Source organism: Camelus dromedarius, chromosome 7, assembly GCF_036321535.1.
Source record: "Camelus dromedarius isolate mCamDro1 chromosome 7, mCamDro1.pat, whole genome shotgun sequence".
Taxonomy (NCBI): domain Eukaryota; kingdom Metazoa; phylum Chordata; class Mammalia; order Artiodactyla; family Camelidae; genus Camelus; species Camelus dromedarius.
In genome coordinates this window covers 61,749,706-62,038,063 of record NC_087442.1, presented here as the reverse complement: position 1 = coordinate 62,038,063, position 288,358 = coordinate 61,749,706, and the positions used below count along the sequence as shown (strand labels likewise).

The following is a 288,358-nucleotide window of genomic DNA, read 5'->3' as shown; positions in this document are numbered from 1 at the left end:
CTTTGCTGCTTCTGCCCTGTGGAGAGGCGCACAACAGAGGGATGCTGTCTGCACTGAGGAGTGCTGTGCCGGGATGGGGTGGGGCTGGAATCCGAGGGAGAGATGTCAGTAAGGCTCAGGGGAGCCCTCACACCCCACTCTGCCAGGATGCTGGGACTGTACCCGCAGCGTGAAACATGAAAATTAAAAATAAAAGGGAACTGGCACTTAAGGTGTGCAGGGCCAGAGACATGGCACACCTGGGGGCAGCTTAAAGGCCAGGAATAATACCTCTTCAAGTTGGCAATAAAAATGGCCTCCAAGAAAACTGCATTGCCAAACATGGGGAAGAAACAGGATGGAAAGGGGAAAACAGGAGAGGCAGAGCCAGAAGAACTGGCGGTGGAAGAAGCAAAAAACAGACAGGCAGTGAAGAGGAAGGTAGAGTGTTCCCGCAAGTGGAAGGGAGTACAGGTGCTGAGAATATTGAGAACCTGGAGACGTCTTAATTCTCAAACAGCTAGTAAAGAAAAAAGGCAGTACAAAAATAAAATCTTTATCTGGCAATGAATCTGATGAGAGCAAATCAAAGAAGAAGAGATGCTGCTGACAAACCAAGAGGCTTTGCCAGAGGACCCCATCCTGAACAAACACCTGGGGCCATGGACAGCAGGGGAGAACTGGTGTTTCTCATGAAATGGAAAGAGTCACATCAGGCAGGCTTGGTGCTGGCAAAGGAGACAAATATGAAGTGTTCTCAAATTGTATTTGCTTTTTATGAAGAGAGACTAACTTGGCATTCTTGACCAGAAAATGAAGCTCAACAATTGTGTGCATCACCATAGAGTATACACATATATAATCTGATGTCTATAATAAAGTCTGGTCTTGGTGTTTTGGTTTATTAGCGTGAAGAAAGCTCTAGATTCTAATGAAAATCAAGTTTGATATGTTCGTTTTGAAGTAGCAGTACGGGAGCTGGGGTATTTGTTTTTGTTTTTGTTTTGTTTTTGTTTTGAGTCTACAGTACTGGTTATATTGAACAAATAAATAAAGCTTTCTTCATTGCTTCCTTTATCAGAAAAGAACACTTGACACCATGATACATGATTTCCTCTGCATTAGAGAACAGCTTTTCTAAAATGGGGGACATCTCTATAGTCATTAATCAGATTTTGTATTTAACTCATATGTGCCTAAGGATCTTTCTGGTTTTTTGTTTGTGTGTGTGTGTGTGTGTGTGTGTGTGTGTGTGTATACATTAACTACATATGTTTTCTTTTCCTTCTTTGTTTTCTCTTTCTTTTCTTAAAACATTTACTGAGACAAAAATGCCATTTTACAACCATGGATAAGCATGTGTTTCTGGGATGCTATCACTCTGAGAAATTTAGGATATACATCACTTCAAGTTAAATTGAAAATTGTCCTGAAGTCTTAACTTTTAAGTTAAGAAGATGCTTCTGTAATTGGATAATTTAAATATAAACAACTTAAACTGGACAATAAAATCTATATAACTACAGTCATATAAATGTAAGTTTCTTTGCCAAACACCTGCTAGGAAAATGTTATCACTACCAACAACCTCCCCACCCAGATGAGAAAACTAAAAAAATTCTGGTGTGTTTTAATTAGCCACGCAAGACTTAGCTAAGTGGACATTTAAAGGTTCCTTCTAGTGAACCCTTTCTTTACTAGAAGTTGAAATCCCTGTGCTGTGTTAACTAAGAGGTCAATGGGTAAGACTTTGCTCATGGAAATCTAATCAGTTGGTTAGAGATGTTGTCAATTTAGGACCTGCTGGAATAAATGGGTGAACAAACTTTTGAAACCTGAAGTATTGATCTGCATGTTTTTTATTTACCCCAACTCATTCCTTACATGTAGACATAATCTTTTCAGTCTCTGGGTTACCAGTTTAGCGGAAGCCTGGAAAAACAATAACTGCAGTAATCAGAATGCTATCCAACTGTATATTGTTTACTTTATTATAATTACTGGTGAACAATGGCCAATAAATCGTTTTATATTAAGAAAAATAATAAAGTAGGTATGCAGACTTTCACTTTTGCAAATTATCAGCAGTTAAAACATTTTAGCTAATTTCTTCCTGTGTTAATTATTTAAAGAGTTATAAAGCAAGTGTGAAAATGTGTTTCTGCAAATACCTGGGACCTTCATGCTGTCTGAATAATCTCACCTTTTAATTTATCAGTTTGAAAATTTATCTTCAGGTACTTAGCTTAAGTATTCCATCCTCCCCCACCCCAGATTGCCCTAGAATTTTAAGCCGGACCGCTGGTCACTCCATCACAGCTCTTCAGCCTTCTGGAGTTTACCCTCAGCCTCTGCACCTCCTCGCCTGGATCATCAGGCCACAAAGGCTACATCACTGGGTAAAAACTATGGGAATCCAGGCCCTATTGCCAGCTTCAGGTCAGGGTTGGCAAGTGGAACAGGTAGTAAGGAGAGTCCTCTATGTAGGAGCAAAGTTCTAGGTATCACAGGCAAGAATTATACAAGCTTTTTTCCTTAGAAACATTGTCATACATGGGAATTAAGTTCTAGAATGTGATGGCAATGGTGTGTAACCACTTATTTGTGGTTAAATAAGTTTTAGTGGCTCACCTAGGCATAGAAATTCTTTGAAAGTTGATATGCAAGTGTGTGTATATATACGTTACAACCTATGATGTATTTATATATTTCTATATAAAAATTTTAAACCATTTAACTTGAACCTTTGATTAAGCAGAACATGTTCCCCAATTACGCTTGATAATGGGATTTATCACATTTCAACTCGAAAAAATGAAATGATGTAGAAGAGTTATATGGTCACAGATTCCTTTTTTTATTTTATTTTTAAATTTTATTTTTAATTTTTTTTGTGGGATGAGGTAATTAGGTTTATTTATTTTTAATAGAGGTACTGGGGATTGAACCCAGGACCTTGTGCATGCTAAGCACACACTCTACCACTGAGCTCTACCCTCCCCCTCCATTGATTTCTTTTTAATCATGTCACCATTGTATACAATCTGGTCATGGATCTGAACTATCTCATTTTACAAATTGTTCCCTAACACTTAGTTGAACAATAGCTAACTCACAGTTCTCTCTACCACACTATTACAGAATCATTCAATTTTGTATGGGCAATAGTTATTTCATAAATAATTTAAGTCCATTCATTATTTTTAAAAAATGTTTTTGTACCCCAAGTGAATTCTACACATTTCTGAATAATCAGTGAAATTCTGAATGTGGTATTGATTAAAATATTGAGAGAATTTGAAGAATGATCTTGGTATATATCAGCATTCAAAAATGAGATATCCATAATTATTTTGAAGAGAGAATCTTTAAAAAGTCTGCGGTAAAAGCATTTAGGAACTCTGGAATGAAACCTGGCAATTTAGGTCTTGGGAATCAACTTTAGATTACATTTAAAATGCCATTTTCAACATGTAAGCCCCCAGATTTACTCTTCAAACTAAGGTATGCTTGTCAATAGGTCACTGTTCTTTTTAAACATAGTTTTAACTCAGGTGAGAAGTTGATTGTTGCACTAGTTTTTGAGTTCTGAGGATTACAGATATGTGACATTTACACTCTCTTGCACAGAGAAAAAAAGTCATTTTGAAACAGAAAAGTGCTTCATTCCATAAGCATGCCATTAATGCATGATTCAAGATGTCATGGTTTGGATGAGATAATCAAATTCCTTAGATGAATCAACTGAAAGCAGCTGCTTCATTTAGAAATGATTTAGAGATATGTAAATTATAAGACAGTAGATTGAAAAGGAGAGAAAAAGAGATAAGCGTCAACATATTACTAAAAATACGAAATGATTAAAAATTGTCATTATGACTTTTGGGCCAGTTAAAAAAAATTTTATGTTCATTCGTCTTTCAAGGAACTACCTCCAAATGAAAATACAGCTCTAGTGCTACTATTAACTAGTACATATTTGATACTGACAGACATACACACCATCATTTTGAGACTATGATTTGAAACCCTTGAGAATTATCATAGAACAAATGAACAAATATTCTTTGAAAATCCCAATCCAAGCAAGTTTATTCTTGATAATAATAAGAATTCATGTTTATAAGGTGCCTTTCATTCAACTTTTAAGACTCTGTGCATAGATGTGGTTAAATATGCATGGTCATATATCACTGTCTCCATACATCATAACCCAAATGTTTCAATTCCTTGGGCATAAAGTAACTCTTTATTTCATATATGAAAATACAATCTCTACCCTTGCCACACAAATTCTCTACAAATAGCACCTTCTCGTTTATGCTCCCATACTGCTTGTGCTGAAGGATTGTTAATGCAATCTTTTCTTAAAGCAATGTTTTAAAAATTCTTTAAAAACAAAACACCTGTGTTTTCTGGCAGGACAACAATGTATCAGCCAAAATAGCTTTATTTAATGACTGACTGTGGTTAGCTAGCGCCCCATAATTCATTTCATAATTGGAAAAAAATGTAACATTTGCTGACATCATCTGAGTGCTGATCTGGACCCACTGAACAGGGAGTTTTCCAACAAAAACGATTTAACTTTCCACTTCACAATTCAGGAAGAATTTCGAATTAGGGCATTTATGGAGCCTAGAAATGGTTTTCATTTTCAACATTTTAGCTCAAAATTTGGACAGGAAAGAAGACTGGACATAGTTTAATGTCCAAGACAAAATTTCATCTGTAAAATCTCACTTCTTATGCATATTGATACCAGTCCGAGACCAAAAATATTAATCTCTGAAGAGAAAATAGCCTTAGAAAGAAATCTAATGAGTGAAGACAGGTAGAGTTACCATCTGAAAGAGTTTCTTGAACAAATACGTATTCACCCGATTCTTGCCTACCTAGACCTCCAGTCTATTTGAAAGTCTGCAGGGCAAAATACATATGGATTGCATCAATGATTATTTAAAAGTAATGCACTACCAGTTGTAGCAGTATTGTTTGACAATGATACAATAATTGGTTCAAAAATTTATACACTTTACTGCAAAGATGGTTAAAGACTATCTACCCTAATCTTTCTTAAGAAAGCTCATCTTTATATATGATAGGAGACAGAGAAACTTATTTTTAAAGTTGCCATCATCAATATTTTTGCCTTTTCTCTTTTGTGCATACCCTTCATTCTCTATCTACTTCTCTTGGCTAGACTTGCCTCCAAAGTCATAACCTGGGTTAAATCCACCTGTCTGCTCACCTTGTGCCCACATCTGAGCAGCTGAAGGGACTCAGAAACAAAACAAAACAAAACAAAACAAAACAAAACAAAACAAAACAAAACAAAACAAAACAAAACACATGACCCATGTCCTGGTTTCTCTTTAAGTTCCACAGCTACAAATCTCAGGTGGGCACCCAACGTGTCTGGAATCTTACTAAACTATAATATTTTCACCATCCTTCTTACCTATCTTAGTCTGCTCAAGCTGCCATAACAAAATACCATAGACTGGGCGACTTATTAAACAGCAGAAATTTATTCCGCACAGTTTCATAGGTAGGGTAGTCCAAGATCATCAATGCTGTCCAATTCCACTTTCTGGTAAGGACCCTCTTCGTGACTTGCAGATGGCTGTGTTTTCACAATACAGAGGTATTTCTCTCCATCTTCTCCTTCCCCTCGCTCTCTCCCTCACTCCCTCGTTCTCTCCTTCTTCTAAGGCTACAGTCCTATCAGGGTAGGGCCCCACCTTTATGGCTTCATTTAACCCTTATTACCTCCTAAAGACTCTATCTCTAGATATAACACATTGGGAATTAGGGCTTCAACACACACATCTTAGGAAGACCACAGAAGTCCCCAAGTGATCATTTCACTTGCCTTTGAAACTCCTATTACTCAGCTTTTCCCCTACTCTCACTGCTTACTACAAGCAGGTTATTTTATATTTATCAGGAAAGTAGCAGCAATTAGACAAGAACTCCGTCACCTTCCCCCATGAAAACTACCAGCCTATTCACATCACTCCTCCTCCTCTTCAACCTCCTTCTCATTACTACAGATGACGTGGCTTGGCCCAGGTCAGAAGACAATCTGATCAGGGCCTCCACTGTGTTCCCGCTCTTTCCCAGTGACTTGTTTCTATAATTATCCCCAGTCTCTCAGATCCATATGTCCTTTGAATTGTTGTTCCTTTTCTCTGTTCCTCCTCATAAAAACCATCTTCAGAGTTATCTAGAGTTCCTGCCCTTCCTTTTTCAATTCACATTCTCTCCTAACCTACCTCAATCAAACATCGGTCCCTGAAATTCCATTGCCCCTGTTGTTCCTCTCTTGCTTAGCTTCTCAGCAGTATTCAAGAAAGTTGGTCACCTCTTCCTCCTTTTAAAAAATATTTATTAATTTTTTAAACTCTGGTAAGAACACTTAACATGAAATACACTTTTTAAAAAGATTTTCAAGTGTACAATATAGAATTATTATCTGTAGGCACAACGTTGCAGAGCAGATCCCTAGAACTTAACTCATCTTCTGTCTTGAAACAGTTCCTTTTCTTGAAGTCCACTGCACCATACTCTCCTGGTTTCCTTCTATTTCACTGGCTTCTGCTGGTTAGTCTGCCTCATGGGCTTTATCTTCTCCTCTGCCTGAATGAGGCAGGTATGAGACCTCCAGGGCTCTGACGTCTCCTCTGAGCTCCAAACTATATATCCAGGTCCCTATTTGACATCTTCACATTGACTTTAAATAGTATAGGGATCTCTAATTTAATGTGCCCAAAATACAACTTCTGTTTGTCATTCCCAAGTCCAGCCTTTATGGATTTTTCTCTCATCCATCCAGTCGCTTAAGCCAAAAACCTAGCAGTCAACATTAATTCCTCTTCCTTATTCATGCTTACATCTAAACCCTTAGTAAGTCCTGCTGACCTTGCCTCTAAAAGCATTCTGAAAACGTCTACTTTTCTGTTTCCACTACTACCTTTTAGTCTGAGCCACTGGAGATTCTCTTCCATAGTCAGCTAAGGATAGCAGGGTTCCCTCCAGTTCCCCGCCCCCAGTACAAATGGAATCGCAATGGATGGGTATGTGGTACCCAGAGACCTTTTTAAAAATAAAAATCAAATCATGACCCTCTCTTGCTTGAAATTCCTCTCATAACTTTTTGTCAAAATCAGAATAAAATCCAAAGTCTTGACCTAGAAAACTATAGGGCTTGCAGCATTTTCAACGTATTCTGTGAGGAAATTGAGCTCTGCAGAATAATTTCACCACTAAGTATAATGTTCGCTATGGGGTTTTCATAGATGTCCCTTATCAGGTTGGGGAAGTTCCCTTCTATTCTTAGTTTTATCCTGAAAGTGTTGAATTTTGCCAAATACTTTTTCTGCATCATTTGAGATAATCATGTGATTTTGTCCTTTATTCTATTAATTTGGTGTATTATATTGATTTTCATATGTTGAACCAAGCTGACTGTACTGGGATACATTCCAGTTGGTTGTGGTGTATACTCTTTTTTATATGTTGCTGGATTTGGTTTGCTGGTATTTTGTTGAGAAATTTTTTGTTTTCTCATGATGTCTTTGTCTAGTATTGGTAGTAGCATAATATTGACCTCATAGAATGAGTTTGGAAGTGTTTCCTCCTTTTCAATTTTTTTAAGTTTGTGAAAGACTGGTGATAATTCTTCTTAATGTTTGGTAGAACTCACCAGTGAAGCCATCTGGGCATGAGCTTATCTTTGTGAGATGTTTTTATTTATTATTAATTTAATCTCTTCCTTTGTTATAGGCCTAATCAGATTTTCTATTTCTTCTTGAGTCAATTTTGGCAGTTTGTATCCTTCCAGGTATTGGTCCATTTCAACTGGTTTATCTAATTTGTTGATATACACAATACTCCCTTACAATCTTTCTTATTTCTGTTAGATCAGAAGCTTATTACTTATTTTAAAATATTACTTATTTTCATCATTTGAGTCTTCTCTCTCTATTCTTGGTAGTTGAGCTAAAGGTTTGTCAATTTTGGTGATGTTTTCAAAGAACCAACTTTCATTGATTTTGTTTTCCTATTCTCTATTTCATTTATTTTTGACCTAATCATTATGATTTCCCTCTTTCTGCTTTCTTTGCATTTAGTTTTATCTTCTTTTTCTAGTTTCTTAAGGTGGAAAGTTAGATTACTAATCTGAGATTTTTCTTTTTCAATGGGCATTTATTGCTATAAGTTTCTCTCAAAGCACTACTTCAGCTGCATTTCATAAATTTTAGTACATTGTTTTCATTTTCATTCATCTTAAAGTATTTAATTTTGCTTTTCATTTAGTCTTTAACCTATTGATCATATAGGAGTGTGTTGTTCAATTTCCATATATTTGTGAATTTCCCAAATTTCCTTCTATTATGGATTTCTAATTTTAATCCATTGTGGTTAGAGATTATACTTTGTGTTATTTCAATCTTTTTAAATTTATTTAGACTTGTCTTATGGCCTAACGTATGGTCTATTCTAGACAATGTTCCATGGGTCTTGAGAAGAATGTGTATTCTTTTGCTGTATAGAATGTTCTATAGATGTCTATTAGGTTTACTTGGTTTATAGTGTTGAGTTTTCTGTTTCCTTGTTGATCTTCTATCTAGTTGTTTTATCTATTATTTAAAGTAGGGTATTAAATTCTTTAATTATTATTGTCATCTTCAATTCTGTTTTGCTTCATGCATTCAGGGGCTCCATTATTAGGTACATATATATTTTTAACATAGTTAAAAGTTATACCTGAAATGTGCCATTTTAGGTCAAGATAATAAGTCATTTCATATTAAATGCAATTATTTATAAAGTTTGAAAAAACACTATAAAAATTACAATACACCTTATTCTGTATAGCTGATCACCATAGTTTCCTATGGTTCACTTAATAAACTCTCAGAAAACAGTTATTAGTGGGTCATACAGCTTAAGTCTTACATTTCTATCCAAATTTGTAAACTTTGAGTTATTTTTCCATCTTATTTATTTTATTGTTGTCATTATGGGTTGTATTCTTCCTGAAAATAAACAACTAAAAAGTCACCTGGATCTAGGAATCTGAACAGGGTCATTTAGATTCATGCTCTTTCTTTCTCTTCTTTTTCCACTTATTCCATCTCTGTGCTAGCTTCTTTTTCAGGTGGATAGTTTCCTAAACCCAGAAGAGAGAGAGTTCCTCTTTCCAATGGTTTCAACATTCCAGGATTGAGTTTCACACTATCTCTGAACCAGTCAGTGTGAGCAGAAGTATTGAATGTTTGATTACAATGATTGAACAGGCCTGCGACCTACACCCCCTATAATGCTGGTAGTAGAATCAGCCCCAACCACCCACAGGATCTGATAGTTGGGAAAGAGTACTTTCTCAAAAGAAAACCGAGGTGCTCTTATCAGAAGAAGGAAGAAATGTTGGGTAGCAAAAACAAGAGATGACTCATGTTCCTGATGTATCAGATCATAAGAATCACCAGAATGAGTGTTAAAAATAGAGATTCCTGGACCCTTCCCCATTCTTTTTGAATCAGAATCACTTAGAGGAGCTGTCCTAGAATTGGTGTCTTTAACAGAATTAATGACTGCTCCACTTAAGTCACTGATTCTGCTAAAATGTAAAGAAGTACTTGGAATATTCTTTCTCTATCCATCTCAAGATATACTTCCCACTTAAGTTATACATCCAAGCTAAAGAGAAATGAACAATCATTGACTACATTTAAGTTGTATAGATATGTACTTCAAATTGGTATGGGGATGATCTGAAATAGATACTAATATTTCTCTTAATCATCAGGGAATTATTTACCCCTTTGACTTGTGCAGTGTAAAATCAATGACAAGTTTTATTCTAAATTAAAAAAAAAGGAAAAATGAAAACACAAACGTTTCAAATTCAACTTTTTTTCCTCCCAAAAGGCAAAAATAGATAATATGGCTTCACTCTGGATTTGTTAAAAGACCATCTTTTTCATGTCTTGAATTATATTCACACTCCTCATTACTAAATATCCATTTAGGCTTTATTGCTGGAAGAGAAGACATCCTCAGTATATTGAAAAGTGACAGTGAGCACCAACGAGTTACTTGCTGGTTATATGTTAGCTGTGTTGGCTGATTTAAATGTGTGATATGTGAAGTGGCTGTGAGAATGAAGGTTTACTGCCTGTTTGTGCTTTCACAAAGTTGTGTTGGCTTTTTTGGACTCTGTACCTTGTGGATCTGAGTTTTAAAGCCAATATGTACCACTGACAAAGGAATTTAAGCTGTAACCCATACATGTGTACAATTAGCACCATAAAACTCATTGTGCTTTGAAATATTGTTCAATAGCAATAACAATAACAGCAAAAAATGAAATTAAAAATAATCTTTATCTTTCTCACATATTTACTGTTGTATTAAACACATTAGATGAATAATCTCATTAAATCTTTACAGCAATCCTATGAGGTAGTTACTATTATTATCCCTATTTTATGATGAGGAAATGGAAGCACCAAATAATCCCTTTGAGTTCACACAGGCTATGAAATGGCTGAGACAAGTTTTAAATACAGTCTGTCTCCATCCACATCCACCTATCTTTTCCTCTTATTGACTAATGGATTTACAATGCCACTGGGATGTGTGCAGTGGCAATGTGTTCAGTGGACACAAAGGAGGACAAGATTAGCAGGTTCATCTTAGGTATGACTGAATCAATGACCTTGATGTCATTAACTTGGTATTCCACTCAGAAAAATGAACTTATTTAGCACAAACTTGGGTGTTTTGAAATACTTGGAAGTGATTAAAGCCTTGCATCTGGATTGAAGGCTCTTGGGCTGAGAAAGAACAGGCATCAGAAGACCCTGCTGTCTGTTGCTATGGAATAAACAGATTAGATTCACAGAATAAAGACAAATGAACATGAAAGTAGAAACCCACAGCGTCTGAATTCAATGACAGCACGACCTGAACTCATTCATTTATGGCCACCACTAAGAAGTCCTCATTTTTTCAACCCTTGTCTCTAAGGAAAATTTTAATTTTTTTTCATAAAAAATTCATCTATGTATTACTTCTTTAAAAATGAGGTGGACTGTTCAAAAGCTTTTCTTGTTTTTGTTTTTTTTTTTTAAATTATCCTCTTGGAAAGTCAGAAGTCACCATGTGGTCTTCAAAATTGGTTTGAATTAGGTGTGTGATTATGAGTCCATCAGGTGGGAGAAACTCTCCAACAGCACTTTATCATCTTTTCTATAAAACAGTCAATCAATAAAAGAAAAAGGGGATGTCTGCCTCAACAGTCCTATGCAAAGAGCCTCCTTGTTTGTTTTTTCTTTCAATATTGTCAGTCCTTGAGAAATGTACATATCTGTTGCAATAAGCAGGAGTTGTGGCATGCTCTGTGAAGATGGGCCAAACCTCCTGCAGGACTGTGTGAATGGAATTCAGTATACATTGCAGCCTAAAAATATTGTAAGAGCATTCCATTCTTCTCATGTGACTTTTCTTTCTTTCTTGTTCAGCTGTAGTCAGAGCTCTGTGGGGAGCAAGTGAGAGTCTGTGGATTCAATGAAATGTAAAAGCAGTGGAAACTTCCAGAGAGCCTTCTTTCCATCCTTTAAGGCCTTCATTTGTTTACAATGCTTGATAGATCAGTTTAGTCCAGAATTCACTGGTATAGGAGAGATATTGACTTGCCCTATTGTGTAAACATAGAAAGTCCCAAATCAAAACCCCTGCCAGTGACCCCCAAGCCCCAAGCTCTAGGAACTCTGGGATTGAGACAAGAAATTGTGAGAGTCAACAATGGCACTGACAACCATACGTTATTGACTCAGACTGATTGGAAATTAAAGCACCAACCCCAGAGGAAAATCTGCAAAGGAATCAGGGAGTGCTCGGTGCTCTGTATTCTCAACCTCTTATCTTATTCTTTCCTTGACTGGATCATTATTAGCAAAGACAAGTAGAAAAAGTTCAAGATATTTTGTAAGCTCTTTTCCCTTTAAAAAAGTAGTCACTGACTAAGGTCCCATGTTTTCACATGGGATGGGGCTTGTGCAATTTTGTATATTAAATTTTCCCTCTACCTCTGAAGTGATGTCACTTTAAGGAATTCATAAAGTTGGCATAAAGACACTGGATGCCTCTATTTTTAAAACTTACCAAAAAATGAAATAATCATATCTTCTTCCTTCCTAATCCCCCAAGACAGCTATCAATCAGGCTATGGACAATGATATGTTTAATTTGGAGCGAAAAAGGCTCTGATGAAACTCAGGAGAATATTTTTTCCCTTACTGCTGTACTTTCCCTTTGTTAAGAATCAGTGTCGTTCTTTTGCATCCAACAGACAAGAGTCACACAGATATGTCCTGTCTTGTTCTTGTTATCTTCTCTCCAAAACATTATCAAGGATTTCACCAATAGGAAAGCGAAGTATGGGAGACTGGATTTGTCAGTTAACTGGTACTCCCTCTGCTGGTTGGATGGCTGGTATTTCTTTTTCCATAACTCCCAGGCTTTCAGATTAATTACTTAATAATTAACTTATTTATTTATTTTTCAGTAAAGTTGGAAATTATGTCTATTTTTTGGAGAGTGATCAATTTAGAATGAATTTGTGACGTTGTACGTTTTTCAGTATTTGGAAGAGCTGCTACTTTACTTAGCATAAATATAAAGGCCAGGTTACAAAACTAGGTTTTATCAAGGTGGTGTTATCAAGGGTGAGCAAATCTATCCAGCTCCAATTTTTTGATGATACATACAAATAAAGGCATAAGAAATACATACTTATCTGGTATCAGGTATCAACTATTGCCCTTAAAACACTGTAGGGTTAGTTCAGTGCACATGGCTGATAAAAGCAGCCAGAACCACTGAATACGTTTAAATTCATGGGTTCATAATAATATGGAAAAATCCCCAATCAGCCACCTTCAAATGACAATAAAGAATCAATTCAATATTTTGAACACTGGTTAATAAAAGGAAAGAATCAAGCAATTATTCTCTCTTCAGATGAATTATACTACTGAGTAATCTAAAGTAGACAAAAGAAGTCTTTATGTAAGTATTTCAGCTAATGAACGTTAAAGAAATGACAGAATTAGGATATCACCGTTTTGCAATGAATGAATGTATCTAGGCATCATTCATCAAAGGCTACAAATATCACATAAAGAGCTACATCATGTGCCTCCTGGTGAAAGAACACACCACCACTTAGACACTTGCCAAACGTGAGTCTGATCAAGGCTCTGGCTCCAGCTGCCAATTTGCTGGAAATACACAGAACAGAAGAAATGCAAAACTGCATCATGAATGTGCAATCAGCAAAATCCAGACTCTGGGAATCTCTACAGGTCAAACGCCCTAGGTTCTTAAACAGATAAATTGCAAAGTAAAGAAACAGAGAGGAAATCTCTAGAATAAAAATGACTTAAAAGAGATACTAATTTTTTTTTAACGGGGAAGTCTTAACCAGAGTGTCACAGGTGCTCCGTGGGGTGAGAAAACTAAGAAGAAACAGAAGGGATGATTACAATGCTCGTCAGGTTGGTGCTTACTTCTAGGAAGAGGGAAGGTGTTGAATTTGGAACGGTATGGATGGAGGTACTTCAAGGTCATTAGCAAAGTTCCACTTCTTGACTTAGGTGGTGGTTATAGGGTGCTCCCCTTATAATAATTTATTAAAGCTATGAATTTGTGTGTTTTTTGGTTTCTACAGTTTATTTTACCATAACCAGGAGGCTTTTAGCTGCCTTAGTCATCCCCCGACCCCGCCCCAACCCTGTTTCCTACATTTCTCTGCCCCTCTTCCCTGTCTCTCTCCTGCCATCAGAATTACTCTGCCTAGTTACCAGCCCTCAGCCACTCTTTGGACTGTAGCTTTTGGCACCTCCGTCATGTGGCTCTTTCAGATCCAAGTTGAAACTCTTGTCTGCTTGTTGGTTTTGGTGACTGCCTGTGCCTAGTCTCGTGTCCCAGCCAAGTGGGAGAGCTGGGAAGGAAAAAGAGTCCAGAAATCTGCTTTTTTGGTGGTTTCCAAGCTGCTGCTAACCTGAATTTCATCAGAGCTCATGTCGTGTTGTTTCCTACTGTATATTTTTGTACATTTACATGATTTTATATTACTTTTAATCTGATTTATCTTCTCAGTTACTTATACATTTAACAGATTTAAATGGCAGACTTAAAAAGGATGAGTAAATATTTTAGACAAATGTGTTTAAGAAACAACTAATTAACTTTGTTCAGTACCTTCTAGAGGCCATTTGCCAGGTTACTTTGTCTTTACACGATTGGTAAAAATAAATAATAGCTACCATTCATTGAGCATCAACTGTATACTAGGCAGTTTACATATTTTAACCCTAATCCTGCAAAGGGTATATTATCCCTACAAAGCAGATATCATTATCTTTATTTTACAGATTAGGAATGTGAGGTCCTGAAGGGTAAAATGATTTGCTCAAAGTCACACAGATAGTTACTTGTGAAAATGAAACTGAATCTATGTACTTCTGGCTCCAGAGTTTGCTCTTTTCACCATGTATGGTGACTGAATATTGACATACAACATGGAAGTTTTCATTATACAGTTAAAGTGTCATTTTTTTTGAGATTAACCTCATGATGAGGTACATACAGCCTTGGACCTGAGCTTCAGGATGAGCTATAAGATTTACTGTGGATTATGATGCTTTGGGGGTGGGGTCCTTTCTGTCACGAGTGTAAAGCAGAACTGTCATGGCAAATAGACAAAGTCAGATTTGAGTACTACCAATTAAAGCTAATTTTAGAGAAGAGCTCCTGACTGCCCTGCTGACTGCTGTCCTTCCTTTTCTACCTCTGGCATTGCCTCACTTCAGTTTTCCTCATTTCATTCATGATTTGCTTTTCTCTTGGTACAGTGTCATGGAGGCTTGACATGTGGCTAGCACACGGCTGATTTCTTGGTAAATCAATGGAAAATGACTTTTCTTCTGGACTACTAGATATTGATAAAGAACTGGAATCCTTATAAGGAGAACTGACTTCATATCATATTCAGTCTCAGAACTCTTTTACATTTGGACACACAGGAAACAAGATACAAGATCAGACTAAGAGAGAACATATTCATTTTATTGCAAAATCGTTCTTCGTATGACTTAATCCTCACCTTGAAAAAAGCCATTTGATGTTGGGAGTTTTCCTATTTCGAGGATTTGCACACTCCAGTTTATTTACTGCATGGGAATAAATATGCATTGACAAGGGGGTAAGAACTTGAATGGCTTTCTTGATTAGTAGCAATCTTATGAGAAAAAACCTTTCATTTCATTAAGAAATTTTGACTTTAAAATTTCTCAAAATTTTTCAAATGGAATTTGAAATAGATTATAATTTTTTGAGGAGGGAGAGAATTGCTTTCTGGTTTGTTTAAGCATTAATGCAATCCCACTTCTGGGTATATATCCAGAGGGAACTCTAATTCAAAAACATAACATGCACCCCAATGTTCATGGCAGCACTATTTACAGTAGCCAAGACATGGAAGCAACCTAAATATCCATCAACAGATGATTAGATAAAGTTGTGGTATATTCATACAATGGAATACTACTCAATCATAAAAAAGAATAAAATAATGCCATTTGCAGCAACATGGATAGACCTAGAAATTGTCATTCTAAGTGAAATAAGCCAGAAAGTGAAAGAAAAATACCATATGATATTACTTATATATGGAATCTAAAAAAAGGTTGGGGGGGGGAAGGACACTAATGAACTCATCTACAAAACAGAAACAGACTTGCAGACAGTAAATAATTTTACGGTTACCAGGGAAAGGGGTGGGAAGGGATAAATTTGGGAGCTTGAGATTTGCAAATGTTAGCCACTATATATAAAAATAGATTAAAAAAAAAACAAGCTTCTTCTGTATAGCACAGGGAACTATATTCAATATCTTGTAATAACCTTCAATGAAAGGGAATATGAAAACAAATATATGTATATATATGCATGACTGGGACACTGGGCTATACCAGAAATTAACACATTGTAACTGACTGTACTTCAATCAAAAAAAAATTTTTTAAAGAAAGAAAAAACAGCAGAAAAGAAAAAGCATTAATGTATTGGCAGAATTTATTTAACTGATCTGCCACAATGCAGCAGAAGAAGCATTAACACATACTATACTTGTATGATTCTTACATTCATAAGGCTACATATTTTTCATATTTATAAAAGCATGAATATTGCTGATACTGTTTTTTTTAAAGAATCAATCTCTCTCTCTCTCACACACACACACACAAACACACACAAATCAAACTAAAGCCTGGGTTTTTCTTTTTGAGTTTCTTCAAGAGGAAAAAACCCTCTAAAACCTGGGAATGAGGCTTTGGCTATTTTTTGTTTTTCATGCAACTAATGATAAATTTTTAAAGTGCTAAACATGGTCCTGAGAACTATTTGTATGTTAACACCTGGACTTACTGAATATTTTCAGAGCAATCTAGTTAAGTATCTTTCTTTTAAAGAACCTGGCTACCATCAGAGAAACTCAGAACCTTCCACAGACAAAGTAATGATATGTATACCTAAAGATCACTTAAAAAACAAGGAGTCTCAGGTTTCTGACCCTGCCACAAGAAGTCAAAGTTATTTGGCCAAGTAAGATGCTTACATTAGTGGGCTACAATAAAGAAAATCCTAAACAATTTTAGCAAAACTTTCTAAAAATCAGTCATCCCTCAATAGCCAGTGGCTCCTGACCCAGGAGGGAGTGTGTGAATGCTTTCAATAAAGGCTAGGCTTTCGATGTCTAGTCCTTTCCCTGGTCTCTAGGTGTGGATTACAGGCAGTGGTGTTTTTAAAAGCTCCCCAGATAATCTCAGTGTGAAGCCAGTGCTGAGAACCATACTCTACACAATAATTTCCAAGTACAATGCAAATTCTGGGGAAATGTGAAATTATTTAGTCCTTGATCAGGAGTCTGATTTAAACGTGGAAGACAATTAGCAGAATTTGCTCACTGGCAAATCCTTTATTTCATTTAGAAGGCACTGCTGCATGGGGGAATGGTGTGAAGATTCCAAAGCTATTCTGCCAGACATTTGTGGCACCAAAGGGTGTGGGAACTTTCCAAAATGATACATTTCCAGGCTGAAGGTTTATTCACTCAGGACAGTGTGAAACAAGTGCTTTTAGGGGTCTGGGAGAGCTTTTTCCATAAGGGCATTTAAGGAAAGTGGGCCAGAAAAGCTTTCTCTCATCTTCATTTTTATTTTCTCTAATGTGTCAGTGGTCCTGGATTAATCAAGGTGTAATGACAGTCATCTGAATGGCCCAGAGCGATGCTTCCTCTAATGAAGGGCAGTTTGGTAGAAGCCCAAAGATCAAACTGCACTGAAATCCTGATTTTCACGTTCTGCAAAGCTATCCTCATCGATGACAACTTTTAATTTCTTCTATACAGTGGGCCTTTTGCTACATTGGGAGGAATTTTTGTTTGCTCAGTTTATCTGATCTGAAAACAAAGGTGTTGTGGAGATGGATTTGCTTTCTGGACACTGTGGCATTTCAAAAGACCAGCCTGGGTGGCTCATTCTAATTTATCAAAAGCTGCCAGGCTTGGCCTCACTGCAGCTCTAGCAATCTACTTCAATGTAAACATTTTAATTACTATTTCTAACATTTGGCTTTCATTAAAAGTTAGAGAAAAACTTAAAATTTTTTTCATAAAGTAAATACTGGAAAACCCCTTTAAAGAGCCATTCTCTCTCCATCTTATTTTCTCTCTCTTTCTCTCTCTCTCTCTCACACACACACACAGTTTTGATTTAAAAACAAAAAGAAAAAATCTATAAACAAAAGAGGAAAACCAAGAAGAACACGAAGAAGAATAGGAGAGGGAGAGAAGAAGGGAAGAAAGAAGGAGAAAAAGAAGGAAGGATGGATGATAGAAAGAAAAATAAGAAAGAAAAGAATGAACCCCTATCTTACACCACTCACAAAAATTACATATCTGATGAGGGGTTAACATCCAAAATATATAAAGAACTCATACAACTCAATAACAAAAAAACAAACAATGCAATTAAAAAGGGACAGAGGACCTAAACAGACATTTTTTCAAAGGCATCCACGTGGCCAACAGGTACATAAAAAGATGATCAATATCACTAATTATCTAGGAAATGCAAATCAAAACTACAATGAAATATACCTAACATCTGTTAGAATGGCTATCATCAAAAAACAGGAGATAACTAGTGTTAGCTAGGATATGAAGAAAATGGAACCCTTGCGCACTGCTGGTGGAGGTGAAAATTGGTTCAGCCATTATGAAAAACAGTGTGGAGATTCCACAAAAAAATTAAAAATACAACTACCACCTGATCCTGCAATCCCACTTCTGAGTATAGACCCAAAGGAAATGAAGACGGGAAATTGAAAAGAGATCTGCACTTCCATATTCATTGCAGCATTATTCACAATAGCCAAGATATGGAAACAACCTAAATTTCTGAAAGGAATAAACAGGTAAAGAAAATGTTGTATATATACAATGAAATATTATTCAGCCATGAGAAAGAAGGCTGAAAGAAATCCCGCCATTACTGACAATATGGATGGACCTTGAGGATATTATATTTGGTGAGATAAGCCCGTCAGAGAAGGACAAATACTGTATTGTATCACTTACACATGGAATCTAAAAAAGCTGAACGCATAGAAACAGAATAGAATGGTGATTGCCAGGGGTTGAGGGTGAAGGAATTGAGGTGATGTTAAAGGGTACAAATTTGTAAGTAGATGAATAAACTGGGAGCTCTAATGCACAGTAAAAACATTGTACTATATACTTCAAAATCGCTGAGACTAGATCTTAAATGTTCTTACCCCAAATGAAATTATAATTATGTGATGTGATAGAGATGTGAGTTAAAGCTACCATGGTAATCATACTGAAACATATAAGTGCATCAAATCAACAAGTTGTATACTTTAAACTTGCACGCAGTTATATGTAAATTATATCTCAAAAAATGAAAAGTAAAATAAATAGAAAAAAAAAAAACCCCAGCAACTCAATAACCTAAACTTGAAGGCAAAGTTTGGATCCTAAGAACATGAATAGAAAACAAGAAACCCTGAAGTGGTTAGGAAATTCAGAAATATCTTTGGTAAAGGACTTTAAAATATATGATGCATGGTGAAGTTTCAAAATGTTTTGGAGCTGTATCTTCCTGCCCACTTTCACAAAGATTTATGATAGTTTATAAGGTGTACTACGGTGTAAACAGTACAATTAGCATTGAAAACAGTTACGTTTACAGCATCTTGTATCTGATACCTTTGAAGCCACGAGAGTCAGAAGGAAGATGGATCTTGAAGGAAAACAGAAAGAGTGTAACTTCACCACTTGGATTCTGGCTTTCTGTGCACAATTTCACTCAGCAATGGTTTACTAAACACCTACTCTGTGTTGGGAGCTGTGACTTATGAATTGGGTTTTGTTATTGTTTTTATTAAGTACAGTATATGAATTTCTTAAAATTAGAAAATAATTCTTTATTACTGCTACAATCAAGAATTCAAAGCAGCCACCATCAACAACAGAACTTCAGTAGAATTTAACTACAGGCAGATTTTTCACAGTGAAGTAAAATTATTCACTGAAATAGGATGTTAAAAGACAATCAACATGTTTGAAGAAAAGTCTTGCCCCCATATCTGACAAACAAATGGGTCTTCCTTACAGCAAAATACTTCTGCATTACTTCTAAAAAATACTATAAAAATGGAAAAATAGATAAAATTTAAGAATTATTTAAATAAGAAATAAAAGTGGCTGATAAACATGAAAAACCCTGAATGTTATTAGTAATAAAAATTTTTACAATTGTAAATGATGACAAAATATTAATTTTTCCCATTAATTTTTCATAAATTGGGCTTTGAAACTTGCATAAGAGTTTTATCTACCCATCTATGAGATGAGTTGAATGTAAATTAACCAAGTGGACAAGAGGGTAAGTAAGGGCCTAAGAGGCAGGCACTCTGGAGGTCTGAAGCAGTACCCTGTGCTCAGAGACAAGTGAAAAGTTCAGCACTGCTAGAGATTATTATGAAAGAGGGAGAAGAGTACAGCGAGGCAAGGTGAGGAGGAAGGGTTAGGATTATGGAGCACACTGGGTAGGAAATGTTGAAGACCTGGGGCTGTCTTCTGAGGATGATCAGGAGTGAGTGAAGGACTTTCTACGGGGGAAATTCCAATTGAATTTGAGTTTTAATAAAAGTACTTTGACCCTGCAGGGAGAGTAAGGCTGAAGACATGATGACCACCCAAGCACTAAAGCAAGCCCAGAGATGGGAGAGTTTGAACCCAGCCAAGAAAGGCACTGGAGAGGAGAGCAATAGGCAGCTTCTGCGGCACCCCTCCCAGAGTTTATAGGCTTTAACTTCTGATAGACACTGACATCCAAAGGAAAACACCACCAAGGACACATTTAGCTTCTTTTCAATTTTAGCATAGCTTCATCTTCAAAGTTAAGATACCCCTCCTTTTTGTTTCCAGGGGCGTATCTCTGGGGGGCGGGGAGAGGCTGTTAGCCTAGAGCTGGGTGTAGCCTGTGGTCAGTAAATTTGTGGGCTGCTTTCCGCATGTCACTGTGGTTAGCTGGTCCTCACCCTGGCTGGAGGTATGTGATAATGCAAGGATTTGGACCCAAGTTGGAGGTAACTCCTATCTTAAAGCTCCTGCCCAGACCCTTAGGGGAGTTTCCTGGAACCCTGAGATCAATTGCTAATACTCTAACTAGCTCTACTCAAAATGGCAACCAGGGAGAGACTTAGGCTCTGAGGAGAAAAGAACCCTACAAGTTTCAAGAAAGATGCAGAGGGTCTCCAAATTCTCACTTGGAATTGATTTTTTGCCTTTCCAGGAGCATAATACATCTGGTTGTTGCTCTTTTAATTTGTTCTGCAAATAGAGTGAGGGCAACAAACACAGCTTATAGCTAACCCTCCTCCATCAACTCACTTTTTTTTTTAAGAAAAAGAGTAGACAACTTCACAAGTTGACTAAAAAAAGTACAATTTCACATTTAAATTATAAATATACTTTTATGACTTAGGGAAAATTTATATGACTAAAATTTGTAAATTACAGAGAATAGTCAGTGGTTCTAAGTACAGTTAGGTTAGTGGATCTTTGTCAAATGTTCAGAAATGATATGAATATATCGCTGAAGTACTTTCTGTGGGGTTTAAGGTGAGCCTCTTGGAGTTAGTAAATGAGCAGATGAGTAGTCATTTAGCAAAAACTAAGAATCAAATACTGAAATGAAGTAAAAAGCAGTTCTTTGCTGGATGGTCGGGAACAAATGGGAAAACCCAAAGGCGGCAGGGTGGGCACTTCAGAGGCGAAGGTGTACGAAGTACAGACCTGAAGGGCAGGATGTGTTCTCTAGATATTTTACAGATAAAGAATCTGAAACCCAATGCAGTTAACTGCCTTGGCCAAGTCACACAGCTAGTTTGTGCAGAGCCTGGATGAACACTTACCTCTCTGAACTCAAAGTCCATTCTTTTTTCCAGTATCTCATGTTATTCTGTGATGAACTATGGAACTGGAGGTTTCCATGAATAAGGGTCCACTGGAGGACACAAGAATAGGAAGAGTGGGAAAACTACATGAGAAAATAGCAAAAACAGAGCTGCAGAATGACAATACTAAGTCCCATGAATCTTTCCAGGTTGTAAGAAGCAACAGTTGTCTCTCCAAGCATGGAGAAAGGAGGAAGGGGTGTTACTGGCAAAAAGGCACTCTGCGCCCTCATTTGGTGTTTAGCTCAAGACACTATGTAAGAGCCCAACTTTAAGGAAAACCTTCAAGTGCTATTTTTCACACACACACACACACACACACAAATGGCAAAGGATGAAAAGGTCCAATTAAGGAGCTTATTCGATAGAAGACACATTGTTAAATAATTATATTGCCCTTCTAATTGCCAGGGAAGAGGGTGGAGAGCTGTTAGAAGGGCACAATAGACAAGGCACTGCAAGGGGTCCAGATAACAGCCAACAGAACTGGTTATAAAAAGATTAGAAGCACTTGAAGCCGACTAAACAGAAGGAGCAGATAACGCACATCTGCAGGTTCTAAAGGCGTCAGGGAGGGAACCGGTGAACCTTAGAAGTGAAAGGCTGAGTAAGAATCTGACTCACTCAGGTGTCAACCAAGATATTTTGGTAAAACAATTTTCTAAACAAAATTGGTCTGAATGACTGGTCCTCAATTTTGGGCAGTCTTCTGAAACTGAGTCACCAGACTTTTGTGACAGGTATAAAAAAGAACACTCTGGGGTTTTATGATTCATAAAACTTAAGTGTAGTGTTGTAAGTGGAAAATAAAAATGCAGATATTGAGCATCTCCTGTAACCAGGCACTCTGCCAGAGCCTTGATTCTCAGCCCCTACCAGCTTAGGTGACATTATCCCTATTGTATAGACCATGGAAAGGATTGATTAATTTGGAGGCCATTCCACTAATAAATAAATGATGAAGCAGGAATTATTCCTGATTGTGCCTGGTGCCTGCCCATGTCTCATGCCCCACAAAGTAGATCAATGGGAAGAGCTACAACTTCTCATTTTCTTTTCTGTCAAGGTTGGACCTGAGGGAATTGAAGGAGATGCTCAGAGGAGGTAGGCTAGTTCATTCTGTGTTGGTTAATGTGTGCTTGACCCTAAAGGGAAATGATAAGCTACAGAATTTCCCAGGTAGTTTTTAGGGGAACTTAGAAATAGGCTGCCTGACTGTAAGCCCCAAATACTGTGTAGACAGCAATGGTTCTCCTCTAACTACAGGATAAAATTTAGATTTAGCATCCAAACTCTACACTCTGGCATTCAAGACCCTCACTAGGCTACCTCCAATCTAGCAATTTTGCTTAAACAGCTTTTATTGTGAACTATATCAAATACATAGAAAAGCATGTATAAGCATGTATGTACAGTTTAGGAAATAATTGCTAAGAGTAGCTGTTATATTCCAGGCACAGTGATTAGTGCTTTCTTCCTAATTATCATATTTTATCTTCACAAAAAGTTAAGGTGCTCTTAATGTAAGAAAAAAAAAAGGCAGAATTCAAAGCTAGGTGGGCGTGGAGGAGGTTGAGTATTTTACTCAAAGTCATACAGCCACAAGCTAGGGAGAGAGAGAGACTTGAATTTCAGCCCCTCCGACCAGAACTGTGCACTTCCTGTTTGGCAAAACGTGTCCTGCCAAAGCTGTTTAGGCCCACCATCCTCATGAGCCTCAGGCTTGGCCACAGAGGCTGTTCCCAACAGCTGTCCTGATCTCAAGTGAGGAAAAATGTTCATGGGGAAGAAACGGTCTACACAATAGTGATAATGTCACCTATGCTGGTAGGGTCTTAGAATCAAGACCTCACAGGTTATCTTGTCCAATGTTTCAATTTTACAAATAAGAAACCTGGGTCCAAGGAGACTGAGTGTTTTGCTCAAGCTCACACAGGCAGAGTTGAAGTCCAACTTCTAGTTCACGGGGCTCTTTCTCCTAAAGTGCCTGCCCTCAGCTGGGAAGCCCCCAGAGCAGAGCCTGAGGGAGATGTGAGGGGGAGGAGAATTTTACTCTATACATTTAGGGCTCCCCGGACTCTTTGGCTTCTGGCTCTGTATTTGCTTTACCTATTTTCATTTGTTTTTGTACTTCAAGAATGAAAGGCAATGAGAAGCCTTTCTCTTTAGAGACTATGATTGCCAGATCTCACAGATAAAGTAACAGGGCACACATTTAGATTTGAATTTCAGATAAACGTGCAAGTTTTTAGTCCCATGAAAGATATGAAACAGGCTTACACTGGCACCTTATCTGTCAACCCAGTCAGGGCCCAAACAATATGTGGTTCCCAACTACAAAGACTTCTTTTCGCCCTAAACCAAGTAAGCAGTGGCAAGCTGGTCACCATCTCGGCCTAAATCTTGGCTTCCTGACCATTTCTTCCCCATGATCGTTTTTCCTCACCTGAGATCAGGACAGCTGCTGGGAACAGCCTCTGTGGCCAAGCCTGAGGCTCATGAGGATGGTATCACCAAGAGCTATCTTTCAAGCACTGAAATCTGATGGCAGAAAGTTTCTGGCTCACTTTCAAGAGAAGTTCTTTAACTTCCATTGATAAGTAGTTCAGTTAAGGGGAGAAAAAAACTACAAATTTAACCAAATAGGAAATGTACATGAAAATTTTGTATGCAATACGCCTGTGTTGTGCTTCAATCCTACTTGTATTAAAGAGGCTAAATTCGGGCACATGAAATCATATAGTAGCAGGAAGCTGTTTGAACCTGGCTTCTTTCAGCCGTTACAATGCTCTTGAGGTTCACCTACACCTTTGTGTGTATCTGCAGTTTGCTCCTGGTTATTACTGAGTAGTAGTCTACTGCATGTGCCACAACTTGTTTATCCATTCAACAGCTACTGAGGTTGTTTCCAGCTTTTGGTGACGATGAATAAAGCTGTTATAAACATTTGTATTTTTGTATAGAGGTATGTCTCTATTTCCCTTGGGTAAATTCCTAGAAACAGAATTGCTACATTGTTTGGTAAGTTTATGTTTGATGTTTAACTGCTAAACTCTCTTAAATGTGGTTGTGCCATTTTACAATTCCACCAGCAATGTATGAGAGCCTGAAGGTACTCCACCTTCTCATCGATACTTGTTATTTTAAAATTTTAGCCTCTCTAATGAGTGTGTAATTGTATCATATCAGGATTCCAATTTGTATTTCCACAATGACTAGTTAATATTGAGCATCTTTTCTTGTGCTTATTTGCTATCTGTATATCTTCTTTAGTGAATTGTCTATTTAAATCTTTTGCCTATCTTTTTAAAAATTGGGTGGTTTGCTTTCTTACAAGTTTTGAGATTTCTTCTATCTATCTTGGATGTAAAATCTTTATCACATATGTGATTTGCAAGCATTTTCCCCAGTCAATGTCCTCCTCTTTATTTTTATTAACACTGACTTCTAAAGAACAGACATTTTTAATTTAAAGAAGTCCAATTTACCAATTTTTTCTTTCATGGTTTGTGATTTTCTATGTCCTAAGAAATCTTTGCCTAACCCAAGGTAATAAATATTACCTCCTATTCTTTATTTTTCCTAGAAGCTTTATAGTTCTAGCACTTATGTTTTATTCTGTGAGCCATTTTGAGTAAATTTTTGCATATGGTGGGAGAGACCAAGGTTTGTACTTTTTACAGAAGGATATTCATTTTTTCAGTACCATTTATTGAAAAGACTATTTTCCCCCACTGAACAAGCTTGGCATCTCTGTCAAAAATTAATCAGCTAAATATGTGTGAATCTATTTCTGACTCTCTTCCATGTTTATCCTATGCAAATACCACATTGCCTTAATTACTGTAGCTTTATACAAAATCTTGAAATCAGATGGTAGAGGACCTCCAACTTTCACTACATGCTTTATAAAGTGCTCAAATTTGGAAATACGGGGAAGGGATATTTCTTTCTCTCATATAAGCACTCTGACCACTTGTATATATTTTCGAAGCATCCCTTTGCTTCCTGTAATAATTTACATCAGTTGCTACTAAGCCTTAAGTATTCTAAGAGTTCATTATAAATTCTTGTGAATGAACCCCTTGAATGGATCACTTTATGTCCCTGATGTGTGTAATTTGTCATGGAGGTCACTAATATCAGGTCTCCAATACCAAGCACCGTGGGAGGCAAGGAGGGTGCCATTACTGAACAGCTCTACTTTTCAGACTGTCAAGTTATGCTGCTCCCTCCGGGTGTACAGGATGCACTTGAAATGGCAAAGGGCTAGCTTTTAAGTCGGGAATTTCAGGAAAAGTAGAATCTTTCACCAATTCAGTCCATGGAAATGAGGAATCAAAAACATTAGTCATGCAAACTCTTATGTCACAAATCAAGAGGATTTACACTGAAGACCGAGCCCAATCCTTGTCTTCTGAGTGCAGACACCCTCTCCTCTGTCACCAGAGGGAATCTGGGGACAGAAACATTCATTTGCTCTTTTCACAGTGGAAGAAGTGTGTATTATATCTCACTTACCCTTCTATAATTACTTCTCTATCTGTAATTTTCTCTCCCCAAACTAGTGGGGGACAAAACTTAGTAAATATGAGTTTAATGGTGAGAGACAAGTGTCTGCATAATAGTAGCTCATTTTTTTTAGCAATATTATTGAAGAAATGTAACAAAGTATCATCTAAAAAACTAAACCTTTTTTTTCTGAAATGAATTGTATATTTCTTGTCTTTCGTAATGAAATATGCTGAACAAATTTAATCTCACCAGTTAACTCAGGGACTACTCAGGATGTAGTGTTGTTTGCCCTGTACGAAATGGTTCTAAATTATTGCACTTTTTACTTCCTGTGTTCATTTAATAGCTTCCCTCCTCTCCTGTTGGTATGCTTTTTATTTTGCAATGAGATTACTGAACTGCTGTATTAGAAATGATAATTGAGCTTCCTGGAATTGTGAGAAAAGTAAGAGCATATGGGACCCAAGGGCTTCTCCTGGGGTTAAGAGAGAGTGTGTGTGTGTTTGTGTGAGGTGGGGGGTCTGGTGTGGTGTCTGTGTGCTAAATATGTGAGAGGTAACTACATGGATATATATATATAAAATATGTATTTTAAGTTCCAAAAGGGCTTCTCTATACATCTATATCTGCTATAATTAAAGCCCTCAATAACTGTTTGTTGAATGAATGAAAAAAATATAGACTTTGCTGCAATGTGGGAAATGTGTTATGTCCACAGGAATGATGCCCCAATTCCTTTTGGAAGAGATGGTTATTCTGATAGCACTGTTACCACTACTGGCCACACCAGCTTTGGGAACTAAACTTATAGGCAGCCAGCTGTGTGTAGAAGGGTGTTAACTGCTGTGTCCACCCAACTCAAAACCCCTTTCTAGGGATTAAGGACACCTTCAGTCTAATTTTCCTCAAAAAAGAAAGAGCAAATTTGCCACTTTCTAGTTAATAAAATGTTATCTTGAATATTGGTATCACCAAGATATTCATACTGGTTTTGGGTGAAGCGGAGTGAATTCTTTAACTGCTAAAGCTTAAAGAATCAAGTAAATAAAGCAGAATTTAATGATTTAGAAGGATTAACTGTATTTCCCTCTTGGAATCAACCCGTAAAACAGTTGTTCTGAGAGTGCAAAAACAGATATCAGACTCAACATCCCACAAATTTCATCTGATATAAATTAAAAATTTAGGACTAATAAGGGTTGGGCTGTCTCTACCATGAAGTAATGTATTTGATTTGACAGTCTTGCTTTAAAAATTGTGTTATTTTTTAAATGTTTTTAATGACATTTGGGGTTTACATCCAGGAAGGACCAGTTATTTCTAATGGTATCTTAATAATGTTCCTTTTAACGTTTATTAGATTGGTTTTACATTCATATCCTCTTCTAAATAATTCTAATATATCTTGATGCTTAAATGACTAGTTTAGATCTTTAAATTGCTTAAAGTTGACTTTGACTTTGAATCTACTTTACTTTACCCAACGACAGCAAGTCTTATCAGTAGGAAGTGAACATTTAGATCATACTGTAATCCCTAATGTAAAGATTACAGACAAGGAGAATGCAAAAGAATCTAGAATCTGATGAAAGACTCCAATGCAAAACCTCAATCTCTTTGTTCACTCAGGGGATCTGGTCTAGCACTCAAAAGCCCAAATCTGTATGCCCTTCTAATTGAGATAATCCTGAGATTATATCTGCTAGGGCTCAAATTCAAGATTAAGTTATCCACCCTGTCAGCTGGAAAGACATGATGAAGAGCTAACCTTATGATATGGAAATGTAAACATAAAATGAATCTCTGTAAAACTGTAATAGACATTCTCACCGCAGAGACAAAACCCTTCATTGGTTTGGGTATTGCACAACTGACAGAACTATACTCATACAGCCTTTATTTTGTAGGAAAAGGTACTGTTACCAGTGGTGGATGTATTGGGAAGCCAATGAAGCTTAAACTTCACTGCTCTTCACCCAAATGAATGCCTTAATAGATCTTCATATCCATGCACAAGTTTTTATTTGTTATTTTAAAGAAGTTTTCTTAAAGAAGGCCCCCAATAACATGTAAGTATCTGGCCCATAAGACCTGGCTTTGCCCAGTTATTAGGTTTCTACCTGTAGATGATGTGATGGAAAATGCTGATTTGTGAACAATGGTCTTTTCCATGGTGCACACATCTCAACATCATCCTCTTGTTTCTGCTGCTAATCCAGCTTGGTTTTGTTTCTAATTCTACCATGTTGCCTCACAGCTTGCATGAAGAGTCTGTCCAAAGAGCACTTTCCTAAATTTGAATTTCCCTTATTAGGCTGGTCTATCTGCCTCTTGTATTTTAGGGTAAGCCATGAATCCCTGCTGCAATCATGCTGCAGCCAGCAACTACTCAGGCATTCTGCACACATCTGGTCTGGTGCAGATAGGCAATAGTCAGCCTTGCTTGGGGTTTGGTAGGGGGCTGTTAAACGTGGGAGATGCGTGTGTATCTGCAAATCTCAGGTGCTTTTCATCCCTGAAGTTGTGTGTACCTGCTGCATGGGATTTGCAACTATTTTCTCTCCAGTTAACTGTCCCTCCAAATATTATCAAGTACATTGTTGGAAGCATTCTGTGTTTGAGTGTCATAGAATCTCTAGCACTATGGGATTTCTAGGGAAGGCAAAAGCTTGAAAATTCAGGGCACATTGTTTCATGATTACAGAAAGTCAAGATTTTTTTTTTTAAAATGAACATGTTCTTTCCTGGACTTGCCAAACCACCTTTCTTGGATAATTTTAAAAAGCTTGGGAGGTACTGATAGCTGTGCAAATATCTGAAAACTGTATCACCTTGTCTGAATTAAGGGAATTGTAACACGGTCCAGGTTGTATGAGCACTGATAAGATCGTAATTGCAGTGCTGTGATGCTGCCTGTAGCTTACAACTGTATTTTCCTACCTACCTGTTGGCCAGTTTCTGCACGGAGGCAAGGACTCGCTTCCACATCGCTTGGGCTCAGCACTCCCACAGTTGGCTTTTCAGTGTGCAGCTGAACGGAACACACTGTGGGAAAACCACAATCCCATGCTGAATTTCAAAGCCATTAGAAATGGTTGGAGTCCCTCTCCCTGCTTGGGAGGCTGTACAACAACATCCTTCTCACCAAGGCAATCAGTTAAGCCACTGGCTTTGAAATACAGCCCTCTGGTTACAAGCTACAGGAAGTTTCTTGGAAATCCTAAATATGCTTTGTAGTTAGAGGGTCTGATGCTGCTGTCCCTTCTTAGACATAATGTCCCTTGACTTCAGTGGATATCCTGCATGTGGGAGGACTCTGGGATTTGCTCTGAAAGGAGTTTAACGTTTTAAGTTGTTAAGACTGGGGACTATCTATACATTCATTGAAAGGCTTCTTTTCTTTTCAGGCTCCTATGGAAATGTGAACGTCTATTATGGCCTAAGGATGGGGCAGCAAGTAATTATTAAAATAAACAATTTATACAGGGAAGAATGATTATTTTTCCCCTCCATGCTCATGTATAGAGAACTCTTTCTGAGCCTCCATGGAACATCCTAATGCTCTTCTCTAAGAAAGACTAAGAATTTTAAGTTCCTTACCCTTCCCATCTGCTGCTTCTTCTTAAAAATGTTCTCAGGCTCTCTTTTTGTCACTTTTCCTGAGATCATGGCACAGACAAAAACTGACTTCAAAATAAGCATGTCAGTGCAAAGAAGTGAATAAAGAAAAAAGAATGGCGGCCTAAAAGAATGCAGAGGTTTACAGAAATGATGTACCTCCTGTAAAAATCTTAGCTGCTCAGAGAGTCTCGGTTTCATGGAATGCCTCTTTGGAATGATTTTTTTTTTTTTTTCAGTGGCTGCAATACATAAAGGCCACCGAAACTTGCTGTTACCCTCCCCCTGCTTTTTATAACCCCTGAAGTTCGGGTCAGTTTTCATGCATCTAAGCCCGGGTGGCAACTCTGGTTTAAATGCCATTTCATGCCTGATAAAATTTCATTAGGCATTTTAACTTTTAATTTCTTTTATTGACTTATCGGGCAGATGGAGAGAAATGTTTAGAAAGGGAAAAAAAATTTAAACAGGGATTTACTGAAGTCATGTTTCAGTAAGGAAGGAAATACCATCGACTTTATTACAGCTGCCTAATGTTTTCCACAAACTGTAGAAATAATGCGTTGTATCTTGGTGACCTACAATAGCAGCTGACTGCTTGCACATGATGGAAATGCAATTTGGGTTTGCTAAAAATTAACTATTTAATGCCCTGGTGTCCAAGTCTCACTGTTTTCTTGTGTCTGGCTTGTTCTATATGCTCTTTTCAAGTTGTGGACCATCATCTGCTACAGGTCTGAATGCAGGTAGGCAGCTTCCTGAGAAGAAGCTGGGGTCCGACCGGGAGAGGCTACATTACATACCCATGTGCCTGTGTCTGCTGTCGGTACATGTCCTAAAAGTTGATGTGAAGATTTCTTCTGCCTTCTTCCTGTGCCCCCTTAACCTGCCCCACCACCCCCTAATAGCCCAACCCAGCCCAGAACCTACCCCTTCCTCCCTTCGCTGAGCCTTATCTGGTATGTTCAGTGATGCGATAAAACAAAAAGGGAAGTTTTTGATTGCACGAACACACCCTTTGGAGAGATTCCAGCTAGAGAAGAGTCTGTTAAGGAAAGTGAGAGCCGTGGAGGGAGGCCTAGGTGCCAGGAGCGAGGAAAATGCAAACTTAGGAGGAAAAAATAATAACATGCCAGAATGGCGGTGGTGGTTTTGAGAGGTCTGGTGGGTGGAGGGAGTTCAAAAAGGAACTTGCCTAATGAGGCCTGAAGATTTACTGCTGTGGCTGCTGCTGAGAAGAGGATCCGGAGAAAAGATGTTCTGCCTTGACTAGCTTCACAGGAAGTCAGGCAGGGCTTGTCTCCTCTGGCAGGCAGAGGAGAGCGACTGCTCAGCCAGCAGCATCGAGGGCCTGTCAGTTTAACTGTTTTTAAAGAGCCCCCTTCCACACACCATTTGTGACCCTTATACATATAGTTCTCCAGGCAGAAAACCAAATAGAGAAGCCATTCTGGACAAGAGCCATTCCTTAGTTTGTCCTGAGAATGACCACATCAGTTCCCGGGGGTACTATTTCCTTCCCTAACTGTACCTCTCCTGGAGTCCAGGGCTCATCCTGCAGTCATCAGCTTCTTGGCTGAGAAGATGCACCAGACAGACCATCCACGGAGTCTGGAACAATGTGTCTGTCCTTTACCCAGTGGAGTTGGGCCTGGCCTCTCCCCAGTTCCCCCTGCCGGACCTAAAGTCCCTCTTACTTCCAGGGACTGGAAGAGAAACTCTGCAGTGCAAATACCAGCGTGGAGGGTGGCCTGCACTCAAATAGTAATGCTCTCTTTTCTCTGAACGAGTTATGAGGATAAAATCACTGGTGGAAAATACGACCTTTCAGGTGCAAGAACTTCATCTCTCCATGTCTGAGGCAGATACAATCACTGCCATCTGACTTACGGGGAATTGAGGGTTTAGTGAGCAGAAGTGATTTGTCCACGGACACAGAAAGACACGGCCTTAGAACACTATGCCATCTGACCACTGGAGGACACATGCACCCGGCTCCTGCGGACCAGCTGATGTCATTTTGAGAGCTCATTCTGAGTAATAAACCAGAGGCCTTCAAGGGGAAGGAAAAAAATGGGGTTCTGGGTGTTTTCTCACTGAAGATAGGAAAGCAGCCCACCTGGTTCACCATGTAAATCACAGAAAGTGAGGCAGAAGACGGAAAAAGATCCAAAGTTCGGGATTCCGACCCCTTATCCTACAAACAGGCGAACTGGACTTGAATAAAGTGAATTCAACTCACCGGGAAGGCACAGGTAGATCCAAGAAAGGGCTGGGCGTAGCCTTGGCATGGGGAGAAGAGCAAAGGAATTCTGTATGGCGGAGCCTGGTTCTGTGCTCGTTTACCTCAGACTGAGAGAAGAGCAGTGGGAGGAGTTGGGTTCCCCTTGCTCTCTCAGAGGTGTGTGCCGGCAGGTAGAACACCGAGCCAGGGGAAGGCTGCTTGGGACAGCCGCACGGGCATGTCGCCCGGGGACGTCGCGCGGGAGCCTGTCGCCAGCTTTTCAGTCAGCTTCAAGTGCCTTGGCTGCGTATGCGCGTGCGTGCACGTGCGCGTGCCCCTGCGTGCTTGCGTGCGCGCGCGGGCGCGACGGAGCCAGCGAGATTCAAGAACAGGCCGAACAGGGTGTTTCATAGCCATGCTTCTGCGTTCTCAGATGGGTAGGTGTTACAAAGATCTTGTCCCCGAGGAAACTTAAGCAGAAAATAACTTCATTAACATTTGTTTTTATAAAAAGATGCAGAGGACTTCTAGTTGCCTACTGGATATTTCCCCCTTTTCCTTCGTAACAAAACCCTAATTTTGGCGGGTAGGGGTGAGGCAGGTAGGTTGCCTATCTAAAGCTTTTATTTCTTTTCAACCTCCCTTGCTGCTAAGTTCTGGCCAGGAGGATGTAAAATAAATTTATTTGATGGAACATCTAGGAAAGTTCCTTAAAAGAAAAGCAGGGCAGCTCTCTTGTCATAGTAAAGTGCAAAGCTAGGTGCTGAGGATGTCATCAGAGCAGAAAGATTGAAGTAGCCTGTGTGTCTAATGTCGTCTTATTGGCTACATAAAGACCCTGGATTTTCTTTCCCAGATTTCTTTTACAAGAAAGAATAAATCCCTAATTTGTTTAAGCCACTGTGACAGGGTCTGTGTTACTAGCAGGCAAAGCCAGTTCCTAACTGATGCAGAAGGCAAGCTGCTTACTTTTTTTCTCAATACATGGGTAGTCCACATGACACAAAGAAGTGAATGCTCAAACTATAAGTCAGTAAATACAAGGAGTAGATTCTAACCCACCTTCAAATGTCAATGTCATAATCTTTAATGTCACAGACCCTTTTGAGAAACCATAGGAAGCTACAGACAATCTCCTTAGGGAAATGCATATATACATTTACATAGAAAATCCTCACATACCATCCCAAGCATTTTATGGAATCAGTGAAGCCCATCCACAGAACCCTTGTTAAGGATTTGTTTGGTTACAATTACTTCAAAAGTCAGAGAAGAAGGGACTAGATCTGGCTTGGCTAGTGGTCTGTGCACTTAGAGTCTTTTTCTGAGGAAAGCCCAGGACTGGCTTGGGTTACCTGGGTAGTCATATGTCTTTCCAGGAAACTTTTAGGAGAGCAACCTTTCAAGTTGGAGTTGTCTGGTGAGACCATTTAGTGAGGTAGAAATCAGATACCACTCCGAGGCCTGGCAGACCCAGAGACAGGACAGGCCATCACAGGAGCTTCAGGAGGCTTCTGAGGCTAGCTGTAGCCCACAGTGAAAACAAATAAACAAAGAAATCAGACAATTCACTCTGCAACTCTGAGCAAAAGATGCTGGGAAGGGCTTTGTGACTGAATGTAAACCATCTTTGGAGAAGTGTCTATTCTTGTTCATTGGATTTTAGTAGACTTTGAATAGTTTTACAGGACTGTGTATGTTTGTGTGATAACACTGACAAGACATTCTGAAGAGCTGGTTGGTTAATGAAAATGTAACAAGATACTTTACTTATAGAGCAGCTGTTCCAGTGTTTGGGCATTTCATTTCAAGCTATGAGCCGATCTAGTCCAAAGAGGCTTTAATGAAAGTATGTTGTAATAAACAGTGTCCATTGGGTGAATTTGCCTAAATAGTTTTTTGTGCATGATGTCTGTGGGAAAAGACATATGATATTTGGGAAGCTGTTTCGCTTTGACTTCCCAGCAAAGTAATCCTTCTCTCAAAGATTCTAATTGTATGACGCCACAGGACAGGCTTAATCCAGGTTGTAAAAATGTGAAGGTTCGACTGTCTTAATTCCCCTTTGGAAGACATGTGTAATTCACTTCCTTAGGTCTTTATCATGCACGCCTCCTCTTGAACTATCTGCGTATCTTTCACTCCTTTTAAACTAAACCTCACAAACAAAACAACAAATATTCTGATTCTATATATTTCAACTTCTGAGATTGCACGGAGAACATAACATAGTGTTTATGGAGCATTTTCTTATATTTTTATGGCAAACTAGAATATTCTAGGGCAGTTCTCAAATTTCAGTGTATAAAACTACCTGTGAGGTATATTAAAATGCAGGCTCCAAGGCCCCTCATGGCTCTCATTCAGGGGCCCGTGGCACGGTTGGCAGCTGTAGTGCTTTCAGACAGTGCATTAGAGAGACAAAATCTCTTGATAAAAGGGTAAGATTATTGGTTTCTTTTATTTGACTCTTTCTATTTGAAGACCTTGGAAAGCTATGCCAAAATTTAAAAACACTCTTGTGCTAAGACAATAATGGGAATAGTGACATCAGGGAGGAACTAGGGGGAAAAAAGGAAGTTTGGTTCTCATAGCTGTTTTGCCCTGGGTAGGATAAAGGGTTACACTGAACAACATATGAGATGATGTCTATGCCAGGAACATAGTTGACGCTCAATCACTGGGGTGAATTCTGATGCACCCATCATTTCTATTCCTAAAAACTGTGTCATTTTAATATTTGAAAACAGCCTTCTCAGACTATTCAGTCACGACTGAATTGATGACAATATCAGGAAGAGAGACTTTTAAGCACTCTCTCAGATGCTGTTCCATCTGCTTCGTGTCATAAACCCACAGATGTTCTCTTCTCTCTTTAGGGGACTTCTAACATTCTTGTTTTACAATGTTAGGAATTATAATATATACAATATGCTTCTCTGAAAGTGTCATTTATGTTTGTAATATATTGTCCTTTAACCTAGAAGTATATATCATGTAAACCACAGATGTCTCTTTTTTTTGCATTTATGTAGAGAGTCTCAATTACCTGCTGTCTGCTTTCACTAAACCTTAGTGCTCAAAGAGTTTTTCTCTGTATGTTTGGCTCCACGTGTAAGACATAGGGCCAAGAAGTGGGGCTCCTCCTGAGAGGATCCTCCACTGAGTAGGGGTGGGGTAACTGTGGCAAGCAGAGGTCAGGAAAGAGAAAGGTCAAGTCAGGGGAAGCTCAATGCATCTATCATCAAAGAGAGTGGAGTGTGGATGGCCAGGAATGAGAGGAAGGCCAGGATGATAGGAGGGGGTGGGAGCTGATAAGAAAGGTAAGGAAGGAGTGAGAGGGTTCAGGCCATTGTTCCATGAGTAGGTCTGGAATTCTCAAAACTCATCTTTAGTGGCATAACATTCCATTTTCCAGACAATTGAAGCCTTTGTGTGTCACATATTAAGTAGTTATTCAAGGCATCTAGCTCTTTCAACTACCTCCAAACACAGAATCTATAGCAGCTTTGGAATCATACCTATTTATTCACAGAAGGCCTTGGGGTGTCTGGAGGCAACTCACACCCAGTTTACTGAAGTGATTTTGCTACAGCTTCTCTGTTGGCTTCAGGCACCCTTGACGGCATTAAATGGTACCACCATCCCACAGTGGGCACTGATGCCTTTGTCTGGTATGAAGGTCCCTTGATACCTTTCAAGCTGCCAATCCTTAACGCACCAGGGCACGACAGTATCTCCCAGAGCCTTCAAGGTGAGAATGCTACTGTGTCCAACTTCAGCACAACAGGGGAGCGTAGTTCTTTCTACCTGGCTGTCATACTTGGTCTCCAGGCCCCAAGCAGTGGGGCTCATACATCCTGCCTCCCAGAGTTCCTCAGGAAAACTCTTCCTTCAGTTTCTGTCTCCACAGGGCTTAGACATGACACCATGGGGCTGAGGTGAGAAACTAGAACACACAACACAAAGCACATTATTCTCTGCAATCTCCTTCTCAAAGCCCACTCCCTCTTCTGGTTCTTCAGACACAAACCCTTATGCAAACCAGTTCCTGGGACCAGCTCCCTGCATTCATTAGACATGCCTGGTGTGTCTACATCCCAGGGCACACAGTCACACCTCTCTGCTTCTGGGGTCCACTTCCCCATGTAGGCATTGGTTATCTTGGTTTGAAGCCTCAGAATCTCTGCAGACAGCATGGGACATACTGCACTCACTGCCCTACATACAAGTAGCTGGCCGGCATCTGTCACTGCTTTCTCAGAAGACGTGGCAGTAGCTGAGGTCTGAAGCTGAGTTAACTTCAGAGGTAGGGAACATAAGCATCTCATATCTTGGCTAAAATAGTTTTACATCTCAGGACCTGTGGCATTTTCTGCACATATTCCAGGACTTAGTTATGAGCCACCAAGGATGAACATGTTGTCTAATACCCTGGGTTACTCCAAGTGACTTTCAGTCGGAAAGAGTAAAGTTGGATAATTAAACTCTATGAGTATTAATTACCTTCTTGCCTGAGCAAAGCCTACGTTAAACAACCTTATGATGTAGATGAGATTGTTCTGGTAGCAATGCCACCTCACACTTCACTCTGCTTATACCCCCACCTCACTCTTTCCCCGGAACCCTCTGGACCACGGGGCAGTAAAGGCCAGAAGCATGGTGACCAGAGACAAGGCTTTGGGGTCAGAAGACTGTTTCAAAGCTTAACCTTGCCACCTATTAGCTGCATGACCTTGGGGAAGTTCCTTATTGTCCATAAACCTCAGTTTCTTTATCTGTCAATGGAAATAACCTCATGGTGCTGGTGTGAAGGTTAAATGTCTGTCCATAGTTAGGACTCAGTAAATGAAAGTCATTCTTATTAGTGGTTTTCCCTTTTATGAATCTCCCTCCCAAATGCCCTGTGTCACTGGACACATCTTTTCCCTCCCCTCAAACGAAACCTGCTCTCAGAAAAACATCAGAAAAATGATTTTTAAAAAATCATAGCTGCCAAATGCATAGTGCAGAAGGGACAAGCATGGTGTGGCACATAAAGGAGGTCTAAATACCTTGAATCAGTTATAGTTCTAGCAATGGCTGTGCAGACTATGTTATTACTGAGGTATTTGCATTATTAAATCATGATAAGAAACTTAAAAGATTTTCATTCACTCAACAAACTGTTACTGAGCACTGTTTCTGAGTTTCAGGCACTGTGCTATGTACATGCTACGTGTATAGTAACATTCCAAGTTGATAATGTACTACATTTGTACAACTTTGAATCTAACAAAGTTGATTGTTAGAATAATAAAATAAAATAAAAGATAATAGTGGGATTTCACATACTGGTGACTGTGTAAGGTGGGAAGTAAACTTCAGGCATCTTCCTACTCAAAAATTGCTGTATTTTATTTAATAGTTTGGTGGGAGCAATGGAGGAGAGAGTTTTAGGGGGATTAAGAGATTAGGAGGAATGGTGGGAAATAATGGGTTAAACAAGGAGAAACTTAAATGGACAATTTAAATTCTAACTAAAAGATAATTCTAACAGGATGAAAATAATCACCCAAACGGCCCTAATTTTAAATGGTCTGTTGATTGAGATTCAAGATTGCAGAATAGCTCCCCAAAATAGTTGGGAGTTGAATTCAGTAAAACATGCCTTTACAGCCTGAATCAAGACTGGAGTCATTCCATAAAAATGGATAATCTGGAAAAATGGAAATTGGCAGTTGTATTAGGACTTTTATTGAGAAAAATTATCTTCTCCAGCAACCAAATACATGTATTTCCTTTCCCTCTGTTAATAAATTAGGATATGCAAAGACCTAGTAAAATTACATAAACACAAAATTATTTAAATCTTTATTGGGTAATTTGCATAAAACCACCACATTTCACCTAAAATGGGACTATGTAAGAACAAAATCTTTTATTGTAAATAAAACAAAATCTTGGAAATTTGGAAGGCTAATAAATTTTGTGCAATATGTAGTTTTATTTTTCTCTAAATGCAATTTTTAAATAGGATTTAGAACTCATAAACACTAAGTGCCCCTCCTACAGGGGACCAGGCACATTCATAGAGATTTTCTTTGTTAATCTCATTTAATCACTGACATCACCATGTGAGGTGGGTTTTATGCTCATTTTACTGGCAGGAAACTGAGACTTAAGAGAGTTTAAGAGTGGCCCAAGGTTATCTATCCGGTAGGTGGGAGAACCAGCATTTGTACCTCCAGCCTAGAGCTTTTCCCAGTAACACAAGTCTCTATGGAGGACAATTGTGAAAGTTTAGATTTTGCCTTTTATCTGAAAATGGCTTATAGTTTATTCTCTGATTTATAATCTGCAAAGGATTGAGTTATTCCATGGAAGTGGTTTGTCTGGTCTTGAAGGGACTTTGAATCACCTTTGCATGACAAAACCACAAAATCCCTTAATGATCTGACTCCTGGGGTAGAAAAGAGGGGAAAGGTGGGCAAAGAGCTGCAAGGAAAGGGGAAAATAATAAGCTTTTGTTATAGGAGCAAGGAATAAGAGACTCTGATTCCCATGAGAAATTCCCAAATGAATGACAGACCCATGCTCAGTCCCTCAGGACCTGGTTACCTGCTTATTGTAGGCTCCTGAAGGCCCCATACATTTTTAAACTGAGAATGCTACTGGGATGGTATCAGGGCTGTTTACGCTGGGAAGAGATTGGGCATTAGAAGTCAGATACGTTTTAAAGAAGAAGGTTCACTGAAACTAACTTAATACTTTATATTCAGACTCATACACAAACTAAAATAGCTAAACACTGTAAAATTTTGGATGATTCCTGGAAATACATGACATTTGGTTTCAAGTATGTGCAGACAATAATCTGTTAATTTCCATTTCTATCCAGTACAGAAACAAATGTGATGGACCAGTTATATCTTAGATATATATATGTTCAAGACCTGTGTTGCATTCTAATAATGCCAAACATAATAAGAACCAGGAATAACTTAAGTTAAAACTTATTAAAGAGGTATTTGAAATCTGGAATCAGTATTTACAGTATAGATACAGTTCAGGCTCCTGCATGACAGGTGATGGACAGTTCAGTTTTAAAGACAGTACCCATTTTGGGCATATACACCTTCAAAGGAAAATATGGAATATAAATTTGAATTTGCTATGTTTAAATTATTAAAATTTCTAACAAAATCATTTAAACTATCCTTTTACTTCTGTAAATTTTTTGTAAAATGACTTAAAATATAAAAAATAAATGAATACAAAGGATTCATTGGCCCAGATGGTACGTGGTGATGACTTTGTCCTGGTATACTGAAGATTATTGAGCTCTAATATCTCTTGATGTATATCAGTCATTGAATGGGTAAAGGAATGACTCTATACCCAATTAATAAAGATGTGAGGGGATCTTCAGAAAGAATATACAATAAAAGAAGGTAAAATGGAGAGGAAATCAAACTGAAGGAAAAATAAATTTTAATTTTAATTCCAAGCCTTGAGAAATAAGGGGAAAATGGCCAGAGGCTGTAGTAACCTCTAAAATCTTTTTAGGTGCACAGAACTTTGACAGTTCTGTCCTCATTATTATTTCAAAGGTATATGGGAGATCTGATTCCACTCCCAGTTTAGTTACAAAGTTGGAGACAGAGCTTTACATATCTACAGGTGTGGTATCTGAAAGAAGATTTTGTGAGAGCAGAGTCTCATGACTGTGAAAAATAATACTTTACCCACCCAAATGCAACTTTTAATGAGTCTACTTTCTGTTTCTATAAGCCACTTGCAAACTCACTGTTTTGCAACTTGCAGCTTTATACTTGATGTGACACTGCTATTTCAATTCTTGCTGCCTCTGGCTGCTCAATTGATAGCTTCAGTTTCCACAGGGGGAACTGCATCTAACTACAATATGCTTAAAATTTATGATGTATATGCAAGGATGCTTATGGTAGCATTAGTTGTATTACTGAAAAATTGGGGATAAATCAAATGACCATAAATATAGGAAGGACTAAATAAACCACCATACATTGATATTCTGGAATATTATATACCCTGAGAAAGAATGTATATACTGGCATGAATGGTTGTCAATGATACATATTTTTGAATAAAAAGAAGGAAGTTATGGAACAATATATTTAACAAGATCTCATTACAAAGAATAAATCCTCTCTATATAGATATATTAATACATATTTCATTTATACATGCATATGTAATACATGCATACATATTACATATACACATATTTATTATAAATGTGTGTGTATAAAAAGCCTCAAAGGATACTCAAAGATTTGTAAGAGATCATTCCTGGGGAGTGGGAATGGGGTAATGTGTACTTTTTATTTTAAATATCCCTGTATTATATATTCTCTTTCTTTTTTACAAGAAAGTAATACATTTATAATTATTATTTTTTTATGTTAGAGCATATCTGCTATCAAGATTGTACTTCATAAGTGGATGCCCACTTTTTGGGTCTTTTCCAAAAATGAATTGTATTTAAAACTGGGTCTATAGTACCTGACTTGTAGTTCTTGGCTCAAATATATTTCCTTGAATATATTTCAAGGCTCTTGAATCTGCCATTATCATTTTCTATTTGAAGCACAGAAAAGATAGAGAAGCAAAATGATTTTTTTATCATCATCCAAGCTCTTGGTGCTGGAAGGTCTCATACTTTTTTTTTTTGTCATTCCAAGGACTACATCGGCCAGCAGGAGAACCTCTAGATCATCTTACCATTGAAACAAATGAACAAATCAAAAAGGAAGAATAACTCCCCCTGGACAACACAACCCCTCAACAAATAAATCAGAATCAATATTTTGATTAGCCACAGTGAAGTAATACCAAATTTTATTCTATGTGACAAATTGAAACTTCATGTCTGAGACAAACACAAATCAGGGACTGCTTGCAAGACTTCGCAGTCACTTCTGAGAAGTGCGGCTCTAAGACTGACTTGGGTTTTTCCATTCCCACTCTCATCCCCCAGACAACAGAGTTGTTGGGGAAAACGCAGAGCTGTATTTCAAAGTATTTTAGGGGACACTTTTTCTTTTTCCCTCCACCCACCTTCAACACAATCAAGGAGTGCTTTCTGGTTTGCTGGTTGCCTGACTGTAAGATATCTTCATGTAAATTCCCCAATAATGGAATCATGGATAGATATGTTATGACAACACACACGGGCCAGCCTGCTGCACTTTCTCAGACACTGGCTTTTTTCCTGAAATGCATCAGTTCTTCTACACTCTTTAAAAAAAACTCATTCATTTATGCATTCATGCATCCATTCATTCGTTTCTGCAAAGAGTGACCGCCTTCACGTAAGAACACACACATGACCGCGCGCACACATGGAAATACCCGGGACTCAGATGGTACAGCAGGCCCACGCAGTCAGCCATCTACTACTAAACAAATCTAGGCGGAAGGGAACTGTGGTCCTGTGCCCTACAAGGGAGCTTAGTGTGTGCATCCTGCAAGGAATTAGTGCAGGCAAACCGCTCCTGGAAGGGTGAAGGCTCATCTGTAAACTGATCGCACATCAGCTCCCCTGCTGCCGCAGCCGGCCAGGCAGAGACTCGGGAACATAAAACACATACCAGTGGTTGGCATCTGGGCGCGCAGCTGCCAAGCGCAGCCAGTGTGTGGCCTGGGGGGCCGCGGGGGCAGCGGGGCGGGCGGAGGCAGAGCAGGTCCCTCGCCAGGGCCTGTGGAAAGCGGCCCGCGGGCCAGTTTGGCTCTGCAGCCTCAAGCCTGGTTACTGAGAGCAGACAGTTTTATCTAGAAAGTGTGCTGCTGTGGGAGGTTGGAATCCCCCTGTGGGGCAAGGGGTGGGGAGTAATTCTGGCACTCCGGAGGCTATGCGGTGGGGGAGTACTCCCTGTACCTTTATGCTCCTGACTCAGGCCAGAGGGAAACCCCAGAATCACCACAAAGCCACCCCAATCCTGGCTTGGCATCACCCATCAACTGAAAGCCATTTTTGGAAGATGTTTTCATTTAGCACTTTGGAGTACGTGTTTGTGTCCAGTGTGCCTGCATACATAGGCATATTTTAAAGAATGAATTCTTCTCTCAATTGTCATCTCTGCATGTAGATGGGGGTGGGCGGGTGATGCCTATTAGAACTTCAAGGAGTTGGTTTTCACAAGAGCGAGCTTCAGAAAAGAGAAATGGTTGAAATTATCTGGTAGCAGTTTCTGAGGGACATTTACCACGGATTCACTTTTAAAATTTCAGTTCATTTGAAAGTCAGTATGGTTAAATTAACCAAAATCAAAAAAAAAAATTCCTCAATTCTTCCAGGCCTACTTCACATCATCAAACTAGACCCCGCTGGAGGCCCCATTAAAGTGGCAGCTCCCACTGAGACAGAGACAAAAGCTCCCTCTCTGAATGGGGATGCTGAAACAGTGATGGACTCTCAGAACTGCTTTTTTTTTTTAATCCATTAAAAAAAAAAAAGTTACCTCTGCATTGACTGTGAGAGAGTATTTATTTAGCTCTCCACACTGTGGGAAACAGAGGAGTTCTCCCTTATAAGGACACCCAGACCTCCTTGGGAGAGGAGAGAAATATGAATCCATAACATGGCTGAACAAATTCCTCCTCGCAACTGAGTTCATGGAATGTTTCGGACGTGAACAGCTTAATTTTGGTGTAGTCTGGGACAAATTACTATGACTCAAATCCCACCTCACACAGGAAGCTATTCCTGATGAAATGAGTGGGGGGAATACATTCACTTTCCTCAGAATTCTCTCAACAGTCATCTCTATCACATTTAAATGTGTCGCCCCAACCAGGGAGAAAAACTTTAAAAAGGAATAGAGAAAACAAGAACAAACTAAAAATATATCTAAAAAACCTAACTGTGCAAAGTGTTCAGCATATGTTTTTATGCAACAAAATAAAAACTCCTAGAGGGCAGTCCAGCACTTTGTATTTGGGGAGTAAATATAATAAACCCAATAATTACTCTTCCAGTGTTCCTCATGATGCCCGAGAACAGTTATTCCAACCACATAGGCTTAGGAACTCACAAGGAAATCTCATCCTCTTCTTCCAGAAGATGGACAAAGCTTTCCCCTTAATAACTAGTCAGACACTTCTGTTCCCTCACAGAAAGCTCAGTCTCTGTAGCAGTGAAGGACAATTACCTACAACTTAAAATGAACTTTGATGTCATCCTCTCCAGGATTAAATTTCTTTGCTTTTGCAAAGGGGGATTAATTACCACCACATATAGGAGTAGGTTCTAGAGGGAAAGCTACTGTAAGTATCAGATATGTGCTTTGGATTTAGGAACCCACTTGCAGACGGTTTACACACATTACCTGTTTAGTTACCTCGTATGTCTAGAAGGGAGTAGTGAGAAAGACTACTTCTCGATGATCAATAATAGAAATCAGTTGTATTTGGCTTTGAATGCATCCTATGTTTATTCTGTCTGTAGATTTATGCATGTAATTATGTTCAGGTTCAGTTAGCGTTAGATTACTTTCCCTGAACAACTGATAATTGGGCTAGGTTCTGCAGGAAGGAATTTGGATTGTTAAGACGCTTAAGGGTAGAATGCCAGGCAAGATGTCATTTTCCAGATGCCCTTAGACTGATGTAACCAGATGAGGGTGGGAGGACTTAGGGACCATAAAATGTGGGCAACCAGCTGACACTACTACTCTGGGGGGGGGGGACAGTGATAGTATGCAATCTAGGACAGCATTTCCATTCCAGATGATGCATCTGTAGTACATTGTTTCTCTATCAGAATAGTATTTTCATCAAGAATCAATAGGAGAGATATGTCATTTAGTGTCACTGATAAAAGCCTCTGAAAAATGTTTATCAGTAAGAGGTACAAATTTATGCATTCCTTTTTCATTACAAGAATTATAAGCCTTTGGAAGTAGAAGGAACATCCTTAAGAATGGGTTTTCAAGTACTTTTTCCTCCTAGTAATGGACCCTAAAATTTTTTTTTAGTAAAAAATAAAATAAAAATAAACACAAGCCTACACGTAATTCTAATATGTAAAATAATAGTAGGATATCTTATTGAACTGAGGGAACATTTAGGGTTCCAGGAACTTACTTTGAAAATCACTGTGCTTGTATGGTTTTTAAACTTCCTGAACAAGAAGCTGCACAAATCATCTGAGAATGCAAAGGGACAGTAACAAACATAGATGTCCTAAGACACCAGGGAAATGGGATCACTGTATCAGGAGAGCACCTACTTGATACATAGATAGAGAATAGGGTTTGCAGCAAGTAGCTAAAGGCTATGTATAGCTACTTTGTGACAAACTCAGGACCCAAATTCAAAAATTTTTTCCCACTTGCAAGTCACTATGTGATGATGTCTCTGAAGTCTGGAATCTTTTTGAAATCAGGCTGTATGACACTATAATCAATTTTAATGATCTAAATAATGCTTTTAGAACTTGTTGAAAATTTTTACAGCAAAGAGCAACTTTTTACATTGTTCTGTGCCTCCATAAAACTGATCATGATTCTCAGGGACATTTTTATGTAGATAATAATCATTCCTTATATTTATTCAGTCTGAACCATTGCTTGCATTCTGGAGTTGGACGTAGGACATGACATCCCTGACCAGTAAATCCCTTGAATGAGTGCATTTTCCCCCTCTATGCATGTCTCCTTCTCGTCCATTGTCTGTCTCCTTTTCATGCCTGTCAGGCGGTGGCCATGACTGTGCACTTATAAAGGTCAGTGACCCAGCAGAGAGAGCAGGCCCTGCAGAAGGCGTGTTGATGAAGCATTTCAATGCACACTGAATTTGTTAGCTCTCTGGCTTACTCCCAGGGGCAGGCCACAATTGTTTCCTGTGTGGCATGGCACCCACCCGGAACTCTCATGGTATGGGCCATTCCAACCAGGAACTTCTAAACCTACAAAATAAACACTACATTCCCCAAAGCACCAAATTCTTTTTCCTTGCTCTCCTTCACTTAATTTATCCACGGTACTCAGTAAAACAAATTAAAACAGAGGTTTCCCTTATTTCCATAAATGATCAGTCCTGAGGATGTTTTCAGGAGATGATTTGTAAAACTGGGAGGCCACATAGACAGTAAAATCACATCTTTCAAGCTGAAGCGTTTTAGAAGGCTGAGTCTCTCTCTGTTATAGATACTAAATTATACAAAAGCAGACGTGGCACTTCATTTGAAGTTGTCTCAAGAAACTACCTTTTAGTAAAGCAGTGATGATCTAGAAATAGAAGCCAGTGATTCAAAAAGGAAAGGCCTGCCCCCAAATTTCAAACAACCTTTGCTGCAAGTGTAGAAAGCAGCTATCACTTAGGTGAAATCAAATGAAAAAGTTAACTGTATATGTTGTGGTTCTAGTCATGATCGAGTAGCTTCTATCAGACTATGCTTCTTATAGATAGCAATTATAAACTCTGGGTAAAATATTACAAGACAGCTATTTAAATGTATTAGACAGATACCAAAGCAGGCAGAAACTGGAGGGAATTTGATCCTTGAAATAAGAAAACACACTGGGTAAGATCAATATGTTTATGAATTTTCCTGAGGGTACTCTATAGTCCACCTGTTACCAGAACTCAAGCAGAAAGCCACACACATTCTCACTGGCCTGAGAATTCAGAGGATGGAGTTTGGGGGTTATCACAGTGACTGGACATTCAGGGGTAAAAAATCCCAGAAGGAGAGATTACAGAGTAATCTGAAGTAGGCACTAAAATCTGCTTATATTATCCTCCCAAATCCCTGGCTGATTACTGAGCTGCACATGTGAAAGGGAGACCCAGAGGACTCAGTGGAAAACTGCAGGTGGGAGAATGAAAGAACAGAATAGAGATTTTAGTTCCTGTTCACTGCATGGAGATAGAGTTAGATTTTGAGTCCTGCCATGTTTGGTAATTTTTTAAGATTTCCACTTAAACTCTAGAAAAGTCATGCCTTAGGAATAAAAACTAGATATTAAAAGATTTGTCTTAGGACTAATGACAAAACTGAAATAGACCCCCCCAAAGCAACAAACCAAGACTCTATAATTTCAAGGTGATTAGTCAGTAACTTAACTGGCAGATAGAACAAATTAAATACTGTTCAGAGGAAAATAACAGAAACTAGAACCTATAATATATTCTCTACAATGTCCAGTATACAATAAAGAATTACTAGACATGTGAAGAAACAGGAAAATGTGACCAAACAGTAAATGACCTGAGATAACTCAGATGCTACAAAGACTTTAATGAGGCCATAATATACTTGTGTAACGATGAAAGGATAAGATAATCATAATAAGCAGACAGATGGAGAATTGCAGCAAAGAAATGGAAACTATAAAAATGAGCCAAATGGAGATTCTAGAACTGAAAAGTACAATATTTAAAATAAAACTCACCAGGCTTAACAGCAGTATAAAGGGTCAGGAAATTTGAAGACATCAACAGAAACTAATCTGAAGAACGGGGACAAAAGTTTTACAAGTATGTGAAAAGAACTTCAGGTCCTGTGGGAAAATATCAAACACTCTGACATACATGTGATTCGCTTCCCAGAAGAAGAGAAGAGAAAAAATGAAAGAGAAAAAAAAAATAATACATGAAAAATCCTCAAATTTGATGGAAACAATCAAATTACAGATTTAAGTAGATCAGCAAACCCCATGCAAAGAATGAACAAAGAAAACCACACCTTGGCACAGTTTAGCCAAATTTCTGAAAACCAATGATAAAGGGAAAATCCTGCAAAGTCTTCAGAGGAAAAGACATATAAAGGATCAATGATACAGATAACTAACTTTTCAACAAAAATATTGGAGACAGAGACAATGAAACAACATCATTAAAGTTGTTCAGTCCATCCAGAATTCTACATCCAGCAAAAATATTCTTTAAAAATGAAGGTAAAGGCTGACTTGCTAAAGATATGTTTAAGAAAAGTTTTCATGCTGAAAGGAAATTATAGCAGATGCAAACTCAGATCAACAGAAGGAATAAAAGTACCAGAAATGAGTATTTTTTTAAGTGGATAAATAAAAAAAATTTTGTCTTCCAATTAAAAAAAAAAATCCATTCATTGATTGATAAATGGATAAAGAAGATGTGATACACACACAGAGAGAAATATTACTTAACCATAAAAAGGAATGAAATCTTGCCATTTGTGACAACATAATGGACCTGGAGGGTATTATTCTTAATGAAATAAGTCAGACAGAGAAAGAGAAATACTATATGATTCCACTTATATGTGGAATCTAAAAACAAAACAAGTGAACAAACATAACTAAACAGAAACAGAGTCAGAGATACAGAGGAAAAACAGGTGATTGCCAAAGGGGAAAAGGGTTGGGAGAGGAGAAAAGCAGGTGAGGGAGAGTAAGAGGTATAAATTTTCAGTTACCGAATAAGTGAGTCCCTGGTATGAAGTGTACAGTGTGGGAATATAGTTAATAATTATGTAACATCTTTGTATGGTGACAAATTTAGGTAACTAGATTAACCATGATGATTGAAATGTAGAGAAATATCAAATCACTATGTTACATACCAGGCACTAACATAGTTTTGTAGGTCAATTATACTTCAAAAACAAAGAGAGACAGACAAACAAACTCAGAGAAAGAGATCAGATTTGTGGTTACCAGAGGTGAGGGTGGGGGTGAGGGGAGGGAGTGTTGGAGGAAGGTAGCCAAAAGGTAAAACTTATAGTTCTGAGATAAGTAAGTACTAGGGATGTAATATACAACATGATAAATAGAATTAACACTGCTGTATGTTATATATGAAAGTTGTTAAGAGAGTAACTCCTAAGAGTTCTCATCATAAGGAAAATTTTTTTTCTGTTTCTTTAATTTTATATCTATATGAGATAATGGATGTTCACTAAACTTAATGTGGTAATCATTTTATGATGTATATGAATCTTTCACAATACACCTTAAACTTATACAGTGATGTATGCCAATTACATCTCAATAAAACTGCAAGAAAAAAGAACTCACTGTTTAAAGTGAAATTTATAAAGCATTTTGGTATTTATAATATAGTGATATGTAATATGACTGGGTATTAATGGAATTTTGCTGTTGCTGGAGTTTTACATTTTACTTGAAGGGGCAAAATATCCAATGTAAGTAGGCTGTGGTAAGTTAAGGATGCATATTATAATACCTAGAGGAATTACTTAAATAATACAAAAAGATAGAGTTAAGTCCACATGGAAATTAAGATGAATATTTCTAAAATGTGATTAACCCCAAAATAATGTCAGGAAGGAGAAACAAAGGAAAAAGATGAGGGAAACAGAAAAAAAAATAGTAAAATGGGAAACCTAAATTTAACTGTATCAATGTTAAATGTAAATAAACTAAACACTAACTACAAGATAGATATTTCCAAATAGCATTTAAAAAGCAAGATTAAAACCTATGCAGTCTTTAACAAATGTATTTTAAATATAAAGAGACAGGTTGAAAATAGAAAGTTATACCATGCAAACAGTGAGCATAAGAAATACGGTGTGGCCATGTTAACCCAAGACAAATATGGACTTCAAGCAAAGGAACATTACTAGAATTTAAAGGCATTTCATATTGATAAAAAAAAAAGTTCCACTCAACAGAAAGACATAATCATAAATATGTATGGAGTTAATAACAGAGTTTCCAAATACATGAAGCAGAAACTGGCAGAACTAAAAAGAGAATTAAATAAATTTATAATTATTGTCACACTTTAATATTACTCTTAGTAACTGATAGACTAACTAGATGAAAAATCAAGAATACAGAGGATTTGAACATTATTAGACATCTAGTTGACATTTATAGAATGCTATACCTAACAACTTTGGGATATATATTCTTTTTAAGTATACACAGAGTATGCATCAAGGTAGACCATATGCTGGGTAATAAAATGTCTCAAATTTCAAATGACTGAACAATTGTTTTCTTACATGGTTGAGTTAAATTAGGAATTAACAACAACAATATATCTTAAAGACTACTAAATAAACTATGAGTCAAAGAAGAAGTCACAAGGGAAATTAGAAACTACTTCAAAATGAATGATAATGAACATACAACATACCAAACTTTGTGGAATGTGGCTAAAGTCAGTACTTGGAATAAACTTTAAAAGCTTATATTTTATTTTATTATTTTTTAAGGTTTTTTTGGGGGGGCAGGGTAATTAGGTTTATTTATTTATTTTTAGAGAAGGTACTGGGGATTGAACTCTGGACCTTGTGCATGCTAAGCATGTGCTCTGCCTCTTGAGCTATACCCTTCCCTAATGCTCATATTTTAACAAAAGAAAGATATAAAATTAATTATTTAAGTTTTCATTTTAAATTGTTATAAAAAATGAGGGGGGAAATTAAACCATATGCATATATATGGGCCAAAAAATAGTACTCAGAAAGTACAGATTCAGTGAATGAGCCTCAGCTCCTACCTCACACCAGACACAGAAATTAATTGAGATGAATTTTATATCTGAACCTAAAAGCTAAAACTGGAAAGTTTCTAGAAGAAAGCATAGGAGAATATCTTTAAGACCAGGGGTTGGCAAAGATTTCTTATGAGGAGACAAAAACACTAAACATAAAAGGAACATTTATAAAGTGGGCTTATCAAAATTTTAAAACTTCCACTTATTGAAAGGACCCATTAATAAAATAAAATGATAAGCCACAGACCATGAGAAAATATAATACACATATCTGAGAAAAGACTTATGTAGAGAATACATAAAGAACTCCTACAAATCAACAATTAAAAACCAAACAAGAATTTAAAAGTGGACAAAACATTTGAACAGATGCTTCACAAAAGAAAAGATATGTATAAGAATAAAAGCTCAAACATCACTGTCAGAAAACTGCAAATTAAAACCATGATAATATGTCATTTCATACCAAATGGCAAGACTCATCAATTGGTGAGACTGGGGACACCTAAAAATCTCATACAATGCTAGTGGGAATATAAAATAGTACCACCTGTGTGGTAATTTCTTCTGAAGTTAAATATACAACTATGCTATCACTCAGTAATTCTACTCCTAGGTATTTCCCTAAAGAAACTAAAAATATATCCACAAAAAGATGTGTGAATATTCACATGAGAATATTCATGGAATTTGGGATTTACTGGAAGAGGGTATAAGGGAGCTTCTGAGGTGATATAGTCTTAATTACATTTACTGAAACTCATTGACTTACACACTTTAGATATGTGAGCTTCACTGTATATGAATTTTACCTCAAAAAAAAAAAAAAAGCCAACATTATTAAGATGTCAGTTCTTCCCAAATTATCAATGCAATCCCACTCAAAGTTCCAGCAAGTTATTTTGTGGATATTGACAAACTAATTCTAAAGTATACATGGAGAGATAAAAGACCCAGATTAGCCAACACAATCCTAAAGAAGGAAAAATTGGAGGACAGATACTTCCTGACTTCAAGATTTACCATAAAGCTACAGTAATCAAGACACCATGGTTGCAGGGGGAGGGTATAGCTCAAGTGGTAGAGCACATGCTTAGCATACACAAGGTCCTAGGTTCAATCCCCAGTACCAACTCTAAAAATAAATAAATAAGTAAACCTAATTACCCCCCCCAAATAAAAAATAAAAAGCCCTATTGGGGGAAAAAAAAAAGGACGATGTGGTACTGGCAACAAAATAGACAGATCAGTGTAACAGAATAGACAGCTCAGAATTAGACAACATAGAGAGTCAACTGATCTTTGACAAAGTAGCAAAGGCAATACAATGGAGAAAAGACAGTCTCTTTAACAAATGGTACTGGAACAACTGGACATCAACATGCAAAAAAATGAATCTAGACACAGACTTAAACCTTTGCAAAAATTAACTCAAAATGTATCATAGCCCTAAATGTAAAATACAAAACTATAAAACTAGAAGACAACATAGGAGAAAACTTAGATAACTTTGGGTATGGCAATGACTTTTTCCATACAACATCAAAAGCATGATCCTTAAAAAAAAAAAACTGATAAGCTAGACTTCATTAAAAACTTGTGCTCTGTAAAAAATAAAGTCAAGAGAATGAGAAAACCAGCCACAGAGTGGGAGAAAATACTTGGAAAAGACACATCAGATAAAGACTGATATCCTAAATATACAAAGAACCCTTAAAACTCAACAATAAGAAACCAACCTGAGTATAAAATGGGCCAAAGACTTTAACAGACATCTCAGCAAAGAAGATATACAGATGGCAAATAAGCATATGAAAAGATGCTCCATATCATATGTCATCAGAGAATTGCAAATTAAAATAACAGAGAGATACCTGTACATACCTATTAGAACCACCAAAATCCAGAACACTGACAACACCAAATGCTGATGAGGATGTGGAACAACAGGAACTTTCATTCATTGCTGGTGCAAATGCAAAATGGTACAGCCACTTCAGAAGACAGTGTGGTGGTTTTTTACAAAATTTAACCTATTCTTACCATAAAATCTAGCAACCAGTCTCCTTGGTATTTATCCCAAAGAGGTGAAAACTTATGTCCACATAAAAACCTGCACAGAGATGTTTATAGAAGCTTTATTCATAACTTCCAAAACTTGGAAGCAACCGAGGTGTCTTTAAGCAGGTGAATGGATTAATAAACTATGGTACATCCATTTAATGAAATATTATTCAGCACTAATAATAGGGTAGGGAGGTCTTTCAAGCCATGAAAAGACATGGAGGAACCTTAAACGTATATTACTAAGTGAAAGAAATTAGTCTGAAATGGCTACACTGTATGATTCCAACTATATGATATTCAGGAAAAGGCAAAACCATAGTTTTTACCACAGTAAAACGATTAGTGGTTGCCAGGGTTGGGGAAGGGGGACAAATCAGTAGAGTACAGAGGATTTTCAGGGCAGTGAAAATGCTCTTCTAGTACAGTCTGATACTATAATGATGGACACAGGTCATTTTATACATTTTACCAATGTATCACACCAGGAGAGAACCCTACTGTAAACTGTGGTCTTTGGATGATTAGTGTGTTGATGAAGGTTCATCCATTGTAACAATTGTACTGCTGTGGTAGGGGATGTTGATAATGGGGGAGTTGTGGTGGGGAGGGGAAGGTAGATGATAGATTTCTGTACCTTTACTTCAATTTTGCTTTGAACCTAAAACTGCTCTTTAAAAAGTCTTAAAAAGGCCAAGAAATAAACCAACCTCATGCTTTCCACTTTTCCTCCTAAAATAAAGCAACAATTTCACAAAATATTGATAGAAGAATGTGGAAAGTATCCTTAAATGGTGATCCTGAAGCCTCTGTATATTCTCTATTCATCATTCCTATTATTTGCCTGTGTTGTGGAAGTTAAGAATGGTTTCTAATTTATGTGAAGAGTTTAAAAAAAAAAGGCTAAACATAATAACTGGCACACATGTAACTTCCTAGAGACTCTGAAGGACAATTTGAGAGGGCCTATCAAAACTCTTCTAATAGCTGAACCTTTGACTCAGCAATCCCTCTTGTAGAAACTTGTCCCTAGAAATATTCACATTAAGTGCATAGAGACACACAGGCAACGATTTCAGTGTAGCAAGGTTTGGAATAGGAACAAATTTAAGACACCTTGGCTATGGACAGGGGAATGGTTAACCAATTAAGGCAGATCTATGTTAACAAACACTGTGCAGCTGTTGAAAGAAAGTATACAATTAGATGTCTGTGAGATAGTTGTGTAAGAAGCAAGCAGCAGAACAATATGAACAATATTATCCTAGTTCTGTAAAAATAACTCCCTCCCTTCTCTTCCTTCTCTCTCTGCTTCTCTCCTTCCCTTCCCTTTGTAAATGCATAGAAAATGCCCTGATGGATAAACATCAAACTGTTACCAGTGGTTACCACCTGGAAAGAGGGGGTGGAGAGATGGCAAGTGAGAATTTTCAACTTTTAAACTTTCTATATGTCTATACTGTTTAATTTTTCTTCCTAATGAATGTATGCTGCAATGTAATTAAAATTTTCCCCCAGTTTTATTGAGATGGTATTGACATATACCATTGTATTAGTTAAGGTGTACAGTACTTGATGTATATCTCTACAGCAAAATGATCATCACCACAGTAAGTTTGTTAACATCCATTACCTCATATAGTTGCAAATTTTTTCCTTGTGTTGAGAACTTTTAAGATACTCTCTTAGTAACTTTTAAGTATACAATAGAGTATTATTAACTATGGTCCATGCCGTACCTTACATCCCCAGGACTTATAATTGGAAGTTCGAACTCTGTCACCCATTTCCCCGATCCCCACACTGCCCCTCCCCCACCGCTGGCTGTTTCAAAAAGAAAGACAAAAAGATAGGGAGGAAAAGGGAAAGAAAGAAGGAAGAGAAGAGGAAAAGGGAAAGGAAGGGAAGGAGGGAAAGGGAAGGAGGGAGGGAGAAAACAGGTGTCTGCACCGCACAACCTAATCATCAACATTCAGGATTGGCCAGGACTTACTCGGAGGAATGATCTCCTCTGGCCCATTCCCTGATGTCAGTTAGGGCCAGATGTGACACTCTAGATGATTGTGAATATGTCTTATTTTTAAAGGCAGAGTAAAAGACTCCTCAGCTTCCCTTGGTTGAGAATCTCTGGCCCAAGTGTAGAAACAGAATAGCTGATCATCACCTGTTAATCACACAATGTTAACTTCCAATTACCTATGTTAAGGTTAAGAGAGGAGCAGTGACCTGGATGAGGACACTCCTTGCCCCGCCAACACTCCTGTTTTTGTTTCCATTTCTTAGAGCCCATCACTGTAAAGTCTGAAGAATTTGGAGAACAGAGATGTACTATTTAGCCACAGCCACGGAGTCTGACAGAACCAAAAGCCCAGCTCTGTCTCCTACCAGCTGTGTGCTCTTGTGCAAAATAATTAACCTTCCTGAGCCTCAGTTTCCTTATTTGGAAACGGTTATTATCATAATAATAATGATGTTAATAATCATCCTACCTTGCCGGGCTGTGGTAAGAATTTTAAGAATAGATTAAACCTTAAGAATTCATTAAAAACCTTGCTCACAGTAGGTGCTCAATCATGATTATATTAAATTTAACCTAAAGCAACCCAGAATGCTAGTGGAGTGGAGATAAAAACACAAACCTCTTTACTTCAAGGTCACGTCTCTTTACATTACAAATGGCTTTCGTTAGTTTCTTTTAACACAATAACTTCGGAGCTATTATTACCTTACCTGACTTCACCATGTTGAGTTCTACTTAGTAGTTTCCAAGAGCCTTATACACACATATTCCAGGATGTGAAGGGTTATTCTCTACATGAGAATGGTGGTCAGTTTATTCCTTCATCCTCACTGGAAAGTTTCACGCTAGAGGAAACGGGATTAAATTTCACCAGGAGGGATTTAGATTAGACGGGAAGAAGAACTTCCTGACTGATGATTTCCTTCCCTGCAGTCTAAAATTAGAATAGTCCCCCATTTGTCAGTTTTTAGCATGCAGGCAGTTAGACTGCATGGTTTCTCAAAATCCCTTTCAATATTAGTATTACTTTTGTCACAGGGCTGTATTTTTAAGACGAACAAACAAACACGATTGAAAACAATTTAGAAGGATTTTTCCCCCCAAGCAATGGGAAATGCTTTTTGCTTTACCTTTGTCTCTTAAAAGGCTTATAAAATCATACAAAATTGCTTTAGCAAGCTAAATAATAATTCATGGAATACATACAGAAAGATTCAGGAAACTATTGTGTGATAAAAATTTAATTTGTATATAGCATATTAAAATTATTCACTATAGGTATTGTTACTTCCTCATTATTAGATATCTGAGTCAAACCTAAAGGAGGTAGAACTGGATTTGAATTCTAATTCTTTGGACTGGGAAGTCTTCAGTGTAATTTGACTTTAACATGCTGGCAAATGAGGATGAATATAAAGTAACACTGACATCCAGTGGATCCTTTGTGTTATTGCCATTGTTTGAAGTGGTGGTTAAACTCAGATCTAACTTTAATATTTTACAAATGAGAGTGGATGGGACCTGAGAGTTCCTTCTCTTTATTTTGAGTGTATTTTTTACAAAAGTTTTCAAATATACGTTAGAATTTAAAATTTATCATTTTATTGCTTTCTAATTTAATTTTATTGTGGTAATGGAATGAGATCTGTGTGATGATTTGGAATTTATTGAGACTTCTTTTGAAAGCTCACCTGTGCTAGCTTTTTGTCATTGTTCTATGTGCACTTGAATGAATAGATACTTTCCTTTTTTGTGTTGTTTTGTTTCTGGGGTGTGTGTGTGTGTGTGTGTGTGTGCAGGATTCTATATATACCTGTGAAATCTACATACTGACTTGGTTGTTCAAGTTTTCTGTATCCTAAGGTTTGGGGAGTGGGGAAGTTACTTGATTTATCATATTCTGATATAGATGAGATAAAATCTTCCTCCATGATCGTGGTCTGTCAACATCTCATGAGACTTTTGTTAGTTTTTTCCTTTTTTGTATATACCTTAAATGCGCACAAATTCATGACTTGTTGAATCTTAGTGACATTTTTTTTAATTATGTAATTCCTCTCTTATCATTGTTCCTTTTGTCTTAAATTTTATTTTATCTAACATTAATATTGCTATAATCACTTTCCTTAGGAAAAAAATTTGCCTTGTATTTTTAAAATGTCTTCTAAAATCTTTAGCCTTTCCATGTCCTTTTGTTTGAGGTGTGTCTCTTTTAAACCATACATGGCCAACTTAAAAAAAAAATCTGAAGACCATTGTCTTTTAATAGTGAGTTTATTCTCTTAACGTATATTGTGACTACTGATCTATTTAAACTTACTTCTACCACCTTATATTGTATTTTTTATTTACTGTTTTAATTTTTGTATTTTATTGTTCTTTTTTCCTATGATCTGTTAGATTGATAATTATGTTATTCTTCTCTCTGCCATTTTAGGGTGCATTTGTATCACTGTTTTTCTTTATATATTGTCTTTCACTTTTACCTATTTTTATAAAGAAATCATTCAAGTATATAGATAAATATATGATGACCTATATGCCCACCTCCCAGCTTTAAGAAGTTTTAACAACCCTAACATTCTGCTGGAATTGCTTCAGATTTGTTAAATAAGGAAAAAAATTACAGATTTATTTGAAGCCCCCATGTTCCCTTCAATCTCATTTTTTCCTCCCTCCCTCGCAACAGTCAACCTCTATCATGAATTTGATATTTATTAATTCTACGTATGTTTTAAATTTTTATTCTATATTTTCTGGTTAAACAATGTATTTCAATAATTTTAAATGTTTTGCTGGTTAAAACATTATATAAATTTCTTATCAGCATTATACTTTTACATTCATTCATGTTCATTCATACACATCTGGTTCATCATTTTAATTCCTGTATCGTATAGTATTCCATTGAGATATATTTTTTCCTTTTCCTATCCATTCTCCTGTTGATGGATATTTAGTTTTTCCCCAAGCTTTCCTTATTTCAAGCAATGTTAGAATGATGTTCTTTTACATTCCTCCATGTGCACGTGTAAGAATTTCTTTAAAGTAGCTCTTTTGTTTTTGTATCCCGGAAAATAATCTTGACAAACTATGTCATTCCTTGCATATTTTAAAGATAATATTTAAGATCTTTCATTTCAAATTTGAATAGTGGCAAATGATGTGATTTTTGGTTTATTTTAAAAATTGACATTTTAAAATACAACTGTTCAGCCTAAGTAAAGAGGGGAATTCCAGAAAGAAGCTGCTTGATGTTTCTTTTCAGATTAAGCCTAACATTCAAGTCAATTTCTGTAGGTTGAAATTATTGAAGAAAGAAGATAAAATTGCCTGGAGCAAAAGACCAAAAAGCAGTAAATACAGAGATCACACACTGCACTCCAGATAGTGCAGAGTTTACAAGTAAATAAATAAAACTATTTCTGGACAGGAAGAAAGCTCCTTGTGAGAACCTCATTCTAAATAACAATGAGCTTGGAATCTTGGGGAAATAAAACAAAATCAAAGGGCTTCTACCCTCCTACGCAGAAGGTTCCCCACTCACAATGGGATAGAAGCTGAAGGAAAGGAAATGATCATGGAGATTCATCTTATGGCAAAGTGGGTGCCTTTATTTACAGATACCCTGCCGTTCTTGAAGCTGAACCGTTTACTTCTGGACAAGACATATTTAGGATCATCATTTGCTCAAATTTACTAGCAGACACTATGCAGTAAATTATTTCTGGCTATAAAAAAGTGCCTGATTTATATGCATAGCATAACCCCATAAGTATGACTATTCCAATGGCATTAGACAGTGTTTATGTTGTAATAGTCACCTTATGAGCATTTATGATCATTCTTTTTTTTATTAAAGTATAGCTGATTTACAGTGTTGTGTTAGTTTCAGGTGTGCAGCAAAGTGATTCAGTTATATATACATTTTTTCAGATTCTTTTTCCATTATAGGTTATTATAAGATATTGAATATAGTTCCCTGTGCTATACAGTAAATCCTTATTGTTTATCTATTTTATATATGGTAGCATGTATCTGATAATCCCAAACTCCTAATTTATCCCTCCTCCCACTCTTTCCCCTTTGGTAACCATAAGATTGTTTTCTATGTCTGTGAGTCTATTTCTGTTTTAGAAATAAGTTCATTTATATCTTTTTTTTTAGATTCCACATATAAGTGATTATTATATGATATTTATCTTTCTCTGTCTGACTTACTTTACTTAATATTGATGATCTCTAGGTTCACCCATGTTGCTGCAAATGGCATTATTTCGTTCTTTCTTTATGGCTGAGTTTATATATATATATATTTATATATATAATATATATAAAATCTTCTTTATCCATTTATCATGTCTGATGGACATTTAGGTTGCTTCCATGTCTTGGCTGTTTGTAAATAGTGCGGCTATTGGGGTGCAAGTATCTTTTTGAATTAGAGATTTCTCTGGATATATGCCCAGGAGTGGGATTGCTGGATCACATGGTAAGTCTATTTTTAGTTTTTTAAGGAAACTCTGTACAGTCTTCCATAGTGGCTGCACCAATTTACATTTCTATCAGCAGTGTAGAGGGGTTCACTTTTCTCCACACTCTCTCCAGCATTTATTATTTGTAGAGTTTTTAATAATGGCCATTCTGACCAGTGTGAGGTGAGACCTCACCGTAGTTTTGATTTGCATTTCTCTGAGAATTAGCGATGCTGAGCATCTTTTCACATGCCAATTGGCCATCTGTATGTCTTCCTTGGAGAAATGTCTATTTAGGTCTTCTGCCCATTTTTTGATTGGGTTGTTGTTGTTCTTTCTTTTCTTTCTTTCTTTCTTTCTTTCTTTCTTTCTTTCTTTCTTTCTTTCTTTCTTTCTTTCTTTCTTTCTTTCTTTCTTCCTTCCTTCCTTCCTTCCTTCCTTCCTTCCTTCCTTCCTTCCTTCCTTCCTTTCTTTCTTTCTTTCTTTCTTTCTTTCTTTCTTTCTTTCTTTCTTTCTTTCTTTCTTTCTTTCTTTCTGATACTAAGCTATGTGAGCCATTTGTATATTTTGGAAATTAATCCCTTAAGTTTATGGATTTATTGCTGGGCTTTTTATCCTGTTCCATTGATCTATATATCTGTTTTTGTGCCAGCACCATACTGTTTTGATTACTATACATTTGCAGTATAGTCTGAAGTCACAGAGTGTGATTCCTCCAGCTCCATTCGTCTTTCTCAAGATTTGAGATCTTCTGTATTTCCGTGCAAATTAAAAATTTTTTTTGTTCCAGTTCTGTGAAAAATGCCACTGGTAATTTGATAAGAATTGCACTAAATCTGTATATTGCCTTGGGTAGTATGGCCATTTTTAACAATATTGATTCTTCCAGTCCAAGAACAGGGTATATCATTCCATCTGTTTGTGAACATCATTCATTTTTAAAGAGAAGAGTTAGTGCATTAGCAGATATCAGACAGAAGAAGAATTTTTAATTTTGCTTTCCATTTCAAATAGTCTGCTTACAACAAATTCCATCAAACATTTTGGAATGGGAGGTGGAAAAGCTGTGGCTTAGTGGCATTTGGAGTCCAGTGGATTTGAGTGGGCACTCGTTTTTGCATCTTCTTTGTCATGGGGACAACTCTTTCTCAGAGTCCCAGTGTTTTCACCAGAAAAATGTGGATGCTATTTTAAGGCTCAACTAAGATATTTTGGGTTGTGCTTTGTAAAAAGTAAAGTACTAGAAAAAATGAAAATAAAATAAAATTTAGCTGTTCAAATGTCAAAGCAGGTTGATAGACACCACCATCAATATAAAGAAATATAAGAAGTTCTATCATATAATGGTCTGAAATTGTACTTTGTTCTTTTTCCTTCTTGAACTCACATTTCCATTCTACTCCACAGAGATTTATCCTAATGCATTTTTTTGATATTTGAAAAATATTTTCTCAATCTCAATTTCAAAAATATTTTCTGAGTCTCAATGATATTATATAATCATATTTCTCAACAACAAAATATGAATCAAGATTTTAAATCATTTTTTTCTCTGAGACTAGAAGACTCTGAAAGTTGAAACATTTTATTGTAAATTGAGTTATTAGCACTATCGTTAATAATACAAAATTGGCCAAGGCACATAATAATTATTTTGGTGAATACTTATTAAACATAAATATTAAAATTTTATTAGAAACATATTTGATAAGATACACTTGAGTGTTTTTCCAATCAGTTTGCAGCTATAAAAATAAGTTACTGCTAGAAATTAATTCATCAATTCTGTTCCTGCTTTTTATTATTATAGCTGAGGCTGCTGAAAATCTTGTTCACATAGAAAAGTGAATGGAATGGAGTATTTTGCTAAAACTATGTCAATTATTTGAACTTATGATGAGTTATACTATAAAAATAATGTTATCTTCCATCATAAAAGTTAATGATCTGGCAATTTAATTATGTCTGCATTCAATTTAATTGAATACAAAGATTTGGAAATAACTAGACTTGCAAAATATTCTGTTATGTGGATATTATAGTTATTCTTTTTCTCAGTTTCTGGGAGATATACCAAAAAGGTTAGCAGTCCAGTGGAAAAACTATTAATTGTATTTGTTGTCCTTTGACTTGTTTAACTCAATATAATCAGAAAGTTTTGGGAAAATAAATATAGTGTGAACTTCAACACAGCTTTGCTAATGGTAAATTTTGATAAAATGCTCTAATCTCATGTTTTAAAGATCTTCATCAAAATCTTAGAACTATCGATTTATCTAATTCAATTCATTGAAAATGACAATCTGAAATTTAATTTGCAAACCTATCAGCCAAATTAAACTCTATCAGAAAGTGTGACTTTAAATTTTAAAATCAAATGTATGTTAATACACATTACAAAGTATATTATAAAAGCTAATGAAAAATAAAAATGCAAATATAAATCAGACTGATAAAAGAGATTAATGTGAGGTGGCTCTAATTTATCCTTTTTATGTCATAATATAATGTAGGACAATAATGAAGTTTTTCATTCCTTAATCTGAACTAACACAATATAATATGCAGCTAAAATTACATACTATGTGTGAAGCAAGTAATAAACACATGGGGTTTCTTTTGGTAAGAAAGTGTGCATGCATGTGTGTGTATATATTGAATCTGGTTTTTACCTTTTGGAAATAATTAAGAATCATGTAAAAAAATAGAAATAACTTTAATAATCTCAACAGACCTCATATCTAAACTTTGCCTCTTGGTTGAATGAAAAATAAGGGTATATTTGTTGTAAATACATTGGACCACATTTTAACAGGAACTAAAAACAAACATTTTATAAAGTGGTATCAGATCATCTAATGTAATCTTATACAATTTTTATTATATAATTATGGAAGTGATATAAATAATTCATATTATAATTTGCCAAATATGCTTTAACTACATCTTGGGATATTTACTTACTAGTTTATTTATTGTTTAATAGAATATAGCATTCACACTGGTACAAGTGGTCTACAAGTCTTCACTGACCCATTTCTCATAACAACCCTATGAGGTAGCGAATATAATTATCTCCATTTTATAGCCAAGGAAACTAAGGCCTGGAGAAGTATGTTGAAAAACCACACAGGTAGTGAGAGGCAGAGTAAGTATACCAAAAACTGTACACCGATCTGAAGGACAGCCATAAAATTGTCATCCCTAAATTTCATGTAGTATATTTTGAAACGATAGGTGGTTTTGAATATTTTCCAGTTTCTTTTAAATGAAGCAGCATTATTAACTTGTCGTCCTTCAGCTGTTCAAAGACTCATTTATTTTCAGATGAGGGCACTTCCTAGGACTGGGCCGATGAAGAGTTAACTGCATTTAAATATGTGGAAAAAGCTTTTTAGGCATTCATTATTTCCTACTAATGTTCTCGTTGCACTGCTCTTATGGGTCTTTTCTGCAAGAAGAATTGTTTGGCAATAGAAGAGAGACTGAAGAAATGAAATCATTACATGAATGTTATCTCGCCCATCTTTCTACACCACAATTTAAATTCACAACATCCCAAACAGGGGCCAAAATATCCTGTTCCTAACTCTTGGCTTCTCTACCGTAAAAGAAAAAAAGGCTGGTATATGGTACATTGGTCAATCATTAAAGAAGAAACCAACATTTTAAATTGCTTCTTTGTTTGGTGCCCTGGAGGTTTGTACACCAGGGGCAAGTCACAAAGTTTAGAATGGGAAGGGCCATGTCTTTGTATCAGTCAGGATAGGAAATTTATGCTATAGTAACAAACAACCTGCACATTTCAGTGTTTTAAAATCATGAGGTTTAATGGTCTCTCATCCTACATGCTGTCTTTAGATTAGCTGGGGCTATGCTGCACTTTATCCCCACGCTAGTACCCAGGTTGTTATAGCTGTTTCCACTGGGGTGTTGCCAGTTATTGCCACAAAGGGAAAAGAGCTCTGGTGTGGTTTGCTCTAGCAAGTCAATGTTCTGTGTCTTAAGTGCAAAAGGTGTTTGTAAACAGGGAGGATGAGCCTGGGACTGAGTGGAATGGACATTCTCTTAGGTAGAATTCTTTTCTGATAAAAATTCCAAGTTAATATCAGTCAGGATAATGGTGTGTAGTGACTGCCAAAAAGGAAGGCAGATATAGTCTTGGTAACATTATCAGTTTAATGTCTTTAACAAAGTAGCCAGTGGACTCAACTTGTCAGAACATGTCTCCTGAATTGTGTTCTATAACTGAGAATAGATTTTAAGAATGAAGTGAAAACTGGAGCACAGCCAGAAAAGGGCTACAAATGTGGTGAGGGGTCTGGAAACTATCAAAAGTCTTCTGGAATAGTTTTAGATCTGGTGGTGATGGATGACTTTTGTGGGGAAACTAAGTAAAGACATGATTACTGTTGGCTAATATATGAAGAACTTTCCTGTAAGTACGGAGGGGAACTATTCTTTGCTCTAGAAGGAATGCTTGGCACTAGTTGGTGCCATGTACAGGGACATACACTTTGACTTATCATAGGTTCTTACAGGTTGACTGCCTGATAAGATAGGGCCTTATCTGTTACCTGAAAGCATTCAGGTGATTTGTCAGGGAAATTAGAGCAGGGCTTCTAGCAGGGGAGGGATATGGGGCCAGGTGACCTTGACAGCCCTTTCAACTCCAACTTTCTGTGTTTCTGTCACTCATAAATTGGATGCCACTAAATAATACCAGATGGTAACTGCTGAAGGCTGATTACTACTTAGCCTGGGACAGGTTTCTGGAGGAAGATAAAAATAATTAAAGATTGACTCAGCTGGAGATTTGGATTTGTAAATAACCAAGGAGGCATCCATGTTGACAAAGAATCAGATCATCAGACATTTGATTGGCTAACAAACAGCCCTTATGGGGCATAATTTGAAGTACATTGGACTGGAATAACTTGACCCTAAATCTGTACACCGTTACCAGTTCTGCTTCTGCTGTTACCAGAATTCTACCACTAGAGGTTGCTTTTTGAATCTTAAGAGTCTTGATTTGTCAGTGATTAATCTATTAAAGTGAATTAAACCAGTGGTTAAAAAGCTTTTTATTTGTTGGAATGAAATTACTTTTCAAATAAAATTTTATATGGGATCACAGTATATAAATTAAAAAAATTAAATCTTCTGGATGAAATGGGCATCAGAAAGCTCTACCTGCTGATGCTTCATTTCTGCTATATTTTCTTCCCCAAAGAACCTCCCAAAGATCCTTCATCGAACTTTTTGAGTTCTGCAGGGCAAAGTTTAGAAAGCAATCCATAAAATTGCTATCAGCAGTCAGTTAAGGGAGGGTTATAAAGAGTATCTGACCTGAGGGGGTAGGGGGACAAGGAACAGGGCCAGATGCAAATTTTTCTGTTTTCTCATTTTGGCAAGGCTGAGACTCTGGACTTTCTAGCACCAAGAATGAGACTTTTCTTCAAAGTTTGCATCCCCTCTGGAACTGGCTAAGATCATTCCAAGTTAATCACATCCAGCCACTAGGAGGTGCTTCAGACCAAAGCACAGAACAGACATGCATCAGTCAGATCCCAGAAGGAAATGGACAACACATGCAAACTAGGATAATTTGAGGAAGATTATTAAAAGGAATGCATACAAAGGTGTGAGTAATGGGGAAACCATAAGCACTGTCCTGGAGTTTGTGGCAGTAGAGAAATGAAGACAGGGAGAAGTTTTGGAAACTGAAAGGAGGAAGAGTCATTTTCAGGAGGCTCTCCCTAGAAAGAAGCAGTTACCTCTAGTTAGGAACACAGAAAGGTGCACTGCAAAGAAGCAGTCAGGGTGATAAATAGCTTTACTTTTCTCCTTCCCTTTAGTTTCTCATTGAGGCATCCTTGATGGCCACCCCCAACTGGAAGCCACCGTGCAAGAGAAGGCCTATCGATATGGTCCAAATAGGTGATCATCTTGGGCAGAAAGCAGGGTGGGAAAGGTTGAAGAACAGACCTATTGGGCAAGTGGAAGCTATCAGAAAAATAAAGACCTTTGGAGAATAAAATTTAACAATCAATAAACATGTTTTAAAGCTGGTTAGAAGAGGAGATGATTCTTCATTTTTCTAAAACTTTCAGCAATGATTCAGATTAGAGATCTGCTGAGCCATGGGATGTTGGACAATGGAGTCCGGCTTCTATGACCCTACTATGACTTGAACATGTCATTCTCTGTCTTCATTAATCAGTTGAGCCTAGCAACCACCAAATAATCCCACAGGTTTCATAGTTAACTATTTTCCCTGTAAGTCTCAAATGCGAGAAGTATTACACAGATGAGTGTGCCTCCTTCTGCTGTATCCCATCCAAATCTACCACAGATGAAAGTCTTAGTAACTGCAGTGCTACAGCATGCCGTTAACAGGTTATTTTAACTCACATATATTATTAAGCATATACTTCATATATATGATATTATTTATGTTATATTTATCCATCTACTTAAGTTATAGAAAACTTGCAAAATTGACTAAAAAATAGTAAGTTTGAAACTCCTATTACTATTATGGAAATCGAAACCATGGTTTTAAATCGTCTCACAAAGACAACGTAAGCCAAACAGATTTATGTATAATTTCAGGAAACTATATTATTTATTGCTTTATTGCATTAGTTTGAACTTCCAGTACAATGTTGAGTAAAAGTGATAAAAGCAGACATCTTAGCCTTGTTCTCATTCTTGAGGGAAAAACATGTATTCTTTTACCATTAAGTATGATGTTAACTGTATGGTTTTTGTACATGCACTTTATTAAGTTGAGGCAGTCCCCCTCTATTCCTAGTTTTCTATGAAATTTTATCACAAATTGTTGTTCAATATTGTCACATGGTTTTTCTCTATAAGTTGATATGATTATGTAATTTTCTACCTTAGCTTGTAATATGGTAGTTGATTAATTTTGAATCACCATTGTATTTTGGTATAAATTCCACTTGCCATGGTATGTAATTCTTTTACATATTGCTGAATTCTATTTGTTTATATTTTGTTAAGGATCTTTTGTACTTATGTTTATGAGGGATATTGCTTTTTACTTTGTTAGGTGAGTCATTCTCTTTGGTTTGGCATCAGGGTAATTCTAGGTTTATAAAATGAATTAGAAATAGTTCTTCTATTTTCTGGAAGAGATTGTATGAAATTGTCATTAATTCTTCTTTGTTTGGTAGAATTCTTCAGTGAAACTATCTGGGCCTGGAGACTTCATTTTGGGGAGTTTTAAAATTATATATTCAATTTCCCTAGGGGTTATACAGGTACTCAAATGATCTATTTCACATTGGATGAGATAACGGTAGTTTGTGCTTTTCTGAGAATTGGTCAACTTCATCTGTAAAATGTATGTGTGTAGAGTTGTTCATAGTATTCCCTATTATCCTTTTAATGTTTTCAGAGTCTGTAATGATATCCCTGTTTCACTCCTGATACTGGTAATTTGTTTCTTTTCCTTTTTTCCCCCCCTTTTCAGTCTTGCTAGAGGTTTGCCAATTTTATTGTTCTTTTCTAATTACCATCTTTTTAAAAGTTGATTTTCTTTACTGGTGTTCTGAATTCAATTTCACTGAATTCTGCTCTTATCTTTGACTGTAGTATGTGTTGGTGTCGTTTTCCTTGGGTTGATTCAGTTTAACCTTGCCCAGCTTTTTGAATTTGTAGATTTATATATTTTGCCAAATTTGGGAAGTGCTGCCATTATTTCTTCCAGTAATTTTTCAGCCCCACACTCTTTCTCCACCTCCACTCCTAGGATTACCATTAAATGAATAATAGACTTTTTTTTTTTTTTTTTTTTTTTTTTATGGTCCCACAGGTCCTGAATCTCTCTGCATTTTTTCAGGCTGATGATTTCTATTGTTCTATCTTCAAGTTAACCAATTCTTTCCTGTCTCCTGAATTCTATTGTTGAGTCCATCCTTTGCATTTTATACTTTAATTATTGTGTTTTTAGTTCTAAAATTTCCATATGGGTTCTTCTTTACATCTTCTGTTTGTTAATTCAACCTATTTTTTTGCTGAAACTATTTTTTCATTTGTTTCAAGTAACTTTATAGTTACTCACTGAAGCATTTTTACCTTAATTGCTTTAAAGTCTTTATTAGACAATTTAAATCTCCCCATCATCTTGTTGTTGGCATCAATCAATTGTATTTTTTCATTCATTCTGAGATTTGTTGTTGTTGTTGTTCCTGGTATGATGAGTAACTTTAATTGAAACCTGGACATTTTGGGTGGTCTGTTATGAGGATCTAAATCTTATTTAAACCTCCCATTTTAATTGACTTTTTGTGATACCACTCTGTCAGGGAAAATGGGGGTGCCCTTTACCTTGTTCCTCCCAGGTGAGGATAAAAATCCAGCTTTCCCACTGGTTTCCATTGACACCTGAGTGGGGCATCACTACTGAGCAAGAGTGAGAGTTACGCTTTCCCATTTGGTACTGATAACACCCTGAATCATGTTCCTTTTGATCTCTAGGTCCCTAATTAGTTTACCTTTCATTCCCTATCATTCAGAGCCATCTTTTGTACATTTTTTTGCACTTAGTGAAAGAAATAGGGACAAGTATGTTTACTCCATCTTCATAAAAGTTGAAATCTGTATTTTCAGTTTTATCTGCAATTATGTTTCTTTTTAAAAAATTATTTTATGATCAATCATGCCAAAAGTTTGCCTATTTTATTAGTTTTTTCAAAGAATCAGTTTTTGGTTTATTGAGCTCTTCTGCTTTCTTCTTTTCTATATCACTAATTTCTGCCTTTATCTTTATTATAATATATTTTAAAATTTTCTTTGAGATATTCTATTCTTTAATTTTTTAAGTTTTTACCTAATTGATTCATTTTCCTTCTTTTTTTATTATCTGGAATAAGTAATTAAGTCCATACCTTTCTCTCTTTTGCCGCATCTCACACATTTTGAAATGTAATGTGTTAATATTTATTGTTATAAGCACTTTAAAATTTCCTTTCTAGTGGGGGAGGGTATAGGCAGAGGTAGAGTACATGCTTAGCATGCACAAGATCCCAGATTCAATACCCAGTACCTCTATAAAAAAAAAAAATCATGCCTAAAATTTCCTTTCTGATTTTCTTATTAGCTTATGAGTTTTTTGGTTTGTTTTTTAATTTCCAAATATATAGGAGTGTTTCCATTTAGTCATTTTTATTTTCCACTTCAGAATCCTTGCATTGTAGTCTGAGAATTGGAGTCTCTATTATGCTTGTTGTTTAAAGTTGATAAAAACTCCTCTCTAGACAATAAATTACCACAAACTCAACCAAACAGCAGCCCTAATTGCAGCTTCACTGGCAGTCTGGCATCTTCCCTAGAGAAGACTAGAACGACATCAGGTATATGATACAAAGCCAATGTTTTAGCCAATGCCTTATGTTCTAGCCCTATCAGAAAAAAGGATCAGAAATGGAGAGCAGTATACAGTCAATAGTTTTGCCCAAAGACTACATAAACTCTTGGTCCCTCTGTCATACCAACTGCACTTATGTGGGCATCCTGCTGAACATCACTGTGATCTCTTACATTGATGACATCATGCTAATCAAGTCAGATGAGCAAAAAGTGGCTATCCCATTAGAAGGCTTGGTAAGAAACAAGTGCCCCAGAAGATGAGAGATAAATACTCTGAAGATTCAAGGACTGGTTACATCAGTAAAAAGTGTCTGAGTCTGCTTTCAGGAGAATGTGAACTGCAACAGATTTTCTAATTAATTCTAAAGATGCTTGAACTATTGATGTAGTATTAAATGAAGGCTAAAATAAATTAAAAGAACATTATTGCTACCTTTTTGTTCATCATTTCTCTATTGCTGATCCTGTGTTTGTATTTGTTCAAAGAACCAATGAAATCCTAAAGCCCTACTTCAGACTGTAGAATATACTCCTGTATGAAACACACTACAACTATGAAGTAAACAGTCCATTTCTCTGAATGACTAATTTTTCTTGATTTATATGATACCTGACACTATATTTCTAGTTATTACCATGGGCTAGTGAATCTGAACCAGGTGCAGATCAACTTCTTTCTTACCTAGTAAACTACCTATATTACTTTTTTTCTGTATCATTATTTTGAATTAGTAATAAATTGTTTTTAAACACTTAGCTTACTTGGAGCTTTCTTTAGAGATATTTATAGAAACATCTCTTCATATAGACATTCAGAAATCAGATTGTCTTAGTTTAGCTAATGTGATCCAGTTTTATCTAGGACTTGTAAATGCTTTAATTTTGTTTTATTTGTGTTTGGTGTTTGTGATAGTTGTGGGAATGCATTTTGCAGATCTTTAACTGCAGGGAGCTTAACTGGACCTAGGGCCCTCACTGCTAGGCTTGGAAATCCATTCCTGCATTTGCACAAAGGCAAATTCCATGGGCTTCTTGTATCCAATGACTGATCACAGCAAGGATATTAAGGAAGGCTATTTTCTGGGTGATACAAGACTCCTCTGATGGCTGACTTTTGGTTTAAGGACTGTGACAGTCACAGTTCTTCAGAGAAACAGAACCAATAGAATGTGTGTGTGTATGTGTATATATATATACACAGACATGTACACACGCACAATCCACACTCACATACAGTCTGAAGCTGGAGTCTGAAGGCAGACTAGAGGCTGAATTTCTTCTTCCTTGGAAGACTTCAGTCTTTTTTCTCTCAAGGCCTCAACTGATTAGATGAGGCTCACCTATATTATGAAGGATAATCTGCTTTACTCAAAGTCTACTTATTTAAATGTTAGTACCATCTTAAAAAATACCTTCATAGCTATATCTAGATGGCTGCTTGATATAATATGTGGGTGAACAAATATCTGGGTACTCGCGCCTAACCAAGTGACACGCATCTTAAGTAAATCACTAAAATATGGGCTTAAACTGTATTTCCTGCAACTAGGATGCGATGATGACAGCATCTCATGAAGGGGTAAATTTATGGATTTCGAACTGAGTGATTTCCTCCTTCCACTAATGAAAGAAAGTGCATTTTTTGACTTGGAATGTATTCAGTGGTGATACAGGACTCTCAGGCTATAAAGCCTGCCTTAGAATTGGAAACTTGCCTACAGTGTTATGATGATGATACACATACATATTTAAGTTTTAAAAATACAGAAAAGAACAGAGAACAATAGTACACATACGTTAACTGGAGCTGGGCTTCTTGACAGGAGAGGTGAAAAATCTGTAAATATTTTAGTGCATATGAATTCTTTTCTAGTATGTTCCAAGTTGTACAACAGGAAAACCTTTGGAGAAGCAAGAAATATAAAAGTCAGTGAGGGAGGAAATAAAGTAAACTTAAGAGAAATAACTTAGTCTAATTAAGTGATCTTGCCTTTGGTATTACTTTCTAAGAGCTTTTTGCGCTAATCCACATTCCAAATATCCAGAAGCAGAATATCATACAGTTTCCAAAGCTCATTTGTTCTGGCTACCATTTCTTTTGAGAGTGTTGATAAACATACCTTTTTGAACACTGAGTTGGGAAACTGCTGTATTATGACCTAATAAATGATTATCAAGGGGCAGTTAAAAAAAAACCCATGCCTTCTCACTCCAGATACGTTCTATCTGAATTGGGAGATAGAATAGGCAATTTGGAAAGACTTCTTGGTGGGTTCTGTTCAGTTGAGAACTGCTGGCTTATGGAAGAGTACATTATTAATATCTAAATCTCACATTCCAAATTTCTATCTTTCAAGATCAAATTCCATGGACTTAAGGAAAATATAAAGCTAAATAGGTTAAGAGAATTATTATAGATCAATGTGTTTATCAAATTTATCCAGCATAATTTAGCTAATTTTTTATTTGCAAAAGAAAAACTCACACATTTATTAATCTGCTGTTCCTTGCAAAAGTGGACCTTGATTATTACAATGTGAAATCCAGATTTTGTAAGTTAAAATGTTGTTAAATTTTAACTTTGGCCCTAAAATGATAGAAATCAGATTCTAAAATTAGGTGATAAACCAAAATGTATTTTTTCAAAGTAAATGCCCAAGAACCAATTAGACAACTGAACTACAATAAAGATATAAAATAACTGACAGCATAGAGCAGGGATCTGCAACCTCTTTCTGTAAAAGAGCCAGGTGGTAAACATTTTAGGTTTGTGGGCTATATGATCTCTGTTGAAACTACTGAATTCTGTTGCAATGCAAAAGCAGTCAAAGCCAATACTTAAACAAATGAGTGTGGCTGTGTTCAAATAAAACGCTATTTATAAAAAGTAAAAGACAGGCTGGATTTGGCCCACAAGCTGTAGTTTGTCTACTGCTGCATTGAGGGAGGGTTTCTGAAAAGGTTCTTTTGGCAAAAGTTCTCCCAACCACCATAAGAATTTCATCTTGAACCAAGACAGAAGGGGAGCTTCAAGAGGACCATGTGGGGTGCTCCATGTGTCCTCTTGATTTTATGGGGAATGTTGTTCCCAAGACTGGAAATGAGCTGCACTCCTATGAATGGTAGAACAAATATCCATGAGTGTTTCTCATGCACCCAAGGTAGGTCATGGGGGAGACAGCAACTGCCTAAGCTGGTTTAATTTGAGTTCAAAAGGATCACCTGGGAAGGCAAGAGGACTACAACAGAGACTGTTCTCTGTAGAGTAGAATGAAACCTGAATGAAGCAGGGTGGGAAGTGGCCTCAGAGAAACACTAATTGGACATTATATCTATAAACTGAGACTGTATTTGAATAGAGGATTTTTTTTTTTAAACCAAAAGTGTGCTGACAGGTTCTGAAGCTGAACTTTCATGTAGGAGCAGAGGAAAAACTTTCTCCAGTGAAAAAAATCAAATGGGACTGTAAAGACAAAAATAAACAGCATTTTTGTTTGTTTTGCAAGTATTTTATAACAGAAAACTTTAAAAGCACAGTCCAAAGGAGACAGAAGAGTATGATGAAGTCCCGTGTACTCATAATGCATCCACTGTTAACTCTGGTCCAATCTTGTTGCAGCTACTCTCCTTTCACCATCCCTATACCCTATACACGAAGTTACACTGAAGCATATGCAGTGTCTGTATTTCCTTTAAATTGGAAGATCCAGAGGCTTGATCAGATTCAGGCTCAGTTATTTGGCAAGACTATCTCGTGGGTGATGTGCACACTCCTACAGCACTTCTACGCCTGTAATGTCTGGTTCTCTTTCTGCAGTGTTAACACTGATCAGGATTTAGGACAGTCTGATTCATCTGTATAGTTCTTTATCAACTTTTTGTCAGTCTTAGCAACCATTGATGATTTCCCATATCCATCATTTTATTAGGGAAAATTACATTTTGATGACCTTTTACTAGTTGTGCTTGTTCAATGCCTAGGTTATATATATACCTGCTAGACTACTGGGATCCCCTGGATTGGGACTCTTTAGTCTTCTCACAAGAGTCCATTTTATTCATTAGTCTTGGAATTTTGGTGTATTTTTGTTGTTTCTAGGTCTGTGTGAGACTCATAACATGCTTAAGAGGAAATATAAACATTGTATACCCAGGGCTGAAAAGCCAGAGTCTGTATCTATAAATCTGCCAATTTAAAGTATAGATCTTGGAACTAAAAGAAGTTAAGTGCTATTGCATCCACATTACTGGAGGGAGAAGATCAAACTCTTAAATAATCTCAATGTCATAAGCAAGTGGGCCTCCAATGGAAAATCCCAGGTAAAAAGACACTTTTTCTATGCTTCTGCCACTTCTAAGTTGACCCAAAAAAGCAGGTAAGATGGGTATTGTGATTTTTTCATTGATTCCATATTCTATGTATAAACAATTATTTTCAGCTCGTCCCTTTAACCGAAGCAAAAGTTCTTGGACTTTTTCCTCCTTCCATACATCTCCACTATGCCATAAGGAATTAATATCAGCTGTCTTTCTAAAACATTGATCAATTTTTCCTTTGTGAACAAGTCTGTTCATACTGTTACTTTTCCCAAGAAAGAAATAGGCAATTGGTTGCTTGGTACGATACATATGCTTATACTGCCCCCTGAAGGAATTTTCCAGTGACCGGGCATACTTTTCCATTTGTTTAGAATCTTGATCTAGTTGTTGGTTTTCTGGCCAGAATAAGAGGGAAGCTAGGAAATAAGGTTCTGAGTATCGGTAAGTTGGTCCTATTTGTTGCAAGACTTCTCGAAGCTGATCTTTCAGTTTTTTAATTGGCTTTACTATTTTGGAGGAAGGTTTAATGCAGTAGAGGATGATGTTAGCCAAGATGAAATTTTGCTTTTCCTTTGGCAGGATTTGGACAGTGCATTGCTCAAAGAGTAAAGTGTATTTGTTCACTATATCTTCCATGGTGCTTACAGCAACTTCCTGACTTTTGATAAGATATTCCAAGAGCCCAGAAAACTTGTCTGCTTTTAAAACTTCTAGACTTCTCCGGTACATCTCTACTCGAAGTGGCAAACTAAGCTTTGATCCAAGATCTTTGTTCTGTGATTCTTCTGAGGGACCAAATATATCTGCATACTTCTTAAAATTTACAGCCACCTTTCTCCGAATTTTGGCCTCTTCATTTTGCTTTATGTTGTTCCTGGGTTTTAGAAGGACAAAGTAATCATCAAAAAAATCAAAGGATTTTTTCAAAGAAAGTTGCAAATTAGTTAGATAAGGAATAAAATTCTTGAGGACTAATCTAAATTCACTGTTTGGATCCCCAGGAATATCAGTACTTCCTGATATAAAATTGATCATATCTTTTTTAGACAGTTCATTTTTATTGTTAAAAAAAGGAATGAGCTGGAGAATCTGGATTGTGTAGAGCGCAACTTCTATCTCCCCTTGATAGCCAGCTGTATTGTAAGTATCATACCGCCTCTTTGACTTCTGAGAAAATCTTTCCTTCGCTTCATACTCTCTATCCTCACTTTGCTGTTGAGATTCTTTGAATGCATTTGAGGCATGTACTGCTAAATCCAAAAGAGCATATAGATCACCAGCTGAAATGTTCCCCTTTTTGCCATTATCCTCTATCCACCATCTTATTTTACTTTTGTAGACTTGACCCAGTGTATCTGAGATATAAGAATTGTCAGGTTCTATCTTTTTTGCTTTATTTGCCCAATGTAAAGCACTTTCAAAGTCTTTCTCTTTAATGTAGAAATGTCTTGTCAAGGCTTGGCAAATGAATGCATTTGGGTTGAACCGATGAATACCTTCAAGCAATACCTTTTTAACTGCTACATTCCCTTCATCTTTGTGTAATTCTTCAATGAACGGGGAAAACCAAGTTCCCATTTCACCTTCATGTTCATTGCGCTGTCTTGTGAGCAGCAGTGTTTGCATATCTTCTAAAAATTTGCTTCTTCCTATACCAGTATCATAGAACAAATTTTCCGTTAGCATATCCAGCATAATCTGACTTTTATCCAAGTTATAGGTTATCTTCAGTTCTTCCAATGAGCGAATGGCAATCAGACGGTGAATAATGCGTACTCCACAGTACTTCCCACATTCTACCACATCTGTTTTTATCAGAATTGTAGAGTAGGTGCCCATCTTGTCCTCAAGTTTTTCTGTTCCCCAGAAAGCCTTCTTGTTTGTGATTCCTAAGAACTTTTCACACTGTGATAGTGAAATTGTGGTATCAGGCACATATGAATTAAGAAGAGCCAGAAAAGAAAAGAGCTTTGCTTCCTTGGTGCAAATATTTTGTCCTTTCAGGATATTCCTGACCACCTTTTCTATGTACTTTTTATCAAAATTGGTTTTCATAATCATGAAGGAATAAAAATCTTTAAAGTTTTTATGTTGCTCTTCAATTTCTTTCAATTTAAGCTCAAAAGCTCTCTGTTCTTTGGGAGATAGTTTTTGTACTAAGGCAATACTGTCTGAGACCTTTGCACTTTTTTCAGGATTCTGGGATCTCCTGCAGTTTAGGATGATCACTAGAGGTTTCTCATACCGAATATACTTATTAGCTACAGCTGTTTGAATAGAGGCCTGCAGAAGATAGACATTATCTTGTTCTTCAAAATCATCAACAAGCAGCAGTACAGGTAAGTATTCCTGATTGCTTGTTGACCCGTAGGTGATTAAATTAGTCACTTGTTCTCCAATTTCAGAAAAATCCACTGTCTTGTTTTTCAGCACAGCACATCTGAATTTCCTCCTTAATTCCCAGAGAATATGCATGGCCAAGGTAGTCCCACCACAGCCTGGATGATGATACAAATGAATAATTTTGACACATGTTGGCTTAGAGCAGTCTGCCCAGTTTTGAATCATTGCTTCAAGTTTTTCATATTTATCCCTTTTGACAAAAGGTGAAGAATAGTTTTCAGAAGAAAAGTAGAAGTTCCACCATGATACTTTGCCACCTCTGTAGAAGTCTTCCTCTTTTGTTGCCTTGAATTCAAGAAATTTTTTTCGGTCCTTCTCTAAGAGTGTACCTTCACATTCATTTTCACAGAGAATTTCCAGAGCAGTCATGATATCTTCTTCTTTTTTCAGAAGGACAGTAGATGAACCAATAGATGGCAAAAATCTCTTTGACGATTGAGTCACAGATTTTAGCTTAAGAATAGTTCCATTTATCTCTTCAAGACTTAAAGCAGAAATACACTGGCTTGATAATTCATCTTGCTGTTTTATTAGTCTTGCTTGAAGTAGATCCTTCCATCTCTGACATACGTGTGAATGAACGCAAATACACAATATATTTTCCATTCCTTTCAGATCTTGGTAGAAAGCACAGAAGGTCTCAATGAGGGGGTCCCTTGGGTCTTCGACAGAGGAGAGTAATAGAAATACCACCAAAAACTTCCCTGTTGGCATTATGTCTTCATGTGTAAGAAATGAAATCAGTTTCCGGACTTCAGATGCTTTTTCTCTTTGCCAGGAACTTGGATCTAAGGGTGTGTATCTTTCAGTGTCAAGGTCTAACCTGCCATTGCAGAAAATCCAGCTGAGTTGTTGATAAAGATTCAGACTAGTGATCTTCTCATCTGTGGTCTTTGCCTCCATATACAAACTTGGGGAGTGAAGGTTTGCTACTCGGCTTTCTTTGTAAGCTTTGACCACACCCTTGCTCACAGATTCAGGATCAAACTCTAATACAGCAAACCATTTAATTTCCTTTAGGAAATCTAAGTGTTTTATTTGAGTCGGATGGCATTTATTTGTTACAAGAATGTACCATTCATAGTATGAATTATCTAACAAATCCTGACCTCCCGTCAACAATTTAACAAGCTTTGGTCCCTCACTCTCTTTTTTATGTGTTTTTACTCTGCATTTTTCTTCTGCCTCTTTCCTAGCTTCTCCCAGTCTTTTTAAATCTAATTTAAATGCTTTGAAATCTGCTTTATTTTTCATGATGTCCTTAGAACTGGCCCCATCTCGCACAAAGACTGAGAAGTTTGGACTTTGTTTCCATGTCTCATTGCTACAATTTTGTATTTTAATCTGAAAATACTCATGTTCACATTCAGAATATTTTGGAACAACATCCACTTCAATAACAAATCTGTCAGATGGAGTACTGTTTGGCAGTAAAACTTCTACAAATCTTGGCTCTCGAATGCAATTCTTTGCTTTTTGGACCTGATGGTCTTCAAAATACTGGTGGATCATCAGATTGAAGTGGTCAATGAGGGCTTCCTTGGTGACAGTGGTGACTTCCACACCAACAATTTTTCCATGGGGTTTGTCCAAGACTCCAAAATGAATGGTGCCATTGGTACGTGAATTCATACAAGCTGAAGCAAATCGGAAAACCTCATTGCTAAATTTCATCTTAACATCCTCTTCTGTGGCTGTTTCTCTATTTGTGAAGGCTTTGAATTCATGTACTGGGTCAATGAGATTGAGTGGTCCTGTTTCAGGCTGTAGACTAAAATTCAATTTGTAACGATATGGATCACTGAATTCATCAAAAGGGTATGACACACATGTCAGTTCTATGGATGGCTGCTTTCCCTTTGTGCCATCTATTTCATCTTCTATGTCCTCATTTTTTAGTGACTTAGAAACTTTGGGAACTGTACTCACTGCAGAGTCATTAACCATATCTGATTTCTCTTTATCCTTTTGTTTTTGCTTTGAAGCTTCTCCAACATTTTTATTGGCTTTCCCCCTCTTACATGGGTGAGGGGGATCTCCAGAGGATTTTTCCAGCAACTCTTTGAATAGATGTTCTATTTGGATAGCTGGTCCAAATGTTATGCCCAGATCAACGAGGTCATTTCTAGTTAAGTACTTGAGGTTTGCGCCATTCACATCTTGCGCAGTCAAAATTTCTCTGTGTTTTTGCTCAATTTTATGACTCTCTAACCACCGATTTACATCCTGTATTGTCCAGTCATCTGTATTTTCTGGCAAGTTAAGTTTTGCTGCCATTCTGATACCTGTATATAGAAAAAGAAAAATTATTTAGTATTTTTATAAGTAAATTAAAAAATAATCAGTTAATTTTTCAATAGACAATATATACATGTCTTACAAAATTTTAAAAACTCAAAAGGATATACATGTCATCTAATTATCCTCCTGAGATGAAATTACCATTATCAGTTTCTTCTATATCCTTTCAGAGAAATACTACCAAATACAAATGCAGAAGCACTTTTTTTCTCATTCAAATGGCAACATACTCTAGACACTTCTCTTTGCCTTGCTTTATTCACTAACTGTATGTTCGGAATACTTCCAGTAAATATATATAAAGATTTTCATCCTTCTTAATGGTTGTTTTCTATAATATGCATTAGCTGTATTATTTTAAAATACTCAATTATGCTACAGAAAATAAGAGAAACAAAGAAGGCTCTATGAAACTAAATAGAGAAGGTTGTGTGATATGAGGAAGATATATGAAATGAGGTATAGAAGCAAGTAGTTTGTGAAAAATGTTATGATAGACATAGATAAAGTAAATACTGCATATGAGTGTTAAAAAAACATAGTTAGGAAGAGCTGGAAGGACCAAATAGATATTAAGTATTCACGAGGTACACTTGAAGCACTTTATATTTTTGAAATCTTAGTTGGGTCACCTAATGTTGACACCCATTCTGATCCTTTGTGTCCTCTACTTAAGAAATATAAAAAAATCCAGAGTAGCTTATCAGGCTAGTTGATGAGTTATAACTGTGGGCAGGCATACATGCCCCTCTGCATCTCTCTGATTAGAGCAAGTGTATGTCACTGACCCAGGGTACCTTCTATCTGTTGATCCCCTTGGAGATAGACCTCAACTCTGGTTCTCAAAATTACACAATCAGTGCAGAATGCTGATATTGCAGAGAGGGAGAGACAGGATATATGACCTTGTACAACTCAGGTAATGAGATCCTTTTATCTCTTGTACCTTATCCAAAGTGTGTTACCCATCTCTTTCCCCCTACTTTTTGTTATGTATTTTGATTGATTTAATAAGGCATGTGCCTCAAATATCTTAAGTTGATCTGTGACCCATTCTGATTCATGACTTCTGGGATAACTTGCTGGGTAGTAAACTTGGAGGCTATTATTATATCATGTAAATTTTCATATAACTTTTGATTATAGCTGATTCCTGGGCAGTAACAGATGGCATTTCAATTTGGCATGCAAATTGGCAGACTACTATTTGGAAAATTAATGTCAATTTGGGTTACAGAAATACAGCAGTGGTTAGGAAAAAAACAGAATCAAAATAATAATAGTCAGCTTTAAGTGCAATACAAAAATGGCTTCAAAAATGTGAGCCATTCCAAAAAAAAAAAAAATGTGAGCCATTCCAATGAAACTGTCATGGGAGAAATCAAATTAACAAAGGAGGTAAGCCCCAGGAATTGCGGACAGACCCACTTCCATGAAATAATACACAGGAATATTGCCTACCAGTGGTAAATACAAATTCAAGATTCGGATTTATTTTCCCTTCCAGACATAAAGCTGAGCACTGGTCCAAGGTTAAAGCTCTTATTTTTTGGTTAATAACTTCTGTATGTCTAGAAAGTGAATAAAAAATATACCTTACAGCTATATTAATATAAAACTAGGCAAAGATATGCAAAATTGATGGAGATTTTACTCTCCTACGATACTATGTCATCAGAAACATAGAAAATATACTGCCTTCTAAAAAAAGTGAAGTAGGTGAAGTTTCTTTCAGTAATTTGGCCTATAGATATTAAGAAGCTCAAACTTAAAATAACCTGGGGAGAGGAAAAAGGGTGGAAGTGGGAAATTATTTTAGATGTACTAACTTTTAAAGTAAGCCCCTTTTGTAGGACTATATCAAACTTAAAAACTGTATTAAAGGACACAATGAACAGAATGAAAAGACAACTTATGGGATGAGAGAAAATATTTGCAAATCATGGATCTGATAAGGGGTTAATATCCAGAATATATTAAAAAAAAAACAAAACCTCCAACTCAACAACAAAACAAATAATCCAATTAAAAGTGAGCAAAGGACTTAAACAGACATTTCTCCAAAGAGGATGTACAATGACCAACAGGCATATGAAAAGATGCTCAACATCACTAACCATTACAGAAATGCAAACCTAGCACACAATGACACATCATTTCACATCTACTATAATGACCACTATTTAAAAAAAAAAAATAACAGGTATTAGTGAGGATGTGGAGAAATGGAGGTACCCTTGTGCACTATTGATGGGAATGTAAAATAATACAACCTACACAACCTACCCTAAGAGAATGGTTAAAGGAAATTATCACAAAACAAAATGACAACCTACAGAATGAGAGAAAATATTTTCAAAGGATGAAACTGACAAAGGCTTGATTTCCAGAATATATAAACAGCTCATATGACTTAATAAGAAAAAAACCAAACAACCCAATCTGAACATGGGCAGAAGACCTAAACAAGCAATTCTCCAGTGAAGACATACGAATGACTAATAGGCACATGAAAAAATGCTCAGTGTCACTAATCAGAGAAATGCAAATCAAAACTACAATGAGGTATATCACCTCACACCAGTCGGAATGGCCATCATTCAAAAGTCTACAAATGATAAATTCTGGAGAGGGTGTGGAGAAAAGGGAACTCTCCTACAATGTTGGTGGGAATGCAGTTTGGTGCGGCCATTCTGGAAAACAGTGTGGAGATTCCTCAAAAGACTAAAAATAGACTTACCATTTGACCCAGCAATCCCACTCCTGGGCATATATCCAGAAGGAACCCTACTTCAGGATGACACCTGCATCCCAATGTTCATAGAAGCACAATTTAAAATAGCCAAGACATGGAAATAACCTAAATGTCCATCAACAGATGACTGGATAAAGAAGTTGTGGTATATTTATACAATGGAATACTATTCAGCCATAAAAATGACAACTTAATGCCATTTGCAGCAACATGGATGTCCCTGGAGAATGTTATTCTAAGTGAAATAAGCCAGAAAGAGAAAGAAAAATACCATATGATATCATTCATAAGTGGAATCTAAAAAAAAAGAAGAAGATAAATGAACTTAAATATAAAACAGAAACAAACTCATTGACATAGAATACAAACTTGTTGTTGACGGGGGGAGGAGGGTGGGAAGGGATAGACTGGGAGTTCGAGATTTGTAGATATTGACAGGTATATATAGGATAGATAAACTAGTTTATATTATATAGCACAGGGAAATATATTCAAGATCTTGTAGTAGCTCATGGTGAAAAAGAATATGAAAATGAATATATGTATATTCATGTATGACTGAAAAATTGTGCTGTACACCAGAAATTGACACAACATTGTAAACTGACTATAACACAATAAAAAATAAATAAATAAAGGAAATTATCTAACAAAATAAGAGAAAGAACCTTGGTAAATTAGGAAAAAAAGAACACAGTAAGTAAAAATATTGGTAAATATAATGGACTTCTCTTTGGTTTTCAAAATTATGTTTGGTTTTTGAAGCACTGTCTAATATGGTTATATAAATGAATGTAGTGGAAATATTTAAGATCATTATAAGTGGATAGAGTAAGGGGATATAAAAGGAAGTAAGATTTCTATGCTTCATTCAAATTGGTAAAAAAAAATTGTTGGACTATCATAAGTTATGTAACATCTAGAGCAAACAATAAAAAAGCTATACAAAGTGATACACTCAAAAACACTGTAGATAAAAGTGGAACTGTAAAAAGTTTTCATGTAACCTTCAGGAAGTGAGATATAGAAGAACTCAACACCACCAACCAACAGGTACCAAACCAAATTTATAGAGCACTCCATTCAACAATAGCAGAAAACTTTTCTTTTTAAGTGTCCAAGATAAACCATAACCTAAATGATAGAGCAAATTTCAACAAATTTAAAATAACTGAAATCATACAGAATATGTTTGCAACCACAATGGTATCTTTTTTGGTTTGGTATGGTTTGGTTTGGTTTGGTTTGGTTTTTTAGTGAAGTATAGTCAGTTTACAATGTTGTGTCAATTTCTGGTGTACAGCATAATGTTTCAGTCATACATACACATACATATATTCATTTTCATATGATTTTCATTATAGGTTACTACAAGATCACAATGGAATCTTATTAGGAACTGGTAACAGAAAGATAAGAGGAAATTCACTAAATACTACAGCTACACTTCTAAATAATTCATGGGACAAAGAAAAGTCTCAAGTAAAAATTTTAAAAAATACATAGCAATGAATGGAAATGAAAATATACCAAAATTTATGGGACACAGTTAAAGCAGTATTTTTTAAATTTCTGCAATAAAACCATATATTAGAGGAGAAAAGTCTCAAATTGATAATCTAAGGTCTTACCTCAAAAACTTAGAAAAGCTTGATAAAGAAAAGCAAAATAACTGAAAGCAAGCAGAAGAAAGGAAATAAAAAAGATAAGAGCAGAAATCAAATAAACTGAAAACAGAAAACAATGGAGAAGATCAATGAAACAAAGATCTGCTTCCTGAAAAAATCATTAAAATTGATAAACCTCTGGCAAAACTGACAAAGAATAAAAAAGAGAAGACACAATTTATCAATATCAGAAGTGAAACAGTAGACATCATTTTGAACTCTATAGACATCAAAAGGAGAAGAAGGGAGTAGTATGAATAATTTCAAACACACAAATTTGACAACTCAAATGAAATGGAAAAATTCCTCAAAAAACACAAACTTCCACAGTCCATTCACTATGAAATAGAGTATTTAAATAGTCCTATAACTTCAAAGAAAACTGGATTTTTAATTTTAAAGATCTCCCCACAAAGAAAAATTTTCAGGCCTAGACAGATTCACTGAAAAATTCTATCAAACATTTAAAGAACTAACACTGATTCTACACAATCTCTTCTAGAATACAGTAAAAGGGGAATACTTCCTAATTCACTTTATGAAGTTGGTATTACCCTGGCAGCAAAGTTTCTGCAAATCTAGCCTTCAGATGAGCTCCCATGGACCAAGATTCCTGTCGCACCCCAATGTCAAGGCAGTCCCTGCGGCCCCAAGGTCAAGGCAGTCTCCTATAGACACAGGCTCCTGCCTCAGACCCAGGCTAGGCCAGCTCCCACAGACCCAGGCTCTCTGCTTGTCCTAGTGCTGGGTTGGGCATCATGGACCCAGACTCCAGATAGGTTCCTGTGGACTCGGGCTCCCAATCTGCCCCAGCCTCCAGACTGGCTCCCACAGACCCTGGCACATGGCCAGCCCCAGCAGCAGGCTGAACTCCATGGACCCAACCTTCAGGCCAGCACCTGTGGCCTCAGGCTACAGGCCAACTTGTGCGGCATCAGAACCCAGGCCTGCCACCAGGACTTCAAGGGCCAGGGCCACCACATGGACCCAAATGCCAGCCCACCCCTGTAGACCTAAGCACTAGGCCAGTCTACCTGCTGATCCAGGCACCAGATCTGCCCACCTGAGGATTCCAGCATTAAGCCCACCCACAGAATCTACCAGACAATTCACCCACAATCTCTGGATAAACTGGTGAAGGGCTTTCCCTGACTAAGCCAGTCTGTAAAGACTGGAAGAGGTGCCTACTCCTTCAAATGTGCAGACAACAATGCAAGGCCACAAGAATTACGAATAATCAGTAAAACATAATGCCAAAGGAAAATGAAATAAAATAAATAACAAAATAATAAAATTCCAATAGATGGATCTAAAAAAATGAAGATCTATGAACTACCTGACAAGTAATTCAGAATAATCTTCGTAAAGAATTCTGTGAACAACCAGAAAACACAGATAGACAATTAAACAAAATTAGGAAAACAATGAATGAACAAAATTGAACAAAGTAATAGAAAGCATTAAAATAAAATAAACAGAAATCTTAGCATTGCAGAACACAATGACTGAACTGAAGAATTCAACAGAAAGCTTCAATGGCAGACTCATCCAAGCAAAAGAATCAATGAACTTGAAGACAGTACATTTGAAATTCTCCCTTCAGAGGAGCAAAAGGAAAAAAGAATGAAAAAGAGTGAAGAAAGCCCACATGAATTATGGGATACCGTTAAAAGTAACAATCTACTTGTATACTCCTACAGAAGGAGAAGAGAGAAAGAGAAAGGCAAAAGGCTTATTTAAAGAAAACATGGCTGCAAAATTCCCAAATGTCGGGAGAGATTTGAACATCCAACTTCATGAAGCTCATAGGTTCCCCAAAAGTTTCAACACAAAAACCTCTTCTCTAAGACACATTATAATAAAGCTGTCTAAAATCAAAGACAAAGAAGTTTAAAAGCAGCAAGAGAAAAAAAAAATTCCTCACGTACAAGGAAACCCTCATAAAACTATCAACAGATTTCAAAGCAGAAAACTTATAGGCTGGTAGAGAGGGGGATGATATATTTAAAGTGCTGAAAGACAACTGTCAACTGTGAATACTTAAGAACCTTGCAAAGTTGTCCTTCAGAAATGAAGGAGACATAAGGACTTTCTCAGACCCCCTCCCCCAAGAAAAGCTGTAGAGTTCTTTACCACCAAACCTGTTTTATAAGAAATTCTAAAGGGAGGTCTTTGAGTAACAAAAGTATGCTGACAACATGAAAGAAATATGAAAGCATAAAACTTACTTTGAAGGTAAGAATATAGTCAAATTCAGAACACTCTAATACTGTAATGGTGGTAGATAAATCACTTTTAATTCTGACATAAAAGTAAAAGACAAAAGTATTAAAAAATAACTATAGGTAAAATAATCTGTTAATGGATACATTACATATAAAAGATGTAAACTATGCCAATAATAACACAAAATGTGGAGGGAGAAGTTAAGTGTAGAGTTTTTGTATGTAGTTGAATTTTGTATGTGGTTGAAGAGAAATTGTTACCTACTTAAAATAGACTATTATATCTATAAGATGATTAGTACAAGCTTCATGGTAACCACAAATAAAAAACCTGTAGTAGACATACAAAGAATAAAGAGAAAAGAGTCAAAGCATACTATAAAAAGTTGCCAAATCACAAGGGAAGACATCAAGAAAGGAAAAAAGGAACAGAGGAACTAAAAATAGCCAGAAAACAATTAACAAAATGTCAATAGTAAATCCTCTCCTATCAATAATTACTTTAAATGTAAAAGGATTAAATTAACAAATCAAAAGATATAACATGTCTGAATGGATTAAAAAATCAAATACAACAATAATATGCTGCCTGTAAGAGACTCATTTTAGATTTAAGGACATTCATGCACTGAAAGTGAAGGGATGGAAACAGATAATCCATGCAAATGGTAACCAAAAGACAGCAGGGAGTGGCTACTCTTAGACAAAATAGGCTTGAATTCAAAAACTGTCAAAGAGAAAAAGGAGATGATTATATAATAATAAAGAGGTCAATTCATCAAGATGATGTAAAACTGTAAACATATAATGCACCCAAATTTAGGTACTATGGAACACTTAAAATATAGCAAATATTAGCAGTACTAATGGGAGAAAGAGACACTACAATAATAGTAGATGACTTCAATATCCCAGTTTTAACAATGGATATATCATTCAAATAGAAATTCAATAAGGAAACAGCAGACCTAAACAATATAATAGATCAAAGGGACCTAACAGACACAGTCAGAACATTCTATCCAATAGCAACAGAGTACACATTCTTTCAAAGTGCACATGGAACATTTCCCTGGATAGATTATATATTTGGCCACAAAAGAAGCCTTAACAAATTTAAGAAGCTTGAAAACATATCAAGTATCTTTTCTGACCACAATGATATTAAACTAGAAATCAATAATAAAATGAAAACTGGAAAACTCATATATATGTGGAAATTAAATGACATATTTCCGACCAACAAACAGGTTAACAAGAAACCAAAAGGGATATCAAAAAATATCTTGAGACAAGTGAAAATGGAAACACAACATGTCAAAACTCATGAGCTGCAGCACAAACAGTCCTAAGAAGAAAGTTTGTAATGATAAATACCTACATTAAGAAAAAAGAATGATCTCAAATAACCAACCTAATGTTATACCTCAAGGAGCCAGAAAAAGAACAAACTCAACCTAAAGTTCACAGAAGGAATGAAATAATAAAGATAAGAGCAGAAATAAATGAAATAAAAACTAGACAAATAGAAAAGATCAATGAAACTAAGAGCTGTTTTTTTGAAAAGCAACAAAATTGACAAACCTTTAGCTAGACTAAGGAACAAAGAAGACTCAGATAAATAGAATATAAATAAAAGACTCAAATAAATAGAATATAAATAAAAGAGAGATGTTATAACTGATACTACAGAAATGCAAAGGATTATAAGAGACTACTATAAACATTTATATAACCCCAAGTTGGACAATCTAGAATAAATAAATAAATTCCTAGAAACATACAAATTACCAAGACTGAATCATGAATAAAGAATCTGAATAGACCAATATCAAGTAAGGACAATGAATCAGTAACTGAAATCTCTCAAGATGGAAAAGTCCTGACCTCGTGGCTTTACCAATGAATTCTGCCAAATATATAAAGCAGAATTATTGCCAATCCTTCTCAAACTCTTTGTCCAAAAATAGAAGAGGAGAGAACACTTATAAACACATTTAATGAGGCCAGCATCACCCTGATACCAAAACCAGACAAGGACACAAGAAAAAGAAAGTCACAGACCAATATCACTGATGAACATTAATGCAAGAATCCTCAACAGAATACTAGCAAACCAAATTCTACAGCATATTATAAGGATCATGTACCATGATAAAATGGGATTTATATCTGGGATGCAAGGAGGGTTCAACATATGCACATCAATAAATGTGATATACCACATTAAAAGAATGAAGGATAAAAATCATATGGTCATCTCAATAGATCCAGAAAAGGTATGTGATGAAACTCAACACCATTACATGACAAAAACTCTCAACAAATTAAGTATAGAAGGAATGTACCTAAATATAATAAAGAACATATATGACAAGCTCACAGCTAACATCATACTCAGTGGTGAAAAGCTGAATGCTTTTCCTCTAAGATCAAGAACAAGACAAAGATTCCCGCTCCAACCACTTACATTCTATATAATACTGAAAGTCCTAGCCAGAGCAATTAGAAGAAAAAGAAATAAAAGGCCTCCAAACAGGAAAAAGAAGAAATAAAACTGTCTCTGTTTGCAATGATATTATACACGTAAAACCTTAGAGACCACCAAAAAAAACTGTTAGAATTAATAAACAAATTTAGTAAAGGTACAGGTACAAAGTCAATACAAAAAGTTGGATTTCTATAAAATAACAGTAAATCATCTGAAAAATAAATTAAGAAAACCATTTTATTTACAATAGCATAAAAACTACTCAGGAATAAATTAAGGCAAGGAGGTAAAAGATCTGTACACTGAATACTGTAAAACACTGATTAAAGAAATTGAAGAAGACACAAATAAATGGAAAGATATCTTGTGTTCATGAATTAGAATATTATTAAAATGTCCACATCACCCAAATCAATCTGGAGATTCAATACAGTATCTATCAAAACTCCAATGATATTGTTCACAGAAACAGGAAAAATAAGCCTAGAATTCATATGGAATCATAAAATACCAGAAACAACCAAAGTGATCTTGAATAGAAAAACAAACTTGCAGGCATCACACTTCCTTATTTCAAAACATACTATAAAGCTATAGTTCAAACAGTATGATACTGGCAAAAAAAAAAAAAAAAAAAGACATATAGACCAGTGGAACAAAACAGTTAGTCCAGAAATAAAACTAAGCTTTATGATCAATTGATCTTCAAAAAAGGTGCCAAGAACACACAATGGGAAAAAGAGAGTCTCTTCTTTAGATAGTTTGCGGAAAACTGGTTTTCCACAAGCAGAAGAATGAAACTGGACCTTTATCTCCCTCCATATACAAAAATCAACTCAAAATGGATTATAGACTTACATCTAAGACCTGAAACCATAAAACTATTAAATGAAAACATAGAGAAAAATTTTGTGATGTTGGTCTGAGCAAGTGATTTTTGGACATGACCCCAAAAGCACATGCAATAAAAGTAAAATGGACAAATAATACTGCATCAAACTAAAAATATTCTGCACAGCCAAAGAAACAATCCATAGAATGAAAAGGCAATCTATAGAATGAGAGAAAATACCGGCAATCTATATCTAATAAGGAGTTAATATCCAAAATACACAAGGAACTCAAACTACTTAATGGCAAGAAAACAAATAACCTTATTTTTTTTTAAATGAGCAAAGGACCTCAATAGACATTTCTCAAAAGAAGACAAACAAATGGCCAACAGATACAGGGAAAAGTGCTTAACGTCACTAATCATCCAGGAAATACAAATCAAAACCACAATGAAATATCACCTCACACATCTTAGATGGATTTTATCCAAACTAAAACTGAAAACAAGAGTTGGCAAGGCTGTGGAGAAAAGGGAACCCTTGTACAATGTTAGTGGGAATGTAAATTGTTACAGCCATTATGGAAAACAGTATGGAGATTCTTCAAAAGACTAAAAACAGAACTACTATATGATCCAGCAATCTCGCTTTTCAGTATATGTCAGAAGGAAATGAAATAAGTATCTTGAAGAGATAGCTGCACTCCCATGTTTATTGTAGCATTATTTATGATAGCCAAGATATGGAAATCTAAACCTAAATGCCCATCCAGTGGATGACTGGATAAGGAAGATGTGATACACACATACATACACACACAGGAGTATTATTCAGAAAGACAAAAAGGAACATTACATTAAGATAAAGGGATCAATCCAACAAGAAGATATAACAATTGAAAAAATATACGTACCCAACATAGGAGCACCTAAATATGTACAGCAAATATTAACAAACATAAAGAAAGAAGTTGACACAGAATAATAGTATGAATTTTAACATCTCACTTACATCAATGAACAGATCATCCAGACAGAATATCAGGAAAGAAACACTGGTCTTAGACAACATCTTAGATGAGGTGGATTATATATATATATAAAATATATATATAGAGAGATTTTATATAAATATATATAGAGGGGGGGGGAGAGGGAGAGAGGATATATATAAAGAGAGAACATTCCATCCAATAGCAGCAGAATACACATTCTTTTCAAATGCACATAAAATTTTATCCAGGATAGATCACATTCTATGCCACAAAACAAGGCTCAATAAATTTAAGAGGACTGCAATCATATTAAGCATCTTGTTGACTACAATACTATGAGACTAGAAATCAACTAGAAGATAAAAACTGCAGAAATACAAACATCTGGAAGCTAAAGGATATGTTACTAAACATCTAATGGATCATTGGAGAAATCAGAGGAAATTTAAAAAAATCTCTAGAGACAAATGAAAATGGGAACTCAACAATACAAAACCTATGGGATGCAGCAAAAGAAGTTCTGAGAGGGAAGTTTATAGTAATGCAAGCCTACATCAGAAAGCAAGAAAAATCACAAATGAACATTACCTTATGCCTAAAGGAACTAGAAAAAAGAACAAACATAACCCAGAGTTAATAGAAGGAAGGGAATCATAAAGATCAGAGCAGGAATAAATGAAATGGAGACTTAAAAAAAATGGAAAAGATCAATGAAACTAAGAGCTGGTTCTTTGAAAAGATAAACAAAATTGATAAACCTTTAGCCAAACTCATCAAGAAAAAAAGAGAGAGGACCCAAATATATGAAATCAGGATGAAAAAGGAAACAGCCCAGAAATATAAATGATCATAATAGAGTACTATAAACAATTATATGCCAATAAAATGGACAAGCTAAAAGAAATGTATAAATTCCTAGAAACATACAATCTCCCAAGACTGAATCAGGAATAAATAAAACCATATGGACACACTGATTACCCTGATTACCAGTAGTGAAACTGAGCCAGTAACACCACCACCAACAACAAAAAACTATTGCAGCATGTTATTGATGAGAAAGGAATACTTCTGAATTACAAGGTCATCATCATCCTGATAACAAACCAGACAAACATACCTCAAAAAAGAAAACTATAGGCCAGTATTACCAAGGAACATAGATGCAAAAATCCTCAACAAAATATTAGCAAAGCAAATTCATCAATAAAGTAAAAGGATCATACACCATAACCAAGTGGGATTTATCCCAGGGATGCAAGGATGGTTCAGTATCTATCAATCAATGTGATACACCACATTAACAAATTGAAGAATAAAAATGATATTATCAACTCAATAGATTCAGAAAAAGCTTTTGACAATCCATTTATGACAAAAACTCTCAACACAATGGGTATAGAGGGAACATACCTCAATATAATAAAAGCCATATATAACAAACCCACAACCAACATCATGCTCAATGGTGAAAAGCTGAAAACATTTCCTCTAAGATTAGGAACGAAACAAGGATGCTCTCTCTTGCCACTTTTATTTAATATACTATTGGAAGTCCTAGTGACAGCAACTAGATAAGAAAAAGAAATAAAAGTCATCCAAACTGGATAGGAAAAAGTAAAACTGTCACTGTTTGCAGATAAGATAATATTACATATAAAGGTCCTAAAATGTCACCAAAAAACTATTAGAGCTAATAAATGAATTCAATAAAGTTGCAGGATATAAAATTAATATACAGAAATCTGTTGTGTTTCTATACACTAACAATAAAAAATCAGAAAGAAAAATTAAGAAAACAATCTCATTTACAATTGAATCAAAAATAATACATACCTAGGAATAAATTTAAGGAGTTAAAAAACCTGTACTCTGGAAACTATATGACATAATGAATGAAATTGGAGATGACACAAACAGATGTAAAGATATACCATGCTCATGTATTGGAAGAACTAATATTAAAATGCTTACATTATCCAAGGGAATCTACAGATTCAGTCCAAGCTCTATCAAAATACCAATGGCATTTTTCACAGAACTAGAACAAATGATTCTAAAATTTATGTGGAATCATGAAAGACCCCAAATAGCCAAAACAATCTTGAGAAATAAGAACAAACCTGGAGGTATCATGCTCTCTGATTTCAAACTACACTCAAAACTTCAGTAATAAAAATAGTATGGTACTGGCACAAAAACAGGTATATAGGTCAATGGAACAGAATAGAGAGCCCAGAAGTGAATCCATGCTTACATAGTCAATTAATCTACAACAAAGGAAATAATAATACACAATGGGGAAAAGACAGCCTCTTCAATAAGTGGTGTTGGGAAAACTAGACAGTTCCATGCAAAAGAATGAAATTGGACTACTTTCTCATATTACATATAAAAATAAACGTGAAATGGATTAAAGACTTACAGGTAAGACTTGAAACCATAAAACTCTTAGAAGAAAACATATGTAGTACTGTCTTTGACAGCGGTCTTAGCAATATTATTTTGGATATGCCTCCTCAGGCAAGCGCAACAAAAACAAAAATAAACAAATGGGAATCAAACTAAAATGCTTTTGTACAGTGAAGGAAAGAATTAATAAAATGAAAAGTCTGCCTACTGAATAGGAGAAGATATTTGCAAATGGAATATCTGATAAGGGGTTAATATCCAAAATATACAAAGAACTCATACAACTCAATATCCAAAACCAAACAACCCAAACAAAAAACGGCAGAGGACCTTAACAGACATTTTCTCAAAGACATACAGATGGCCCAAAGACATACAAAAAAACACTCAACATCACTACTGACGGAAGTGCGAATCAAAACCACAGTGAGAAACCATTGCACACCTATTAGCATGGCTATGAAATATTCAAGAAATAACAAGTGTTGAAGAGGATGTGAAGAAAAGGGAACCCTTGTACACTACTGGTGGGAATGTAAATTGGTACCAGCCACTATGGAAAACAGTATGGAGGTTCCTCAAACAATTAAAAATAGAACTACCACATTATCTAGCAATTCTTCTTCTGGGTATTCTTCCAAAGAAAACAAAAACACTAATTTGAAAAGATAATCACCCCTATGTTCATTGCAGCATTATATATAATACCTAAGATATGGAAGCAACCTAAGTGTCTATCAACAGATAAATGTATAAAGAAGACAATGGAATGTTACTTAGCCATAAAAAAGAATGAAATCTTGCTTTTGGGACAAATGGATGAACCTAGAGGGTATTATGCTAAATGAAATAAGTCAGACAGAGAAAGACAAATACCATATGATTTCACTTACATATGCAATCTAAAAAACAAAATAAATGAATAAACAGAAACAGAAACAGAGTCATATATACAGAGAACAAATCGGTGATTGCCAGATGGGAGGAGGGCAGTGGGGTGAGTGTAATAGGTTAGGGAGATTAAGAGGTACAAACTTCCAGTTACAAAATAAATGAGTGTTGGGCATGAAATGTACAGTGTGGGGAATATAGGCAATACTAATATAATATATTTGGTGACAAGACTTATGGTGGTGATATTTTAAAATGTATAGAAATAATGAATCACTATGTTGTGCATCAGGAGCTAACACAGTGTTGTAGATCAATTATATTTCAAAAACAAACTCATAGAAAAAAAATCAGATTTGTAGTTACCAGAGGTAGGGGGCAGTAGAGAGAAGAAGAATCGTATGAAGGCAATCCAAAGGTACAAACTTCTAGGTATAAGATAAATAAGTTCTAGGGATGTAACGTACAACATGACTGATACAATTAAACCTGCTGTATGCTACATGTAAAATATGTTTAGAGAGTAAATCCAGAGAGTTCTCATCACAAGAAAAACAATACTGTTTTCTTTTATTTTTATTTTGTATCTATATGAGATGATGGATGTCACTAAACTTACTGTAGTAACCATTTCATGATGTATATAAGTCAAATCATTATGTTGTGCACCTTAAACTTATACAGCATTCTACGTCAATTATATGTTAATAAAACTGGAAGAAACTGTAAAAGCCAGAAAAAAAAAAAATCAGGGAGGCTAAATATGGGTAGAAGTGAAAAGGTGAAGCCATGGAATAAAAGTTAGTGCCTAAAATAACTGTTATCAATTCTATTTACCTTACTAGAAGTGGCCTGAAAATTTGGTTCTGAGTTTCTTAGCAACCAGTAAAAGAAAGGAAACATAATGTTACATGATCCATCAAACCCACATATATTTATTAACTGTAGGGTAACTGTAGGGCTTGTTAGCTTTTCTAAAGGAAGTTGAAGAGCAGGCCTTTAAATCAGAAATGTATTTCCATCACCCCCTTGTATTACCTTGTTCCTTACTTTGGGGGGAAATCAGATATAAACCTGGATTTTTACCAGGAAATAAAGAAGCTGTCATAATTTCAATTACTTCCTGTAGTAGTCTGTCGTTGTCTCTATCACTGTCTCTCTGCGTCTCTGTCTCTTATACATATCATCTGACACTAATATCTGAGAATTATTGGGTAGTTTTATTTTTTTGCAACACCTTAGAGTAGATGGTGGAAGGGATCTTTGATTAATGTAAAGTATATCTTTAAATTTTCATTATATGTTCTTTCTGATGCTGCTGCTAATGCCTTGGGGGATTTCACCAATAAAAGTGCCTCTAGTTTTCAACTGCATCGTTTATGAAATGTTATGACTTCTTTTTCAAATTACAGAAGGCAGATTCCTGTCATAGCGGTGAACAGTCTAGCCTTAAAATATTATTATTTTTTGGAGTATACTTCACTTTCTAAGTGAGAAGTAGATTCCTTTCTAGTCAATAACACGCTGTAATAGATAGTAATAATAATATTAATAACAGATACTGTACTTACCCAGATTTTTCTTGCAAATTTCTTCTACGTAAATGAGGGGTAACCCCGTATTTTGGTGGAGGAAACAGCCTAAGTTATGTCTTCTCTTCTTCCTGCTATGACAGAGGAAAATATTTTTTTCATTCAGGAAAGTTTCTCCTCGGCTGCTTCTTCAGTCTGAGTTCAGGCTCAGAAATGGCAGGGCGTTTCTCAGTAATGGGTGTGTCAAAACTGGAAGGCAGGGAGAAGGAAGTCTGCAGATTTGATTTCAGTTTCATTTTCCTAGATCTGAACTTAGTGACGTGACTTTTCTTGAAATGACTTTTTTTGGTAAGCCATTACTCTTCCGCCTTCTGCTCTGTCTGGTTAGAATCCAAAGGTTTAAAATCTATTCTTTGCTTGAGAGTTTGAGGGCTGCAGAGAGCCTAGTTGCTTAGCCACAAACAAACGTGGGATATTCCGAATGGACCCCTTGGGGAGCACGGGTTTTCATTGCTGTCAGGGGCCTTGTGGAACTCCGGTAGGGAAGAGCTTATGTTGGCATTTCACTGGCCTTCCTGGCTGAACTAACTATCCATCTCTGTTTTCCTAAAGTGTAAAGAAACGGCTTTCAGGGAGTTTCTGGAGCTCCCTATAAATGCTAAAGGCATCTGAGTTAGTTCTGCAGCCCAGACGAGGGTTAGAGGCCCCAGTGGCCACATTACAGAGATGTATCTTTTCTAAGGTCAGGCTCAGGGACAGGCAGAGAACTGCCTCAGCAAGAATGACAAAAATAGTCAGCATTTAAAAACTGTAAGTAAATGTTAAATTAAAAACATCTACCATGTGTACTCAATTAGCTTTCCATTTTCACATTCCACTGCTGATCCATACCAGCTTTATGTTTTTTAAAACTTTACTGGGCACTTCCTATGTAGCAGGTACTGTTCTAAGTGCTGTATATTAACTTATTTATTCTTCACAACAATCTTCTGATGTAGATGTGATTATTATTTCCATTTTACAGCTGAAGAAACTGAGGCACAGAGTTGTTAAATAATCTCTCTCTCTCCCCCCTCCCCCTGCCCAATATATACTACTGGTTCTGTTTCTCTGGAGAACCCTCCTTAACACAAACAGGCTATAAAGAATTAACTTCTGCTCTGCTTTCCATACTTGATTTTATTCCACTAGCTTATTTCACTGCTCAGATCCTCTGCGAGGCCAGGATCCAGACCTTCAGTGTGAGCAACCTTTCTCTTTTATCCTGTGTTGCTCTCCTCATGCTGCCTCTTTGACTGCCCAGACAGTGCTTCTCCATTTCTTTATTTCACTATGCCCTCTTAAGGAGGGGCATGTTAACCTAGTTGTCTCCCTCCTTGAAATTTTAGTACTACACATATACTGTATATCTGTTTACATATATCTGTGCTTTATACCTAAAAAAGGGCATCATGTGACACTGGGGAATTGCAAAATTAAAACGAGATACTACTACACGCCTATTAGGATGGCCAAAATGCAGAACACTGACACCACCAAAGGCTGGTGAGGATGTGGAGCAACAGAAACTCTCATTTATTGCTGGTGGGAATGCAAAATGTAATGTACAACCACTTTAGAAGACAGTTTGGTGATTTCTTATAAAACTAAACCTACTCTTACCATATGACCCACACTCACACTCCTTGGTATTTCCCCAAAGGAGCTGAAAACTTATGTCCACAAAAAAAACCCTGTACACAGAAGCTTATAGCAGCTTTATTCATAAATGCCAAAACTTGGAAGCAACCAAATCTCCTTTGGTAGGTGAATGGATAAATAAACTATGGTACATCAAGACAATGGAATCTTTATTCAGGGCTGAAAAGAATTGGGCTGTTAGGCTACAAAAAGACACGGAGGAATCTTAAACGCACTTACTAACTGAAATAAGTCAATCTGAAAAGGTTATACACTATATTATTCCAATTGTATGACACTTTGGAAAAGGCAAAACTTTGGCGACAGCAAAAGAATCAGCAGTTGTCAGGAGTTAGGGAAGCGGGAGGTACAACTTAGTGGAGAATAGAGGATTTTTAAGACAATGAAATTATTCTGTATGACACTATAATGGTGGATACACGTCACTGAATGTATATTTGCCAAAACCCATAGAATATACTACACCAAGAGTGAACTGTAATGTAAACTACGGACTTTGGGCAATGATATGTTAATGTAAATTCATTGATTGTAACAAATGTGCTACTCTGGTGAGGGGTGTTGATAGTGGGGGAGACTGTGTATATGTGGGGGCAGAGGGTATATAGGAAATCTCTGTACCTTCCTCTCAATTTTGGTGTGAACCTAAAACTGCTCTAAAGAATTAAGTGTATTTTTCAAAAAAGGTTTTTTTTTTTTTTTTTTTTTTTGCTTCCAACAACCAGTTTTTACTCCCTTGGACATAGCAGTGCCCCAGTTGAGAATACATGATCTAGACTTGCATATACTGTTCGTGTGGATTTCTCATTACTTCACCCACCCTATTGGCTCAGTTACACTATTGCACATGAACTTGTTGGGCCAATAGTTTCCTGAAACAGTCCTGTAGAAAACGGAAACCAGTTATGCCTTGCCACCTGAGGGGATGGATTCTGGTGGTGAACTCTGCTGTTGTCCAGCTCCCCTTCTCCTCCTGCCCTCTAGGACCCCAGTTTGGTTCTTCGCGCATCAGCCCTCTCCTGCTTCGAGTAAGCCTCTGAATAATCCTGGGATGTGGCTTGTCTCACTAGAGGACATGCTTTGTTTGAGAGGAAATCTCTGCTAAAGATCAGAGGAAGTTCCTTTTCCTTTCCAGGCTTTTCTTTTAAGCTCTTTGTTGGAGTGAGGTTTTGTTACCTTTTAAAAATTATTTCAATAACCCAAAGAGTGAGGATCCCTTTCTTAAGAGAAGAGTGTTCAGAGTTATGCACCCTAGATGCCATCTGATCCATATTTCTCTTTTAACTCATTTGGGTTCTTTATTCTCTAATAAAATTCTTATAATGTAGCAAGCACAGAAAACTTTGTCATGACCTAGAAAGGCTTTGTGGAATATCTCATACTTTCATATCTTTCTCCTGTTTTTATTTAAAATTTCTCTTAGGAACAAAACCACCAAAAGTTTTATATTTTATCATGTTCCTCTTTCAGATAAAGGAAGTAATGCCATATTACAATACCAAGAAGCCTCTTAGCCCATGAGACAGGATTTTTGCAAGTTTCCTGAGCAAATTTTCCTTGTTATTATCAGTTCAGAGTAATTATGACCAAGAGTCCTTTTTTTTTTTTTTTGGTTATTATTCTTGGTTTTTTTTTAAAGTAACATTTATGGTATATATTTCTAATTAAAAAAACTAATATGTGTTCAATTTTGAAAAATCAGAAACTAGAAAAAAAGAAAAACAAGACATACTTGAATCCCATGCCCCATTTACAATTGTTAACATTTTTGGTATATAATCTCCCAGTCTTTTAAGGACAGATAAATATTTGCCCAACAATAGAAGCACAAGCTTTATAATATTTTGTTCTTTTACTTAGCAAAATATACCTTCTGTTTTTTTATGTCATTAGATAAACTTGCAGCATAATTTCTTTGGAAATTTTTAAATATAAACAAATTAAAAACAGAACAGCATAAGGTACCCCCTTGTACTCACCATTCAGCTTCAAAGTCATTTTTGTTATTCTCTCTTTTTTACATTCTTCTTGTTTTAGCTATACCTGCCCTGAGGTAAAATTGGAGTGCACACATATTGAATGTAAAATTTTGACCCCAATCTAGATATAGAACATTTCTATATCCCTATGTCCCTTGTCAGTCACTCCTAACTCCCTCCAGAGAAACCACTCTTCTGATTTTTTTCACCTTATATTATATATTAGTTTTATCTGATCTAAGTGTTCATATACATGGAATCATTTATATTACAGTACATACCCGTCTGTGACTGGCTTCTCTTATTCAATGTAATGCCATTGAGATTGGTCTAAATATCCGTAGTTTTGTTCCTTTTTATTGCTGAATAGTATTGTTTTATCAATATACCCCACTTTTATTTATCCAATTTCCTTTAAATAGACATCTGAGTTATTTCCATTTTTGACTATTTTTGTTCAAGTCCTGTGCAGACACAGATCTTCATTTCTCTTAGATAAATAATTTGTCATGGAACTGCTGGCTCAAACAAGTGTGTGCTTAACTTTATAAGAAACTGTCAAGTCTTTGTCCAAATTCATACTAGAAGCAATATTCTCTAAGGCATGGCGAGTTTTTTGTCAGTTTTTAACTCATTCCATAAGTTAAAGTGAAATAAGGAACTGGTGTAATCCCACTTGGCAAGTTAAGAAATAAAAAAATAATGATACTCAGCACATCATTATCAAGAGTCTGAGGTTGCCAGACATCACAGCTTTACTCCACCACATCTGTGAGTAACAGGTGTTTTAGTTTGATACCTCTAATACCTGGCCTGATGTTAGAACTGTCTTATCTGTTCTCACCATAGGACTGGTCAGATGTGGTAGCCATTAGTGAATGTCTGTATTTTTACAATAGATGTAATGAACGTCATTTCAGAGCTCCCAAGATGAGCCAGGAAAGGGAATCAGCTTTATACATATTTTGGGGACAGATGGAAAGTTAATACAACTGGTTGAAAGAACATGGAAAAGTGACATTGTGAGGGTCACACGTGGATATTGTGTCCTAGTAGGCAGTTTTTTCTCCTTTGCACATGAAGGATATCTTTTAAATAATAGCAATCCACATGGATATTTCCTATTAATTATCTATTACTAATTTTTTCTTTCTGGATGGACCCAAAAAATGTATGCCATGACTCATTTGAATGCTACTTTCTACTTCTCTAAGACTTTAAGAACAAGTTGAATCTTTTGGACATATGAAGCTCCTTGAAGAGCTGACGCCATTCAGGAACTGGCTTATGCCTTAGGAGCATTAGATACAACACTGCCAATGGGCCACCATGGAAGGTCCAATTTTCCCAGAGTGACAAGGCCTGTTTGGACAACAGAGTCTCTATTCCACAGAATGTTTTTATAAAAAAATTGGTTAGATTCAAAGCATATATGCTCTATTTACTCAAGCGTGACTCAGCTTTAAGTAGAGACCTTTGACTTTTGACTTCCTCGAAAAATTTCTTCCTTCTTTGTTAAGAGACTGTTTGGTAACTTTAAATACTATTTATATGATTTAAAATCCCACATTGGGTGTGTATTCTCTATCATAGGTATTTCCAAACTAATATACCAGTTATCTCTTCAGAGTGATACCAAGCTTACTGTAAGTTTAATTTTCTCTAAACCAGTCTCTTTGTTTATCTAGTCATGTGTTTTGAGGAAATATTGGGAGTATTGTTAATATTGGAAAATAGAATGACTGCTCTAATGGGTTTGCTGATCTGAAGGGTCCATATTTATCCTCTTCTCAGGAGATACTGTAATGTGGCTTCACAGTGTTTAGTGGAAGCTGACCATGTTTAACGATATTCTGGCTCTCAGATCACCCATGCATATTTGATATTCAGGAATGATATTTATCTTCTCAAATAAAAATGAAAAAATAAAACATTTCAAATTGTTTGAAGAAACATTCTGGGTATATATATATATATATATATTTTTTTTTTCAGATCATACTTAATCTGGGCGTGAGTAATAGACTAAAAAAAAAAACCTATGGGTTTGTTTTTTGTTTTGTTTTCAACCAATTGTTCATTTCCCTATTTCCAAGGTGATAATTAGTTTTTCTACTTTTGAGGAAATGTTGTTTTTATTTGAAATCATATAACCTGATATACTGTAATGTACCTACATGTGAAAATGAGTACTGGAAAAGGGGTAAACAATATAGTTTGAGAAAACTAAGGTTGTATGTTTAGAAGAAGGGGCTTGAAATAGAGTATCAGTGAAAAAGTCTCCTTAACCAAAGACTGAAATGGAGTGACAAAGACAGCTACTATTTAAATTTTAAAAAGGCCTCAGCAAACTTGGTAAAACACATACATTTAGATCAATAAAGCAATATTCATTTAGTGCTTCATAAAAATAAAATGCCTTTCAAGACTGAATAAACAAAATGTGGTATATCTAAACAATGGAATTTTAGTCCACAATAAAAAATGAAGTAATGATACATGATAAAACATGGAGGAACCTTGAAAACATTATGCAAAGTGAAAGAAGCCGGTCACAAACAACCACATATTTGTGATTCCATTTATATGAAATGTCCAGAATAGGCAAATCCATAGAGACAGAGAGCAGATCAGTGGTTACCAGCGGCTGGAGGAAGGGGTAAATGGTGACTGACTGCTAATGGGTACAGTAGTGTTTCTTCTGGGGTGATGACAATGTTCAAAAATTGTGCTGATGGTTGCACAATTCTGTGGGTATACTAACCACTGAACTCTACACCTTAAATAGGGGAATTTTATGTTTTGTGAATTATCTCAAGAAATTTGCCTCCTAATAAGAGCCTACTTATGGCCACATATGCAACTTACGCTATCAAATTTAATCCTCATCAGGTGCTTGTAAAGTTTATTTTCATCCAACGAATGAGGAGACGGGGTTCTGGCTTACCTGTGTACACCCACGGGATGTGTAAGATTTTCCCACTGGCTGCCTTGGTCCATCCTGCTTCCAGGGTCTTCTACTCTAGGTCCTCAGTGAGCCGGACTCACGGGGCCTCAGTGTCACCCTCTACTGTTTTAACAGCTCTGGCCGCTCTAGGCAAAGGGGCTCTGCTCTGGAGACGCTCTTACCATTCTCCTCAGACTTGCTCCGACCGAGTCTGAGGGGTTATCTTCTCTTAGCCAGAGTCTACCTACCGGCTCCTCTGGGCACCCCAAAGATTATAAAGAAAAGCTCTACGTTTTCTCTTCTGTTTGAGCCAGTGATTACAGAAATTGCCCCCGAGCCCAGCACTCCACAAGCAGCATCACCTGAAGGATTTCCAGCTTATCTGCTACTGCTCGTCCAGAGACACTACCTGAGAACGCGGGCAGGGCGCGCGCATGCGCCCGTATGTAATATGGGGGTGGTGGGAGGGTTTGACTTGGCGCCACCTCACAGGGCGACAAATCCCCCCTCGCTTTCTCCTTTACAGTTTGCATTCTCCCAGGAATTCTATCCAGGGAGATAGAAGCACCCTTCTCAAATAGGCTGACTGACATCTTTCGCCCCCAAACCTGTCTTTTTATCTCTGCCTTATCTCAGAGTTTCTCCCGTTGTTCGAAGATAAAGACCTTTTATAACTTCAAAAAATTTCTCAGCTGCCCACTCCTATGATGGGAGCTGAGAAGATACGCGCAGGAATTTTGTACTCTGTCAATTATATGAGCATCTTATATGGTCTATGATCCATATTTGGCTGGAGCTATGTATTAAATTCAAGGTGAAAATGATTTGGGCAAAAAATTTTTAAATAATGCTTCGAAATAACTCCTTGGCCCATCAGTGTCTTCAACCTTGTTTTCAGTGATGGTGTGTTATGTGTGTGTGTGTGTGTGTGTGTGTGTGTGTGTGTGCGTGTGCGTGTGTGTGTGTGTGTGTGTGTGTGTAACTTTAATATGCTTCACTGTTCTGAGGCTTACGAAGTCGTTTTATAAGCTTTATCTGATCAGATGTACATCCTGGAGCGTTGGTGTATCTTTTTAAACACGAGGGACGTTTATGTTTGGCAAGAAGCTACGTAGTGTAAATAAAGAGGGAGGAGTTGTGATAAGGAAAACTATGTCATAATTAAATTAGATCTCTTCTCAGCCAACCTGTTTTCCAATTCATTGTGCATATAGGGAAATTGGACCAGAACCAGTGTTGGTTGTTATTTGTTTTTGTTTTGCTTCTGCAAAAGAAATGCACATGAAATTTCTATGTCTAAAATGGGTAAAGGTGGAGCTGCTCTGATTCGAGCTGGGGAGAACTCCACCTTATCTTCTTTCTTCTGGGAAAATTTTGAACCCAGAGTTCTTTTCCTGAGTACTAAATTTCAGGATCCATTCCCTACGGACTTCCATTTTCTCTCTTTGGGTTGGGGAAGGGGTGAGCAGGAAGGCTCAAACTAAAAGCTTTCAGGGTGAGAACTGGTGACCACCCCCATCTCTAGGAGGCTGGGTCTCAGCAGCCTGCAGGTATTTATGCCTCTAGGAAAGGTTGCTCGCAGTCCCCGCTGGACCCCAGCAGGCTTATGCCCTGCTCTGATGTTCTACAGAACTGAAACTACAAAGCTAGCGAATTTCATTTTCTGGAACTATGTTTAGGTGCATTAAAGTTACATAATTTTCCCCATAGTCTCTGTACAACTGTAAAGGAAAGCCTTAAATAAAATGTTGATTAAACTTTGGAGGGTTTCATTTTTAGCTAGATGTAAAGTTTTGATATCTTTAGTTACATAGGACAGAGTTTTGCATAGCTGCACATGGCCACAATTTTCTATACAGTTAGGTTCACTTGAATTCCTAATCTGCATTTTACTTAGGTCTTCTTGCCCCCTCTCCAGAGCCTTCCACTGCAAGAAACACTCTGCATCTTGCTTGCTGGAAGGTTTCTTTTTAAAAAACAAACAAACAAACAAAAAACAACTTCTGCAGTCAGCACAAGTGGCATCTGGTGATATGTATTTGAAAGCAGTAGGATTCTCATTCCTTTTAGAATTGTTTCATTAGAAATGGCTTATGTACACTTGAAACTATATTCATTTCAAAGTTCTATGTTAGTATTTAGAATTAGTTTTTAAAGATAACTTTTAAGGAAAGTTGATGAAACAGATATCTTTAATGATTATAAACTTACTTACCAGGACTTTGCTGAAAACCTCTACTTTTTATATCAGCAACTTGAAATAAGTCTTCAAGAGGTTCTTTGATCTCAAGCTGTTAGATTAGTTGCCTTTTCTTGTAAATTTGCAAGAGTCACATCCTGGAAGGTATCTATGAGGAAGTAGAGATGTGGGAAGAACAAACCTGGTCATTTCCTAGTTTTGCCTGAGGATATATTTGTTGAGAATCTATTACATAAAAAAAGATAACGTGTTGCTGCAAATGGCATTATTTTATTCTTTTTATGGCCGAGTAGTATTCCATTGTATAAATATACCACAACTTCTTTATCTAGTCATCTGTTCTGGAGATTGTCATATTAAGTGAAGTAAACCAGAAAGAGAAAGAAAAAATGCCATATGATATCACTTCTTTGTGGAATCTAAAAAAAAAGTCACACAAATGCACTTATTTACGGAACAGAAACAGACTCACAGACATAGAAAACAAACATGGTTACCAGGGAGAAAGGAATAGGGTGGAGGGATAAATTGGGAGTTCAGGATTTGCAGATACTAACTACTATATATAAAATAGATAAATGACAATGATCTCCTGTACAGCCCAGGGGACTATATTCAACATCTTTCATATTTCATAACCTATAATGAAAAAGAATATGAAAAGGTATATATATATATATACACACACACACATGTGTATATATATATATATATACATACATACTGAAACATTATGCTGTACACCAGAAATTAACACAACATTGTAAACCAACTATACTTCAATCAAAAAAAAGATATAGCAAAATTCAGATGTAACTGATTGGACTGTTGTTTAGGAACTGTTTATGGGATAGATTTCTCCCCTAACTTTCTACTGTAAAAATCTTCAAACATAGAAGATTTGAAAAAATAGTGAAAGGAACATCCTTCAGCTTGACAGCATCTCTTCCTATATTTAAATATTTTAAATAAAATAAACATTCAAAATATACTGCAGGCATACTTTCTCTTTCTCATCACCCACATCCCACATACGGTGTAGAATAAATCCTATAAGTTGTATCTTTGAAATAAGTCCAGCATTTGATTACCAGACACCACCTGACCCAAGTCCTTATCAGCTCTCTCCTGAATTATAGGAGTGGCTCCCCTCTCAAAACAGGAGCCAGAGTGATCCCATTCAAATGTAAATAACATACCAATATTCTGTTCAATCCCTCCAGGGGCTTTCCCTTTGACTTGGAGTGAAAGCCAAGCTTCTTATTATGAACTGCAAAACGTCACGTGCCCTGGCACATCACCTCTCTGATATTACATCTTTTTTGGGGGGTAATTAGGTTTATTTATTTATTTCTAGAGGAGGTACTGGGGATTGAACCCAGGACCTTGTTTATGCTAAGCATGAGCTCTACCACTATAGCTATACCCTCCCTCTGATACTACATCTTACGTTTACTTTCTCTCTCTAAATCTGGTGCAGATCCCTGACTTCCCTGTTGCTCCTTATAGGTGGCACCTGTTCTGCTACCAGCACCACACTTGTTTCTTCTCCTTGGAATGTCCTTGGACACCTGCACAGCTCACTCCCTCCCTTCAGGCCTTTTCACAAGGCACTGCTTGGTCAGCTTACTGAAAGCTATCCCATCTCCCAACATTTGCTATCCCTCTTCTGGCTTTTAAAAAATATAGATATTTAACTAGAGTTAGGACTTATCCCAGTCAAGTATTCCATATATTTTTAACCTATTCACCTTGTTTGTTTTCTGTCCCACTCATTATTCTGTGTGTTTCATGAGGATAAGAATTTTTTGTGTTTTGCTCACTATTTTACAGTGCCTGGTGCACAGTAGTTTAACAAAAATTTGTTGAATGAGTAACATATTTTCTTAAAGGAGTTAAAAATAATGAATTTTTGAAAACCCTTGAGTTAGCAATATCTGTGGGTCAAGGGATTTTGGTCATTTCACCCGGGTAACTATTTTACTTGGCTTGGATCCCAGTCTGAAATCTGGGGAACTCTCTTTACTGTGCTGCCTATTAGGCCAGAACTCACTCTAGCTTCAATAATCTGGTCACAAAAGATGAAAAAAAGTTTTATCAAAAGGAAAATAAAATTAATATGTTTTCTCCTCCAGACCTTCTAGGTACCCCAGTTTATAATACCCCATATCAATTTCCTGCTGTGTCACTCCCAGTCCCCAAAGGAGGCCATTTCTCATACCAGGTTTTCCCCAGAATGGGTCCTTTTACTTCAAGTCCTCACCTCAACGAAGGTGAGAGCTTCGGCACCTCCGTTGTTTTCATCTGCCTCCGCTCTGGGAAGCTGATCTCCAGGTGAGGGGCTTCCCTTTTCTACAGACACATTCTGTTCAGGTCTGATGCAATACCTTCTCTTAGCCAGTAACTTTCAGTAATCTAACCATCCATTCTCTCTCTGGGTATCCTAAAGATTGAGAGGACAGACTCCAGATTTTCTTTCTTGGTTTAGCCAGTGATAACAAAATTTCAGTAGGGCCCAGCATTCTGGAAATGAAGTAGCACATCAAGATACTAATATATATAAAATAGATAAACAAGTTCCTACTGTATAGCACAGGAAACTAAACTCAATATCTTGTAGTACCTTATGGTGAAAAAGAATATGAAAACAAATATGTATGTCTATGTATGACTGAAGGATTATGCTGTACACCAGAAATTGACACAACATTGTAAACTGACTATACTTCAATAAAAAAATATATATATACAGACATAAAGAATTTCCCTCTGCAGTCCATCCCTTGTTCTTAAGATTTTTTGGCCTTGATACAGCCAGTGACTCACCGTGTACGGTGTTTAATGTAGGGGATGCTGCAAAGGGAACTTTGTGATAGCTTTCTCTTCCTTTTATTCAGAGTCTGCCAATAGATACTAGGGAGATAGAAATACTCTTCTCAAGTAAGGCCACTCACATTTATTCCTTAAATATGGAGTCTTTTCTCCATAATGATGTTAAATGGAAGCATCAACAATACCCAGTCTCAATATAATACACTAAACTCTTTAATAATGTCCTTGGACTGATTTATAAAGTCAAAAGTTTCTTAACTCCCCTCCCCCTACATGATAGCCATCGTGAACATACAATGACCTGAACCTATTATACTCAGTAGTGCTTTTAAATTAGTTACTACTTTATCAATTTGAACTGAAAATTAATTCTGCATATATACTGTTGGGGCTAAGCAAAGATCGAAATGACTGGTGTGGACAAGTTTTGAGAATGCCTTGATGTAACTCTTGGCTTCCTAAGGGGCCCTTGTTTTCCTGTTTTTAAATAATGGTGACGACAAATCTTATTAATAGTAACGTTAATTATTAGCAAAGGAGCTACAGGATGCCATTCTCTAGTGACTACTCCAGTTTTCTCTCTTGAGGTATTAAACAAGTACCAAATCAGCAGAGGTCTTAGGGACAAGTTCTGGTGTCCACCCACCCCCATCTCAGAGTGGGGGTCCTCAGTAGCACTGCAGATAGCCATACCTTAATTGTTCAGTTCTATAGGGCTCTTAGAGCTGATAGTGGGGGTGAGACAATTCAGAATCTTGGCTCTTACCCAGGAAGGCTATACACACACTCCTATGATGGTCTGATAACTGAAACCACACACAAGCCAAGGTAAGTTTTGTTTTTCTCAGGGTAAGTTTTTGTTTTTTGTTTTTTGGTTTTTTTGGTTTGTTTGTTTTTATGAGGGAGAAGTAATTAGGTTTATTTATTTATTTATATTTGGAGGAGGTACTGGGGATTGAACCTAGGACCTCGTGCATGCTAAGCATGCGTTCTAACAGTTTAGCTATACCCTCCCCTCTGAGGGTACATTTTCATTGTAGTTTTTAAACCAGATTGTTGTATGAAATGGATGTGAAAGAAACACTTAGAAAAAGAGTTAGCCTCTGGAGGATGTTATCTTTTACTAAATGTAAAACTTCTAATAACATCTCAAGTGAAGGAAGACCAAATTTTGCATAATCGCACATGACCACAGGTTCCTTTGCAATCTTTTATACTTAATTTCCTGAACTTCTTTGCATTGTTTGTCATTTTTGTCACTGCCCTCACTGTCATTTTTCAGTTATCAGAAACACTCTCACCACCTTAAGTATACTTACCGGTCTGTTTCTTTTTAGAAGCGCATTTACAAAGTTAACCTCAGTTAAATGTACTGATATATATTTAATCCATTGATATTTCTAGTTTCACTATTTTTACAAGTAATGGTTTATGTACAAACATATGTTTTATTATAAAAAGAAGTACAGCTGGAGTTTATGAAAATAGCTATCTCCTCATAAGCATAAAAAATAAAAGTGTAATGATTCAGAAACTTACCAGGATTTTTCTGAAAACTTTCTCTTTTTATATCAAAAACTTGAAACAGCTGATTTTTAACCTTTGCTTTCTTATTCCTCTTCTAATGGGTAGAAGACATATGATTGTAAGAATCCTTTTTAAAAACTAAGCTTTTAAGCTGGGACGTTTTTTGGTCTTCTAATGCCCTGCCCTGTGTAGAAATAGAATGAGGAAGTAGAAATGCAGATAGTTTCAGTTTTGCTTCAGAAGGTGTTTATTTGCGTTTGTAAAATATTAAACATATTTATAAAATGCTTGTAAAACATTAAAAGATTAACATCACAAAAAATTACCAATAAAGTTGAACCATTGCTAAGAAACTGTTCACCAGAGTTTAGAGTCATAAAAGTTAAGAAATTGGGGCCCAAAAAAAAAAACCTACAGAAAAACATTAAAATCTCAGTGTGATCCAAGTGCCTGCTATGTGCTGAATTGTGATGTATTTCAAGTTAATTTTTGCATTAAGTGTGAGTTTTAGGTTTAAGTTCGTTAATATCATTATATATGCAAAGAAAATTAGGTGTCTGTGGTGGGACAGTGTGGAAGTCAAGGTGGCCTAGAGTAGGAAGTCAGGGTGCAGGAAGGTGGCCCTTCAGAGGGGTGACCTGGAGTAGGGGGTCAGAATCTGGACAGTGTGAAGAGAGTATCCACCTACAGGGGTGACCCACCCTGAAGGAGGTGAGGAGGGCATACAGGGGCAGCCCTGTGTGGGATGTCAGAGCCCAAGCACAGTGAGCAAAGGGTCTAAATGGACGGCTGGCCTGCTGGGGGATATCAGAGTCCAAGCAGAGCTAAGAAAGTGTCCTTCTGGAAAAGTAGCCTGAAATGAAGTGTCAAATCAAAGATTGCACTGAACAAAGTTAAACAGGCAAGGAAGAATTTATTCAAGAATTTATTCCTTAGATTGCAAATATTTTTCTCTGTGATTAGGCCACACAGGTTTGCTAGTTGACATGCATTTAAGTTTCCACCCTTCCACAGGTAGTGGGAGACAGGGGTGCTATCTTTGATGTTCACATTTCAAAGACATGGTTAACTGGTGCTTGAGAAAGATAATACTGGGTTAGAAAACTGGACACAGGCTGGGAGAAGATTTGTTTACATTTTAAAGGGGCAGAGGAAGAATTTGCAATTACAAATTATCTAAAGTAAATGCTCTAGCAAAAGGGAGGCCTTTAGTCAGGAGCCTGTAATCAAGAAGAAGCTTGTCCAAAGTTTAGTCAATCTTAAGGAATCATTAAAGGCCATTTCAGTCAACAGTTAGAGCTGAGTTTGGAGAGGGCACCTGTGCTGTGCAGCGGATGGCAGCATTGAGATAGAAGATTGATTAAACAGAAGGATTGCTCAAATAAGGAAATATACAAGGAAATGAAAGCCAGATTTCTCACTGTTGAAGTGGGTTACAGATATGAAAAGAGAGTAACTTGTGATGTAGAACTACAACTGGAGATACCTGTGTGAACTCATGGTTTTCAATATATTTAGATACATAAATAAATATAGCTGTAAATGTATGGTCTAGGATTGTTCACTGAGAGGGAGGACAGACGCCTCAGCGGCAATGAACACAAGTAGCACACATACCTTGGCTTCTAAATGCCATTTTTCTCTATAAAGAACTAGAGCACCTTGGAAAGATGGCTGGTTCCAGGGATGGGACAGAGAAAGTATAAGATAAGTTTGGAGCATCTTTTGTCCAGAAAGCAAAAAAGAGATAAAAACGATAAGAACAACAATCACAAGGCTCCTACTAGTCAAATCTAGGACAATTGAAGCATCAAAATAAACAGTGTAGTAACAGATTATCCACTAAATAACCAAATAATTCACTAAATGAAATGGAAAACCATAAATCCATACAGATATAAAGAAGGAAATGATGAATAAATGGAAAGTTTGGTGAGAAACAGTATATTTACAAAGTTTCAAATTACCTCCCCACAAAGTACTAATGACAAAGGGGGAAAGACCAACTTTACAGTAGTGAAGCTTGGCCTGTACATACTGAAGAGTGTGAGACGCAGAGAGTTTCTCATTAAGTATCTTTTCACACACAGTTCAGATCAGTAATTATAACCTAGAGGTCTCACCTTCTTTTCCCTTTTTGTGAAGAGAATGAGAACAGTTGCTGAAGAGGCAAGTGAAAAAGAAAGGCACTTTAAAGGTGATCTACTTCCCTGAAGAAAAGAAATGTACATACACCTGAAAGACAATAACTATGGGATCTATCTCAGGGTACATGGGGACTTGTGGTCTCTCTTGGAATCAAGAGAGAAACTGAGCTTAACATGATTAAGAGAATGATGCTAATGTTATCCCTTCCACATGGTGTGCATTACAAAGCATGCTCCCCGATACAGGACCAAATAAAATAAGATTACTTAAGCCTTTTTACATTAAATTAAATTGCAGATGACTCAATGACTTAAACATAATAAATAAATTCATTAATACACTCCCAGAAAACATGATGAAGTTTTAAAAATTTCAAAGTGGGGAAGGCATAATATAGGTATACAGAGAAAAAGCTAATACATTCGAATTGCATAAACATGTAAATCACTTTGCAAAATATATCATAAAATAAACCAAAAGAGCACCAATCAATCAGGAAAACTGTAACACCTGTAGTACCTGTAAAGACTTAGTTTTCTAATTTATAAAGAATCTGCACAAATAAGTAAGGAAAAACCCAAGACCTCAATAAAAAAAAAAAAATAAGCAAAGGATAGGAAGAGGATTTCCAAGAAAAAAAAATAAACATAGTATTTTCAACCTCACTCATAATCAAGTGTATTAAAACAAAACACTATAACATACCATTTTTTCTCATATCCTGTTACTAGAATGAAAAAATTTAATAATACCTGGTGTTAGGGAAAGTATAGGGATACAAGAGAACTCATATACTGTAGATAGAAATGTAAATGAGAATAATCTTGAGAGAAATTCAGCAATATGTGTCAAAACTATACACATTCAAAGCCAAAAAAACTCTTGAAGAAAAAAAGGAGAATTTGAAGGTAGGCAAAGATTCCTTAAGCAGAATATGAAAAGTGCTAACAATGAAGGGAAAACTGATAAATTGGACTATATATATGTATGTATATTAAGGATCAAACAGCTGGAACTCTCACACAGTTATTGTGGGAGTATAATTGTATACATCCACTTTGGAAAACTATTTGGCTTTGTCTACTCAAGCTGAACATTCTAGGTATATCCAGGGAAGAAGAATGCATGTGTCCACGAAAAGACATGTTCAAGAATGTTCACAGCAGCTTTATTCACACTTGTCCACTATGTGGATAATATCATGGCCATTGGACTCAGTGTACAGAAAATACTCTGGATTCCTTAGTAAGTCATACACATGCCAGAGGGTGAAGATACACCATGCAAGTTCAGGGATCTGTCACATCGATGAAGTTTTCATGGATCTCATGGTCTATAGAGTCTAGAGGAAGAAAGAGCTCTGTAGAAGAGCTGAACCATGGTGCAAAGTGCTCCTCTCTCCAGGCCATGTGGCTCAGCAGATCTCATGATGCTAGAGGTGTCCGCTGTGGATAATAATGCTCCAAAGACCTACTATGAGAGGCACATTGAGATTCTCCAGGATTTTTGTAATGGCAGGACATCTGTGGCAGAGAACTACTTGATGTTTGAAAAAAAAAAAAACAAAAAAACCCTAGAAGGGACTGAGCAACATCAAGTGATTTTATGACTAGAGTTTCACAACACAAGCTATATATATGATCAGATCCAGTGAGTCATGAGGTCAATGGGACTCTATTTTCCAATAAGACCACATTCCTAAATACTAGGAATTACTAGGGATTAGGACTTCAACATATGAATAAGGGCCCAATTCAACCTATAATGCAGACTAACAAAGGGAGAAAAAAGCATAAATTGATATTAGAAATGAAAGAGAGGGCATCACTACTTATCCCATTGACATTAGAAAAGATAAAAGAGAAATACCATAAACAACTCTATAATCACAAATTTGGTATCTTTGATGAAGTGGACCAATTCCTTGCAATAAACAATTTATTAAAGCTTGCACAAGGAGAAATAGATATGAAGAGGCCTATATTTTTAAGATATCAAATCAAGAATTTCTTTTCCAAAAAAAAGAAAGTGCATGCCTAGATGGTTTCACTGGTGATTTCTATCAGACATTTAAAAAAGAAACAATACTAGTTGTAGGTAATCTTTCCCGGAGAATATAAGCTGAGGGAACATATCCTAATTCATTTTATGAGGCTTGCAATACCCCAGTACCAAAACCAGACCAAGACATCTTAAGAAAGGAAAAGTTATAGACCAATATCTTTCATGAACACAGATGCAAAAATCCTCAAAAAGGCATTAGCAAATAAATTCCAATACTGTTTGAAAAGAATTGTACATCACAGCCAAGTAAGATTATTTCAGTTAGGGAAGGCTCTTTCAACATTTGAAAATTAATTAATATAATCCACCATTTCAATGGATTAGAGAAAAAAATTGAACGATCTTGTCAACTGATAGAGTAAAGGCATTTGGCAAAATCCAACACCTATTCATAATTAAAACTCTCAGCAAACTAGGGGTAGTGGAGAAATTTCTCTGCTTGATGAAAAAACATCTGCAAAACACCTACAGCTAACATATATTTAATAGTGAGAAAAGGAATGCTTTTCCCCTAAGATCAAGAACAAGGCAAAGTTGTTCTCTCACCAGTCCTATCCAATAGTGTATGAAAGTTCTAGCTAGTGAATTTAGACAAAAACAAACAAACAAGCAAACAAATAAAGGTATACAACTTGGGTAAAAAGAAATAAAGCTATTAAGACTACTAAAACTAATACGACATTATTACATTACTGCAGAGAAGAGATAACAGTTACCTGGATTTATATGGTGGTGGAGACGGAGAGAAGACGGATTTAAGAGGTAGGAAGTAGAAGCGACAGGGCTTGGAAATGGATTAAACCTGGAAGGTGAAGGAGAGGGAAACATTGAGGATGACTTTAGCATTTGGCTTGTAAAACAAGATTGGTGGTGGGGCCATTTATAGAACTGAAAGAGGGCACTGAAAGAATAAATTTGGAAGGAAAAATCTTGAGTTAGGTTTTGGTTAAATAGACATTGAGACAATTTAGAGATCTCTAAGAAGTGAAGAAATATATATTTCTTACATATATTCCTGGAGCTTAGAGGAAAATACTGGGCTGGAAAATTAGAAGTTTGTGAATCATTTGCTTATAGATGGTAATTAGAATCATGGCTAAAAAGAATTGCCTAGGAAGAGATTAAGGAGTTAAGGAGGGGGGCAAAGATTGAACTCTGATATTTAGTGGCCAAAACAAGGAGGATGAGGAGCAAAAGAACCAGAGAAGTGTCTAGAGAAGGGCAGGAGGTGTATGTCAGGAAGGAGGCATTGGTCAAGAGTGTAGACTACTGTTGAGACACTACACTGAATACTGAAAAAATTCCATGAATTCAGTAACACGGAGATCATTACTGATTTTACTGAGCTATTTTAATGGAGTGATGAGGGTACATACCAGACTGGAGTGAGTTCAGACTGAGCAGGAGGTATGAAAATCGTGAAAACAAATACAGAAGTTAAGAAACTTGACTGTAAAGTGAGAGATGGAGATAGGACTGTAGTTTGCAAGAAGTGAGGAGGTAGAGGATGTGGGTTTGAGTGAGGAATTTTTTTTTTTGAGTAATAGATATGAGTATATTTTATAGCTGGTGGAATACATTCCATTGACAGAAAAGATCGAGTAAATTGAAGAGAAGAAAAGAATAATGGATGGTGTAAAGTTCCTGAGTCGATAACGGGGGTAGATGCCAAAGGAAAGGTGAAGAGATTAGGTCCCTCTGTGATAATTAGTGAAATGCAGACCAGGATGGAAGCACAGGGGAGATGTGTATGTTTTATTTTAGAAAGATGAAGGAGTTTCCATCTGGAGACTTCTGTTTTCTCTGCAAAGTAGGGACTTTATCTCATTTATCTTGACTGGTATTCATGCAAATACAACAATCTCAGCATAGTTATAAATTTTATCTTCTAGGCACATAGCTGTTCAGTTTTGTGAGTTATGGATTTTATTTTTGGTGTGCTATTGCACACTGCAGTTATATTATCTCTTTAGGGTTTTGACTGTTTCTGAAAGACCTGAAATCTTTCTGTAAGGATAAAAATTGTAATAATTACAACTAAAGGTGATTTTCTTTTTTTGACATTTTAAAAATGGCTGCATCATATTCCATCCCATAGGTGTGTTATGATCATTTGGACATTGAGTTATTTTAAATAATACTCTAATAAATATTCTTTTTTTAATTGATTCTTTTTATATATATGTATTTTTTAATTAATTTAATTTTTTTTTTGGTGGGGAAGGTGGTTAGGTTTTACTCATTTATTTATTTTTAGAGGAGGTACTGGGTATTGAACCCAGGACCTTGTGCATGCACTCTACCACTTGAGCTATCCCCTCCTCCTACTCTAATAAATATTCTTATGCACGTGTCTTTATCTCTCATCACTTTATAAACATGGATTACTGGGTTAAAGAGTTTAAACATTTTAAAATCTCCTAATGCAGATTGTCAAATTGCTCCTGAAAGATATTCCTTTCATTCAGCTAAACACAAAAGGCAACATATAATAGAGTGATAAATATGCTAATTTAAATACAGATTACTGTTCACAATACCTAGATTTCATACTTTAACACTTTCTAATTTGGAACCATAGGTGGCACTAAAGGATCAAGGAATGGAACCACTTCCAGCATTCTAGGTTGGAAGAGATTTTGAATGGACATCTCAGTCACAGTCTTTTATAGCAGACAAGTTATAAACAATTTTAGAAAAATAATCCTATCTTAACATTACCTGTAAAGCAACTTGGTCCAGCTTCCTAATCTTATACTTTACTATTAACTGTCTTATTTGAGACTGTGTAACAATGCAAGCCTATACCAATTGTTTTATGCAGAACCTTTCATTCTTCTGCTTCTATAACGTCTGTTTTTTCAAGAAAAAAACATAGAGTCATGAGCCAGAAAGGCAAAGAACTCTGGCATGATCTTATCATAAGGATTAGCACTGTAACATTCTGGATAAGAGTTTAAAGTGACATACTTAATTTGCCAAGTTGTATGGTGACTTTCTAAATTTGCAGTGTGAAAACTGTGTTTAAAATATATATATATATATATATATATATATATATATATATATATATATATATATATATATGCCAAACAAACGTGTCCTGGTGGTAGAGATGGTTTTGCATACCCCCACTGTCCACTGTTTACACTGTTAGTGGGAGTTGCTCAGTTATTCTTGCCGTTCATGTGACTCCTTCCCCAGCACTTCTAGATGTCAAAGGGCCAGTGACTGAGAAGCATACAGGCTTGTAGAGGGCCTGCTTTTTTTAGAAGATGGAATATCTCCTGCTGGTCTGGGTAAAACAGACATTAAATACTGCTTGCCTTGACTTAGCTTGAAATGAAAATCTGGGAGTTGACTTTCCCTCTGCAACTTCCTTCAGCAATGGCAATAGAGAATGTTTTCATTGCCCCTAATTTATAGTTGGGAGACAGGAAGGGGAGAGAAGGGATGGGAAACATACATGTTAATGCCTTTAAGACATTGCAAAATGCTAACCCTTACCCCTTGTCACTCACAATAAAAATGCATTAGATGCTGAGGACATGAGAATTGAGTCTACTCATTAAAACTAGCTTATACTAGTTTAAACAAGTACCTACTGCTTCAGAGAACTTTCAGAGCCACATAAAACACACACACACACACACACACACACACACACACACACACCTCCTTCATCTGGACTTTCTTGTTTCTATATAAATAAAGGTTTCACTAACAACATTCTGGGAGCAGCTTGGTATTAGAGATATGAGTTGAAATTCTGGGTACCCAATTCTAGAAATGTCAGGAAAATTACCTTATCTTTATCTCTCTGCATATAAAGAAGTTTGGAAACGGAAACATTGCCTGAATATATACAAATATGTGTATAGATGTTTCTGTATATAAATAAATATAATTATATGTACATATGTTTACATATTATATACACACATATTGAGAGATGCATACTTCTTTTGATTATAAATGGTTGACTCTGCTTTTTAAAAATTCCCCATTTTTCTAGTTTTTAATCTGTAAAGTAGAAGCCACCTGAACACTGAACAAATTAAATAGTTGATGTTATACAGCTATTTAAGTCAAGTTAAATTGTCTTAGAGGTATTAGCTGGGGACATTGTAAGTAAACACATGGCCTCATGAAGCCTCCTGTGTAATTTCACAAAGCAGTCTTTGCTGAACTGGGCCAGGAGGTAGCTGGGAGCAACACAGACATTTACTTATTAGTTAATGATGTTGTGGGGGGCGACCAGACTTCTCTGAAGCTGTTTCCTCATCTATAAAGTAGAGGTAGTGCTTCATGTAGTTATTCTGAGAGGTAAGGGAGAATATATTTTAAACATCCAGCAGAGGTTGGTATATTGCACAATACACTGAACAATAAATTGATTAAGTGAATCCATGAGAGGCCTCTGCCTCGGGTTAGACTTTTGTGTTCCGATGCAATGTGTTTCAATTCAATTTCAACTCAATTCAATTCAGTTCGATGACATAGACTTTTAGCCATAAGAAGCAACACCCTAAATACATTATATCTTTCACTAACCTTTCTGACGCACCTGGAAGTTGTCATAGTAACCGATAGCTCTGTCTGCTCTTGGTGATAAGGCTCCTTTACTCCAGGTTTCACCCTTCCTTCTTTGACAGTCCAGCTGGAGAAATAGGCAGGCCATTAAAGTCAAATCTCTACACACTTTGGTGAAGAAAGAAAATTCTGGGTTTCAGCAATAGAATTTTGATTTAAACGTCTCTATTGCCGGCCCCTGAATCTTGATGTCCTTCCACCTTGGCCACAGTTCTTCTTAGGTGGCCAGCACCCACAGTCCAGAATTCTCTATTTGGGGAGCATTGGGTCATGCTCACAGCCACTCCTCAGTACAGAATATCACCTGTTCACATTCTCTGACTTTTACCTTTCAGGGATCTGGCTTGGGGGGAGGGACAAAGAAAATGAAAGGCAGAAAGATATAAAATCCAAGGAGAAATGAAATCAGAACAAAAGAAGGAAAACCAGGAGAAAAGGAATAAGAAAAATGAAAAGAAAGAAAAAGAGTGTAAATTAAAAAGACAGAACAATGTTGAACAAATGGAATTTCAGTCAGATATGTGATTAAAATGTAAGGTTCTCTTATGTAAATTTTTTTTAATTTTAGTATTTAAACATATATATCAAGCAGTACAAATTTCTGTAAAGTAAAAAATAAAAATGTAAGCCTTTCTATCGACTATTCTTTTCTTCAGGGGTTGCTACCATTGCCATTATAGTATTTCTTACTGAATATTTTCTTTATATAAAAATTTTCTATCCATATAAGGAATCATATCATAAAACTGATCTGTGACATACTGTTTTTCAGCCAGTAACATGTGCAGGATTTACCTCCACATTATTATATTTAGATCTCTCTCTTACTTTTTAATAGCTATAGAGTGCCTGAACCTGATGTAACCAGTATTTCTTGTTGGTTAGTGTTTAGGCTGGTTCCTTCCTCCCTTCCTTTAACTAGATAACTTGAAAAAAAATCAAAAATAACAACTGGAAAAACTGTGAACATTCCACTGACATAAAACCACACTGTGTGAGTAATTACTTATCGGTGCTTACACTAAGCAGTGCTGCATAAAAGTGATAAAGGTACAAGTGAGATGCATGTGGGTTCTCAAATGAAAAAACAAAACCTTTATGACTAGTTCTTGGTTCAGTTATTTTACCAAAGGCAGAAGCTTGGTTAAAAAATTTTGACCTTACAATATGTTTGCTAAGAAGATATAGATATTTTTTGTAAATTAATAAAATAAGATGCCATGGAATATAAAGAAATTAAAGACCTCTCTCTCTCTCTCATATTGCAGATTAAACAACTGGGACTGGGCAAAAAAACCCAGTGTTTGGTTTTGTATGACATACACACTAGTATTTTGCTAAATATTTCTACACTTATAACCTAGTAACTGAATGTTATTTTATTTATTTACAATTATTTCAAGAGCTTCCCCAAGATGGTGGAGTAGAAAGACCCTAAATCACCTCGTATCACAGATACACCAAAATTACAACTAGAGAGCAACTATCTATAAGGACTGGCAGAAACTATTTTCCACAACTAAACAACTGAAGACACAAAGAAGGAGTCACAAAAAGAGGAGTAGAAGGGGCAGAGATGGGGTATAGTTAGGACTCATATCCCCCAGTAGATGACCTCCAGTGGGATGAATATCACAATCACAAAGTTCCTCCCCAAGGAGTGAGGGGGCCACGCCCCACACTGGGCTTCCCAATCCAGGAGTCCTGAACTGGGAAGATGAGCCCCCAGAACATCTGGTTTTGAAAATTAGCGGGGCTAACGTTCAGGAGAGCTGGAGGGCTATAGGAAACAAAGACACCATTTTTAAAGGCCATGCACAAAATCTCACATGCTCTGAGTCCCAGCACACAGCAGCAGTTTGAAAGGAACCTGGGTCAGACCCACTTGCTGATCTTTGAGAACCTCCCAGGGAGCAGGAGGTAAGTGGGACTCCCATGAGGGACAGAAGCACTGGTGGCAGCCACTTTCTGGAGCTTGTTTTACTGTGATGATACTTGCAATGGCAAGCACCATTTCGGAATCTTCCCTCTGTCCTATAGGCGCCAAGATCTTGCCCCACCCACCAGCAGCCCGGCTGCACAGCAAACTCACAGGAAGCCTACCTTGCCCTCCAGTGGGCCCACAGCCACTACACAAGGCAGGGCCTCACAGACAACTGGGCCAGGGACGAGCCCTGCTTACCAGTGTGCCCAGAGTAGTTGTCCCTACCACACAGAAGAGCCACGCAGCGCACGTAGGGGCACCCCTAGTGCATATAGCTCTGGTGACCAGAGGGGAGCCTGCTGCTGAGCCCCAAAGGATGTCTCCTACAGAAGACCACCTCTCCGAGATTAGGAAATGTAACTGGACTATTTAATACATACAAATAGACACAGAGACTTAGGCAAAGTGAGGAGACAAATGAATATGTTCCAAACAAAGAAACAAGATAAAAACCCAGAAGAATAATTGAGAGAAGTGGAGATTAGCAAACTATCTGATAAAGAGTTCAAGGTAATGATGATAAAGAAGCTAGATGGAGGAGAATGGATGAACACTCTGAGAAGTCTGACAAAGAGTTAGAAAATATGAAGAAAATCTAAACAGACCTGAAGAATACAATAATCAAAACAACAACAACAAAAAACTAGAAGGAATCAACTGTAGATTATATGACATAGGGAAATGAATCAATGAACTAGACGACTGATAGCAGAAATCACCCAAGTTGAACAGAAAAAAGAAAAAAGAATTTTAAAAAATGAGGACAGTTTAAGAGACCTCTAGAACAATATCAAGAGTACTAATACTAGTGTTACAGGAGTCCCAGAAGGAGAAGAGACAGGAAAGTGGGCAGAAAACTTATTTGAAGCGATAATAGCTGAAAACTTCCTTAACTTGGGAAAAGAAATGGATGTCCCAGTTCAGGAAGCAAGGAAAAATAACTCCCAAAGTCATCAAGTGTCCTGAGAGTCAATTTCAAAGGATTGGAAGATTATTGGAAACAGTAATTTATCTGCCTCCTATCCATGGTGTCTTCTTTAAATATACAAAGTGCAGGTAATCCAATTTATTACAATTCAAAAACCATTTATTGTCTGTGCTCTAAACAGTGTATGGGATGGGATGGGATAGATGCCACCATATGGGACACTCAGAAGATTTGGCTATCGTGGGGGTGCGGTCTCTGAAGTCCCCACTTCCTGGGATAACTGGTTTTTGTAGATTTAAGGAACTGACCGCTCTTAAGCTTCAGAAAACCTCTCTCATAAATCTAAAGTGGAATTCTCCTGCAGGGAAGACCAATCTGCCAGTTTATGGCCTGTTGTGTGGTGAGCAATAGAGCTGTCATCTTCCCTGGGAGCATATTCAAATGAGAACGTTTTCAAACAGAAACAAAAACAGATAAATAGTCAGCTCTCCATATCTGCGGGTTTTGCATCCATGGATTCAACCAGCAGTAGACCGAAAATACTAAAAAAATATTCCGGAAATTTCCCCAAAGCAAAACTTGAATTTGCTGTTCAGGCAACTATTTACATAGCACTAACATTGTATTTGCAACAATTTACATAGCATTTATGTTTTGTTAGGTATTATGAGTAATCAAAGATGATTTAAAGTATATGGGAGGATTGTGTAGACTATATGCAAATACTACACATTTTATATAAGGGACTTGAGCATCCACAGATTTTGTATCCATTGGGGATCCTGGAATTTATCTTCTTTGGACATTGAGGGACGACTGTAAATTGCTTTCTAGGGACCCAATGGTATATGAAACTAATGAAGCTCCCAAGGTAAGGCTTACTGGAGAAATACTGGTGTGCACGCCACTCCCAAAGGCCATGTCCTGAGAAATCACGCGGTGCGTTGGAGTAGATCCTGGACTTGGAGACAGGTCAGGTTTCAAGATCAGCTCTGCCACTCACTGGTTTGGTGACTTTAGGAAAGTCTTTTAACTTCCTGAATATTTGTTCCTTCATCTGTAAAGCAGGTATGCTTGTTCTAGTCCACAAGTTTCTTGTGAAGATCAATGAGGGTAATGGATCGAAAAGTATTTGTAAATTTCACAGTTAACACGGTAATTCCAATAAAGAGTGTATCTGGGAGATGAGAAGGCAGGAGAGTGTGCTAAATCCAAGTGCTGGGTCTGATTTCTGTGTCGGCTTATGTGAAAGAAATTGCTTTCTTCCTCATGAAACTAAAACATATACATTCAAGTATATTTGAACATGAACTTTAGAGGAGTATATAAGAATCACATAGGATTTCACAGGGATGCATAGAAGTAGAAGCATACAGAAGCAGAAAATTAAAACTTTCTAAAAATAAATCTTTAAGAACATACGATAAAATGGCTACTTATATGCCATGTACTGCATTATCACTCAATTTTACTAAACAGAACCTTATAAGGTGCACAATCTTGTAGAACTGAGGGATCACATGAACCTTCTTGGAGTGTGTATGTGTGCAGTTTATTTTAAGTGAAATTGTCTTATTAAATGGAAGTGCACAAATGTTAGAAAAACAAGGAAAAGTATTTTATTCATAAGTATTTTAATTTTTTGCTTAAAAGTCAATCAGTAGGATATACTCTTTAAAAATAATAAGCAAGAGGAATGATTCTATTCCAAGTTAGAAGAAGTAACAAAGGTAAAAAATTTTAACAACAGCTAAGATTATGTTTAGTAATGAGGAAAGAACTTGAAGCTGGTTTTTAAAGATTAATTTGTTAATTAGGTGAACATCTGGGTTTGGTTCATCCCTTCCCTTGGAAACCGTGATTAATTTATGAGATTTTCATCCCCATTTACTAAAAAAGCAGTGAGTCATCCAGTGTTACACACCAGTGACAGCAAAAGTTAATTGGATTCTAGATCCTTTCACATTTCTCCCTTCAGCAATTCCTTGCTGCTTTGAGTGGAACCATGCGCTAAGAGAGTCTGTGTGTTTTTGTGTGTTAGAGAGAGATACAGAAATGAAAGGAATTACAAGTGATTGAAAAGTGAGTTTGAAAATGTAAGTGTATTTCCTTTGGTTTGTGGTAAGAAACTCTGGAGGGAGGCACAGAAGTAGCCAAATCAAAAACCAAACTAAAAACTAGTAAGAACAGCTATGTTAGTGCAGACATTTTATAGAATGTTGATTTGTGAATAATGTGAATGTATTATTACCTATTCCAGAAATAGGTAATAACGTATTATTACCTATTTAAGACTGTCAATGGTTTGAAGTGTCCCAGACTTGGGGCTAGGAAAGGGAACACAGAGATGGAGCATAGCTCATTATAATTAGTATTTGCTCTCTAAGAGATACAGGGCTTTTTGAGGGAGGGGATTCAGTTTGGGAAAGGAGGGAGAGGCCGATGGACCCTTAGTGAGTGGGTGACCGGAAAGTTGATCTGCTCTCTCCTAACCCTGCAGTGAGATTGCAATGTTTCTTTGCCTCTGACAACTACAAATCACATTCAGTTTAGAGGCCCCTCCTTAGATATCCACCTGTATATGCTGCATGATCTCAGTGCATAAAGCAATACTCCCAGATTAAAGAGAATTCATCATACAGGTTATTAACCTCATTTCTAATTTCGCTTTGCCTTTGTAAACTCTCATTGTTTCTTCATCTTGTTTTATAACCTTTATTTTGGGGGGTTTATTTTATCTTGACATATTATGCATTTACATGAGCTACCATAAATCCTTTCTGGAACTGGAAGGAGTAGAAATAAATGTATGCATAACTAGCCTGGGAAAATGCTAACAGGTTATTTCTGAGAGGTGAGATTACAAGTGATTTTGTATTATTTTTTCACATTTATTGAGATATAATTGACATATAACAGTTTGTAAGTTTAAGGTGTGGTGATTTGGTGCATATATATATTGTGAAATAATTACCATAATAAAGTTAGTGACACCTCCATCACCGCACATAATTACAATTTTTTTGTCATGAGAACATTTCAGATCTACTCTCTACAGGTAATTTTAATTGTCTTATGGTTAGTCTTCTGCACTTTCAAGTATGTGTGTGTGTGTGTGTGTGTATACACACATATACATAAATATATAAAAATATATTCCAAGTATATCTATAAATACATATTTATATATTTAACAATGGGCAAAAAGATATGTAAGAGTGGTAGAGAAAGAAGACCGGGAAAGAAGAAAGGGTAGGTTGTAGGATTTCTATAAAATATGTGATTCTACAAAAACATGGGAGGTACAGTATAAATATAGTGGTTCACTTGAAATACTTTCAAAAAGGAATGTTGTTATTTTGATTTCTTTCTTCTGTATAAAATAATAGACCATGAGATATGGTTTCAAGTAAAAAAAATGTAGTCATATTTGTTCTTTTTTAATAGTTGCAAGGTAGGCCATTGAATGGACCTTATGTCATTTTAAAATCTCTCATTGTTGTATATTTGGGCTGTTTCTACCTTTATTTGGCCAGAATAAAATCCCAAAGAGTAGTACTGCCAGGTCAGTGTCTGTAGCCAATGTCAATAAACATAAATATTTGTCTTTCGTCTTCAAGATCTAGAAGACAGATGAGCATTCTGTCCCCACTTCTTGGGCTTCACTGCACCCTGAACAGTTGCCTTGTGCCATTTTGTGTACCTGCTTCTCTCTAGGCCTCAGACCACCTTCCCCTCACAGAGTTTCTGCAACCTGAACCTTGGATCTCGTAGTTTTATCTGGTACCTTTACCTCACAAGCTTACCTAATGATAATTGTTATCTGAATCAGTTACTCCATTTGGGGGTTATAAAGTGGTGGTTTTTAGCTCTACTACTTAGTTTCTAACTGATGTTTTAAAAAAATATAGCAAAATACAAGGAGGGAGGCCTTTCCCAGAATCTACAAATCAATAAAGTAAAAGTTTCAAGCCTGAAAATTAAATAGCCATGTCAAAGCAAAGTCTTATTTTAGTAGTTCTCTTTGATGCACACTGTGAAATAAGGATTACAAAATCTAATTCTATAATCTGACTTTTATGTAAAATTTACTCTACAAGACAAAGAATCAAGGCCATATAAAAGTAAAAACAGAATAATTTATTTGAACCCATCTTTCCTTGAACAAAAATAAAAATGAGACTTTAATAAGTCATTTCCTTCAGTGTTTTACAAGCCTTTTCAACAATGCCATTGGTGATTGACAATCTAAGAGAAGGCGCAGTCTTGCATTTGTGACAATTATCTTTATTATTCTGTGGTACAAATAGCAAGAAGGAAGTTTGGGAATAAATTTAAAAAATAAATACAGCAATCTTAACAGTAATAGGAATTTTGTAATACAAAGGCTGATGAAACTTTTACAAATATAAGGTTTCCACTGTTACAGGTTAGAGGGGATAGAATCAGTGTTGATGAAAGGGAAAATATAGATTAGAATTAATTGAGCTTTGTAGAGAATTTGATAAAAAAAAAGTAATTGGAAAGTCTCGTCTGTCCTTTTCTTCCTCCCCATCAGCATGCTGAAGACTGTCCATTGAGAACTCTCTCCACCATGCTCCTCCATAGCACAATGCATCGTGTGTAGGAGGGAAAACCTGCAGTCTGATTTTTATAAATGACTCTTCTGCATTAAAAGGCGTGATGAGTAAAAGGTATTGGGCTTGATTTCTTCAGTGACTCCGGATAAGTATATATTTCCACTGCTTTTCTTCAAAATGTGCTTTCATTACTTAACTCCGATGCATTACTTTGCCCATGAATGCTCACCTGGTGAAGAGAGACGTAAAATGCTCTCTATAGATGTCCAGTTCTACGGGTTGAAGAAATTTAAATTCTTTTATTCCTTTCCATAGCTGCAAACAATATGAGTGTTTTGAACTAGTTCAAGAAAATCACATTTACAAACCAGTAAGTATAAAAGAATAAGCAATCACTAAATTCTGTAGAAAAATTCCTTTTGAAACTAAAAGATCTACTTACTTGAATATCGTGTGAACAAGTCGGGTTCAAAGCAAACCGCACCAGAGCATTTAATGAGGTCAACAGACAGGATTCAAAGAAATGCAGTTCAATAAACAAGCAGCTGGGCTGAGTACTAGAATATGAACCCAGGCCAACTTACCAATTTGTTAAACACCACTCCAGTTAGGTAATAGACACATGCAGTAATGAAAAGAACAGTCTAAGAGCCAAATAAAAAATACTTCGGCTGTCTTTCCTACCTCAGAACCAACTGTCAAATAGAGGTACAAGAAAGCAGTAAGTTACAGTTCCTTACCCAGAGCTGCATATTTACTTTGGGGGTTGAGGGTGGGGACAGCCACTAACCACCTGTAATACTGCATTATTCATGAAATTGATCTTTAAATTTAATTGAACTTAGAGGAAAAAAAAACCCATAGGCAATCAGTAAAGAAAAATGGTTTCTGCATGTTTAGGGAATGTTTGCTCTATTGAATATTTATTCTACTAAGGACCATCGATCTTTAGTTAAAATAAGCAAACAGGAGTCTACAAAACTATGAAATCCTTAAGAGACTGAGTCTTAGTTGGTCTCTATCCCTCGCATGTAGTTACTGACCTGGAAATGTTTGTGGATTGATTGTAAATTAAATAAGTACAAAACAGTTTCTGATGAAATAAAAAGAAAATAGTCTACTTGTTTGTTTGTAAAAATGTAGAATAGGTATTATATATTCATATTCAAGGAAAACAACACTTTTTAAAGTTATGAGTTGGAGGAGAGAAAGAGGAGGAAAATTTAAAAGAGATATTAGAGAGAAGGGAGACGGTCTTACAGAGGAAGAGAAGGCAGATTTAGAGAGGGAAGAAATCTCAGGATGGAGGTAAAGTCATTGGAAGACAAAGACATGCAAAGGGCAACTTCCTCAGAAGGTGGGGAAGATGGAGGTGACAAGAGAGTGGCCACAGAGATGAGAGGGGAGGCACTGGGGCTGGGAGTGTGAGTTGGTGTTCTGGGGTGGACACCCCTGGGAGAAGCAGGTCCTCAATAGCTGGTGCCCTTTCTGTGCATAAAAAGAGATTTTCTGCTTTATTTCCAACTTACAAGATTTATTTCTGAGATCAAGTTTTATATTCCCAAGAAATTCAAAAGATATTGCTCATGTCTGAAAGCAGTGTAGTTTCAGAGGATGATTTTTTTTTTTTTAATTTAGGGAATCATTTTTTTTTCCACATGCAAAATCCACCAAATCACTTTCTTTTGTGCTCTGAAACAGTAGCTGTCATATTCCACAGTTTAATATCAACATTTATTTTATTATTGGGAGCCTTAAAAGATAAATCTCAAGTTTTCATCTGGTTTGTCCTCAGTCTAACTGAAAAAAAAAAAAAAAGATACATAGAATAAAGGACAGATAGAAAAAACAAATGAATTTAAATAGGGTAAAATTTTTTAACTGGATACAATCTTAAAATCAGGAAGCAGACATACTCTGAAAATTCTTTCTATTTCTTCTTTTTAACAGTAAAAATATCCCTTCATATTCTATTCCAGAAAGTAATGAGTGTTAGGTATCATTTTAGAGAGTTTTTTAAACTCTCATGCAATACTATTCCACTATTGTGTTCTACTAGATTAATAATATAATGCTGTAAAGCAATTTTCTTTTCTTTTCAAACCAAAAGCTCCCAGCTCTGTCAGGGTCTGCTCCTAAATTACCTGCCTCCTTTTCTCCAGACTCCCTGCGACAAAAGGAATGCACTGAAGGGGTCCCCTGAGGCGCTCTGGCCACTTACTCAGCCCGCAAATGACTGCATCATCCCCATCCCCCCCGGGAATGAGTCTCCTCCCATAAGACGATTTCTCATGCATTCATCCACTGCTAGCTGTTATTTTTGGTATTTACCCAGAGGTGTGCATGAATTACTTTGCTAGAACTGTTTCTTTTGCCAAAGGGGAAGTTCCTGTGTGTGGTTATTGATGTTCTTTTCAAAGTCAATAAATGACAAATACAGAAATGATGGAAGATGATTTGTGGCAGTTACACCTGCAGGCAGCTACAGCCAACAAAAAAGGGAAGTTCATTTAATTATTTCAAAAGGCTGTAGGCTTAGTTTTTCCACGGCTGGGGAGGGAAGGCGACTCCTTGGTGTCAGCCCTGACGTTAACTGGATAGTAGTTTCCTGGCTTTGGCCTCAGCTTAGGTTTTACTTCTCTGGCTGTGAGGCCAGTCCTCACCATGGTTCTAATGACCTGGGAGTAGACTGCTTTGAATCTATTTATGAGCAGTGGGCATTTAATGGTGACAGTGTTGTGCACATTTTGCAGGTTTGTTTTTTTCCTGGTCCTATTTATAGTGACAGATCATTGGCTCTAAAACCACTGTAGCCACTGGAAAATCATCATCAGCCACTGAAAACATTATCTTGATGATAATGATTGAGAGCCAGCCTGAAGATTCCTTTCATTCCTAGATGTGGATTCATTGGGGGAAATGCTGAATTCTAGAGCTCTGCATCTAGTCCACTGGCCAGATGTGGACTGCCACATGTGCATGGCCCCAGAAGATACTTCTGTGTTAGCCTGTTTTAATTCATAAAATTATTTTCAGGTGGGGAAGTGTGTTCAAATGTACAGAAGCTATAATTTGTTATTTTAATATTTTTTATTCTGAGTCTTTCAAACTCTGGGGATAGTGGGGGCTGAAGGCTGAGCCCTTTCAAAGTAGCATCATCAAATGCAAGTTCATACATATGAAAATGAATATATGTATGTATATGCATGACTGGGACATTATGTTATACACTAGGGATTGACACATTGTAATTGACTGTACTTCTATTAAAAAAAATGCAAGTTCATACTTACTCTGGACGGTCTAGCTGTTGGGCAGGGATGTGCTGAATAACTTCGTAAATTGTACTGTGCAAATCTTGCCCTGGTACACCGTCAGAGGCTGGAACAGACCTAGCTGGCATCTAGAAAATGGGGCACATTAAAAAAAATTGGCCGAATAGTAATAGTATTTCCATTATGCTGCACAGTTGAAAACACTGGAAGTTGTGAAGATTAGAGAATTAGAATTGTTGAACTTCCCTTCAATGTCCATCTCCTCCTTGCTACAGTTCCCTGCACTTACCCTATGGTAGTCTGTGCAATGGCATAGCTATGAGGTCAGCACAAGACAAACTATCACTTTTTTCCCCTCCATTTAAGAAAAAAGCTGGCAGTATTGTAAAGGAAATATAACACAAATTAAAAAATAGCAAAAAAAGAAGATATCAGGACAGTTTGGGTCAGACACCATATATATTAGCTTTTATATTACATCTCAGTTAACTTTTTGACACTATTTGCCAATCATATGTGCAAGGAAGGTTTGGAAGAAAGAATAAACAAAAGTCCTTATCATGCTGCACATTAGTAAAGACAGTACCAAGAAACACAAACACACAAAGGAAGATGTTTTGGTTTGAATGCAGTAACGGGCTCTAAAAACTAAAGGCTTCGATGAATGTGGAAAGTATAGTAGTGTATTTATCTGGTTAAGACCAACATGTATTTTATTGAAATTTGTATTTGTGTTTTATTAACTCCTATTCCCTATACTTGATACTGTTCTTCTTGTAAACACAGCTTTCCAATTACTTACCTGAAGTCTGGTTCCCCTCTTCATCCCAAACTCATCCTATTTTCATCATACTTCTGACCACTTTCAGTCCTTTATATTTATACAGATACACTTAGAAGACATTTTGCCCTTGATAAATCATCTGAAGAGTTATTTATCTCACTCCAATTTTACCTGCTAGGTTCCAATGGAACATCTTAGCTTTAGGTTTTGCTGGAAACTGCCTTGTTTCCATTCCACTTGTTAAAGTGCTTATGGCAGTCCTAGGCTATGTGACTCATCCTATCATTTTTGTGTCAAGGGGATTTTGGTTTAGACTTTGTGTTTAAGGTCAACTCTTGATTTTCTTTGGTACAGAGGTATTCAGGGGCTATGATAAAAGCAATCTATGGATAATGACTGACTTACACATCTAACCTACTATTCGAGCTGATAGCAAGTAATAAATGTGTTCATTTCATGCCATTGCTTTCTGTCCAACTCCCAAAAAGAAGTGCTAAATGGACAATGAAATGTACAGCAAATAGAGAGAGGAGGCGTAGTCATCTGTACATGTACCACAAGCTTAAAGAGGATTCTGGGTTTTAAAAACTCATAAAGTTAGTAATTCAATTTATTTCCCTTGTTAAGTTCCATTTTGAGATCTTGACATTATTTTTATTACTCCTTTTCTTCTCAAAGCCATTGCATTTGGCTGCTGATCTTCACACATAACTGCCCTTCTGGCTGTTTCTCACACAGATCCTCCTACTCATGTTTGGTCCTCCACCTCCTCCTTGAGTTGCTGGTGTTGTTTTCCCACATCTCCTCAAAGCACCTGGAACTGTTACTGAAGGACCTCAGCTGATTTCTCAGGAGTTTTCAGCTTTGAAGATGGGCCTGGTTCCAAATCTACTTATGACAGAAATAAACGGGGCTTGATATGCAATCAACCGCTCATTTCTCTGCCTCAGTTCTTTAGAACTGTGAATTTTGTGCAAATAGAGGGCCTCTCAACAAAATCCTTAAACTGAGTACTGATTAATTGTAAGGCTAAGTTTAAAGTTTCTTACACAGATCTCACTCTTTTCTAATGTATTCCTAAGAATAAAAACTATGCATTATTTTAAGTGAAGAAACTTTTGAGTTTAGAAATTCAATTCTCAGGCTTATTAGCTCTCTAGTTTCCTGCTCTCCCATTTAAAAGACACACCTGAGAGGAGTGCTTTCTGTCATGGTGAGAAGCTGTCTGAAATAACTGATCCACCAAATATTTATTTTTGTCTTTTTGTTGTAGAAGTGAAGGGTGAGCCAATCCTCCCTGTCTGAGACTGAACAGGACATTGAAAGATTTTGCAATGCAGTTCTGCCCTTCACTTGTGATGAGGGGGGCACTGGTGCTATGACCCACCCACAGGAGGGTGAAATCAATCAATCCTCCGTTACTTGCATGGCACTTGAGAAATAAAGCCTGTGGCTAAGTAACTTACTGGATGAACCTTACACATTGATAGAATTCTCTGATCAAGTTGGGATAACCAATCCCTAACGACAAATAGTTCTTTTTAAAAAAAGAAATGAGAACGCCCAGAAGCAACTAGTCCATTTCTGGCCCCTTCCTTAAGTGAACAATCATAGGGGAATAAGAAAGCAGAGGAAAGGTCAGTTATGCACAAATCTATAAAAATGTCAATGAGCTGATTAACTCAGAGAAACATTCTGCATGTCTGTTAAACCAAACTGATTGCTTTAAAAGACCTTGTCTGTGCAAACTGAAAAAAATGGTATTGACTGTTCTCCCTTTCATATCTCATGCACCTTTAGGATAAAAATACAGATATGTACCTGCATACTCTGGCTTTATATGGTAACTTTCTTCTGAAGAGCATAAGGTACTTTCAATGGTATAATAAATTGTCTTTGCAGTATCCTCAGGAGATATGAAGGGGAAATGAAGGGGAAACTGAATAAGAGAGTCAGTCAAGCAAAAGGCTGCAGTCATCAAAATGGTGTAGAATGATTTAAACCAGGGTCTCTCTGTCCCCTATTTATTCAGTTCTCTTGATTTTCAACCTATTTAATTCTCTCTTCACTGAGCTGTTTATCAGTCAATGTAACTTCCTTATTTGTGTTAGCGTTACAGATAGAGGCTGAGAAAGACGATTTAGCCCCTCAGATCCGGCAATGTCATTCATTACAGAGTGAATAAACACTGCTCAGGGTAATGCAGCTATCTGACCACACCGCCCATGTGTTTAAATAAAGGCTGCTTACACCTCTGGTGAAGCAGAATGCTACTTCTGGGCTAATCAGCCACTAGGAAAACCAACCCTGGGAACACCAGAAGCATCTGGAAAAGCAACAAATTCATATATTCCAAAGTCATCCAAAGCATCTTCATGGCCTGAAATGGAAAACAAATACTACTTACAAACCAAATGCCTTGAATTGCTATTTTTTTTTTAAATGTTATAAAACTTACCTTTATCGTTTGCTTCAAGTGGTAGGTGTATAAAACCAATTGAACATTTCCTAATCCCCTGTAGTCATGTTGCCACTAAGTAGTGTTGGAAATCACTCCTTTTGAAGTTGAAAATTGAAACTGAATTGGGACAATTATTTTTCAAGTCTGATGTGGGAACAGTGTATCGTATATTCAAATAAACACACGTGGGCAGGCTTGTCCTTTGTAACACTCAGGTACCAGAGACTTGGGACGCTAAAGCTTCAGTCTGGCAGTCACAGCAGCTCTTACTCTACCCATAGTATCTACAGTTCTCTGCTACATCTATCAGACACCACCAGGACTCATAAGAATAGATAAAAACTATAGCTGCCCGTACATACAAAATATAATACAAGTGCAATATCACCTAAACTATCATCTGTAAAATGACAGAAGTGGGTGGTTGGCAGGAACCAGATGGTCTCTGGGGCCTCCCTGAAACCTGACATTCTGTCATTTGTGAGAAAGGAGTGGATAAGAGGAAGAAGACCCACATTGACTAAGCATCTGGGCATCATATTAGACACTCCATCTACGTCATTGCATTTAATTCTCAGAGCAACACTGGGCTGAAGTTATGATCTCTATTGTATAGATGAGTAGAGGTCAGGAAAAATAATCAATTTTCCCAAGGCAATATTAGGGGCAAGTGGTATATATAGGACAGAAACTCAGTTCCTGTGACCCTGAGGTCTGAGCAGAAGCCCCGTCGTTAACTTATCACTGTGACTCAGTGGGGAGTCAGAAGTCAGCAGTGAGGGGCACCGCTGGGGACAAAGCAGCAGCACACCTGTCAAACCTTTCTTCTTCTCCCTGGGATGGAGCTCCAGCCTTAGGAATTGACACAGTGAGAGAATTGCTGGGCATTTTCAAAATAATAATAAGATCAATGGAACAGGATTCTAACTACTACATATAAAAGAGATAAACAACAAGGGCCTACTCTATAGCACAGGGACCTATATTCAATTTCTTGTAAGGAGCTGTAATGGTAAAGAAACTGAAAATATATACATGTATGTATATGTATAACTGAATTGCTTTACTGTACACCTAAAACTAAAATTGTAAATCGACCACAGTTTAATAAAAAATAAGAATTAAAAAAATGGAACAGGATTCAGCAGAACTCAGTGATGGTGGGCAAGTGACAACCTCTCTGAGCCTTGGTTCTCCTGTCTGTAGAATGGAGTTGAAAGTGCCTTTCAGGCTTATCTTACAGACTTCTATGACTTAGATAAAACAAATACAAGGGATAGCACTTGGTGAAGTGAAGGCAGAAATCCCACCAAGGGATTGCCAGTATTACCTCATGTGAATTCTGTTATATCAACAGTACATTATATGAAATAATTGATATCAACAATATTAATTAATACACATTAACATTGATAAAAGCCCTTTTCAGCCTGACCATTACCTGAAAATGTCTGCGCTTTCCTGTATTCTGTTTCTGGCCTGAAAAGACAAATTGGCATTTCTGTCAGTCTTAATCATTGAGGGAAAAGCATTTAAGAAAAACATTATTTTCATAGAAACATATGCATTACCTGCCTTCTAGCTTCTGTTTTATAACTATAATCAAGAAAGAAAAAAACACAGTAAGATACTTTTGAGTACACATATAAAACTATTTAATTTTTTTTCTAATTTTAACGTACCTTTGTAGGGTTGATACTTTTTCCATAAGAGGAGAAGACACATGGATAAAATCAAAAAGAGTGATATTCCAGTTATACTTGCTAAAGGGGACAATGATTTCCCTTTTTGTGCAAGCTTCTCTATTCCTAAATAAAGAGACAAATATACTGTTAATATTTTTATTAAAGATCAATAATAAATTATATAGTTTGATTTGTTTATGCTTTATCCTTTATGGTACACTACTGCCAATATATATATATATACATATAAGGTTATAACTACATACACATACATAATTATAGATATGTATATATGTATGTATTTATATATATATATAGAGAGAGAGAAAGAAAGAGTGAGTGAGAGAAAGGAAGAGAGAGACAGAAAGAGAGAATGAATCTGAGAAGAGACCAAATGACCAAACAGAAGGAGTGCACTTCTTTTAGAATATACACTAAACTCTCCAAGGATATTTGTGATCAGAAATGTGGTGAGCTGTCCAGGATAATACCCAGCTGCTGTACTAAATGTAGCAAACAGCTCACATCATGCTTTTCAATAGTATTCGCCAGCATTTAATTTAGATCTCTGATCTCATTGCATAAAACATCCCAAGATGCTAGGTTGATCTCTCTCTCTCTCCTTCCACCTCACTCTTTCAGCATTATTCAGGTATGTGGATTTTCTAGGGAAGTGGTATATGATTAAAGGTGTGAGAGGGGAGGTGTTAATTTCAAATATACTTTACTAACTTTTGACCTGTAAAGAAATTTTAATCTCTAAAATAGAATGTGTGTGATTGTAATAAAATATTTAAATTTCCACCTTGTGAATAAATTCACTTTGTTTTGCAAGCCATTCCTTTTGTTAATATTCCTATATAAAATACAGGGCTAATTGCTAACACCTGCTAAGTGCTTATACTATGTCAGGCTCTGTTCTAAGAGTACATGACACATATTAACCCATGTTCACAACAACGTTATTAGAAAGGTACTATTATTATCATCCCTGCTTATAGATGGGAAAGCTGAAGCTTGCCCAAGGTCACTCAGGTAGGAAGAGGCAGAGTCCACATGGGACCCCAGGATCTTGACACTTTGTGCTGGCTCACTTGATGTTGTTTTAACACAACTTACTAAGTGTGGCAATGTTAACACGAGTTCCAGACTATAACATGTTTTAGTCAGAGTTAATCTGTAAAGTGGGAAGTTGTTATGATCTTCAACAAAATTGAGTAACAGATGTCTTCCATTTTATCATGTGAATCAGATATTGATGTGGAAATGGACTGTGACAACTGTCTGTCTCTGTCCAGCTTAATGGGGAATGAAACTCATGGGATGCCACTTCTCTTCTGCCATGGTGGAGAAGAGCTTGGAGCATCTGGGTGTGGTGACGAACATGGTGGCCACTCAGCTCTGCAATAAATATCCAGCCTGCATCCTGTCATCTTCCACCACAAAGCCTCTGCTGAGGTCTCCAGCAGCCAAGATAAGGATGAAAGCTTAATCTTTCTGTTCTTTCATTGTGGACCTATATATACTTGCTCGGTTTTTCTACCTACAACACTTTCACTTTTTAATCTTCCCAGAATCTTTTCATAATGTAGTGTAGATCATATATGTTAAATTTCAGTTTAAAAAGTCCTGTAAATTATTATACCTCCTCTAATTTTCCCATACAATGCTGTTCTGGAGTTCCCTTTTTAAGTCCTTATGAGTTTAAGCAGGTTGCTTTTCATTGCCAAAAATCTTTATCATCTCAGATGGGATGTTTATAAATTTTGGATATGCATTCAGAGAACTGTGTTCTTAAAATGTTCTTTTTGTGGGATTATAGTAGCTGTGCAATATTTATTGCTTTTAGACAGATTTTAAATTAAACTTTTCAACTTCAGAGGGAAGAAATAAATGCAAGGTGTTATAAAATGGATTACAATGGCAATTTATTGGTTTTGATTTAGACCAGAACATCACAAAACTTATTAGAAATAGGATTTGTTCCTCCTTTTCTCTCTGCTAATAATTTGTAGAAAAATTTATATTCCCTACCGTTAGAAAGCCAACTTTTTAGTTTGAAATTACTTTAGCACTTAGGTCACCTCTTTGTGAAGTCTTAGACTTTCTTTCCTACTTCACAGCTTTGTTCTCTCTAAAGAGTTGGGCAATTTTGAGTGAGCCACTTGACTCTAAGCGTCTGGATTTTCACATTAGCAAAATGAGGAGTGATTGGCCTTTCGGTTCCCTTACTGCTATGATCTTATATGATTTGAGATGGCCAGAGAGTTTTACATAAAGTTTATTATGTAAATAGAACACTATATCCAATGGCATGCTAGAAACTGAGTATCAAAAAATTGTATGCATATATACACATACAAAAGTTATAAATTTTACTGATATGAAGGATATGTAGCACATAATTCAGAATTAATAATAAAATATGCATTACTCTTTATTGTTAATTCCATGTAGCTAATTGATTCTTGTGGAATACTTTTGTTGATTTTTGCTGAACTCTTGCATTTTTAACTTATAGGTGAGATTCAACCATGTTTTGAAAAAATTAGACTCCAAATAAATGCTTAGTTACTAACCAATTCAGCAAAGAAATAGCTTACATCATAGATGAACAAGTGTAGTTTCAACATGAATGTTGGTTGATATTTAATAAACCGAAAGTGAAACAACGACATACACCATTTAACAATGACATGAATGACTTCTTTGATGAACTGGATAATAGTTTTTGAATCCTGGAAGAACATTTCCTCAATTTTTTTTTGCCCATATATAATGTAATGGCTGCAAACACAATGCACATTTAAATTTAATCTGTATTATCTCCAACACTTTCTTAAGTGTAACTATCAACAATTTCTCTATCACTCTCTTGTAGACAATCTTATTAATAGAACAACACCCCCTGAGTTTTGAAAAGTATTTTCATTAAGTTCAAAATATTTTATAATTTTCATTGAGATTTCTTATTTATCCTAGGGATTATTTAGAAGCATATTGTTTAATTTCCTTATGTTTGGGAGTTTTCTAGTTTTCTTTCTTTTATTGATTTTTAGTTGAATTCAACTCTAGTTACAGTGCACACCCTGCTTGATATACAGTCTTTTGAAGATTGTTGAGATTAAAAAATACAACCATATATATGGTCACATGAAAACATGGTGTGTTCTGCAGTTGTTGTGTATAGTAGTCTGTATTATTTCAATTGGGTCAAGTTGTTTTTCTCTATTTTTACTAAATTTTTGTTTGCTTGTTCTATCAGATATGCTAAAGTCTCCTACTCTGTGAAATTTTCTATTTCTTTGTCAATTTTTGGTACTTATTAGATGCACTTGGAAGCTATGCTAGTAGATGCACACAATTTAGAATTTTTACATCTTGCTGAATAGACCACTTTTATGAAATGTCCATTTTTAATCTAAAGTAATATTTCTTGTATTAATAAATTTATCCAATTTCTCTGAGATTAGTATGGCTACACCAGCTTTCTTCTGACTGTCTGTAGGGTTGATTTGTTCATCCTTTTACTTTTCGACCTTTCAGTATCCTTATATATAAGGTGTACCTCTTGTAAGTAATAGATTCAAAAAATTCAGTTGGACAATATTTGTCTTTTAGTTGGAATATTTAGAACTTCAATATTTAATGTAATTACTAATATATTTCAGTTTAGATCTTATTTTTTTCTACATTTCCCACATTTTTAGTCTCTCCTTTGTCTAAATTTGGTTTTATCAGAATTTTATTTTATTCTTCTTTTCCTCTCTCTTTGCTTTTTATTTGTCTCTTAGACTTTAGAGATTAAGAAAATTTAACCCAAACTAATACTTTTACCTCTTACCACTTCCACTGGCTTCCACAATGCAGTAATAACTTCCATATTAAAGATGGGAAAGCTAAGACTCCAGTACAGAATTCAGATTTAACTTAGTGCTGACTACAAATGTATGCTCTTTCCACCACTCCTGCCTGACCGTTATATACGAAATATAAGTCCTTCAAATTATTAAGCCCAAATCTACTCAGTTCTACCAACTGGAACTACAACAAATAAATCAGGTCCTTTCTCTGCATGATGCCATCCCAATTCTTTGATAAAATTCTTACTTCTCCCATTAGAATTCTCTTCTTCAGATTCAGCATCCCAAATGGTTTTGTTGTTCTTTGTGTGACTGATTTTCACATTCCCTACCGTCCTAAAGGTACAATTTTTGAAGCTCAAGAAAAGCTAGTCAGTTTTACTTCTACAGTGCAAATTCAGAAGGACCCATACTCTGGTGTGGTTGTCAATCAGATAAAGAGAATGCCTTCCTGAGACACCAGCAATGATACAAAAGCAGAGTAATAAAGAATAAAAAATTGATAAGAAGTACTAAGTAATAAAATGGCATGATTTAAGATACAGCATAAGATTCTGATACCACTTTTAGCAAGTGAATTCTATATTTCTTCATTTTAGAACCAATATTGAAATCAAAACCAGCCAATGTTCAGATATGCATAATTAAATGCATATGCATTATATGTATATAAAACCAAATGTACACTTGTTTCCCTTTTACTTGGTGAACATGTGTCATATCAGTAATGATGAAAATAATAAAGAAATTTAAAGAGCCATTTATAGGTACAGATAAAGAAATAGTCTCAGAGAAATGAAAATATGTGCCACAGTCAGTAAGTCTTAAAACTGAGACAAGAACATAGGTTTTTTTCCCCCTATTGCAAATTTAATTTTTGCTGTCAATCCATGGTCAAAGAATGGTTTTCATAATTGGCAGGTAGGCTCCTATATATCCAGTTTTCCCTCCAACCTTTTCTAATGCCAGATCTAATATGCTCTCACTCTCTCTTCTTGATAGCCTTTACCAAAATTCAATAACTCCTAATCCCTAAAAAAAGTATTCAGTGCTAATTTAGTCGAGTTTCTACAGTGCACTCTGTAATGAAAAATATTTTAGCGTAGTCTCCGCGGTTTTTCTTCCCCTAAACTTGAAAATATGCTAATAATGATAATTTCAAGAGTATTTCTCATTCTAATGCTGAAGTTACAGTATGGCATACACCAGCTCTTTCCCAAGCACTTCCGTGATTCTGATGCTTGGTAGTAGGTTTAACATACAATGACTGGATGACCTACACTAGGATTACTTTTTTTTTGTCCCTTTTAATTTGTGTTTCCTGAAATGACCAAATTCGTACATTCTGTCCTACAGAGGATCCAACTCATTCCTTTTACTGTTACTTCCTTATTTCTTCAGACTCTTTCCTTATTGCCCTCTTGCCTCTCTCTCCCTTGGCCTCTGTTATCCCTCCACCAGAGAACCCCCCTGCAGTGACCAGCACCTGTCAGCCCAAAACCCTGACTATGGCAAAGGTCAAGTGTCCTTTCCCTGGAGAATGAAGAATAGGGATGGTCCTTTTCTTAGAAGAAACAATCTTCCTTGTCAGGCCCTGTTCTCTAGCGCATCCTGGTTTTCTACTCTCAACACAGCTTCTCTGTCCCAAAACGTCCAAGATTTACCAAGTCCAGAATATGAAATTCACAGAATAAAAAATACCAAATACGTCCAGAATCAAATAAAGGAGCACAGTTGCTGTGATCTCAGCTCCAGGCAAGTGTGTTTTAGAGGAATGGACTTCCAGAGAGAAGAAAATAAGACAACAGGGAAATCCTGACCCTATTGCGACAGAAAATGTAGAGGGATCTCAAGCGCAGCTGTGGATTCATGCAGGAGCCCCATTCTTTCTCCTCTCAGAGACTCTTCTACTCTTTAGCACATAGCATGCCATTCTCCCCATTATTTAAACATTATCGACTCATTTACCAAAGCCTTAGTGCAAATGCTATTTGCCCCCTCCTTAGGCAAACAAATAAAATGAAATAACATATTAAGTGCAAATATGGGCAAGAGGTGTGGTATCCATGGTATCGCAGCCCTGCTGTTTGAGAGGCTGCACCTAAAACAGGACAGCCATATGCTCCCAGAAAGCGTGTCTATTTCTTGATCATAATGGAGTCCTGAGATCTCTCTCATCCAGGCTGTTAGCTGATTATGGCCACTGATACATGTCCCTATGAAAATGAAAGTGCTGTCCTGGGGGCCGTGTAATTTCCACACTCTACCATGGCTCCACCTGACAGACACAATTACTCTGTGCTAGATGCTCATGGAATGTCACCTAAGGTTTCAGGGTCTGGATGTCAGAGCTCTGGTTTTTCTCAGTTGTTTTATCCCGTGGTCCAAAGTGAAATACCTCTCCTGGAGATCTTCATATGAGAAATTTCTAGGTAGACAGAAGAAATTAGAAAATTCATTTTCCTGCCTAGCAGTAGGGTCATTTCCCCCCTTCTCTTCTTCATGAAAAGATGTGTAATAGAAATAAATATTAAAGAATTACAAATTTCTTAGGATCATGTACAAATTCAAAATATTTCTATTATGGCTAAATCTCAAACTATGGCCATGTGACCCTTGAGAATTGTAATAATTTATACATTGGAGTGTTTTCATTAAATGTGAATATTTGAATTATGATCATAAACATTTTCATTTTATATATATATTGCATGTCACAATAGTGATTTAGGCCTAGTTACATTTTAAAGTAGGGACACCTGCATTCAAAGAAGTCTTCAATTGAGGTGATAATATCATTGTTTTTTCAAAATATGAATGCTAATTTATTACTTTAATTGCTATCTTTCCTTGAAATTTATATACTAGATATTATTTTTAGTTACACATATTTCATACTTTCTCACTGATATAGACACATATCTAGACAAACCAGAGTATCTAACTATATATAGCAAAAAATTAGTTAAGGTGATAAGAAAATACACACTATCTTGTACATAAATGTTACATATCTTGTATATAAGTGACATGGGTATCTTTTACATATCTTATTGGTAGTCTCAGATAAGAACATCAAGGGAGACAGTTTGTACAGTGGTTTAAAAAAGGGTTTTGAATTCAGATTTTTTTTTTTTATCACTTACTAGCCATGTGACTTTGCCTACTTGCCTTGTTTTCTTTAGGATAGCTCCACTAAGATACAGAGATAACTGATATCTCAAATTAGATGTGAATCATAGCTTGCAGAGGTGGAAGGCACCATCTGGTCCAGTCCCACACAGGCAGGAAAACACAGAGCTAATTGTTGCATTCGCCAGTCTTCCTCTCCCCAGCTGAAAGTCCCTAATAAAACTTTTGATTATTTCCGGACCTTGTTATTTTCTTTCCATATTTGTGACCTTGGAGTCATCTTTGACTTCGTTTTCCTCTGCCTCCCATATCTTATGGCTGAAACTTTTTAGTTGGCCATATTCTTTATCTCATTAAAAACAAAGATGTTAATCTATTTCTCACAACTAGACTCTGGTTATACCAAATGTGCTTTGGTTTTGAAAATATCTCAAAGGCAGGTATCTTATCCCTCTAAATTATTTCAAATTCTCCACAGATATTAATATAGGTAGACCATCAGAATGGATGGTCAGAAAATGCTCAGTTGATAGTTACAAGTGATGTCTGTTTTTCTCACTGTAGGTTGGTGTGCTCTTAATCTGCATGGCAGAGATTCATTCATTTGGAAAACTTTAAAAAAATAAAATACTTATAACACATTATTACTACTCACTTTATTTGCCATTTGCCACTGTTTGAGTTAAAGTTCTGTGGCCATTTGGGGGTTGGAAAATAGCTCTAAAAACCACAAAGAGGTTATGAATGTTGACAACCCTGAATCCCTCTGAAAAATAAGCACCTGCTTTTCTTATTTACAATAATAACAAATGCCTGGTCTTTGTACAGGTCAAACAGGTTTTTCAGATTTTACAAAAGGCAATTATTTGATATTAAGACTGTAGCTGTCTTTGGACCTTGGTAATTAGATCTTAATCAAATATTGGGGGCTTCTGATATTATGAAAATACCTTGGCTAAATATTAATAGAGGAAGTTTAGGTAATGGGAATGGCTTCACTGCATTATACATCTACATATTATAGCCATGTTTTCACTTGCAGTGAGCATGAGGAACAAGTTTAAGATGACATCCAGATTGCCACAAAATTATTTTATATGCTTAATTACGGTGTGTTTCAAAATTATGTTTCAGCCAGCCACTGAGATAAAATGCTGCTTAAGCCTATTAAAAATTCAGTAAAATAGAAAGCAAAAGATACATCTTGGTGTTTACATATATGCCTCCCACTTATATTAGGTTGTGAGTGTTCTGTTAATAGGAATTATTTGTTTTCAAATGGCATTCTCAATGCATACCTCAGCATTTGGACCATAACAGGTACTAAATAATGAATGGAGAGTATTTTATTTATATAACTGCAAACACACATATACTTTTGGGACCTATTAGGGAAATACATTCTTATCTGCTGCCCAAATGAAGCATAATTCAGGTAAAAATTCTAGGGCTGTATTGCCCAATATGGCAGCCACGTATGTGACTATGTAGATTTAAATTAAAATTAAGAGATGAGATAAAATAAAAGCTTCAGTTCCTCAGTTAAAATAACCATATTGTAAGTGTTCAAAATTCAAATGAGGGTAGTGGCTACCATAATGGATAGAGCAGATTTCACTTCCTTCAGTGCAGAAAGTTCCACTGGATAGCACTCTTCTAGAGAGTGTGGTATTTTCTTCATATGATAAAAAATAAAAATCCACCATGAAGTATATAAATTTCAATATACTCATGATTTTGTAAAGATGACTACCCTCAATTTTAAGGAGTCAGGGGAATATCCTACCTACCATACATTTCTTTATCAATCTATAGATTTATGATAGTCTTGTAATTCTTAATGGCCCTTTAACGGTTTTTAAATAAATTCAAAAGACTGTGGAGGAAAAATAAAAACACCTGAAACAAATAAGTGTCACACTTGTGCTTGCTAAATATTCAGATCCCAGGTTCTAGTTGCCTCATTTGATAAGTCTGAGGTGTCTTAATGAAAATACATTATTAGACCTCCCCAGATAATTTTGATGCACATGGCCCAAGGGCCAAGTACTGAAAAAGTTAGCCTAAGAAATATAAGGATTATATTCTTGCTTTATTAATTAAAAATAAACAATGCATTGACTCTATGTAATGGGCCCTATTCTAGGCACCAGAGATATAAAGACAGAGGAAGAGAAGACATCAACGGAGAAGATATTAATGGGTGGTACCTTTTGCAAACTTGTTCATCCACCAATCATAGGCATGCTGACCACCACTTCCTGTCCAAATCTGTCCCCAGGTTTTCTGGCTTGACTTTGTCTGCATGCAAATGTGAGTCCAAGAAGGATTTGATAGTAGCAGTAGAAGTAGTAGCTGTAGAGGACAGAGCAAAAGAAGAAAAAGGTGGAAGAGGAGCAGAAAGCAGAAGGAGAGGAAGGAGAAGAAGAGGAGGAGTAGAAGGAGGAAGAGGAGGAGTAAGGGAGAGAGAAGAAAGAGAGAAGAAGAAAAGAAAGAAAGAAGGAAGAAGGAGAGAAGAGAATGGGCTTGAGAGATAGGAAGAAAGGAAAATAGACACACTTGATGACTGGAAGTTGGGCAGAGTAATAAGCAAGAGAGAAGACTCTGAGGTGGCATTTTGCTTTCTGGCTCCGGTTGGTAGATATTAGGGCCGTACACTTAAACAGGGAATACAGAAAGAATAGCAATGTAGGGGGAAAGAAGATGGCTCACTTTTGATATACTGGACCTGTATGCTGCGTCTGGCACTTCAGAGTAGAGACGTTTAGAAGCTAACTGGGTATACAAACTTTAGACCTTTAAAGATAAAGATTTGGGATGTGTCAGTGTCACATAAAACCATGGGAGGGAGTGAAACCACACAGGACAATGAAATCATACTGAAGAGAGAGAGAGAAGCCTCAGAAAGTTAAGAATTTGGTGGACATAAATATTTTAGGCAGTGATTCTTAACCATCTGTGGAATGATGACCTTTCTGAAAATCAGATGATTTCTAGAAAATGCCAAATTTCACAGACTTACAAAATTTTGTAGTTTCCAAGGTGTTGAGACCCCTGTTGAGGACTTTCATAGATTTCAGGTTTTAAATGGTGAAAGAAGAAGGGGAGCCCATGATGGACAGTGAGAAGGGAGCCAGATAATAGGAAAACCAGATTTCTTACTCATGAAGTATATTTATTTATCTGCCCTAATGCAACTCTAGATATAAACCTTTTAAATGAGTAGCCTGCTTCTCTTATATTCCTGTTTGTAAAATCAAGAAAGCAAAAATGCACATTTAGCAGTAATATATTAAATTTCCTTTTTCTTTATAGCCCCTCAGAGATAGCAATTGAACTCTCTCTCCATCATTCTTTGGATTTTCTATCTTTGACTCTTAGAAACCATGGCTTAGTTAACTCAGGATAGGGTTTCTTAAAGTATGTGAAGACTTCCAAAATGATACTTTCTTCCACATAGGTATAAAAGAGGGTAGAGCAAGGCTAGTGTGCATTTGTGTTTCACTGGAATCCCTGCCTTTTATGTTACACTTACCTACAGAAGTGATGATGACTGTGAAATGAGTTTCATCTCGCCTTCCAGTTATGTTGTTGTAAGCACAACACACATAGTCAGTTGTCTTCTGGGCTATTTTTTCAGATGCAACTTCCAAGCGAGGCCCGTGCTTAATGACATATGTTGTATTGTCAGTCCTCTGGATCCAGGAGTAGGTGTTGGGAGGATAAGAATCAGCAGAACAATCAAACAAGATGGCTTCTCCAATATCAACAGTAAACACTTCCCCTACTTTTAGCCCTTTATCAGAATTAACTCGAAGTCCATAAGGTCCATCTGCATTAATTGAAAAAAGAAATAAAGGGGTGATATAAATAGTAACAATACAGTTTCTGAGTTTGGGAAAGCTTAGCAGCATTTTATTTTCCATCAAGTCTTTATGTTAAACTTGGGCAAATGGGTCCTCATTTAGACTCCCAATAAATGATAAGGACCTAAAAGTGTTTTATTCTGATATCCATGGAACTGGAAACTATTTGAGATGTGATTGAACTTATTTGCAATAGTGAAAGCCTTGAAACTTAGGATATAATTTTATAGACACTGTCATTATGATTGTGGTACTAAGCTTTTGAGTCATGTATTGATAAATCTGCAACCTGGTTAGACAAATTCCACCTTTCTGAAAATGAAATTGCACTTGAAAGCATTTTAAAAATATATTATGGCCACTATTTTCTCTCCGACAACCTTTCTTTGAGTATTATCTATTTTTCTTCTCAGTGCTAGGATAGGTCATGCAAATATGTATAAAATACATTGTTTTACATGGAGCACAAATTTGTACAAATAGAGGAATGTTTCATATTTTCATAACACTTTAACAGTCAAAGAATTTTTAAAAATTTCTCCCCACAAGCTAGTTCCATTTGGAAAAAATAAGTCTTCATTATCATTAACAAATCTTCATCGATCACCAATAAACTACTTAATCATGGATATCTCATGATGTTTTCCTCACACTCCGGTATTTCTGTAGCATTTTACTATTTCTATGGCACCAGACTGCCTGCAGATGAAGACACATTGCCCACTGATTTCTTCAGAGGATAAATAAAAAGAGAGATTTAAAAAAACATCCCCCAGTAGATAGATTTTTCTCATCCGGTCTATTTCCTGACTTATATTCTAAAAACCTTAAGGTTTAGGCACTATTGTGCTCATTTTTTCAGCTGCTCATAGCCAACATTTGTTGGATATTCACCATCTGAAGGCATTTTAAGCACTTATGCAGACAACCACATTTAATCTTTAAAGCAACCACATGATGTTATTTCCACGATAAAATGAAAGAGATATTTTAAAAGTTATTTTTCCCATGGTCACATAGTTATTAAATAGCAGATCTGGAATTCTAAAATATATGCATTTAATCATTCATACTACCTCTCTAAAAAATGTTAAGTAGTATATCCTATCTCAAAATGGTTTCTGGTTTTCTAATTGTATTATGAGTTATACAATAAATTATTATCTAATTATATATTAATTCTGTATTCAGTTAATCAAGTAATCAAAAAATACTTGTGTTGAGAGATACTAAGTATTAGATAATATATTTAATATGTGACAGATAAAAAATGTATAACAGTTCCTACTATTAAGGAACTTATAAACTGGTTAAGGCTATGGATGGTTTGCTCAGAAATAATCCACACAATGGTTCTGATTTAAAAAAAAAAATGACTGCTCACCTCTCATTGTGTGGAATGATACAATGCAGTGATTAGATTAAATCCCGATTTTGTTGATAACTAACTAAGTGTTCTTCAAAAGTCACTTAAACTTTTGGGGTCTCAATTTCTTCACCTTTACTATGGAAAGATTGACTAGATTGCCAATCCTGCTGCCTTTGAAACACCATGATTCATGCCACGCTAAAGTTATTCTGGATACTGGCAAGCCAACATTTAATCTGCAGATTCCCACAGTGGTTCTCTATTATGTCAGCATTTTCTGACCAATCTACCAATGGGGAAACAAATTTCCTAAGATACAACAGAAAGTGAAGATGCAAAACAATCAATCATATTTAGCTATGGAACATACACTTTACACATATTTGCTTCCTTAAGACACAGAGGCATCTGAAGGAAACCTATGAATTGATTTTAAGATGTATACATGAGATGACCCTGCTTTCAGTAAGCAAACATAGCAGTTAGTACCTTCAAATAGGATCCAAAGTAATCAGGAACTGGAGATGGGGGACAAAAGTGAAGAGAAATGAATGCCTCTTTCCTGTGACTGCACTAGAACCCTGTCATACTGTTCTCTCATTTCAGACTGCGATACAATCTCAGGGGAAAACCACTATTTTAGAATTGTGTGTTGTAAAATGGAACACTCTTATTCTGAATTCCACTGAATAGTCAGTTGTGTAATGGGAATGAAAAGTTGTTTTTACTCATTCAACCAAAATCAATACTGAGGTGCTACTAGGTGCACAATACTTTTCAAGGCACAGTGGGGAATCTGAGGTGTCATAGACTTGGTTCCTGTGGCTATTATCTCAGGTCCAGTGTAGCAGCAGGGTCCCTTCAAATTTTCAGCATTGATAGAACATTAGGGAAGCAAAGGCCACCAATCGGTGGGCACTGGTTATGGTTCACATAGCAGGAAACCAATAGGATGAATCAACAGAGGTTTGGAGCAGGAAGAGGCCTGAGTCTGTCACAAAAGCTAAAGTCTGAGAGCATTTCTGAGAGCAGAGCAAGACAGGCTTGATAAAGAAGAGAAGTGTGGTCATTCAGTTTAAGTTTCTGCCTTCCCACTGGTTTCCAGGGTTTCCAGAATGAATGTAAAAACAAATTGCTTGATAATTTAACACACATAAAAATGAGAAATACTGTTTCAAAGTGTGCTGACGTTACTCAAAACTTTTTGGGGAACTCTCCATTTGGAATTGCCTTAGGACCTTGCAACATAATAGAGTATTCTTAAAATTAGTAATTCTTCCATTTTGGAGAGTGGGTTCCATTGCAGAGGAAGCCCACAGTAATTTAGAGCCAAGGCTGTTGAATAAGGTTAATAATCTAATTTAATAACATCACTCTAGCTTAAAAGAAAACATGTTTCTAATGAAAGGAATCTGATAGTCTTAGTTCATCTTCCTTACATTCATGTTTATTTTGATTTTGCTACTTCTCATTTGTTGGGTTTCATGATTGGTATAATCTTGTCTCTTCTGTCTGTCTTAATTATATACTATATCTGGCTCTTCTCTTCGGTCACCGTCAAGTACCTCAAACTCCCCCAGCCCCTACACAAGCACCTATTCTAGTTCTTGGTACCTAATACTTTGAAGAATTTAAGTTCCTTGCTTCTGATAGGATTTCTTAAAATGTAGCAAATTTTATGTGATTAAGTAAGAAATACACGTCATTGCAGAAAATCCAAAATTCAGAGAAGCATCAAGATGAAAACTCATTTGTTTTCATTTCAGAGAATGAACATCTATATTTCACCAGAGAACAAATATCCATATTTCAGTGTATGATCTTTAAATCTTTCTTCTATACCTTCTTCTCCCCCTCCATGCACAAACACATACACACACACAGATTGATAGAATTATGTCTGTCTATCTACCATCAAACCCTACACACTGCTAACAATCTATTTTCTTCTTACTACACTATAATATTTCCTTTTCCATTAGCACTTCAGGCTGACCACTCTTCACTTTGAAGTGCAGCCTCGTATATTATTCATGGGAATGAGCAATCCAGTTGAAGACATTTGGAATGATTCAACCAGTGTGGCCTCTGACACTGAAGATAAAAGCAAAAGGATAATTCTATTTTGACTTTGGATTATGGTTCAGGTTCTTGCCCTTGGCAGAGAACTCCCAATAGAAATGAAACCTTTGCCTCAGGAATGGCTGTTTACTAAGTGACTTGTAAAATCACATATCATCTGTTCCCTTTAACAATTTATGGCTGGGCGGGAACAGTACCTAAATTTCCATCATGATGCTGTTTGCCACCCTGCTTGGGAACAGATGGTAAGTATTTACTGTGAATGACCTTTTTTCTTTAATTTTTATTACTTAGAACACTTCCCTGCAGCAGTGCCATATGTTGCACACAAAATGCAGCGGTTAACTGGGTTATTATTTACAACAGAGCTGGAAGGCATTTACATTTCATGAACTGCATGTAGATATTTGCCTGAATTACTGGCTTGACATTGTATTCCACCAAGGCCAATACCAGATTATGACATCATAACCTCATTAATACATGGTCAATATTTATAGATTTTATGACACTTTTTTCTGCCAAAATAAAAAATAATTCCTGCTTTTGTTAAGGAAATTGTCATAGAAACAGTGCTTTAAGAAAACAGAAGAGGTGATTCATGCTGAAATTCTGAATAATGTGGCCCTCTATAGGGGAATATTGGAATATGACATTTACTACATTATTACTACTTTGCTAAATACCAGAAAAAACAAAAACAAAACAAAACAACAAAAGGCCAAAGCACTATAACTAAGAGGTTACTATAATGGGAATTTAGCCTTTCTACAGCTTCATCAAGTAACACTGAAATCTGAAAGGGATATGAAGAAAGATAATCTGGTCCATTTTAGTCAAGTTCAAGAAATCTCTATTGCATCAAGAAATCTCTTAATCTGTGCCAAGTATCGCCCTAAGGATACAAAAGTGAGTAACACAGAGCTCCTATTTTGGCCTCGGGTACTTATGAGTGGAAGAGGCTCAAGGAAAACATAATACAATGAGTACCAGGGGATAGATGTACATGGGGTGCTGCAGGGGCACAGCATACCTCTGGGTGACACTGAAGAGGTGAGACAAGGTAAAGGGCAGGTGAGCCTTTTGGAGAAGACGATATTGTGACGCAAGAGGAGGATGTAACCAAGTGAAGAAAGAGAAGTGTGGACAACACTAGCCAAGGCACATATTTCCAGTTTGTGTGGAATGACAGATTGCAAACATGTTGATGCCAAATCAACAAGATAAATGACAAATCTTCAGATTTTATATTTTATTTAATTCTTGTAACCCCAAACCAACAAACAAAAACAATAAAAAAGGGTTAAAATGGTGATAGTAAGAAAAAAATAGTAAATTTATGAATCTGGGTTGTGTTTCTAAATGTTATATGATAGGTAGTAATTGCTTAGCATAAACAGGACCATGATGTTTGATTTCTGAGTCAAATCAAACCATGAATGAATGAGTGAATAAATGTCTGAATGAGTGAATGAATGAAAATCAGTAAGATGAGATGTTGACCAAGTGAAGGTTTTTACATTTGAGTGCCAAAATAATCTAGAAAACAAATTATTAATATTCTAGTCACAATTACCACTTAGTAAGAGTAAAAAAATCTTTTTAAAATCATCTAGATAATTCATCTTTACGATGTGTAAATGGAACCCACATTTAAAATTTTTCTGTTCTTCTTTCTACTACCTGCCATTAGTTTTTACTCATGACAGACATTTCTCTGTAAGATCCTTTAGACATAGTCTAAAGGAATGTAAAGAAGAAAGTTCAGTCTCTAAACGTATTATATGTTCTCTGAAATCTGAATTTACTCAGATGGGGATATTTTAATTCTTTCAAATAACACAGGTAAGGAAAGAAGATTTAGGAGTTGTAAAGCGCAATATCTAACACTTACAGTGTGACTATGGTTCCCCCCATTTCAGCACTTTACACACTGTGCATCACCATGTTCTGTGTTAATAATAAGACTGGGGCATGACCTTGCACATGCTGAAAGAAAGACCTTATTTTCACTTTGCCAGATTAAACTGAACTGTACAGCAAAACAAAAGTGCATTTTGAGATGCAAGTGATATTTTCATGTTCCTGTAATTGTTTATGCAATTTCCCCCAGGAATTTTTCAATTATGGCTAAAGTTTGAAGATAGGTAGATACACAGTGAGATAAATAGCTATAAGAAAGAAGTGATGTAAAGAAAATATTTTCATGTAGAAAAAGAAAATGTGTTAAATAATGGCAACATCTGAGGAAGAACGAAGTTCTTTTCAATGTATTCTTTCAGTTTTCTCTTTGCAGGTATGTTCTAAATCACCCAGGCTCTCCTGTCATGTTAAGTCAGTATAGTTTTGGCTTTAAGGGAAAAAAAAAAACAAGAAAGAAAAGAGAAGAGGAAAAGCAAAAGAGCAAACATTATTGAGTTCTTCTTATGTGCCACTCACTGCCTTCTTTACACACAAAATTTCACTTAATCCTTCCCATCCCTCCAGAGATAGGTATTAGCTTTACACTGGGACAATGTAGATAAGGAGATGAGGAAACTGACACACAGAGTGATAATGGCAGAACCAAGGCTTTAACTCAGGCGGTCTGAATTGACAGCTGAGGCTCATAGCACTGTGCTATCTGCTGCACTCTCCAAAGGACACGACATTTACTAGAGCAAGTGATTGAAACAAAATATGATCAGGTTTTTTTCAGTTAACAAAGACTGCTCCAACACAATCTTACTTCCTGCTGTCTCTTACCACACTGAATAATGGTTCCTACAGATAAATATTCAGTAGATAAATCTGGCTGGTTTAATAATTTGTTTTGCATTTTGTACCTTTTCTATGTGAAAGTAAACCATTTAGACCAAACAGTCAAGAATAATAGAAAGATGTATTTACATAGCCCTAGATTTGATTTGCTTTGTCTGCTCACATTTTCTTTCACTGTGTTTAAGTAACTTGAATGGTTAGGCCTGTGCTACTTGGAATTGAATGGAAGTTTTAATTCATGTCAGAATAACCTTATTCTGTCAAGAATATGACTACATGTATAAATGGACCATGCCAAATCTAAATTTTTCACTCCAATTCAATGCTGGTTGTGCAGATAGTCACAGTTTATACTTTGTAAATCTATTTCTCAGCTGGTGCTTTAAGGCAGCACAATGTTATCTGAATATAAGTTTATGTAAAACTACTGCAAAAATATAGCTAAAAGTTCAGCTATAAAAACAGTACCATTGTGAAACACAGTATAACTAATGATTGTAATAAATCTTATACAATTTGCTTGCAGTGAGTGGTGTTTTGTTGTTTTTCAGTGAAAACCTACAATTTCCTTCTTCTTTGGCACTTTTTAATATAATTTCTTCTGTTTATGCGTGAAGGGAAGGGCTCATCTTTGAGACACTGAATTCTGAACTAGGTTGGACTAGCAGTTAATCATCTTTGGGTTCCCCTACACCAAAGGGGAATTACACAATCAATGCATGAAGTTTTTTCTATTTCTATGTGAACAATATTTTTCAGAAAAAAAATGCTTTAAAATTGCTTTTAGACATGTTTAATCACTGTATGTAGTTAAAAATTGGTGACTTTTTTCTCTATACTATGAGCTAATAAAATATATCCTACCTCCCTTTTTTTCCTTCCTATACATACTCTTTCTATAATTGTATGACATTTGTGATCTATCTTGAAAAAGTGCTCTCTTGACAAATATTTCTTGATTTACTCTAGAATACGTGTGTATTTATTTACAAAACATTCTCTACTGTTTTTAAAATTTGGACCTTTGTTTAAAAAATAATTTTCCTCATTGTTTGCCAAATAACGCCTGACATTCAAAGCTCTCTGTAATCTGACTCAAGTATACAAGTATTCCCTGCTTTTCAAAACTTTGCTTTACATCACTTCACTTTTATGAAAGACCTACAGTAGTTTCTGTTTTAGCTGACCAAAAGAAATCAGGAGAGGGTTTTTGCTTTCATGAAAAAAGGTGAAAAGCAAAAAATAGCATTCGGTGTTTGTTCTGCAAGAGCCCTTATAGAGGCAGCACACAACCCAGCAGCAGAAGTGGCACCACCAGGCTCCTTCCCAGGAAACTACACTCACATCTTAGCATCCAGCCTCCATAGCTTTGAACTGTCTCTGTGAGCACCTGTGCTTCATCTCCATTTATTTTGTATATCCGTTAGCAAGACACGTCCTAAGGTAACTGCTTATTCACTTTACATCATTTCAGTTTACACAAGGTTTCATAGGAATGCTCTACTTTTTGGGGGGGGTGGGGGCAGAGAACCTGTTATCTATTTAATCATCTAGTCTACCTGCTGTATCCTACAATCTAGCCAAACTAGTCCATTCACTGCTGTCCCTATTGCCTGAAATGGTTTTTCAAGACATTGCCACTTGCCCCAATCATACCCATAGTTCAAGGTTCATCTCAAATGTCAGTTTCTGCAATAAGCCTTCTCTCCAGCTAGAAGTAGTTTTCTTTCTCTGAATTCCCATAAACTCATCATATTATAGTGATAAAAATGGCCAACAGTTATATAGTATTTACTATGGGCCGGTCACTGTTCTTAGCAATTTACATACAGTAACAGGTTTAATCCTCACAATAACTCTATGAAGTAAGGACTATCAATATCACCATTATATGGAAGAAGAAACTGAGGTGCAAGAGAGGTAAGGTAGTAGAGCCAGGTCTCCTGGCTCCAGAGTTCTTGTGTCTAGAGATTATGCTCCTTCGAGAGCTTCCCTATGGTATCTATGACATCTTACCTCATATGTTTTATTGTGCACATTTTCTTGCTTCTGCTAAAATATAGGAGAGCTTTATTTCAAGATTTAATAGTTCCATTTTTCTTAGCTTAACTTTGCTGGTTCAAGCAGACCTTACTGTATACCTGTCTCATACCATTGTTCTCCACTTCCCAGAAGTTGCTTTTTCTGCCCCATTTCTGGGGTTTATTGTTAGGCTTTATCTAGTTGAAAAAAAACCTACATTTTGTACATATGCAGGTGATTTTTTCCCCCCAAAGAATTAATAACACACTTCCTCAAGAAGACTATCAATTTTCTACTGAAGAAAACAGAATACAGATGCATTGATAATACAGATACCTTCATTTACTGAACGCTTGTTTGGTGTCAGTCACTGGTTATTTTTCAGACAGTACTTCATTTAACCACAGCAGTGTGGTGAAGGAGTTTTAATGATCTCCACTTTACAGATGAGGCTCAGAAAGGCCAAGGGATTTCTTACGGTCACATGGGTAATGATAGAACCTGCTTCACACTTAGGTCTGTCTACCTCCTAAGCACTTAAACACGAGGCTTTAGGGCCTTTCTGAACATTACGTAGACATATTTGGTGAGTGAGCGGATATATTTACAAGCCTTAATTCCACCCTTGTGGTTCAACTAGCTGAAACCTCCACCCTCTCACCACAGGGTAGGAAGTTGGTTTTCCTCTGCTATGCCTTACTTGTTTTGTTACGCTGCCATTGTGGCTGTGCTCTCAGCGACAATGGTAACCGATTAAATGACTTCCAATGTGATAAGCCATCAGTTCAACTCTGGGAGATTTTGCACACAATACTCTCCCTCCCTCCCACTCAGGGGAACTCTGGCAATGTCAGAGACATTCTTGGTTGTCACACTTGAAGAAGAGGGTGCTACTGGTATATAGTGGGTAGAGGCCAGGGATGCTATTAAATATCCTATAATGAATGCATAGGACAAGTCCCCACACCGAACAGTTGTCAAAATGTCACTAGTGTGGAGGTTCAGAAACTCTGTTTGAAGCTGAAATTAGAATGCAATGTTGAACATATTAGAAGTGGTGCTTTGGAGTAGAGGGGACTGAGAAAAACAATACAATAAAGAAAGAGAGCTCTTGCTTGGGTTGGTGACGATAATATGACATGAACTGAAAAGTCTGGTGGACTTAACTTTGTATGTGAGATTAAACAACCACAATTACAATAGCAACTACAGCCACAGAAAAAAGAACCAAAGAATACTGAAATCTGAAATAATTACTGATTCTCTGGGAACATGAATACCTTACTGCAGAATAGTTACATTTTCTCTGTGATCCTCTCTGCACCTGCTTCTAAAAACAGAGCTGAGAAAATAGGCAGAGAAAACAGTCATGCCCTGGGCCACACTAACCACACATAACCCGGGGACATTCTTTCTCCCTGTGGTCAGCCACAGAGCACATCCCTCTCCCCGTTCATGAAGAACAACTCTTCCTCCTTGAAGGCAAGAAATTAGTGCCTTCTGCATGGTTTTGGGTCCTTGAAATTGAGGTTCCTACTTTCCACTGGAAATAAGGTCACACAATGGACTAAGTCAGAAAATATATCGTAAGAGGTCAGCATCTCAACTTGATCTTCAAGAAACAGAGTTGTACAAGTGACTATACTTCATGACAAGCCAGCACCTAGGAAGTGTAGTTACAGCTAGGACTGCATTACAGTAATGGTGACAACCAAATGACATCTGGTGTTGATATTCTCTGTGACTACTCCCGTGAAAACTTCCTGGAAGAAAATTCATGCACACATGTATTTTTAAAAACACTTACAATATATGGTAGGTGTAATGATGTCACTTTCCATCTCACTGACAGGGTTCTTCACCAGGCAACTGTAATTCCCAATGTCTTCTTTGGTCACTGGAGCAATACGAAGGGTGTTGTTTTGGGGAGAAAAGGAGTTGGTGGAACTGGTGTGAACAGGTCTCCGATTTTTTAGCCACTGGTAACCCAGCCGAGTGCCCCCTTCCACGAGGCATGTCAGGGTCATGTTTCCCACATACTCCACAACCCCAGAGGAAGGCTGAGTCTGCACCACTGGTTTTGTGACAGGATCTGCAACATCAAAATGCACAGAAATGATTTTTACCACCACAGAATTACAGTAAAAGTCTACGAGGTCTTTCAAATATTAAATTCAAGGGAAATAATTCCAAAGTTCTACACTTTATAAATGGAGACAGTTCAGGAAATAATAAGAGAATAAAAAAGTCATGGTAAATGCAAATGATAAAATATATAAAAAATCATGTATAAAAGAGAGAACTGATTCCAGAACTTACTCTTCAAGGATTTTCTAATGAAAACCTTTACTTTTTAGATAATGCAGTTAGTGGTAGAGAACGTCTGCTTCCTTATCTCCTGTTCATTGTGCTCTCCCCCAACACCATAAAGGCAGACTCTCCCAGGCAAAGTTTACATAGTTACTCCCCTTTCTTGATTTGTCCTAATGTCCCAAGAGCAGCTGGTTGCGATAGATATGGTGAACCCAAATTTCTACCCACCACCTGAAAAATATAAAGCTCATGTATATTGTACTTTGGGGCGATTGAGAGAAAGTTTTAGAGAATCACATTTGCCCCATTTACTTTTCCTTCTGTGTAAGTGAACTAGTTATACGTTTTAATTGCTGTGCATTTGTATTGTAACACTGTCAGTCACTGTACCATGTTAGTCACTCTAACAAGTCAAAGCCTCTAGTAATCTCCTATGCATGATTACAGGGCACACAGAGAGTGAGATGATATGTAAGTAATAGACAATTGGCTCCAATGTTTAGCTTTCAATTTCTTATCAAGCTTTTAATTGGGGTTGACGCATCTTCTCAAGTAAATTTGTCTTGACTCATGCTTACATTTTTTCTGCACTGGAAAATGTGCATTAGGGCACAAATGGACCCAATCCTTCAGCCCAGAGAAGATTGGAGAAAATGAAAGATAAGGACAAAGGAGGTTGAAAGGCAACTTCCAGGGGAGATGAGAGATTTTGAAGCCTCCAGCCTTTCGCAAGATGGGTACAATCAAGTTGTCCACTCAATTTAATCCTTTATATTCCCTGGCAAGAATAAAGGATTTGGAATAGCTTTCATTTACAATATTATGATTTTAAAAGAAAAATGAGTTGGTACACTTGTTACGTAGAAAAGGCTTATGTTTCAAATATGCCCTCGTGTGAAAATACATGTGGTATGGGATAAGTCAAATAGGTCATGTGAAGGTCTTGTATGGGGAGAACCAGTCATTAGAGTAGACATTGGTACTATGCTCATACACTTGCATTTAACAGTGTAACTCAGATGTGAAAGTTTTCCGAGAAGATTTTTTACACAGGCCCTACACTCCTATTAAGACCTTTTGGTTGTGGGGGGAGGAGCAACATAAGAGTAGGTTATTAAGAGGTACAAACTACTATCTATAAAATAAATAAGCTACAAGTATATATTGTACAGCACAGGGAATACAGCCAATATTTTATAACTATAAATGGAGCATAATCTATAAAAAAATTTGAATCACCATATTTTATACTAAAACTAATATAATATTGTAAATCAACTATACCTCAATACAATTTTCTTTTTTTAAAAAAGACCTTTGGATGCACTTCCCTAAACAGATCCAATTTTACTACAAATTAACAAGTAATGGATGTTCTCCTACTTCAGGATGACACCTGCACCCCAATGTTCATAGCAGCATTATTTACAATAGCCAAGACATGGAAACAGCCTAAATGTCCATCAACAGATGACTGGAAAAAGAAGATGTGGTATATTTATACAATGGAATACTACTCAGCCATAAAAACCGACAACATAACACCATTTGCAGCAACATGGATGTCCCTGGAGAATGTCATTCTAAGTGAAGTAAGCCAGAAAGAGAAAGAAAAATGCCATATGAGATCACTCATATGTGGAATCTAAAACAAACAAACAAAGCATAAATACAAAACAGAAATAGACTCACAGACATAGAACACAAACTTGTGGCTGCCGAGGAGGGGTGTGGGAAGGGATAGACTGGGATTTCAAAATTGTAGAATAGATAAACAAGCTTATGCTGTATAGCACAGGGAAATATGTACAAGATCTTATGGCAGCTCACAGAGAAAAAAATGTGACAATGAATATATATGTTCAGGTATAACTGAAAAATTGTGCTCTACACTGGAATTTGACACAACATTGTAAAATGATTATAAATCAATAAAAAATGTTTAAAATAAAACAAGAAATGGATGTCCTATTAAAAGTCTGAGGGCAAGAGTGGCTACTACTCAGGGGAATTTCATGAAAATGTCCTCCTTTTCTCTCCCTAAAATTGTTTTCGAGGCATCTGCTGCCACATCCTGTGTCTCTGTTCTCCTGCAGTCAGTCTCTCCAGTTCCCACTCAATTACTGCACACATATTTACTGAGTGCTTATGAATGCCAGCATCAGGGTTTAGGCAGTGAGGACACAGCAGTGAACAACACAAAGCACCGCTCCCATGGATCTTGTCTTCCAGGCAGGGAAGAGAAACAATGAACAAGTAAAAATATGTAACACATTCAGGTGGAAATATGTGTTATGAAAAGAATAAAACAGAACACAAGATAAATAGTAACTCTCCTTCTCTCTGTCTGTTTGGGGTAGTGAGATTATACTTTACAGCAGGTGATCAGGAAAGCCTTCACAGATAGAGTGACACTTCGGCTGAGACTGAAGAGAAATTGGGGAGGGAATCACGCTATTGTTTAGGAGAAGAGCAACCTAGGTAGAGCGAATAGTCAAGTACAAAGGCCTGCGGTGGGAGTGAGTTCAGCCTGTTCCAGGGAGAGCAAGGAGGCCAGTGAGGTCAGAACAGAGGGAGTGAGGGGAAAAGAGGTAGGAAATGGGGTCACGGAGGTACTGGGTGTATTGGGGGATCACGTTGGGCCTTGCGGGACACTGTTAGCACTCTGGCTTTTATTGTGAATGAGAGAGGAAGCTATGGGAGGATTTTAAGCTGCAGGAGGCAGAGTAGACGCAGGGAGAGTAGGCAGCAGGCTGTTAGGACAGTAGGGGCCAGAGCTGATGGTAGGGCTGAGCTGGGTGGTAGTGCGGGTGGTGAGAAGTGACTCAACTCTGGCCATGTTTTGAAGGTAAAGCTGACAGGGTTAACTTGTAGACTGGATTAGTCAAGGGTGATGGCAAGGTTCTGGCCTGAGCAATTGACAGAATGAAGTTGGTATTTGCTAAAATGGAGAAATACTGTTAAACAGATAGGTTTAGAGGGAAAAATCAGAAGTTGGGCTTTGGACACAGTATATTTAAGGTATGCCACTTACATACCACAATAAGGAAAATAAATGTCTGAGTTAGCTGAGCCCCACTCTCCCTGAGAGGACATTCACAGCAACTTCTATTATTTTTTAACTATGATCATCGAGCAAGTCTCATTCTCCCCCAAACAGAGTACCAAAATTAAAGAAAAAAATCTTTATGTGACAAAAATAAGGCTCTTCCCAGGGTGCATTCTTCTAATGAGAATTAAAATTTTCCCCATCTCATTATATCACCAACTTCATACTTGACAGCTTCCAGGCAAACAAATAACAAGTTCTACTTCTTGCTTACCTTTAGCTGGGCACTATGCATATCCTTTACGTACATGTCTTACTTAATCCTCAGGAAGTCTCATGAGGTAGAAAATGTCATTCATGCCATGAGACACTGAGGCTTTGATGGTGAATTAATTTGCCCCAAGATGCAGAGTTAGGACCTGAAGCCCAGGTAGTCTAATCTCCTGAGCCACTGCTAACTGCTGTGCCCTCAGCTGCCCATGCACATACAGTGGACTTACCATCAACAGTGACTTGAATCTTCTGACTAGCTGATAGAGTTCCATTTCCCTGAATGTTGACCTTCACGATGTAATTGCCTTCATCAGCGAACTGCAGTGGGTTGATGAGCAGAGAGGCGTTGGGTGGCATCATGGTGAATTTGTGTTGGAATTCCAAGTCGGGAACCACAGACTTGTTCACGGAGCCCAGTAAATATTTGGGCATCGTGTGGAGTCTCTCAAACAGCCATATGATCTGGATGTCTGATGCTGGAGTGTGGAATCCATAGTGCACAGGGAGGTAGAGGGCTTGACCCCTGATGCCATGGATGGTGTGTGATGGCACCGTCACCTTCAGCCCCAAGCAAGCACCTGCTGAGAAGAAAAGGAAAGCTGTAAAGACCCTGAGCCACATTTCACAAGCTAAAGGGGCAAAACAGAGAGAACCTGATCAGGTGATAATCCTTTACAAAGAAGAGAGGTTTCTAGGTACTGGCAATTCCAGTACTGGTTACCTGTAGAAGTAAATATTTGTCTCTGAAACTTGCATTTTATAAACTCCACCCAAAGTCGATGTTGATTGCATGACCTCTTTAAAGGCAAGGTGAAAAGGAAAAGCAGAAGTTATTATCTATGACTGTTAAAGAATAATGGGAAAAGGAGAACTGGGAAAGGTGATTAGTTCTAAAGTCCAATGAAACATTTTAACACAGTCACAATTTTGAAATTTTTAATGTCTGAGTCATATCATATCCTAATCAAACTATGTGGTTGAGGGGCTACTTCCTCCTGAGAATCTTTCTGCATAGTCTCCTGAAATGCTTAATGGTCCATGATTAGAAGTTTTCCCATTTAGCCAAAGCCTTGCCAAATGCAAACATCCTAAGGAGAGTGGCATTAAACCATTATCAGTCATGATTGGTTATTCCTGCTCAGAAGTAGGGATCTGGTTGGTGTGTTTGAGTAACAGCAAGAGGGAGGAGCATATGGAGCAGACTGGAGGAGGAGGAGCGTGGTAAGACATGAGGTCAGCAAGGTGGCCGTGGCCAGATCAGGCAGTGCTTTTGGGTCATGGCAAACACTTGGGCAATTTTACTTTGAGTGAGAAGGGGTCACAACAGGAGTTTTGTGAACGGAGAGGAATATGATCTTCCCTTCTTCAATTCATTCTTTCTTTCTCTTCTTTCCTCCCTCCCTCCTTTCTGTCTTTCTTTCTTTCTCTTTCTTTTCTTTCTTTCTGTCCTCCTTCCTTCCTTCTTTCCCTCCCTCCCTTTCTTTTTTTCAGGTGTACTCTAACTGCCGTGAGAACAGACTAAAATATGAGCAGGAGTAGGGAGACCATTTAGGAGGTGACTGCAATAACGTAGGCAAGAGATGATTGTACTGTAAATAAGAGTGGTAATAAAAAATATTGTGAGAAAAGGCGGTGGTGCTAACAGGACTGGATGACACATTGAGGGTGGGATACAAGAAACGAAGAAGAGTCAAGAATGATTCTAAGGTTGTTAACCTGATCAACTTGAAGAATGGAGTCATCATTTACTAATGGGCAACTAATAAATTAATCATAGTGAAGAGTGTGAGAAGACAGATTTTTGGGGAAAGATTGGGAGTTGTTTTTGGAAATGTTCATTTTAGATGCCCATTTGACATCTAAAGGCAATATTAAAAGGATGTGCTGGGCATGAAAGCCTGCTTAGGGTGGGTTTAGGAGAGAATGTGGGCCTGGAGGGTCTCAGGGCATGGAGCTCTGCCAAATGTATAGCCCTGGCTCCAGGCCTCCTGCCTGCCTGGGCTGTCTGGGCCATTGCACTCACTGCTACATCTGCAGGTTTCTTCCTAGTATCTTGTTCTGGGAGATTTCCCCATCTTTACCTTGAGACATATATTGTTTTATTTTAGCTAACATTTCTATGTATTTGCAATTGAGAAGAGAATACTCCTTAGCTGAGGCTACCATGTAGCTTAAATCCTAATCAAAAGCTCTTTGCTTCAAAATTCTCATTTTAAAAGGGAGCAATATGGTACCTACATCATATGAACATCATATGAAACAGTGGGGGAGAGAATGGGAGGAATTTAAATGTGAAGGCTTTTGAACAGTGAGGGAAAAGGGAAAGAATGGAAAGAAAATTGGAGACAGTTGGTATTGCAACACTTCTGGAGAGTGTTGCTGTGAAAGGGAGTAGAAAAATGTTTTTTAAAAAATGTCTTCTTTTCTTCCTTTGGATAGATGCTGAACAGCATGTTTGTAGCTATTGGAATGATCACTAGGAAGATAAATTTTGATGAAGAATACAGATGGGTGAGGGTGGAATAAAATCCTGGGTGAGGAGAGATGGAAATTTGGGCACAAATAGAGGTATCTTACAATTTCAATTCTGTCATATACAAAACATTTACCTTATTTGATTGCTTCCCCTTTTCATCCTTACTAGGGAAGGGATCTTTACGATTTACCTGAATCATGTTATGAAAGGCCATCACAAGGCATTGGTAGAAAGGTCCTTTTGTGTGATGATTTATTTGGAGAAACTGAAAGACGCAGGTCTATTCCTATGAGATATCAAGTTCTAACAACAGTAAAATTCTCTCTTTGTTTCCCAGAGTGAAATTTAGAGCAAAGGTTTCCATGGCTTCAGTCTCTGGGTAGCTGTTAGCAGACAGTGAGACCCTGGGGACAGCAGGGAAGTCAGAGCAAAGAGGTGAAGAGGAAAAAGGACAAAGAGGAGGATCACAGGAAGTTAGAGGGAGAAGGGATGCCTAGATGCTTAACTGAAATGGACACTATGGACTGAAAATCAAGTTAACTCTATGGGAAAAATAAATATGTATCTTATAGACTCTGGGCTCTGTGTGTATTTGTGATTGGCCTATAATTTTTTATTTTCTGATAATGGATTGTACCCGCACATTCATTTTAGTGATTTGGTCCATAACACAGGAGTCATAAAGGCATGAGGATTTGCTCCTGTTTTCTTTCCTGGCAAGTGCAAGAATGTTAAATTTGTAGTTGTTCCTAATTTGAATCATTAGAAAAAGCAGGAACCAGTGGCTGGGAATTCTAAAGAGGAGAGAAAGTAGATTGCAGAAAAAGAGTAGTGGTTTCCACAAGGAAATAATAAAAGAGATAAAAGAGGATGAGAAATATATCTAGGACTTAAAACTAGTGATGCCTGAGATATATAAAGCAGAGGCCGACAGAAGGGAGTGAAGCTCTTAAAGTCACAGATATCCAAAGACACTGGGCATTATGATGGGGGACCCGTACAGGAAAACATTCCTCTTAGTACATGTATTATCTGCATGAAACGACGTGCAGTTACTTGTCTTTCATTGAAATTGGTGATAGAAAGCTCCTGACAAGTTCCTGGTAAGTAATAAATAAAAACTAGTTTCTTAGTACCCATTAGTACTAACTTAAGATATGTAAAATGTAATTTTCACTGTATTTATTAATTGTATTGCTGATTCCTTTTTTACTTCAGTGAATACAAAAATATTTCTGAGGGTTTCATGGTTCATTCTTGATCTTGGATTCCCTTGTCCTAATTCTACCATATACCCTAAATTCATCAATTGCAAGTTGCCTGGACATAAGAGATTTCAGGAACCTATTCTTTAAACCTGCAGAGAGATTTCAGTGTTTGATACTCTGATAAAGTTAAAAATCCACTGAAAGGAGAGGTCTTAGTAAAGAACACATACTTGGAATAAAATGGTGATTGATCAGTTAAGTGACCTTAGATAAGTCATTTTAATTCTCTGGACCTCATTGCTTTTGTTTTGCATATGTGAAAGGGAGTACTCTTGGCTGAGATCTAACGCTTCTCGCCACTCTATGTTCTTGACGTTTGAAGGGGAAAGACCCATTTTACTTGATTGAGGGCCTAAAGAATTTTGAAGTATTGAGTCTCAGGTTTTAATTCATTTACTAAGTTGTCAATTTCTGGATATCTTTTAATAAAGTGGGAGTTCTCTGATTTTTTTTTTGCCAAGGAATCAAGGGGAATAATGAAAATCACATCATTGCCTTGAAATTGTACTGGAAAAAGCTGCATGGCTGCTGACATAAAACCTGGTAGCTGCCTCTGACAGTGAGCAATTTGGTCAGTGACTTATTGGTCCATGAAGTACATTTCACAGCTCAATCTAGAAACCACCACTAGACTGAGATGGGGATATAGATAGCCTGAATGCAATTCTGGCCAGTCTGTTCTTGGTGTTTGGGGAAGTCATTGCAGAAGTTCTTGTTTACTTTTTACTTTTTTTTTTTGAAAAGGGGAAGAACCTTTTTATCTACATTTTTTTTGTGGCTGAGTTGAAAAAGATTAACTGAGATTGTAATATTCTGAAAATGGTTGGGAGGGACTTTATTACTATGGAGTGTGAGCATGACTAGAATAAAAATGTTGGTGACTTTTGGATCTTGAATCAGAATGTTGAATCTTAAGTAAGAAAAGACTGATTGGAGAGTCTATGAGTGAAATAATAGGAAGAAATTTTATTTAATAAAATATTAAACACAATACAAATGTTGTAGCCCATGGAAAATGAAACTACTTTAGTAGAAAATAGCATTTTATATGGCACTTAAAATAATTATTAAGGGGAATGAACTAGTTCTTTGGTCTATTTTAGAAACTGCATCATGTAATAATACCTTAAATAATATATTACCATCAATAATACCTCTAAATATATTCAATGCTTATCATATCAAATGATATAAAATCATGTCATTTAAATTCTTTTCAAATACGTGTGCTTTTTCAAATACATGTATGACAGTGAGAGATAGCACAGCTGTTACAGTAGCTGTTTGCTTAGATTGCCTACACCATTTTTATCAGATAAATTATAGGTAGCAAGTTATAACAGTATCAGCAAGGAATGAAATTTTATTTATAGGTTTTTTCATTCTCAACCACTAAAATCTTTTTATTTTGCAGGAAAGACATGAACGTATTGATATGATGCAACCCTTACTTGTAGTGAATAAAAAGATAACTGGCTTCTTCCTTTACATTTTAGAACACATGTTCTTTTGCCATTGCTGTATTTCCCACTACAGATGTGATGAATCCATGCTGTCAAAACAGTAGTTTATTAACTTAAAAAAATTAGGTTCATTTTGAGAATTTTTCAAGCGCTCTTTTCTAACTGAATGAGAAAACCTAAAAGACTAAACTATTGATTTTAAGAAGTCAACCTCTATAAGAAAAAATAAACTTTAAAAAAATAAATGATATAAATAGTGATGAAATTTTAGTTTTCTTTTGATAGTCCAAATATTCGGACTTAAATGAAAGTCCAATTTTATTATTAGAGTCATTAATACTTTTTGGGTATAAAAAAGGAAAACTTTTAGACTTTTTGCATATAATGTACTATACTAATTTGGAGAACAATGATAACACCATTAGTAATCTGACATATAAAATTATAGCAATACTCTCCCTTTTAGAGATTCCCTTAAACTATAAAACAATGGCATTATAAAGGAATGTCTCATGTTAAGGAACACTTGATGTCATATTGTGAATTTATCTATATTCCAGCAACAAGACTCCCTAGGCCAGTTTCAGTGTATTGAGTATAAACATCAGACTTCACAAAGTGACCTCTAGCTGTAGCTCAAAATAGTTGGCATTTACTTCCCCACTATCATGTCTGATGTTAACAAGCACAACACAGCTATTGTTGACAGAAAATAAACTCTTGTATCTTTAGAGAAAATAGAAGTCATAATGTTGTACTTTGAATAGACTTTAGAAACTAAATTTGGGGCTTCATTATTTTTAAGATTTTTTAAAAAGAAAAAACAAACTGATACTCAATACTCCAACAAAACACACAAAAAATTCCAAATTACCTATGGTTTTTTATAATACACTGCTAATGGAGAAAAGTAAATTTGTGTAAGAAAGTCTGAAGGGGTAAAAACTGCTTTAACTACTTATGAACATGCTACTATTTCTCTAGAGTATTTTTCATTTTATTTTAGTAGAAATCTTCAAATGAATTGCCTCCCAGTCTTAAAGCCAATTACAAAGAGATTACTTAGGAAATGACAGCAGTCCTATTGTCATAAAATTGAGTGGGGCACTGACACATAGTATAGTTTCAAAGCCCAGAAAAAAGCACAAAGATAAAAGGCCAGTTATGGTAGTGACTTTTCCTAAAAAGTTCAAAAACTAAAAATCTATATAGACTTGAATTTGACAACATAAGCACTGGAACAGCAATCCCAACTGTGGGAAGCTCAAACATTTAAAACATTTACAAACTTTACATTTTAAACATGCAGAATATGAATAACCTTAGGTACAAATTTAAGTGACAATCACATTTACTATGAAAACCATACCACAAGATACCAGTGAGTGCAGGGCTCTAAGCTACTGAAGAAGGCCAAAGCTTAAGTTTGTTATTTAGCAAATTTGTTCTTAAAATTTAAGGAATAAAGTCTTTTTAAAATTATCTGTTGAGTATAAACAAGACACTAACTCGACTTTTAAAACTGATAAATAGGAAGAATGGAAAGAGAACATCTGGTGAAAATAACAGTGACATAAAACCAGTGGGAATGTTGGAGAAATATCTCTTTAAACTCTAAAGATAAAGAGGAGAATGAGTGAAAAATAGTAAGGTGGGGGAAAAAATGTAACTGAACTAGCCATTGGGCAAAGAGAAAAGCTAAAAGCATTTTAGAGAAATAATACTTTTAAACACATTTCTCCCTATTGTGTATAAAATATTTTTTGTCAGTTTGGAATCTCACCTTTTCCCACATTTGATAAGATGGGTGAAAAATAGGTAGAGAGAAGTTTGCCACGTATCTTTAATTAAAACATCTGAAAACTATTTTCATAAATTGTTTTAAGTTTCACTATAAGCCGTCACAAATTCATGACCTATAAGGATATTTGCTAAAATAAAATGCATTGAAGACTATTCAACGTGTATACATAAATTCTGTAAAAAGAAGAAATTCACTAAGTTTTTAGAATGCCTTAACTTTCTTATTGAGTGCTATTGACAATAATTGTTCTGAGAATACAATAACCATCTATTTATTGAACCTCATTTCTCCTAAAGGTTTCTGCTTCTTTGCTGGAACAGTGTGTTATTGTTTAAAAGGTTCTGAGCTGTTCTTCAATTATCTGAGTGAATCTACAGCCTAAAGCAAATATTTACGTTCTGCCCACAATTTAAAAAAAAGTAGCTAAAATATACTTCATGCAGTGCCTTACCTAAGAGAACGAGGTATATTTTGCACTGAAGGATCCCACGCGTCCTGCCGAAGGGCTCCATGAAAGCATCCTGTCCCATGCATACAGTCCCCCGTTCCTGGTGGCAACTTGGTTCATGGACCAGCAGCTGCTGGTTTATTTGCCAGGGAAATTAGCAGTGAGGTAACAGACCCTAGCCTGCCTCTTGCTCCTGTGATTTGAATACAGAATGAATGTGTATACAAAGGACACAGGGAGTGGGAACACCTGTTAGAGGCTCTGCACTAACAGAGGCTTCTGACTCCTAGAACAGCTTCTTAGTGATTATCAGTAATGGTCAGCATATTTCATGAATTATTCTGAGTTATTAATAATCACATGAAGGAAAACATTCTTTGGGGTGACCAATGAAAAACAGTATGCTTTCATAATGAGAGCATATTGGGAAATTTCCTGAAAAAACAAAACCTGGTTTCCTACCATACAAAACTATGGCACAATTTGAAATTAAAATATTTTTCTATGAAAACTGCAGTATTTCACATATCGGCTAAGCAGTTATAAACCCTCATGAAGCCACCAAGTAACATATAAAAGTTACACCAAAGGAAATAGGGCACCTGAATATCTTTAAAAAATGTATTTTTTCCATGTAGTATTTCCTGTTGCAAATGTCTGCCATGGTTTTATTGAATCTATGGATTCATGTTATTTTTAAAAGCAAACCACAGGTGTGTTTCCAAGTGACACAGAACCATGGACTGTGCACAATTATAACAAAAAGCCTGTGCCAACAGATAATTATCTGAGGCCACATTTTCACAGCTGAAGCACACAGTAAGCGAACCAATAGCTCAGAGATGATCTTGCCTTTACTGTGGTGTCTGGGCTACAGATTTTCAGCCTGGCCTTTTCACTGACAAGGCAGCAGGTGGTCTGAGCACTTCTGCTTAATTTACTAAGTTGTAAGTTAACCCCTATTTCATTTCATTTCACTTCCTCTGTTGCAAGTAGGTTCTAGTCCAAGCCTACACTATATAAAATAAAAATGTATAACTGAAGCTGCATAAAATCAAGCAAAATCTCTTGCATAAACCATTTTTAACAGAAAAGGCTCACCAAGAAGTTCAATGATAATAGAGGAAGGAAGACTATCCCTCCAGCTTAATTAAAGGTAAAAAAAAGGAATGATAAGTTATTTTGGAATTCAGATTTGGAAACCCTTTTTGCATTAAGGCTTTGAACTCTTCCAGGAGTGCTCCTATAGGCAAAGAAAATGTGACTGTTGAAAAACCTGAGGTCTCTTCAGGGGTCACTTTATGACCTTGCCAAGCTTCAGAAAAATAAGAGCTCCCCCCTGTCCCCCCGCCCCAGGTAATGATTATACCACAACTTTCTCTGTGCTATCTCTATATATTTTATGGGCAATTTAGAGATAGTAGCACTACTGTAGCACTTATTAACATCAATTAATTTTATTGCATGTTTACTTTCCCTCTGGGCTCCTTGAATATAAAGACTATCTTATTCATTTATGGATCTAGCATAGTGGTTAACTAGTATTTTTGTTAAGTTGTTCCCCAAGAAATAAGCCAAAATGTTCGTTGGCCCATGTTTTCTTATTCTCAGTTGATGCTTAAGAAATGCATATACATTTAAAAATTGGATTGTACAGATTACAATTTGGAAAGTAATATGGATAGTACACAGACTTCCCCTCACATCTTTAAATCAATATTAATCTCTAATTGCTTTTATTACCTGAGCGCTTTTTGGTGTTTTTCAAACTCAGTGTTGGCTTGTAATAAAGTTTTTTGGGTTCTAGGGAGAGAAATAAGGATAACGGAGTAAGTTTTTCCTAATGTTAGACTTACTCAATTTAAAGGACTAATCTTTATTCTGAGGGCTTTTTTCTGTTTGTTTCTTTTGTATTATATTAAAAACTCCTTACTTTATGCCATAAGTGATAACAGAGTTACATAAATAAATTAAATGCCTAAATGAATTAGGTGATCTTTTCATATCATAGTGCACAGTAAAAAAATGACCGTCCCTAATTGGTACATCGTAAGTGCTGTGACAGAACCAGGACAATACGCCCTCTAGTGGCAGGAAGTAGGCATAAACTCTTCCTGCTGATATTTCTGAATTCAGGACGTTTACGCAAGAAGAATACAAGATAATGTGAAAAGAGAACTTCGATGGTTTTCAATTTCTACGTAATTATTAAAGATGGTTTAAGGTGTTTATACCACACTGTTCAAGAGCCTGTTTAGTGATCTTAGTTATATTTGCATTTAAAGTAAAAAAGCCGATTAATTTAAGCGATCTATATTCATGTGATTAAGTTTCAAACAACGCCAAGTGTGTCAGGGAAAGGAGCGGGAGGATGGGTGCAAGGCTTTTTGTCATTGCTCAAGTCACACTATAGTTTACTGTTGAGTTTGTTTAAATTTTATGTAAAGCTGGTCTTGCTTTATAAAGCAATCTGCCACTGCATTTCAAACATCCACACTCGTTATTTACCAGTAGCATATGAGTGTTTTGGAATGGCAGAAAGAATTGATAAGAAGAGGTGGTACAATGCCAATGCCAAGGTCAACATAGAACAGTGGAGATTAAAAAGAACCGGGAAAAGAAAGCCCTGTCTTATGTTATAATTAGATAGATTTTAGGAAAGATTACAGTTTACAGTGAAGAGCTGACTGCTAGAGAAGCCATCACAATTCCCTATGCCTGTGCTCGTGTCACTCCCATACAGCTATGTCTACAGTGCTAACTCCCAGAAGCCTCCTTCTACTGATACGGTCACTAAATGACTATGCAGCAATGTCTTCTTCCTGGGCCCCTATCTGGGTTACCGCTTTACTTTCAGCAAGTGTCCTCTTTTTCTACTACTGCTTGAGGTGTAGTTACATTGTCCTGGGGAGGTCACATCTTCTCCCTGCTTTGATATTTATAGGATGACTAGAAATGTATCTTCCTAATCAACCCAGGATCTCAGCTTTAATTTTAAGCTTCCAGAGGCTCTTCCTGTTTGGGCCATCAGAAATATACCCTTATCCTACTTTACTGCTAATGCTACTGTCTTGAATCACATCAACTTACTTAACTCTTAGCCTGGATGCTCCAATCTGCTAAAATGGGGTAGCGTTCCTTTACCAGGGGACTATTGACCAACAAGCTTTCCTTAAGACTTGCTGGCAGGCCATCCACACTTTGCACTAGTTTGCTCTGGCCTACCACTAATGACCCTCAGGCAAGTGTGAGTCCTAAATAAGTCTTAAATATGTATTTTTGAAAAATGGAAATGAAATAACATGCTTCCCCTTTAAAAAAGTGTGCTTTGGGGCTCTAGCCTTGTTTTTTGTTTTTGCTTCAATTTAGGGGGTTAATACTGTTTTCATGTATGGCTCACTTATTTTCTACAGTGTTAGAGTATGCTGAATTAGAAAATATATTTTATTTAGGTAACAGCACTGATTTACTTTACAATTTCCAATATTTACAGTTTCCAGTGTTACAGTTACAGTCTATGAACTTTTAGAAGCCTGGAATTTCCATTTCTTTTTAGTCAACAAGAAATAAACTAAAATGTAGAGTATCAGAGTAAAACAAAGTTTTAATGCTTTCTTGCCTTTTCAGGGTCAAATAGATAAACACTCATTTCTCCAATTTGGCTGATTAAAAAACTCCAAATATGTGGAATAAGATATACCTATGTGTTGATAGGGAGGTAGATAGATAGATAGAGATAGATAGAGATATATCTTGTCACTTGCAACTTTGTGTATTGAGTGTATGAAGGAAAATTCTGGGTTTGGATCTGGGTTCTAGTCCTGTGACCTCGAAGCCTTAAATAAATTTCCTCTTTTGTAAAGAATGGATTTGAAATGCTAGAGCTGGCCACCATCTATAAGAATTACTGAAGATCTTAAACAAAGAACCCAAAAGAAAAGGATAACAATTATTATGGTACCCACCTCAGGTGAATCTGAATAGCAGGTCTGAGAACTACTGGACTTGGATAACTAAACTGTAAACTCCTTGAGGGCCAAAACTGTATTTTATTTATCTAAAGTGCTTAGGATAGTGTAGCCTAGTGCCTAACAGTCATTTACTGAATTGAGTTTCATTTTATCTGCTAATATGGTTGGCAGTTTCTATTTCTTTGATGCTTTCAGAGACTTCTAAATATTGAAGATCTTCACACAGTAAGAACTGTTTGGCAATTAAGATTAGAGCAGGTAAAGAATGAACCAAACTATGGTTGCCCAAAAGGCCCTGAAATTTCTTTATGGGGTTAGAAATAACAGAGGGAGAAAAGCATATAGGTAAACACATAATTTAAAAAGGAATTGTTAAGCACAATAATAGAAGCCTAATTGGATGGCTCTGTTGGAGCAGAGAACTTGGCAGAATTATGACTATAAGACTTCACAATTATAAGGTGCTTTAGAGTTTATATTCACTTGTATCCTCTCACTTACATCACTCTGGATCAAATATTTTAATCTCATTTGTAAAAATTAGTAAGACAAGACTCTGAAAGGTCAAATTATAGAATTTCAGAGTTGCAAATGACCTCAAACTTCAGTCATTTGCAAACTACTTTTATGACTTTTGCTATATCTATCTACCACCCACACTATCGTTTATCTAATATTTTTCATTAGTTTGGCACACTTTAACATTTCTTTAATTGTCCTAAGAAATACTGAAAACCTGGCTCTGTGTTTTATATTTTTTCCTAATAAACACTAATTAAAATAAATGTAAACTTAAAAAAATCATTGTATCACCCTTTAGGACTCGCTCTTCAACACCATACATGAAACCCTTACTTAAAACAGCATTTGGATAATCAGTCCTTCAGTTTCTGCTTGCACATCTGCAGTAATCTTAGGCAAGTTACTTAATTCTCCATACCTGTTTCCTCATCTTTAAAATGGGGATAACAGTACCAACCCCACAAGATGCTTATGAGATACTACATGTAAAGCTATTAGCAGGGCTTCTGACATGCTGTAAGCTCTCAATAAATGTCAGCTATTATTACGTGCTAGCTCTCGGTCGCTTTTTTTTTCTGGTAGTCTCATACAAAGTTCTCATGGAAAGTTCTTTCTTAAATTGAGCTCGATGCAATTCCGCTGTTGCTTCCCCCAATTTAACTAAACTGCTAACAACTGAAAGAGGACGTTAAAATGACAGGTGTACCTACTATAGTTTTATTTTCCATCGACATGACTTAAATTACACAGGTGATAATAGGTGGAGGGTAAATCTTTGGTTTTCGTTTTCTGCAGTGGATGCCAAGACTTAGGAAAGAACAGCCCTAAGCCTGGACACCGCCTACTGGACAACCAGGACCACACTTTTCCTCAGCGCAAGCCCAGTGCCACCCGGGGAGTGCCAAGTTCTCAGGTCACTCTCCTCGGAGCGTGCCTTCCCTGGCGTTCCCGCCCTTAGCGTCAGCCTGTGCTCCTCCCACCCCGCCTCTCTACACCCGGTGGGGTTTCCTCCACTACACTCCTAGGGGGCATTAAGTCAGCCTGGTTTAAATACTGCCTTCTCAGTGCTTGTTCCTGTCGCTCCGTGCTTCGTCACTTATGAATTAGACTTTCGCCTCACCAAAACGTAACTACCGAGAGAGCAAGTACCTCAGTAAAAACCGTCGACGGCCGCGGTCACTCAGCGAAACCGGATTTGTGGGCTTAACTGAAGCGTAAGCTGTTTTGCTTGCCGGGAAATGTAGTACCTGAGCCCTCATCTCTCCTCCATTGCTGGTGCCGGGGCAGCCGGAAGACTACAGTTCCCAGCATGCTCGGGGAAAGGAAGAGGACCCCACGTCGGCAGCTCCACGTGACCACTCACTATGGCTTCCTTGTATCGGGGCCAGCTGTCTGCTGGTTCTGTGTGATTTATTAGTTTTTTTGCGGCAGAATACTGCCTCACGATCTCGACATGCAAAAAATTAAGTCTCTTATGACCCGACAGGTAAGTCGCAGAGGTTGAAGCAAAAGCCTCCTTCATCTCCGCTGGGAAAGGGGCCGAGATGTTCTATCCCTGGGCCGCGGGGGACAGAGAGCTAAGTTTTGGGTTGTGGTGGGTGTCAGGAGCATTGGGAAGCCGGAACACACCCTGGAAAACTCACCTGAGCCGCCGGGTTCGGAGCCCCGTTCAGGCGGGTCGCAGCGACCCAGAAACATTCATTTAGATAAGGTTAATGAGGGAGTCAGGCTATCTTTGTTTCCCTTCTTCTCCCTTTTGCCATCTTTCCAGTGACACCTGCAGGCTTCCCTTTATCCAGGCTGCCTGTCTGTGAGCGGTGGCTTGGGCAGGGAAGTGAGGTCTGTGCAATACAGATGACTGGAAAAAATTTAAAAAGCGGATAGTTTGAAGACAGCGTTGGTAGCTTCATGACTTTGGTCAAATCCCTAACCTGGTAGCTTGTTTCCGGATGTGAAAATGAGAATAATAATTATTTTTTGTTCATTTCTCACAGTTGTCATGGGAGTCATCATTCAGTGTATGTGACATGATACTTAAAAAAAAATCATTGTCATGGCAAAATAATGGCTTTTTTTTTTTTTTTAACCGGAGTGATAATGAATAGAGACTTTGTTTTCTACCTCATCTAATAAATAATAGGGACTTCCTAAAAATTGTTAGCCTCCTTCAAGTAAGAAGTGGCAGAACTTTACTTTTATGTATTTATTGATCATGGTTTGGTTTTAGATACCTTTATTTCAGATTCTAATATTTCAGTAGAATTGGCCATTCTTTATTATTTTAGTGTGAGAGAAGCATAATTTAGATTAGAGTTTTGAATCAGTGGAGAATGTGGAGGTTAATCTTTTAGTGAAAGGTTCATTTGTGAAGTTTTTTTTTTTGAGTTTTTTGTCGTTGTTGATTTTAAAAAGATTACAAATTCCAGATTAAGTTCTGTGCGATTCATGGGTTTATAGATGTAATTCTTGATGTATTTGTGGGAGAGGGTATGAGTCTCTACTCTGCCATCTTGGCACCTCCCTCCCCTTCCCCAGATTAAGTTCTTTGATGATTCAGTATCTGAATAGGTTACAAATTGTAGATTGCTGATGAAGAATACATGAGTCCTATGTGATTGTTTTAGTTCTGTCAAATTATATTATTAATGTCATAAAAAAAGTTAAAGTGTTCTGTAAATAATAAAAGATTTGAGTAGGTGGGTATTAACATTTGGCAGTCCCTCACATTTGTTGAGCACTGGTGTTACGCTTAGTACTACTTTCCTGAGGATGGGTTTGGGTCCTGCTCCATCCTTTAGTACCTGTGTGATTTGAGCAAGTTATCTAACTTTTTTGAGCATCTGTTTTGCACTTTTGAACGTTACATCACCAACACCCCGAGACTGCCTTTGGAATGCTGAATTTGGACTTGTGCGCATCACCTAGGTTTGGTGCTCTCTCCTGTTGCCTGCCATGCAGTTCAGTGTAGTCAGCATTGCCCTCGTCATGCAGTGACTTTGGTTGGTTTGTTTTTTAACAGTATTTTGTAATAGTAAGTGGGAGAGAGAAAATACAAAAGTCCACATGCCAGTGGTAAGTTTATTTCTCCTAAATATAGTGAAACTGTTCTGAAAATAGTAACTTCAGTCTCAATCAGTTGCTTATTAAGCAGGTAAAATCTGTGCTTAGTTGGAATGGGAAAAAAACCCCTCAAACTGAAAAACATACAAAAACCTGGAACTATATTGTGTAAAACGTGAGGTAAAATTAGGAGTTTTACACAGATTTTTAAAGTCATCATAATTATATTTATTTATGAGTTGACCTTCGTATATTAAATCATTATTCTTATTTCATGAATCTGTGAGGTATGAAAGTAGGATGCTACCTGGAGTTACATTGGGGATTTTATTTAGTACTGCTTATTATTAGGTTAAATGTAGTAATGCTAAAAGTAAATATAAATAAAGATTTTTCTTTCCTGTGAGGCCAAAGAATATGCTCATAATATCTTGTTGTTAATGTGGAGAGATGTGAAATTAAGGTCTCAGAAAGTTAGATTTTTTTTGACACTTCAGTTCTCCAAGGATCTTGGTTTGGAGGAGAGTGGGTGAGCAGGCGTTTTTAGCTCTCTATTTCGATGAGATCTGTTGTTCAACTTTCTCTGTTAGGCTGGCCTCTGTTCTTTCAGTTCATTCAGCAAATGCTTATTGAACACTCTGTGCCAGGCACTGTTTTAAGTTTGGGGAATGCAGCAGTGAACGAAACAGACAAGTATTAAGGCAGACATGGTGATACATGCTTTGGAGGAGTAGAGGGTAGAGAGTCCTGGGAGTTGTTGGCGATTTGGGGTTTGAAGGTGACATTTGTGTGAAAACCTGAAGGAGCTGAGGGAGTGAGCTATAAGGATATCTGGCAAGGAGCATTCTGGGTGGAAGGAAAAGTGAATGTAGAGGCCTTGAGGCGGGGCTATGTTTGAGGAATAGTAAGAGGCCAGTGTGGGTGGAGTGACGTGAGTGAGGAGAGAGGTTAAGGTAGTGAGAGATGAGGTCCGGAAGCCAGATCACACAGAACCTCATCCTCACCTCCTCTCTCTTACTTTTCTCCTCACTCTTAGCAGGGCCAGGGAGACGATGAGAATGCTATAGCAGGAATCCAAGCGAGAGAGGGTGTGGGCCTTAACCAGTGTGCTAGTGGGGGAGGTGTCGAGAAGAGGTCAGATTGTGGATACACTGTAAATGTGGAGTTGACAGGATTTCTTGACAGATTGGATTTTGGCTGTGAGAGAAAGAAGCTTCAAGGTTGACTCCAGGTAGTTTGGTCTCAGCAGTTGGAAGAATGGAATTGCCATTTAAAGAAGTGGGAGGAACAGATTGAAGGAAGGGAGAAAGTTTTTAGACTTGTTGACGTGAACACCACTTAGATACTTGAGTGGAGAAAGAAAGTAGACAATTGGCTAAAAGAGCCTGAATTTCTGAGGAGAAATCCAGGATGTAGATAAAAATGTAGGCATTATGCACGTAGAGAGGGTATATAAACTAAGATCGCCAATAGAGTGAGTGTAGAAGTGAAACAGGAGTCCACAATTGGGGCTTTTGAGGATTCAGTGTTCTGAGGCTGGAGAAAGAGGTGGGTCTAGCAAGGCAGATGGAGAAGGAACAGCCAGTGAGGTAAGCAGTCTGCTGCACCCCGAAGAGCACCCGTCCTGTAGCAGATGCTCAATAAATATTTGTTGCATAAAGAGAACAGCCAAATCAAGTGGGTCCTGGAAACCAAGTAAAGAATGTAAAAGAGGAGGGAGTGTTTAATCAGCTGTGTTAAATGCTGCAGATGGGTCCCGGAAGGTGAGAATGAGCCTCTGGACCGGGCAGCAGAAAGGTCACTGGTGACCCTATGACAGCACTGTTTTGAAGTGGCGGGGAGGAAAGCCTAAGTAGGGTGGGTTCGAGAGGAACTGAGTGCTGAGGATAAACCCTCCACTGAGTTTTGCTGAAAAGAGAAGGAATCACAAATCCTCACACATGCTTCTTTTGATCATTGGAACATAAGTTACTGGTCTGGTAAATGGGAATTGAGGATTCGTGTACACAGTACAGAAGTCATCTGAAGTGTAATCTGATTCGGGCAAAGAAATAAAGTTGCAGAGGCAGGTATTATTCGTGATGAATTCTGTATAAATTTAAACGGGAAATTATCAAAACCAAAACCAAGTACAAAAGAAAATCAAATAATGGTTAATGATTACAGTGCAAGTTCCAATTTGATAAAGGCAGAGTACTATGGTTGTAACCATGGCTTCCTGCTTTAAAGAGGTGAAGATAAAATGATGACTTCATATTTGTTACTAGAAATTTATAAAATTGCTAATCAAAGTGTTAAAGATGTGTAATCCTAAAATGCAAGTGTTAGATATTGTGCTTTGAGACATTTATGTAATTCTTCATTTCTGTTTTGATAAGATAAAAGCATTTCTCTGTGATATTCTGAATAATGGCTAGCACTTAAAAAGAATGCTTACGATATACCAGACAGTGTTTTTGGCCTCTCACGTATGTTATCTCCTTTATTCCTTACAACAGCCTCTGACTTACTGTCACCATCATTAGACTATGAGGACAGGCAGGGTAGGTAAGTTGTTCAAGGCTGCAGAACTCATTCTTTGAGTCCTCTGCTTCCTGACATGTCCATGTGAAGGAAAAGCCTGGCTGGACTAACAAGCTAACTCACAAATCTAAATGAAACAAGTGTCAGATTACGGATTTTAGTTCTTCTGGGCTAACTTGTAAATCTAAGTTAATTAGTGTTGGTTTGCTGATTCCCTGTTCATGTTTTTTTTGCTAGCCAGCTGGATTTTCAAAGAGACATATCTGGCCTTGAAATGTTGGCTTGCTGCCTCCCTGCCTCTACTTTTGTGATAATGATGCTGCTAAAGCTGTTCCATGCCTATTGGCCAAATACCCCAAGCTTGTAATTAACCCTATAAAACCTCATGCACACATCTTGCAGGTGTTCAGAGCTTCGGAGCAAAAGCCCCTCAGAGCCTGCCGGCGTAATAAATCTGAGAGCTCCAACCCTCTGAGTGGTGCTTGTTTCTTGGCTGGCCTGTCATTTCCGTAACATCCACAGGGTTTCCAATTTTTATTACTTTTGTACATTTGGTGGGAAGTTGCTATGTGTTAATAGCAAATTATTGTGTGTGGTAACTAATTTGGAAGTAAGGCCTTTTTCTAGACACTGGTATATATATCACCTGTTTACTTGCTTCAGGCATTGGTTTCTTTACTAATTCTGGGGAAAGAAAACTATACCTGATATGTTTCTCCAAGAATTTCTGTTAGATTAGTTAAACAAATAAATACTTTTAAAAGGCATGGCAATTGTATTTTTAAGAAAGATATTTTAGGGGTGGTCATGATTTTGAATCAAATTATGAACTTTTAGTCTCATGTATGTGTATATATTTGAATGTACGTAAGCATGTGCATATAATGTGTGGAGGAGTTTAGTTGCGTAACCCAACCGTGCCTTCTTTACCACTTTTGGTGCTGTGCTTTCATTATGACTGTTGGGGAGAAATTGGGACAAGGAAGAACAGAAAAACAAGAGTAATTACATACTTTTCTTCCCTCACTCTGTGTAAGACCTTAAGCCTCCATATGCTTTTCTTATTCCAGCAGTCTTCCCTAGAAACGTCATTTTAAAGGCAACTGCATGTTCCCATGGAAACAATGTTATAATTAGTTGGAGGTTGGAGCCTGTCTGAGGCTCCAAATAATTTACTAATTTCTTTGGTGTTTACTCTGTTCCTGGAACTTTGCTAGCCCCTGGCTATAGAGGCAGATAGGACTTGTTCTTTCCCTTCTCTTGGGTCTGAGAGAGATATATATTTGATATTTAAAACTTCACTACTTTGGCAGAGGTATTGTGCTGGGAAATGTCTAGTGGGTTTTCTAAAACATTAGAGATCAGTTACCTGGGTTGCTTGTTGAACTGCAATTTCTGGTTCTAATTCTGAAATACTTTTTTATTAGGTCTGTGTTGGGACCTAGGAATTGTATGTTTGAGAACTTCCCTGGGTGATGTTGATGGAGATGATCCATGGGCAATACTGAGAGATAGTGTGTTGGTTTGAAACATAGGGATTTAGGAAAACTTCAGAGAGGAGTTGTGAAAGTGGGGAATTGGTTTGGTTTCTTTAGAGGGTGTGTGTGTGTGTGTGTGTGTGTGTGTGTGTGTGTGTGTGTGTTGCAGGAAAACACATGTGGCGCGTGAGAAGGGCTGTGTCCTAGGCTTCGGCTGAGCCCCTGGGACGTACCCTGCCAAGTGTGGGTCCTTGGCTTCACGCAGGAAAGAATTCAAGAGCGAGCCACAGTTGAGTGAGTGAAAGATTTGTTCAGAGGGATACATTGAAAGGCAAGAGAAAGGCCATGAGGTGTGGGGGTTCGGTGCTCAGATTAAAAGTAGGTACACATTCCATAGACAGAATGCGGACTGTCTCCAAAGAGGGAGAGGAGGGTGGCCGCGAAGGCACCGTGTTGCTAGTTTTTATGGGCTTGGTGGCTTCATATGCTAATAAGTGGAAGGACCAGTCTAAGTAGCCTGGAGAAGGGACTGGGATTCCCAGGAAGTTGGCCATTTCCCACTCTGACCTTTTGTGGCTAGCCCTGGGACTGCCATGGTGCCTGTGGGCGTTTTATTCACCCTGTTAATGTATTATAATGAGCGTATAATGAAGCTCAAGATCTACTAGAAGTTAAGTCTCTTATAATCCTGAGCCTCAAGGCCTACTGGGGGTTGAATCTTTCACCATTTTGATGTTAATTGCTGTAGCATTCCTTGAATGGTTGTGCCCTGCCCCCTTCCATCCTGTCTCAGTATTCTGGAAGTAATGGCACACTTGGGGGTGAGGCAGAACACTATGTCATAAAAAATCGTAGATTTGACCGGTGATGATAAGATAAAATACACACCTCCTTAATTTAAAAATAAGCAAGTTCTACTCTAAGTCTCAAATAATCAACCTAAATGTACCACGTATTTGGGTTACAAAGGACACCAAAGGGCCAATATAGTGTTTCTAAAGGGCAAAAACTTGACAGTATAAATCTCTCAAGTTCATATACCAGCTAATTTTGTTTACAGGCTAATATTACAAGGACTTCAGGTGTCTGCTTTGAATAGCCTGTTTTTAAAAGGAAGCTTTTAAAGAAAACTTAAATTGCTAACTTCTATCCGTCTTGATAACTTTCCCCGATACAAATAAGACCTTTAGAATCCCTCATTTGGAGTGAGTAAACCAAAGAGCTAAAGAACAGGTAGAAAGCAGTGAGATGTGAGATTTAAGTCTCAATTATGTAGTATAAATTGGGTACATTGGTGAGAAATGATAAGGTAAAATCTAGGGATTACTTACGTATTAATTAAGCAATTATCATTATTTAAAAATCTTTGGTTAGCTCAGTCAGGTCGTATATTATATCTGTGGATCATAATGCTTGGACCTTTTTACCACATTAATTTGGTAATGATTAGTTCATAGGTGCTCTTATAAAATGCTCTTTGTCACCCAAGTTTCTTTTGTTTTTTTTTAAATCATGGTTAAGTTCAATCATTAGTTATGAAGGTCCCATATAGTAATTTTATTTTAAATTCCCATAAGTACATCTTTACTTGATTTAATGGTAATATTATATATATTGTGACAATTATTTTTATATATATGTTCTATGTATTTTAAAGAAGGAAAATTTCTGTTTGTTTAAAGTGGTGATTTCTACGTCAGTACATATGTTCTATTATGTTACAATTCTGCAGCGCAATTAAAACTCTTTTCATCTTATTTTTTTTTTAAGGGTCTGAAAAGCCCTCCTGAGAGCCTCAGTGATCTTGGTGCCATTGAGAGTCTCCGGGTCCCTGGAAAGGTATTGATCTATATGAGTGAGCGTGACTTTTAACTTCCTTAAGAAAATGTTATTGCCTTTGGATGCTATTGATTCACAGAAGCTTTTCCTTCCCACAGGCAGATAGTTGTTATGATAAGCTAGGTAAAGTTTTATAATGCAGTAAGCTTGGGGCTTGTTTTTGCTTTCATTACTCATTGGGATGCAGTATGATTCATTATAATGAAGCAGAAAACGCGAAATTAATAAATTTAGAGTTTATTATTGTACCAAATTCTTCAACAGAAAGCAGTTATATATATAGAGGAACCTTATTGATTCATCTCCTGTAATTCAGATAAATAAAATGAAATGATTTACTTTTTATGCTGTAACACTGAGGCAAAAATCATAGTAAATTATGTTTTTGTTATGGAGCAGAGATTTTTGAATAAATAGCTAAAGCATAGTTTACACTAAATTGTAGATATCTTGGATTTTAATCCCCTGATATTCATGTGAACTTTGCAGTCTACAAATTTAATAGGTGTTATTTGAAAGCTAGCTGGCTTCCCCTCAGGAGAAATATTAACCATTGTTAAATAAATAAATCCCTGCTGTTTCTCCCTCTGGGGCATTTCCTCTTGGAGCTGCCTCCCTGAATAGCAGCGCCATCATACATCAAAGCCTGTTTTGAATGTCTGCTCTTGTGATTTTCAATTTGAAGATCATATTTGAAACTACTGTTTGTTTTCTGTGTCCGGCATCTTAATCCATAGGGCTTGTTTCTCTTGATCAGCAAAGATTAGGCCTCTCATCACACCTCAGTGTTGGCTGTTTGGAGAATGATTTCCCACCTTTCTGAGGTGCCTTACCCCCTAAGGTGAATTTTGTATTTACTGCTTAGCTTTTATTTTAAGTCATATCCAAATACGATAAAATTCTACCCAACCCTTTTGCATGCAATAGCTCAGACAAAAACCTTAAAGAGGCATTTTGAATAGTTTTATATGTTACAATGACTACTGGATGTGATAAAATTGGGAACTGAGAGAGAACCATAAATCCTAACTGATACATTATTTTCTTTACTTCTTTGACTTAAGAAAAGATAATCAGGCATTATGAACATGCCTTGAATTAGATTGCATTAGCTGTTTCAGAACCAGAGTAAAATTGGTGAGTCTCTTTTAAAACTACATGAATGCATTACTTAAGAACTTTCTATTGTCTCTAAACCATGAGCCTGTAATGTTTTTCCAGTAGTTGTAGGAGGTGAATTTATAATGATCTCATTACAGTCTTACTGCCTTCTCACTCTCTCCTCATCAGTGATCAGCGGTGTCTACTTTTGAGATGATGGGCTCTAGGTAGAGAGGCCAATTTGAAATCACAAGGTCAGCAGATGTAAATATTTTCGGGTGATGATTAAGCCTGGGGCCGTGGTCTGATTGACACACACTAAGAAGCTAATTTAGTTAAATTGGGAAACATTTAAGGGTAAAATCACTTTCAATGCTCTCAGCTTAAACAGCCTTGCTCTGAGAGAACCTTACAGGCTTCTTGTGCTGTTCCCTCGGTGCTCGCTCTTGAAACCACACAGGCGTGGCGGGGCTGAGCTACTATGGATGGGTTTGAGGATTGAAGAGTTGCTGGGTTCAGAGAGTGGTAAAGCTCCAGTCGGTAGACTGAGTTTGATGTGGGTGAAGTTTGCAGTCAGTACTGAAATTAAGGGTTAAGAAGTCTCCTTTTCAGAAGTTCCGTATACAGCACAGCTAAGTATATTATGCTGAAATATAATGCTGTTTCACAACTTAGATGTTACTTTGTAGTTAGGTAGTACATATAAATTTAATTTTCCCTAATTTTTTTTATTATTCCCCAGAACTTTTTCAACTTACAATTAGAAGGGTGTACTCTTTGACCAACATCTCATAATTTTTCCCACCCCCAGCCTCTGGTAGCCACCATTCTGGTCGCTGTTTCTGTGAGTTTGGCTTTTTTAGATTACACATTTTAGTGATATCATACAGTATTTGTCTTTGCCTGGCTTATTTCATTTAGCATAAATCCCTCAGGGTTCATCTGTGTTATCATACATGGCAAGATTTGCTTCTTTCTCATGGCTGAATTATATTCCATTATGTGTATGTGTGTGTATTTATATTTATGTATCTGTATATCTGTATCTCTCACATCTTTATCTGTTCATCTGTTGACTGACACTTAGGTTGTTTCCATGTCTTGGCTATTGTGAATAGTGCTGCGATGAACATGGGAGTGCTGACATCTCTTTGAGAGTCTTTTTTTCATTTCTTTCGGGTGTATACCCAGAAGTCAGATTGCTGGATTATATGGTATTTGTATTTTTAATTTTTTGAGGAACCTCCATGCTGTTTTCCATAGTAGCTGCATCCATTTACATTCCCACCAATGGTACACAGAGATTCTCATTTCTTCACATCCTCTCCCACACTAGTATCTCATTGTGGTTTTGATTTGCATTTCCCTGATGATTAGTGATGTCAGTGTATGTTTTTACATGATTTATTTTTATACAATTGCTTTAAAATTAATGTTGCAGCTAGTTCTTATGACTTGAATTTTGATGGCCTCAGAATGATTTACTTAAGTTTTTCAAATTACTAAAAGCATTTCAACAAAATGTTAAATAGTAATTTGAAACTATTATTTTAAAATAACCATTTCCTCTAATAAATAAGTAGTGTGTACTATGAACAGAAAACATGGTAAACCAAAAAAAAAAAAATCTCAAAAATCATCAACATAGTCAAAGTTAACATTGCCTTCTAGCCTTTTTCCTTCACATAGTCAACAAATTTATACTGAGCATTGACCATGTGCTAGATATTCTTAAGGGTTTGGTAGTACAGCAGTGGAAAAGACAAAGGTCTTTTTCAAAAGACAAAACTCCTCTTGTCAGGGAGCTTACTTAGGTTCAGTGGAGGGAAGACAGACAGTAAACAAGGTGATTGCAAATTATGATGGCTACTATGAAGGAAATAGGGTGAAGAGATCAACTCTGTGGAGGTGGGGGTGGTTTTACATGGAGTAGTTCATGTTGGCTCCTCCCTTCTTTTTTTCTCTTATGAAAATGGTAGTATACTCTATGAATTATTTGAAAGCTCAGGTCTTAAACTGAGTAAGCTGTATTGCATAGATATACTTTGGTTGAGATAGATATTTTTTGAACTTGGTAATGATACCTGTGATGGCTATTATCAAAGAGACAACAAATAATAAATGTTGGTGAGGATATGGAGAAAAGGGAACTTTAGTACACTGTTGGTGGGAGTGTAAATTGTTGCAGCCCCTATGGAAAACAGTATGGAGACTTCTCAAAAAAATTGAAAATAGAACTACCAAATGATCCAGCAATTCCACTTATTGGTATTTATCTGAAGAAAATGAAAATACTACCTTGAAAAGATATGCACACTCCCATGTTCATTGCAGCATTATTTAGAATTGCCAAGACATGGAAACAACCTCAAGGTCTATTGAAGGATTTATGGATAAAGAAAATGTGATATAAATCTATATATGTGTATGTATTACATATGTATGTGTATGATATATTTAATATATATAGTGTAGTATACACACACGGTGGAATATTATTCAGCCACGAAAAAGGAAATCCTGCCATTTGTGCCAACATGGATAGACCTTGGTGATGTTATGCTAAGTGAAATAAGTCAGACAGAGAAAGACAAATGCCATATGACCTTTTATATGTGGAATCTGAAGGGAAAAAGCTCATATATACAGAGAACAGATTGGTAGTTGTTAAAGGTGGGGGTTTTGGGGGGCTGGGTGAAATGGAAAATGGGTGAAGGGAGTCAAAAGGTGCAGACTTCCAGTTATAGGTTAGTCATGGAGGTGTAGAGTACAGCAAGGTGACTCTAGTTAATAATACTGTATAGCATATTCAAAAGTTGCTAAGAGAGTAGATCTTAAAAGCTCTTATCGCAAGAGAAAAATTCTGTAACCATGTATGGTGATCATTGACTTAATGTGGTGATCATTTTGCAGTATATACAAATATCATTATTTTGTTGTACACTTGAAATTAATATAATGTTGTATGTCAGTTATACCTCAGTTGGAAAAAAAGGTTGGGTTCCTCTGATACTCTAGTGCAAGAAGTAAAAAACAAAAAAATCAATTTATACTGTTTAAGTAGTCAATATAAATACTTGTATGGAGAAGCTTCATGTAATGTAATAGCTCTACCCCACTCAAGTATAGGTAGAACATTAAAAAAAAAGATATCTTTCATCTTCAAGTATGGGCCCATTTGGGCCCATTCTTTTTCCTTTTCTTGTCATCATGTCTTTTAAAGTTAGAACAAGGAATTGAGATTTCATTGAGTTTTCAAGAAAGAAAGTTTAGCTTGGGTGTGTTACGTTAAAGAGTCTTGTACAAAGGATAAGTAGGAAGAAAATATTAGGATGAATCATATGAAATGGCTATTTGTTGGGATTAAAAATGGTCTAATATTGGCAAATTTCATATGGTTCACTCATTAGAAAAAGGAGGGTAGTTAAGGAGAACTAAAGAAGGCCAGTAGGTGTGCTTGATAATCCAGAAAGTACTATTGATTTGTTTTTGTGTTTTTGTTTTTTTTTTTTTGAGAACTAAATAAATTCTGAGTGGGAAGAAACCTTAGAAATCATCTGGTACAATTCTGCATTTTATAGTCAAGGTGACCCTGTATCCCATTTTAAGAGGAGATGTGAGTCAAATAAAATAATCCATATACTGGAAATTTGGAATTTTGATGGACAAAATAGTATAGACAGTAAAAAAAAAAAAAAAAAGTTTCTTTTCAGAACTTGGTATAGGAAAGGAAACTGAGCAGATTAAGAAAATCTTAGTTTAAATAGTTCAGAACCAAGGTCAGTGGTGCCCAGACTTTGCTGGTAATTAGAATTAACCAGTATCGAGGCCACACCCCATTCCAATTAAATCACGGTGTGTTGGGTGGAGCCAAGTGTCGGTAGAGTTTAAAGATCCCCAGCTGATTCCCGTGTGGAGTCAAGTTTGAGAACTATTGGCCAAGCTGCGTACCTGGTGAGAAGAATGGAGAAAGGAAATACAGGAACTGTTCTAGATAAGAGTTTGGAAGTTTTACTGACAATTTTTGTGGTAAAAAGTGGAATGAAGAGTTAGTGATGATCTAAAATTTCATTCCTGGGAAATGAATTCTTTTTTTTTTCAAATTATTGGGATTTTCATGCAGAGGTAAGGATATAAGAAATTAATCTATATAGTATTTACTGACTAAATTTGTTATCCATTTAAGGAAATTTATACTGTTTGAATTATGTGAAAGGTTTTTACTTAGTTTAATTGGTTACAAGAAATCTGAAGAATTAAGACCAAAATTTTTTATAATATGTAATAATTGCAGTGGCCACATGGTGAGTAGTTATAAAACTTACTAGGACTGTGGTTGAGAGTATTTGTTGAATCTTCATTAAAAAAATATCAGTATTCAGAACCTTATGAATATGCATCTAGACCTTAAGTAAACTTCCCATAGTGCTTCCATAATGTTTACATATCATAAACCTGAGAAAGAAGACTAATATGAATATTGTTTTATTAATTTTTAAGGAAATATTTCCTCCCTATATTGTTCTGTAAAGCTAAAGAGTTTTTGTTGTTTTTAAGGCCTTGATTTTACTAACACATAAATTAGTAGCTCAGCTGTGTTTACTCTTACATGATTGATTTAGTTATGCCTTTGAGTTTTTTTCACTAAAGAAAAATACAGGGAGAGGAGACAAAAGAAATCTGCTGCAGTCAAAACCTGAAAATGTATTTGTCTAAATATAAGAAAATATTTTTGTTTGCATACTTAATTTATTCCACAAATATTTACTGAGTAGCTGCCCTAGCATTTCTATTCCGTAACACTCTGGGACTTTGGGCAGAATGTTTTCTAGCATTTAGAATACTTCTGTGAAGTAAGATAAACGGCTTTGATTTGACTTCTTAGTATCCTTGAAAGGAATCCTAAAACCGCAGTAACTACAGAGCTTTATTTTTAGAACTTTACCAGGATAAGAGGGAAGGGCTGGACTAAGAGTCAAGAGGGCTAGGTTCGAAGTATTGACTTAAACATTCAGTTTATTAAGAAGTCCTTTTAATAGCTTTGTACTTCAGTTTGCTCATCTGTGAAAAGATGTGATTAGACTAGATGATATTTAAGAGCCCTTTTAGCTTGGGTATTTTATACTCTCTATATTGTAATATTTGTGGAGAGAGATGACATACAAAGACTGTACTGAGCAGTTTTTTAGAAGATGAGTACTTTGCTCTCTGTGTTACTGAAGTTTATGACTAGGAGACTTTTAGCTTTAGTGATTGGGATAAAAACTTTCAAATTAGGATCATGTTTCATTTAAGACAGGTGTCTTCTGCAGGTGGTACCAAGAGGGACTCTAACCATGAATCTGCAAAATCATTTAGAGTTTTTCTTAGGCATTCATGGCTAACAATATTTAACTGTTCTTTTTAACCATTAGTAAAATTATACTTCTCTTGGCTTCAGATGTTTTGAGATTATTAACCCTTGTTTCATAGCAAATCATAAAAGATCATTTATGCAGTGCATTTGGCAGTCATTTATTGAGCCAGGCAATTAAGGTGTTTTTTTTTGGAGGGGGGAGGGTATGGGGAGGTAATTAGGTTTATTATTTGTTTATTTCTTAATGGAGGAACTGGGGATTGACCTTCTAAGACCTCGTGCATGCTAGACACACACTCTAACACTGAGCTATACCTTCCCTCCAATTACTAAGTTCTGATAATGCAAAGTTGTACAAGACTGTTCCTCCCTCAACCTGAGTAGGAGAGACAAGCAAAAATAGGTAATTGCAGAGGAGTATGCAGAGATCTATACCAAGGTATATATAGTGTTAGCACAGCCAGGAGAGGAGATGGGTGGCTAGAGAAGTGAGTGTTGGGTCTTCTAGAATTGGTGATTAATTTGTTTTAAATTTAAGGATAGTTAGTGTAAAGGTGGATTTGAGTGGAAATCCTGGACTATGATTCTGATTAAGAAGGAGATAAGAATATGACATTTACGAAATGGAAAAGGGTTAAATTTGAGAGACATTTTAAAAGCAAGATTTCAGACTGCGGGTTTTATTGGATGTTGAAGGTGAAGGAATTGGAAAGACTGAGGTTATTAGACACTGGGATTGAAGGTGCTGTGATGCTTTTCTCAGAATAGGTAGTATTTCTTCTTTTGAGTAGAGGGTCTGCTGAGGTGTTTGAAAACTAAAAACCAAAAACCCCCTAAATTAAGACTTATGCACTGAATTTTTCTCTCTATACTTCAGTTTATGTGTCTTTTCTTTACCTTTAGCTGGACAGGCATGTGGCAAACAGCTTGATGTTTATGAATGAAGTTGAGAAGTTTTTAGAGATAGCTTTAAATATATATATATTTGATGTCTCCAGATCGATTATCTTTAATAGATAATAAATAAATTGCAGAAATAAATTGAGGAAAATACTTGTTAAAAATATCATAACTGTTAAATAAGAAAAGTAATAATATATTTGGCAGAGTATCAAATATCAGCATTTTGCTTTCTAATTTTGTGATTTTTAGTACATGTTTAATAATTCAGTACAGTTCTGTGAATAAAATCAGTTTTTCTTTAAGATCTGTTTCCTTAAAAATGTGTATATTTGGAATGCTGTTATTTTGAAGAAAGGATTAAAAGTACATTACTTTGATCACTTAATATGTTATAAAGCTGGATTAATTTATCAAATCTTCTATAAATTGTTTTCCTGAAACCTCCTTTCATATTGTAACCTCAGTAATATTCCACTAGATGGCACTGAAAGGCTGAAGAAAAACTGTAGACTTGAAAAACTATGTTTTATTTAAAACACAAACACAAACTGATGAACCTACTGCTTTGATGGATTATTGTTGTTTTACTGAGATTTTAAGAAAAATGTGCCATTTCCCCACTTAATCAGACATCTGGCAATTCATTATAGTTTTAGGTTATATGTGATCTTGAATCCAATTTCATTTGGAAACTGAAATCCTATTTTTGTTCAGTGAGTTATGATTTTTATAATACTGATTGAATATTGCAGACTTCCTGTTTTTGTTCTTTCTTAAAGCTTTGTATAGATTTTGATGGATAAACATTTTTTGCTCTCAATTAGAGCTCTAATGTGATGTATACTTCGGTGAGACCGTGATTTCTGGTTTTAGAATTTATTGTAACGGAATAGCTCTTTTTATGTTGACTGATGAAAAAATGCACATAGAAAAAGAGAAGCATTTGTCTTGGCAAACCCAAATTCATGCTTTATAAGAGCAAACTTTCTTCTTTTACTCCCTCCCTCACTCCCGCCACAATGCATTCTTCATTTATGCAGATATATGATGTGAACTGTGGTCTAATATAGATAACTACAGAAATGGAAGTTGATTTGAATTTCTTTTTTTTTATTCTATAATACATTTTTTGCAGGGTTTTGAAACCTGACGTGTCAAATGAAGATTTTTATATTTATCTTTTTGTTTGGGTAAAAACCTGCTACTGACAATTGTAAGCTTCTAGGCTGCTCTGTGGGTTTAAAAATTAGATTAAAATACTTTTCAAAATTTTAGAGACCTGTTTACAGCTTAACAGGTAAGGAGACCTGTAAAGTTGTCGTAACTAACTGTTCACACTTATAAAAGTGAATAGAATTGAAAGTCCTGAACTTGAGTTGATATTTTTAATTAGTGTGGTAATTTTGGATAATTTGAAAGTAGTCATTAAATGTAAAATTTGTAGTTTTTCTTTTCCCTCTTGAACTTGAATACATTCCCGTAAGAGAGGAACTCTTATGTGGGAAATTGCTTTGTAAAGTTATAGCCTGGTTCTTTAGAAACCATAAGTATATTGGAAATGTTTTATAACATCTTATGCTTGAGGGCTCCAGTTGTTTTATAGACTTGAATCCCCAGTTCTTATATGACCTTTTGTTGTTATGTTGACAGGAAAAATGGCTTGGCTAAAATCAAACATGTTCACTTTAATTTCTACTATGATTGTTTTTCTTTATTTTTCATAAAGTTACATTTGCTTTATGTATTTTTTATGTGTGTGTTCATGTAGCTTTATCTCAGATGATCAAAATAGAAAATATGCAATCTTACAGTGTTTTGTGACTGCTGGAAAAGACTGCCTCTAAAATATTGAATAACTTCTTCGTTATACACCACTTTCCTAGAATAACCCTGCTTGGTTTATTTTGTTAAGAAAATATTGAATATTTATGTTTACTTTTGGAATATAGCATCTGGCACAGTGATATGTGCTAAGATGCTTTATTTTTAGTGAAGGAAAAATATGGTTCCAGTATATATAAAAATATATTGGATTTTAAAAGCATCACAATTGTTGCATTTTATTACCTTTTGGTGTGCATGCTGTCTCCCCCTATGACATTTTTCTGCCCTGTGGGAAGCCATCCTATGCTGGTTAACCTGTTGTATGCATTCCCACTTCACTGTTTTTACTTTTGCTTTGCTTTATGTTTGTAGCCTTATTCCCCCCAGTTTGTAAAACTTGAAATTTTACCTTTCCTCGTATTCTCTAAATGCCACCTCTTCCATCAGATGTGAGCTCACTATCCTTTGATGCCCTTCATTTTGTGTGTGTTCCTTTGTGTTCTGCCTGGCATCATCATTGTTTATTCCTCTGACTCCCCCCCCCCCCCATTACTTAAGTAACTGTTTGAGGAAAGAGCTGTGTTTTACTCATCTTTGTTTCTGTGTGACTTAGTGTGGAGAATTTTTACCTGGTGGGAATTGAAAAAAATTGTTAAATTGAAATACATGACTTGACCAGGAAAGATAGGGTAATAGAGCTTTGCTAGTAGGCAGGTTACTTCCTCATGACAGGGAGAGAGGTTTAATTTGTTCTTTTTTGATGCTTGTACTTTTGTTTTTATCCCCTTTACAATTAAATTCATGACTGTAATTGTAGTTTTTCTCTAGCTTTAATTCCAGGGTGACATTGATGTACTTTATTTTAGATATAGTAGATTACATACCATTAGAAGGCAAGTTGTGGCATATTTGGTGGTCTGTAGTTGTTGACAAATCATTTTTGAATTTTCAAAGTTTACAGAGCATTTATACCACTTTTAAAGATAATATGTGTGTATTAGTTACTATGTAAAACAAACTTCACTATAAATTTTTTTTAATTTTATTGATAACATAATAGCAGTTTGTTAAGACTGAAATATTTTATTCCCAAACAATAGTTTAAGTATCTAATATTATTGTAACTTTAAAAAATATTACATATTTCAGTGTGGTATGAGGAGTTTCATTTGTTACTCTCTTCCCCTAATTTTACCTTTCAAATTTTTTGTAGGAAATCTTTTGTTCATTTTGTTTATGTAAAATTTTGTCTCATATATAGTGGGTCACAAAACTGGTTGTTTTTAGGTGACGAATTATGCTATTTTCAGATATCTCCAATCCTAGGGAACCAGTTATATAATGGCAAAATTATGGAGTAATGTGTTAAGAATATGCAGTCCAGCTGTTTGTTAATTTTTCTAATTTACATACATAAAATATCCCTAAAATCACCTAACATTTATTGTTACTTCTAGTTAGAAGAAAGAAATCCTTTCTTAAGAATTGGTGGAAGATTTTGACCATCAAAACAAGAACGTATTGTGTCTTCCTTTTGTTGTTGTTTTCCTTTTTTTTTGTACAGTTCACTGTTTAAATTAGTTTGATCAGTGATTTTTATCTACAGTGTGCCTTGGCACTTCGGAGCATAATGATGGAGAATAAGGAGAAACCTCAGTTCTCAAGAAGTGTGTAATCTGATCGAGCCAGCAGCACTAACAGCGATGAAACATTTAGAGAATGATTGGATAGGAGCAGAGTCTTATAGACAAGCAGCACAGTAGGATTAAAAGGGAAAACAGTGATCTGGATTCTAGGCAGAATGGAATTTGAGTTCAGATATGTATTTTCACACAGGAGCCACTAAGTTGTCTGTAAGGAGAGGGTATTTTAAAGGATATGGTTTTGGGCATTTGTTTTGGATTGAAATCTACTTTGCTATGTTTCTTTTTCTGCCTTTTCTTCGTTTTATCCCTCTCCTTAGTCCAGGTTACTTAGAGTGTCAAGTGTTAGATGCAACGTCTTTGGAATTGTATGCGTTTCTCTGCTCTCTGTGATAATTGCTGAGTTCTCTAGGAAGGAATGGCATTTGACCTTTTATATACATATACAGATTGTACTCTTTTTACAGATTCATCACATTTGTGAAATGTACACTTGTGAAATATTTATAAATGAAATCATGTTTTCCCTCTGACATTTTTAATAACTTTGGATATTTGTTTCTGTGTCATTTTGAGCATGTGTGTGTATGTGAGTGTCCTTTACAGGTGAAAAAAAAGCATGCATGAAGAGACTCAGTTGCCCAAGGTTGATAGCAGAGTTGCAGCTAAAACCTTTAGATCAATCAATTAGGTTGTGTAGAAAGAACCTCTGCATGGAGTTGTATGCCGTTGGCATTTATGCATTTGAGATGAAAATGTTCATTCGTTGCAGTCTGTTTGAATTTCTGGCTTGTTCCGTATCTGATGTTTTTCATTCTTAGCAATTTTTGTAATCTTCTTTTTTTTTTTTTTTTGAATAGTACCAAGTACATCTATGGTGCTGCGGAATTCCTAGGGAGGCAGCATTGCTATATCCCCACCTGGGTCTTATTCGTTCCCTTAGCTTGTAGCATCTGAAGCTGTGAACTTTTAGGGAGGGACATCGCCAGGAATTTCTGATCTCTTTTTCCATTTCGTGTCTCACTGTCAATTTAGATTTCCACTGGATGCAGGGAGGTTGCCTGTGGATAGGCTAACTAGTTGGGAATCCTTCCACGAGTTGTGTGGGTTTAGCCCAGGTCCGTTAAACCTCCTCAGCGCCGTTGTCCAAGGTGCTACACAGATTAGTGTGTTGTAGATAAATCCCCACCGGAATAGAGCTCCCACTGTTAAGATGCTGGATTTCTTGCTGTACTCAGAATATCTAATTGCATGCTAAATCAGTGATGGCTGTATCTTTAACATTTTTTTTTGTTTGTTTGTATATTTTATAAGTTGAGTTTTGGTACTGAAGAAGCTTTTTTTCCCCTGTACTTTTAGTTACACAGGTTTAGTTTTTATAGGACTTTGCCTTCTCTTTTCAATTTAATGGAATTTTAAATTTGAACAGTTAGCTATTCTCTTGAGTTTCAGATTTATTGCTGTAATATTTTCTTTCAGCTTGACTCTACTAAGAGGGGATAATTTTATAATTAATAATTTTATAAATTTAAAATATAAATTCAAGTCTAAAAGATATATAAACCAGGCTCTCTTTTTTGCGTGATTTTTGTTTTTCTTTTCTTTTTTAACATTTTTTATTGAGTTATAGTCATTTTACAATGTTGTGTCAAGTTCCAGTGTAGAGCACAATTTTTCTGTTATACGTGAACATACATACATTCATGTCATATTTTTTTTTTCACTGTGAGCTACCACAAGATCTTGTATATATTTCCCTGTGCTATACTGTATAATCTTGTTTATGTATTCTACATATACCTGTCAGTATCTACAAATTTTGAACTCCCGGTCTATCCTTTCCTACCTCACCCCGGCTCTTTTTTTAATCAATAAAAATTATACCCTGCAATAAAATAATTTTGAATATCTCTATTTGGAAAATATTATCCTCTAATTGACCCTATAATTTTTGTGTATTTAATTAATGGTGGTTTATTAAGAAGTTTTGGTAAGTATTATTTTGACTGTAAAATGCTTTTAAATGCTGGTTTCTTTTGTGTGCTTAAATGTATTTGAGATTAATTTGAATAAAATTGACTAAATTGTTATATGTCTATAATTATATGTTGATTGATTAGTGTGGCAGAGAGTGGGTATCTGAATTACTGAAATTTCCCGGTTAGCTGAAGGTTTATCCAGTTATGCACTGAAGCTGTGTGGGATAAGTATGCTGACATTAGGGGTAGGATTTTTGTTAAGCTCTTTTTTGTTGTGTAAATCCAGCAGAGCCCTATGCCGTATCATTAGAAAGAAAATATTTTCTCAAAGTCAGAGCTTTAGGTTCATAATCAGTTCGTTAATTGTAGTATCAGTACACCTTGAAGGAGGCTGCTTAGAATTACAGAGCTAAACTTGTAAACCTTTTCTGGACATAGAATTACAGAACTAATCTTGTGAACCTTTTCTGGAACCAAGTGTTTCTTAGCTAAGCAGTGAGATTTTCAGCAGAAGAAAGGATTTCTTGAATTTATATTTTAAATTTGTAAAATTATTAACTATAAACCTGAATTCCAATGCTGTTTGTGACCTGAAAGTCATTGAGATGTTGTTCCCTGCTTATCTGTGGTGAGACAGATTTTAGAATGTTGTTAAATGATGAAAATGTGTATATGTGTGGTATGTATGTATGATAGATATTAGGTACTCACTGTTTTTTTCCTTTTGTTTATACCTAAATTCTCTCAACTACTAGTTGGCACACAAGGAATTGAAAATAAAATCTGAATCCTCAAACTGGCTAGTTTTTTTTTCTCCAATAGATGGGTAGTTTTTAGTGTTTGGCTTTTTTCCTAATTTTTTGTGAACTCTAATGTTTTCTGTTAGTCTGTCTCCTTGGTCAGAATGTTTCCCAGGAGATTTGCAAGTGTTATGACAGATGATTATTTATTTCCATGCAGATAGAAATATAATAGCTACAGGTGCTATAACTGATTTTTTTTTCCATAAAGGAGGAATTCCGAGAACTTCGAGAACAGCCTAGTGACCCTCAAGCTGAACAAGAACTAATTAATAGTATCGAACAAGTGTATTTTTCTACGGACTCATTTGATATTGTTAAGTATGAGCTGGAGGTAAAAAAAAAAACAACCTTCATTAAAACCTATCTAAAGCCTGTTGTGTTCAGTGATTGAATTTGTGAATGAGCTATGAATGATTTTTAGGGTTTTTTTTTTTTAAATACCAGGACTGGTCTGTGATGAGCATATTGTGATTAAAAATAATCTCATCTTTCAACAATGCTGATAATTCATTTAAAGATGTAAAATTAAGTGCAGCTATAGACTATTGATCCAGGAAACATTTGTGTATTTTTGGTTTTTAACTGTTAGCATACCATATGTTAGTATGTTGCCTCTATCTTATTTTATATTGGTTAAATATATTTAGGAAAGCTCTGAGACTTTCAGTCATGAAAATTTATTTACATAATTGTTTAGTCGTGATAATTACCCCTGTGCCATAATGTTTAGAACAATGGTGTTTTAAGTTTACAGGAACTTAAAAAAAAAAAATTTACGGGAACTTCAAAAAAAGTCCAAATAGTAAAATTAAGATTTTAGATAAAGGCAATACCCAGCTCATTCTGAAGTTTCATTATGAGTTGACTGAGGCTTGAAGTCTAACCTGGCAGTTTCCTGTCTATACAATTGTATGCATTTTTGTTGGTTTCCCTTATTGTCCTCTGAAATATGTGTACTCTAGAATGTACTCCAACAACTGTCACTATTGCACTGTGGTGCTTAGTTACCATTCATATTATTTCAGAGGGGACATAAATTTTGAGTTCTGTCATAGGTAGGTAGGGATGTACTGGTGGCTGAGGTTAGGGACTTGCACTCATTCGGTTACAGGTTGTGGAGGCAGTGTTTCCCTGCTCAAGGTCCAGAAGTCCCAGGGGTGGCAGGGTTTCCTGGAGGTTAGAGGCTGCAGCAGTGGAGATAGGAGGGCTGGGTGAGGGATGGAACTTGAGCACCAGAAGGTTGGGTAACAGAGATACAGGCTTTTGTGACTGGAGTCTAGAGGGGAACTTGGGGAGGACAGGGGAAACGGGATGTGACACTGTTTTGTATGCACAGATTGTAGTACATAAGGGAGAGGTGTGAAGGTAAATGAAACCAAATTAAACTATTTTTCACCCTTCATTTATGGATTCTTTGTTTTAGAAGCTTCCTCCTGTTCTCAATTTGCAAGAGTTAGAGGAGTACAGAGATAAATTGAAACAACAGCAAGCTGCAGTGAGTAAAAAACATTTCTTTCTGACAACTGTAAATGAAACACAACAGAGAGGTGTAATGTTTGCAGATTTTATGGTTTAACTAATATATTAACATATTAAATATTATTTAACATGACTTTGACTCAAGTGATGTATTTATACATAGAAATTCATTGCCTATTCAGTTTCCCTTGTGTTACCTTGATAGATTTGCTTCTAGAATTGGAGTTCTTTCTCTGGAATACTAAACATAATCAAAGAATTTTGATTTTTTTTTCAGATTACTAGGAGTCCTTTGCATGACTTCTCTGCACAGTTTTTTTTTCAATTTTTTCAATTTCTTTTTTTCCAAATTTTATTAACTTAAAATTTTTTTTTCAGTTTTATTAGATAGAATTGTTACAGTTTGACTACACATATGCATTATATTGCATCCCTATCTATAGTTTTGTGGTGGAGTTTTTTTATCCAGAGTAAAGGCCCCCACTTCTAGTTGAAATTGGTCTAAAGGGAATACAGGGTTAAGATTCAGAAAGTCTGAATTGTAATCATTGTTAATTGTGTGATGTTGGGCAAGTCACTTAGCCTTGCTAAGTCCCTTTTTGTTTCATCCGTGAAGTAATGGATTAGGCATATATTTTCTCTAATGCTGTACAATTCTGTGATTTTGTATTTTCCTCGTGTTAGGCTGAATTCCTAAAAGAGCAATAGTAATAATTTAGCTATTTTTATTTAAAATACGATTTTTAATAATACATCTGACAAAGAAAGGAAGATGTACTTCTCTTTCTTTTGTATTATACCTGGAGGTCTTGGTGGGTGCTGGCATCTCCCTGGGGGCAGCAGCAGTGGTGTGGGAAGGGCACTTGAGCACTAGAGAGCTGTGTAGTAAAGCTATGCTGTGCTTTTGGAAACTTAGAATTCAGTGGATGGTGGCACCTTTTGCCTTCTCTTGGTTTCAGCATATTTAAATATGTCCTCCTCCTCCTCTGTACTTCATGTGGTGGCATTCTTTTGGGAACGAGCCCCACCACAAGGGCCATGTAGTATAGTGCCCTTTGGGATTTGATAAATCTGGGCTTGAATCCCGGCCTAGCAGCTTAATAACTGTATGAGCATGGGTGAGTTACTGTTACCTATTTTAAGATGACTCATCTGGAAAATGAGGAAGCAAGTAACTATTTCAATAGGTTATATAGGAAAAGCACACTGCCTGGCACAGTGCAGACTAACAATAACTACATTATCTATTTAAAAAAAAATAAGCCCAATTTGGTAAAATTACGTGGGGTTTCTGTCTGTACATTTATACAGATTCATATCTATCAAATCTATACTTATCTGCACAAATTCTGAGTGGATTAAAAAACCATGAAAGAGTTAATGCCATAGCTGAATGGGTGTGTAGTGTTTTCGTTCGTTCCCAGTTGACTGGGGAAAGGAGAGCAGACACTCACCAGATACCTTTGGTGTGCCGTGCTTTGTGCTAGATGTGGTCCTGCTTCAGTGTCCTCCTGCAGGGCCCCCTGAAATTGTGAAGTAAGAGCCTCATGTTCTAAACCATTATAATTCTAACTTGCAGACATTAACATTATTCATAGAGGTGACCAAGAAGGCTTTAGACATCTTCATAGCACTCCAAAAAAAAGGTGTTTCCAATTTTTCAGAAATGGAGGACCAAATTTTATTGTTTGTCTTCCTGTGTGGTACAAAGGATCTGAAGGGTACAAGGATGTTCTCCGTTTCCCAGACGTTGTTTCTGTAAATACAGTTGGTTAAACATTTATTTATCTCATCAAGTTTATCTTTTTAAAACAAATCCTGTGCCCTTAAAGATGGTTACACTTTTGTGTATGTTAATTAAATCTGATAATGATACTCATTATTAATGGTAATAATGACCATTTATTGAGCTTCTGTTAAGGACCAAGCACTGTGCTATATGCTCTACCTCTTTACTAATTTCATAGCCAGAGAAATACGTGTGGCCATAGCATGCCAATATCTGTTGTAGAAGTTATTGGGAAGACTTGTGGAATGTTCTGGAAAATTTTTAAATGTAAAATGTAATAGAAAGCATGAGGCTTTTTCTTTTATTTCCTGTGTTTGATTGCATGTTCTTGTAGGTCTCTAGAAAAGTAGCAGATTTAATCCTTGAAAAACAGCCTGCTTATGTAAAGGTAGGATAATATTTGTTATTTTTAATAGTAACATATTAAACATGTGTAAGTGACTTATATTTGAAATTTGAAATATTTTAATTTATTCTTTTGTCTGTAGTTTTATAGCAACATATTAACTCTATGTGGGTTGTGTCTGTATGTTTTTTCTCTCATTTGGGGGGGGAATATACCAAACCGAAGAATTGAAATAATTTTTATACCTGATTCTAAAGTAATCTATTTGGTTTTCCTAACTTCGGAAAGGCCATTGAAAATTGCTTTTATTTATTTTGTAACTCATAGCTCATCAATGACTGCTCAATCTTTCTTTAAAATATGATAAATATAGAACTGTCTAGCTGAATCTGCCTTTTCATTGGAAAATCAGAGACTTCAAAATCCACTGAAATATCTAACAATGATCAAATGAAGATATTCATTGTCACAGCGTCTTAGCAAACAGAAATCATATTTGTCATATCCTTGGTTACCTCGTGAAGGTCTATTGGGTAGAAACATTGAAATGGATGTATTAGTATTTGTTTACACCCATCTAAAAGAAGTTGGGTCTAGATTTTTTTCACAAGCAATACTGCCTGAATATTTTGTCACATGCTTTTATGAAAATCATTGAAAGTAGTTATTTAAAATAATTTTGTGAAAAATACACCAACAGTATTCAAGTTCAGGTATTCTTGTTGCTACTTTGTTTTCCAAGCAGTCTTTTCTTTGAAACCCACTAAAGTTTTTGTTAGAGAACTACACCAATAAGAAAGAAAAATAAAATGCTTCAAACAGTAACTTACACCGAATCTTTCCATAGGAACTTGAAAGAGTTACCTCATTACAGACGGGTCTTCAGTTAGCTGCCGTTATCTGCACAAACGGGAGGAGGTATTGCATTTGATGTTTTATTCTTTAAGCTGAATAACATTTGAGCAAAACTGGGAAATTATCATTGAATATTGATTTTTCTTTTATTATTATGGCTGTAGTTTCTACAATACCATTCATTGACTGAATTTATATTATGATCTAAAAACTGCCCTAAGAAGGTATGTGGGAAATGTCCGCAAATCTAGTTAGGGGATAAAAATAATACTGTTTTTTTGTATTGCATCAGTGCTTCTCAAACTGTGGTGAAGGACCTGTCTTTTTTTTTAAATCTCCAACTTGTTACAGACTATTATTTTTATAAAATGCAATAAAAAGAAATTACAAGGAAAGTGAATTTTTAAAAAACCAACCAAACACATACAAAACACAGTCTTGTATTTTTCATTATCAGACTCATCAAGCATAAAATTATCATGTTAACTTTTGCTCTGCGTGGTAAAAAACTTTTTTTGTTATTAAGTTCATCAAGCATAAAATTATCTTGTCAGCTTTTGCTTTACATGTTTTAAATGCTTATTGTCAATTTCTGTACTTTCTTGTGACGGACCACTAACAGTTTGAGGATTGGTACCAGTCTACCCACCTTGCTTCAGGTTATGCTGGTTTAGATTGAGCTGTTGAATAAATTTGTTAAATAGTGCTCATAATCCTTAATTTTAAGAGTAATTCAGGATAGTGTCTTATTAATTGCCTAATTGTTCTGGTTGGATAGTGTTCTTTTATATTAGAAAAATTTAACTGTTTATTGTTCACTTTTGCAGACATTTGAATATTGCAAAGGAAGGTTTTACTCAGGCTAGTTTAGGCCTTCTTGCCAATCAAAGGAAACGTCAGTTGCTGATTGGACTTCTGAAATCTCTGAGAACTATAAAAACATTGGTATATATGGGTTACTTTTTAAAAATTAAAGTTTAATTTTATGATTGAAGCAGATTTTACCTTTGATTTTTGTGTTTTCAGCAAAGAACAGATGTTCGCTTAAGTGAAATGCTGGAGGTAAGTTAACAAGGCTTGGAAATTTGGTGACCCTAATGATATTAAATGGAGAATTATTATGAAAAAAATTCAGATGTGCATTTTTCCCAAATCAGTGTATGGTACAAAGAACATTTTTACACATGTAAAGGAACTTGCTCTGGAGCATTTTTCTATTGACATATTTCATTGAGAAAAATTTCTTGGGGAAAGTGTTCAGTTTGTAGCAATGTGGGAAACTTCAGTATCTTTTGATTATATCTGCGCCCAAACAGCAATGAAATTATCTTTTGTATCTAACAAAGTAGTGATTTGAGGAATATGTCATATATTAGTTATGCTTGGTGTCTCATAGACAAGTTGACTTCCTGAGTGAGCCATCTGTTTTCTCTTTGATGCTTTCTTGGCATTCTTTACATACTTCTGTTATAAGATTCACCGAAGCCTAAGGTATTATGTGTGTTTCCCCATAATTCTGGAGCACCTTCGGGTAGGTACTTTGTCATCATCTCAGCATCTGTGGTTTGAATTGCCTTTGTTGAATTTAGATACAGACTTAAGGAACATTTTTTGATGGTTTTCTATATAATCACTCATTACTTCTAAACTATTACTGCTAAACTAGGATTTGAGAATTCCATATGGAAAATTCATTTGGCATCAAATTACTGTTTGGGTGATAAAAATATTGTGAGGCTATTAATGAATATTTCACTTTTCCCCAACTTATTTGTTTAAGAATATTTATGGATTTCTTGGTGGTAGAACTGTTGAATGTTGATTACAAGTAGAATGCATACTGTTTTGGAACATTTTATATAAACACAACTGGAAGAAGATAGCTTAACAGTTAGAGAACTCCTTCCCTCTGAAGCAGCTTACACGTTTAATAGGCTTTATCCACATGTTATGGTCTCAGAGGGCTATTACTGTGTATTTAAGAGAACAGAGTGTTTTTTTCTGTGCATACATTTTAGGCTGGGAGCTAGTTGCTTCGTTATATTTTATTTATCTTACTGTTGACATTATATTCCTCATTTGAGAGGAATTAAAATTTTCTGGTGCTGTAACTTTTGGATAGAGTATGAACAGAGATTTATCTTTCTCAGGGGCTTTAATAAAAATGTGTCCAGTTTAATGACTTCTGTCGTTGCTGTCTTAAGGAGGAAGACTACCCAGGAGCTATTCAGCTGTGCCTGGAATGTCAGAAAGCTGCCAGCACTTTTAAACATTACAGTTGTATAAGGTAAGGTCATGTACAACTTTTAAAGCAGACTCTTTTGTCAGTTTTTATATAGGAGTTGTGTAACGTACAATGTTAACAAACATTGCAAGTTAATGTTAAGTGCTGTGTTCTAGCTTGGCGTTCTTGTTTGTAAATGGACAGTACAATAAAATTATAAATAATAATTTTTATAAGGTATGAATGATTGGATACTTTTTAATCCTGCTTCCTGTCACCTCATTGAAACTTTTTTCCATATTTTTTCCCAGTCTTACTGATTTCATTTTTATAGAATAGTTGAGAATAAGTTCATCTGTTCTTGTCTCCATTGCAACTCTTGGGAATTCTTCTGCCTTAACTTTGCCCAGCTTATAAATATTGAGAGTGCTGTTGCAGTTTGTTTTTCAGATCCAGATGGTTCAACTGTTTGGCTCATCATGATAAGGATTCTTTTGGAAAATTTAAATGTGATTTCACTTTCTGTAACAGTCATCTTTGTAATGTTTAAGTGATTGTGCTTTAATGTGTTGTATCTTTTGTTTAAGTATTTATAAAACTTACAATGTAAAAATAGTTGCTGCATCCTTTGCTCTTAGGTCTAATTTCTATTAATGAATTTTGGTCTGCTTAAAATGAAGGTTTTGCATTAGTGGTAACAGTACCTTGGGGTGGCTCTAATCCTGGTGTAATATCCATCGTTCCTCTAAAACCATCAAAAATAATCATACAAACTAAGTAAAATAGTGAACTTGCCAAGTAAACGCAGTTTCATATTAAATTCCTACTTATCCCAGAATGTAGCCCCATAGTCTCTCCTGTATGGTCGGTAAGCAGGATGCACTGATGGTGTAGATGTTGATTGCTAGTATCTGAAAAATAAAAGAATTATGATAGAGTGAAACAGTAATAATAGTTTTGAATGAAACTTGTTCTTTAAGTTGTGCTTAAGTTGTGCTTTAAGTCTGTGCTCTCACATCGTAGGTCTCTGCTGGTATAGGATAAGGGCTAGATATTTTTCCCCTGGGGATGGAATTTTTTTCCATTAGGATCATGCACATTGAAGCAAAACACTTTTTATTTGATTAGGAACACATAGTTGGGTAGTACCAGTGATATTTTGGTTTTATCCATTTTGACAGTGATTAACCGTCACTGTTAAAAACATGATTGTGTCATTTATACTTAATAGGTTGAGAGAATAGAGAATTAGCTCTAGTGTGTTGAATCTATTTGAAAATTTCTAGCCAGGCCTTCTGGATCTGGAAGAAACATAGTGCTGATTTAGTTCATTTTGTGGTGATAAATCTGTTGAATGAGAAAAGCTTATTTATGATTGGCTGAAAATAATTTGGGGAGTTATGCATTTACTAAGTGTTTATTATATGTCGAGTGCTTTGCTTTGGAATTGGCTGTACAGTGATGAGCTGTATGTAATGCAATCAGTATAATCCATGGTTTTCTATAGTGCATAGTCTATCAAGATGGACTCGGGCTGGGGTAGGCACAAGTGGGAGAGGGCTTTAGAGAGGAGGAAGTTGAGCATACAGTGGAAGCATTGGGATCTAATTCTCCTTAGGGGGCCAATACTAAGGAGGCCCTTCGGGAGGAGTTAGCTAAACTAAGATATGAGGGGTTGTGGATATGAGATTACTGGTATCATGGTGAAGTCTTTGTTGCAGAGATGCCAAGCAAAATGATTAAGACCGAAAATGTCCATTGTATTTATAGCAACACAGAAATCAAAGTTGACCTTCTTGAGGACAGATTTGTTTGATGTGTAAGTGCAGGATGAGGAAATTTTATGAAGAGAGAAGTGGAATTGAGGGGGAGAAACCTGAATGTTTGAAAATCGATGGGAAAGAGTACATAATAAAATAGAGAACATAATAATAAATTAAGGTTTTGTAGTGATAATAGCAGAGATTGACTTTGAAAAGGACACCATTCTATTGTAATAGGGAAGAATGAGTCTGGAAATCTGGTGGTTGAAAATTGAGGCAGCAGGTGACATGAGTTGATACTTTATTATTTCCATTAATTAAAATTTTTATTATAGCTTTGCTAAAGTAAATATCTAATTTGATGAGAGTTAATTATAAAAATTATTTTGAAAGAAATTCTTATTTAGGCTTTTTCAAGTTAGCATAAGTTGCCTTCCTAGCACTTTTTAATTTTTATGTATATAGTGGTATGTGGAGGAAGTGTGACTATAGTTATCTGACCTGGTGAGAAGTTTTGAAATGGGAAAGATCTGCAATAATGATTTAAATTAATTATTGTTTTATTTTAGGTCATACAGTATATAAGAGGCATGCTATGTTTACATATTTGAGTCATGCATACAATAAAGAGAAAAGTTTGTTTTATTTTCTGAAAAGAGGTAAAAATACATGCAAAGAATACACACATGAAAATAGGTTAAAAAAAATGTCCCAAGGAATTCATTGTAATGGGATTTTATCTTAGGCTTCCTGGGAAATCTGTTAGAGTTGTGTTTTTAACTTCACGATTTAGTAACTAGGCGGGGTGGCTCAGAGAGCAGAGCTGTTAGTTGGAATTGCTTGGTGGTGATGACAGTCCCTCCACCAGCGATTTCTTCACCCCCATAGACAGCAGTTTCCTTTGTAAGCCACCATTCGTCCTGCCTGACCTAACTCCCTTTTCCCTTCACCTCTTTCTTACTTCATCTGTTTGCTCCTGTTTGGGAGAACACAGGATTGTTCACTTGATTGAAAAATGAAAGAAAACTGGTACCTCTTCAAGTACCTTGTATCTTCCTTGAGATGTGCTGTATTTCAGCATCTTTACTGTAACATCAGTTTTGTTCACTTTTATAACTGACAGGGAACATTTTTGCATTATTTCACCTTTCTTGAGTTGATTGATAGAGTCCTATAGTTGGGATTTACTGAGAGTAAGAATCAGAGTGTGTTTATGTTAAAGTACATCCAATGAAGCATTTAATTTCTTTTTCACTTAAAATTTATCTAAATTAGTTTCAAGAAAAGTTATTTTTAAAAGTCAAAACTGCTTTATTATTTTTTAATTTCATTTGAAAGAAACTACTTGATTGAACCTGAGAGCATGCTGGATTATGCACCGAAAAGTTTGCATACCGTCTGAACTAGTGGGTTGAATACTGTGCTTTAACATAGACACAGGTATTTAATTTCTCATAACCTTTAAAATATCCTGTTATTTTTTTCTCAGAAGGTGATTTTGACAGTTGAATGGAAATTATAGGCTGTAGATCTTCTTCGTCATAGAGCAGTGAGCACAGCTTTTAGGTACAAGTATAGCGGTACCAGGGACTATCCTTCCCCTGTTGACCTTAATTCCTTTCTAGCAAGCTGTGCCTGCTCTCTTTCTCTTTAGACTCACACCAGGGGAACCCAGCAGCCCTGCCTGGAGTAGTGTTGAGCAAGGAGTGTTTCTGCAGGATCGCCAGGCCCTCTTAGCTGGACCCATGTGTTGATCTGGAGTCCCTGTTGCTCCTTCTGCTTGGGCTGAGTTACTGATACCGTGCTGTTCGGCCATGGAGCCATTCTGACACCGTCTGCATTCCTTATCTTTTATCTCGTTTTCCACTGCCTCCTTCCCCCCACACAGTGCCATTTAAAAATATTGTAAAGTAAAATCTACACAAAACACAGTATTTGAACAAAAGAGTCTTAAACAAAACGTGGAAGTTTTTTTTTCTGCCCCACTCACCATTTCCTTTCCTACTCCCTGGAATAAACCGCTTTTACAGCTTATTAATTTTTTCCTAGTAGATTTCATTGTAATTTAAAATACCACACTACAGTATCTTTATCCTGACTGATCACTGTAGATAGTTGTTGATGCTCTAGTTGTTTACTCCCCATAATAAAAATCAATGAGTTAGGACTTTGATATACTTCTTTTTACTTCTCTTCCTTTCTCCATCTTCCAGGTTTTGTTAGCGAGACTGTTATTTTCACTTGGTCAAGTTTATAACATCTATATTCTTTTCAGAACTATAATTAAATCTTCTCTGTTCTTTCTGATAGGTTAATTTTTTTAGAAGTAACCTAACAGAAGTCATATTTATTATTCTGATTATGTAAATATTATCTGCAGAACTAAGTAGAGTGATTTGACATATTAAAAAAAAGGAAAAATAATCCTTTGTCTCTAAATGAAAATCAGAATCCATTAGTATTTTTTTTAATTTCTCTTCATCATTTTTCACTTTTTTAGGTTCTTCTCAGCTACTGTCATTTCTTTATAATGTTCCTTTTTTGTATATTCCTTTGTCCTGATTTGTTAGTTACTGCTTTGAAACTTTTTTTGACATGGCGTGCATGGGGGGTAAATTTTCAGATTTTGAAATGATTTAATTTTTTTTCAACCGTGTATGTACTAAATAATTTTTTTTTCATAGAAGATGGAAGGTGTTGCTCAGCTGTCTATTTTGGCCTCCTGTGTCATTGGACCGAGTCTGATGCTATTCTTGTTCTCATTCCACCATAAGTGGTGTCTTTCCTTTAGAAATTTTTAGGATTTTTCTTTTTTGTTTCCTTGATGTTCTAAAATTTCACCAGTCTAGAAAAGTCTTCTGTGTCAGACTTTGACTCCTAGATGCTGAGACAAGAATGGAGTATTGTTTAAGGCTTCGCTGCGTGAGCCGCTGAGTTGCTTGGTATACCAAGAGCTTTTGAAATTTACTTGTTCTCTAGGAGTTTGTAATAACAGGCAATTAATAGGCAGGAATGGGGGATAATACGCCAGTTAAGAGCACAGAATACACAAACAAAAGACCATCAGAGATGTTCAAGCTGTGAATGGCTCACTTCCCATGCCCCTGCAGGAGTGGGAAATAACTGACATTTATAGGAGTGAGAGTAGAAGTGGGACTCTATTAGCTAAGGCAGCACTGACTATACAATAATTCTAAATTAGATTTTAATAAGGTTTTCTCACTAAAGCTTGATTTTTCAGCATTTAAAAATTGAATCATGATGATGGTGATAGTGATTATAGTATAATATTTTAAAAGTTTTGGCCTTTACTGTGTGTCAAACACTGTTCTTGTCATTTTTCTTTCCTTTTCTTATTTAGAAATCACAAAATATTCCCTGGAGGTGTTGTTATTGTCTCTCTTATGGATAAGGACATTGATGCTTTGTAAACTAATTGGCAAAGTCAAGATTTAAACTTAGATCTGTTGGAATGGAGAGCTTGTTCTTAACCACAACTACACTAGACTGTCTGTAGCTATTATGCGCAGTGGAAGCTTGTGGCTAGTAGGCCCATTTTTATTATTCTGCTCCAGTATCTGAGTTATATTCTTACTAGAATTAATTCTATTTTTTCCTAAACCTCTTTCTGCCAGTTGTCTTTGTTTGTTTGTTTGTTTATTTTTACTGTGTTTATGTTGTTTAAGTAAATAAACTAATGAAGTGAAACAAGATTTTAAAAGTAAGTTGAATGCATTAAAAAAATCATAATGTTAAAAATAAATTTCCTTTTGAATTTTTTGTAGATGAGACAACTCAAAAAATTGGGGGATATAAGGTAGCAATGTGATTTGACATTCGGATTGTTTTGCATTTGTTTTTGAGTTTCTGCTTCACTTTTGAGAAAATGAAACTTCAAATTATAATTTATTTGTGATTTGGCTCAATGAGACTAAGAAGTTAAAAAAGCCAGTCAAATGAAAAGATGTTGGCTCTAAATCAGAAATGGGTGAATGAAGTACATTTATACAGTTTTAGTTAAAATAGTCAACTGTAAACACACACATAAATATCCCTCTTTTAATTTTGTTCGGTTGACCAACTAAAATGTCTTCTACTGAACTGTAGCACAGGGTCGGCACAGGGCCTTTGTCTTTAAAGGGCCAGATGATAAATACTTTAAACTTCGCAGGCTGTAAGTTCTCAGGTGCAGCTGTTCGGCTCTGCCCTTCAAGACTGAAAGCAGCCTTGAACGATATGTGAACAAAGGCATGTGGCTGTGTTCCAATAAAGCTTTGTGTAGAAACATACCCTGTTGACTAGATTTGTCTCTTGAGCCTGATCTCTGTTCTGGAAGTACAATTTACAAAGTTTGGAGATGATTTGAACATTTTTAGTATCCTTAGTAATGGACTGTGGGCTTTCTCTGTGATGAACAGTTATGTTCTGGGTTAGGTTGGGGATTTCTGAACAGAGAGAGGACAGAGGTCCGGGTAGATCCAAAGTGACCTTAGGAGTTTGTTTATGGTCTGTAAGAGGTTTGAAGGATCATGTGGACACTTCATGGTACCTCAGGGTTGTTAGTTTAGCTTCAAAGTGTTTGAAAATCAGGTTTTCTCTGAGGTCTGTTGATAAATTATCTGCCAGCAGTGAGTAGATCGAAATCATTGGAATAGACTTCTGATCTAAATTGACTGGAGTTTCCAGGGACCTTGGACATACAGTGTAAACTTAGAAGTATAAATTTTGCTTAAGTATATTCTAGAATTTTTACCACTCTATTGAATCATATACAGAGATGTGGTAGTTGGGTAACTGGTGTTCAGTATATAATAGAATCTTGAAACTTTAGAGCCAGAAGCAGCACTTTAGATCCAGCCTGCTTTGGTGTAGGAACCTAATGCCCAAGGCTATTAAGAGACTTGTCCTAAATCACGTGGCTCATTAATAACAGACCAGGGAAAGAACTTTAAGAGGCTAATTACCTCTGAACCATCTTGTCTTTCATTATGGTCAAATTTGTACAAAATTTTGATTTATATGCAACTTTCTAGGACTTACTTTGCCAGCGTGTATGTCCTAGATCAGCTATTGAAAAGAAAACTTTTAATTATTTATGGATATGTTATCTTTAATATTTTCTGTAGTGACTATAAAAATGACCCCCAAATTGTTTGATTCATTCTGTTCACTTGCAAATAGACTTTAATAGCTTTTAGCCTTTCATCTTAGAACTAGTAGTTTTTTTGACCATAATGTAGCTTCTTTTTAATCCAAATGTTTGTGAATAGGTTCTTTTTATATACTTTGGTTAATGGACTGAAATAACTTGAATTCATGTTTCTAAATGATGGCTGAGGGTTTCTTTAAAGGCTGTATATTTAACATATCCACTCCTTAATCACATTTTTATGTATGTATTTTTAATTAGTAGTAAACTGTTATCAAACTACAGTTTAGATTTTGAAAGCATTTTTAATAAACCAAAATGTTTGATTTCTAGATTTTGTATGTAGAATCTTCTACATACTATTTACATTACCACATTTACATTAATTCTGGATAGGCTCTAGAATCATTTTAACCATAAGTAGATGAAATAGAAACATCTAGATTTATGATAATATTGTAAATAAAAGCTAAGCCCATTTTTTTCTATTAAGAACCTGAAGAAATCATTACTCTCACCAATGAATGAGTTTAGATACATTCCTTTTTTTCCAAACTCAAAATACTCCCTGAAACTCCCAGATAACAGTTGTTAAAAAACTACAAAACCTTGTATATTTTTGGTGTATTAAACTGCATCTTTCACTTGTTCTTACTGTTTTATTTTACTTTTGCCATAAGTTCTTTTGTTAAAATGTTTTTTTCTATGATATTATTTATTTTGTTAGGTATCACAGATCTTTTTTAGTAATGGAATATTACAATTCAAATAATACCAGTTTCTTTTAAACTGACCTAGGGAGAATTAAAGGGGAAAAAATCAGATTCAATTACATATCTTAAGTGTATAACTCAATACATTTTTACAAGGTGAACATAATAGTGTGATTACCTCCCAGAAGTAGAAATAGAACATTTCTAGTGCTCCGGAAACTTCCTTCATGCCCTATTCCGATCATTATTCTCTCACGGTAACTAACCACTTTTCTGGCTTCTGTCACTACAGTTAGTTTTGCCTATTTGAACTTTATGTAAATGGAATCATACAGTATGTACTTTTTAAACTGACTTCTTCTGTCCAGTATTATGTTTTTGAGATTCAGGTGATGCATTCTCATTGCTATAGTATTTCATCATGTAAAATACATAACACTTTATTAATCCATTTAATTGTTCATAGACAGTTGGGTTCTTTCAAGTTTTTGCCTGTTACAAATAATACTTTAAGGATTGTGTATGCATTTCTGATAGGTCCATGTCTAGGAATACTGGGACATAGAGTTAGCATGTGTTGAGTTTCAGTAGATGTTAGTTTCCAGTGAGATTGTCAGTTTCCCCTTCCTCCAGCACTGAATTGAGTCTTCCATTTACTCTGCATCCTTGCCAACATTTTTTTGATGTCATTTGAAATTTTTTAAGAAATTTGTTATGGTGTCTTATTGTAGTTTTAATTTGCATTTCCTGATTGCATACTGGAGTGTTTTGGCCAATTGGATATCTCCTCTGTTGAGAATCTTCTCAAGGCTTTTAACCTTTGTTCTTTCTTGGCTCTGTTGATTAGTTTTATGTATCCATATGTTGGTACCAGTGTCTTATTGCTATAACTTTATACCTATTTTAGTTCTCCAACATTGTTCTTCAAAGTATTCTTGACGAGTCTTAGCCCTTTGAGTTTCCAGATAAATTTTAGAAGCAGCTTGTCCGTTTCTACATTAAAAAAGCCTGCAGGAATTTCAATTCATTTTTTTCTATTTTCAATTCATTTTATTCTAGGAGATCATTTTGTTGAGAAATGATACCAACTGTATTGAAGGTTTTAGTTTGTTTTCATGGTATATACCTCTTTTGTTAAGTCTTTATTTTAGCTTAATTTTGTATTGTATATTTTTTATTAGATTTGTTCCCAGCTATTTTTTTTTTTGCATTGTCATTTTAAAAAATTCATTGTCTAATTCTTTGTTCCTGTTATATAGAGCTTAGTTTTATTTTTGACATTTTACTTTTCAGCTGTATTACATTATTATTTCTAAAACTTGCTATCAGTATTTAATTTTTGAATTCTTAGTTTATCTGTAGATTCTTCAGGATTTTTTCCCCTTGCAATCCTGTTTTTGCTAGTAATCCATCCTTCTCTTCTCTTCTCTTTTCTCTTCTCTTCTCTTCTCTTCTCTTCTCTTCTCTTCTCTTCTCTTCTCTTCTCTTCTCTTCTCTTTCTTTCTCTCTTTCTTTCTTTCTTTCTGAGCAATGTAGGCTTTACTGAAGATTTTTGTGGGGAGTTACAAGAGGTAGTTTACATTACACACACCATGGCAAATATTTTAGATTTTTCTATTCCCTATTTCATTAATATTTCTATCCTTTCTAAAGTCCTTCCTCGATATTTCTTTCTTTTTAATTCTTTTCGTTTTATTTATATTTCTTTCCTTATTGCACTGTCTGTAGAATCAGCAGTACAACTTACTGCTCATACTGTTGATCTGTCAATTTATTAATTATTTATTCAACTAGTATGTATTTGTTTAACACTTGGTCTTTTTTAAAGATATATACACCTCATTCTCTGTTTTATTTAACAGTGAACTGAATTCAAAGCTGCAAGATACTTTAGAACAAATTGAGGTAAGAGATTATATCATAAATTAAATGACTTTTTAGAAGTTTTTGAATAGCATAGACGCACCCTATGTTTTCACTTTGATTTTATAACCAGTGTTTCTAGATCACTATACTCTGTGCTTTTCATTTGGAATATCTGTGCATGGTCAAGTTAATGTTAATTTACTTGTACTCTCAATAATACTTTTAGAATTATGGGATCTGAAAAGAGAGCTTGAAACTATTACCATATCTAGAAAGATTCCAAAACTTCTAGTCATCAGTATGTTCTCATGTAAATTATAGCCAGAATACTTACCACGTATTCATTATTTTTAAATTGTTAACTACTTCTTTTTAATTTACTGAATGTAAGAATAATTCATTTAAGAATAATTACTTAACACAGAGAAAAAAATGTGACAATGAGTGTGTATATGTCCATGAATGACTGAAAAATTGTGCTGAACACTGGAATCTGACACAACATTGTAAAATGATTATAAATCAATAAAAAATGTTAAAAAAAAAAGAATAATTACTTAAGTTCCTAAACCTCATAATAATATCTCATATAGTTCATCAAAAATGTAGAAACTGGAAAGGAAAAGATATGTCATTATCAGCATAAAGTCTTGCTTTTCCTCCAACATTTATTCAGAGTTCATCTCTTTCCTTGTCAATCTTTGCAAGCAGGGTGTTCATTTTGATGTATTTAGTAAGAATTATTTGGTTTCTTCTGGTATTTCACTCTATTATTTTCCTGATAAGAGTACTGATAAAAATTGAGGCTGGACTTTCAAATGACCTTTTGTGAAAGAAGTTTTTGATCATAAATGCCGTTATTTCTTAATTGTAAAAATGACAATTTATTTGATAAACATAAATATAGCCTCTTTGGAAATCTCTTTGGTAAATAATTATCTGAATATTTAATGAGCTTTCTTTTGAAACCTCGGTTTTCTTTACTTAATATTCAATATTATTTTGTACTTAGGTAGAAAATTATTATTTTAAAATGAAATCATTGGAGTAGAAACCCATAAACAAAGTTGATACATTTAAATGTAATTGATACAGGGTGGGAATGTGTATAGCTCAGTGGTAGAGTGCATGGTTAGTATGCATGAGGTCTGGGGTTCAATCCCTAGTACCTCTATTAAAAAAATAAATTTAAAAAAGTAAATATAAATGATACACCTTGAGGTACATACTTTTAAGGTCAATGTGGTTTTGTTGAGAATTAATTTTCAGTGGTTACAGAGGAATTATTTTATTATTTTTCAATAGTTACGCAAATTCAGTTTATATAATTGTAAGATTTTAGCAGATGCTTGAGGAAATAGAGTTAAGTAAAAATGAAACAAAATCCCTTTAAATGCTATTATAATTGTGTCCCTTGAAACACTAGGCATGGTTTTTTAAAAAAAACTCACATATTAATAACAGCAGTAAACTTGAGTATAGTTGTGTTAAGAATGATAATTTATTTATATTTTTCTTTAAATTTATTTTTGACTGTTAAATCCAGTGTGATAGTAAATGTGTTTAGGTATTGATTAAAAGTAAGACATTGGTCTTAATATTTTCTTCTTATTACCTTGAAAACATAATTCCTTAACCACCTCTTGCCTCCTCTTTTAATTACATAGGAACAGTTGGATGTTGCTCTGTCCAAAATCTGTAAGAATTTTGATATTAATCATTACACTAAGGTTCAACAAGCTTATCGACTTCTTGGGAAAACACAGGTTAGTTTTGAAAGGATGTTTTCTTTTTTATTAATCTGGAATCTCTTGATCTTCACGATTGCTTTAGTTTGAATATTATCAATGTAATGTGTTTAAAAAGTTTCATTTAACAAACAAATTTTGTGTTATATTAACAGTAGTAACATTGTTCACATAGGCTCGTAGTGTGTGTAATGTGATTAAAATATTATAGTTTGTTTTGAACTATGAGGGACTTGTAAGGTTTAATATTTTCACTATTTTATGTAGGTTTTAGAAAGTATAAGATAATTCAGTGGGAGAGGATTGTAGTCTCTTTAACCTCAGCTCTTGGTCCTGAATGAGAACTTCTTAATTTGGAGCCTCATGGTTCCTAGATGGCCTAGCATGACTCCCTCAAAGTAGTATGTGAACTTTTGTGCAGTGTGTACATTTGTTGTAAAACAGGTTTGTTGCATTTATCAGATTTTTCAAAGGATCGTGTTATCCCTAGAAGGTTCTCACTACTCCCATGATGCATGCTTTACATACTCTTACTACTTGAGGGGTTCCTTGGAAAACTTGAAGTAATGGTCATAGTTTGAAAGTTAACTATACCTTCTGCATGTACAGGATTATACATTTTTTTATAGAACATCTAAACATGATAGAGTAAATGTTTACTTCCCTTAAATAGTCTCCTGTTTTAGAAGGAAATTTAAGACTTTACCAAGCCATTTAAACTCCATTTACATTTTATAATATGAATAAGGAAATCTGATTGTTTATTGTACTTTATTAATTTTTATATCTTAAGCTATACTTAGGGCAAAATACGAGAAGGAAGACACTTGATAATTTTGAGGGACATGTTTGAAAATGCTTGAAAATACAATTATAACTTCTAATTTCCTTCATTAGATGAACTCTTTTCACTCATTAAATATTTATTGCACCTACTGTGTGCATTGCTCCAGGCACCTGGATATTGGCCCCTGTGTATCTTACCTTCTAATTAGGGAGGCAGACATTAAAGAAATAAATAAGTGTAGGTGGACAGAATGATGAAAAGTACTGATTTATATAGGATAGTCAGGAAAGACTTCTGCAGTGACCATTGAGAATCCTGAGCAATGTAAGGTAATGATGGCAGGGGATCCCAAGATGTGATTATGCATAACATATTTGTGAAAGGGCAGGTTGGGTACCAGTCATAATACAGAGCAACAGAATAATATTTGCCATTCAGATTGACCTTCTGTGGTATGATGTTGTGATTATCTGAAGGGTTATTTGTAAATAACACTTCAATTAGAATTCTGTGAATAATAGTGATCTTTGTTCTGTTGCTAACATTGGTAAAGATTTTTCCTGTGCTTTTCAAATCTCTTGAAATTCAGTTATTTTACTAATATGAGATTATGTTGTATGTTTTTTCTTTCCATAGACTGCAATGGATCAACTTCATATGCACTTCACCCAAGCCATTCATAATACCGTGTTTCAGGTTGTTCTCGGTTATGTGGAGCTATGTGCGGGAAACACAGACACAAAATTCCAAAAGCTGCAGTACAAGGACCTCTGTACAGTATGTTATAACTTAATTACTGTTCATATGAATCTTATTTAGTTTTTAAATTCATATTCCTTTTTTCCTAGCACCTGCTATTTGAAGATGCTGCTAAAGTAAAAACAAATATATTTGCCAAAAGTTTTTTTTCTCCCGTATTATTCTTTTCCTCAAAGAGAAACTGGAAGATTCAGTCACACAAATGGTAAAGGTTGATGAGATAGTACAGACTTGTGAAGTTGCTTCTAAATGGACTCTACCCTCTTACAGCTTCTTTTACCCTTTTCCCTCAGGCTCTTAACTCTTCTATGATAGCATTTATGGTGCTTTTAAGCAATCACCTTGGTTGATTTACCATATATACTTTCAATCAGTCTTTTTCTTGTGTATAAATTCTATTTCTGTCAGCCTCTGTAACCAGTTTTTCTATGTCATTCTTAAAGAAACAGGTCTATAGATAATATAATCCACAGATGGGAAGTGAACTGAGTTGGGTTCTGTTTTAGAATTGTTCTGCTGGTGGATTGATGTAGAGTGTGAGGAAAAGAGAAGGATGAACAGCTGGGAGAATGGTGGCGTTGTCTGCTTTTACAAGGAAGACTGGTCTGCTGTGGAAAATCATGAATTCTGGTTGATGCCTAATAACATTCAAGTGGACTTATTGAGAAGGAGGTTGGATAAAAAGCATAAGGAGAACAGAACTAAAGTTATAGATTTGGGGATCTTCAGTATCTAAGTGGGTTTTAAGCCATGACACTGGATAAGAAAATTGGGGAAAAGGGTGTAGGTAAGACAGGAGGGCCTTAGGCTTTGTAATATTCAGGGATTGTGTAGGGGAGGAGGGACCAACAGAAAAGTCTCAGAAAGAGCAGCTAACTGGGTAGGAAGAAATCTAGGAAATGATGGTGTCACAGCAATTTACAGAAGGAAGTGTTTCCAGAAGAATCAACTGTAAACCTATGTCAGATGTTTCTGAGAGTCTGAATAAGGTGAGATCATTGAACTGACCACTTGATTTGACAATATGGAAGTTATTGTTGAACTTGGTCTCTTTAATTCTAACCCAAGAATGTCCTGTGTCTCTCACTAGAGACTTTCTTGAGTTGTCTCTAATGTCAACTCAGAAAACAACAGTTCCAGGAAGTAGATACCTATTCTCTGCTGTACTTATGTCCAGGAATTAGTGTGAAAATAAGCTAATGTTCATTCTTCAGTGAGTTTGTCAAAAGTGCAGGTTATATGGCCCTTGGGAACTGGAGAAATATTCTTACTTGAGCTCCAATATTCCAGAAGGATGTGATTATAATGATAGATTAAGGATTAAGTTAATGATGACAGTGGATGGTTGTTAATATAGCTAAAAAATGTCTTTTTAAACTCACTTCATAAATCATAAGGACTGTTTCATAAATTTTATGATTATTTGTGTGATAAAATTTCATAATTACATTTTAAATACCCAGTTTTAAGAACAGCCATCATTTGATAAATTTCAGTGATTTTGAAATATATTGTTTATTTTCTTATTCATATGTTTGCTTAAGTTGATAGTGTATATTTGTACATTAAATATCCAAACAACAAATTTTTTTTGATTCTATTAGTGTTGCTGTCACTAATAGGTAATTTAAATGTTAAAGCAGTTTATTACAAGTTAGTGATTTTTCTGTTAAAAGCAGAAAATAATGTTTAATAATTAAAATGAACGTTTTAAACAAATTAGGCTTTTGTTCTTCACTCTTTTTACTTTGGTTAAATCTGATGTTTGTGTATGCCTGTAGTGCATTTTGTTACCATTAAACTTTTATATGCTATTAAAAGTCAAAGACATATTTGTGGTCATGCTTCTTTTTTTTTTTTTAATTATTTATTTATTTATTTATTTTTTAACATTTTTTATTGATTTATAATCATTTTACAATGTTGTGTCAAATTCCAGTGTTCAGCACAATTTTTCAGTTATTCATGGACATATACACACTCATTGTCACATTTTTTTCTCTGTGAGTTATCATAACATTTTGTGTATATTTCCCTGTGCTATACAGTGTAGACTGTTCTACAATTTTGAAATCCCAGTCTATCCCTTCCCACCCTCCACCCCCCTGGTAACCACAAGTCTGTATTCTCTGTCTGTGAGTCTATTTCTGTCCTTTATTTACGCTTTGTTTTTGTTTGTTTGTTTGTTTTTGTTTTTGTTTTTTAGATTCCACATATGAACGATCTCATATGGTATTTTTCTTTCTCTTTCTGGCTTAGTTCACTTAGAATGACATTGTCCAGGAGCATCCATGTTGCTGCACGGTCATGCTTCTTAAAAAAGTCCTTTGTACTTTTACATAATACAAAGCTGAAAGTTGTACTTAGCTTATACATTTTTACGAACAAAAATTTGTGCTTAAGATACTTACCATACCTTTTAAGAAATTTTTTACTTTTTTCCTAAAACTGACTATAAAATAACCTTTTGAAGTAGCTGTGTATATTTAAAGTATCAGATCACAAGGGACTTATCTTTCTTGATTTCATCTTGAGTAAATGCTTGTTAAAATTACTCCGAAGAAACATCTGATACTTCTTCATAAAATTATCCATGTATGTGTGATAATAGGTGAAGTGTGTATAATTAAATTAAAGAAACATGATTTATTAGCACACTGGCGCTTAGTCGTAGGAAACATCTCTACACACCCATAGACATACAAAGAACAGCAGGCCTGTGTATTATTATTCATCCAATGTAGTTGTACATTTCTGGTTTATATTCCAGCTGTGCTATAAAAACATTAGTTGAAGTAGTTTTGATTTGAAGTGGTGAGAACAGTAGCAAATGTTAACTGTGGATTTATGGAGGAATTTGTTTTGCAGAACGGGCTTAACAGAATTAGGTGTGATAGGTTCTTTAATGTTGAAAGAACAGAATTAGAGGACCTGAATAATGAGGTGAAGAATATGGTGCATTTTAAGGTGGCCCACTTTCTTTGGTACAACTCTTGATAAAAACATCAAGAAAGTTTAGAAGTACCTCAGGCCTCTTGTAAGTATTTAAGTCAGTGCTGCTGCAGGCTGACAGGGATGTGAACATCTCTTATAAGCCTAACAAAGTTTTAATTTATTTTATAATATTGAGTCATATTTGACCTGTTTAAACCAGGTAAGATTAGGAAGAAATTATCTCTCATCAGATTTATTTATTTAGTTTGATGAAAAGATGTGTACTTTCAGTAACTGAGTTCTATAAATGGAAGTGGTTAGCTCAGGAGAGGAAAACTAGGAGCCTTTAGAAGTTCAATCAATAAGCTGATGAAAGGAAACTTAAATATATTTTCCTGGTGAAAACACGTAACAAGGATTTGGAGTGGCACAGCTCAGGCAAGGGAGGGAATTTGTGAAGGAGCCTTGTATTAGAATGGAGAGTCGTAATTTTTTCAGTATATGGCAATTGGGAATCATTTTGGCCTGGATTAAAATTAACTGATAATTATTGAGGATGTATATATGAGTCCAGGAACATATGTGGCAATGGAACGTCAGTAAGGAAGACGCAACAGAGCCTTCAGGATGTATGTATTGGGTGTTGACTAGCAGATTTTGGAAGTGAGATGAGCCCAGCCATTTGAGCAGTTGGTTTTCTCTGTATAGTAGCAATATTTTGAAGGAAGTCCTTAACCATAGATAGAGTGGTAGAGTTCAATGTAAGATTAAAAAATGAAATGAAATGGTACAGTGATCAGAGTTGAGAGTGGGATAGAGTTCCTGTAAACAGGCAGCCATTTTGTTTCCTTTAGATGGAAAGAGACTGGAAATGAAAAGAAATAATCGTTTGCTTGTTTTTATTCATAGTATTTAAACCACTTGCAGATACCAGTCTGTTACTGAATGGGCTAGAATGAAATAGAACTTTTTTTTTTTTTTTTTAATATTCCTTTACAAAGAAACCTGGGGCAAAATTAGTGTTCTGTTTTTATTTACTCTGAGAACTTCAAAATTCTTAAGACCAGCAACATACTATACCATTGTGAAGTTTCTTCCATTTGTGTCCTGTCCCCATTGCTCTAAGTTTAAGTTTAGTTGGCTTTGAACTTTCTGAAGTCATTTTGCAGCTGGATGTACTTAATTTTCTGTTTTTACTAAACCATATTTTTCTCAATGATTGAATTAAAAGCACAGTTTTTCTTTTTATAGTTTATTTTTCAGTCTGGTTTCTGGATTTCTCTTGACTATATTGGCTTATAGTTTTTAGATCAGTAATTTAGGCTCTTTTAGAAAAAAGTGTACATTAACTTGAAGCACAAATAAAGGACTGCTACTTAGAAGCAAAAGTTTCAAATGAAAATTAAATCTCATTCATTTCTGGAAAGGGTCAGTATAAAGAGAAGGGGTGTAGAGATTATTTTATTTAAAAAGTTAAGTCCTTTTTGTGATTGCAGTTACATTGATATACCCTACATGTTAATACCAATTTGTGGAGAGATTTAAAGACACCAAGTGGAAGCTCTTTATTTAGTGATGTTGTAGAGAAACCCTTTGTAGGTTATTTGAAAGTTTATGAAGTATACATCAGTTAAAAAAATGTTTTTTAACATTTTTTTGAGCAGGCTTACGATTTTCTCTGGGGAGCTTATTTCATGATGTTAATTAGGATGCTATTGATTAATTTTATGATAATACAGCTGGCTAAGCTGGCTGAAGTTTTCCCAGCCATTTTCAGTTGTTCATTTCCAAATGATCTTTAATGAGTTTTGAGTGCTGTTTTTGAAATGACCTTGATAATGTAATAATACTTTGGGGAAAACTGTCATGTTTCTGAAAAAGAAACAAAAGCTTTCTGAAATCATTTCAGTATGTGTTTTCTCAGCATCTGGTACATTGGAGGTGTTTAATAAATGTTTCTTTAGTATATTGAATTGCTCTCTGTCTCTGACTTATGAGGTGTTGACTTAATCAGATTACAGATTTGATTAAGCGGGAGGGAAAGAAAACCAACACTGAGCACTTTCTCTGTGCCATATACTTTTACAGGTTCTTTATATGCATACATCATAGAAAGACCAACTAACGGCTAGTCTAATGTTCCATTCTTCCAGGTTTTAAATTTTTCATTCCTATAAATTGTATCTCTTGATACTGTATTGTAATTCAGTGGCAGTTTGAGAGTCACAAATATTTTTAGTAAGCTTTCTGTTGAAAATACAGTTTATTTTGATGTTCATATAGAAGCCTAAAGAAATTTGCTCTTTTGAGTCAAATTTGCTCTGTTTCTGTTCTTAAATTCTCAGGGTGCTTTCTGTTGTGAAGAATTAATATATTTTCTCTTAGCAAATAGTATGAGAGTATACAGACTCTACTATAGATGTTAGGCTGCTGGCAAGTTCAGAGCTAAATTTAATGTTCATGTGTAATCATCTTGTTTTGGGTTTTCTATAAAATTAACTGACTCTTTATCCCTTTTCTGTTTTCTCAACTAGTCTGCTTATATGTTTTTATATCACTTTTCATGGAGTTAGAATATTGATTATATGAGTAGTTACTCAAATTAAGCAATTATTAATATGTTTATATTTTAAAATGTGTATTTTTAAAAATTATACAACTAAAACATTGTAGGAAAATACAGATAAGCAAAATAAGAAAATAAAAACTAATATTTTTTCGTGCAGAGCTGGTTATTTTAATGTGTATATAAGCAAGTAGCTTTTAAAAGTAGGATTATATGTACACACAGTTTTATAACTTTTTCCATTTGCTATGTTATAAACAATTTTCTGTTTCAGTAAGTATGCTACCTACGTAACTTTTAGTGGCTTGACGGTACTTCAGTGTAAGAGATCCTGTGGATTAATTAACCAGTTTTTTTATTGTTCGATATGTATGTTATTTCCAACTTTTGTCATTACGAACACCACTGTAGTAAATAGTTTGGAAGCTAAATCTTTGCACACATCTTTATTTCTTTAGGATAAATGATGAGAAATGAAATTGCATTGTCAAGGCTTTGCATTTTTAAGGCTTTAATGTATATTTACAGAATTGCCCTCTAGAAAGTGTGTTTCAGTTTACACTCCTCATCAGTAGTGTCTGCTTTTATCCCTACCCCTGTGCACATGAATGCTGATTATTTTGTATTTAATAGCTTAATTGTCAGATACCAGAAGGTAGCATATCAGGAATAATTTATGTTGTCTGTGACTCAGGCATATTGAGGACGTGAAGAAAATTAAATTGGAGCATTTCATTGATTGTGGAGGTTAATTTGGTTGATTGGGTTGGATAGGTGAGTGGACCTTTCCTTTCTTACTACAAATTTCTTAGCTACAAATTTGAACATGTGGTCAAAAGAGAAACCTTTTCAGTTAGAGGAATAATATTATTTACTTAAGTGCTTTTTGAGGTCGGTTTTAGATAACTCTTAAGAATTCAGCTATCTGATTTACTCTTATCATGTATATGTAGCACCCACCTAATTTTTTTATATAAGAATTCTATATTGGTTTCTAAATATTTAAGTTAAAATAAAAAGTAAGTTTTGGTAATTTTTTAAATTCAAAACTTAATGATTAAAGGAAGGTAAGGAAAGTTTATGCATCTCTTCCTTTTTGCCCGCCATTTTCTGTCTGGATTGTCAAGAACTGTGATGGGTCTGAAATTTTATCCTGATTGCAGCCTAACAAGACAGTCTGTCACCGTTTCATGGATGCTGGTAGAAGATGCAGGATTCCATTTTCTTAGCACTCTGCCTTACTAAGTATAAACCAGAGCCCTTGCCATTACTCAGCTTTTGTTAAACAGGTAATCTGTTCAGCTCAGCAAGGGTAAATAAGGTTATAAAGAGTAGGTAACCTACTAAGGTCACATTAATTACGACCAGAGGTGGAATCAGAAAAGTTGAAACATATAGAGTCAGTGGGGTCAACACAGGTCTTGAAGGGTTTAAGAAAGCAAAACTGTGTCCTATTAAGAGGAGGCTACAGCTTTTAAATAGGTTTTGGGTTTCAGCAAGCACAATGTATGTGGCTGGGTCCAGGGATACAGAGGTCTGAACAATGGCATAAAAGGAGAGCATAGTGCAGGTGAATGGGAACAGTAGGTTGTCTGGCCTAGTGTAACTGGATTAAACCAAGTACAATGATTTGGTGGTTTCTGCTGTACCACTGGGACTAACCAGTGCCCTTGGAGTTCAGGCTAGGGGCTGATGTTATCTGGGTAACCAACTTTGCCTCTTTTGGCTGGAAGTGGAGGGTTTTCTAGTCACTTGAAACCAACTCAGGTGTGGTGAGGTCCTTCTGCTGCCCAAGTCTATGAACCCTTAAAACTGCCTGTGTAATTTTGACTGCTGGGTGATTTTTGTTGTTGTTGGGAGGTTGTGGGTAAATGTTAAAGAGCCAGCCTCTTTTTAAGGGTGTGACACTCAGCAGCCAGCAGAACAGAAATAATTTATTGGTAAAAGCCATTCTTGAAACTGCCAAGAATCCCTAGTCTTAATTTGATAGTGTTTTTTTATATTTAAATACTGCCCCTTTTTTGGTGATAAAATGCTGTGAACCCCCATGCTAAGATTATCACTTCAAACTTTGAAAGATAAATTATATATTCTGGTGACACATGCTTTGCTTGCCTTAGGGTGTTAAACTTTCCATTTGATTAAGGCCATGTAGCAACAATTAGGAAAATTTGGTAATGAAAGGAGCCTCTTCTGTGTATTTCACAATTTAGAGGGTGCTAGTTACTTAGTTCCAAATTGGCGTCATTCATATCATACATTTTGCATATGTCTTCATGTTTATTTACATATTTAGTATTAATGATATAATGCCTGGGAGATGAGAATGACTAGTTTTCCCACCATATGTTTGTGTTTTTAAATCACAAATGAATCTAGTTGGGTATAAGGAAAGTTCTGCTACAGGATATGCATATTTTATCTGTGGAGAGTCATAGTTTTTAAAGCTTCAGAGAAACTAGGTTATTTGATTCATCCCTTGGGGTTTAGATACGTGAAATGACATGCTGGAGTCATGACCAAGTTAAGTCACAGAGTTAGGCCCCAAGTCCAAATGTGCACCATCCAGTCCACTATACCAAGCACCACTGTCTGATTTTTTTCAGTGATTAGAAGGTATTAAAAAGTTCATATTTTGTACAGCTCGGCCCTTACAGAAGTAATTAGAAGTTGGAGAGATCTTACAATTGCTTGGCCCAGCCACTTATTTAGGTCCAGAGTTCAGCCTCATGAGAGATGGTTTTCCATTTCTGGGCCTAGTGCTGTTTTGACCTGCAGCATGTTTCCAGAAACCCCCCAGGTAAGCAGTTGGCCTCTTTAGCAGCTTCTCCTGATGTGAGCTCACAGTGCTAACAGCATGCATCTAAAGATACTGATAACCCTTTGTTGTTTTTTGAAATCCACCTGTGAGTATGTGTATGTGTTTGGATAGGGGTAGGGATGGCCATGCTAGGAGGTTTAAATGAGGATGCCAGAACATCTGCTCCTTTATGTGTGTCAGCATGTGATTAGAGTGCTAAACCAGAGTGAAACAAGAGCACGATGATACTTTAAGGATACTCCCAAGAATTTTTATTTTGATACTTTAATATAAAAAAATCTTCCTGAAATTTTTGTAGGTAATTGGTAATAAAGATTTCTAATAGGTATAAAATTAAATTAATAAGAATTAAAAGAAGAAATTTAGCAGCCTCCTTTTCATTTACCACAACTTTACACGGAAGCAACTTGCAAAAGGTGATCTGTTTTCATTGTGTGCTTCAGATTTGGAAAGGCTGCATGTATTCATTTCTAGATTTATGCTGTTCTGTGAAAATGGCCTCTAGATTCTTACTAAATTTACTGTTTATAATTGAGGCTGGGCTGTTGCTGGTTTTAATAAGCTAGTTTTATCATTTTAATTTTGACCAGATAGGTTGGTTAGGATGGTTAATAGTAGAGATGAAAGGTACAGAGTTTTATTCTTGACTGGTAGTGATGAGATCGGAAATCAGATCTGTGGATTCTGTCAAAATGTTCATTAAGATTTGATTAAGAAGTGAATTTTGATGTTTGAATAGTGAAGCATGGTGGAAATGCTCTGAGCTTCTTGCATTGTAACATCTGGATTTGTGAATCTTCTCCAAATCTTGCCTGCTAGGATATTTGTTACCTTTATGATCACCAGAGTTACTATACATGCATGTTATCTGTATAGAGGTTATGGATTAAAAAAAAAGATTAGGTTATTTAAAATATTCCTCCTCTTCTGCATGATTTTTGAGATAGTTCTGAAATACTGTACCTTTTTTCTTTTTCCTCACCTCTCAACCTTCCCTGAATAAATTGTTGCTACTAGCTTTCAGAGAATGGCAATGGAAAATAACCCTAGAACAAAGAGAAATATTTGATGAGTGAATTTCTGTTCCCATATATTCTTAAGAAAAAAATTTCAAGACATGCTGTTTTGTTCTTTGGGTGTCTCATTGTGTGAATATCTTCTAAATTGATTAATTCAAGGCTTTCATGGCTATTATTGCTATGTGATAAGAACATAGAACTGAAATTGCAGTAAGGTGCTCCTCTGCCTTGGTATTGCTGGTCTTATACTAAGTGAAACACCCAATAATTCGTACTTGAACTAAGTTGCAGTGTTAGATATTTAGTAATCAGTGAATGGATTAGACCAATGATGAGGTAGCAGATTCTGGAATCTCTAACACTGTTTTATGAAGGTGAAACTGAGATCCAGAGTGGTTTAATATCTAAGGATATGTGACTAAGTAAGTTGTGAACTGGTGCTGGCTGGGACCCAGGGCTTCCAGTTCCTTGTCTAGTCCTCTCTGTTATGCTCTGCTGCTGTGATGTCTGAGTGGAAGTTGCATGGGCTGTTACTTTAGAAATTTAGATTGTCTTCTTGACCTGCCTTTTATTTTTGATTACTTTATACGTTCTTTGCTTATTTGTTGGTTTCTTTGACTCTCTCTTGTTACGGTTATGGTTCACACATGTCTGTGTAATAAGATTCTCTATTTGAAATTTGGAGGTGATTTTTATAAATTAATGAGAGAACACTAGTTGCAGGTGATTTTAGTAATAAAGTGCTAAAAGCATGAGAAGCATTTGTTGCTATGAGAGTTGATGTCAGTTGGTTGCACAGTATAGTGAAAGTGGTTTCTGGAGTCCAGTTTTAGAATGAAATGAATCTTAACTTACTGCCAGCATTGTCTTCAAGTACAGAGATGAACACATTTGGGCTTAAAATCTGTTAAAAACAATATTTTTTGTCTATCCCACCTTGTACTTTTTTTCCTTAAACTATTTACTGTATATGTATTTAGTACAATGACTCTATACATTTGTTTCTATTTTAGAATATAAATCATAGCAAGAACCATTTTGTTTAGTACATCATAACCATGTTTATACATATGAACATATTTGAAGATAATGAAGTTGGTGTTCTTTTGAGAGACTTTTAGGCATGGGCATTGATCTAGCATAGATCTGTGAATTATTTACACCTAAATAAATTTGGTGAGAAAGACCTTGCTATTTCAACTAAATAATTTCAACTTTTTCTGAAAAAAATTTTGCACATGCATTTCTGTGTGTATAAGCTCATCTGGATCTGTTATATTTCAGCAAATCATCAAGAGGTGACATAGTAAAAAAATCTCCTTTTCCTTGAATAAATAGGCAAATAATGTAGCTAGACAGTGGTTGGGTGGAGAATAGAAGGTAGTAGTGCTAAGTTTCAGTTTTCTGGTTTGTTACACTGTTGACAAGTATAATAAAAGATGATTGGTAGACTATAACACAGTTGTTTGTATAGTTATAATTTTTCTTTGGGACAAATAAGACTATCACCGCCTTCCTTTTATCTATCAGAAAGAAATGTTGGGATATAATTAGACTAAATTTATTTACATGATACAAACAGAAATGTATAGTAAAGATGAGTTTATGAAAGTTTAAAAAATTGACTTGTAGAAGAGTACCTTTTTTCCAGGGAATAATTATTAAGTTGCAGCCCAGAACGTGTTTGTAATTTTTGTGTTTGTTTGCCCTCTGCTTTTAGCTTTTCCCTGACCTCCTGGAACAGTGTCAGTTTTTTATTACATGAGTGGAGTATGAGAGATAAGTCACTTGTAAGATGTGGTAAAAATAAACCAAGGAAAAAAGCAAGACTGGTTCATTGTAAAGGTAGTAATTATAAAAGTAAACATGAAAAGTCAACATAAAAAAATCCCCCAAATTATGGCTTAAGTATGTAAAAATATTTGTGTTGATCTCTGCAGGCCATGTGTAAATCTGGATAGCCATTCTAATTTTCTGAGAATAGGTACATATAGCCAATTTGGTATACTCAGAGAAGTTTCACTCCCTCCTGTGTTCCTTCCATTTCATCCCCCACAACATTTCTTACAGGTAACAAAATTCAGTGTTTTCTTCTTTTATAGTCACTATGTTTATTCTTTTGATAATAGGCAGATATATATATTAAATTTTTTCTATTTCTTACAACGTATATATATATAAAGTTAAAAAAATTTCCCTTTCTCATACATATATCATGTGAAAGGAAAAAAATTTTTAATTAAATAAATTTTTAAATGCAAATGTCTGCTTATCATTATTTTTCACCGTTGCAGAGTGCTCTTTATGTGAAGATAGTTTATTCAACCAATCTCCTGTGTTTGGACATTTAGATAGATTCCATTATTTTGCAATTACAGATAATACAGATAATCCTTCAATGAATAACTTTGTGCATATGTATTTGGAGTTTATTCTTCTGCATCGTGTGAGGAGTAGGTCTAATTTTTGTCTTTTTCCGACTGACTATCCAGTTGTCCTAAGTAACACTATTTATGAAAAAGACTGTCTTCATCTAAGTGATATGAGACACTATCTTTATCATATACTGTATTTTATGAGGCTGGATCTATTTCTGGATTTTTTTTATTGGTATCTCAGTAAATTAAAAAATTAACTTAGGGAAAACTGACATCTTGATGATGTTGACACATTCTAACCAAGAATAAAGGATGTCTTTCCATTTTTTTAAGTCTACTTTTAAGTCTTTCAGTTTTCTTCGTAGACTTTTAGATCATTTTTGTTAAGTTTATTCCTAAAAATTCGATCTTTTTTGTTGTTACTATAAATGGAGGTTTCTCATCCTATCTTCTAAGTGGTTATTATTTGTGTATATGAATACTATTGTTTTTTATATGTTAATTTTATAACCTGCTACCTTGTTGGATTCTTTTATTGTTTGAGTTAGTTTTATCATTGATTCTCTAGGAATTATATTTTAGGTATATTATTATGTCATTAGCAGATAGAAATAGTTTTATTTCTTCTTTTCCTATTCTTTTGCTTTTTATTGTTTTCTCTAGTCTAATTGCATCGGCTAGTACCTCAAGAACATTGTTAAGTAATAGTGGAGATAGTGAATGTTCTCCCTGACCACAGTGGGCATGTGTTAAAATTTCCTCATCTTAGGAAAATATCTATCCATTTTTATTTTCTTGTAAATTATTGTTAGGAATGACTGTTGAATTTTGTCAAGGGGTTTTCAGCATCTTTGAGGGACAATCATTTGGTTTTTCTCCATGGACCTATTAATATGACAATTTACATTAATAGATTTTATAAGATTGAACCATCTTACCATTCTTGGCATAACCCTACTTGGGCAGTCATACTCCAGAGCTTAACAACTCCTTTATTTTACAACTACTTAGTTGCGTTTCAGAGATTGAATGTGCTTACACAAGAGTGTACCAAATACTGAGTCATAGAAGTTAGTATTTTTATGAATTGCTTAATGAATGCTTTAGTAAATGAGGAATTTAGAGGAGAGAGAGATCATTATGGAGAGGAAAAAACATTTTGAAAGAGAGAGGATCACTCCCACCTGTGATATCAGGCATCAGTAACACCATACTTCTACTTTCTATATAACTTCTTTCTACCAGCTGTTTATCTTAGAGAGCTTACACCATAGTCTTATTGGCCTTTCAGTGTTTTATCAGCATGATCAGTGTGGTACGTTGATTACGAACTGAAGAAATGCCAGGAAATTTCAAATGATGGGGCAAATGCTCCATTGGGACAGAAAGCTGGCAAAATAGAATCGAAGCATCACTCTTACCTGCAGAAAAAAAGGACGGAATGACAAACTGATAGTTTTTACAAAGGACAGAGGGAGAGAAGCCCATGCGTTTCCATTGGGAAGAAGATTTGGGACCACATATTGTTTCACAGCCATGTTATATAAAACATTATTTTAAACTGTTACTGTCACATATGAAATATCTGTATCCATGTAGTTTAAGGAATTTACTGATTATTAAAGGTACTTAATTTACACAAATGAAATGATTGAATTATAAAATATGACCTCCTTTTTGCAAGTTGTGACTTCAGTCCAAGAATGAATATAAAGCTGTGTTTACATGCTAAGAAACACGGCTTTGAAAAAACGCATTTGTGGAAGTTTGCACTACTGTTTATGAGAACACTTGTCAATTCAGTAGTAGATGAATTCAGAGTATATGGACTGATATTCCTAATGAATACTAAAAACCCATGGTGAAATAGAAATTACTTGAACAAAATTTTCTTGCCATTGAATTTCTTTTTAGATATGGTAGTAGAAGTTTTCTCACCTAATTCTTTATTTTTTAAATTATTTTTTATTTTTTACTGAAGTGCAGTCAATTACAATATGTCGTCTAATTCTTGAATGAATTTGATTGACAGCATTTTATTTTGATTAGCTTTGTGTTAAAGTAAATATGATCATTGAAAGTTGGCTCTTCTCATTTCCTTCAGCACGTCACACCAGACAGCTACATTCCATGCCTTGCCGACCTATGCAAAGCACTGTGGGAGGTTATGCTCAGCTACTACAGGACTATGGAATGGCATGAAAAGCATGACAATGAGGATGCTACTTCTGCTTCTGGTAAGAAATTATTTTGATTTTATTTTAAAAACTAAACTATAAATATGCCGTATTTATGGAGTAAGGAGAAAGAAAAGGGACAGCCATGCTTTTAGAATTTCGGGGACCATAGTGACCATCGGTTAAGTGTTCACCAGAGAAAGTGATTCAGCTGCTATACAAGCTCTATTACCTTTGGGAATTAACTGGACTGAAGGACTTCTTATGTGACAGGTATTAACAGTTTCTGGCAATATGTGGTGATGGCCTCAGGGCTAAATTTTTAAGAAAGAGCTTTCTTAAAAAAAAAATCAGCTTTAAACTAAGTAAGACATCGATCTGTTCAAGTTTACTGTAAAATTAATGCTAATGTTCAATATTAATTCCATTTTGCTAATTTTCAAGTTACACTAATAAAGCTAGATTCTAAGAATTAATAATTACACTGATACTTCCTGAAAATAGACAGGACTTAAAATTTCATGAAAAATAATGTTTTTAAATACTCATCTTTGAAAACAAGGTACAACTTTAAATGATGATGGTATAGACAGGCAAATAACAAATCTTTGAGAAATTGTACTAACTGGGCATTATGTTTAAGTTATTTCATTCATATATATCTTAAGTGATTATCCTTGAACAGTAGCTAAGATTAAGTATTCGAAATACTTTTTAAAGTAATAAATGATTCTGCCAGTATTTAGTAGGGATGAAATAAATTACACTGTACATGTTTTTTTTTTCCTGTTTCTAGCTACATACAGTTTAATGTAGCTAGTCAATTAAGTTATTTTGGTAACCTCTAATTTCTGAGGTGTTTGATTTCTCTGGTTGGATGGATGGAGGAACGCTTGTATCTCACTGTTTGAAGACATGTTGAATATTTATCTTGACTCATAAGAAGCTCGTAAATATAGATATCAAAAAATAAGAAAGGTAAATTCTATGGAAGGATTTTCATTCTTTCAGAAACGTTGTTGGGGGATGGAGGCCTTAAAGGAAGGGAGAGAAAGAGGAAAAAGCAGAGAAAAGGGGTGGGTCCTGAGCCAGGATTCTCAGCCAGACTATTTTTACTGGACTCCTCTACTACTTCTGGGAATATGGGCTTTGCAATCAGAGATACCTGGCCTCAAATTCTGACTGCCATTTACCTTTGTGAGAACATGAAGTTAACTATATCTTCTCCAGGCCTCAGTTTGCTCCTTGAAATGGTAGGTTAAAAAAACAAAACAAAATAAAAAGTTCCATAGGGGTAACACATCTATCTGTAGGATTGCTGTAAAGTTTAAGAAAAAAATGTGAAAAGGGCTTACACTGGTTGTGGTTAATATCATCAAAGGAAATGGATCAAGAGAGTAATTATAATAATAATGAAATGTCTATAGGCCTTTTCTTTTTTTTAAATTTCAGGTTAGTTAGGAAATTTCTGGGTTTAAGGGATTCCAATTTTCCACAAAGTTTACCTTGTTTTGGCAGCCTTTATTTTTTTCTAGCTATGGAAACTTTAGATGTTTTAGTATCTCTTTTTCCTTTTCTAGTGCATTATTTAAGGAGAAACCAAAGGAAAAGTTTGGAACAAAATTAACACATACTTTAGATATAAGAGTTTAGAAGACAATATGTATTCATCATGATGAAGCTTGCTTTTTGCTTTAGGCTAATAGCTTACATGTATGTATGTATGTTTATATATACGTATTTTCACTGGGGTATAGATTCAAACTTAAAACTCTATTTGAGCCTTCTATGCTGAGTCCTCTTTGCAAAATTTCCTTCTCTCTAGTCTGTGTATTTTAGGGATATTAAGGACTCTGATTAGTATAGCAGTCAGTTGATAATATCTAGGACTGTAAAAAATCATTTGTTCACCTGAGATTAGTCATTTCATTTTCACATTAAGAACTAAAATAGTAGGAATCAATAATTTGAAAATTATTCTTCATAGAACTTCATAAAGCTGAAAAGTATGCTAGAGATCTGCTGTAGCTCTCTAGTGATACTCCTGGTACCCTAACACTTTCTCATTCTACAAAAAACTAAAGCTGTAGTTCAGGTGCACTGCTCTGAGTTGCTGGGTTCCTAATAGCCAGGCCATCCAGATGATACGGCGTAAGCTGTGAGAGTTGTCAGAGGTACAGAGGCGTGTATCTGGGGCCTGGCCTATGCAAGGGCCTTTTGCTGGTTACCAGTGGACACCCTGCTAGCCTAAGATGGGATAATAGTCTCAGTTGTTCTGCACAGTTTATTTGCACAAAGGCATGATCTTTTTAATATAATGTGTATGTGTATTTTCAATTGCTTTTGGGAGAGATTTGTTTTAAGGCAGGTCACTGATCTCACCTGCTGAGCTGGACATTGTTAGATTTACCTGGGATGGATAAAATTATTCTGGATCATGGAAAATATAAAATGTATATATCATTACCTCACTGCATGAGCAGTTTTGCACCCTGAACTCTTGTTAACGTGCATATGAATTGATAATTGAGTTAATTGGTCCTGTGATGCCCTGGCAGTAGGCAGTATATGGGTTATTGAAAACCTGGTCTCTGGGATCACACTATCCAAATTGGAATCCCAACTCCAATCACATATGAACTGAATGGTCTTAGGTGTAAGGTGCTTAACATTTCAGAGTCTGAGTTTACTCATCTTATCAAATGGGTTTAATCCTGATTTCTATTTTTTGACATCGTTTTGGTTGTATAAATCTTGAGAATATTTTCTAAATATTACATATGCTTACAATATATGAGAGTCCAAATGTGTTTTTTTTTTTTTTTGAAAACAAAAACATTATGAAGCAAATTTGAAAACTGATACCATTCTTTTATTTTCAGAAGGGAGTAATATGATGGGTACTGAAGAAGCAAATTTTGATCGTGGCTACATAAAAAAGAAATTAGAACATGGACTTACACGAATATGGCAGGTTTGGTTTTTTTAATTATTTTTTTACAATGGCAATAGAAACCATGTCAAAGTTGTTTTAGAAATTCAGTTTTTAAATTTTCTGTATTCATTTGTATTCCTTGCAAATATACTCATATGTTAGTTTGTCTTTGGAATAAGTCTATCATCTGAGTTCTGTAATTTAATTGATAATTATACTTGACTGTAAGTGGCAGGAGAAAAAGTATTTTAATTTGAAAATCTTTTGTTTTAATTTGAAAATATTCTTTGGTTATATTTTGCTTTTAGTGTCCTAGCAGATTTGTGCTTTCCTAAAGAAGTTGTTTTCTTACTGAGATACTCTTTATTTTTTGTGTGTTTTCTTTCATTTTCTATTAATTTTAGGAAAAGGACAACTATATATTAGGTAACATGCATGGATTAGAGTCTAGAATAGAATGAGTAATTGTTTTCTAAGCCGATGATTTTTGTGCCTTCAGTGAATTTTTCATGTTTATTGGCTGAATGTGTTTTCCTAAGCTTTACTTTTGCAGTTTAGTAGCTCAGTTGTTGTTACCAGATAATTAAATTTATTGTTAAAATTTTTTTTATCTAGTTAGCGGTGTAATTTTTTTGACAATAACTATGTTTTGTTCTTTTGGACTTTTTTGAGGTTTAGAAGACAATAGACCCTTTGACTGTATGATGGTCTCTTAAAGTGTATTTTTGATGTTTCTAATGAGGCTGATTTTTGACAATCTATTATAGGATTTCTTTTGAAAAAAATTGTTTTGGAAAATACATGCTGAAAACAAATTTCCTCAAGAATCACATAGCAGTTATAATTTAATGCACTTCTAACTTCTGGTAACCTTATATTGGATATGCTATTTGAATTTATACTTTAGTATATAAAGATGTTTATGTGATAGTTGTAAGACCTTCATCTTTTGTATTCTCATATGACTGTATTAAACTAATTTTTAGTTTACCATTAATTATGGGTTTGGGCTGACTTTTATCTGGATGTTTTGTATTATGGGTTTGGGCTGACTTTTTTCTGAATGTTATGTATAATAGGGAAATCTCATCCTCAATGAATGTACATCTATGGCCAAATATGAGTTGTCCCCGATTTAGTCTCCTAATAGAGTCTCATTGTACTTAGTTGAAATTGTGGAATCCATGGTAGAATTTCTGGTAATTCAGTGTACTTTGAAATATTGCCCTGGCACTTTATATAGCTAGTTTCTATTCAGTCTGGCAACCGGATGTCATTCCTGATACAGGAAAATCTGTTAAATGTTAAGATTTAGTATACCTGTTCTCACTTAAGCATTTGGCCAGTTTAATGGAAGTCATCATGCTTTTGAGTATAGATAATTGTGTTGTAGGTTTCAAGTCTTAGAATATCTTCATCTCCACCACTTCCAAGTTCCTTTTGCACCTCCAACTCCGATTCTCAACCAGTTCTAAAACAGGACTTTGTATACTTGAGGAACTCACTGAGTGTTTGTTAAATTGAAATTACAAGGCTTAATGCAATTGAAAAAGGCAAAAACTCTGAAAAATAAATTTTTTTTAACACATTTAGCAGACAAAACCTGACCAGAATTGAATTCATTTGGTAGCAGAACCTGACCAGTATTGTCATTTGGCTTTTTACAGTGTTTATTTATCCCATTAAAGTTATTCCATTAAAGTGAACATTTATTCACTACAGAAATATTAGTGTGTTTTATTTTTGGATATCCTAGACCTGACTAGGGCATTACATATATTATGCTATAACATCTGAAATGCTAAATTCTAAAGCACAAATAAGTATGTGACAGTTTATAGACATTTATCATAAATTTATTATAGAGATAATGACAAATGATGATTGAAAAGCATAAGAAGATATTTAACATTTTTGACATACAACTAAACTGAGAATCGTAATCATCTTGATTTTTGATATGAAAAATTTTTAGAATATTGTGGCAATTTTCCATGTGTTTTGACTCAGAACCTTTAAGGAAAAATACTGATCAATCATAATACATGTATCACACTGTGGATTTAAGGACACAGTGGTGAGGCCATGGTCTTTGATTGACCTCATGGAGCTTACACATCTAACTGTATGAAAGTCTTGGTCTTCTAAGATTTTTTTTTTCATCTCTAAATATTTGATATGTGAAAAATGACAGTTTAAAAATGCTTATTACTGATTTCTTTTTTAGTATGGAAAATTTGGGTTGCAATGTTTCTACTTTTTGTGAATTTGAGATTGTTTTACAACCTAGTATGCCACCTGCTTTAAAAATTCTTCCCTGGGCATCTGAAAAATAATTACATATTTCCTCTTTGTGTTGGGAATTAGATTCTATACGTATATAAAAGCAAGCTTATTATTTATATGTACTGGTCTCTTCTATATCATTATTTGGTTTGGTTTTTAGGTCTGTGAAATTCTGAGGGAAGAGTGTTAATCTTCCAGAACAATTGTTTTCAGATTTTTCTTTTATTTGTAACAGCTTTTGCTTTTTATAGTTGGATGCTATGTTGGTTGATGCTGCAATGCTAATAATCACTTTACTTACCTTCTTTGTACATAATTCTTTATTAATTAAAAAAAAATAGCTCTTTTCTCCTGAGGCATTTTGTCGTGAGTTTTAGTTTGCTTTATTATTACCATTGTTGTATTTATTTTGTTCATATTTTCCTGCTAAAGCCTTGACCATTCCTTTATTTAAAATGTTTTTATATTTTGTTTTAGTTATGTCTCCTATAAATGTAAAACAAAAATTTTTTTCAAGAGAGACTTTGTCTTTTAATAGGGCAGTTGAATCTGCTTGTATTTTTATTAGTGTGTTAAATATACTTCAATTATTAGAGAAGTTGAACATTTAAAAATCTATTAATTATTGATTTGTGAATTATTTGCTCATAGGTTCTAAGTGATTCATGTGATAATGAATAATCCTTTGTATAACCTTTGGCTCTTTTCGTTTATTTTATATTTTTGATATACAGATGGTTAACACTTTTATGAGGTCAAACTATTGACCTTTGTCCTTTGTGACATGTTACATTTATTCTTAAAATGTTCTTTTCTATGTAAAGCTCTACTGCCTAGAACATTTAATAAGTACTCAGAAAATATTTTTGCTTTACTGAATTAATTTTTAATCTTTTGAGAGTAATAAAAACATTTATTTAATCTGTTTTATATTTCTTTTGATATATGATGTAAAGAGAGGATTCTGCCCCTGCCTCCTCTCAGTTCTAGTCAGTTTTCCCTTCACTGCTTTTTGGATAATCTTTTTTCTTTTCTCTTTATTTGTAACACCTCCTTGTTACAAAAGAGGAGATTCTGAAGGCAGGCAGACCTAGATTCAAGTCTCAGTTTTGTCATTGACTGGACATGTGAATTTAGGCAATCACTTGATCTGTTTTCAGTTTTTCTTCTTCAGGGAGGATAATAAAGCCTGGTCAACAGTGCTGTTTTAGGATTAAAGATAATATGTTAAGTTCTGAGTGTAATGCTTGACAATAAGTAAATAATCAGAAAATAATAGTTTTTACTGCTGTTTATTAAGTTCTTATATATATATTAGCACTTTTCTGATATACTTCTCCTATTCCATTGATTTTTTCTCTATATTGCTAGCATTTTTAATGGTTTTTAATATATTTAAAACAAGTGGTACAAGTCCTCTAGTATCATTCATAACTTTTACTTCATCTTTCCAAAGCACTATTTTTTAAAAAGTGGCTACTGCCTGTTTATTATTTCTGGTGAATTTTAGAATAATTGTTTAGAGGAAAAGTTTTGTGTGTGTGTGTGTGTGATTTTTGATTAGAGTTTCATTGTATCTCTATGTTAATTTGGAAAAATTGACAGTTTTACAATATTTAGTCACCTTTTCAGTCCCTTGACTCTCAATTTATGGAAATTTCTTTTGTATCCTGTTAACAGTTGTTAGTTTTTTCTTTTAGGTCTGATGGTTCTTATTCAAGTTATTCCTAAATATATTGTATTTTTAATATTTGTTTTAAATGGAATCTCTCCACTTTAAGGTGCTGTAATATGTACACATGAAAACTATTAACTTTTTTATGAATTTTAATTTTATTTTTAATGAAATGTAGTTGATTTACAATGTTAGTTTCAGGTTACAGCAAAGCGATTCACTTATACATATAGATACATATATGTTTAGATTATTTTCCATTATAGCTTGTTACAAGAAATTGAATATAGTTCCCTGTGCTATACAATAGATACTTGTTTTATCTATTTTGTGTATTGTAGTATGTGTCTGTTAATCCAAAACTCCTAATTTGTTCCTTCCCCAAACTTTCCCCTTTAGCAATCATAGTTTGTTTTATATGTTGGTGAGTCTATTTCTGGTTTGTAAATAAAATTTGTATCTTTTTTTAGATTCCATGAAAACTATTAATTTTTATGTATTATATATACACACTTCACATAGTTACCTTATTAATCCCAATTGTTTTTGAATTGATTATTTGGGGTTTCTAGCCTACCGACCCATGTACAAATAATGATGATTTTTATCTGCATATGAAGATACAATTCTTATCTAGCATACGTGTGTGTATCAATAGTGATGACTGTGGCCAGTACTATTTTTTTATCTGATATTCATGGAATTGTCTTTATGATATCATGCTAAGATTGTTGGTTCTTGGCCTAAATAGAAATTCTTTATTGGTTAAGAATATATTCTCGTCTCATTTTAATGTGTAACTATAGAAGAAGATGGTTCTGAGAACTTACTTTCTATATTTTAGGTTTATTGAAAAATTTTTGTTTTGATTTACAGGATGTTCAGCTAAAAGTAAAAACCTACTTGCTTGGAACTGATTTATCTATCTTCAAATATGATGATTTCATCTTTGTTTTGGATATAATCAGCAGGTAGTGTTTGAGATCTTGTCTTATTCTTCAGTTTGGTTCATTGAACCATGATAATCAATGAAATCATGAATCAGTGAGTTATAGCGTATAACTTCATGGAAGTGAAGATAACTGAACATTCGTAGTCTAATTTCTGCTGGGTTTATGTGTGACTGTGTTTAAATATTTCTACTTTTTGGATGTTTGTAAATCATAATGAATTTATCATCTTTGAAGAAAGATGACCTAGACTTCTTTTTTTTTTCTTTCTATAATTAAGATGTTGCTGAGATTTTTATAAATTTTTATAAATTTTTCCAACTAGGTTGATGCAAGTTGGAGAAGAATTTTGTGGTAGCAAATCTGAAGTTTTGCAAGAGTCTATTAGAAAACAAAGTGTCAATTATTTTAAGAACTACCATAGGTAAGAACTCTAATGAAATATGAATAGACTTATTTATGTAGTGGGAATACCTTAACCTCATAGTATGAATTGGTTTAAAATAATTACTTTTAAACTTGCAAGACTGTGTTCTTTGTAGCTGTTTTTAGGATGCTTAAGGATGTTTTTTAACCAAAAAGATCAAAATATTCTCATTATTTATTCATTGTAAATTTCAATGTATGCTTTGTCTTGAGGGGATTAAAATATGAACTAAATATTGAATTGGTTTCTTTATGAATGAAAGATGACTCGGGGTTCCTGAGAAGAATTTGGCCACTGTTCTGTGCCTGCATATATGGTGAGAGTTAGTAAGGAAATTAAATGAGTAGAGGCAGTGCTCAGTGAGGGAGTATTTGAAAGTATCTGCCTTTTAGGGGTAAAAAGACTTCCAGAGAAGAGGGCATGATGTTTAGAATGTAGCCACAAGGCTAAGATTATGTGTTACATTGCTTTGCAGAACAATCAGCACTAACTTGAAAAGGGTGTCTAAGAATGGTTTTGGGAATAGAGGAAAGTGGGAAAGAATGTTTACATAGCAATGTGTTTCTATGCTTAAGGCAGCATTAAATTGACAGAGCGAGCATTTATTAGACCTTTCTTGATATATGCTGTACCCTGTGCTGTATCCCTTTTATACATTTTATCACTTGTATTGAATTATATCTCACTTTTTATTCTGCTTTTTTACTTTTTAAAATTAAGTTTTGATTTGATTGTTATTTGGTGCCTGGGAGAGTCGGGATTTGAGATTCTTCTTTCTCTCCTTGTACGGAGTTAACACCTGGTCACAGTGATAAAGGCCATGTCAGAAGAGAGATTGCTGGACATGAAGACACTGATTAATTTATTGTTAAATATATTTTAAGTTCACTGTTTCTGTCTTAACTGCAAACATTAAGTACTTACTTTGAAAGAGTGTTTAAATTGATTCTGTACCAAAGTAGAGCTTTTAGGGTTTACAATTGAATGAAGAGAATGCTTAAAAAAATTTTTTTTAAATTATTAAACCTCAGGAAAACAGTGGTAGGGGAACAACATGAAACCCTAATACCGCTTTATTTATAACTCCCTTTTCTGTTAAAACTTAGCCCTGCTAAAACAGAAGACCTGGCCTGTACACACTGCAGTACAAAATGAGGGGGGGGCCCTTTAATCACAGGTGGGAAAGGGTGAAGAACAATTTAGGAGCCGGAAGCCTCACCTGCCGTGTCACAATGAAGACATGCCAGATGTTCATTTCCCAAAGATAGCTTTCTTTTCTCTCCTGTCCTCTCCTCTCCTCTCTTCTTTTCTCCTCTTCTCTCTTCTTTTCTCTTCTTTTTTTTTTCTAAGGATTGCTTTCTGTCCAATACAATACCTGGAAGGTCTTTTCGTGTTGTGACTGCAAGATGCATGCAATGCAAAAACATGGATTTATTTAATGGCCTCTGTTCTGCACTCCATTTTAATTATTGTCAAAAGATGTCTGTCATCTGTGGCAACCAGGCATGCACATTTCTAGACTCTGACTATGATGGAGAGTCTTCACAAAAGTTCAGTTTGATGAAATTGGAGAATATAGAAGTGAATTATTAAATATTTCCAAAACATTCAACATTGTAAAAGTCAACATGGACTTCTCTTAGAAACATTTGGAAACTTATCCAATTGAAGAGGCTGTACAGTACTGTTAGAAGGAGAGCAGGACTGGGAGATGGTAGACTGAGACTTTTATCCCCTTTTTCCTGCTTGCCATCTCTCTGACATTGGACAAATCACTTAACCTCTCTGGGCTGTGATTCTAGAAATCATAAAATGACATGGCTGAACTAGAAGGTCTACTTATGTATTACCTACAGATCTTTCCCTTTTTTTCTTGCTGCATTGTGCATTATAAAAATTAGAATAGGTTAAAAAAGTAAAGATTTGATTTTTTAAAAGTATTCTTCTCCTTACCTGATGTTTAAACTAATCTAGCTTATATACTGGTTGTACTCATTATCTCTCCTATAGCTGCCATTTGGAAAATTATAGTGGAAGTCACTTGGTGAAGTTCGTGACAACCATCAGTGTGTTCTGAAGTGTATCTATTTTTTTTATAAAGCAAGATAAACTTGACAGGCAGTTTAGAAATGACACCAGTGTACACATCTTGAATTGATGAAAGTCATTACATTAACCAGTGATGAACCTAAATCTACTAAATTCCAATTTAATATCTCCTTCACTAAATCATACTACATAGATAGTAAAAACGCTATGAAATGTGGTGAAATATAAATCAAGTCTGTCGTAATTCTGTTAAACTGTTTAAATATGTTTATAACTTGTTTCATGGTCCTCTACTGCCAAATAGAGCTCTTGAGAAAAAAAAATTCTTGAACTAAATTATTCTGACTTGCAGTCCATTTTGGCTATTGGTTTGAAGATACAGGCATAATAAAAAGGTGAAAATAGAAGAATTTTACTCTTTGGCAGAATGTCTATTTATAAAATGTACCCCTGTTGCCTGTGGAAGTTGTATTAAAGCTTGCATGCCGTTACCTTTTTCTAGGGCAAAGATATATGAGTGTGTGAGGGAGCACATTCTCTATCGTCTGTCAGTATTAATTGTCAGCCTTCAAAAGTATGTTTTATTCCCCAGATTTATGTTCAGGTTCTAAGTTTGTATACATTCAAAGCTGTCATTCTTCTGCCAGATGTTGCAGAATTCCCAAAAGCACGTGTAGTCTAATTCAAACATAGAAATTACGCAGCAGTCTACAATTAACAAAACATTCTGTTTAACACATTTTATTTTTGATGACTTTAATAATCAAAGCTTATAAAATGTTTTCACTGATCCTAAAGGTGCATTGACTGATGTTAGAAGAGGGGAAAGTTCACTTATCCTTTTAGGGAGAAAAACTCTCTCCTTGCTTGAGTAAAAAAAATAGGTTTATTCCCTGAGTACCTTTAAAATGTGTGTTTCTAGGATCAGTTTTATTGTCCATGTACTTATTTTTGTTTTCTGTCTGGATCAAGTGATTTGATCATCTCTTCTTTTTTGAATATTGGTCCTGATGTCATCTAAAATTGACCTGCCTGTGTGTGTCACAGCAACCCCCCTCCCCAACCCAAACACACACACCAGCCCATATATCCTCTGTGAAACAAACTGTTTTCATTAAGGCTTCAGAGAGTGTAGTAAATAAGTTATAAATAATTTAAGTTGTTTTATAAGAGATCTCAGAAGATTTTTTTTTTTAAGGAGAGACTTAACCAATATAATAGCTTTGATTTGCAAGTGTCCAAGCATGTGTTCTCCTAGTATTGTTTTATTACATACTATTTTGAAATGTACAGGCTTAAAACAGCCACTATCTTACCATTATTTCATGTATTCTGTGAGTCAGGAATAATTTAGGCAGAGATCAGCTGATTCTTCTGCTTCTTGTAGCACTAACTGAGGTGACCAATCAGTTTACAGCTGGTGGTAAGCTTTTTGTAGAGGATCTAGGATGGCTTCACTTGGACCTTGGTGGAGGTGGCTGGAAGGATGTGCACAGTGCTTGCATGTGGCCTTGCCAGTGTGATGACCTCAGGGTGGTTGGATTTCTTACATGGCGGCTGGCTTTCCACAGAACTAGTGTTCGAAGAGAACCTCGCAGAGGCTGTATTACCCCTTCTGGCATAGGCTTAGGAGTCATGCAGTCCTTTCACCATGTTCCATTGAATGCAGGCGTGTCATAAGACTGGTCCAGATTCAAGAGGACGGAAATTAGACTTTCTCTTTGATTGGGGAGTGGTAGGTAAGGTCAGGTCGTAGAAGAGCATGTGTGTGAGGTAGGAGCTATTGCAGCTCTTTGCTATATTCCTTGGGAGAAATGTTTTTAGAAAACAAGTTTTTTTGGACTTAGGAATAAAGGTGCCAATAAATTTGTTCAATTTATTTTTAATACGTAAAATATTTTACAGAAAACTAAACTACATAAAAGTAAAACTTTTCCACCTCTAAACTGTACAGGAGGGCTTAAATTTTGGAGTTAAAATGAGAACAAAAGAAACAGTATCTTCATAGTATACATCTTTTATGTTAGGCTATTCTCTTTATTCTATGTGTATACATACACATACAAGATACACGATAATAGTGGGTAGACAGCTGTTAAATTCTTCTTAGTAAATATCGTTGTTACTGATTTCCAGTTTTCTTCCTGCTGGTACAGAGTTTGGGGCAGTGTGGTGTCATCAGTGGCAATGGGTTCCCACCTTTACTGTTACTCACTAGTTTACTACCTGTATGATTTTAACCAAATTTATTTCACTTCTCTGAGCTTCAAGTTCCTTCTCTTAAAAATGTGAAAGGCATATGGGATAATATACCCTCTTTAAACTCTGCTTTTATCATTTGTTTTGGACCCTATCTTTTATTGCTTCAAGTCTCTTATTAGATTAAGTAAAAGATCTGTTTCACACAGTTCTAATTTATTGATATTTTTCCTTTAACTTATAGGTCAACATATTTGAGACACCTTCAAGACCAGTTACTAACTTCTTCACTAACTCTTTAAAATCTCTTTAATTTTATACCAAAGAAGGTTCTTTGTATCCTGCTTGTATCTTGTTTCTTAAAGACACAGGTGGCACCTGAAGTGCTTAAAAAGTAATAATCAAGATTGCTTTTCACATAATTTCATGATTGTAGTCAGTTCTGTTATTCAACATCTGATTATAGTTTGTTCTTTATATACTCATTGCTTTTTCATAATAACTGCTATCCTTTGGTTTATTAGTAGAGTAAAATAGAAGAAAAGAAACAAAATGCAAATCTTTTAATTTGTGTCAAATGTTCTTAGAGAAAGAGATGCAAAGGAAGTTTTCCTTGACTCTAATGAATCAGTTTGGATATTAACCAACTTATCATTTACAGTCCAAAAATGAGTTAAGTTTTTACCTTTGATTATTGTTTCCTGTCATGTTGCAGTGAAGAGAACAAGATTTAGGAATCAGGGCTCTGTCTCTGCTATCTTTGAGTTGTGACCTTGTGGCACTTCACAAGTCTTTTAATGTTTCCTTGGGCTTCTGTGCCTTATCTTTAAATTAGACCTGCCCAATTTGGGAGGGAGGTGAGAAGATTATTATGGTTTTTCCTTTTGAAAAAACTTGATTAAAACACAACTCCTATAAAAGTATCCATATCTTATTGTACAACTCCATGAATTTTTACATATATGCATACTATATATACTGCCCAAATTAAGATATGGAACTTTTCCAGTACCCCAGAAGGATCTCTTGTACCCTTTCTTAGTCAGTAGCCTCCTCAGAAGTAACCAGTATTTCTCACTTGTGTCACCATTGATTAGTCTTGCCGGTTTTGAACATTATATATTTTGACTTTATAAATGCTATTCTGAGTTGTATTAGTTTTTATTTTAAATTACCAACTGCTTCTTACACACATACACATACATATACGTGTGTGTGTGTGTGTGTGTGTGTATGATGGTTTAGCATATTAATCTTGGATTCCTGTGATCTTGTGGTTAAATTAGCATTTTATTAAATCTAATACTTTGGAAATTCTTTTGAATTTTCTATGTATACAACATGTCATTTATGAATAATTATGGTTTTATGTATTCCTTTCTAATCTTTGTATTGTTTAGGCCCTCTGGTATAATGTTAAATAGAAGTGCTGACAAGGGACATCCTTTAATGCAGTACCCTGTCATTAAGTGTGATATTTGTGGGAGTTGTTTGTAGATACTCTATATCAGATTAAGGAAATTCCTAAATGACAAAGTAGACTTTAGGGCAAGAAGTATTACTTAAAGTTAAGGGAATACTTCATAATGATAAGAGACTATTCATTGGGAAGATAAAACAATTCTAAATGTGTATGCTCCTGTTAAAATAAATTCAAAACATATAAAGCAAAAATATTCTGATTAAATGGAGAAATACATGAATCCATAATCATAGTAAGAAATTTTTCTGTGCCATCTTTAGTAATTGATAATATAAGGAGACAAAAAAATCAGTATGTATATTTGAGCAACATATTAATAAAATTTGCCTAATATACATACACACATATGTGTATGTGTATAATTACAACACTTCACAGCTGAAGAAGTCATATTTTTTTTTCAAGAGGTAATTTTGTACAAAATTGATTATCTGCTGGGCCATAAAGCAAGTTCTTAAAAAAAAAAGTCAAAGGATTGAAATCGTAGGGAGCATATTCTCTGAACACAGTGGAATTTAGCTAGAAATAATAGATAACTAGAAAATCTGCTATTTTTTGAAATTAAATAACCTATTCCAGTGGTTAAAGAAGAAATCATACTGGAAATAAGAAAACTTTTTTAAAATAATCAAACCATGACATAAAAATTGTGGATTGTAGCTAAAGCAGAAGGGGGAATTTTTAGCTTTAAATGCATATTTTGGTAAAGAAGAAAGTTTGAAAATCAGTGCACTAAACTTCCATTTCAAGAATTTATAAAAATGGAAGCAAATTAAGCCAAAAGAGATAGAAGTAAATTATAAGAGCAGAAATCAATGAAAGAAAAAGCAAATGTGTAATAGAGAGAAATCTGCAATGCATGCCGCCATCAAGACTGACCAAGAAAAAGAAAACACAAATTCTCCATATTGGCAGTTAAAAAGAAAGTATCTGTAGATACTCAGACATTAAAAGTAAAATAAAATAATATAAACAACTTCAGCTAATGAAGTTGATAATTTAGAATGAAATGAATGAATTTCTTGTAAAATCAGATTTAATAAGCTGATAAAATAAAATATAGTATAAAATAAAATAAAATATAGAAAATCTGAATAGTCCTGTATCTTTAAAGAAATTGAATCTGCTTCAAAGTGTTTCCACAAAGAAATCTCCAGGCCTGCTATCAGTGATAAATTCTGCTTAACATTTAAGGGGGAAGTAATATCAATAGACTGAAAGAATAGAAGAAATGCTTCACAACAACTTATCTTATGAGGCCATTGTAGCAAATGATGATACCAAAACATAACAAATACATTACAAAGAAAGGAGAATGACAGGCTAGTAGCTGATGAGAAGATAGATGCAAAAATCCCAAACCAAAAGATTGGCAAATTAGATCTTGTGATATCTAAAAACGAGAATACATCGTGAAGAGGCAGGGTTTATTGCAGGAAAACAAGATTGGCTAAGCATTTTAGAAATTAATAAATTTAGTTTACTAATTAACAACTACAAGAAAATACCATAATGATCATTTTAATAGATAAAACAGTTTTGATAAAAATTCCACCCTAGGTCGTGATTTTAAGAGATCATGTTTGTTTGTAGTTTTCACTTTCAGTCTAGTTTTACTTTCAACCCAATTTTAATTTCAATCTTGAATTTAAAAGTGTGCCTCCTGTAAACAGTGTATAGTCTTGTTATGTTTTCTTATTTTAATATCCAGTCTGACATTTTTTGTATTTTGATTGAAATGTTTTTTTTTCATTTCTACTTAATGTATTTGTTGGTGTAGTTGGGTTTAAACCCATCATATTTCTGTTTGATTTCTGCAAGTGTAGATAATTCTGTTTTCATTCAATTTTTTCTGTTTCTACTTTCTTTTGGATTAATCATGTATATTTTTAATTTTCATATTTTTTCTAACCTTTTTTTTGTTTGTTTAATTTTGTGTGTGTGTGTGTGCGAGATGGATTACGTTTATTTACTTATTTTTTAATGGAGGTACTGGGGATTAAACCAAGGAACTTGCACATGCTAAGCATACACTTTACCACTGAGCTGTACCTTCCCCACCTTTTTCTAACCTTTAAAATGTGTATTCTTATAGTGGTTACCATCAGCATTCCAGTTTGCATTCCTACTCTGTCACGGTTGACCTTGGATTAATACACTTCTAGTAAAGCGAGAACCAACTTGGTAATTCTCTTACCCTTTTAGTATTTTTGTCATATGCTTTTACTTTCTGTGTTATTTTCTCTGTAATTTTATGGATAGGATTAACTAAGCTTCTTCAGTCTGTGAGGTGGTGTCTTTTATCCGTATAATAGTTTTATATTATTTCGTGATAGATTGTGGTGATGTTAGCAGCTTAAACCTCCACTCATTTATTAGCTCTCAGCTTTGTAGGTGAGAAGCCTAGAACAGCTTGTCTGGGTTCTCACGGGGCCGGAATCAAGGCATTGGGTAAGCTCTCATCTGAAGACTTCCAGGAAGAATCCGCATCTCAGCGCGTTCAGGATGTGTGGAGAATTCAGCTCTTGTGGTTTGGGGACTGAGGTTGCTATTTTATTGTTAACTGTCAACTACAGAGTGTTCTCAGCTTCTAGAAGCTGCTCTCCAGTCCTTGGACCTGACGCCTTCATTTAAAAGGGCGCAGTTCTCTCTGACTTCCCCTTCTGCTGTCAAGAGAGAAAAAGCTGCTTCAAAGGGCGTATTCAACTAGATTAGTTCCACCTAGATAATTTCTGTTGTGATTAACTCAGAGTCAAGTGGATTAGTAATCTTCCTACATCTGCAAAGTCCTTTTTTGCCACACTTGGTAACATAATCACGGGGTGGGCTTTCATCATACTTAGTCCTGGGGATTAGAGCAGACAATATTGCCAGGTGCAGGGAGGGCCATTTTAGAGTCCTGCCTACCGCAATAATTATTTTAATAATAGCTTTATTGAGATATGCCACATAACTAAAAATTCCAAAAATTGACTCCTTTAAAGTATGTAATTCAGCAACAACCACCACCACTATCTAATTTCAGAATATTTTTATCACTCCAAAAGAAACCTTGTACCAGTGAATTGTCACTTTTCTCCTGATGCAGCCCCTGACAATCACTAATATACTTTCTGTCTCTATGTACTGCATGTACATTTTATATAAATGGAACCATATACTATATGGCCTTTTGTGTTTGACTTTCACTTAGCATAGTATTTCCAGAGTTCATCCATGCTGTAGCATGTAACAGAACTTTTTTTCTTTTTTATGGCTATAATATTGTATTGTATAAATATACCACATTTTATTTATTCCTCAGTTGATGGATTTTTAGGTTTTTAGCTTTTTAGCTATTTTGAATAGCTTTTTAGCTATTATGAATAATGCTGCTGTGAACATTTGTGTATAAGCTTTTGTATAGACATATATCGGCAGTTCTTTGGGTATGTACCTGGGAGTGTATGATAGGCTGAAAATTGATTTCCCCAGCCATCCCACCCCAAGCAAAAAAAAAAAAAAGAAAGAACGAAATGAGTTCTGAATACCTGGTAACTGAATGTTAATTTATTTGGAAAAAATGTAGATGTGAACAATTTAATGATCTTGTGATAAGATTATCTGGATTATTTGGATGGACCCTAAATGACATGACAGTTGAAGGGAAACGGGGATTTGACACAGAGGAAAACACACACACGAGAAAGTTATGTGAAGACAGAGGCAGAGATTGCAGTGCCATGGCCATTAGCCAAGGAATGGCAGCAACCAGTGTAAGCTGGAAGATGCAACAAACAGATTCTCCTCTAGAGCTTCTGGAGAGAGTGTAGCCCTGCTGACAACTTGATCTCACCCTAGTAATTTCAGACTTTGGGCCTCCAGAACTGTGAGATAATAAATTCTGTTGTTTAAGTCACCCGGTTTTTGGTAATTTGTGACAGCAGCCACAGGAAACCAATACAGAGTGGAATTGTTGGGTTATGTGGTAATTCTGTGTTTAATATTTTGGGAAACTACCAAACTGTTTTCCAGAGTGGTTGCACTATTTTATATTTCCACCAGCACTATTTGAGGGTCCTGATTTCTCTAAGTCATTGCTGGCACTTGTTATTGTCTGTCTCTTTGAACATAGCCATCCTAGTGATTGTGAAGTGGTACCTCATTATGGTTTGGGTTTATACTTTCGTAATGAGTGATGATGTCAGCATCCTTTTACATGCTTATTGGTCATTTATATTTTTTCTTTGCAAAAATGTCTTTTCAAAGCCTTTGCCCATTTTTTAATGGGGTTGTCTTTTTGTTGAATTTTAAGAGTTGTAAACTTACATAGTTTTAGTTCTTACGTTAGGTCTGTGATCCATTTTAGATGATTTTTGTATATGGTGAGAGGTGTGCGCACAATCACTTTTACCAAATGCTGAATCATTACCTCTTCAGATACTGCTTCTGCTCCTTCTGTCTCTCCTTTCCATCCAGTTGCATGCATACTAGAGGTTTTGACTATGTCTCACATCTCTCTTATGATCTTTGCTGTTTCTTCCTTTTTTTTTTTTCACAATTTGTGCTTCAGTTTGGATATTTTCTATTGAACTGTCTTCACATTCGCTAAACCTGTCTTCTGCTGTTTTACTTATCCAATTTTTAATTTGAGGTATTGTATTTGTCAGTTATAGAATGCTTGCTTGATTCTTTTTTGTTTTTATTAAAGTTCTTTGAAATTCTCCTTTCTGTCCATTTTGTGCATCTTTTTCTCTTTTATTTATTCTTAGTAGTTATCTTTAAGTTCTTGTCTATTAACTATAATATTTGGGACAATTTCTGCTTTTTACAGATTTTACCATTTATCCTCTATCTTACAACCTGGGGATTAAAAAAAAAATCTAGATTTCGTTTTCAGCAAGATAGTAACAGCAGGGAGGCTTGTTGCAGGAAGGGAAAGAATAGGACTGGCACTGCCCTTTGGTTCTCGGGTTAACGGGAAGGAAGTATTTGTTTTCCTGCAGTTGCCCCTATAATGTACTGATTACTCAGGAGAGACAGTAAGAGCAGTAGCTCTGTGTCTAGTGCAGAGTTGGGTATATAAATGGTATACTTGCTAATTAAATTGATAAATTTATTTAATTGGTTTAATTGTGTGGAAGTAGATAGGCACCGAGCTAAAATATATTTGGAGAGTGATAATCATCTTGCTACTGTCACTTAGTAAGAATGATTAAGAGCTGTTTCTTAGCATAAAACATTTATTAGTATTTATGGTTTCATAAACCCTATAAATTATTTCTCTGTTTTTTGGCACTGATATATGCTTTTAGTTAAGGATATTTTAAGTACATGAATTGGTGAATAGCCTTTAGTTTATTAGTTCCTTAATAAAAATGTCATTTTCTATGCATTCATTTTTTTATCCATGTTTTTGCAATATAGTAAAAATATTCTGAGTTTAGTAGATATTTGAGCTTTTTCTCTAATGGATGATACACTGTTAATAAGTATATAAAAGTAAATGTTTGTGTTTACTCTGTTGGTCTGAATGGATTTTCAAAATTGATTTATGATAATTCTATTTGTTGTATTTTCTTAATTCTTACATGCACTATACTTCTCTTCTTACTTTTTGAAGTATTTGTTTTCTTTTTTTAAGAACGCGTCTTGATGAACTGAGAATGTTTCTAGAAAATGAAACCTGGGAACTTTGTCCTGTTAAGTCAAATTTCAGCATCTTGCAACTTCATGTAAGTTTATTAAGAACAGATAGATCAGTATTTTATTTAGTCATCTTTAAAAACAAGCCAGGTATATGAAAACATCTGTAAAATTATTAAATTAAGGAATAGTACCTTTCCTTCCTTCCTTAAAAGTGACTAATAAGAAGCCTCTTTTAAAAGGGTGATCTTTTATGGATGTCAAAGTCTGTCTCTTTTTACAAATTTAGTTTATACACTTCAGGAAAACTCTTTTGCCTGAAAAGAGTCAGAATTAAAATAATGTGTTTTCTCTAGATTTCAGAAGATGGTTTATTGCTTTATTTAAATTTTGCTGAAAAATAATGTTACATTTTGATGATCTTTAATGAAAATGGTTATGTTTGTAGAATATTGTCATTTCTTAAAGGGACTAATAGGTTCTTAATTTATGCTGCAACTCATAAATTTGTCTATAATGAGAAAATGTCTCAAAAATAAGAGGCACTTATAAAAAAACTCAAGTAATTTTTATTAGTTAATTGACTCCTTGAATCTTGTAACCTGTGAAAATATCTTTAATTGATTTGACTTTTCTCTTGGTTGAAACACATTGTAGATAAATATTTCTTGTGTGATAGACTGTGTCCTACAAATCCCAAATGTCAGAATACAATATGTAAACTTAAATCCTGGTTTAGAAGGCCTAGTGTGTTTAGTTTTTGCCTTTGGAAGAAATGACTTTCTAGAAGCAATTTTCATATTCTAGATAAATGTAAAAACTACATAATTAAAAGTTTGGTTTTTTTTTGTAGGGGTAGTCTTTATGCTTTTATTTTATAATAGCTTACTTATCCAGTTTTATCGTATTGCTTTGCTAATGTGGAAATATTAAATACAGTAAAACATTTTGATTAGTAAATAATTTTAAAACAGCAAAATTAACATTAATTTTAATATTATTTTCAAATTCTTAAATTAGGATGATGCCTTAACATTATTTAGAAGTCTAGCATTGATTTTAGAATCTCTAAATAGTTTTACTTGAATTGGCATTTAACCATCAACTGTGAGTGTGTGCAAATATAGTTGATATAATTTTAAAACAATTTTTTTCACAAGTTATGTTGAAATATTTCTATGCAAGGGAGCATTATCTTCTTTAAAGTGGTTATCTTGAAGTTTCAGTTGTGTAAGATAGGTAAGTCGTAGAGATCTATGGTACAAGATTTTGCCTATAGTTAATGATTCTGTATCATGCACTTTGTTAAAAAAATTTTAAGAGTAGATCTCGTGTTGTAACCACAATGAAGAAAAAAGTAGTTACTTTGAAAACTAACAACTGAGGTAATGTTCACTTGGCATGTGTATTCCTGTAGATTTGGTTTTAAAAAATTTTTGTCTTACTAATTTATAGTCATTTGTTGTTACAATTATAAAAATAATGGCACCGTTTTTAACCATTATGATGATCTGATTTAATGTATAGTTGCAATTTAAAAAGAAAATTAGCACATCATTTAAAATGTAACAAACCAGTATAACTTAAGAAGATTTTCACTGAATGTGAAAAATTTTAAATTTTGGAATAATATTGCAAAGATTGAAAGGTGTAAGAAAAATGTGTACAAAATTTTTGTGAAAAATCATTAAATCAAGAGTTTTGTAATTCAAAAGAACTTTAGTGATTATTTCATCTCTCCTCTAATTAGCTGTGTGGTCTTGAACTTGGCACTGAAACTCTCTGGACTGCTTCAGGGTCCTCATCTGAGAAATGTGTGATTTGATCTGGACACTACCACTCTTCAGCTTTAGCATTTGTAATTCTCTCATCTAGATTGGCCCCCTCATTTTACAGATGAGGAAATGGAGGCACAGAGAATCCATGTGACATTCCCAATATTATATAGGAAGTTAATGGAGCATGATGGATTAATAATGTCAGGCTAGGACTAGAAAATGTGTCATCTGAACTCAGCATGTATTTGTGTTGTCTGCTTCTTGTTATATTAAGAAATATAAATGAAAGCTTATAGACAACAGTATAAGAAAGGTATATCTTTCATGCTTAGTTTTTGATGTATTCATATAAAATATCTTAAATGGTGCAAGCTGTTTGACCTGACAACAGTTTTTATAAGTGACTTTATTGATGAAAACTGTGCCCTACTAGGACTTTTGCTGCTATTTAAAAAATTTTAGAATTGTTTTCAAACTGAAGTTATTTAAAAAATTTTTCTGTGCAGTTCTGTAAAGTAAGCCAGAAGTGGCTTGATGCAGACAACACTTTTAAGTGATATCAACAGCTGAGTTGTCTTTAGGAAAACCTTTGAACATGTATGTCCAAGTTTGTGCTTTAAGACAATTTGCAAGATTGTAAATGTGAATAACCTGAAGAATCAGGATTGTTTTCTTCATTAACTCTACATTTGTATTGATGAAATATGTTTATGTACTTGAATTTTATTGTTGTTGCTAAAAGGGATCTGGCTCTTTTTTTTTTTTTTTTTAATGTCTAGGAATTTAAATTCATGGAACAGTCTCGTTCCCCATCAGTTTCACCTAGTAAGCAGCCATCCTCAACTTCCTCAAAAACAGTAACCTTGTTTGAGCAGTACTGTAGTGGTGGGAATCCGTTTGAAATTCAGGCCAACCACAAGGATGAAGAAACAGAAGATGTCCTGGCTTCTAATGGGGTACGTGGTGTCTTTAAAACATACTGTGGAACATAAGTCAGATTTTCTTAATGGAAGTGTTCTACCCAGTGTTTTAGTTATTAAGGTGTGATCTAATCTTTCCAGGGACAGCATTAGTCCTTGAGAGTCAGGGTCCACATGTTAAGATGGCCTGTTAAAATGCTTTAGACTCAAAAACTAGTTGTTCAGTCAGGGGAGTAACTTCTTCCCATGTCGTCATCATACTGGTCTCTTCAGCTGGCATATGGGGTAAAACTTTCTCATAGAGTTGTTTTGAAGATCCAGTGAGATGGTTTATGAACGCACTGAACCAGGTGCTTGGTTAAACATAAAATAATGTTAGCCATTGTTTAATCATATTAATTTATAATATTAATAATGATAATGGTGATACTAGCACTGCTTCCTTCCTTGGTGGTGCGTGGACTCCGCTGTCCTCATCCATGTGGCACTGGGCCATAAAGCTATAAAGATGATGAGAATGTCAGGAAGGCACTCTTACTCTCAAGAGTAAACCCACCATTTTTGTCCTGGCTCTCAGGAGTCCCTAGGTGCTAAGCCTGATTTTCTAAGCTGCCCTTGAAATTAAATCTCATCATAATGAATTAAAACATTAGCATGCGTGTTGTATGTTGATTAAGCTGCGTAAGTACATCCAGAGTGCCAGAATTGTATTCTCAAGCTTTTTATAATGAATTAGCAAAATGGAAATATGTATAATGAAACCACTTGGAGGAAGAGATTTTTTTAAATCAACTTTGCTTACCTTCTTTTCTCTTCCTAAGGTCTGGCAGGGTATGTGTTTGTTTTTGTTTGTTTTCTTTACACAGAGAATTTTTTTTCCTTTGGGCATTTACAAGCTTTTGTTAAGTTATAATGTTTGTATTTTCTTTTTCTTTTGAGCTAATTAAGGTAGGATGATGAAGAAGAAAATGGAAGGTTAATAAGATTCTTGATAGCAAAATTAAAACTATTAAGAACTTTCTTTTATAAGCTACTTCTTATGAAATTGGATACTTTTATTGTGTTGAAAGACTCCAAGAAAGGTTGGCTTTTCATATTCATTGTTGAATACACTGTATTCTCTTCAGTATGAATCTGATGAACAAGAAAAAAGTGCCTATCAGGAGTACGACAGTGACAGTGATGTTCCTGAGGAACTAAAACGAGATTATGTTGATGAGCAGACAGGCGATGCTCCTGTGAAAAGGTAATTGTTCTTAGATTGGATGGTATTTCACATTTTATGTTGCACACCTACAGGATTTCCTTTGAAGGCTAAGAAAAAACAAAAATCAAAAATTAAGTTTTTCTTTTGGTTATAATTTCATGTGACAGAAGTTAATATATTTTAAAAATGATTCCTGAAAGGCTGGAAATGTAGTTCTTTTGATATGGGGCATAATCAAAGAGCTCTTAATTTAGACATCAGTGTTTTAGATAGAGAAACTTTCGATTTATAGAATCATTGCTGCCTTTGGAGGCAGTGTATGCTTCACATAGATAAATTTATGTTTCATGTTGATTTCCTTTTCCTCAAGAAGGAAAACACTCATTTGCTTGTATGTGGAGTGCCTCAGTCGGGTAAATACAGAAAACTCTTCCCAGTGTCGTTTATACTTAGTATTTGAACCTCCTATTAAGTTTCCTTTTTTGTACTTGTGTATTGTTTTATGATAAACTGTCATCTTCAAAAGCTATGATAATTATATAAGAATTTTTGTCCCTCTTCCAGTTAAATTGGGCCTGGTTCTCATTTGTGAGTGAGTTAATTTCATCACTATCAGTTACTGAGTGACCACAAATATACTTTATTTTTAATGATAAAGTATACTCTTCCCTATCTTTTACCCCCAAAGTGCCTAGTTAATACTTGATTGATTTGAAACCCTGATTGTTGCAATCTCTCTCCTCAAAAGTGAACGATGCATGTAATTGTGGATATTTCAGTTGGGAAAATTTTGTTTCCATTGTTTTTCACACACGTATGAGATTTAATTATCTACATCTGTGATCCAATGTGAACTGAATTGAACTATTTTGTTGGACTTCTTCATTAGCTATTTTGGGTATTTTTCGGCTAAAAGGAAAGCTCTAATCAAATTGAAATGAACAAGTATGTCTGCTGTTATATGTGTATCTATGTACTTGCATTCTTGGTAAGGGTGTGCATCCTCCTAAACAGTCTTAACTTGCCTCTAGGAAATGTGCACAGTGTGAACTACTAATTGCTGCCAGTCAGTTGACAGTTACTATCAACTCCAAACTCTGACTGCCTCTTGAATTTATCAATATTTCTTTGTATTTCACTGTAACCATCCCTAGTTCATGTGGAAATCTCTGGGCCAGGTTGTTGAATCAGCCCCCTTACCTTGGTTTCCCATCACCGGTCTTAACCTTTTCTAATCCATTCCTGGATACAAATTTAGATTTTTCTCTTATACACACAAATTTGATGATATCATTTTCCTCGTTAAAATTTTAAATGGCTCACCACTGCATTTAAGATAAGGTTCATACTCCTTAGGATTATGAGGTTTGATTGCTTTCAGTAATCTGACCTTTGCGTACCTCCTTTCTTGTCACGTTTCCCTCTGCCCACTCATTCTCTAAGCTACCATTGTGAATCCTTATGTTTTGCTGAGCACACTCTGTTTTCTCTTGCCTCTGACCTTATTACTTGTTGTCCCCTTTTTTTCTGCACTTACCATATAACTTCTGCTTTTTCTTTGACTCGAGCACTGTCCCCAAACCCCAGGCTTTGCTCTCAATATTAAATGCTTAATTCAGATTTTAAGAAAGGTTTTTTTTCATCTTTGTAGGTCTGAAATCAGGGTGCTTGGCACAGTTAATGCATAATTTCCCTAAATATTAGAACATTTTTTCTTTAAGTGACATAGCTTTTTTTAATGGTTGATAATTAATGTCTAAGAATCAAAGGAATACATTAGAGTACTTTATTTCTCTGTTTACTAATTTCTCTTCCCCTCTGGACTATAAGCTTTGTAAGGACAGGAAGATAATCTCTATATCCCCACCTAATACATGGTAAGATTTTCAGTAACTAATTAGTGAATGAACTATAGATAGATCCTAAGCTGAATAATTTATGATTTACTACTTGACAACCCTAATTGCAAATCTGTTTTGTTTTTCCATATTAAGCATTTCTCGAGAGACCCTAAAAAGCAGGAAGAAATCAGATTACAGTCTAAATAAAGTGAATGCACCCATCTTAACAAATACAACATTGAATGTAATAAGACTTGTTGGTAAGTAGCTACACCTTTAAAAAAATTATTATAGCAGTTAAATTAGCCTGCTTTTGTTATCATATGATTTTTACTTGGGATTTTGTTGTGCACTCCACTGCCCACTGCAGTGAGGGATTTAAGATCATCATATGTATGTCAGTACTCTCTCAATTGTTCCAGACAGTATAATACTAATATTAATATCAGTTTTGCCTTTTTAGTTAACTACTTAGTATTTGTGTCTTTCACTTTTTCTAAAATATTCCAATGAATAGACATGTAATGGAAAAATTCTCTGTGTGAGTCACAGGTACATGTAGGGTTATGATAGTGCCAGTTATATATTTACACAATATTTTGTACTTAATTGTTTCATTGATCTTCATAATTTTTCTCGTCAGATAGGCAGAGTGAAAAGTGATTCTCTGGCATTTTCAGCCACAGGAGTTCTACAAGCTAAATGTTCACACTGTAGGAAGTGCTGTTCTTATTACAGATAAGACCTTTATTGATGATTTTGTAGAAGGCAGATAACATGAAGAAATGCCATATGAAGTATTTAGGTTTGAAGATGATGTGAATTTTTTTAATATCAGTATTTCCACATTTTATATGCTATCTCAACCTTTATAGCTCACAAACAGGTGTGTACCTTAGACAAGTAAGTTACAGAGATGTCTTCTCACGTTAATTGAGTCATTATCTATAAAAATCCCTGTTTTCTGTTTATGGAGATGGTAATATCCCATTGGCTAGTTTAATTACTCTTAGCTTTGTTGAAACAGTCTTTGTTCTTGAAGATAATTTCTAAATTTCACTAATAAATAGGATAAAGATGACAAAATGTTTTTTAGTAGTCCCATTTCTTTAGGGAAAATAGTGTGAAAAAGTAATAATGAATTGAGCAGAAAAGAAAAAGTATACATTTTTATGACACAGAAAAATGATATTTTCTTAAAAGCAATTGTATGGCTGATTGCCAGTGAAATTAGCTTTTCTTCTTTATCCGTGACAGCTAACTGAATCTAGCTAGCATCAAGAGTTATTCGAATTTATAAAATCAAAATTAGACCAGTTCTGAAGAGGTCATCTGGTATCATTTCTCATACAATAAGGAAGTCTCTCTCTGTTGCTTCTAATGTGTGGTGGTCATCTAGCGGGTTTCCATGTCTCACAATTGCTGGAAGCCCATTGTTTTGCAAAACTACTTGTTTTACTATTAGACAGATTTAATTGGTAGAAATTTCTTCTTTATGGTAAACCAGAATCTCTCTTTCTGTAATTCTATCTTTTGATCTTAGTCCTGCCCTTAAGAGCAAAAAGAGTAAGTCTATACTTTTTTCTCCTGTTTTTCCATGTGGTAACTTTTCAGATATGTTGTGGTAGTCTCACTGCCTGTCCTTTCCTTATACTTCACCTCCTCCAAACCACTCGTCAGAGTCAAGGTGCTCAGTTCCCTTACGTGGTCCTCACTGATGGATATTCCAAAATCCTTGTCATCCTCCTCAGCCTTCCGGACTCACTGTTTTCAGTGTCTGAACACACTGTTTGAGATGTAGTTAAACGAAGCCAGCTTTTGCTTGGTTATGTTGAAGTAGCAAACCACCCTAACATATCAGTGGCTTTCCACCCAAAGGTTTATCGTGATGCATGTGGACTCCTGATCATCTTAGTTTTGCCCCATTTGTGTCTTCATTCTGAGATGCAGGCTGAAAAAGTAGCTCCAATGTGGGGAGAAGAGCAAGAGCCGAACCATGTTATGACTCACTCTGATGTGGTACCCTGACTACTTCTGATGTATCATTGGTCATAGCAAGTCATGCTTGACTGTGGGAGAGAGAAGTGTAATTCTGCCACAGGAAGGCACTACCAGTCTGGGGCAATGGACGAGGATGCATAATTCTCTTACAGGGAGTGGTGGCGAGGAAGACCAGATTATTGGGGAAAATAATACAGTCAACCTCATTTCAGTGGTTGTTTATATTTTTTACCTTACCTCATTGAAAAAAGACTAGAGATCATCATGTGGCTTTTTACTCTGCAAGGCATATAGTCACTCAAATCAAATCAAATTTAAAGCCACAGCAAAATTGAGGGGGAAATCATGTTTTATTCAGTTAAATGTAAATCTTCACTTCTTGTTAGGCATATGAAATGAAGAAACAGTGCCTTCTGCTATTCTCATTATCTAAGAAAGGGATATGGTAATGATAGAAATGTGTTGCTGGTGCAAAATTCAGAAGACAGTAACAACAAATTCTTAATAAAGATTATTGACCAACACAGTGTACGTTGTTTTCTGACAGTGGATTGTAGAAACAGGAAGACTGCTTTTTTGTGGGCCTATAAAGCCAGAGCAGTCCTGAGTAAAACCTTCTTCACGGAAGAGAATCTGACCGTTGTAATTTCAGTCTTCTTTACCACTAGATCTTTTACTAGAGTTGTGATTAGGAAACAATACTTAGTATGATAATTTAGCTTCCATGTCCTTCGATTTAGGGCGAGATTTGGTGCTGTTATTATTCCTCTCAGTAGACTTTCATGCCTACCACTTTCTCTCTCCCTGGGATGTCTTTATCTTCATTTTGTACATATTCATTAAATAGAACTCTAAGGGAACCACTCACTAAGGGGTCTTCAACTTGTAAATGCACTATTCCACCCCCTGTTGTTATTGCATAGAGGTGCTTGAAGATTATAAACTGGCAAAGGTAGTGTCTCTTCTTAGAAATCCAGAAGTATGGTTGTATAAATAAGATAGATTAATTTTTGGTACCTGGGAAAATGAAGGAACTAACTATTCACTAGATAAGAGACACTAGAACATTAAAGGCATATTCAGAATGTCTTTTTAAAGTGGCATTTATTTGACAGATAATTAGCAGAGATTAAACAAAAAAGAGTGTTAATGGGGCTTCCCAGCCCCAAGTGGTACCTAAATCTGTTAGAACGGCTTAGGGAGCCTCTCACAAGTGCACAGGACTAATCAAAACGCTTGCTTATGAGAAGAGAGAAGCCTGTCAGCCTGACCATTTCTTGCAGACTGAGGTGGAGAAATTTTAGGGAATGTGTCTCATCACTGAAGTAGCTTTGGTATCCAAGATTCTCTCTGTTGAGGCAACTCTCATTTGAGCAGGTATGATATGTTTCCAAAAAATCCATGCTTGTAAAAACTATAGATCGTACAACAAACGTATTACTTTAGCAGCTGGAAAAAATACACACCAGCACAGGCATCAGGATTTAACATTAAACCAGAATATGTACATCTAAAGGGACATTTAGTCATAGTGTGGTGAAAAGCAGCAGTCTCCTACCCACTGCTCCCGACCAGTAGCGTGGAGGCAATTTCCTGGTCTGTTTCTGTTTGTCTCTCTTCTAGTTGTAATTTCCCAGAAAAAAGGTGATGAGAAGTAAATGTTTTGAATCCTTGTCAGTCTAAATATGTCCTTATTCTGTTCTTTTACTGAATGACAATTTAGTTGTGTATAGAATTGCCAGTTAAAAATCACTTTTCTTCAGAAAGTTGAAATCTCTAATGTTCTATTAATTTTGTCCTCAGTGGTACCAATTTAAACTTTATAGCAGTTACATGAAGTAGAGCCAGCATCTGAGTTATTTGCTCATGTGGAAATTAAGCAAATGGCCTATTTTAACATCTTCTGCAGAAGAGCATTTTTTGATAGATATGCTTCGTTCCTTATTATTTCCTGTAAAAACAAAACACAGTTAGGGACTTGTTATTGTTTGTTATTTGATTCAGCCCATTTCCCATGCACCCTTCAAACACATTAACAAGTTTGTTAATGCAGAAATGTTTGTTTTTACATTATTTTTTCTGTAACTGTATCATGTGTTTAGAGAAAAAAGAATGGAATATCGGCATCTCCCAAAGGAAGGTGTGAGGAGGACGTGTTCTTGGCGCTTTGAGAGAATTGAGCTCTTGAGTGATGTAGTGATAAAGACATGTTCTTAGCCTCTGACACAAGATTTCACAGGGCTGGGATTCAGGGGAATGGAAAGTGTCTTCCACGTGTCCTTTTTCTTCTTGTAATTTTACTTTTGCTATGTGCGTATAAGCTTATTAAAAAAAAACAATTTTTCTCAAGTACATTGTCTTTATTTTATTACACCTAAACATTTTTGAAGAAATTATTTTAAGTGGACTCTCCAAGAAATGAGGAACTGTGTTGTGTGTTCGTACAGTGCCATTTGTAGAAGAGTATAGGAGTTCCATAAATATAAAACAAACAGTAAATAATGATAGGAAAAGTCTTTGCAGCTGTTATTTATATCAGTGGGGTCCAGTTGTACTTTCCAAGATATTATACCTGCTCTAGATCAGTGCTGTCCAGGACAGTAGGCACTAGCCACAGACAACTATTGAGTACTTGAAGCATGGGTGATGTGACTGAGGAATGTAATATTTTATTTAAAAAAATATTTTGGTAAAGTATTTTTATGGTTTCTTTGTAATTATAGACTAACAGATTTTGATTTTGTTCTACTTAATTTTATTTGTTTTCTTTTCAGGTAAATATATGCAGATGATGAACATTCTTAAACCAATTGCTTTTGATGTTATCCATTTCATGTCTCAGCTATTTGATTACTACTTGTATGCAATATATACCTTTTTTGGTCGGAATGATTCAGTAAGTCAACCTTTTGGGGGGGAAAGTCTGTTTCTTTTAAAATGTATTTTTTTTTTAATGTAAAGTTTATTCTCTGTGTATAAAATATACAAATAACATTATTTTGGAAATTTTCCATCAAAAGTCCAACAAAATTATCAATAGCAGCTTTATGTCTGCCCAATTGCCTTCTTTATATATTAGTTTTAAGCTTTGATATGATAAACATATTGTATGTTATTCACATTTTTGGCAGAAAAAGTGCGGCGTCCGCTTCTAACCTTGGCATATTTGCAGTGAAAAGCGTGCAGGTTGCCTTGTTTAAATCTGGCCCAGTGTGTAATTATTACACGATAAATGAGCCATTTTACATATTGGCTAACAGCCTTAGCAGGCACTACTACGTTCAGAAGATAATGGCAAATATTTATTAAAATAATTGAAAACCGTTAACTGAACCATCTGCCTGCCACAGAATTAATATTTCCTGTACTTCCTTTTTGTGTTTCCAAAGCTCTTGTTGAGTTTATCTTTTTCAAGTCCTAAGGAGAACAACACAGTATTAAGCGGATAACTGTTCTGATATTTGGGAATTATTATATAGTCCACCTAGATATTTGGCAGTTTTTGTATAAAAGCATACTGTTGCGTCCTACGAATATATCATATACTAACTTTTTGTATACTATATTTTGTACCCTTTCAAAAATATGTGAATTTTAATGGATAACTATATTCATCATCTGGATGTTCATGTTCATGCTGTGATTACAAGTGTATCAAAGACACGATCTTTTAATGTGGGATCTGAATGTCCTGTCTTAATTCTGCAAAATTAGAGAGTACTAATACAATCAGAGAGTGCGTTGCTGTAGGATTTTTGTTGCTCTAAAATATGTATTAATTCTTTGCTCTTAATTTGGAAACTCAATAAATAAATATATATTTACATAGAAGCAGACATTCTAGAGTTGTAGCTAATTGTCAGAATCTTTTAGTCTTCTAGGTGAGCCTTACTGTGTCTCCCTGAGCTGTGCCTCTAGAACAGTGCTGTTCAATAGAAGTTTTGCCAGTAATGGAAATGTTCTATATTTGCTCTGCCCAATATAGTAGTCACAAGAAATACGTGGCTGTTGAGTACTTGAAATGTGACTGGTATGTTTGGGGACTAAGTTTTTCATTGTATTTGATTTTAGCTAATTTATCTTTAAATATAAATAGCCACATATGACTTGTGACTATCATATTGGTTAAAAGGGTTCTGGACCACAATTTTGATAAAATGGCTTAAGATAGAGTCCTTTGAAAACTTTTGGGAACTTTATGCTTTTGGATGTGATTTTCCAGCTGATTAGGTACTAACACAGATTTGTTTACAGTGAGGGTTCCTGGAACCCGAGGAAGTTAGAAAAGGGCCAATAAGTGCTCATGGTAAAAGGTGCTGCATATTTTATTTAGAATCTGTTACGTTTTCAAGAACACATTAATCTAATATTTTATACTAAAAGTATTTTCAATCCTGTAAGACTCAGTAAAAGGTATTTCATTGTATTCGGACAATTAATTATCAGTTATAAGGGTTTTTTTCCATCCTTAACCCGAGTGTCCACTCGTATATTGTATTAGAAACAGTTTGTATTATATGAACCAAAACAAAATGTGCACATAAGTGAGTATGTATGAATAAATACAGAATTTACTCTGCCTCTTACTTAAACTTTTTAACATGGGTACTCCTGCTTCCTTCCCAGAAGAGATAATTGTATGAGTGAATTTAGACAGATGCTGCTCGTGGACCAATAAGCATCCGTGCCCCAGGGGGTCTAGAAAGTCATTGGCTTGTATGTGGGATTCCTTCTGTTTATACTGATTACTCCAGAAGCTCCTGCTCTTCACTGAACTGGTTATAGCCTACTACATTATGCCCTGTTATATAGCCAATCCATGTGATTCTATTATAAAAATGGTACTTATAGTATTGCTTTATGGAGGTACCAATCTTCCATTGTTCAGCTCTTGAGTTATGTTTTCCTTGGTCCTTCCTGTTCTTTTTCTTTTGTGAAGACCATTCTGTAGCTTACCTTAATGCAGTAGTAAGCACATAGCATATTCTTAGGATGCATGGATTAATGTGCTGGTTATTTCTTATCCAAGTAAATCTTACTAGGGTCCTTACTTGACAACAGTTTGTGAGCCTCATTTGAAGTTAACTTTTGTTAATGGAACTGTTTCTTTGTGGGGAGATTTGTTATCTAAACTTTTAAGAATGAATTAACTCCACTTCTGGGTATGAGGGACTGAGACCTTACTAGATGGTATTTCCTGCAGAAAGTAATTATAAAACCTGGATGTTATCCAAAAGGCAGCTTCCTGAAGATATTGGAGAGTGAGCAGAAGCATGTAGACTCTGGTGGGGGTTCATGCCAGTGGCTGGAGAAAAGGAAGCTAGAAAAATAAATTCCATCTCCATGGTTTTTAGCCCAGAAATAAGTGCAACCACGAGGCACACAAATGGAGGCAACCATAGGAAACCCTGCAGTCTTTCTGGCTGGGGAACCAGAAAAGTGAAGCCAGGAAACTGGGAACACTGAAAAGAGTAGGGGCAAGTTCAGAAGGGAGATAGTCAGAGAAGGGATCCCCAATTTCTGTCTACCCCCATGTCTGACTAACCCATTAATCATGTTTATGTGGAACAGACTGACTGTGGTCAATCAAAGAAAAAACATCTGAACAGAGACTGAAGCTGCTGCATAAGAGATAGTTTGTAGTTCAACCTGGCCAAGCAAATTGCATACTGAGAACAAAGCAGTAGTTATCAGAGAAAAATAACAGAATCCAAAATTTCCAGAATCAAATTGATGATGCATTCCAACTTTACCTAAATACATGGAACCAAAAAAGTGGAATACACCCTTAAGTAAAAGGAAAAGCAATGTAGTCTTACCTCAAGATGTTGGAACTAAAGGTTAGGATTTTAAATGGACTATTATAACTGTCTTCGATAAAGTAAAACAAAACATTTTAAATGCAGGAATATCTCAGTAGAGATATAAAAAGTTCTAGTAGAAACAGTATTGAAAAAACCAAAGATAATTCCTAAAACTGAAAAAAAAGATAATTTTTAGCAATTAAAAAAATTACTGAATGTACTTAATTCATACAGAATGAATTCTAATGAATTTAAACATTGAAATCATACAGAATATATTTTCTGATGACAGTGTTATTAAATTAGGAACTATGAACAATAAGATAACTAGGAAAACCTAAATATTTGGAAATTAAAGAACACGTCTAAGTAAAGATTGGGTTAAACAAGAAAGCACAAGAGAAATTAAAAGACATTTTGAACTGAATCATAATGAAAACACAACATATCAAAAGTTGTGAGATGCAGCTGTATCAGTGCTTAGAGGGAAGTATCCTGGTGTCCAGTATTTAGCTTCACTTCTTCTTTTGCAGTCTTTATGCCTTATATTTCTTGTCTTTCCTATAAAGGCTAGGACCTCCAGTACAATGTAAAATTAAAGTGGTGAGAGTTGATATCCTTGTCCTGTTCCTCATCCCTCATCTATCCTAGACAGAAAGCATTGTGCCTTTCACCATTGGGTATGATGTTAGCTGTTTCATAGGTGCCCATAATCATGTTGAAGAAAGTGTCTTATTACTAGTTTTTTGAATTTTTATCATGAAAGAATAAATTTAGTCAAATGCTTTTTCTCAATCTATTTAAATGATTATAACTTTCATTCCTAAAGAGAGATATATTAATATGGTGAGGTACATTGGTTAATTTCAAAATAGGATTTTAGGCTGTTAAACCAACCTTGCATTCTCAAGACAGACACCACTAGGTCATGAATCAATTTGCTAATGGTTTCTTAAGGATTTAAGAAAATCTGTGTCCATGAAATTTATGAGTCTGTAGTTATATTTTCTTGTGGTATCTTTGGTTTAGGAGTCAGAGTAATAGTAGTCTCATAAAACAATTGGGAAACATTCTCCTTTCTTCTGTTTTCTGAGAGTCTACATAGGATTAATACTTTTTGAAGGTTTTTATTAAATTTAATCTAATAGCTGCTCAAGTTTTCTGTTTCTTCTTAGGTCAGTTTTTATAAGTCTGTCAAAGAATTTGACCATTTCATCTGGTTTGGTAGATTTATTGGCATAAAATTTTTCATAATATTCCCTTATTTTCCTTTTAATGTCTGAAGGATCTGTAGTGATAACCACTCTCTAATTCTTGATATTGAAAATATGTATCATCTCTGCTTTGTTTTTTCTGTATCAGTATGGCCCTTTGTATCCTTGGGCTCTTTAAGTATCTAAAAATCTTAAGTTTTGTAATTAAAAATAGTAACTTGTGGAAAGGAAATTCTGGTGAACTCTCTCCTGATAAATTCATTAGATTGATGTATGTTGGTATGACCTGTCAGTGCACATGTGTAAATAGTTCTCTTGTTCACTTGAGGCCTAAAGTTTGACTTCTCTTTTTGATGTTTTGGAATTTTTAAATGCATTTTGGAAACCCTCTGAAGGCTAAGTATCTGAGTGAAAACTCGGCACATACTTAATTTTGGCTACTTTGAAGTTATAACATTTGCAGGATTATCTCCAGAGCGATTTTACATGCCTTTCTTTTTCTTTTTCAGTTGGAATCAACAGGATTAGGCCTAAGTAGTAGTAGACTAAGAACAACTCTAAACAGAATACAGGAAAGCCTCATTGATCTGGTAAGTAATCAGTTGGAATCAATTCTTTTGGGTTACTTAAAATAGAAATTAGCCATCTAATCAGTTACATGTGAATGTATGTTATGTGTACATTGAGTACACTAACTGCCTATAGGACGTCACATGGAGATTTCTTATAGTCTGAAAGAGAAAGCTAGTACACATGAAAGAGTATGATATTTGCTCTACCTTCAGTGCATGCTCAAAGAGAAGAAAGGTTTATGCAAAATTAATGTCATAGAATGACTAACCAAGGAGGTGAGACTTATGCTAAACTTGGAAGAGCAGGTACGGGATTAATGGGGAAGGGGAGAAAGAATAGCAGTCAAATTAAGGTTCAGAGGCTGAGCAAGGGTCTTTAGGTGAGAGCAAGCTTGGCCCAAATTTTGGTAGGTCTTTGTGATGGGACACTGGTATATGCCAAAGAGTTGTGTTGCAAAGAGTGTTTAGGACCACTTTATAAATGGCCTTAACATTCAAGAAGTTTGTGATGAGTTGGCTGTGCAGTAGGGAGTCTGAATTCTTAAATGTGTCACATGATGAAATGCATATTTTAAAAAGATAGGTAGCAAAACAGAACTGACTCTCAGTAGTGGTTAAGCCAACATAAACATTTAAAATAAAAAAATGTTCCCTAAGCTTGGCCACTATAGCCAGAGATTTTTGTTATTCAGTGCATTTCTCTGCATCTATGAGTTTTCCTTTATTCCTTCATCTACCCAAACAAGCGATTATTTTCCTTTTTTTTTTCCTAATAAGCTCTACATTATGAGCCTATTTTTTTTTTATTGAAGTTTTCATAAAGTAATGTAATCATTCATCCTTTTAAGAACTACTTTTTAGAATAATTAGTATGGGATGAGTATTTTTTTTTTTTAGTGCTGGAAAGTCATCAGTGCACAAAAGAGAGGTACTTCTCATCTTCTTGGAGCCTGTATTTTACTGGGGCAGAGAGACATATAAATGTATAATAGTGTCAGATAATAAGTGCTAGGAAGAAAATGAAGCAGAGTGATAGGACAGTGACTTTTGAGCAGAGATATGAGTAAAGTAAAAGAAGCATGTGTTGATATTTCAGGTGAGCACTGTTTATGCAGAAGAAACAAACTGTATACATCTTACCCATCTCCCTTACCATTTGGACATCTTTTTGCCGAGCACTTACATTTTTGATATATATTCATATTCATAGCACTTACCTTGGCATACAGCATCTCTTCAACAAATATTTATAGAGTAAATGAATAAACTCTAGTCCTTGAGTTTGGTGTCTCCTGGTTTGTTTTCTTGGTTTTGTTGTCCACTTAATCCTGATCTTCTTTTTCAGAGTCAAGTCTCCTCGTTTGACACAGCCATCTATTTCCCTTTTTTTTAGGGGGAGGAGCGTCTCTGTTGTGTAAAATCCACTGGCTTTCAGTCCCATTGGCAGTTTATCTGTGTTTGGATTTTGCACTTCCTTTTTTGATACTTGTATAACCTTGACCTGTAGATCTTGTTTTCCAGATCTTAGTCCACAGCTGAAAATTTTCTTGTTTCTGGCCGAATGCCTCAAGATTGATGGGCTGAAATTTACCAGTAGAGTCATTGACTCTAGTGCTTCTCTGCCATTTCTGCTAGTTACTAGCTTATGATTGTCAAAACACAATTCCAGATCTGACCCTTAAGGCATGAATTTAATGCTGCAGATTTTGTCATATGGTGTGTAATGAACTAGCATGACCAAGTAAACAGTGGGGGCAAACTAGCTGTTCTTTGAGACAAGCTGCCACCCATCTACTGATAAATTGTATCTGTAGCATCTGTCAGACCAGTTCTGTGTTCACTGGATAAATTTTTTTCCCAAACTGGTGTAGTAGTCAGGTTTAGAAATGTGTTTATTAAAACCAACTATACACCTCTTCCCAAAAATGAGTAGATAGGTATACCTGTTTTTTTCTGTGGCGCCTTGTCTTTTCAAGGTATCTTTTCTTTAAGTCCCTATTCTCACCATCTGTTAAATCAAAGACTGCACCTTGGAACTGAAAACTATGGGAGCATTCTTTCCTCCTTCAGTTTGTAAGGAATGCTGACCTTTGACAGAGCCTCTCCAGGGTCCTTACTCCTCTAATGGATAAGACTCTACAGCAGTACAGTAGAAGTTTTTCTGAAAATTTCCATCAGTTTCCAATGTTAATACATGTTAAATTATTACTAATACTGATAAGCATTGTTTTATTATTTTTAAAAATATTTTTTCATAAGCTGCTATATAAGTATTCTTCACTTCATTAATTTGCATCTACATTGGCAGAGAACATTAATTGGTTTCTTGCTATTCAATGCATTCTTTGGCTATTAAAATAATTTATAGCCGAATCAATATGGAACCACTGAATGCAAGTAGTATTTTTCCTTATATTTCTCCTATGTGTTAGTTAAAACTTTAGTAAGCACTTTTTTGGTAATTTTATTATCTCTCTCTATATGTATCTTCTAAGTTGTGCTTCTCTTTAAGTTGTAAAAGGCGCAAAATGGGATCATTATATTCTTAAAAATGCGACCTGAAATTCTTTGATATAAATTCACTGTAAACTAAAAAACTTTGACACATCAAATAAAAGTCTAAGAAAAGTAGTCTTATAGTAGATGAATAGGAAAGGATGTTAGTGTAGGGTGATAATGGTACCAGAAATGTGAATTTTTAGTTATGTACTTGATGACGCCAAATTGTTAGCTTTAAGACCTTTGGCCAACTTTAATCTTTGACAATAAAAATATATTTTAAATTGATCCAGAAATGTCCATAAATAGGAATTCTCTTTGTATTGGTGCATTAGTGGCAGGAAAGGCTGAAAATGTTAACTTTTCACTGTGACAATAAAGGTTGATTAGGGTTTCATTTCTTAAAGTCTTTCTTGTACTGGTATAAGCTGAAACGCAGATCCTATCTTGGAGCTTTTCTGTTTAAGTGCACAATAAGCACATACCATTATTTATGTCAGCTTCACATTTTGGTGACTCTCTTGCTCTCTTCAAGCGTATTTCCCTAAATGGATCTGTTTTTGAAGGTAGACCCATCAAGACTTGTTGATGGATTATAAGAGGGGTTTGACACTGAGAAGAGTCAAGGATGGCACCTAACTTCTGGAGAATGGAGGTGCCGTTACTGGGGATGGTTGAGACTTTTAGGAGGGGCACATCTGAGGAGGACATCAAGAATTCAGTTTCAGATACATTAAATGCACTACTGGTGAGAGAGGCCAGGGCTCATATATAAATCTTGAGGTATTGCCATGTGGATGGGATTTAAGCTGTGGGGCTAGATGAAGTCATCTAGGGAGTAGAATGTAAGTCTCAGGACTGAACTTTGGGGACATTCCCATATTTGAAAGTCAGGGGGAGTTTTCAGAGATGGATATTCAGAGTTGATTGTTGGATTTGGCCATAAGGAGGCCAATGGGAACCTTGAAAACTCTTTCTTTGGCGTGGGGCAGACAAAAGCCTAATTGGAATAGGCTTGAAGAACAATAGGAGAGAAAGAGAAGATTCTTACCATCACCTCCTAATTGAGGGCCTGTTGATGCCAAGAGGCATGCCAAGGACTTGAAATGCAAAGAGGGTGAAATTGGTTCCTACCCTCCAAGAACTCATAGTGAGGTAGGGGGAGTCAGAAAACAACAACTGATAAAGTACACTTTATGATGCCTCATACAGGTATACGTGTATGTATAGGTAATGTTAACACACGTAAGATACTTATTCTTGGGAGACTGAGAAAGTTACAGAAAGGAGGCAATAATATGAGCTCAGACTTAAAAAATGAGGTAAGAGCTAGGCAGACAAGAGAGAACTGGTAAGATGGGAATGTCAGCAGGACAGGTGTAGCAAACAGTCCAGAGGGTCTAGACCTTAGCGGGTAGAGAGATTATCTTGAAATGAAGCTGGCAAGGTAGCCATTTGTAAAGGAGTATTATCTTGGCAACAAGTTTAGGCTTTTTTCCTGTAAGAAAGGGATTGTCAATTGAAACTTTTAAATTAGGGAGTGGTATGATCACATCTCCATTTTAGAAAGATCACCTAGGTATTATTGAAAGATAAACCAGTTGACTGTGTGGAATGTGGAGTAAAAGCAGGAGAAGCTAGAGGGACTACTGGGGACATTTAGAATAGTCCAGTCAAGGATGCTGTGGGGCCTTGGTCTTGATGAAGTAGTGACATGAGGAACAAACCACAGAGGTGTGTGTTTAGGCATGATGGAGGTGAGAAAGGGTTGCCAAGGATGATCCTAAAGTTCTTCACTTGGACAGCCTAGATGTGGTTAAATAGCCACCAAAGTAAATTAAATAGCATAGGCAACCAACTGGTACCAAACAGTATGTAATTTTATGATTTTTTTTTTTTTTGGCAGAAGTTGGGTGATTATTTTCCTTTTTAGTTGAAGGAAATGAATAATGGAGCTGTGACATTGATTAATTTGCATTGTTCCCTTATCTGGATTCTCCTTAGAGAAAGCATAGTTGTTTCCACTTTTAAATGCGAATTGAGTAATTCGAGATTGAAGAGAGACAATACCTTTCGTAGAAAATAAGGTATAAGAAAGAACTAAAGAAGAATAAAACCATTTTCTAACTTGAAAGATTTTATAATGTTTTATGTCCATTTTGCTAAATTTATAAACCTAATTACACTACCAGCCTCCGATGCATGTGATGTGTCTTTTATTCGTAAGGAAAATGTTAGAGATTTGTGACTATTGGTAATTGATTTAAAAAGTAATGTAGATTTATATTTTGTACACTTTTAGACTTGTTTGTATTCAATTTTTGTGCTATAAGTTTCTTTGAGGATCTTTTAAGGTTCAGTCCATTCTGCTTTTTGGACATCCCTTCCTTTTATTTCCATTGACCATCTTCAGATCAATAGTCTGTCCCTAGACATTTACAATACAGTTGATTCTGTTTCAGTTTAGAACTATATTTCAGTCCTGCCTTCTTGGGATTATACCGAAGTTCTACTTCAGTGTGGAAATGGTTAATCACAATATAATTTTATCAGCTTGGTTCTGGAGGGGCAGCCTCCTTTCCCTCATTCACAAGCTCCTGAAGGGCGTCTCACTACTGTCTCTGTGAAATATCTGACAAGTCATGAGGATTCTTTGTATTGGTCTACTTCAGGTCCTGTGCAGATAATAGCGTATGGAGTTTTGGATCATTTCCTTCGTATAAAAAGGAAAGTTTTAGTAGTTAGAGAATATAAAAGAAGGAAGAAAAGAACTGAAACTAAGTGTAATTAGTGTATGCCTAAGTGTATTTTAATTACAGTTCCAGTTTGTAAAGTCACGTGGTTTATTGCTGTTAGACTTGCTACTTCAGTCTGCGTGTGTATGTATGTTCTATTTTTAGGAAGTTTTAACTGATCCTACTGCCACACTCACAGCAGCAGAAGAGAGAAAGGAGAAGGTGCCGAGCCCTCACCTCAGTCACCTGGTGGTTTTGACATCTGGGGATACACTGTATGGGTTGGCGGAAAGAGTGGTAGCCACAGAATCCTTGTAAGTTGTCAAAAACAGTTGTTTGCCATTAAATATTTAAGAAAGGTTGTAAGAGTAAGCATGGTATAATTATCCTGCTAGCTTACATACATCTTCTACTTCTAAATATCACTTATGTTTTTCTGAGAAGTATATCCTAAGATAGATTACCAATCGAGTTTTAAAACTGCATGGCTGATTTTCAGGTATATAAATGGAAGGAAGGAAACCTTTTAAGTTTTAATCTTTAGCAACGTGATACTTGCTTTAAGTAAGACTTTAGAAAAGCATGTTATACTGTAGTACTTTATGTTTCCCCATTGAATTATGATTCCAGAGAAACAGTAGTTACATTGTCACTTTAGTGTTAAGTGTAGTCAACCCTTGACATCAGCAGGAGTGCCTCCTGACCTTTGTAAATCCCCAAATTCTTTAATAAAATTAAAGCATGTAACTTCTTCCATAAAATGTAGTCCAGTGTAATTCAAGAGTTTCTGTCTGCATAACTAAAAGTAGAGAGAAGTAGTATGGCTGCCCTCAGCCTTCCAGCCAGATGACTCCCCCTTGTGTACACCAGCCTCCTAGCCTGAAGTTCACATGCGTGTCTCAACCCAGTCCCAGTGTGTTGCCTGTTAGGAATGTTTGGCTAAATTCTGAAAAGTGTCAGGTGTTAAATCTGTGAATTCACAGATCTGTTGTGTGTAATTACATGGCATCTTTAAAAGAAATCCTTTCAAAAAATACTGTTGTATTCTTTCTTCAGTCTTTTGTGTTATCTGTGCTCATATCTTACATGCAAAGCAGCATAATTCTGCACCTTTTGGTAACCAGATTAACTCCTTTGAAAGTTGGCTGCCTTTCACATCAGATCACATTCAGTGATAAACTTAGCATCAATTTTTGTGTGAATTGTAAATGAGTATGTCAGGTAGTAATGCAAGATAGTTCTTTAAAATGGAAAATAATGTTAATTGTTAAACTTTTGCTCAGGGATCTTAAAGATTCGTTATAGAGAAACATTGACAGGCTCTAAAACCTGTGTTTTGTTTACACGGCGGGTTATTTATTCCCTTTAGAGTATTCTTGGCTGAACAGTTCGAGTTCCTTCAGCCGCATCTGGATGCTGTGATGCCAGCGGTCAAAAAACCCTTTCTTCAGCAGTTTTATTCCCAGGTCAGACATGTATTGTATATCATTTCAACTGTGAGCAAGATGGGGCTGTCACACATTATTCAGGGGCTTTTTTTATTAGTGGTCAGTCTCCCAACCCGAGGAGAGCTTGATTAGAGTGTTCTTTTATTCAGTCATGAATTCCTGTATTAAATAATTACTTATTGAGCACCTCATATAGCTTTTAGTCTAGTGGAAGAGCAATTAAAGCTGTATTTACAATAAAGTAAAATTGGGGGAAAGAAACAGTGTCAGGGTATTTAACCTTGACTGGAGGAAGGGCGGGGTGTGGTTGGAAGAAGGTTGTCCAGGAAGGCTGTCATGAGGAAATAATGTTTAAGCTGGACCAACAAGAAAGAGGGTGAATCAGGAGAATGTTGTGCACTAAAGGGAGTAGCTTACATGAAGATCTGCAGATGAGAGGGAGCATGGTGCATGTGAGCAGCTGAGGAAAACTCAAATTGCCAGAACAAGAAAGAGGGCTAGTGATGAGGAAAATGGCTGGGGTGATTCAGCAGAAACCGCATGATGTACGGCGCTCCAGGCCAGGAGTTGGACTTTGTGTCGAGGGTGCTGGGAAGCTGCTAGAGAATTTGGAACAGGTGGTGAGTAGCATGGTCAGGTGTATATTTTGTTTAGAAAGAGGAGCTCGGGGGCAGTTGGAAGAACGGACTTTAGATGGCAACCCTTGAGGCTGGAGACCAGCTCAAAGGCTGTCAGACTAATGCGAGTGAGAGATGGTGGAATCTTGAGGTGTGGTTTGGAGGCGGGAGTGGAAATGAAGAGAAACGAAAGAACTTGAGAAGTATTTGCTAGTCTCCATGAAAGTCTGTAGTTCTTTTATAGTTGTATTGTCAGTGGACTAAAGTTTATTGAATGTCTCAAAATATGTTTTGAGTCTGACCTTTGTGCATGAGTTAAAAGTATTTTCATAATTTAAAACTTCAAGTATATATATATAGTTTTATTTTCAGATGTGATGTGTACAAGAAATAGGAACAAAGTATTCTTTATAAATTTGATACTTTGGGAAACTTTGTTTTCATTTCTGTGAAATTTATTTCAGACAGTCTCAACGGCCAGTGAACTACGCAAACCAATTTACTGGATTGTAGCTGGTAAAGCCATTGATTATGAACAGATGTTACTCCTCATGGCTAATGTGAAATGGGATATAAAAGAAATTATGTCACAGCACAACATATACGTAGATGCGTTGTTGAAGGCAAGTACTCTGGGAAACATCTTTGTTAAAGACAGTTCTGCTAAGGAGACTGTTCCTGTAATTGTGATAGCTCTGAAGTTACAGCTGAGATTATAGCTATTACCACATGCCAGCATTCCCGTGATATTAACGTCCCTGAGATGGATTAGGCTTTCTTTCCGAATTGTGTGTTCTTTTAGAGCCAAGAATACTTCGTAGGTGTTTTGTTTCTGCTCACTAATTTCCCGTTTTGAGTTAGAGTTTGATTAGCGTGTCTTGACTGGCTTTCATATTATGTGATCTCAATAGCCATGACTGAAGTGACAAGAAGATATTTCTGTTTAATTAGAAGAATTTCCATAGTTGGGTGGGTGTATTCACTAGTAAGAGACTACCTTCATGATTATTCTAAGTTGTTTTTTTCCAGCAGTCATATTACTTTTGCAGTGTGTCATGCAAACACTTTTGTGTTTAATGATTTACACTTATAAGTTTTCTGGAAAGAATTGTGGGATTTTTTTCATTATGCATTAAGAGATATTTCTAAATCAACTGGCACGTGCCATGCACTGATCTAGGTGCTGGCAATATAGTTGTGAATTGAGGAACTTACACGTCATCAAGGAATTTACATGCCAGTGAGGGGACAGCAGTAAAGAGATATGTTAATATATAATATGTCAGGTGATGAATAGTCCTGTGAAAAAATAACCAGCCAAACAGGGATAGACAGTGGCAAAGTATGGTGAGTCATAAAGTGAGAATTGAGGAGCGGCCTGAAGGAAGTGAGGAAATGGACTGTGTGCATGTCTGAGGTGAGGAAAGAGCATCTGAGAAAATGAAAACAGCTTTCAGAAAAGTTTTGCTTTTCATATTTGTCAGTGAAAAGAAAATTGGCCCTTCATACCTCCTGACTTATCTCATTTACACAAACATTCTTACCTGCTTAGTCCAAGTCGATAAATAATAGCCTGGGACTCTTGAGAACCAGTAAACAAAGTCGGAGATCAAAACAGATAGCAGCAGAATTCATCGGGTTTGCCAACTCCCAGCGACCTAGGGGACCCTCCTGGAGGGCTGGGTTGAGGACTGTGGGGCTGTCCCCAGACTCAAGGAACCACAGGTACGGGTGCTAATCATAATCAGTTAGCAGGATCTAGGCATTAGCATGAGATCTAAGGGTGCTCTATAATTGCCAACCTGAAAGAACTTTGATTTCTAGGCACCCAGGAGATGTCAGCTGGGAATTTTAATTTGGAATGTAGAAGATGAATGTTGTTTATAAATAATCACACCTCTTTTTTTTTTTTTTTAAAACAATTCTACTTTTGAGAAGTTGATTCTATTTTTTATAACTTGCTGATTATAGTACTTATGGGGATGCAAGAAGAAAGAGACTTGTGCCCTCAGTGAACATGCATACAAGAAGGAGGCTACTTGCGTCAGTCATTCTTAATTCCAAGAAACAATATATAAAAAAGAAACCAATGTTACTTTCTTTCATAAAGGAACTTTTATGATAACTTTTGTTCTTTCTGTTACTTTTCCAAGTCCAAACCTTTAGGTAAAAGCAGACTGCATTTGTTGCCCCAAAAGAATCAAAAGTAAAATGAAGTGGTTTTATTATTCATTTAACAACAAGCATTCTTGAACTTTGAATTTAGCAATGAGTAGAATGACATTTTATATAGTAAGCATATGCATTTATCTTTTAACTATTAATGAAAATAACTGAATTCTGACTCTTGAAATCTAAAGCAGAGTTTAGGGAATAATAAATACAGTAGCAGATACTGCTGTTCTACTGGATTCATGAAATGAAAAAAAGAGCACTATTTGCTTCCTTTGATTTTCTAAAGTAAGCTGAATGGATTGAAGGTCCACTTCTTTTTCATAAAAGTTGAGAGCAGTTAACTGTCAAAAATAAATCATGAAAAAATTGTGATTTAGGAAGACTCAGATAAGCAAAGGATAACCCACCAATCATGTGATAACTTGACTGGTGATGATCAGATTAGATTTTTTTCCACCTGTATGTTACTAGGAAATTGGAACGCATGCCAGTCTCGACTTGATAAGCATTCTGTAGCTTCTCTATCAAGGAAACGAAAGAAAAAAAATATCATTTTAGGTCTTGTTAAGTTTATTTCAACTACGTTGTCAAGGAAGGATTAACGGCATTTATGTTTGTAAATGAACATATTTAGATGATGGTAGTCCAGAGAAATCAGAAATAAATTTATTGAAGAGTGAACCATCTGCTGCTTCCATGTAATTGTTGGAAATGTGTAAATTAGTTACATATATTATAATTTTTAGTAGAGTGGTATTATAAAAGTTACTAATAAGTAGTAAAAGTGGTTGTATTTTTTCTATAGTTCAGTTTTTCTATAGTTAATGAGACAATATGGGGTTTTTTTTGTGCTAAAATTTACAGCTATTACATGACTTTTGAATCACTCAGTATGTAATAATTTATTTACTTTAAAAATGTTTAGGAAAGAGAATAATTTATCAGATTGCTCTCTAAGGAGTATAGTTACAAATTACAAATAGTTTACTCTGAGTCGAAAGCTCATTAAAACACTTGTAAAATCTGGGTTTCTTGAAGATATTTTTAAAGACCTATTATGTTATTAAGCCTTTTTAATCCATACTGACAGAAAAATTTGAAATGTAGAAACATTTGAACATTGTTATTGTTTAATCAGTTAATGACACTTACTTCCTTTGAAAAGAAATGTCATGTACACTGTATTACAACATAATTTATTCAATTTGATACACTTGAAAAAAAGACTTCACACTAAGTCCAAATTATCTTTGGCATTATCTCTTTTTGTTTTACTTGACTTCATTCTGAGTCTTTTTAAATCTTTTTTGCCACTAAGATAGGAGAGCAATGTAGCATTATAATTATATTCACATATGGCCATGATCTTTGTCTTCTTAGGAATTTGAGCAGTTTAACATGAGGTTAAATGAAGTTTCTAAGAGAGTTCGGATACCCTTGCCCGTGTCTAATATACTTTGGGAACATTGTATACGCCTGGCTAATAGAACTATTGTGGAAGGGTAAGTTCTTCAGGAAAGCATTATCCGATTCTTCAGTGATAAATCATAATATATGAATAACATTATATGTCATCACTAATGGATGGAGAGAACAGGTAGAGATAGTGATAAGTAGCAGACAGTCCCATAATAATTCAGGTTTGATTTTGGAATATAATTTGGGAAGAAACCTTCAGCCCCACTGTGTCCTCCCTTTTTCTTTTCTTGCTTAGAAACAGCTAGTAGAACAGTGAGGAATGCAGCATCTAATGGATGTCTGAAAGTAATCATTATTATAACCTAATAATACAATTATGATGATGATTATACGTAACATTCATTGAACACTATATGTCATTTACTGAACTAAGGACTTTGTAAGATTCTATTATCAATCTTAACATAAATTGTCAATAATGGTATTTTTCTCTGTGTTTTATCAACAGAGAGAGAGCCTAGCCTCAGAAAATCAAGGCTTAATGAGGTTAAGTCACTTATCCAAGTTCACAGTTTTTAAATGTAGAGAATGCTTATGAGTGCCTGAGTTTCTAATGGCAAAATCAGTCCTCGTAACCACTATGTCATTGTTAATGATATCATTATTATAACACTGTAAACTATAGAAATCTTTCATTTTTTTTTAGTTTACAGATCTAAAGTAATTTTCCCATTCACTCAGAGACCCTGCCCACGACATCTGGAACGCAGTTAAGAATCAGTATTACATTTAAAATATTCCTGGAAAGCAGATCACTATTTCAAAGATGATTCACAGTGATCTAGAACTGCACATCAGTTGAATGTTCACACTATCATTCTCTATATCATTTCTCTTCAGTTCTTATTTGTTCTATAAAAAGAAAAAAGAAAAAAAAAAGAATGTGTTAGAAGTTAGAAAGTGGAAGGTGACCGTGACAAGCTGACAACAGCCTTGGCATTTTGTATTGAAACCGAAAGTGCTGTAAATCCCACAGAGGCTCTGTGTCAGCAGTCATGACTGGAAAGTACTCCTAATAAACTTGTTTAATAGTAGAAACATGAATTACAAATGTTATATTTCTGTATAAAACACTTTTTATTAAAAAAAAGAAAGAGAGATGGGTAACTTCAAATGATATAAACAACTATTCCTGCAGATTTCCTTAGGGGAGGTACCTTGTTTCCTATGGTTGGATTCTCCACATATTGTCTGATTGAAGAAATATTACTTATGAATAATAAAATGTTGTACTGTTAGGGTTAGCGTATTTACTCGTATTACTAGTCCACCTTTGAACACAGTTTTTCAGTGTTGTGGGGTGTCAGAATAAGTTTCTAAAGTGTCTTATGAAAACTGTGTAAATACTTTCTACGTTTATATGCTCCTGTGTTTCTTGGGTTTGCTGAATGTTTATGGGAGAGTTATTTCATTTTTTTCTTTGCTTTAAGCGGTTAAAATATTGAAGAGTTTTATGATGCTAAGATTACTTGGGAATATTCATAGCTTAGTTTTATACATAATTCTTGGCAGCCAGATTAACTGGAATACCAGCGTTAACTGTCTTACAGAGGATTATGTTAATTGAATGTGCACGACTATAGTCTGCAGTGCAGCAGCAAAGAGCCTTATAGGTCATTTGATCTCTTTGCTTTGCAAGTGAGGAGCCTGAGGCCCAGGCAGGAAAAATGACTACTGAGTGACAGGGCCTGAACACAACCCCATCCTTCTGACTCAAGGCTCATGTGTTCTTTTTCCTGTAATCCTCTTGTGGAATGTCACCAAATGTGGGTTAGAGAAAAGTTTAAGTACCTGAATGCTTCTTTTTCTAACCATTCCATCATTTATGTTTTTTAAAATTATTATTGTGTATCTTAGATATGCCAACGTCAAGAAGTGTAGTAATGAGGGTCGTGCCTTGATGCAATTGGACTTTCAACAGTTTTTAATGAAACTTGAAAAACTAACAGATATTAGACCCATTCCCGATAAAGAATTTGTGGAGACCTATATTAAAGCCTACTACCTAACTGAGAATGACATGGAACGCTGGATCAAAGAGCACAGGGTGAGAGCTGGGAAGCAGTTAATTCCATTTTTACTCCTTTTCCTTTGTGCTGTTCTTGTCTGGTGTATGATATAATTCAAAATCGTGAGGGTGAAATAGAAACATTTGCTTTTTTAGCATGAGCTCCTTAGAGCTGGTCTTTACGATACTCACAGTCTGTGCAGTGTGCCCTTTGCCTAATCAGATCCTTTTGAGACTTTGTGAACTGTAACAGTAATTACCTGGAGAGATAGCCCCAGTTTGAACTTTAGCTGTGTTTATCCTTAGGCTGTGTTGTAGGAAAAGGCTGCAGATGGTTAACATCAAGACAGATTGAATATAACAACATTGAAAAGATTCACAGGCTAAAGTCTTACAGGGCTCAAACTGTCTTGCAGCCCTCAACACTGAATGGGCGACAGCCTCAACACACTGACATGTAGTAGTGATGATTAGATTTATTAGTATTTAAATAGTTGAGTTTTAACTTCATCCTACCTTAGATCTTACATTTTACCATAAGTATAGATGAGATTATTTTTATTTTGTGTAGATATAAATAAGTAGAGAAAATTACTATTTATAACAAGTGCTATTTAGGATGCTGAATTTTTGACACAGTTCGACTCAAGTATCACCAGAGCATGCTCAATACAGGAATCTTTTCTGTACAATTGTTGTATCATTTGTCTAGATAGACAGTATGTGAAGACAGATTTAACGAAAATATGAGAAGTGTTAAAATTATCATCAAATCTGATTCCATCACTTACTCTAGTGTTCACATTTATTTATGCTATAAACATCATGGGTAAAAGCTAAGTAAATTTTTATTTCGTTTTACTGGGTAAGAAAGTGAGGAATTACTTACATTTACTTTATCAGGCTCATTCTTTCTAGTTTCAACAGTCTAGAAAAATGAAATGAGTTTTAGCCAGAAACATTAGCCTGAGTGTTGCATAAATGTGCCTACTGGACGTACAGCAGTTTCAGATCTTTGAGAGCAAAGTAGAAACATATGTGCTATTTTCAGTGACTGATCAGTGCACCAGAATTGAGCAAAATGTCACCACTTTAGTCCCACTGATCTCTGTCATTTGAGAACCACAGTGCTAAACCAGATGCAGATGGACTGCTGAATGTTGCTAGAATCCATTTACTGTAGTGAGCTGTAAACACTTTGGGGCTGGTACTGAGGAAGGCGTTGGGTAGGAGGACAAGTAGCTGAGAAGAAAAGGCACAGCTCTTAGGGATCCAATTTGATGTGAGGACAATGCCTGTTGGCGAGTTTCTTTTAATACAGTGGGCTAAAAATTTTAGGTTAGTATTTTAGAAGAGCCCTAACTAACTGATACTTGTAATTGATTGAAATTTGCCCAGCCGCAGGGATTGTCCTGTTTTCCAGAGAACTTGCCACAGTGTCTAGTGCAGTGCTTGGGTGGTGCTTTCTAAATGTTGAGTGATGACTTGAGAGAATTCCCCGGGTACTTACAGGTACTCTCAGAGATCACATACACAAACTGAGCAGTTTGCTAATTTTTTTAAATGAACTCTTCCTCTTATTTTGAAATTGCACTGTCTTTATTGGTTACCTCCAGTGAAGACCTGTTCTTTTCTCATTAGATGATAGTTCACAACTCTCTTCCCCTAGCTGAACTCTTGCTATTCATCCTCCAGTAACAAGTCAAGTTGTAAAACTTTCTGATGAGTTCCATTCATCCTCATCCTAATAACTTATCTGAAATTCAGGAACCAAATAGGTTTGTGCAGCACAAAATGCTTATACAGTTGACCCTTGGGCAACATGGACTTGAACTTTACAGGTCCACTTATATGCGAATTTTTTTCAGTAGTAAATGCCACAGTACTCCACAGTCCTCAGTTGGTTGAATCCTTGGATAAGGATGGCCAACTATAAATTATGTGCAGTTTTGACTGTGTGGAAGATTGGCACCCCTAACTCCTGCGTTGTTCAAGGGTCAGCTGTAGTCTTAATTTTACTTTCTAGCTGCCAATTACAATACAAGGGTTTAAAAACCAGTAACTTTCTGATCTTTGTTACCTTATTCATTTATTGTATCTCAGAAGAGTTGTTCTGTGGTTGGAGATTTTTTTTCTTTTACCTAAAATGTTGGCAAAATGTACCATGCCAGAAACTACTTAGTAGCATTTTAAAAATTTGAGATGTCAGTGTATTTTGATAACTTAATAACAAAGACTCTCACAGAAACAAGCATAGAGTGTGAACTTAAAAGTAGCAAGAAGCATAGGCATGTTATCTGCCATATCACTTCAAGACTCTAGTGCTTCTTGTTTCAAATGTGTACTAAGGTGTCCTTACTCCCTGCTCTTACAGCTCTGTACCTAGTTTCTCTTCCATGTTTCAACTACAGTTTCCATTGCTTTTCACTGGTTTGTAGTGCTCAGTAACTAGCTACCGAGACTCGAATAGCTCTCTGCCTGTTCTTTTTTTTTTTTTTTTTTCGCATTGATCACATACGTGTGTTTTAGTGTACTAAATCTGAATCTTCTTTTTCCGAGCAGGAGTATTCAACGAAGCAGCTGACCAATCTGGTAAATGTTTGCCTGGGATCCCATATCAATAAGAAAGCAAGACAAAAACTTCTGTCTGCTATAGATGATATAGACAGACCCAAAAGATAAGGAACACAGTTCTGTTTCCTCAGTGGCATTGATCTTCTCTCAACATATATGACACGAAAGCCAATTTTTCATGCACTCGTGACAACTGTCTTAAGAAAACTCTGTGCGTGTTCTTTCCAACTAGGAAGTGGGAAACATCAAAGTTTGTGTGGTGTTCTCAAATGACTTTTATATGCCCTGCTCTCTCCTCTCCAATTTTCAGTCTCATTTGTTGTATTCCTTTCTTGTAATATTGCCTCATCATAACTATTGTTATGTGACTACAGCTACACATTTTACTAAAGAATGTACCATAAGTATATTATTAGAAGAAACAGTGACAGCACAGCACATTCATGGGCAGTTTTGGAGAATGAATTTATGTTGGCATTTTTCTACCCTCTGAATTTGGTTCATATGAGAGGGCTAATGTACAGTATCTCCTAATTATGAACACTGCATGACAATTGAAAAGTACATGTAAGTGAAGTAGTTGAAAAATCAGTATGCTGTCTGTGTTTTAAAATGTCAAAGTTGTGCTGGAGTTAATTTGGTTATGGCACAGTGATCATAAATGATGAAATTAAATAAATATTATAATCTAACATGATCAACCTATGTGAGACTGCATTTTGATATTTTTCCACAGCAGGCAGATTTCATGAAACTATAATGGAATTTTTTTAGCATGTTCTAATTTTAATGGTCTTATATCCTGAAACCAGTGGTGAAAAGTAATTTCATTGGGCACACCTATTCATTGCCTGAGTAGCATGCAGAATGGTGATTGTGGGAGTTCCGTCTTTTCCTTCCTTCCTTCCTTCCTCCCTTCCTTTTTTAAATATGGGATACTTTTTCATAGAAGCTTTGCTCTCTTTGAATTCAGCTTTTGTCTTAGAACAGCAGAACCTGGCTTAGCTGACTCAGGAAAAGAACTGCTGGTTAGTCAGTAACCATAAGTATAGGGTCTTACGTTCGCCATTTTTAAGTATCTGCTTTGTATCACAGATGCGATATGAGTTTAGCCAATGATAAACTTTGGAACTCAGTCTATGATAACAGTGTACTATTACTCTAAACTTTGCTTTGAAGCCAGGAATCTTCTGCCGACATCTGTGATGTAAAAATCAGTTTCCCGTGCACTCCTGCCAGCTGTCTGATAAGGAATTTTGTGTGTGTTCTTTCTGACTGGGAGTAGAAGAAGCTTGTGTGGTGTTGGTCCAGGATTCCTGGGCATGACTATAACAGCAGCAGCTCACAGAGTCCTGAAGCATCTCGTGAGGAACAGGCCTTGTGTCCTGTGAGTCTTCTGAGAGCTGAAGTGCTGAAGTGAACGGCACAGTGTGGCATGTGATCAAGCACAGAGGTGACAAGGAGATGATTGCCACTCAGTGTCCATCGGTCCCTGCAGGTACCCATAACTGGCACAGGATAGTGTGAAGCACTTTGAGAATGCGTCTGTGTTAGTGTGTGTCTGTGTGATGAGTTTTTGGTTTTCAGCCTCTCATTTCCCTGTCCATTTGCTGTCAGTTTAATACTGACAGTAAATCTTCCCTCTTGCAAAAAGATATGAATTTGGTGCCATTATGATCTGCTTGTGGAGCTGGACCATGTGCTTGTAAGGTAGCCTCTGCTTGTAGCCACTTGAAAACAGCAGACATGAGATAAACTTGGGCCTGGTGTTTAAATGTCATATTCATCTGGGCACATAAAGAGCTGATTCAGTCTCGTTTATTTCTCAATTGATTAGGAGCTGCTTAGTTATAGTTTTTCACATAGATTTTTATAGTCGGTTTTCTTTAATTTCTACTTTAGTTCACTCTAGATAGTATGAACAGCAGTTATCTGCCTGGTATGGTGTTTTCCTGGGTAATAGGAATTGAGACAGAAGATGGACTTACCTTGTTAAGAGACTCAGTCTCTTGCAGTTGGAGAGAACTTTTAGTTTACCCATACTTGGCTTTCACCATCTTCAAAATAAAAATGGTACGTCTTTTTGATGCTTTTTTGAGAAAGGTTTTTGTGTGTATTTTCATTAAAAGGTAGCTTAAGTGCAAATAACATCAAAACAGTAACAGGATATTTGAATCATGAAATTGCCTAGTAACAAAAGAGTTACCAGATATTTCTCAAAATATTACGCAGTGATATTGAATTATAATCAATAACATTTTATGAAACTAATTTTAAGATAAATAGAATTGAAAAGCTTGAGAATGTAAATGGAATTATACACGTTCTAAAAACGTTACTATTATAAAAAATTTCTTTTAGTGTCTAAGTGTTCCTTAACTTTGACATTTTATATGAACATGTCCTGTGTGGAATTCAGGATTTTAAGTTGATATGAGAGTCTGGTACATTATCCCCTGAGAAGGAATGATGATTTCTACAAATACATTGTCTTGCTTTGAAAAATGCTAGAGAGGTACATAGCAATTCAAGTGAACTAGTTTGCCTCAGTTTATAAAACCTATGGAAATCTTGTAAGTTCAGTTTGACTAATAAGCACATTTACTCAACTTACAAAATGAAATAGAATTTCTCTAGAAGCCAGGACCATATGGTATTTTATCATATCTTTAAGCAGAATTTCCTTTGAAATTTTCTATTTAGCTGAGTGCTAAAGTGAAACTTTAAGTTCGATTAAATAGCTTTTCCTTTACCACTCACTGAAATGTAGTCATAAAAAAAGGCTTGCAGTTCAATTCACTTTGAAAGCATAGTTATCTTTCCAATGAAAAATTGTGACTGAAGATAAAATATAAGTTGTGCTCAGAGCAAAAAGAAGTGGTCAAGGGGAAAAATATTTCCACTTTGTATTTATTCTTTGGATTAATTTTAATACAGACTTAGTCACTAACAAAATGATATTTAATTCTTGATAGTGATTAATGACAAGAAAATTATTAATACTTTGGTGTATTCTTTGTAAATGTTAAGACCAGTGTGGCTTTTTACAGATTTTTTTTATTATGGAAAATATTTGTTCAGTTCTTATCATCTACAGATTTTTAAAGGCCATCAAAAAGTTTAAGCTGCATAACTCTCCCAAGAACAAAGCTGTGTCAGACTTTATATGTAAAAATTCATAACTCATCCAAAATGATGGAGAGACATAGTTCATTAGTTCTGATGCTACCTTCTTGATTGGCGGATCTTCCTGTGAATATTGCTAAGTATACCTGTGTCATTTTTTTTTCATTTTGAAAACAAAGCCAGAGCTAAGTATTTTCTGTCACTTGGTAGAGGTGTTGGTGGGAGAGGGCAGACACTTGGGGAGGAAGGGTAACTAGTTTGCCTCTGGGGTTTGGTACCTTCAAGATATGCTTTATTTAGAACATTTTTTTGTTTTGTCTTTTGTTTTTGATGAACTATTTTTGTAAGTTACTTTCGTGATCACTTCTTGATCTCAAGACCAAGAAGACTCTTTGCCCTGCCAAGGATTTCTAAATTGGCTCTTTAAGTAGTTTTTCACACAGAGCTAAGCCTTTCAATCTGGGAAAGGGATTTTCTTGAACAACAACCTATATTTTACTCTGTTTCTTCTCTGCCTTTCGTCTTTTGATTCTGCCTATCAGTAACCAAAAGGATTTGTATTATAAGGAAAAGACATTTCCGTACTCTGGGCATTTTTGTCCAGCTGCTACAAACGGCATACGACCAGTCTTTGCCTTAGGCAGGGGGACATTTTATTCAAGATTTCCATTTCAACAGAGGTCACTTCTGGAGCCTACACTACAAGTGTAATTATATCCTCAGGTAACCATTGGAAGACAGTTTTTGCTGTCTACCTTATCTTATTTCTGTTACCCCTGTGTACTTCCTAATCACAATTCTACCATTAAGAACCCAGCCAAGATGGTGTCCTTTCCATGAAACTTACCATTCTCAGGAGTGGGTGTTGTGGCGAAAAAGTGTAAGGAATGGTGGTGGTTGTGTTGGTGATACAGTTTTAACAAGGACGACTGCAGAAGGCCTCACTTGGAAGAAATGAGGAAGCTAGCCGTGCAATTATCTGGGGTAGAGTGTTGCAGGCTGAGGGAATAATAGTAAGTGCAAAGGCCCTAGAGTGAAGGCTGCTATTCTGAGAATTGTAAGGAGGCCAGCGTGGCTGGCAGAGTAGGTGGGAGAGAGTACGAGCAGAAAGGATGTGGCAGGAGTGGTCACATGGAGTGAAGGCCTGTGAACCATGGAAAGGACTTTGGATTTTACTAACAGATGGGAAGCACTTGGAGGGTTGTCCACAGAGAGAACACCTGATTACTGACTTAGTTTTAGCAAAAGCACTCTACGTGTATATTTGAGAAAAGGCCATGGGGGGCCAGGGACTGGAGCAATGAGACAAAATAAGAAGCTAATACAGCAAACCAAGAGAGCCTTGGTGGTGGCTCGTGTTGCAGTAGCACCAGTGGATGGTGAGAGATGGCCAGATCCTGGACACATTTCAAAGGTGGAGACAGTAGGATCTGTTGATTGCTTGATGGGATGTTTGAGAAAAGAGGAGATAAAGATGATTCTAAGAGTTTGGTTTGAGGAATTAGATTCTTCGGGGGAACCGAGTTTGTGAAGGTGATCAAGAGAACAGTTTTGGGCAGGTAAGTCTGAGATACTTTGAGATACACCATTGGAAGTGTAAAAGAGGCAGCTCTACACACGAGTCTGGAGAAGAGGTCGGGGCAGTAGATGTAAATGCAGAAGTCATCAGTATATAGCATAAGGCCAAAGCATTTTTTAGGGGCAGAAAAATCATAGTTGGCCCCTGAATATTAATGTAATTGTTTATGCAGATTTGGTCCCTTTAGAGTTGCCATCTGCCTTGCAATTGGGTTCAGGACAATTTCCACATCACACAGATGGGTTAAGGGATAGGCTTTCTTGAGGAAACTTACAAGTTGGGATGGCAGAAGAGACAAGGCATTGTCCCCTGCCCCCTTGCCATTGTCATCGAGAGAGGTGAGACAGGGCTAGGATAATACAGAGGCTGTACTGGGGGAGGGTTTTCTAATAGCAACAGAGCAACTCTAGTGACCTGTAGCCTGCGGACGTCATCGTTCCTTTGGCTGGGAGGAGAGAGCCATCTTCTTCGGGAAGATGAGTTCTGGTGCAGTCCCTCCAGGCAGCCTGAGTGAACTCCAGGGTCATTCACTTGTCTGTCTGGTGTCAGCTGCTGGCTGGGCTCTAGTAGACTGGACAGATAACACCTTCAAGTCTAGCAGGTTAAATACTTGTAAGCCAAACACATTTCATTCTGGGGAGTGTTCCAAAGGAAAATTCTGGGGTAGGTGTTGGGAAGAAGACATTCACGTGGAGGCCTAGTGTGAGTGGGAGTCAGGTGAGCAGGCTGAGGGCAGAGTGTGCTTGAGGATCAGAAAGGCCAGTGTGTTTGGTGCACAGAAGGGAGGGGAGGAAGGAGCACAGAGACAACCAGGGCGACACGACAAACTTAAGTGTCTTACGCGTCCAAGCAGGAGACACGAATACAGCAGCAGATGTTATTCAGCAATGAGTGACGGGGGTTTCAAGACATGGACAATGCAGGCCCAGCTGTACTTGCAGGCACTCGAATTATTGTTTTAATCTCTGCATCCAAACAAATGAGTCACCTCCACTGGCCCATCAGCTTGGGGTCTGTAGACAGGAGGGAACAACCCAGCACGTCCATCTGTTGTGCATCCCTGTGCACCTTGACAGCACTAAGCACAGAGTCTTACTCAGCTCAAAACTACATGCTGGATGGAGTGGTCGAATGGATGAAATGCAAGTATTTGGGCCTCTCAAACTTGAATTCCTCTCTGAGCTGTCCTGAACAGCTGGTCGGTTCTTCAGGGCAGACTGTCACAAGTTTGCTTCTTTACACTCCAGAGCTCCTGGTCCTGGGTCAGATGCATATTTGCTCTTGGTTTATTAATTTCTCAATATTGCAGAAAGAGGGTTAATTACTCCATGATTGTTGGAGAGAGGTGCCCACTGACATTGGAAGCCAAAGCAGTAGCAGTTTAAAAAGAAGCAATCAGTTACTTCCATTCCTTAATTTTTTTTCCCTGCAGGCTGCCTGAGATGAAGGTTGACTTGTTGGAATAGACTGCCCTAGACCAGTGGTTCTCAAGGTGTGGTTCCCAGACCAGCAGCCTCAGCATCACCTGGGAACCTGCTAGGCAGGCCGGTGCTCAGGCTCCACCAGAGACCCCGGACTCCGACCCTGGGAGTGGGACCCTGTGGTCGGTGTTTTAGCAAATGCTGATGCACACTGAAGTTGGAGAACCACTGCCTTCAAACACAGACACACACACACTACACTACACTACGTTGCACTGCACTGCACTACACTGAGATGAGGTGATCCAAAGAAGCTGTCGACCTGGAATTTTCTCTCTCTTCACAGAAAGGTCTGTAGTGTAGCTATTCCAGACAGACTGCTGAGAAGACCTCTTTCCCCCCATTTTTGGACAGGTGTTTTGTGTGTGTGTGTGTGCGTGCCCATTTTAGGATAAGAATTGGTGCTTTTCCATGAACTCTGAAAGAGTATTGCCTTCCCCATAAGAGATTTTGAGTACCTCACGTTTGAACAGGCCACCAAGCGTATGTGTGTCTGTCACATGGCTTGAGTGAAATCGGATTCTCCCAGGGAGTTTTAATTGGTGCATATATCATGAGCAGTGAGACAAGTGGAGCTGCAGGAATGACTAATATAATGTATCATATTTTACAGAGTCTTTGATTCTCTCGGCAATTGACTGAATCAGACAAGGGGGAGAGAGGCCAGTTGACGCTTTGGTAAGGGAAGCTTAGCCTGAGCTGGAGGTGTGTTGGTGCCTGGGCTTCTGCTGAGTTCATCTTCTTTCATTCTTGCCTGGTCTCTAGTTACCCTTCTGTGCCAATAACTTTAAAGAGATTTATGTTTCTCTAAGATGGGATAATAATAATGTCTACTTCATAAAGCGATTGTAAGAATAAAAGAAAATGTAAAAAATACTCAGAACAGGTGCCTGGCATTGAGTGAGGGTTCAGTAAATGGTGGTTATTGTGTTAACTTTGTTTTGTGGAGAATGGGCATCGAGGCCTGGGAGGTAGAAGCTATTTTTCCAAAGTCACATTGCAAGGGATGGAACCAGCACCCTTCTCATCACAGCTTCTAGCAGCAGCGTGACCCGCATATTGGCCACCGTGGACCTCACCACATTTCTTCACAATGCTGGTTGGCCTGAATTGCATCCCTAGGTCAGTTCCTTGGCTACATTTTTGCCTCCTTTCTGAAGAGTTGGCTGGCGCACTGCAGAATGCATGCTGGTTCTCAGTGGGGCTCCGTCCGGTTTTAGTGCCTCCAGATTTAATAGCACAGCTTCTTGGAGGTGAGTGATATGTCTCGACTTGGGAAAGTGGGAATCAGTGTTTATGCCGCTATTACAGGCGATTTGCTCAAGAGCCTTTTCCTTCATGCATCCTGTTGGTAAACCACCCAAGGGACCCTCTTCTGACTCTTAGGTCAAGAAATTCAGGTATGATTCATCTGACAGTGCTAGTGTTCCTGCTGCCCTGTCAGCTGCTGAGGAAATGCTGGTGTTATGTTCAGCTCCATCTCAGCTGTGCAGAAGGTTTTCTCTTTTTTCTCCTTCCCATAACAAGATACCCAGTCCTCCCAGTCTCTACTCAGGGACTTAACTCGGGGGCTGTGGAGTGAAAGGTGGCCCACAGGTCATAGAAATGTCCACACGCAAGGCAGCTCAGCAGCGTGTCCCTTCTCTATCTTGTCCATAGGACAGAATTGCCTCCCTTTTTCTCTGCTGTATTCTCTTCATACCTTCCTTTTTCATCAGTCACCCCGACGGAGAAAGTCAGCCCCTTTCAATAGCCTCAGTCTTACCATGTGGGATTTGGGGGAACAGAAGTTTCTGCAGGTGGGCATATTTTTGTTCACACTTAGGTCACAGTTTCTTAGGTGTGAGTAGTTCAGCTTCTTTGAGGGTTGAAGGAGGGAAAACAGCACTTGGTTGCTAGTGAGAAGCAAAGAAAAGGGACATAGCCGGCAAACCACCAGACACACTAGTGGAGCTATAACTCTGTCATTTTTCAGTATCTCAAGATTGTTGGGAGAGTACTTTCAGTTTTTTACTAGACTTCTTTGTAATTTGTAAACTTATAAATACAAGGACCTGATATTTTCCTCTCCAGGCATGTATGTTCACACACATCTGCTAAAGCTCCCAACTTCATTGACTAAACAAACAAATGTACTGCCTGATGTCTGTTCCTTCAGATAATGGAATAGTTATTTTAATTTGGGCTAGGATCCATCAGTTACCTCTTCTGAGTCATTAATCTTTGAGACAAGGCTTGTTGCAAGCAAACTAACTGCAGTTTTGTCCCTGAGATTTAAGTGTGTGTCAGTAATAAAATTCTTAATGAGATTGTAATTAGCGCACACAGAGGGGCTGAGATTTGGCAGTACTTGATATACTTTTTTCAGTAAGTACTTTGTCTTCATCTTTAAAAGCTCACTTGTTGGAAGCTGGTTTAAATGCTTTCCTAAGCATCTTATAAAGAAAATCCTACATGAGCTTCATAAGTGAATTTCTGTTGACCACGTTGAGCATATTAGGGGAGTTTTCAGCATATTGGCAATTTGCAGTGTTGTTTGGCTGGTATTTAACCATAATAACAGGCACTTGGCTCTTGTGGTTTAAGGCATCTTAATGGTTTCTTTTTTATTTTACGCCAGCACAGATTTTGGGGGTATTTCGTTAAAAGTCAAGCTCCTTTTTTTTTTTTTTTCTTTGACTCTTCTTTTGTCCTTTCAGCTCTTAGATTTCATCGTCAGGAGAAAATGAAGAGAAACTTTGGCAAGAGATCATGATTTCATAGAAGCGATGGTGGCATAGAAGACTTTGTGCAGGGGTTGGGATGGGCATGTATTGGCCAGTTGGTGCTATGAGCTGCTGTTCCCTAAGCTTCAGGAACAATGTATAAATGACATAATTGTAACATCTGGAATAGGAAGATTTAGCAATGCCAGCATCACACTAAGATTGCCCTCCTGGCAAGGTAGAGTTGGGGGGTAAAACATTTTAGCAAAAACAGGTAACAATTGAGCATGAAGAAAAAAAAGACAAGCAGTTATCTCCTCACCGTAATTCAGGGAGTCCACAGTGGATCTACTTGGAGGTGGGGTGGGGCGGGGAGGGAGTGACAAGTAGGCAGGTAGTGTTAGGAATCTTTTGTGAACGCAAAGTCCAGGAACATCCTGTTTACCCAGGATCCAGTGAATCTGCCTGGAAGACAGTGTATGGACCCAGCAGCAGGGATCGCATACTATATCTTCCTAGGGGACAAGGTAAGGTGCAGAGAAACTTCCAGAGTAAAATCTAACAGTTTTGAAGCTAGTAGGAAACTTCAAGATCACCTAGTGCAACCTTTCACTGGGAAAGTTATGGATATCCATAACCTCTGGACATCCACAAGGCAAGCTGTTTACAGCATCTTAGCAGGTCAGTCCAAGCTACTTGCTGAGAATTTCCAGCAATGGGAAACTTGCTTCCTCACAAGCTCTCATCATCAGAGAGCTTCTTGGATCTTGAAACTGCACTCCATGGGGCGTACATTCATTGCCCTGTGTTCTGTCCTCTGATCAGGGAGAATATAGAAACGTTTCTATCTCCCTTCCAGTAATGCTGCCTGCAGCTGCATTGGCCGATGATACCCAGATCATATGCAGGATATTAACACATTTTGAGCTTGTGGTCAACTAAAGTTCTTAAGTTTGATGCCATTAAAATCTATCCTCATCAGGATTTGTACAGTGGATTATATTTTAAATGTCAATTCAAGATCCTATACAGTTTCATCTATATGTCATTTTGTTACTTTTGGCCTGATTGTAGCCTGTCTAGAATTTTTGGGTTCCAGATTTCGTCATTCAGAATATGAAGCATGTCCTACTTTGCTGCCCAAGTGATAAGGTAGTATTTCTTGAAGGTCCTCAGTCAAGTGGGTAAAAATGTGAGTTGGACAGAACCAGAGACAGAGCTCTCAGGCCCAGCACAAGGCAACTCCAGGAAGCAGAACATTTTGAACAGGTATATTAGAACCATGAGTGTTCTATATTTTATCGTTTTCCCAGTTTAACCACAAAGGAAATAGGAAATTTTGTGAAATTCTTTGCTGGGAATAATATGGTAGCAACACTGTTGAGATGGAAAGTGGAAAAATATCTTGGTATTCTTGTCCTTGCTTGAATCCATGTTGGCTTTTGATGATGACCTTTTATAAGTCACTTATAAAAATTGCTCACAAAGTAATTTCTAATGTTTTATTCTTGAAATCTGCCAAGTGTTCCATGGTAAACTCACCAGATGGTTGTGTGGGAAGCTTAATCCCTCTTAATATTAGAATATTATTCACCTAATTCCAGACTTCAGACACCTTGTGTCCATTTATATAAATGTGCAGAAATTTCTGCTAGATCTCACTTCTAGCTCCTTGGTAACCACAAGAAGAAGACTTGAACTCTTAAAAAGTTTCTGGGTGTTTATTTATTGGAGTACTATTACCTCTGACTTGCATTTATCTTAATAGTGTTTGTTCTTCCTTTTCTAATGGTAATGAACCTCCTTCTTCTTAAATTTTAAACCTAATTAATACTACTTTATATGCCTCAAGCAGTGATGTGTTTTCTTCCCCCTTTGGGCTTGGAACACATGTATGTAAACACCCTGACAGTTGTCCTGAGGCTTCTTATATCAGGTCACACTATGCTTTAACCTCCTGAAAGGTCACTTGTCACTCCTGTTTGACGCTGGTTGGCACCTACCTGTCTCTTCATCTTTTGCACTTTTTACAGTGAAATGAGCAGAATATTCCTTGGGCAGGTACCCCTTTCATCTTCAGAGGACTCTTTCTCCTCCTCAGAATGATGGCTTGAAACTCCATAGTCAGAATTACCTTTTTTTCTATTTTTGCCATGTTCTTCTAGAGCTAACTTCCCTGTCAGTCTGGACACAGGACTATGATATCTTTTCCTGACCATTTTCTGAATTCTGCTTTCTCTTGGGGAAGACAGTATCACAGTTAAGAGACTCTAGGGTCTTACATGCCAGGTGAACTGGGGAGTTACTTAACCTCCTTTTGCCTTATTTTCCTCATCTATAAAATTGGAATAATAAAATTATATCGTAGTCGAAGATTAAAGATAAAATAGTAAAATTCTTAGTAAATGCCTGACACAAGATAATATATACTTATCATTTTTATAGCATATGGACCACTTTTGACCATGCTACTAGGAATCCTAGAAATTGGGTTCTATTCTTCCAACATTCTCATTATCTTCACTTTATTAATCAATTCTCCCTTATTTGAAGAATGAAATTTAAAAAGCTGCCTCCAGGGCTGTGTGATATGCACTACACAACTGCAGGGGGCAGCAGTCATACAGACTGCAGTGGGACTAGTGCCTCCTACAGTTGTGCAGTGCACTCACTGGTCCTGTGCCTTCCACTACTTCCTGAATGATGAAGCCATCAGTGAGGAAAGTGAGAATTCCACAGGTGCCCCTGCCTTTATGCCTTATAGAAGACCTCTTCAGATTTGGGGTCCACTTCTGCAGCATTGTTTCCTTAGAGGAAGGGAAGACTAAATTAGAAAGAGTCCCTGAAGGAGGGAGGGAGTTGACGCATGACCTGGGATGTGGTGAAGGATATATGTCTGAATAGCACCTGGGGTTGGATTTAGGTTCTTCCCCTTCCTTGGGCAAGTTACCTGCTCCCCATGTGTGCTCAGTTACCCCTTGGTCACCTCAGCCTCTCCCACTCGGCTATGCAACTGAAGACCAATGTGATGCTGCGTGTTCCACGGTCCTGCCGATAGATAATAATGAGTCTAACTGTCTTTGCTTCAGTTTCTTAGAATCCTTAAAAAAATAATGTATCTGTAGGAAATGAGTAAACCCTTAAGACGTGTTATGTTTTTCTGAGTTATATAAAAAAATACTTTTAACATTGAGCCTGTGTAGGCTTTCTGTTTTTCTACAGTCTCCATAATTTCTACTGGCATGGAAATGTGGAAGGTTCCACCTAGTGCAAGCTGTTCTGGAGACTCTGCAGTGCACCAGTTCAAAGAGAGAACAATTTAGAGGACTCTCCATATTTGCTCTACAGTTGTCATTGTGCAATTTAATAAAAATGCTGCTTTAGGATTTGTTTTCAAGGCAAGTTTTATCAGCTAATGAGTTTCTAGTATTTTTATTAACTCTTAAACTGAGTGTTGGTTCTTGTCTTTTCCATTTGCCCTGATTCTGTGTCTGTAAATTGGAAAATGTTCCTAGTCCTTGGATGAGCTGGTAATTTTAACCTACAATAGAGTAAACAGCACAAGCCTCAATAACTTGACCACTTGTGATACATTAGGAGTTTTACAAATTAGACCAAAACCCAGCCCTAAGGTGTCATTGTATTGACATGTTCCAAGAACTTCTCTGGGTTTATAATGTGATTGTACCTCTGGCCAGTTAGGGAAATGTAATTCACATAGAATTTCTTCTTTGGAATGTCACATTGATGACATTTATTGCTTTTTGAAATACCAAACTAGTCTTGCATCCCTGGCATAAACTCTGCTTGGTCATGGAGTATGATTCTTTCTATATATCATTGAATTCTATTTGTTAATATATTTTAAAGATTTTTGTGTCTGTATTAATGAGGAATATTGGTCTATTTTTGAACTGTCTGTAAAGTTTTTTTTTTAACTGTAAAGTTTTGATATATTTGTAATAATAACTTCATAGAATGAATTGGGAAATGTTTCTTGCTCTTCTGTTTTCTGGAAAAGATTGTTTTGAATTGGTGTTAATTCTTCAGTGAAACAATCTGGGCTTGGGGATTTTTTTGGTGGGGGGAGTTTTAAATTACAAGTATAAGTTCCTTAATAGATAAAGGACTATTCAGATGATCTGTTTCATAGAATGAATTGTGGTAGTTTTTGTTTTTTGAGCATTTGTTTCATTTCATGTAAGCTGTCAAATTTATTTGTAAAGAATTTTTTGTAATGTTTCTTACTATCTCTTGGGTGTCTGCGGGGTCTGTAGTGATAACCATTTCATTCCTGATATTGATAATTTGTATCCTTTATTTTTTTTCACTTTTAAGTCCATCTTATTGATCTTTGCAAAGAACCAGCTCTTTATTTTATTGACTTTCTCTATTTTTCTGCTTTCAATTTCATTGATTTCTACTCTTATTTTATTATTTCATCTTTCTGTTTGCTTCAGGTTTCTTTGATCTTCTCTTCTGGTGTGCATGTAGGCCATTGCTTTGAGACATTTCCCCTTTTCTAGTGTAAGCATTTAGTGTTACAGGTTTTACTCTCAGCACTGATTTAGCTTCTTTCCACAAGTTTTGATAGAATGTAATTTTTATTCAGTTCAGTTTATCTTTTGATTTTCCTTGAGGCTTCCTCTTTGACCTTTAGATTTAGAAGTGTGTTGCTTAGCTTCCAAGTGTTTGGAGATTTTTCTCTGATCTTTTTGGTATTGGTTCCAGTTTGATTCCTTTGGAGTCAGTTCAGTGGAGAAAGAGTAATTCAGAAAAAGCATTTGAAAAAAATCATCATCCATTTGTGATAAAACCTCTCAGAGAAAGGAATAGAAGGGAACTTATTCAGTTTGATAAAAAGTATCTGCAGATGCTCCAAGTAATACAGTTGATAGTAACAGACTGAATTCTTTCTTCCTAAGGTTGGGAACAGAGCAAGGAACAAAACAGTCTTATTTGCTTTGTCTTCAAGACTTATTGTAAAGCTACAGTAATCAAGATGGTTTTTCAAGTATATATAAGTGCTGTCAAGATAGACATATACACCAATGGAACGTAATGGAAATTTCAGACACAGACCCACGTGTACATGGTTACATATTGATCCTCAACAATACACAAGGGCAATTTACTGGAGAAAGATAGCCTTTCTATAAAGGTACTGGAACCATTGGATATCCATATGCAAAACAAAACAAAATGAATCGATTAAAAGCTTGATCATATATAAAAATAGATCAAAATGAATCCCAGATCTAAACATAGAGCTTAAAATTGTAAAACTTCTAGAAGGAAATGTGGGAAATTCTTTGTAACTTTGGATCCAACAAAGATTTCTTAAATTCAGTACCAAAAAGTCCATAAAAATTTTTGTAAATTGGACTGCACAAAAAAATTAAGAACTTCTCTTTGAGAGACGTTATTAAGTGAAAAAAAGCCACAGACTGAGAGAAAATATTCACAAACTGCATATCAGATTAAGAAATTGCATCTACAATATATAAAGAACCCTTGAAACTCAATAATTAGGGAATGAAAGCCCAATTAAAAAAAGAACAACATATGTGAGCATATACTTAGCCAAAAAAAAATATTGATTGGCAATAAGCACATGGAAAGATGCTCAACCTCGTTAGCTAACAAGGAATTGAAATGCAGTTTATTGTAAGTCCCTTTTGCCTTAATAAAGCTGTTAAAAAAATTGAGCACATTTATGTTCTCACTTGCCAACATATTAAGAAGTTCAATTTCACCTGTTTTCAGGGGCCTCCTCTCTCCTATGGCCATGTAAGAATAACAGACTTCTATAGCTCCTGGAATATAGATCAGGACCAGTTGACCTTTGCCACCACAGACATTGCTGCACATCAAGTCCTCCTGGGGTGCTTGGACCCTTACAATTGAGTTTACCGCGAAGACAACCTACTCACTATTCTTTTCTATAAATCAAACACTCAGACCCAGACACCTCCATGTAGGGCTCCATAGCTACCCTCCATAAGCACCTTGACATCCTAGTCCCATCTGAGGCCCTGCACAAAATTGGGGTGTATGGGGAAGTTTCTGCTCTCACAAGTGAGGACGTTTCTGCCTTCATCCTCCCTTGGAGTCCTTTCCTCTCTTGGAAATTCAGCTTTATTCCCTCTCATGGGCCTTGAGACCAAAGGAAAACTTGGTGAGCTTTTGTCTTTTGAATACCAACAAGGCAAAACCTTTTCAAGTAGCCTGTTCTACTCCTGCACATCATCACATTTGATATCACTGAGGCCTGTCCAGCTCTAAAACACACACTGCATCTCCAGACCCTTTTGGGCTCAATATTTATTGACAAAATGTTTCCAAATATCTCAGTCCAGTAAATGCACACTCATTGGTAGATAGTTAAGGAGTCTTATTTTTGTTGTTGTTTGTTTGACAGTGATTAAAGGGCCTTGTAGTAACTCAGAGTTATCACTCTCAGAATTAATTCCCGTTATTCAAATATGTCAGTGT

General features: G+C 36.0%; 3 protein-coding genes and 1 long non-coding RNA gene across 16 annotated transcripts; 2 read left to right on the top strand and 2 right to left on the bottom strand.

Moving 5' to 3' along the window:
* Positions 1–70,883: 70,883 nt before the first annotated feature.
* On the bottom strand, positions 70,884–105,566 carry LOC105088746 (sterile alpha motif domain-containing protein 9). Its single transcript, XM_010979674.3, has 4 exons — positions 105,419–105,566; positions 101,063–101,195; positions 92,260–92,354; positions 70,884–76,404 (listed from the first exon to the last, which is right to left on the bottom strand). Exon 4 carries the CDS (start codon positions 76,394–76,396, stop codon positions 71,666–71,668), a length of 4,731 nt encoding a protein of 1,576 aa, XP_010977976.2. The 5' UTR covers positions 76,397–76,404; positions 92,260–92,354; positions 101,063–101,195; positions 105,419–105,566; the 3' UTR covers positions 70,884–71,665.
* On the top strand, positions 94,808–126,692 carry LOC135321700 (uncharacterized). Its single transcript, XR_010381698.1, has 2 exons — positions 94,808–94,949; positions 126,501–126,692. It is a non-coding gene; the product is annotated as an uncharacterized LOC135321700 (long non-coding RNA).
* Positions 121,243–167,861, bottom strand: HEPACAM2 (HEPACAM family member 2). Of its 12 annotated transcripts, none has more exons than XM_031454911.2 (10): positions 167,739–167,861; positions 154,865–155,215; positions 150,810–151,094; positions 140,439–140,735; positions 129,906–130,031; positions 129,795–129,819; positions 129,665–129,702; positions 128,069–128,142; positions 124,997–125,106; positions 121,243–121,975 (listed from the first exon to the last, which is right to left on the bottom strand). In XM_031454911.2, the coding sequence occupies exons 2-10, from the start codon at positions 155,067–155,069 to the stop codon at positions 121,960–121,962; spliced, it is 1,176 nt and encodes a 391-aa protein (XP_031310771.1). In that variant the 5' UTR covers positions 155,070–155,215; positions 167,739–167,861; the 3' UTR covers positions 121,243–121,959. The 12 variants fall into 12 exon arrangements, with proteins under 12 accessions (XP_031310771.1, XP_031310770.1, XP_031310764.2 ...); XM_031454910.2 differs by having other exon boundaries at positions 154,865–155,218; positions 167,739–167,754; XM_031454904.2 differs by lacking the exon at positions 167,739–167,861 and adding an exon at positions 162,100–162,363 and having other exon boundaries at positions 121,243–122,018; positions 154,865–155,218.
* Positions 167,862–167,924: 63 nt separating this feature from the next.
* VPS50 (VPS50 subunit of EARP/GARPII complex) lies at positions 167,925–273,669 on the top strand. Of its 2 annotated transcripts, XM_010979671.3 has the most exons (28): positions 167,925–168,075; positions 175,421–175,489; positions 189,307–189,429; positions 190,522–190,593; positions 192,701–192,754; positions 193,560–193,630; positions 194,395–194,512; positions 194,594–194,629; positions 195,772–195,854; positions 205,279–205,321; positions 206,950–207,048; positions 208,454–208,594; positions 222,399–222,531; positions 225,354–225,445; positions 230,244–230,338; positions 230,643–230,741; positions 242,099–242,189; positions 244,658–244,834; positions 245,926–246,044; positions 248,000–248,106; positions 252,622–252,743; positions 257,375–257,455; positions 262,837–262,985; positions 264,041–264,137; positions 265,201–265,359; positions 268,292–268,413; positions 270,248–270,437; positions 272,961–273,669. In XM_010979671.3, the coding sequence occupies exons 1-28, from the start codon at positions 168,043–168,045 to the stop codon at positions 273,078–273,080; spliced, it is 2,895 nt and encodes a 964-aa protein (XP_010977973.2). In that variant the 5' UTR covers positions 167,925–168,042; the 3' UTR covers positions 273,081–273,669. The 2 variants fall into 2 exon arrangements, with proteins under 2 accessions (XP_010977973.2, XP_031310762.1); XM_031454902.2 differs by lacking the exons at positions 167,925–168,075; positions 175,421–175,489; positions 189,307–189,429; ... (1 more) ...; positions 192,701–192,754; positions 194,395–194,512 and having other exon boundaries at positions 193,591–193,630.
* The last annotated feature ends 14,689 nt before the right edge of the window (positions 273,670–288,358 follow it).

Excerpts from the sequence above, each read along its gene's own strand:
- HEPACAM2 (XM_031454904.2), bottom strand. The coding sequence starts at position 162,178 with ATGGGACAGGATGCTTTCATGGAGCCCTTCGGCAGGACGCGTGGGATC. Across the intron at positions 155,219-162,099 it reads AATATACCTCGTTCTCTTAG|CAGGTGCTTGCTTGGGGCTG; the intron begins GTAAGGCACTGC and ends TTTTCTTCTCAG. Across the intron at positions 130,032-140,438 it reads AGTCATCATCACTTCTGTAG|GAATAGAGAAGCTTGCACAA; the intron begins GTAAGTGTAACA and ends CTCTTTATTTAG.
- LOC105088746 (XM_010979674.3), bottom strand. The coding sequence starts at position 76,396 with ATGGCAGCAAAACTTAACTTGCCAGAAAATACAGATGACTGGACAATA.
- VPS50 (XM_010979671.3), top strand. The coding sequence starts at position 168,043 with ATGCAAAAAATTAAGTCTCTTATGACCCGACAG. Across the intron at positions 194,630-195,771 it reads GCTTAAGTGAAATGCTGGAG|GAGGAAGACTACCCAGGAGC; the intron begins GTAAGTTAACAA and ends TGCTGTCTTAAG. Across the intron at positions 257,456-262,836 it reads AGGAAAGCCTCATTGATCTG|GAAGTTTTAACTGATCCTAC; the intron begins GTAAGTAATCAG and ends TTCTATTTTTAG.